We start from the raw sequence: 288,358 nt of genomic DNA, 5'->3' as shown, positions 1-288,358 counted from the left end.
TCAGTGTGGCGAAAATGGTAACGATAGCAACAGTGTTATAGATGTAGAGGTGTATGGTCACATTCAGAATAAAGAATAATTGCAATGAAAGTGGCAGTAATGTAACATAACCTTTAAGAGCGTTCAAGCAACGTCAGAACGAAACACTACCCTTATATATACATGACAGGCACGGCCCTGTCGTGTTTACCAAAGAGGCCCCGCTCATTCCCCGCCGTATGTGGTGATCAACTGAGATCCTGAAATACGAAATATGGAGATGCTTAAAGCAAGTGCAGTACCTTGATAACGAGACCTCTGTTTTGCAGCTACTTTTGTCAGATTGCTCTCAGTAACTTTTTTCATTTGATTCCTTCCTTTAGATTGACCCTTCAATGATTTTTGAAGTTGTTACATATTTTAATTGATAATAATAATAATTATTATTATTATTATTATTATTGTAGTAATAGTAATAATGATTAAGTACTACTAAAAACGAAATACACTGACGGGAAAAATCGCAGCACCAAGAAGGAGTTGTGCGACATAAACGAAAGTTAGTAGGCGTGTTTCTACATCTGAGAGATAATGTCTACACCAGTTTCGCCTCAGTCGCATAAAAGCAGCGCTGGTAACACCAGTATCGGAATGCAAATCAAATTTTCTGTATATACATGCTGTGACGGTCTTAAGCGTTAGTTATCTTTGAGATTGGACATGGTGAGTTGATGTTAGTCAAGAATGTCTTTAAGGCGACAAAGACGTCATTATCAGCACCTCACTTAGTTCGAATGAGGTCGTGAAATAGGTCTACGAGAAGCTGTTTTTTTTTTCCTTCTGCGATGTTTCTGAAAGACTTGGCAGGAGTTTAGCCACTGTACATGATTGCTGGTACCGGTAGTCACGAGAACGTACGGTCGCAAGAAGACCGGGCTCCAGAGAGCCACATGGCACTACGAAGACGGAAGGCCATCGTGTTCGCCATATGGCTCTGGCGCATCGTACTTCATCTGCAGCAGCAGTCTGAGCAGTGGTTGTTGGCACCACAGCGACACAACGAACTGTTACAAATTGGTTCCTTCAAGGACAGCTCCGAGCCAGACGCCCCGTTATGTGCATACTACTGACCCCAGACCATCGCCATTTGGGACTTCAGTGGTGTCAAGGGAGAGCTAGTTGGATGGCAGGGTGGAGGTCTGTTGTGTTTTCTTGTGAAAGATGGTTCTGCCTCGCCATGTGCTGGTTAGGAGGAGCCCAGCTGAGGGCCTGCAGCCAACCAGTGTGCAGCCTAGAAACACTGGACTTACACATGGACTTGTGGTCCGGGGTGCGATTTCATATGACAGCAGGAGTACTGTCGTGGTAATTCCACGTACCCTGACAGCAAATTTGTTCGTCAGTCTCAGTCTGGTGATTCGACATGTTGTGCTGCCACTCATGAACAGCATTCCAGAGTATGTTTTCCAACTGGATAACGCTCGCTCACATACTACTGTTGTAGCCCAACATACTCTACAGGATAACGCTCACCGACAAACTGCTGTTGTAGCCCCACATACTCTACAGAATGTTACTAGATCCGTCTCCAATCGAGCATGTACGGTACAGCGTCGGATGACAACTCTGGCGTCATCCAAAAACGGCATTAACTGTCCCTGGTTTAACCGACAAAGTACAACTCGATCCCACGAACTGTCATTTAGCACCTGTACAATGGTTCAAATGGCTCTAAGCACTATGGGACTTAACATCTGAGATCATCAGTCCCCTAGCCTTAGAACTACTTAAACCTAACTAACTTTAGGACATCACAAAATGGCTCTGAGCATTATGGGACTTAACTTCTGACGTCATCAGTCCCCTAGAACTTAGAACTACTTAAACCTAACCAACCTAAGGACATCACACACATCCACGCCCGAGGCAGGATTCGAACCTACGACCGCCGGCCGCGGTGGTCTCGCGGTTAAGGCGCTGCAGTCCGGAACCGCGCGACTGCTACGGTCGCAGGTTCGAATCCTGCCTCGGGCATGGATGTGTGTGATGTCCTTAGGTTAGTTAGGTTTAAGTAGTTCTAAGTTCTAGGGGACTGATGACCACAGATGTTAAGTCCCATAGTGCTCAGAGCCATCTGAACCATTTTTTTGAACCTACGACCGTAGCGGTAGCGCGGTTCCATACTGCAGCGCCTAGAACCTCTCGTCCACAGAGGCCGGCGCACCTGTACAACACAATGCATGCACGTTTGTACGCTTGCATTCAACATTCTGGTTTTTACGCCGGTTATTAATGTATCAGTATTCCACATTTTCAATGGCTTATCTCTCGCTTATGTTAACATATGACCTTGCAATGTTAATCACTTACATATGTTGCCTAGGTAAAGGTATTCCCGAAATTTCATTACTCTACAATAACTATTTTTTGGTGTTGTGTTTTCTTACCGTGACTGTATATACAGTATACAGGGTGTCGCACTGTTTTTGCGACAAACCTCTAAGGTCATGGATCACGTCATGGGGAACAACTTTCGCTAGAGACAAAATGTTCGTTGGAACTTCATGGCGACACAAAGTTTCGTCTTATTGAATTTGCCGACAAAATGTCCGCTGACACTTCCGAATGTCACGAAGTTTCGTCATACTGAATTTGCCGGCACTGGGACGACAAGGTTTCAGCGAAGTAGCAGGGTCTACTAACACGAGTGCTGCATCTGCATACTACCTACCTAAGTAAACAGAGAGTGATTTTAAACACGAATGTCTCTATGCAGAGACACACATTTTGGAAGCTCGTCCTGCTCTCTTTCACAAAGATAGATTTCTGGCTCTTAGGCAACACACATTGCATGGAAACACCGCAGAGTTCCTGTGCCGTGCATCCTCTCAGGGGCGTAATAATTTATAAAAGTCGCCTGCTGTCACTGGGAAGTTCCAACGAACGTTTCCAAAACATTTATTGCAAAGTCTGCTTGTTAAAGTGTTGCTTCGTATCTGCGTTTGTTTAAAGCCAGTTTTAGTTATTAATAAATGCTGTTCAGTCTCGAAGTCAGTAACGGATGATGTTCAATCCTCCATTCGTCCAGTCGTTTCACGTCCTATCGCATAAACGCACATGCAACACGCACGCTACAATTGTCTAAACAGTAATAGTAATTGCGTTATTATAACAAAGAATTTGATAATGCTTAGCTGATGTAAAGGGCAATTAGAATAATTACGTCAGACGAAGTTGCATCCTTTGACGTCGAAGGGCTATACTGGCACTTGCTTCAACGTTTCCACTCTGCTTCATGGTTCTTAATTGAATGAGATTGGCCCTTTTTAGTCACAGAAAGTAGACAATGCAATGCCTGCATGTATATAGTCTCTCTTCTGTCTCAATTTCTTATTCTTGCTGCACTGTTCTAGACATTCAGGCCTATCTTCCTGGTTATCACAGTACTCATAACGGTTGGCTTACTATCTTTACTATCGATTTGTAGTAAGAAAATTTACCACTTGAACTTCGATGCGTCTGCAAAATTTCTACCAGGGGGAAAAGGTCCATACACTACACAGAGCACAGAACAAGCAATAAAAGCAAAGTTTAGAGAAAGATTTAACGTTCAAGGAGAATAAATAAATATTTTATTGTTTACCAATGAATTTGTAATTTGGTTGCAGATGACAAAGGACTGAAAAGATTGCCTGGACAGAACGTATAATACCTAGAAAATAGGTAAAAAGATTACCAGCGACGAAAGTAAACGAAGGGTACTCGAATGCAGACGAAATAACTCAGGTGAACTTGACAGAACTACTTTAAAGTAAAAAGCAGTAAAAGAGTTTTGCTATCTGGGTAGCAAAATATAGGTGGTAGAAGTAAAGTGGATATAAAATGCTGATTCTAAATTGGTCCGAAGTCTTTCTGAAAAAGAGGAACATGTAACACAAAAATAAGTGTTAGAGAGAGTTTTAAGAGTGTGTGATGTGTTGCCTTATATGGAAATGAAAAGAGGACCATAAGCAGTAGACAAGAAGAGAATAAGAGGCTTCTAAAATTACAGAAAAATGTTGAAGATAAGGTGGGTAGATCAAATGTCTAATGAAAAGTCACTGAATGGGACTTAGGAGAAGTAACCGGACACATTAGTGGACACTCCCCCATTATGACAATTTGAATCTGCTGGGGACGCTTTCAGTGCAGTGACTGAACTTCTGAAGAAATGACAGTCCATTCTTCCAACTCATCCCAAAGATGTTCCATTGGCTTCAGGTCTGGACTTTAGGGAGGCCAGTCCGTTTCAGGAAAAAAAAATTGCCTCACAAGTGCAGCTTTATGACAGCCCTCATTATCATGCTAGTGCAGTCACCGTCTCCTAACGTTTCCTCTGCTGTATGCAGTGCAGAATGCAGTAAAATTTGTACATATACTTCCACAATTTAGTGTTTTCCTAAGCGCAATAAGAGGACCACACCCTAACACGAAGAATAACCCTACACCGTAACACCACCACCTCTGTACCGCACTGTTGGAACTACACGTACTGGCAGGTAATGTTCTCCGTCAAACCCAAACTCTTCCATCGGATTGCCACAAAGTATAGAGTGATCCATCACTTCAAATCTTTCGTCTCCATCCATCCACTCTCAATTGTTATACTTCTTTCTATCTTTCAATCGTCTCTTAGTCCTAACTACAGAGTAGGTGGCTTATGAAGAGCTGCTTGCCGACAGTGCCCCTTCTTGTTAACTTCCTACGCACAATCATTGTAGCAGCTAAACTGCAGGTAACCCCTTTGAAACAAACGATTGATTCCTTCCACTAGTTTCATCCGATTTTGAACAACCATCTTCCCAAATACTCGACGGTCCATGTCCTTCACTACATAAGGTCTGCCTGGTCTTCCTTGAGGTACAGTTTCTTCACATTACCATTTCATAGTCAAATCACCAACAGGCGACTTGAGCAGCTTTAGACTGTTCTAAATGTCCCAGATAGGTTTCTTACTCAGGTGACATCCAGTGACTAGTCCACGGCCGAAGTCACTGAGCCCTCCTGGGCCACCCATTACGCTGTTACAGCTTCTCTACTAACAGCACAGTACTCCCCGTCTCCTATGATAATGGCGCGTCCGCATTCGTGACGTCTACTGGTCACTTTCGCATCACGTAAAGGTGTCCGGATACTTTTTAGCAGCTACTGTGTTTTTTGCTACACGAAGGACATTTACAAAATTAATAAATGGTACAGCGGCTTAAATGTAACGAAAATAAACATTTTAATGTTTGAAACCATTCGTTCTACTATTGCAATAGACTTAAATTTAAGACCAAAATAAACATCCTCGACATTTACATGTTCTACAATATATTTTTATCAAAATAAGATCTACTGAATAGCAGAAATTCTTCAAAATAAAGGATTTAAAATTATATTTAAAACATACTTCGATGTTTCGTGTTGTAAGGACTATTGACAAAATATTTTTGGAGCTGTGTTTTCAACACTCTCCTAAGGCACTGGCAGATCTAGTAATTAGGGCATTTTCTTCTTACAGTGTTCCAGTTAGACGCATTACTATTTTTTTTAATTAGATTCTTCATTTTATGGATAATTTGATATGTCTTGTGAAAGTGTAGTCAGAATATGAAACTTCTTGGCAGATTAAAACTGTGTGCCGGACCGAGACTCGAACTCGGGATCTTTGCATTTCGCGGTCAAGTGCTCTACAACTGTGCTACCCAAGTACTACTCACGACCCCTCCTCACAGCTTCAATTCTGTCAGTACCTCGTCTCCTACCTTCCAAACTTCGCAGAAACACTTCTCGTTCTCAGGAGAGCTACTGTGAAGTTTGCAAAATAGGAGACAAGGTACTGGCAGAATTGAAGCTGTGAGGACGCTTCGTGAGTTGTGCTTGGGTAGCTCAGATGGTAGAGCACTTAACCACGAAAGACAAAGGTCCCGAGTTCGAGGCTCGGTTGGGCACGTAGTTTTAATATGCCAGGAAGTTTCATATCAGCGCGCACTCCGCTGCAGAGTGAAAATCTCATTCTGTAGACAGAATACTCCTCGAAGGAGGGTCTGAAAGATGATTGTAAATGGACATCACGTACTAGTGTAGCTCCTTGCCTTTGTTCAGTGACTGTATTCTTTAAACTGATGTTTCTCTCAAAAATTTCCATGTAAGCAAATTAATAAGTTTCGAGGATAATTTGTTGGCTCTAAGACTAACACTTATATCTAGTGTAAAAATTAGTATATTAGTTGTTTGAGAAACAAGAATGCGATTCTTGCGGTTTAATTTTTCATTAATATGAGCAAACCGAGCTGGTGGTGCAGTGGTTAGCACACTGGACTCGCATTCGGGAGGATGACGGTTCAAACCCGCGTCTGCCCATCCTGATTTAGGTTTTCCGTGATTTCCCTAATTCGCTTCAGGTAGAAGCTGGGATGGTCCCTATGAAAGGGCATGGCCGACTTCCTTCCCCATCCTTCTCTAATCCGATGGCACCGATATGAGCATCGAACTATTTGAAGCGTTCTAATCAATAAACCAACTCCTTTTCAATACTAAAGTAAATGTTAGTGTTATTCTGGTTGTTGTACATAACTGAATGAATTATGTTTTTAACTGAGGTATAGGTCACTTGCAGAGAGCCACTCAATGATTCTTTGAGAAGCATCATTGCAAGCTTCTTACGTTGATGTGTAACAGGATCAATAATGCCGGCCGCGGTGGTCTAGCGGTTCTAGGCGCTCAGTCCGGAACTGCGCGACCGCTACGGTCGCAGGTTCGAATCCTACCTCGGGCATGGATGTGTGTGATGTCCTTAGGTTAGTTAGGTTTAAGTAGTTCTAAGTTCTAGGGGACTGATGACCACAGATGTTAAGTCCCATAGTGCTCAGAGCCCTTTGAACCATGATCAATAATAATTCTTGTGTCATTTGTAAAAAGCCTCAATTCTGCTTCACTTATACCAGCGAAAAGCCATTCACATACATAAGGAACACCACAGGGGCTAGAATTCAACACTGCGAAAATCCTTTCTGGGTTATCTGAGCTATACAACAGTACTCTTTAAATTCTCTTCGTTAATTTTCATTCAAAAACAGTCTTAAAATAGTGCCCTCCATAAAAATAGAATTTTGTAATAAGATATCATGATGTACTCGGCCGTATCACCTTGGATCACTCCCCGCCGGAAGTTCGAGTCCTACCTCGCGCATGGGTGTGTGTGTTGTTCTTAGCATAAGTTAGTTTAAGTAGTGCGTAAGTCTAGGGACCGATGACCTCAGCAGTTTCGTCCCTTAGGAATTGACAGACATTTTGCACCTTGGATCACAATCAGTACCTAATGGTGATGTTTCGTTCTTGGAGGTTGCCTAATAGGAACGTTTAACCCTCATATCCCTCCTACTTTTTCAGTTTCGCCATCTCTTGGGTAACACCAATTTCCGAATATAATTAAACGTAACTATTCTTCTTTACGAGGTGCATTCAAGTTCTAAGGCCTTCGATTTTTTTTCTAATTAACTACTCACCCGAAATCGATGAAACTGGCATTACTTCTCGACGTAATCGCCCTGCTGACGTACACATTTTTCACAACGCTGACGCCATGATTCCATGGCAGCGGCGAAGGCTTCTTTAGGAGTCTGTTTTGACCACTGGAAAATCGCTGAGGCAATAGCAGCACGGCTGGTGAATGTGCGGCCACGGAGAGTGTCTTTCATTGTTGGAAAAAGCCAAAAGTCACTAGGAGCCAGATCAGGTGAGTAGGGAGCATGAGGAATCACTTCAAAGTTGTTATCACGAAGAAATTGTTGCGTAACGTTAGCTCGATGTGCGGGTGCGTTGTCTTGGTGAAACAGCACACGCGCAGCCCTTCCCGGACGTTTTTGTTGCAGTGCAGGAAGGAATTTGTTCTTCAAAACATTTTCGTAGGATGCACCTGTTACCGTAGTGCCCTTTGGAACGCAATGGGTAAGGATTACGCCCTCGCTATCCCAGAACATGGACACTATCATTTTTTCAGCAGCACTTGCGGTTACCCGAAATTTTTTTGGTGGCGGTGAATCTGTGTGCTTCCATTGAGCTGACTGGCGCTTTGTTTCTGGATTGAAAAATGGCATCCACGTCTCATCCATTGTCACAACCGACGAAAAGAAAGTCCCATTCATGCTGTCGTTGCGCGTCAACATTGCTTGGCAACATGCAACACGGGCAGCCATGTGGTCGTCCGACTGCATTCTTGGCACCCACCTGGATGACACTTTTCGCATTTTCAGGTCGTCATACAGGATTGTGTGCACAGAACCCACAGAAATGCCAACTGTGGAGGCGATCTGTTCAACAGTCGTTCGGCGATCCCCCAAAACAATTCTCTCCACTTTCTCGATCATGTCGTCAGACCGGCTTGTGCGAGCCCGAGGTTGTTTCGGTTTGTTGTCACACGATGTTCTGCCTTCATTAAACTGTCGCACCCACGAACGCACTTTCGACACATCCATAACTCCTTCACCACATGTCTCCTTCAACTGTCGATGAATTTCAATTGGTTTCACACCACGCAAATTCAGAAAACGAGTGATTGCACGCTGTTCAAGTAAGGAAAACGTCGCCATTTTAAGTATTTCAAACAGTTCTCATTCTCGCCGCTGGCGGTAAAATTCCATTTGCTGTACGGTGCTGCCATCTCTGGGACGTATTGACAATGAATGCGGCCTCATTTTAAAACAATGCTTCCATGCCACACGGGCAGCCGTGTGGTCGTCCGTCAGCATTCGTGGCACCCACCTGGATGACACTTTTCGCATTTTCAGGTCGTCATGCAGGATTGTGTGCACAGAACCCACAGAAATGCCAACTCTGGAGGCGATCTGTTCAACAGTCATTTGGCGATCCCCCAAAACAATTCTCTCCACTTTCTCGATCATGTCGTCAGACAGGCTTGTGCGAGCCCGAGGTTGTTTCGGTTTGTTGTCACGCGATGTTCTGCCTTCATTAAACTGTCACACCCACGAACGCACTTTCGACACATCCATAACTCCATCACCACATGTCTCCTTCAACTGTCGATGAATTTCAATTGGTTTCACACCACGCAAATTCAGAAAATGAGTGATTGCACGCTGTTCAAGTTCCAGTTCGGAGAAAAAAAATCGGAGGCCTTAGAACTTGAATGCACCTCGTATGTCTCAGATAACACCAACTGTGGCCTACAAATTTTTAATTGGAAAAACTCTGAGATTTTTTCCCAGTGGAGTTCGTCTTTATAGTTGAGGATGCTTCGCTAGTGGGAGGGGAGCACTCATCACCTTGAGGGACTCCTTAAAGGAGAAGTAGCAGCAACGGTTTGAGGCAAGGTGAACGGTAATCTAACAAGGTGCCAATATGATCGCTAATGACGCCAATGGAATTGGATGACATTCATTTCTTTTATCTCCTATCCAAACACATAGAAAAAGCCATAATTCTTCTTGCTTTTCAACCAAATTACAGTAAGCTCAGAGTGGAGAAACGAATTCCCGTAGGCAATATTTGGTTGCGGATTATAATTTCCGACACCTGTCCGCATTCTCCACTGCGCACTGAAATGTGCACGCAACACTGCTGTGGAAGTCCTGGTTGTTTGCGGACAAATCGCAGTGAGCTGGCAGCGGAGCACAGACGTTTCCAGTCAGGAATGTTGGGGAGAGGACCGCAAGATCGTGTATTAGTTGCTGTGAATGTGACTCGGTACACACTTTATGCTGTGTCGTCCGAACGAGACACAGCTAGGTCAAAAGCACCACAGGCGCGAACTGGTGCCAGTGCTGTAGAGACTGGCGAGTTCCAGCAGCGTCACGAGCGGCGCTGAAGATGAAGATATCAACTTCGCCTCGGCCAACTGCCGGCCGAGTACAACCCGCCAGTGACCGGACGACAGCGGATAGAAGCCTACTAAGAAGATAGAAGAGCAGCTCTCGCCTAATTGCTTATAGATCATGGTCCAGGGATTATTTAGGCAGGAACGTCGTTTAGTGAACTCTTAGAAGTGAACAGCAGTTCTTGTAAAAAAAAGTTGTACACACAATTGTTGTAATGCACTGTCAAATTTACCTACGATTATTTGCATTTAGCCATCGAGGGCCTTTTCTTTGTGTTATGTTACAAGAAATGTTGCAGACTTCATCATTCAACAAGTCACAAAGATAAGTAGACCTTTAACTCATTTGTGTGACTTTGTTACTAATTTGTTGGAGTGTTGTAGAACCTTCCTTCTCCTGTCCTCTTACCTGCCCCTGGGACATAGCTGTGTGATAGTGGCATCGAGGAACTGTCTTAGCGGTGTACTGCACCAGAAGCCGTTTCACCAACTCGAGTTTACAAAACTTTATGGGTATTGAATATGAGAGAAAACATATGTGAAACGCTATCAAAAAAAGCTGATACTGATAACTGAAGAACAGCCAAGTTGCCGACAGAATATAAAAACTAGCCAAGCGAGTATCAATGTCTGGTCCTTAAATAATTCTACAACACTAGTCGTCACAGTAACGGCTCCTTTGTGGAGGGTGTATGACATCTGGCTTTTTTCTTTATTGATCAGTTCAGTCCACTTTCATAGTGGAGGACTGCAGCCATGTATCTGATCTTCAATCAAGTGATGTTAAAATTACAAACACTTGGTTTTTTTTAAGGCTAAACAGTTAAAACTACTAGAATAATAGGATTAAAAGGGCGATAAAAATTTCTTCTTATGGTGATTTACTATAAAAACACAAATGTGGATCTGTGGTTATTGCTAAAGTGATAATGACGATGCTACTTAGACAAGTCCTTCGAAGTCAGTGTGTGTAGGAAGGGAAGATAGAGGAATGGGACGCAATTGGGCAATGCAGATAGAAGGATCGCTATGTCTGGGAACGTAAGGAGAGGGTGCGGCAGGAGTGGATAAGGAGCTGGGATCAGGAAGGAGTTAAGATGGATGAGGACGTTAGGATAGTTATTGGAGCCCTATTCTACGGAAAGATTACGTGGGTTAGGGCTGTAGCCCATAGGACGGATAGATATCAGCACGACCTTCCGTGTCAAGAGGGGGTACCTGTTTATTTTGCCTTAGGGCAGAATATGAAGCGTGTGGAGGAGGAAGCAGGGAGACACGTGTGAGTTAAAGAGCAGTAGCAACTTAGTATTTGAGTGATTTTGCGGAGACAAGTCGGTTTTTACATTGAATTGCGGAGATATTGTAGGAATTTGGGGAGAGATGGGAAACTTTGTGATCGGGTAGCTGCTACGTGTAAGAGAGAAAAGTGAATATGGAAGGTGAACGAGCGGTTGGAAAGTTGAGACGAGGCGAATCAGAGCTTTGTAGATGTAAAGGATGGTGGAAACATGTAGCTAATCCATGTGTACTGTCTGCCAGTAATTTTAGTCTGGTGTTGGCTTCTTGCTGGATAGTAGCAGAGTGTGTGTGTGTGAGAGGAGAGAGGGGGAGGGGGGTGCCAAGTTAGTTTGCACACGAGTGATAGTCCATAATATTTTAGGTTGTTAGTTAAATCAATGGGTTACTTATGGATGGCGACGTGGAAGATGGAAATTAAGGGAGGAGGGGGAGTGTGTCTTTATGGGAACAAGGGGAAGGATTTTATAAGCTTGCGCGTGGTCAGACATGTTGCGACAAACATAAGCTTTGCTGAGAACGAAGAACAAGACAGGAAGTTGCTATTAACCATTCACAGAGATTCGCGCTGTTGATAAACTTACATTTCGTTAAACGATTTGCACGGTACAAGAGCAGACCGAGGGAGAAATTTCTGTTAGTTGTTATTGAAGCATGAGAACGAACATAATAATCAATTCAAAATTGGAAAGTGGAAGAAATTTAGCCTACGATACACATGGCAAAGATTTCAGAAATTCGGAAACTGCGTGGTACACAGATCTATGACTAGTAACAAGCTATAATCGCGACCTAAACTAACAGCACGCCAGTCGGCAGCTGCTTTGCGTCTCGCCGTCACTGCCTCGTGGTACAGCTGCATAGCGTGTACCTATCGGCCAACACCATCTTCAACGTGTCCAGACTGCAGCTCGTCCCGCCTTCAACTGCCCGCCGTTCGCTCCTCAACATGCCCCAGGGGGACGCCCTTTTTGACGCACATTCCGGCCAGTCACAGTCTTAGCTTTCGGGCACAACACAACGGTCCAACCGGCAGGCGTTAAAAGCGCGCCCTCCGACTCTCTTGTTTGCTCACTATAGCTGACAATGTTCTAGAAAGATTTCGAAGCGTCTACCGCGAACTTCCAGCAACCAATGGAAAAACTCGCCCACCAACTCGGCGGGAAGGATCGTTCCACCTACGCGCTCCAAGTCACATACGCCAAGACAGAGATGGCTGGGGTCCTCTGCCACAATTTCTCTCCTTGCTCTTCGATCCCCCACCCCCACCCACCCCCCACCCCCCACCCCCACCTCGTCCTATTGTCCAACAGATCAGTTCTCTCTTTACAAGCTCTTAGAGAGCAGAAAATTCACCTTAGCCCATAGACAAACGAACAGAATGAATTTTATGCGAGGTAGGAGTGTTCATGAAATAGAGGCTGCTGATCGTAAAGGGAAAGTTAGGATAAAATAAAACACATACTTCACAGACCACTTGGTGCAGGCAGTGGTGGCTGGCTCTGAGCACTATGGGACTTAACTGCTGAGGTCATCAGTCCCCTAGAACTTAGAACTACTTAAACCTAACTAACCTAAGGACATCACAAACAACCATGCCCGAGGCAGGATTCGAACCTGCGACCGTAGCTGTCGCGCGGTTCCAGACTGAAGCGCCTAGAACCGCTCGGCCACTACGGCCGGCCAGGCAGTGGTCTGAGTGGAATACGATGGCATATAAAAATGATAAAATACCTTACCTAGTTGATAGCATATGTTCTAATGGAAGATGTAACCAAATAAACGTACGTCTTTCACTGCACTCAGATCTCGATTTGCCATGCGTCGTTTAGCGCATTTACCATAACAAAGACAACAGAGACTTTTGCATGTCGTACAGTCATGTTCAAATGGGACACCTAGTGGAATTCTGTGGCGTTCAACGATGAATATCGTTTCTGTTTGTTTGCATCAGAATAGCACCAACATGTGCGTAGTCGACGTGGTGAAGTAGTAATTCTCTAGACCCAGATATCTCCAACTGCTGGAATCTTGGTGTGAATAAGTGCTAACTATGCCAACGGGACTGTTTTCGTAATTGTTAAAGAGAAGTGTAATGCTTACCAGTATGTTTCAAGAATGGTAAACCCTGTTGTCGCACCCTACATGACCAGGGACCAAATGCCATATTCCAGTAGGATAACGAGGGATCCCACACTGTAGTTCACACCTCACACTTTAAGCAATGTACAGACCCTTAAATGGCTTGGCCGCTATCATACAGCGTTCGTGGCATGCGAAGAGAAGACGTGAAGACTTCAGCCATGGCGAGAAATTCCTCAGTATGACATTTAGAGGATGTTCCCTTTCACGCCACAACGAACAAACGATTGCATTCGTACCCGTGGGAGTCACACCTCATACTGTTGTTTGATAAATATCGGACTGATGCTTCATCAAGTAACACTTTCCATTTCGATCGCCGTAGGAAACAGTCAATGAATAAAAAGTGCCTACCCCTCTTTCAATTTGCACGATTAGTTTTTCCGCAGAGCCTTCGACTTTCTACACATTAACCTAGTAGGAATGAAATTAATTCCGTTGCCGCTCACTGCATCCACGAACTGGTGAGTGGAGCAGGAACGGGAGAGACGGAAGAGTGGGCGACTGAGATACCCCTGCGCCGGCCCCTGAAATGCCCGTCACTGCGAATGACAGTCTCTCTCCAAAGATAATACGCCTCTGCTCATCACTGTCAATCACCAACTGTGAACGTCTACCCCTGAGGGACGTGACCTATTTGCAAGACGCTCCCGCCTCAAACCGCACAAACTTTTAGCTTCTATTTGTAAGTTAAAATGTAATCCTACGTTCCCATATTCATTTAGGCAGAAGGTATAATGTTGTGAAAACAGACGCACTGAATTTAACGTCCACTACAATTCGAATCGATTAAGATCCGATTTGTATGTTAGCTATGGAAATTGAACATCTCAATAAGCAAATAACCTTCTATTATAACGGATAGTCGCTTGTGTGTGTGTGTGTGTGTGTGTGTGTGTGTGTGTGTGTGTGTGTGAGTGTGAATTCCTAATGGACCAAACTGCTTAGGTCATCGGTCCCTAGACTTACACACTACTTAAACTAACTTGTGCTAAGAACATCACACACACACACCCATGCCCGAGGGAAGACTCGAACCTCCGGCGGGAGGTCGGACAGTCGTGATTTTGATGTCTTTTTGTTCGTTATTCCTCTCTTCACTCTAAATCTCATCTCTACAAATGCACTGAATTGAGAAAAGTCATGGGATATCGATACAGATGTCGGTATAATCGCGTACACAAGGTATAAAAGGGTAGTGGATTGGTGGAGCAGTCATTTGTACTCAGGTGATTCATGTGAAAAGGTTTGCGACGTGATATAGCCGCATGACATGAATTAACAGACTTTGAAATCGGAAAGGTAGTTGAAGCTAGCCGCATGGGACATTGAATTTCGGAAATCGTTAGGGAAATCAGTATTTCTAGTGTCACAGTTTCTAGAGCACGCCGAGAATACCAAATTAAAGGCATTATCTGTCGCCAAAGGTAACGCAGTGGCCGACGGCCTTCACTTAACGGTGGAAAGCAGCGGCGTTTGCGTATAGTTGTCAGCACTAACAGACAAGGAACACGGAGACAACTCTTCAGACGTAAAAGTACCTTGGGGCGCATCACAAGAGTATCTTATCGGAACATTTCTTTTCACAGTTTGTTCTAATGATCTAATGGATAGCCGGCCGGAGTGGCCGTGCGGTTCTAGACGCTTCAGTCTGGAACCGCGTGACCGCTACGGTCGCAGGTTCGAATCCTGCCTCGGGCATGGATGTGTGTGATGTCCTTGGGTTACTTAGGTTTAAGTAGTTCTAAGTTCTAGGGGACTGATGACCTCCGATGCTAAGTCCCATAGTGCTCAGAGCCATTTGAACCATTTGATCTAATGGATAACGTCTGAAGTTCCGTTGGTCTTTCCGTGGATGATGCTGTCGAATATACACTAGGTGACAAAAAGTCATAGGATAGCGAAGTGCACATATACAGATGTCGGTAATATCGCGTACACAAGATATAAAACGGTAGTGCATTGGTCAAGCTCTCATTTGCACTCAGATGATTCACGTGAAAAGCTTTCCGATGTGATTATGACCGCATCACAGGAATTAACAGACTTTGAACGTGGGATGGTAGATGGAGCTAGACGCATGGGACATTCCATTTCGGAAACCGTCAGGGAATTTAGTATTCCGAGATCCGCAGTGGAAACGGCCTTGCCGCAGTGGATACATCGGTTGCCGTGAGATCACCGAAGTTAAGCGCTGTCGGGCGTGGTCGGCACTTGGATGGGTGACCATCCACGCTGCCATGCGCTGTTGCCATTTTTAGGGGTGCACTCAGCCTCGTGACGCCAATTGAGGAGCTACTCGACCGAATAGCGGCTTCGGTCAAGAATACCATCATAACAACCGAGAGAGCGGTGTGCTGACCGCACGCCCATCCTTATCCGCATCCTCCACTGAGGATGCCACGCCGGTCGGATGGTCCTGGTAGGCTACTCGTGGCCTGAAGAAGGAGTGAGATCCACAGTGTCAAGAATGAGCTGAGAATACCACATTTCAGACGTTACCTCTTACCACGGACAGTCCAGTGGCCGACGGCCTTCACTTAACTACCGAAATCAGCAGCGTTTGCGTAGAGTTCTCAGTGCTAGCAGACAAAGAACGCTGCGTGAAATAAGCGCAGAAATTAATGTGGGACATACGACGAGCGAATCCGTTTCGACAGTGCGGTGAGATGTGGCGTTACTGGGCTCTGGTAGCATATGACTGACGCGAGTGCCTTTGTTAAAAGCACGACATCGATTGTAGGTGGGCTCGCGACCGTATCGATTGCACCCTAGACGACTGAAAAACCGTAGCCTGGTCGGATGAGCTCAGATTTCAGTTACTAAGAGCTAAAGATAGGGTTCGAGTGCGGGGAAGACCCGACGAAGCCACGAACCCAAATACTGTGCAAGCTGGTGATGGCTCCGTAACAGTGTGGGCTGTGTTTACATGGAATGGATTGGGTCCTCTGGTCCAACTGAACCGATCACTGGAAATAGTTATGTTCGGCTACAAAATGAGCATTTGCAGTCAAACAACGATGAAATCGTTACGGATGACGGTGCACATTTTACCGGATTGCAGCTGTTCGCGATTGATTTGGGGAACATTCTGAACAATTCCAGCGAATGATTTGGCCATCCAGAGCTCCAGAGAGGAACCCCTTCGAACATTTATGGGACGTAACCGAGAGATCAGTTCGTGCACAATATCCTGCACCGGCAGCACTTTCGCAGTTATGGACGGCTGTGGAGGCTGCTTCGCTCAATATTTCTGCAGGCGACCCACAAGGACTTTTTGAGTCCCTGCTAAGTCGAGTTGCTGCACTGCGCCGCCCAATAGGAGGTCCGACGCACATCACCTTGGGAGGTATCCCATGACCTTTGTCGCCCCAGTCCACATAAACAGTAATCTTATTTACCAATTTTTAGTGCAATAAGAATGAAAGTTGCAAATCACTGCCATGAAGCGCAGTCCATATGATTACCTTCTCTGTAGAAAGGAATCGTTTCTGCTGCTTAATGAATCTATCAGACACATGTCACTTACTCTATTTATGAAACATCTATGTTTTTGTTTTTCTATATACAGATTGTTTCGGGAACACTTTTACTGGCCTTGGGGGCAGATTCTCACATCAATACAAGCCTTACACATCCCTTCAAGCGAACCAAAATGATTTCGAAAAGTTCTATTACACGATTATGAAGTGCTAACAGTCCACAGAGAGTAATCCAGAGGATTGAGATCGGGTAAATACGCAGGCTGTTGAACTGTTTCTACCATACGTATTCAACTCTCATAACAGTACTCTTCTACATGAACAAAGCCAGATATTTGATACGTATCAGGGGTAGTCAAGCTTCCATACCTACTGCCCACTTTTTTATCTTTAATAATAAAATGTACTAATATCCCACCGATTCCGTACTAATGGTGATTTATATAGTAGAGTAGCAATTTTACCTTATAAAATTTCTAAATTAGTTGCAGCAAGTAAAAGCGCACAATAATAATCGCTTGCCAAATACTTTACGTCAAAATTTTATGAAAACCTAATGAAAATGTTTTCAAAACCCCTATTAGCTATCGTCCACCGTGAGAGCTGCAACGCCCACTGTTGGGCGGTAGTGATCAGGTTGATTACCAGTGGTGTAGATTCTGGTTTACAAATAGGACTGCAACGTTTTTATTTTCAAAATTTTAGAAGAAGATGTAGTCGTGTGAAATCGGGTGAGTCTTTTCGAGGCGCCCTGTAGTTAACATCCAGTGCAATTCGAGCCATGTGACTCGAAATTGATGGAGCCCCATCATGTATAAATCACGTACCTCATCTAATTTGCATGGGCGCATCCTGATACAAGTTTGCCAGCCGGAGTGGCCGAACGGTTCTAGGCGCTTCAGTCTGGAACCGCGTGACCACTACGGTCGCAGGTTCGAATACTGTCTCGGACATGTATGTTTGTGATGTCCTTAGGTTAGTTAGGTTTAAGTAGTTCTAAGTTCTACGGGACTGATGACCTCAGAAGTTAATTCCCATAGTGCTCAGAGCCATTTGAACCATTTTGATACAAGTTTGAAAGTCCTTATAGAATGAGCCTGTAAGACGTGCGGAAGGAACACGTGGACTTAATAGAAAGTTGCCTGAAATTCCAGCCTACACGTCATAAGCTACTGATGGTGTGTTTCCTGAATTGCGCCGTGAGAATTTCCGTCCGACAACAAATTCCGATTGCAAAAGTTTGATAGTCTATGTTTTCATAATATTGCCTCATGTGTAAACAAGGCTGAAGATACAAAAACGATGTTCACACTTCGTGCAACGAATAATCGCTATAAGTTCTCTGATTGTTGATGACTGGAACTGGGTATATTCCTGCACACATCAAAGATGATACAGATACGGCAGCAGTCCGTGATGTACAGTCGTGGACACAGCATAACAGGCAAGGCGACGAAGTGCTACCAACATACTACGCACAGGCGTGAAATTGAAAAACTATCCGAACTTTGTCAGACTGTTTTCAATCATGTGTAAGGCTATATTAATGCTGATTAGTGTGTTTAACACAACACGTAAATATAAGATAGAAATGAAAGAAGAAACGCTAATTAGTATGAACTGCACGAATAAAAATGAATTTCAACTTATCGAGATAACACAACTGTTCAAGTAAGACATAGTACCCCAAATCGTTATGAATTAGCAAAATATTTCGTGCATTCGGCCGCGAAACGGTTTGTGTCAACTTTCAGACTAGTCATAGTGGATTACTCTTGCTGACCTACCACGAAAGTGTGCAAATTTAGCAATGCGTGAAGATTCATAACGAAATTCAGTTAAAAATCATTCAGTGCCACACGAACGTCAATTCAATTATTCATAGAAGCGGAAAAAGGAAGGCAGTAACATGTATGAAATTCTACAAGAGTTTCATATTAACATCCACAGGGTGCCAGTACAGAATAAATGTAGCAATAAAACGTATTGGGGGCGCGAGAATTTCTTAAAATTGCTTTACTGATAGTCTACGTTGCTGACCTACTACGAAAGTGTGCAAATTTAGCAATGCGTGAAGATTCATAACGAAATTCGGTTAAAAATCATTCAGTGCCACACGCACGTCAATTCAATTATTCACAGAAGCGGAAAAAGGAAGGCAGTAACAAGTATGAAATTCTACAAGAGTTTCATATTAACATCCACAGGGTGCCAGTACAGAATAAATGTAGCAATAAAACGTATTTGGGGCGCGAGAATTTCTTAAAATTGCTTTACTGATAGTCTATCTGCCTCCGTCGAGATTAGAACCGAAATCAAACGAGACCCCCCATGCAATAGCAAACACCTTCCACTACGCTAGCACACAACCCAGGCGAACAGCCCTCTATTATTACCTCAGACAAGAATAAGCCGGCAATTTCGCAATGAAAATGGCAAAATGATCTGCAGTTTCTGTCGCATAGAGCATTCTGGACTCTAAAATATGAATTTTCTACCTTTATGTCACCGCTTATGTGACAATCATTCAGGATGTTTATCGAAATAACAAAATACTGTTATTAGCGAGTAACGGCAACGGGTTCTACACAACGCTGGTGACTACTTTGAAGGACAGTAACAGGTGCAAACATGTAACTCTTTTGTACCGGTTGTGAATAAATAGTTGCCACTATTTAAGTTCCAACCCTCGTATAGTCTTACATGTGATTGAAAACAGTCTGACAATTTTGGATAGTTCGTCAATTTCACGCCTGTGCATGGTATGTTGGTAGCACTTCGTCGCCCTGCCTTATATGCTGTGCAGCAGACTTTAAAGCTGTGCGGATCATCATAACGAAAAGGCGAGGGGTCTCGCTCGTTTTGTCCACGACTGTACCTCCCTTGGGCATTATGAGACGTATCATATGCTCTGATGACGAATACTGCCGCATGCCGACGCCGCGCCACACAGACAAACATATCAACAAAGTATTAGTTTGAAGATATACGGAACATTTTATGGATAGTGACTATTAGTAAATTTCCGCAGATTCGCTTGCCGCCAAATCTGAGAACTATTTCGCCAGTCACCGCGAAATTAATTAGCTCAGATCCTGGGTACGCTCTTGTGTTGATACTCGAATGCTATTCGACAGCACAGAAACATCAAAAACGTAACACATTATCACTCCTAATACGGCATAGGAAAACCGTTAGCACTCAAAACAGTTTCCAATCGTCTCAGAATGGATAAATGGTTTTTAAGGGAATCTTGTACCATTCTTCTTGAAAAATAGCTGCAAGTGCAGGTGGACTGTGATCGTGCACCCTTTTCTTCAAAGTAGACCACAACGACTAAATAACGTTGATATCTGGATACTGTGGTGTCCAGAGGAGAAGCGACATTTCACCCTCGGGCTCACTAAACCAGTCCTGTGCGATGCGGGCCTTGGAGACAGAGGCCCTGTCGTCTTGGACCACAGTATCAACATTGCGGAACAAACATTTGTGAGCGTGGGGTTGATCTGCTATTCTGTTATTCTGCACAACGGATTAATCTGAGATGTACCCTTTACCCTGTGGCTCCTGCAAGATGCAATTTCCACCCTCACACTACTACAGAAGTCAGACAGAAGCTCCTAACATTCTAAAGAGAAATGCCTGAAAAACTTTCAGCAATAAATATCTTCTGGAGTCGTGCGCTGTAAGGAAATGACACAAAAAATTCACAAAATTTCTTACGTAGCTAGTGGGATACTTGGGTACTGGAGTAGTGCTAGTTAGTGTAAGGAAAACATGAAACTAACGAAAGTTATTATTTATTTTGCAAAAATTCTGAGAAATCACAATGGCACTTTTGGTTATGAATTGGACAAGTTATATCCTGGTTCTTTTCGGAATGTGAAGTTACCTCTCAAGGATAGGATTCGCTAATGAAATTTCTGTACAAAGTTTAAGATGGTTGTTGACTTGGCAGAATGGCTGAGAGGCGCGCCTACTCAACTTGAATAATTATCCTTTAGAATGTTGCTAGGTACGGTCGAGGCTGTATCGTGTGAAATGCAGTGAAGTGTACTGTTGTGGAGGAAACATGGGGCTCGCAATAGCTGTAGCGCACAATACCGTAAGCTGCGATGACTGCTGTCTGCGCCGCTCGCTGCTGACAAATAAGATAAATCTCGTTTTATCTGGATTGACCTTCGCCAATCAGACTCTCCCTACGCCTTGATGAAGTCAAGGATTTCTATTCGCCCCTAGTCTAACTATTGGCGTGGTACACCGGTCAGATAACCAGTCCACCGCGATGCCACTCAAAAATTCGCTCGCAGGCGTTTAACTATAGCTCTGTCCGTTCACACCGCACAATAAGTGTGTCGGCCAACACTGTGAACAACGCTTAATCGCAAGGACTTAATATAGACAGCCGCACTTCGATTCGCTCTCAGCAGAGGTGCTCACCCAGTGAAGTACTGAGGAGAGACTTGTTCCCCGCTCCAAGAGCGACAACGGAATGGCGCCACTCCACACCAGACGTGAAGGGGTATATCTTTTGGTCTCTTCCTTTACTCCTTCAGATCAAGGCGTCAGAAATATCGTCTGCCAATCAGCATTGCTCTTCTAAAACGGGAGAATGACGTTTCGTTTAAGGCAACCAATCCTTGGTCTCAGCATCATAACCGTAGATCCATGTTTCATCACCAGTTATGATTTTCTTAAGGAACATCTCGTTCTCATTTGCGCGATCCAAAATCTCTTCAGAGATTGGCCGGCCGGAGTGGCCGAGCGGTTCTAGGCGCTACAGTCTGGAGCCGCGAGACCGCTACGGTCGCAGGTTCGAATCCTGCCTCGGGCATGGATGTGTGTGATGTCCTTAGGTTAGTTAGGTTTAAGTAGTTCTAAGTCCTAGGGGACTGATGGCCACAGCAGTTAAGTCCCATAGTGCTCAGAGCCATTTGAACCATTTTTTCTTCAGAGATTGCGAGGCGAAGGTCTTTCTGGTCTTGACTCATGAACCGTGGGACAAACAAGGCGGCAACACGATGCATTCCAAGATGCTGTGCCACAATTTCATGACATGATCCAACTGAAATGTTAACATTCTTCTGCAGTCTCTCGGACACACAGTCTTCGTCTGCCACGCACGGTTTTGTTGACGTTCTTAACACGAGCGACGTCAGTAAACGTCTAAGGGCGTCCTGAATTAAGGTCATCTTTATCTTCCGTGCGGACATTTTTAAACCGTATGAACCATTCGTAACACAGAGTACGGCTTAAACACTCATCACCTTATGTGTATCGTTGCAGTTGTGTGACTGATTTCTTGATTTCCTATCAGAGAGGTCTCAGCTCGGAACTGACGGAAAGTCATCGAGTGGTGTATCTCTGTAAACGTTTTCTTGAGTTTCATGCAAAATTTAATGCAGACTCGTTGCTGTTCTAACTCTGGCATCTCGAAATTCGCAAACTGCGCGATACAACGTTCTACTCAGTACAGCACTGAACGATAGCTAATATACATACAACAATGAAACTTCTGGCAGTTACACATCAAACACAGGTCACAGGTGTGTGCAGGGATGCCAACCGCATTTCGCTCCAACACACCTCTGGCGCGAAATTGCGAATGTTACAGAAATTTTTGAACAGACCTCGTACAACGGCTAGCCAGGCGTTGTATCAAATCCATCGGGTTCGCTTGACCGATGGTACTTCCTTCCTGGTTCCCTCTGATGTACAGCCTTCTTCGGTGCCCAAATTTCTGCCTTGCAGCACGCCACAGCCTCCAGTCCTTTGCTAAGTACGGTGGGCGGAGCTGGTGTTGAGTCGCACCAGCCGTCAGCGTCACCGTGTTACAACACTGGCGCCGCCACAGCTCTAACCGAGGGGCCTTCGAACTCGCCGCGGATGGCGACGTCTAGCGACGGCACAAAAAACGATAACTCCTTTGCTCGATAGCAATTATAACGAGAGCACGACTAAATCAGGTTTGCTAAACTCGGTTTAAAGCAGGTTTACTTAACACCGTTTTCCTAAATTCCTTCACGAAAGAAGATGCTGTAAATATTCCAGAATTAAAATCAAGAACAGCTGTCAACATGAATAACTTAAAGATAACATCGGCGTAGCGAAAAAGATTAAGCCACTTACTAAATGCACGTCTTCCGGTCTACGCGGTAGCAGTTAGGTTCCATTCAGAGTATGCTGATCAAATAGCTCCATTTCCAGCAATCATACACAACATCTGATTCGATGGAAGATGCATACCTACGGACTGGAAAGTTGCCCAGATCACATCAATACACAAGGAAAGAAATTAAAGTAATCCGCTTAATTGTAGAGCCATATTATTGACATTAATGTGTAGAAAGATTTTAGAACATATAGCGTGAGACAAAGTTATGAAATTCCTCCAATACACATGACACATGGTCAACATGGATTCGGAGAATATCGTTCTTTATTTACGCAAATTAATGGGTGATATCGACGGGGGAACTCAAACTGATCCCACATTTATACATTTCCTGGAGGCTTTTGACAGCGTTACTCGTAAGCGGCTTCTAATTAAATCACTTGCTTATGTATCTATAGTATCGTTGCAGCTGTTTGACTGAATTCGTGATTTCCCATCAGAAAGTCATAGTAACTGACGGAAAATCATCGACTGAAACAGAAGTGACATATGACGTTCTTAAAGGAAGTGTTATATGCCCTCTCTTGTTCCTAATCTATATAAACGATTTAGGAGACAATCTGAGCAGCATTCTCACATTTTTGCAGGCGATGCTCCCGTTCACCATCTCGTTAAACCATCAGAAGGTCAAAACTAATTCCAAAATTATTTAGACAAAATATCATTACGATGCTAAAAGTGCCAATTAACTCTAAAAAAAGTATGAGTACAAAAAGGAATCGGTTGAATTGGGATTACATGATAAATCACACAATTTTAAAGGTTGCCGATACAACTAAGTACCTGGGTACTAGAAACGAAAAAAACATGAAGTGGAAGCACCGCATAGAAAATGTTGTAGGGGAGATGAACCAAAGACTGCGTTTCATTAGCAGAATATTTAAAAGTCTCAACAGATTTACAAAGGAGACTGAATACATTACGTTTCTCGGTCGTCTTTTGGAATATTGCTGACGGTTTGGGATCCGGATTAGATATCATATGTTACTTGATTCTGTATACTTATTGGTCCCATGAAATATGGCATCATTTTCCCCATATATATATCTTTAAATTTTGAAGCATTAATGTGAGCTTCATTCAAATGGAAGGAGTCGAATACCTGGCTATCAAAAAATGTGAGGAACAGTCAAGTGAAAACCAAACACCCACCACAGCGAGACCATGGAATGATTCCATTCAAAAGTAATCACCACACACGTTAATGCATTTATCCCACTGAGTGTGCTCCCTGGCGCCGCTGGATAAGCAGCTGCAGCAGCAAGTCGTATACTCCTATCTCACTCATTTATTACATAGTTTAATTCTTAATTTCTATGCATGTTTTTGATACTTGCATTGTTTAATTCATAAATTTCGGGCGTATTATAGTATTTGAGTTTTGTAGCATCGCGTTTTAGTACCTGAATAGTGTAAATTCGCGTAGTCGTCTGTCTTCTGTTTTTGTTTTGAACGGCCAGTGTCGGTTGGTCACAGTCAGTGTGCTCCCTGCCGCCGTTGGATAAGCAGCTGCAGCAGCAAGTCGTATACTCCTAGCTCACTCATTTGTTACATAGTTTAATTCTTAATTTCTTTGCGTGTTTTTGGTACTTGCATTGTTTAATTCATAAATTTCGGGCGTATTATAGTATTTGAGAGTTGTAGCATCGCGTTTTAGTACCTGAATAGTGTAAAATCGCGTAGTCTCCTTCCGCCGCCGAGCAGTGTGTCAGCAGTGCACAAGTGGCAGCATTACTGCATTTACTAGGCAATCTTGTATTTTAATAACCGTTTAAATTTTGAGTCGATTTGTTTGCGCTCTCTGTAGATTAGTTCAGACGTTCTTTGCACAACAGTTTTTAGCATGGATATGGACTGCAACTGCTGTGTTCGGATGCAGGCTGAGTTGGCATCCCTTCGCTCCCAGCTTCAGGCAGTGTTGGCTTCGGTCACACAGCTTGAGGCTGTTGCCAATGGGCATCACTGTGGGGGTCCGGATGGGGGTTTTGTCGGGGACGGCCAGCTCGTCCCACGCATCCCCCGATCGGACTACGACTGTGGTTGCCCGGGATACTGCCCGCATTGAGGCTGATCCCTCACCTGTGGTAGAGTGGGAGGTCGTCTCAAGGTGTGGCAGGGGACGAAAGACATTCCGGAGGGCTGAACGGAAGGCCTCTCCAGTTTGTCTGACGAACCGGTTTCAGGCTCTGTCTCAGGCTGATACTGATCTTCGGCCTGACATGGCTGCTTGTCCTGTTCCAGAGGTTGCCCCTCAGTCTGCAAGATCCGGGCGGTCGCAGAAGGTGGGCTTACTGGTAGTTGGGAGCTCCAACGTCAGGCGCGTAATGGAGCCCCTTAGGGATATGGCAATAAGGGAGGGGAAGAAAACCAAAGTGCACTCCGTGTGCATACCGGGGGGAGTCATCCCAGATGTGGAAATGGTCCTTTTTACAGAGGTACGACCTCCATGAAGGGTACAGGGTGCACCCATCTGCAGGTGGTCGCTCATGTCGGCACCAATGATGTGTGTCGCTATGGATCGGAGGAAATTCTCTCTGGCTTCTGGCGGCTATCTGATTTGGTGAAGACTGCCAGTCTCGCTAGCGGGATGAAAGCAGAGCTCACCATCTGCAGCATCGTCGACAGGATTGACTGCGGACCTTTGGTACAGAGCCGAGTGGAGGGTCTGAATCAGAGGCTGAGACGGTTCTGCGACCGTGTGGGCTGCAGATTCCTCGACTTGCGCCATAGGGTGGTGGGGTTTCGGGTTCCGCTGGATAGGTCAGGAGTCCACTACACGCAACAAGCGGCTACACGGGTAGCAGGGGTTGTGTGGCGTGGGCTGGGCGGTTTTTTAGGTTAGATGGCCTCGGGCAAGTACTGAAAGGGCCACAGCCTCAACGGGTGCGTGGCAAAGTCAGGACATGCGGGGACCAAGCAGCAATCGGTATTGTAATTGTAAACTGTCGAAGCTGCGTTGGTAAAGTACCGGAACTTCAAGCGCTGATAGAAAGCACCGAAGCTGAAATCGTTATAGGTACAGAAAGCTGGCTGAAGCCAGAGATATATTCTGCCGAAATTTTTACAGAGGTACAGACGGTGTTTAGAAAGGATAGATTGCATGCAACCGGTGGTGGAGTGTTCGTCGCTGTTAGTAGTAGTTTATCCTGTAGTGAAGTAGAAGTGGATAGTTCCTGTGAATTATTATGGGTGGAGGTTACACTCAACAACCGAGCTAGGTTAATAATTGGCTCCTTTTACCGACCCCCCGACTCAGCAGCATTAGTGGCAGAACAACTGAGAGAAAATTTGGAATACATTTCACATAAATTTTCTCAGCATGTTATAGTTTTAGGTGGAGATTTCAATTTACTAGATATAGACTGGGACACTCAGATGTTTAGGACGGGTGGTAGGGACAGAGCATCGAGTGACATTATACTGAGTGCACTATCCGAAAATTACCTCGAGCAATTAAACAGAGAACCGACTCGTGAAGATAACATCTTGGACCTACTGATAACAAACAGACCCGAACTTTTCGACTCTGTAAGTGCAGAACAGGGAATCAGTGATCATAAGGCCGTTGCAGCATCCCTGAATATGGAAGTTAATAGGAATATAAAAAAAGGGAGGAAGGTTTATCTGTTTAGCAAGAGTAATAGAAGGCAGATTTCAGACTACCTAACAGATCAAAACGAAAATTTCTGTTCCGACACTGACAATGTTGAGTGTTTATGGAAAAAGTTCAAGGCAATCGTAAAATGCGTTTTAGACAGGTACGTGCCGAGTAAAACTGTGAGGGACGGGAAAAACCCACCGTGGTACAACAACAAAGTTAGGAAACTACTGCGAAAGCAAAGAGAGCTTCACTCCAAGTTTAAACGCAGCCAAAACCTCTCAGACAAACAGAAGCTAAACGATATCAAAGTTAGCGTAAGGAGGGCTATGCGTGAAGCGTTCAGTGAATTCGAAAGTAAAATACTAGGTACCGACTTGACAGAAAATCTTAGGAAGTTCTGGTCTTACGTTAAATCAGTAAGTGGCTCGAAACAGCATGTCCAGACACTCCGGGATGATGATGGCATTGAAACAGAGGATGACAAGCGTAAAGCTGAAATACTAAACACCTTTTTCCAAAGCTGTTTCACAGAGGAAGACCGCACTGCAGTTCCTTCTCTAAATCCTCGCACAAACGAAAAAATGGCTGACATCGAAATAAGTGTCCAAGGAATAGAAAAGCAACTGGAATCACTCAACAGAGGAAAGTCCACTGGACCTGACGGGATACCAATTCGATTCTACACAGAGTACGCGAAAGAACTTGCCCCCCTTCTAACAGCCGTGTACCGCAAGTCTCTAGAGGAACGGAAGGTTCAAAATGATTGGAAAAGAGCACAGGTAGTCCCAGTCTTCAAGAAGAGTCGTCGAGCAGATGCGCAAAACTATAGACCTATATCTCTGACGTCGATCTGTTGTAGAATTTTAGAACATGTTTTTTGCTCGAGTATCATGTCGTTTTTGGAAACTCAGAATCTACTATGTAGGAATCAACATGGATTCCGGAAACAGCGATCGTGTGAGACCCAACTCGCTTTATTTGTTCATGAGACCCAGAAAATATTAGATACAGGCTCCCAGGTAGATGCTATTTTTCTTTACTTCCGGAAGGCGTTCGATACAGTTCCGCACTGTCGCCTGATAAACAAAGTAAGAGCCTACGGAATATCAGACCAGCTGTGTGGCTGGACTGAAGAGTTTTTAGCAAACAGAACACAGCATGTTGTTATCAACGGAGAGACGTCTACAGACGTTAAAGTAACCTCTGGCGTGCCACAGGGGAGTGTTATGGGACCATTGCTTTTCACAATATATATAAATGACCTAGTAGATAGTGTCGGAAGTTCCATGCGGCTTTTCGCAGATGATGCTGTAGTGTACAGAGAAGTTGCAGCATTAGAAAATTGTAGCGAAATGCAGGAAGATCTGCAGCGGATAGGCACTTGGTGCAGGGAGTGGCAACTGACCCTTAACATAGACAAATGTAATGTATTGCGAATACATAGAAAGAAGGATCCTTTATTGTATGATTATATGATAGCGGAACAAACACTGGTAGCAGTTACTTCTGTAAAATATCTGGGAGTATGCGTGCGGAACGATTTGAAGTGGAATGATCATATAAAATTAATTGTTGGTAAGGCGGGTACCAGGTTGAGATTCATTGGGAGAGTCCTTAGAAAATGTAGTCCATCAACAAAGGAGGTGGCTTACAAAACACTCGTTCGACCTATACTTGAGTATTGCTCATCAGTGTGGGATCCGTACCAGATCGGGTTGACGGAGGAGATAGAGAAGATCCAAAGAAGAGCGGCGCGTTTCGTCACAGGGTTATTTGGTAACCGTGATAGCGTTACGGAGATGTTTAACAAACTCAAGTGGTAGACTCTGCAAGAGAGGCGCTCTGCATCGCGGTGTAGCTTGCTCGCCAGGTTTCGAGAGGGTGCATTTCTGGATGAGGTATCGAATATATTGCTTCCCCCTACTTATACCTCCCGAGGAGATCACGAATGTAAAATTAGAGAGATTAGAGCGCGCACGGAGGCTTTCAGACAGTCGTTCTTCCCGCGAACCATACGCGACTGAAACAGGAAAGGTAGGTAATGACAATGGCACGTAAAGTGCCCTCCGCCACACACCGTTGGGTGGCTTGCGGAGTATAAATGTAGATGTAGATGTAGATGTAGAGACGAGACGACCAAATCCTTGAGAGTTGGCAATACTCTCTTAGGATGTAAAGGTTGGCTCCAGCGCGCATACACAAGCTGTGGAATCTAAGATATTGTTGTCGCGCCTCGCAGCGCAAGGATTAACTAGTGGCAGTTTGGAAGCCAGTGTAGGAGCCCGCCTGCTGTGGCGCGCAGGTGTGTTGGGCGAGGGGTCGTCGCCGAGCTGTCGTACTGCCGTGTCCGTCAGCAGCGACACTGGATTTGGTATTGAGTTGATATTTTTTATAATTTGCAGCGCACTTATTAATTTAAAGAAAAGGGTTTGTATATGTGCGTAGCAGCAGACGGTAATTTTGATAATGATAGGAGTTGAATTCTTAAGGGGAAACCATTGTTAGATTAAGTATTGATTTTTTTCATTGATTTCTTTTGTAATTGTCAGAGAATTGTTTCACTATGTATTCAATTGAGAAGTATTTCAGTCTGTCTCAAGAGTTTGATTAATTTGTAATATTTCTTTCATGCCACTGGAGGCAGATTTACAAACGAAGCGATTGTTCAAAGAGCTTCTAGCGTTTTGTTAATTGAATGAGAAAGCATCGCTTTCAGAATATAGTTTTTTTGTTTGGGTTATCATTTATCGAGTTTAGATTTGACCAAACCCTTTCTCTTGAATTATATGTAGTTGTAGTAAGCAGCAGCAGCCACAGCAACAGCAGGAGCCGCCATACAGAACATGCATTGCACTCAGCATGAATAATAGGTTTTTTAATGTTTTTGTTAAATAAGGGAATGCAGCAGATCAAGCAGTGGCAGCAGAAAGACCAAGTAAGTTATTTGTTGCTCACAGGACCAACAAAAAATAATAAAGTTTTGGCGATCTCTGTAGTAGTAAAGTTAACAAGAGTACAAGCACGAGATTTTCAGTAGAAAACACGAGATAAGAAGATAGAGCTCGCAACTCTCATCCTGTTCGGTAGAAAGCAGTCGGCTGCTGAGGGATCCACAATTGCACCCATCCTTGCACTTCCTCGTTCAATGGAAACCGACACAGAGCGCGTATGTCTTTCTTCGGTCGCCAAAGATGTGAAAATTACACGATGAAACGCTCTGGGCTTTACGAAGGATGTCGCAGCGTTACCCAACCAAATCGCTGCCTTCGTCCGAATAGCAGTGTCGGGGCGGTAGTTATCTTGCGACAGAATGATTCCGTCCGGGAGTATGCCGACTGCCCTAGGGCAAACTGCAAACCAACAGCAGGAACATCCCACATCCCCACCGCTAAATAAATCCAAAGATGTTCACACAAGTTCCGGTTATGTCATGATGACCGCCTCCTCCGAATGCAGGTGCCCTCTGCTCGTCGACGCCTTTGAGCGTGGATCCACAATCAATGCGCAGCGTTATAAACACACTTGGCAGAAACTAAGTCGCGCTGTAAAATCAAAATACCAAGGAATGCTGTGGGACGAAATCATCTTTTTCCCGGTAATGTCCCCCTCCCCCTCTCTTGTCTCTCTCTCACTTCCAATCGGACGAAAGCTACACTTCAGATAATTGGCTGAGAAGCCGTGCTGCAACCTCTGTACAGCCCAGAAGTTGCACCATGTGATTTTCACATCGTTGGCGATTTGAAGAAGACATGCATGAACGCCGATTTCAGTAGGACGAGGAAATGCAAGAATGGATGCGGTTCTGGATCCCTGAGCGGGCGACTGCTTTCTAAGGATCAGGAACTGATCGCCTCGTTCGCCAGTGGCATAAATGTCTTAACGCGTGTGTCATTACTTTTGAATGGAAACATTCCATGGTCTCGCTGTTGCGGATGTTCGGCTATCATTTGACTGCCCCTTGTACCTTTTTGTGGGATTCCCAAAGTGAATTCATTCATAGGTGACTTATTTCTCTAAGTTCCACGCGGAGGGCTATCCCAAATGTGCAATCACTGTTAAAGCCGAGCACAACGTGATATTGGACTAATTGGACTATCGACCATTTAAAATGTAAGAATCAGCTGGAACCATACACACACCAGACGGAACACAGCGCATTGTTCATGAACAATTAAACCTTTCGTGATTGATGGGACACGTGTTTACAACTAAAACAAAAGCTGGACTATGTATGTCAAATTTCTATCTAGTGCCACGTTCTGACGAGAAGCTTTGGAACTGGGAGAAAAATATTATGTATGGGATGCACTGTGAGCGATCAAGTGGGTGGCGTGTTTTTAAAGCTGGCACAGTTTATCTGGATTTCTGAATTGACTAACTGTGTCTCGTCATATATTGTAGACATTGTTTTGATACACTCCTCGGAAATTCTGCTAGTCTGTTCATAATCTGTATTTTGTGGGGCGTTATATGCCCCCAGAAAACTTCATAGAATGTAAAAACGTTGGTGCGTGATACGTTAAAGCCTCCCTCAAATTATATGCTGAAAAGTTTTCTGTGTTATTTCATATTTTTAATTGTCGACTGAAAATGTGTCGTAGTATTGATTTGTTATGTTTCTGCTTCCAGCTCGTCTATCTTGCATTTTTTTCAAAAGAACCCATCTGCCGACTTCGAAGGATTTGGCTGTAGCTATGGCGGAAGGTGCATGGGCATATCACACGGCTCAAGAAAACCACGGCTTTCGCTCAAACGACTGTGCCTCTAATTTAATTCAAACATGTTTTGGAAAAAAAATGTAGATATACTCGTCCAAAATCCAAGGCTATCGTTGCAAATGTGCTGGCACCCATGGTGATGAAGCTAACTGCATATCTATATTAACGGATGCTTCAAATCATGGCTTAGTAAAATTATTCTCTGTTTTGATTCGATATTTTTTACCTCATGATGGTGTGAAAGTCAACATTTTAGAGTTTTGAGAGCAGACTGGTGAAATATCGGATGTTGAAGGAGGTATCATCGTGCAATGATTTAAATAAGAAAATTGTGGCATTTTGTGGAGATACTACTAACTGCAATTTTGGAGGAAAGAATAGAAAAGGGAGTGATAATGTTTACGCAAAACTTAACCTATCACTCGGAAGTCAACTCATTGGGATTGGATGTGGAGCCCATATACAGGGTGTTTCAAAAATGAGCGGTATATTTGAAACGGCAATAAAAACTAAACGAGCAGCGATAGAAATACACCGTTTGTTGCAATATGCTTGGGACAACAGTACATTTTCAGGCAGACAAACTTTCGAAATTACTGTAGTTACAATTTTCAACAACAGATGGCGCTGCGGTCTGGGAAACTCTATAGTACGATATTTTCCACATATCCACCATGCGTAGCAATAATATGGCGTAGTCTCTGAATGAAATTACCCGAAACCTTTGACAACGTGTCTGGCGGAATGGCTTCACATGCAGATGAGATGCACTGCTTCAGCTGTTCAATTGTTTCTGGATTCTGGCGGTACACCTGGTCTTTCAAGTGCCCCCACAGAAAGAAGTCACAGGGGTTCATGTCTGGCGAATAGGGAGGCCAATCCACGCCGCCTCCTGTATGTTTCGTATAGCCTAAAGCAATCACACGATCATCGAAATATTCATTCAGGAAATTAAAGACGTCGGCCGTGCGATGTGGCCGAGCACCATCTTGCATAAACCACGAGGTGTTCGCAGTGTCGTCTAAGGCAGTTTGTACCGCCACAAATTCACGAAGAATGTCCAGATAGCGTGATGCAGTAATCGTTTCAGATCTGAAAAATGGGCCAATGATTCCTTTGGAAGAAATGGCGGCCCAGACCAGTACTTTTTGAGGATGCAGTGACGATGGGACTGCAACATGGGGCTTTTCGGTTCCCCATATGCGCCAGTTCTGTTTATTGACGAAGCCGTCCAGGTAAAAATAAGCTTCGTCAGTAAACCAAATGCTGCCCACATGCATATCGCCGTCATCAATCCTGTGCACTATATCGTTAGCGAATGTCTCTCGTGCAGCAATGATAGCGGCGCTGAGGGGTTGCCGCGTTTGAATTTTGTATGGATAGAGGTGTAAACTCTGGCGCATGAGACGATACGTGGACGTTGGCGTCATTTGGACCGCAGCTGCAACATGGCGAACGGAAACCCGAGGCCGCTGTTGGATCACCTGCTGCACTAGCTGCGCGTTGCCCTCTGTGGTTGCCGTACGCGGTCGCCCTACCTTACCAGCACGTTCATCCGTCACGTTCCCAATCCGTTGAAATTTTTCAAACAGATCCTTTATTGTATCGCTTTTCGGTCCTTTGGTTACATTAAACCTCCGTTGAAAACTTCGTCTTGTTGCAACAACACTGTGTTCTAGGCAGTGGAATTCCAACACCAGAAAAATCCTCTGTTCTAAGGAATAAACCATGTTGTCTACAGCACACTTGCACGTTGTGAACAGCACACGCTTACAGCAGAAAGACGACGTACAGAATGGCGCACCCACAGACTGCGTTGTCTTCTATATCTTTCACATCACCTGTAGCGCCACCTGTTGTTGAAAATTGTAACTACTATAATTTCGAAAGTTTGTCCGCCTGAAAATGTACTGTTGTCCCAAGCATATTGCAACAAACGGTGTATTTCTATCGCTGCTCGTTTAGTTTTTATTGCCGTTTCAAATATACCGGTCATTTTTGAAACACCCTGTAGTTCACAACGTTATCAAAACAGCTTCAGAATGTCACCCTGTGGACTTCGAACGTATCATTGTGAAAATTTACTCATTTTTTCATACATCTACAGCGTATGAGAGGAAGCTTGCAAAGAGTTCTGTGATTCCAATGACATAGAGTTATCAGACACTGCTGGGCTCGATTCCCGGCCGGGTTGGACATTTACTACGCTCGGGGACTGGGTGTTGTGTTGTCCTCATCCGAATGGGGCCTCCCTGCCAACGATGTCATGCGCTCATTCCATTTACAGCAAAACAAGGTGGTTAGCGTTAATGCCGGCGCTTGAAAAAATTTTTAAAATATTTCAGCCCTTAAAAAGCTTTTTTCTGAGCATCGATAAATGCCTAATAGTTTAAAAACATTTTTTGAAAATCCCAGCTCTGAATTATGGTTATGCTTCTTGCATGCACAGGCAGCCACTTTCCATCAAACGGTGTTACAAGTTGAAACACAATGCGTGTCTGCTGTAGAATCTACAAAGGAAATAAGGCGTCTCCGAAATAGCTTGGCACGTAAAGAGAGTTCGTTTTTCTTCCTCAGGCCCTCCGTAATCTAATAACAAAATCACAAGAAACTAACGCTGCTGTTCAGGTTGTAGAAACTACGACCGATAAATTTTATAAGACTAGCAAAGAATACTTGGATCAGTTTTATCAGTTCAATGCAGTCTTGGAGGTGTTTCAATAGGCAACTTTGACAAAGTACATACGCTGGAAGAAATACAGAATATGACCTATTAGCTGATAACGCAAGGATTTCTTAGCAGCGACCAAGATACGGACCGTATTTGATTAGTTTTCGCTTATTTCCAACTACGCCACAGCTGAAAAAATATCAAGCTGAAACGCTAGATATGTTGCTATTGAAGACCGTCTTGTGGAGTTGTTCACACATTTCCTCGACAACGATCTGAACTGTAGGAATTTTCGTGTAATTATAGAATGCGTTTTATGTCTGCCTGGAAGTAACGCACTTGTCGAAAGAGTTTTTTCTCTAATAAATAAGACTGGACATGTGATAAAAAACACAGATAAGTGTCGCAGTTCTAAAAGCCAGTTTGATTACCAAGACTAACATCAACAAATCATGTGATAAGCTCCATTTCTACTTGAAAAATATAAAACAATTGCGTCTAAAGCTGCAAGCTAATTATTAACTAAAATTATATATAGGCCTAATTAATACAATGTTATCATGTCCTTGTTTTCGAATAAATTGTAAATAGTAAAATAAGTTTTTCTCATAAACGCTGCAAGCGTCCCACTAAAAAATAAATGGTCACGTTAGTGATGCATCTGTTGACTACTGAGCGAATGTAAACGGAGAAACGAATTTGTCAGAAATGTAGGAACCGTTGGAAACCTAACTGTATCCGCCATGCGTTGCAAGGCCTCTTATTCTTTCTAAGCAGATAATAAACGAAATAAAGTGATTTTTTTTGCATTAAACCCAGCTGCGGACGCTATCGCATTGAAAATTATATAAAGTCACCAAAGTTTCGTCGGTATCGGGTGAGCGGCATAGGAACAAATAAGAATGAACAAAGAAATATTCACTTTTGCGTATTACATTTTGCTCAAAATAGCTCACGTCTCAGCAACAGAACTAGTAATAATTAATTGTCCGTGATGTGTAGCATACTGGACGACACACTCACCTTTCAGGAAAAGCTGCCCGCAAACTGCAAACATACAGCCGCTGCGCAAAAACCAGCAAAATACTACCGTCGGCACCGCCGCTGATAGTTCCGTGCAATTATTCAGTGATCCTCACTTTAACCGTCACTTTAAAATATCAAAAATGCACCATGATGCAGTGTCATTAGCGGAGATGCAACATCAGACAGTCACCGTATGTCGCAATCGTCGCTTCCCCTCTGTTGCCGCGGAAACGCCTTACGAATTGCAACAACAACAATCAGTTTCCTTCGAACTTCTTTTGTTGCCGAAACGATAGCGATTTGAATAATGTGAACGGAGAGGGAGAGGAGAGGGCTGTTTCATCTCTCAAAATGTGTGTCCAGTATACACCGTAGACACATTTACATGAAGAAATAATGAGTAATGTGTATACCAGATGTGGCTGAAACTGTTCCAGGAATTCCTGAGTTATGCTTTGATGTCACCCCTCTTCATCCACATCTTCAGCCAGAGGGATGCATAGAAGATGAACGAACAAATATTCATTTTCATTTATCAGTTTTCGCGCACTAGTTTCTTGAAGTGTCTGAGAAACGGGTATATTGTGTTGCTCTAAGTGAAACGGCTACCAGAGCAGCTAGTGAAGGGCGGTAGCCTCGGAACGAAAGAAGTTTAACTAACTTGAATATTGGAGTTTAATATCGACGAGGTCTTCAGAGGCCGGCCGATGTGGCCGAGCGGTTCTAGGCGCTTCAGTCCGGAACCGCACTGTTGCTACGGTCGCAGGTTCGAATCCTGCCTCGTGCATGGGTGTGTGTGATGTCGTTAGGTTTAAGTAGTTCTAAGTCTAGGGGACTGATGACCTCAGATGTTAAGTCCCATAGTGCTTAGAGCCATTTGAACCATTTGAATTTGGTCATTAAAGACGGAGCACAAGCTAGGCATCAAAGGCCGCAAAATTTGCTGACTGTGTTCTGTATGATGAAAATGGACATTACCTTAGTGATTAATTTCCAAATGGTAAAACAATAACGGATTAATTCCATCTTCAGTTCTGTAACGTTAGTGTAGTGCTCCGTGTGTAGTGAAGTGAAACCCTCTGAGTATAAAATGTGGTGTAGTAGCCCATCCTCCTACACATTCTGTAGAATATAGGGAATTCACTATCCACGACAATGAACTAAACGGAAACATAAGGGACACCGCCCCTGCTACAGGAGATATTTTCCTAGCTAGTGCAAATGACTTTCCCTCACTAGTTTACCAAATTCGCTGAAGTCAACGTCACAAGAAGACACTAGTATGGGCTATATTTTTCTGATGAACCGATGTACCCTGCGGATCTATCCACCTCTGGCGCCATGAGGACGCATTGAGGCATCCCACTAAGACTAGAAAGAATGCCGACAGATTTGAGTCACCGTTGCATAATGAAAATACGTGCGGCTGTTCATGGAGTTTTGACTGCGACTGTAAACAGTTGTCAGTGCAAAAAGGAACACAAGACTGCTGCACCCTTCCAGACGGAGTGAGGTTTATTCTGGAGCTTTGTGATTGGAAACACTGCATCCAACTTTTCCGCTCCAATCACATGAGACCTAAGACATCTATTTCAGATTGTAGATATCTATTCTGAGCGTATGATAATACGAATGAAAAGTAAGGGACGCTATGTAAAAAAGTCATCAGTCATTTGCCATCGACCAGTTATCAAAGTATCGTAGTGTAGTAAAAAAGTCATCAGTCATTGACCATCGACCAGTTATCAAAGTATCGTTGTATCACATACATTCCTCACGTTGACCAAGGCAGACGAACTAGTCACAATTACTTGGTTACTTCTCTGTTCCGAGGATCATTAGTACGATTAATCGTTATGGCGTGGATATTTTACATCCATATAGAAATATGGCTACACGCTGACCATTTACGTTTTTTTTTTCTAATTCAGACGTGATTTAGTAATTCGTACCTACCACCTTTACATCCTGCATAAAAATAAATTCCTCTAGGAAATAGAATTGTCAAGGAGAAACTCTTTCAATTTGTTTTCAATTTAACTTTGATGTTCGTCAGATATTTTCTATTATTAAGTAAGTGATCAAAGATTTTGATGACAGCATTGTACACCCCTTTTGAGCTAGACAAGCTTAATATTGAATAATGAATGTTATTTTTTATTGTGGTGTTGTAATTAAGTACATCATTGTTCCTTTTACGCAGTAGGGGTTTGTTTACAGCAACCTTCATGAAGGAGTAAATATACTGTGAAGCAATAGTAAAAATGCCTTCCTTCTGAGACAGATATCAGTAAGATAACTGTGGTTGAGCACACACATTATTCTTGCAGCGCGTTTTTTGCAAAGAAAACTTTCTTTCTTAAAGATGACTGATTCCCAGGACACTTTTCCACCCTACACATTGAATGAAAATGCGCCAAGTATGTTTACTTACTGATTCATCTCTCCACAATATTTGATTCGAAATGCCAATGTGACTAATCTGAGTTGTTTTAGGAGTTCCAAAATGTGTTTTCCCAGTTTCTGTTCTCATCAATATGGACAGTGACCTTTCCACCTTAGTTATTATTTCCTCCCCATGTGTTACGTTGATCAGCGCTGCAGTACCTCTAGAAGTGCTGAAATGAATGTGACGTCTTTCTGAAATTGAGCATGACACCTTTTTCAGAAAACCAGAACACGATTTATCATTTCTTCCGTTGTTGCATGTATGTTTGAATCGATTATAGTATAGTGTCATATCCAAAAAGAAACAATTCTGCTTGTATGTTGCACAGAAGGTCGTTTACCTAGATTAGATACATTAGTGGAGCTAAGAATGAAGTTGTGGAACCCGATAAATTATTTCTCCCCAGTCAGAAGAACCTTCCCTACCTACATTCGTTGAATTATTGAATACAAGTTTCTGAATTCTTTTTTTTATGAAACGAACCACTGGTTCGCTATGCCTACAGTCTCATTAAACTTCAGTTTATCTAGGAGGATATTGCGATTCATACAATCAAATGCCTTAGAGAAGTAACAGAAAATACTAACCCGCGCTATTTTGCTAAGTAATACTTCTAAAATTTGACGATGAACGCGCAAATCGCGTGCTCAACTGAGCAACTCTTCCGAATTTCAAATTGTGATTTACTACGGATATTATTGTTGCTCAAGTATGATACTATTCTAGAGGACATAAACGTCTTAAGAGTTCTGGAAAACGATATCAGTACTGAAACGGATCGCTAGTTATATACAACAGCCGTATCACTTTTCTTATAAATAGGTTTGACGATGGCACATTTGAGTCTCTCTGAAAAGCCTGCTGATGTCTAAATCTGCATTCTCCCATTCACTACTAGACACTTAGAGTGAACTGCTGAACTGCACTGAGAATGCGGGTATAGTTTTACCTACGTAAGGAGCGATTTCCTGTGCTCAGAATAGTTTCGAGAACGATGTTTCCGATTAATCCGAAAACGCAAACTATGCAAGTCACGAGACCGAAGCAAAACTGTTTTGAACAATTTGTTTTACACCCACAAACATCTTGAGATGTGGAAACATGTGGAAGTCATAGCCGCCTGATGATCAAGCATATTTTATTCTTCATATTAGTCATTGTTCTCTCTGCGAAAGCATCTTTTGTAGTAGCTGTACTGTGTAACCCCATTCCGGCTATACTTTGATAATTCTTTATTAAAGCAGTTTCTTTTTTTACCGTGTTGTCTCAAACTAATCTCGTCTCTTTTCTTTATGAATATAAGTCATCAGTTCTCCAATTTTTAAGTGAAAGACTTGCTTTGAAATGTTAACAGCTCATACATTTTTATTTTGTTTATTGCATTCGTTAACAGCACACTTGCTAAAAATGGCGAGACGAGTGCTGGTTTCAGAACATTTCTTCACGCAAGCATTTGGCACCCCCGCCCCCCTCCCTCGTGCTTCTCATTTTACTGATGTCATTTTATTCATATCATAAACATAATATTCCTCTTTCGTAAGTGAATAGTAGTGTTCACAGTAGTATGGCTACGCTGACTCCAGCACACATATTATGGTGTAAACATCGTCAAGTGGCACCCTCGAGCCACGCCCACCTTCTCAGTGATGTCAGCATTATGATGTGACGAACGACGCTCTGTATCAATGGCATCACAATCATGATGTCCAAGATACACCACATCTTCAGTGGCGCCACACTGGCGGAAAATTCAAAAAATACTGACAAAACCGGTAATAAGAATGCATCTGCCTTGTTCAGTATCAAAGACTAATATTATTTATCCAAAAAAATGTGTAAGCTTCACATGAACTGCAGAAAATGATCCTATGTTTAAAGATATTGCCAGTGGTACAGTATTTCTATGTCGAAAAATTACATAACTTTCAACTGAATTGCACAAAATGCTAATACTACAGTATTTATTAAAATTTGTAAGTTTCACCTGAATTGCGTAAACAGGCATCATACACCACCCCCTTCCTCACCCCTCCCCCCCCCCCGCCACACACACACACACACACACACACACACACACACACACACACACACACACCACACACACACACACACACACACACACACACATTGCAAAATGTTTCATCTCTGTGTTTCTCCCCCCCCCCCCCTCTCTCTCTCTCTCTGTCTATTTTCATACACTAAAAAACGTTTAAATGACATACAGCTTTGTGTCGTCATCAAATTTCATCCCGCATGATTGCACACAGAATGCAAAAGAATTATGTACAGTATTTCCACATCTGCCTAATCATCAGTAACTTGCATGTCTCTGGTTTATACTGCCTCATCACTAAATTTAACTCTCTCTGCTTAATATTCCATTGAAGTTTTGTCAAATACCGAACTGCCTCTTCGGTAAATTTCATCTCTCTCGGATTTACGTATCACAAAAAAATTATGCATAAAATTTTGTACTGTCTCTCTCTCTGTTTTTGTTTCTAATTCATACTTGATGAGGCATCAAAAATATGGAGAAAAAATCAAACAAAAATATTCCAGGTATGAATTTTATTATAAAAAGATTACATTCCAAAGAAAAGTTAGATACACTCAGTTAAAACCTAATTCGATCAAGTGAATTTACACACACTATTCAGTGTAGCTTGTTACATACACTGTGCCTATGGAGAGGGATATTCATAAGTTAAAGTGATAGTTATTGTACATTTCCACACATAGGCTAAAATCCGTTGCAACTCACATTTAATGTTTCTCCATTTTCAGATAATAGTCTCTCCAAGGTATGACACGGACATTAATTACGTTTTCCAAACATACACAGTCAAATCAGTTACAAATCACATTTAATGTTTTTGCATTTTACAAGCAATCATTGCTCTCCTACACAAATCTTGGGTGATGTTTCATTCAGCTGTCTGTTCGATTCTGGCAGACGTCTGTTTGTCAGCTGAACTTCTGCACACCCAGGAGATCTTAGCGTCCCTGTTGCCAGAGCGCGGCGGCAGCGGCCTGCGAGTAGGGGCGGCCATTGTCCCGCATGAAGTGATCTCATACAAGCCGCTAGAGCGTCCTCAGTCCCACTTAGAATTCTATTATGACGCTCTATGACCCATCAACGATATACCTGGAGTCAGCAGTCACGTGGCTGGTTGATTTCTTTCCTACCAGCCTGGTAGGTTTTAGCACCCATAAGTGCCCGAATGTTGAGCAGGAACCTGGGCCCCAAGAGGCCTTGTTCTGGCTTCCACATTGATGTTCAGTACTGGCAGCACTTTCTGATGTGGTGATGCCAGTAGACGGTAGGTGGCGAGCAGTTTGAGATTCATCAGGTGACGACAACCATCTTGAGTACATTGTCAGCTAATTCATAGACTGTGCTGGATCATCTAGGACATGGATTTATCAGTGTGTTATAGTCATAGAATCGAGTGCTATTACTGTGAATGCCATTGATCCCAATTATCAACTGAAGAGAGCCGGAGAACTGGGGTATTTAAAGGTAGCTAATGCAAGGCCCAGTTCTTAATGACTGTATGTGTCCTCCTTATTCTGCTATTATCACATAACATGTTGCTGACTGTTGTATCAGGTCTTCACGACATGTTCTTGTGCAAGAGATAGAGTTTCTTACACCACATCTTATGAGCTAATGAATATGATTGCGATATTGCAGTGCCTGTGTTATTGCAAATTTTGATGCAATGTGAAGACTACTCACATCTGATGGTAGTCCATATCCACAACTGTGAATATATTTCATGAATATGATTGCCTCACTTCGCTTGGTTTACTGTCACAGTCTTTTTTCTGCTGAATGTGTGTTCTCGTTCAGCAGAGTATCATTGTGTGTTGAAGGCCTGACACACTTGTCACATGCTGGCATGCTTCCTGCTTCAGCCTCTATCTCTGGCTTAACTGGATATTGTCTGTGACAATGCGAACGTTTTTTCGTAAAAAATTCTAACTTACTACCCGTTCTTATTCTGTGTCCTAACAGTATGTTCTCATCATCAAGTGTTTGTCTGATTTCAAGTATGACGCACACTTTTCACATGAATTTACCATAAAATTGAGTGAATCGATAAATTGGAAATTTATGTTGCATATCCACTGTTGTTCCACCACTGCAATACTCTTCATGGATGATTTATATCAGTGGTCACCGAGTGAGGTGGCGCAGTGTTTAGCGCACTGGACTCGCATTTGGAAGGAAGATGATTCAAACTCACGTCTAGCCATCCTGATTTAGGTCTTCTGTGATTTCCGTAAGTCACTTCAGGCAAATTCTGGGATGGTTCCTTTGAAAGGACACGCCCGATTTCCTTCCCCATCGTTCCCTAACCGAGCTTGTGCTCTGTCTCTAATGACCTCATTCTCGACGGGAGGCTAAACGCCAGTCTTCTCCTTCTCAGTGGTCATCAAACTGTTGCCAGCAGTTCTCATGCAGCCCGAATCAATAATCCGTGTGGACCGCCGTTGTGAGCCATTTATTACAAGAACAGGCGTAGGTAAGCGTAGGAGGTTAACAGCCGAATGCGAAAACATCAACCGACGTTATGAGCTTCTTAAGATACTAGTTTTCATGCTCAGTAATAAACAAAAATACTCAAAGACAGTAATACTTAACATATGCTTCACTTAACTGAGGCTGCGAGATAAGTACAGCCGGTCGCTTACCTCAGGAATGAAGGGGAAGAGACACAGCTACTGTGATGTTGGAGAATGTAAGATGGGAAATGTCTTATTGTCTGGCTTCCAGTGCTGACAACTCTTGGGCGTGGGTGCATGGTATCAATCAGCTGGTATGGTATAAATTTCAATTGGAAGTAACATGTGTTCTGTGCGGATAGCTGCGCGTGCTGAAGCGCCACTTCTGGGATGAGGAGGTGTGCTAGCCTCGTTTCGAATCCACCCAGTGTATTAATGATTAGGGTTGCTGTGTCAGTCAGCCTGGATGTGGTGTTTAAGCGGTCTCCCACACCCCACTAGGTGAACACTGGGATGATACTCAAGTCCAGCCTCAGTTACGCGATCTGCAAATATTTAGAAATCTTTTGCTCCCTTTCACATGAATTAAACTACACGCAGACAGTCGGGATACATATATTCGATCCTGAGAGTAACAGGATGGCGACACCCCTTAAAACTAACCATCCCAAATCCGTTCATAATCATGCCAGCCCTGTGTCGATGTGGGACAAAGACACAAGAAAAAGAAGAAGAAGTGAAATATAGCTGGCACTCTATAGAGAGGCCTGTAATTCATGTTGCAGTCCATACGTGCAGCACCTCAATACACACCAGTGAAATGGCGGTGGTCTTTGTGTTCAACATGTCACTATTTAAACAGTTTCCAGCAAATGTACAGACCTCTGTTGAATAAAATGCTAATTCTTCTTCAGAGCTTATTTACTTGTTTTTATTTTGCAATAAAAGCTCATTCACAGTCTCGGAAAACATGTTGTTGTTGTTGTTGTTGTTGTCTTCAGTCCTGAGACGGGTTTGATGCAGCTCTCCATGCTACCCTATCCTGTGCAAGCTTCTTCATCTCCCAGTACCAACTGCAGCCTACATCCTGATGAATCTGCTTAGTGTATTCATCTCTTGGTCTCCCCCTACGATTTTTACCCTCCACGCTGCCCTCCAATACTAAATTGGTGATCCCTTGATGCCTCACAACATGTCCTATCAACCGATCTCTTCTTCTAGTCAAGTTGTGCCACAAATTTCTTTTCTCCCCAATTCCATTCAGTACCTCCTCCTTAGTTACGTGATCTACTTTCTAATCTTCAGCATTTTCTGTAGCACCACATTTCGAAAGCTTCTATTCTCTTCTTCACTAAACTATTTATCTCCCATGTTTCACTTCCATACAGGTCTACACTCCATAAAATACTTTCAGAAAAGACTTCCTCGCACTTAAATCTACACTCGATGTTAACAAATTTCTCTTCTTCAGAAGCGCTTTCCTTGCCATTGCCAGTCTACATTTTATATCCTCTCTACTTCGACCATCATCATTTATTTTGCTCCCCAAATAGCAAAACTCATCTACTGCTTTAAGTGTCTCCTTTCCTAATCTAATTCCCACAGCATCACCGGATTTAATTCGACTACATTCCATTATCCTTGTTTTGCTTTTGTTGGTGTTCATCTTATATCCTCCTTTCAAGACACTGTCCATTCCGTTCAACTGGTCTTCCAGGTCCTTTGCTGTCTCTGACAGAATTACAATGTCATCGGCAAACCTCAAAGTTTTTATTTCTTCTCCATGGATTTTAATTCCTACTCCAAATTTTTCTTTTGTTTCCTTTACTGCTTGCTCAATATGTAGATTGAATAACATCGGGGATAAGCTACAACCCTGTCTCACTCTCTTCCAAACCACTGCTTCTCTTTCAAGCCCCTCGACTCGTATAACTGCCATCTGGTTTCTGTACAAATTTTAAATAGCCTTTCGCTTCCTGTATTTTACCCCTGCCACCTTCAGAATTTGAAAGAGAGTATCCCAGTCAACATTGTCAAAAGCTTTCTCTAAGTCTACAGATGCTAGAAACGTAGGTTTCCCTTTCCTTAATCTATCTTCCAAGATAAGTTATAGGGTCATTATTGCCTCAAGTGTTCCAAAATTTGTACGGAATCCAAACTGATCTTCCCTGAGGTCGGCTTCTATCAGTTTTTCCATTCGTCTGTACAGAATCCGTTTTAGTATTTTGCAGCCGTGACTTATTAAACCGGTAGTTCGGTAATTTTCACACCTGTCAACACCTGCTTTCTTTGGGATTGGAATTATTATATTCTTTTTGAAGTCTGAAGGTATTTATCCTGTCTCATACATCTTTCTCACCAGATGGAAGATACCTGTCATGACTGGCTCTCCCAATGCTATCAGTAGCTTTAACGGAATGTTATCTTCTCCCGTGGCCTTGTTTCGGCTTAGGTCTTTCAGTGTTTTGTCAAACTCTTCACGCAATATCATATCTCCCATTTCATCTTCGTCTACGTCCTCTTACATTTCCATAATATAGCCCTCAAGTACATCGCCCTTGTATGAACTCTTTATATATTCCTTGCGCTTTTCTGCTTTCTCTCCTTTGCTTAGTACTGGTTTTCCATCTGAGCTCTTGATACTCTTACAGGTGGTTGTCTTTTCTCCAAAGCTCTCTATAATTTTCCTGTAGGCAGTATCTACCTTACCCCTAGTGATATATGCCTCTATATCCTTACATTTGTGCTCTAGCCATCCCTGCTCAGCCATTTTGTACTTCCCGTCGGTCTCATTTTTGAGACGTTTGTATTCCATACACAACACAGTTATACTAAAATCAATGTTGGCTCATAACCACAGATCCACAGTTACCTCCAAACGGGTCGTTCGCAAACCTTCCTTTACTCGATGGTTTTTGTTTCTATTATCATTTTCTTTCATTCGTGTCAGTTTTCGCTACTAATTATGATATACCGTGTAATTACATATTTCACTTGAACGCCTCTACAAATTTTGCACGTGGGCGCCTCTGGCGTCCCATCCCGCTTAGAACTCCAAGCGGCCGCTTTCGTCGCTTGGGCTAGACCCAACCATGCTCATATTACCATTTAAATTTAGTTCCACTTCCAGACTGAAATTGGTCATGGCTTAATTGCTTTTCCAAATTGAACTACCACCCTATTACAGTTCACAGTATCCTTAATTATTGTTCAGATTATAATATAGTCCGTCGAGGGACGCTACTGACCAAGAATTACGATACTAATCTGTCCAATTAATTTGTCCACCGATTTTTTGTGTAATTACAAGCACCCTCCGCAAATAAACCAATTAATAACTCGTTGTTGCCCTACAATTCTGCAGAAACCTTCCACACTTTTTTATCAATATCTGAAAACTGGCGGTAAGTGTTTGATGTGATTCGACTGCATACGACTTGAACAACGGTTGGCCCCGCCTCACATATGGGTGTGACATTGGTAGTGCATGGGCACTGTTGAGTGAAAAAGCAAGACAATGGCTGCCTCCAGAAAAGTCCGAACTCCGAATGTTCCAGAGAACCAGTGATGAGTAAGGGATACTACTGTCGATTGCTGTACCCCTTACAACTGTCGTGTTGAAAAATATATTTCTATCCCCTGGTAATTCCACACTGTATTTTTGTTCGAATTTTCGTAGAGAAACGAAGAGTGGGAAAGGGCATATGGCATACCAAACTGACCAGCGTGAGGTCAAGAGTGAAAGTAATCAGGATAATTAGGAAACAATTAGTTATTGCAGCAAAAATGACGCAACAGATTTTTGTCCAAATCTTCATAGCCAAACGACGTATCAAATTGATCAGCGTGAGGTCTACTTTATTAAAACTGATCCTAATTACTTGAAAGTTATCAGGATAGTTAAGAGAAATTTAATTATTTTTGTACGAATTTTCATAGTCAAACAAAAAGAGGTAAACAGACAAATGGCATCTCAAACTGACCAGCGTGAGGTATAGATTTATTAAAAAAATTTAATTGTTTTAAAGTAATAAGGATAATTACGTAAACTTGATTACTGCCTTGAGTGAGAATTGAAATATTTCACGAACCGATATTGATACTTACGTAAATGAAGTGCAAAAAAATTCATCTGTTCAAGACCAAGTTATTTAAACATAAAAAATTACATTGATGTGACATTTAACAATCAATACCCTAGAAATTACAGTATGAATTTTTGTCCGAATTTTTTAAGCCAAACCAAGACTCTGGACCAATGAGCTATCAGATTTCTGATCAGGTCTATGTCATGGTAAGTACATTTTTATCTTTGGAATCTTTTTTCGTTCTGGATGACATTGACGAAGACTGACAGTTTTATAACTGCACGTCGCTACAAGTTGTCGAAGAACATGCGCGTTTGAGATGTTTTCACCGTCCTACCATCGACCTGCCTTTTGACGAGCTGAACAAGAATTCCACCTTTTATCACAATGGAGATAATAAAATAAATATCAAAACATAGGATATATTGAAACTTCTCTGCTTCCTCTTGATCTATATACTCTTAATAATAGAATACCGACAGATATTTTTGTAAATTATGTTCATGCTCTGAAAAAAACTTGTTGTTGTTATTGTTGTTGTCTTAAGTCCTGAGAAGGGTTTGATGCAGCTCTCCATGCTACTCTATCCTGTGCGAGCTTCTTCATCTCCCAGTACTTACTGCAACCCACATCCTTCTGAATCTGCTTAGTGTTTCCATCTCTTGGTCTCCCTCTACGACTTTTACCCTCCACGCTGCCCACCAGTACTAAAATGGTGATCCCTTGATGCCTCACAACATGTCCTACCAACCGATCCCTTCTTCTAGTCATTATTGTGCCACAAACTGCTCTTCTCCCCAATTCTATTCAATACCTCCTCATTAGTTATGTGATCTACCCATCTAATCTTCAGCGTTCTTTCGTAGCACCACATTTCGAAAGCTTCTATTCTCTTCTTGTCCAAACTATTTATCGTCCATGTTTCACTTCCATACATGCCTACACTCCATACAAATACTTTCAGAAACGACTTCCTGACACTTAAATCTATACTCGGGTTTACAAATTTCTCTTCTTCAGAAACGCTTTCCTTGCCATTGCCAGTCTACATTGTATATCCTCTCTACTCCGACCATCATCAGTTATTTTGACATCAGAGAGAGGCTACAATCCTGTCTGACTCCCTTCCCAACCACTGCTTCCCTTTCATGTCCCTCTAATCTTATAACTGCCATCTGGTTGTAAATAGCCTTTCGCTCCTGTCATTCATCCCCACCACCTTTAGAATTTGAAAGAGAGTATTCCAGTCAACACTGTCAAAAGCTTTCTGTAAGTCTACAAATGCTAGAAACGTAGGTTTGCCATTCCTTAATCTTTCTTCTAAGATAAGTTGTAAGGTCAGTATTGCCTCACGTGTTCCGATATTTCTACGGAATCCAAACTGATCTTCCCCGAGGTTGGCATCTACCAGATTTTCCATTCGTCTGTAAAGAATTCGCATTAGTATTTTGCAGCTGTGACTTATTAAACCGATAGTCCGGTAATTTTCACATCTATCAACACCTGCTTTCTGTGGGATTGGAATTATTATATTCTTCTTGAAGTCTGAAGGAATTTCGCCTATCTCATATATCTTGCTCACCAGATGGTAGCGTTTTGTCAAGACTGGCTCTCCCAAGGCTGTCAGTAGTTCTAATGGAATGTTGTCTACTCCTGGGGCCTTGTTTCGACTCAGGTCTTTCAGTGTTTTGTCAAACTCTTCACGCAGTATCGTATCTCCCATTTCGTCTTCATCTACACCCACTTCCATTTCCATAATATTGTCCTCCAGTACATCGCCCTTGTATAGACCCTCTATATACTCCTTCCACCTTTCTGGTTTCCCTTCTTTGCTTAGAACTGGGTTTCCATCTCAGCTCTTGATATTCATACAAGTGGTTCTCTTTCCTCCAAAGGTCTCTTTAATTTTCCTGTAGGCAGTATCTATCTTACCCTTAGTGATACATGCTTCTACACCCGTTCATTTGTCTTCTAGCCAACCCTGCTTAACCATTTTGCACTTCCTTTAGATCTCATTTTTGAGACGTTTGTATTCCTTCTTGCCTGCTTCATTTACTGCATTTTTGTATTTTCTCCTTTCATCAATTAAATTCAATATTTCCTCTGTTACCCAAAGATTTCTACTAGCCCTCGTCTATTTACCTATTTGATCCTCTGCTACCTTCACTACTTCATCCCTCAGAGCTACCCATTCTTCTTCTACTGTATTTCTTTCCCCCATTCCTGTCAATTGTTCCCTTATGCTCTCCCTGAAACTCTCTACAACCTCTGGTTTAGTCAGTTTATCCAGGTCCCATCTCCTTAAATTCCCACCTTTTTGCAGTTTCTTGAGTTTTAATCTACAGTTCATAACCAATAGATTGTGGTCAGAGTCGACATCTGCCCCTGGAAATGTCTTACAATTTAAAACCTGGTTCCTAAATCTCTGTCTTACCATTATATAATCTATCTGATACCTTCTAGTATCTCCAGGATTTTTCCATGTATACAACCTTCTTTTATGATTCTTGAACCAAGTGTTAACTATGATTAAGTTAGGCTCTCTGCAAAATTCTACCAGACGGCTTCCTCTTTCATTTCTTACCCCCAATCCATATTCACCTACTATGTTTCATTCCCTCTCTTTTCCTACTCTCGAATTCCAGTCACCCATGACTATCAAATTTTCGTCTCCCTTCACAACCTGAATAATTTCTTTTATCTCATCTACATTTCATCAATTTCTTCATCATCTGCAGAGCTAGTTGGCATATAAACTTGTACTACTGTAGTAGGCGTGGGCTTCGTGTCTATCTTGGCCACAACAATGCGTTCACTAAGCTGTTTGTAGCTCCTATTTTTTTTATTCATAATTAAACCTACTCCCGCATTACTCCTATTTGATTTTGTATTTATAACCCTGTATTCTGCTGACGAAAAGTCTTGTTCCTCCTGCCATCGAGCTTCACTGATTCCCACTATATCTAACTTAAACCTATCCATTACCCTTTTAAATTTTCTAACCTACCTGCCCGATTAAGGGATCTGACATTCCACGCTCCGATCCGTAGAACGCCAGTTTTCTTTCTCCTGATAACGACGTCCTCTTGTGTAGTCCCCGCCCGGATATCCGAATGGGGGACTATTTTACCTCCGGAATATTTTACCCAAGAGGACGCCATCATCATTTAACCATACAGTAAAGTTGCATGCCCTCGGGAAAAATTACAGATGTAGTTTCCCCTTGCTTTCAGCCCTTCGCAGTACCAGCACAGCAAGGCCATTTTGGTTAGTGTTACAAGGTCAGTTCGGTCAATCATCCAGACTGTTGCCCCTGCAACTACTGAAAAGGCTGCTGCTCCTCTTCAGGAACCACATGTTTATCTGGCCTCTCAACAGATACCCCACCGTTGTGGTTGCACCTACGGTACGGCCATCTGTATCGCTGAGGCACGCAAGCCTCCCCACCAACAGCAAGGTCCGTGGTTCATGGGGGGGTGGGGGTGGCTTTAAAAAAATTGAAAAAGCTCAAATGTTTGTAAAATGGTTTGTCTAAAACAAAATAGGTTAGAGAAACATTTGACATACCTCTCGTATTGTAAATGAGGTGCTGATTGAGCGTTTGAGGTTCAGTGCCTAACTTGGAATTTTAATAGTACTATAGGATACCTGTCTGGTGGATTGTGTAGTCCGTTCAGGCTTCTGTTTTGTGGTCTTGACATATTTCTATCATCTGTGTCCGAAGGTGTAAAAAAGTTTCAACAAATCTGTAATATCAAAAATTTTTTCAAAAAAAAATCCTTAAAATATCAACAAATAAAATCCGTGTGGTACAAGAAGTAATGTCTAAAATTTGAACCATAAATGAGAGACAGCAGTTCGAACGGAATTGCGGATATGCTTTGTGCTGTTTCTACGTCACTAACCTGTCTGCATTCCAGCTGCTACTGTTCTTTGTTTCTGATTTTAGATACATAAATATTTAATTTTGCACACCAATATCAACCACAGTTTTGCTTCAGTGTTCGATCTTATTACCAGGGGTTCAAGGAAATATTTGGGTGGCGGATATTATTCTCAATATTCAGTGGTGCGGTGTGGCTATGACATACTTCTCTGATCTGTAGCAATAAATGTGAAAGAGTACGAACAATTTTAGGGCCCGACTAGAGAACCGCACAAATAGCAGAAAAAGGAATATGTAAAGCCCGAGAGGTAGGCAGCTGTTATAAAGTCTGTTGAAAACATTGTTCTTGCTCACTAAAGTTTGTTAGTAGAAAAAGATTAAGAAAAAATGGAATAAAATTGGAATCCTCTATCAGACAGCAGCTGGTATAGGTTGTCGAATTTCTATCAGTGGTCTCCTTACGTCATTAACTGTGTCAGCTGACTCGATAAATGATTTATATAGCAACAGTAACTCCGCTGGCAAAATATTTACGCGCCTGACTCCCTACAGCAGTAGTATCCCAACTGGTACAATATTTTACCGTTTCACTTCACATAGCAATAGTATTTCAAGGCCAACCAACACCAGACTGTGCGATCTACATAACCCACCAGACAAATATCCTTTATACTCTTTAAAATACTAAGTTAAAGATTAAACTTTAATTTCTCAGTCGGCATCACGTTTGCTGTACATGGTTTCGAGCAGGATCCAAAGGCACGTCAAATGTTTTTCCCATCTGTTTTATTTCTTTTTTCTAGATAAATTATTTCACAATACATTTGATCGTTTTCTTTCCATTTCTTATATATCTTGTAGTTCAAGATTCCTATTACAAAAATAAAAAGACTTTATCTCTTGGTCCATCAAACTATAATTTTAAATCTGTCTAGACAAGGAGGACAACAGTGTTAGACAATGATAAGATTTAGATTACGGTAGTTAAAACATTTAACTAATAAGAATTGCCGAGCTTCAGACACTTTCAGCAAAATCAGTATCCTTGGGAATAAATTATTATCAGGAATAAAACAATGAGGTGCACTTACTCGAAACTAAGAACTGTAATAGACGTTAAGTAAAGCGTCATAAGATTATTAATGTCGGCATTTATATTATGCTGAATTTGATGTTGAAAGTGGCAGTTCATATAAGAACTCTGTCTTACGTCACAATGACTTGATCTGAGCTGCGACGAAGGCACGTATGGCCGATTACATCACTAGTTGAAAATGATGTGATAGGCGTTAAAATTAAATCGTAATTTTTAACATCCCTTGAAGTACTCATTTTAAAGACAAATTGAACTCTTACATACGAGCATGTTAATGTCATTTGCAAATCGGCAGCAACCGAAAATCTCAAGTTAGGTAAACGCTGTGGCAGGCGTTTGAGGTAGATCGCACGGTGTTTATCCATAAAGTTGTCATTTGTCATCCAATTCCATGCGTGTGTGTAACAGACGTCGGCAGCAATAGATGTGGGACAGGGGTAATGCCTAAGCTTGACCAATCAAGCGTTGCAAGAGTGCTCTTGCTAAAACAAGTACTATTGGGGGGGGGGGGGGGGGGGACTTGGTAGCTGGCTGCCAGTGCCCCTCCCTTTCCCTGGTGGTGATGGCCATACCGCTAAGGGGGGGGGGGGGTCATGCGAGAGTGTCACGTCCAAATATACGATGCATGCTGTTTTACACAGGGGAGGGGGATCACAATTGGCCTTAGTCCAGCCAGTCTTCACTCACAACAGGCAATGACATGTCAGCTCTGGACTTCAGTCCAGAGCTAGTATCCGAGTTTATCCTCCTGGTGACATCTGTGAGGGGTGCCACATCAGGGGTTATAATTAATGCACTAGCCAGCGCGTGTTGGGAGGTTCCGTCACATAGTGATATCTGTAAAGGTGTTGGGAGCACAGTCGGGGTCAATGTCTGATTGCGGTTGGGGTAGGATTGCCCGGTCCTCCCTGGTTGCTTGGATCCTCTCTGAGGTCAAACTACACCAGGTGTGGATGTAATTGGAAGCACACAGGTTCCTGCCATTGGTCGGTCCAGCACGATGGTTGTCGGGCAAGCCAGCTGCCCTGGTATCCATATACGATCTCCCTAGTCCGCAGGGCGTTTTTGCTTCAGGACATTTGCATTAGCCAGTTCATGCATGAGTCTTGTGGAGAGGTGACTTGTCTAGACAGATGCCAATGCCCTCGAGGAGGGTCTGAGTGGCTTAACTGGGCCAGTGATGGTGGGTGTAGCTATGACTCCCTTAAAGCAGTAACAATTTAATTGTGGTATCATGTGTCGATATCACCCCACGGACGTCACAGTTAGCAAAGGAATTGCAAGTTTCCGTCAAACACCTATAGCAGTCGTGCAGGATGCAGTGGACCCAATGGTGCATACCTGCTGAACCATGCCTCCAGTGCCTCTGGAATACAAGCGTCCTCTGCCGACGCAATATAGGATGACCAGTGGTAGCCACTCCTCTTCGACATGCTACGCAGACGCCACCTAGTTGCACATTTGTGCAGAGTCCAGTTGGTACAATAGCAACAAGGAGGTATCTCTGAACCTCCTAGTTACTATTTCACCAACTGGACTCTGTTTCTCGCTGTGTTATTCATAAAGAGTCTTCGTACACTTGTGGAAATACAAAGTAAGTAAATCTCCTATGTACTGTGTTAACTTCTTTGCTAACCATTTCTGCACCTGTCCAGCTTTCCTATGACAATAGTTGCCGCACTACCCTGTACCCCACCTCTCCTTGCCGTTGTGTATGGAGTCGTACACAACATTAATGATATTTGAGGAAAAAGAGCCGCTTCAGTTATACTACTCACCAAGATTATTTATTCTTTCAAGTACAGAAACGGCGTGTTTGCTATCCTTTGCTGGCCGAAGTGGCCGTGCGGTTCTAGGCGCTGCAGTCTAGAACCGCGAGACCGCTACGGTCGCAGGTTCGAATCCTGCCTCGGCCATGGATGTGTGTGATGTCCTTGGGTTAGTTAGGTTCAACTAGTTCTAAGCTTTAGGGGACTAATGACCTCAGAAGTTGAGTCTCATAGTGCTCAGAGCCTCTTTTTTTTTTTTTTTTTTGCTATCCTTTTTGTGCCAATGCAGTTACACCGTCAGAATAGAACTCGTTTCCTGATTACACATTTTTTCCGATCTATATCATTTTATAATCTCTGACACGAGTCGGGTACACGGATCAGACTCAACAGAGCAACCTAATAGATGGAAACAGCAGAAAAGTGCAGAGACGTCACTGACATGTACCTAAACGAATTGCCTTACTCTTCCCCCAGCAGTGGCCACATCGCATCGTCGCTGTGCAAGCTGTGCACCGCTGTTCAATCTTTCAACATGCCACCAACGCTAATTTCAAACTTAGACCGTCTGTGATTCCTGCTTCCTGGATGAGATGTTCACGACGTAAGCGCAAGGTAATCATTATCGTCTTGAAATACGAAACCATCGCCAGAATTTTGACCGAGGGACTGGAAAATAGATTAGGGAATCCTGTTCTTGGTACTGTACAGACCTCAAATTGTCCTCAATAATGATGAGAGGCGCCCGACATTCGCTCAAGACATCAGCCAAAGATATGACTGACTCATCTCTCTGTTGAACACAATCAACAGACGTTAGAAAAACCTTGCATTCGTCAGTAAAGAAACGCTAGGTCTTTCAATCAGATTCTACGAGGGTCACTTCAAAAGAAATGCACACTATTTTTGTAAAAATACAATTTTCATTCTGCATGTGTGAAAAAGTTTTAGTGTTTAGATACATCCTTCCCGCTTGTTTTCAAACTTAGTTCAACCTGTTCCCGTGAGTGGCGCCATCACAGCATCTCTTCAAGATGGCTGCTACACTTGACATTCGTCAGAAGCAACGTGCTGTCATCGAATTCCTGTGCTGTGAAAACGAGACAGTGGGAAACACCCACAAGAGGTTGAAAAAGGTGTACGGAGATGCTGCTGTCGATCGCAGTACAGTTAGTTGGTGGGCAAGCAGCTTACGTGATGAAAGCGGGCATGGCAATATTGAGGATTATCCTCGCAGCGGCAGGCCTCGTACTGCACGCAACCCAGACAATGTGCAGGGTGTTAACGAATTGGTGACTGCTAACAGACACATCACAGTGAACGAATTGTCACGCTACGTTGGGATAGGGGAAGGAAGTGTTTGCAGAACACTGAAAGTGTTGGCGTTGAAAAAGGTTTGTGTCAGGTGGGTTCCAAGGATGTTGACAGTGGCTCACAAAGAAACAAGAAAAACGGTATGCAGCGAACTTTTGGAACAGTACGAGAATGGTGGAGGTGAATTTCTTGGCGGAATCTCTTTGGTAAACTGAAAGACTCTCTTCGTGGAACAAGGTTTGAATATGATGACTCCCTTGTGCATGCTGCGAAACAGTGGCTCCAACATGTTGGTCCAGAATTTTACCGTGTGGGTATACAGGCACTGGTTCCAAGATGGCGTAAGGCAGTTGAGAGGGATGGAAATTACGTGGAGAAATGAAAATATTGTTCCTAAAGGATGTATCTGCACGCTGTAAAACTTTCAGACATGTAGAATAAAAGATGGATTTAAAATAAATAGTGTGCATTTCTTTTGGAGTGACCCTTGTATTCTAGAAGTTTCCCTCTCTGGCCTTCATCGCGCACCACTGTATGGTTGGAGGAGTGGGAGAAAAGTGCGGCGAAAATGGTTGTCAGCACCGGAGGTTGCCCATCAGATAAGCGTACACCACAGCAAGCCACCTGACGGTGTGTGGCGGAGGGTACCTTGAGTACCTCTATCGGTTCTCCCTTCTATTTCAGTCTTGTATTGTTCGTGGAAAGAATGATTGTCGGTATGCGTCTGTGTGGGCTCTAATCTCTCTGATTTTATCCTCATAGTCTCTTCGCGAGATATACGTTGGAGGGAGCAATATACTGCTTGACTCCTCAGTGAAGGTATGTATGTTCCCGAAACTTCAACAAAAGCCCATACCGAGCTACTGAGCGTCTCTCTTGCAGAGTCTTCCACTGGAGTTTATCTATCATCTCCGGAACGCTTTCGCGATTACTAAATGATCCTGTAACAAAGCGCGCTGCTCTCCGTTGGATCTTCTCTCTCTCTTCTATCAACCCTATCTGGTACGGATCCCACACTGGTGAGCAGTATTCAAGCATTGGGCGAACAAGTGCACTGTAACCTACTTTCTTTGTTTTCGGATTGCATTTTCTTAGGATTCTTCCAATGAATCTCAGTCTGGCATCTGCTTCACTGATGATTAATTTTATATGGTCATTCCATTTTAAATCACTCCTAATGCCTACTCCAAGATAATTTATGGAATTAGCTGCTTCCAGTTACTGACCTGCTATATTGTAGCTAAATGTTAAAGGATCTTTCTTCCTATGTATTCGCAGCACATTACACTTGTCTACATTGAGATTCAATTGCCATTCCCTGCACCATGCGTGAATTCGTTGCAGATCCTCCTGCATTTCAGTACAATTTTCCATTGTTACAACCTCTCGATATACTACAGCATCATCCGCAAAAAGCCGCAGTGAACTTCCGATGTTATCCATAAGGTCATTTATATATATTGTGAATAGCAAAGGTCCTATGACACTCGCCTGCCGCACACCTGAAATCACTCTTACTTCGGAAGACTTCTCTCCATTGAGAATGACATGCTGCGTTCTGTTATCTAGGAACTCTTCAATCCAATCACACAATTGGTCTGATAGTCCATATGCTCTTACTTTGTTCATTAAACGACTGTGGGGAACTGTAGCGAACGCCTTGCGGAAGTCAAGAAACACTGCATCTACCTGTGAACCCATGTCTATGGCCCTCTGAGTCTCGTGGACGAATAGCGCGAGCTGGGTTTCACGCGACCGTCTTTTTCGAAACCCATGCTGATTCCTACAGTGTAGATTTCTAGCCTCCAGAAAAGTCATTATACTCGAACATAATACGTGTTCCAAAATTCTACAACTGATTGACGTTAGAGGTATAGGTCTATAGTTCTGCACATCTGTTCGACGTCCCTTCTTGAAAACGGGGATGACTTGTGCCCTTTTCCAATCTTTTGGAACGCTATGGTCTTCTAGAGACCTACGGTACACCGCTGCAAGAAGGGGGCCAAATTCCTTCACGTATTGTGTGTAGAATCTAACTGGTATCCCATCAGGTCCAGCAGCCTTTCCTCTTTTGAGCGATTTCAATTGTTTTTCTATCCCTCTGTCATCTATTTTGATATCTACCATTTTGTCATCTGTGCAACAACCTAGAGAAGGAACTACAGTGCAGTCTCCCTCTGTGAAACACCTCTGGAAAAAGACATTTAGTATTTCGGCCTTTGGTCTGTCGTCTTCTGTTTCAGTACCATTTTGATCACAGAGTGTCTGGACATTTTGTTTTGATTCACCTACTATTTTGACATAAGACCAAAATTTCTTAGGATTTTCTGCCAAGTCCGTACATATAACTTTACTTTCGAATTCATTGAACGCCTCTCGCATAGCTCTCCTCACACTACATTTCGCTTCAAGTAATTTTTGTTTGTCTGCAAGGCTTTGGCTATGTTTATGTTTGCTGTGAAGTTCCCTTTGCTTCCGTAGCAGTTTGTTGTACCACGGTGTCTCTTTTCCATCTCTTACGATCTTGCTTGACACATGCTAATCTAATGCATATTGTACGATGGTTTTGAACTTTGTCCACTGATCCTCAACACTATCTGTACTTGAGATAAAACTTTTGTGTTGAGCCGTCAAGTACTCTGTAATCTGCTTTTTGTCACTTTTGCTAACAGGAAAATCTTCCTACCTTTTTTAATATTTCTATATACAGCTGAAATCATCGATGCAGTAACCGCTTTATGATCGCTGATTCCCTGTTCTGCGTTAACTGTTTCAAAGTCATTCGTACACGCAAACGCTATTGTGAGACACGAAGAATTGAATAAATGCGTCATAACGCTCGCCACAGGCAACGGCACCAGCTAACGACCTCACTCTACAAATTGTTGCTTGTAGGTACACCGAGAGAAATGCAACAGACTTGCACGCTACCTTTTTAGAGGCCACTGGGAGGGCTTTGTCTACCCAGACAGCAAGCTACCGTCTTCACAGCATCAACTTGGCCTCTAGATGCCCATTATGAATAACAGCACAACCACTGGCTACCTGTCACGCCCACGCCGTGGTTCACGGTGAAGGGTGGCAAAGAGAACATTTGGACTGGAATATGCATCAATGGCGTTGCGTTCTATTTACTGCCGAGTGCATGATTTTTCTGACTCCTGACGTTCGGGTTCAACAGAGAGCTGCACTTACTCCCATGAACGCCTTCCTTCAGGTGACAGGAATAAACCGAATGGAATGATCTGTTGTCTACTGACACTAATCTGGGGACCAGTTGGAACTTGCAGAGCAGCATCACAGGAACTGTTCTAACATACGATGGGCTCAAGACAGACACTCAGAGAATGGGATTGAGTAGAGCTGAACATCTCGACCATCTAGTGAACAGCAAACCATAGGGGATCCAAGGAAGAGAAATTAGAGTTGGAATGAGACAGTATTCAGATGTTCTCGAGCATCACATTTTGGTTCCAAAAATGTACAACGATGAGCACTTCTGAACAGACCGTCTGTATTTCGGATTTTTTTTTTTTAAGAGTAAAGGTATTTAATTTATAAAGCTTATTCTTTCATTCTCCCCTCCTACCCTTCGCAGATATGCAGGGGATGAAAGAGGGTTTTTCAGCAGTTTAGTACACTGTTTTAGTGGTTTTACTCTCATTATTGTGAAGGGAGCCAATTTTAGGAGCTAGGACCACTATAGAACCAAAATTTATATACTTCAAAAAAGGCGAAGGAGGGAGCCATGTGCATAATAGTACCAGTTCACTCTCGGTATATTTCAACTTCCACAAAGGACAAAATTATCATTTCTCACATATATATCCGTCTTCTTGTAAGTCACCTGTGTCGGCTCACATTAGACACAATTAAGATACATTTAAAACAGAGTTGGTTTAACAACCGCAGAAATCATACACATTTCTTGCCTCTTGCATGTCTGTGTTAAGAGTTACTTAAAAGTCTTTCTCAACTCAACTGTTCTTTTGTCACTAACAATAGACACCATTGCAAAACAGCGCAGAATAACACAGAAGTTCCTTGGTTCTTCCGTGTGCTTTCACTATGACTTCCATGGATCGATCGACAAGTACTTGTCGGTGCCGTTCGACCGCCATGCCTACAGTCTTCTCACGACAAACTTCTGACCTGCACACACAGACAGGTGACGCGCAGTAGATACGGTTCATTTTTCCCACTCTCATATAAAAATATCGTGTGTTCGAGATGGTGGAAAGCCGAGTGGTTCTAGAATTTATGCAGAAATTCTTGAATCACTACTTATCCCTCCCCCCCCCCCCCCTCAGATCGAATACGTGATATTTTATACATAATCATTACGTACATTAATATCACACATAACAGTTCTCATTTTAACAGTATATATTTCTTTTCTTTCAATAACCATGAATAACCTTTTGCTTACTATTTAGCTATTCTTGTCTCATTTTATTTTGATAATAAAACGTGAGCATTTCACTCAAGGTTTTAGTCAGCTCTTTTAATATATAGGAATCATAAGGGCTACATTGTCCTTTTTTTCTGCTATCTTTCCAATCGTAAACTCCAGGTGTTCATGACACATGAGTCATCTACTTTCTGTTCTCACCTTTTGTTCTACCTTTCCTAAGTATGTACTTCTTCATTATCTGTTGTAGTTTGGAAGAACTCTGGACAACATAAAAGTGTTCTTTTTGACACTCGTAAACTTACATAAAACGTAATAATGCTCGTTGTGCATAGAATTCATACTTTCCAGAATAATTCCAATAAAATGTGTGACTTCTGTCACAATACTGTCCCTTTCTGCTGTGGGTTGACCACTTCCTCTTTCCATATTGGTAGGTACGCCCCTTTCTAAAACCTTCCTATTTTTTAGGCCACAGGTCATCCTATCTCCATGTAGGTACACCTGTCCTATATACTTAGTAAATGCTGGGTACGCCTCCCTTATCATTTCTGAGTGGGCCTCGTGGTTCATTACCCCAGTATACATTCCTATGCATATTATAATTAAGTATTTTCTGGTAAAGCTACAAATCTACTCTACACTTCGCATATACTTCTTAATACTTCATTTAATCCCTCGAGTCCTCCTCTACTTTTCAACTTCTATACTCTTAGTAGATACTGTGTCTACCTGTAATTCAAGTCCTACTGTCCTACAATTCATCAGAGTATTTATTAAACAGATATTCCTTAATAATTATCACAATTAATTCCTCTCTGGCTTATGTTCTCTTTCATTACTTGCGCCTCCTTCTTAAGTATACTCGATGTGAAATTGTCACAGTTTCATATATATATATATATATATATATATATATATATATTAGATAGGCGATGCAGAACTGTCATAATTTTCATATCCACACACACATATATATTAGAAAGAATCATTCCACATGGGAAAAATATATATAAAAAACAAATAAAGCGCAGTTTTGTTGTGAAGTTTCACTAGATACTATCGTGTAACTAGTTCATTGTGTAATGTGTCAATTCATATTTTATTTTTAAATAATCAGTTGCTGGTTGGACTCTTCATGCTTTGGCTACCGTGTTATGTCCCAAAAATATTTGATGAAATTGACTTTGAAGCTCTGTGACCATTTTTAATACGCTAAACTAAGGTTGTGTTCTTTCGACAAGCAGCAAGGCTACGTAGTAGAATGCAAGCTTGATGTGTGGGGAATTTGGGTTCAAATCCTCAATCAAGTTTTTAAATAAAGGTTCTGTGAGCATTTCCATGAAACATAAAATACAAAAAGATGAAATAAATAAATTTGTAATTTTTTAACTACACAATCCTGATTAATGATCTTTTATAAAAGATTGGTAATTACAAATATTTGTTTGCAGTGGAAACAGAATTTTTGTGTGTAAAATATAATTAGATATAAGAAGTAGCGCATTTTTCGTAAAAGTGACAGATGTGAGATATATTAATGAGCATATAATTAATTAAGTTTAACAATGTAGGAAGAGACAGATTGCTACTTACTGTAATGATGACATGTTAAGTTGCAAACAGGCATAATTAAAAGACACTTACACAAAGCTTTTGTCCACAGCTTTCCTTGGGAAAAGATAAACACACATCATTCATTCACACTAGTGAGCACAGCTCACCTCTGTGTTTCTCTTTTTCTGATGAAGGCTATGGCTGAAAGCTTTGTGTAGATGTCTTTTAATTGTGCCATCTGTCACTTAACTTGTTATGCAATCTATCTGTTTCTGCATAGTTGATATTCATACCTGGAGATTCCTCTTTTAAATGAATTTTATACTTAAATGCTGTAGGTATTAAAATTGAACAGAAAAAAACGAAGAAATAGTGGCAGAAACGAGTCTTGATCTAATGATTACCATTCCCATGCACACTCTGTATTCAACACTTCACAGAAATGCTCTTTGCACCTTTGTTTAAAAATTTGATTCCACCTGGAACTGAATGCAGGCCCCTCATACAGCATGCCACACTGCTCGTTGAAAAATACCATTTTAAAAATGGTTTGAAAACTTCAATACTGATTTTCTTGAGAGTTTTTGAGAGTTGCATCAAACTGCTTTGCGAGAGATTTATTGAGTTCTAAACTTCACGTACCGTCAATATAAAAATTTACAAAATTTTGATTGTCCTTGTTTGTTTCTTTGTTGTCTTTATTGCCTACATGTTTGAAAGAAAATTTATGAAGTTTTCACTGTGTTGCCATGGCCTTGCACTGTTAATGCACTATCTGAGCAAAAGTATCCAAACAGTTACTCGTAGACATTAATTAGAGCGTACCCATCCTCCGTCTTTATGACAGCTTGAACTCTGAAGGGGACACTTTCAAGGAGATGTCTGAATGTGCATGGAGGACTGGCAGCCCATTCATCCTCAAGGGCTGAAATAGAGAAGCAAGTGATGTTGGGCACTGGAGTGAAGTCGACATTCTAACTGATCCCAATCACCTCCAAACTGTTCCTTTAGTGTGTGCAGAGCACAATGCTTTAAAGCACTTGTATGTTAATATTCTTCCGCACGTGGAGTTCTCTCAGATACAATAAGGGCCACAAAAAATACCCCCACAGCATAACACCACCACCTCCACACACTACACATGATGCCAAGTAACGTTCTCCAAGCATTTGCCAAACCCAAACACTTTCATCAGACTGCCACAGGGTAGAACATGAATCTGTTTGTCAAATGGCTCATTTTCAGTGATACACTGTCCGTGGCATCTCTCTTTACACCACCTCATATCGCTTGTCACTGACTAAAGAAATGTGTGACGTATGAGGAGCTGCTCGTCCATTGTCTCCCATTCTTTTTAACTCCCTATGCTCTGTCATTTTGCCAGCTGTAGTACTGGTAGCACTTTCAAACTCACAAATGATTCCTTCCAATATTTTCATCCAATTTTTACAACCAACCTTTACAATGCTCAACAGTTCCCATTCGTGAGAACTTGAGGCCTGCCTGGTTTTTGTTTATCTGTGGTTTTCTTCACATTTCCACATTACAATCACGTCACCAAGTCGGTTTGAGCAGCTTTAGAAGTGTTTAAATGCCCCTGAAGCATTGGTTACTCAGATGACATCCATGCCTGCAGTCAAAGTCACCAAACTCTCCTGATAGACCTATTTTAAGTTAGTGCGTCTCAACATATAACACATACTCCCCACCTACTTTTATACTGGCAGGTGGGCCTCTGATGACATCTAGCAGTCAGTGGTGCATTACATAGGGATCTGAATACTTTTGATCAGACAGTACTTTAGAGAATATCCTGCTGAGTTAAAAACAAAATCAGTGTGCTACATTTAGGACTTACAAGCGTCTCATTGTGCTGAGTTGTACACAGGTTACTGGAATCTTCCACTCTGCAACAGAGTGTGACTGATTTGAAATTTCCAGACAAAACTGCTTGCTGTATTGGGACTAGATCATAGAACCTCGCCTTTTGTTGACAATGCCCTTACTCACTCAACTATCCTACTCACAATTGGCTCTCACATTTCCCATTCCATCTCTCCTAATTTCCAAACTGTAGCGTGAAAAATTCATTATGGAAACGAACCCCCAGATTGTGGCTAAACATTTTCCTCTCAATATTTTTTCTTCCACAAGGGCTTGTCCAGTAGGGTATGCCTGAGAGCTTATGTAATATTTGGAAATTGGAAGGAAGTTACAGGCACACTTTCAGCTATGAGGGTTGCTCACTAGTCACATATGAACAGCTCTCACCATCAGAGGCAATGAATTTGAGACCCAGTGCAGCACACAGTTTTAATGTGTCAGGAAATTTTAGGGTACTACGTGTTTAGAATCGATTCACTACCTATGATCTTATATAATTATCTCCCAGGATAATCAAGGTAAAACCACTGAAGTATTTATTTTGTAAAGATAATAAGAAAAAGGAAAGAAACAGTATAATTTGAAGAAGGCCTAAGAATTTCCACCCCCTTCTAAGCAATATTTATTCGTTACTGATACCTTTCATTAGCAACAATTCATTACTGATTCTCGTATTGTACAAAGATAGTGGTACCAGACCAAAGTTGGCAACACACATCGCTACAGTACAACAGACATTACTCATACCATCTGAGTACCACGTAACAATTTCAATTCTTCGTTCTTTTCTTTTGTTCCAGTATGCCTTCGTCTGCTCACTGTTTCTTCTTTCTGTCTTCAGACCATTTTGAACCAGTCTTTTTAGCTACCCTTCCTTGGAATCCTTCCATGTTCAATACTTTTCAAATGGCTTCTCTGTTGTTTATATCTTCTATTTTTATGTTCTTTCTTTCTAAATCCTTTTTGCTTTGTTGATCCAGCTTGTTGTGGATTTCTTACCCCACAAATATTTGAAAATCTTATTAGTTAATCTAATTCTTGCATTCGAAATAGATGTGCAAAAAACATGAGTCTTATTTCTCTCATTACATTTGAAATATTTTCTATATTTTGGTAATTTCAGCATTACTTCATAATTTCCAACCTTCTGCTGTATTTTGTGATCCTAATACTTTCCTTATAATTTACCTTTATAGTACTTCTAATTTATCTAAATTATTGTTAAATGCCAGGCATTTGATTGCATATAGGCATTCTGGCTTCACTACTGTGCCGTAACGTCTTATTTTTGCGTGTTTGGGTAGGTACTTTCTATTTTTCGGTCTTTGCTCTCCCCATTTTATGCAAACTTTCCTCTATTGCAAATTCTTCCAAAGCATTTTCTTGCGTTATCTCCCCTAGATATTTTAATTTTCTTACCCTCTCTTATTTATACAATATCTGTTTTAAGACATTTCTGAGCATCCTTAATGTTTGTTACAAATTTTGTTTTTTCTGGAGAAATTCTTAAGCCACTTCTGCTGGCTATTTCTTCCAGATGTGTTTGTGCTATTTTCAGGAAGCAGAGCAAAATCATCTGCAAATGCAAGACAGTTGATTTCAATATTTTTGCTTCCTCTTTCTAACCTTATAGGTGAGATGTTGAGTTCAGTAAGTTTTTCATTCCGAATTCTAATTTTTTTTCTCTAACACTTCATTAAAAAGAATTGGGGATAGGCTGTTATCTTGTTGTATGCCTGTTTTTATTTTGAAAGGTTGTAAAATTTCTCCCATAAATTTTACTTTACAAACTGCATTTGTATGTGTTTCACACATTAAGTTTGCCACTTTACACTTTATACCAAATCCTCAAATTATTTTACCTACAGTTTCCGTCAACAGAATCAAAAGCCTTTTTGAAATCCATAAACGTGTGGTTATCACATATGGTTGGTCGGTAAAAGCACACACAGAGTATCAAATATGCATATGTTAATCACTGGGACAAAATGAACAAACATGGCAGAAGAACAAGTTACCTGCCGAGAATAATCTAGAACAAAGCAGGCCAAAGAAATAAGAGTCAAAGATAGGGCGCTCTGTGTCAGAGACACGACAGCAAACCCCCCCCCCCCCCCGCCAGTAGTGCGGAGCATGGCAGAGGGAAGCTTCTTCATCACACAAATTCATAATCTTCATCATGCCATCACAGCGGTTGTGGGCGGCGGCAAGTGCAGGAAGTAGGTGTGATGTGCGATGGAATCTGCGGTGCAAGAGTCCCATGGCTCCAACAGCTGCGTAGGCGGAGAGACGGCAGTCAAAGGCAGGTCAGCAGCGTCGGGAGGCAGGTCGGTGATTGACCACGCCGGTTTCAGTCGATTAAGAAAGTCTGTGGACGTCCATGTAGGTGGATGACAAACATGTTCATACTGTGATGTAGCATGCGGTGAAGGCACGAATAAGGCAGATGCAAGGTTGCTGACACAGTGTCATCCCGCTACATCACAAAGTTGCATTAAGCAGGGTCCTTGCGGACGAACACAGGCAGCGTGGAGTGAGGGCATGGAAGGGGATGCGGAGGCGTGCGACGTGGATACGAACCCATTCAGCCAGAGTGGGAAGATCCACAGTAGCAGCTGATAGTGAATCCTTGACGAACTCGGTGGGAATGAGGTGGGGTTCACTGTATAGAATCTCAGCGAGTGTGGCGTTCAAGCAGGTGGTAAGCAGTGGTGTGAAATTTGGAAATGCCGCAGAGTTCGCAGAGTCGTGCAAAGAAGACTCAAACTGGCATCACTGGTCGGTTGTGAGAGACGGGGGACAGCTGAAATGAGCAACCCACATTGAGATGAAAGAATGTGCGATGGTCTCGGCCATGAAGTCAATAAGAGGGACTGCCTCGATCCAGCGGGTTATGTGGTCAATGATTGATGAGATGTATCTGTAACCCTCGGAAGGGGAAGGGGGACCAACAATGTCGATTTGAACGTGCCGAAGACGCCCCTTTGGAATGTCAAACTTGCCCAATGGAGGTCGAGCGTGCCTGTTGACCTTGCTGCACTGGCACAGGACGCATGCATGGGTCCAAGTGCAGTAGTCGTGCTTCATCCTGGGCCAGACAAAGTGCTCCACAACCAGCCATGTCATGGCTCGCATTCCAGGGTGTGCCAAGCCTTGCAAGACAGTAAAGACCCCATGTCGAAGGGTGGTAGAGACCAGGGGGTGGGGTGTGCCTGTAGAGGTGTCACAAAGGACAGGGATCGTCGCCCCGTGTAGTATATGAGGCTGGACAGAGGGCGATGACTCGTTGTATGATATTATTCGTTGTACATCATCGTCTTTGGCCTGAAGTCAGGCGAGCTCCTCCAGATTCATCAGTGCGGTTAGCACGCACATGCGAGAAAGATAGTCCACCACAACGTTCTCCACGCTGCAGATATAGCACACATGAGAACAGTACTGACAGATGTAATCCATATGGCGGAAACGCCTCGGCGGAAGGTCCTTGCAGGATTACGAATAGCATCCAAGAGTGGCTTGTGATCTGTATAGATCATGAAAGGTCGCCCCTCGAGGTCACTACGAAAATGTTGAACCGCCTCGTTCATTGCAAGGAGCTCATGGTCGAAAGCCGACCATTTACACTGACTCTTAGTCAGTTTCTTGGAAAAGAAGCAGAGGGGTTGGGTGGAGTCGGTGGTGTGCTGTTGTAAAACAATACCCACAGATGAGTCGCTGGTATCAGTAGTGATTGAGACACGGGCTCAGGATCTGGGTGGATGAGTGTGACGGCCTGGGCGAGGGCAGTTTTAAGTTTACCAAATGTGTAGAGCATGGGTTTGGTCCACTCCAACTTCTGCTTTGCAGTTGTGTTCTTGCTGGAGAGGGCATCGGTGAGGGCCATTTGGATGGAGGCAGCCTGAGGAATATGGTGGTGATAAAAATAAGCAATACCCAGAAAACGATGGAGCTGAGCATAATCATCGGGGAGAGGGAGATCAAGTATGGTTTTGACATGAGAACTCGTTGGTCAGAGGCCGTCGGAAAATGGAATCAATGAACTGCTGCCACGTCCATGCAGCATTTTTCAATCCATAATGCATGTACCAGCATTCAAATAGGCCTAAGGGTGTGATGATGGCCGTCTTAGAAATATTCAGTGGATGCATAGGGATCTGACAGTATGTCTTGGAACAATCTAAACAGAGAAAAAATTAGAACTATGTAGTAACTGCCTGAAATACTGTATATGAGGAACGGGATAATTATCAATAATGGTGTTAGCGTTAAGGGACCTGTAGTCGTGCACATGCATAAGGTACTGTCCTTTTTAGGAACAAGTTGTATGGGTGAAGACCAGTTGCTATTGGAAGGGTGGAGGATTCCAGAAGCCAACAGATCCTGAATGATCTCCTTGGCGCACAGAAGTTTGGAAGCATTAAGAAGCCTGGCCTTATAACGTACAGGTGGGCCACCAGTGGTACGAATCCTATGACAAGTGTCATTACTGATGTCCAATTTTCGCAAATGGGGTTTGGCAAGATGGGTCAAGATGGAATCTGCAGGCAGTGTTGGATCACTGACCTTGATGAACCAGGGCAGCATAGGTGGGGTGTTGGCAGCAGTCAATGATGGAAGGTGTGGTGCAGGAGCAGCACAATGCACAGAACCAGGAGGGGCGCATGCAGGTGCATCTTGGAGATGTGAAAATGACAGCAGACGGTGGAATGCTTGACACAGAAGCAGGTTAGCGAGAAGACATAGTAGGGGCGTGTGTTGGGTGGCCTTGTTGCAGTTCTGCAGATAGGCGACATATTGTCTGCTTGCATGTGAGAACTCAGTGAAGGCAGAGGCAATGCGGATGCATAAGGCGGCAATCTGGATGTGGAGTTCATCAATTTGCGATCGCACGTCCAACAGGTCAGAGAGCCATGCAGAAATGCACTCGAGCAGGGATGCACATGTGTAAAGTGTAGTCGAGGAGGTGGAGAGCGAAGTCATGCTGAACACTTGAGCCAGATTCATGGCGGAGTGCGGCGGCTTGCAGGTCTGTTGAAAGGTCGTAATGATGTAGAAAATCCAACCCTATCACGTCTGCAATGTGGAATGTCCAAGGGAAGCTGTGGACTGGTGATAGGTGAAGCAACATCTCGATGGAGCTATGGGTCGCAATAGGAGAATGATTGGCGGCGATTAAGGTGAAGATAGTAGGTGAAAGTGTGTCACCAGCGTGCTTGGCTCGGATAACGCTAACATCGACGCAAGTGTCAACGAGAAGGCGAATGCTCGATGACATGCCTGTGGCATAGAGACGTCGCTTCTCTGAAGCGAGTGGTGCAGTGTCGGATGGTAGGCGCAGTGAAGAGACGTGGCGATACGTGGTGCCTAAATGTGCCTGCTGGAATAGTTTGGGTAGGCGCAAGTTGCACGGCACTTGCGGGCAGTGTCCCCTTACGTAGCGTGGAACGATTACAGCGGGTAGGCCGGTAGGCAAGGTGGTGCAAAGCGGGAGGGGGCCACAGCTGACTGTGTCGGGGCCAGTAGCCGATCGGGCTGCTGCTCGGGTGAGGTTGGCAACTGTTGGGGGCTGCAGGCAGTACCTCCTGTAGGTCGCTGAGTGGCAGCTCCTGACTGGCAGCTGAGGCCCCAAGGCGAGCACGTTGGCCTCTGCCGGCAGGGTGTGGAACCGAAGGTGCAGGCGTGACAACTGAGGGCGTGGAGATGTCGTCCATGACAGGAGGTGTCAATGACGAATGATAGCATAAGACCGATCTGCCACGCATAAACGGACCTCAAGTGGGTCAGCGACATGAGACAGTAGATGAAGTTGTAGATCCAAAGGCATTTTGACCTTCCACAATGTCCAAAGCATGGCGTCGAGTAACGCTTGATTGTCAGTCAATGCACATAGATGCTGCCAAAGCTGCAAAGGAGTGCGGTCATCAAGATGCTTGTTGTGAACAATGTGGCGGATAACCTATGCTGGAGGGCAAGAAAAGCACTTGATGAGCAGTGCTTTCGCCGTTGAATACTTGTGCGAGGCAAGCAGCGAGAGAAGCAAGTCTGGATGGGCATGGAGGTGACTCACCAGGCAGACAAAACAGGCATCATCGTCCGAAATGACATGGATGTCTAGTAGGTGATCCACTAAGGTGAACCAAGTCTTAGAGTTATCTTTTTGCAAAGGAGGTAGCGTGGGAAACCTGCCGGGTAACACATGTTGAGGCAGCACTGGCAGATGGAGATCCGTGCAAGCAGAGCAGGACACCTCCGACACCAGAAGTGCAGTAGCAGTGAATGCTGCATCACCCGAGGTCTGTGTGGGGCGGTGGCTGCATGCAGGACATGGTGTGGAGGGGGCGGGTGTAAAAGTCGACAAGGTGTGTCCAAACTGCAGGACCAACAAAGAGCATGGTATGGGTGTAACGGCCGGTGTTGTTGCAACAGCGGGCAGAAGACAGTCATGGCGCAGCCACAGAGGGGCTGACCCGGAAACCAGCGCAGCAGAACAGCTGGCGCCATTATGAAAACGGGCAGAAGGCAGTTGTGGTGCAACCACAGAGCAGTGGTCACAGAAACCGGCGTGGTTGAGGTGATCGGTGTCGTCGAGACGACATGCAGTGGGGGTGCTGCGACACAAGGCATATAAGAATTTGCTAGCTTGTGCATAGAAATGTTCGATTCACAGTTCTGGAACTTTGTTGGCACATCAAACCAACCCGAGTTGTAATGGCATAGATGAAGAATAGACCACAATATCTTTAACTGGAAGATCGTCCATGTTGTGGCTGTTGTACTGCCATGCTAGACAGTGGCCCTGTTCAGCAGGTTAAGGTTATGTGACCCCCAGTGTGGCCAGACGTAAATAATTGTTCTCTTTTAACCAAACTCGCATTAGGTGCATTTGACCACTCATGCTCGCAAGCACAGTTAGTAGGGCGCGTGAACTTGCACCGAAAGACACTGGCGGAAACAATGTGGGCTGGCACACGAAGTTCATAAGTGACGAAAACAAGCACAAAATAACTGGCAATGAGACAACAATGGTGTTAGGGTCATCACTGTGGTTATCACTAATGATAGGTCAGTAATAACACACACTAAGTATCGAATATGAATTTATTAATCACTGAGAGAAAACTAACAAACATGGCAGAAGAGCAAGTGACGTGCCAAGAATAAGCTAGAAAAAAGGAGTCAAAAGAAATAAGAGTTAAAGATAGAGCGCACTGCCCCAGAGGCGCCACAAACATAAGTACAATATCCTTTGAATCAAGTAATTTGTGGCGAATTACTGACATGAGATTAAATATTTATTCTGAGCATGACATAACTTTCCTAAAACCATCCTCATGTTCACCTAAATGACTGTCTAGTGGTATTTCTATTCTGCTCAATAAAATCTTGGAAAATAATTTATCAGGGTGTGTACAAGGACAAGGAAAAAAATCCCGGATTCCCTGATTAAAAATACATTTTCTCCCGGGTGAAAATACACTTTTTCCATGTTAAGTGACAGTATATTTTTCCTCGGAACAGTAAAACTTAGCAATCCTTTGAATAGTTATAGTTTTATACACCGATGTATAATTTCCCATCCCTTTAGAAAGCCAATTAAAAAAATTTTAAAAAGTTTTGTAAGATCTTTGATGTGCAGCAAAATATACGCTGTATATATTCGTATTACGAAAGTATAAATTTGAATTCCACCAAACACCGCATGTTACTTTCCGAAGCATTGAAATCTAGTTTGCGATGCACTTTTGTAAGCCAGTCATAGCTCATGTCACATGATCTCGCCAGCAGATGACAACGGATATTCAGAGCATAGGACACGTGATGTAGTCCGCCAATAGCAATGTCACTGTTAAGTAGCGTGTATACACAAATTGGAGAAGTTAATGGTTTAAACTAATATACAGTACATAATGTTGCTACAAGAAAAGCAAAGCTTTCACGTATAATATTGACCTTTTTTGTGCGTGTTACATTTTAAGAGATATCACACAAATGTGCCACTAAAATTTTTAATGACGACATAAATGTCTGATCGTCTGGGCTCGAAATTTTTCTAAATGGTTGTCCTCAAAGGGTTGATTTATAAATGAGAGGCAAACGCTGTGTGATTTACGAAATTCATCGTCCATTCTCGCACATAATTCAGGTCGCATTAAAGGAACTTTGCTTTGAAAGTAATGCTTTTCAAACAACCATTCGGAAAATTTTCCCACGGCCGGTTACAATAGGCTGCCAGAGAGCACTCGAAAACAGGCGTCACCGCGCTTGCGCAGCTACTGATGCAAGAAGCCCGTGTGTTCGTACGTGTAAAACATATAATTCGGCTTATGGTGCACATTCGTATGTCAAGATTCGGATGTAATTTTTCTTGGATTACCAGTACTGCATTATCTCTTGTTTGGTTCTTTATTGTGGCATAATGTCATACGTGCTAGAAGGTGAAAAGATGCAATTTCCAAATGCACCGAACAATTGAAACTGGCAAATAGTGTGGAATTAAACACTTCGTCACGAATAAATTGACTGCCTCAGTGAAAAAGATTAATTAAAGCTGACAAAAATAACTTCATTCTTCTGCAATTCAATTAATGCTTGACTGTCAGGAAGGTGAAAATAAAATAAAATCTGAAACTAATAACATATTTTAGTATTCTGTAATTATGTGAATATATTTCAATTCACTTGATAGCTTCCGACCACAGAAATCCGTTTTGTTTTCATTCGACGTGAGAGCAACAAACAAAGAAGAAACAGCATACTCACTAAACCTAAACACGGTTCACGTGGAGGCTATCCAACTGCCCACTTCAACTCAAGGCTGCTCTGTGCATCAGCACTGGATCAACGATATTTCCGAACTGCGTCAATACTATATGGTGGTACACCCCCCCCCCCTTCCTCCCTCGAGCATTTGAGGTAGGACGGAAAAAAAGAAAAGAAAAACACTTTTCAAAAATAAGTTCATTTTGTAGCGCACATCTTTCTGAAGTGTCTGATATGTAAAACATGCGTTCGAGGAAAAGTAAGACATACTTGGTCTTATGTGTGTCAAAGTCTAGTGCCACGCCTCTCACACAGCACTCTTCTATCACACGTCATTATATTTCGCTCTGTGGAAATCGAACGTATAATATTTTGTAATGGATGCCATTAATATTGGATGAGGTTATTTGTGACCTGCAGAACATGACCTCTTCAGAAAATTTGCACTCTTTATCTCCTCTTAGCTAATAACTTGCTTTTTTGTATAACATAAAATTAAATATAGGACACTTGAAACCAATAAAGACAAGTGACAAGCAAGACAGTTCACACTTCTTCAATCCTTTAAGTCATAGCATTTTTTTTCTCTAACCTTGCTACAGCTTTTCATGGCGTGCTTTCCTTTCTGCGAAAGAATCTATTACGTCATCAAACGTTTTGCTTCGTGAAAAAACGAAATTTTGTTGTCTAATACGGAAAAATCTGTTAATTCAAAAAGTACTCTAGACCGGTGCGGTTTCTCAATCTGATTACATGTACGAGGGTTGGAAATGAAATAGTGGCAACTATTTATTCACAACCGATACAAAAGAGTTACATGTTTGCACCTGTTAATGTCCTTCAAAGTAGTCACCAGTGTTGTTCAGAACCCGTTGCCAGCGATGTGGAAGGCGCAGTATACCGTTAGCAGAGCCTGTTCTGTTGATGGTGCGAATGGACAGTCTAAAGTTATGGTAACTTTTTTTTACACGACAGAATATAATTCACGAAGTACCAATATTAAATGCCTACTACAAGCAAAAAGCCTTATGTTCGGAAATAGTTACACATTCCCAAGCATGAGATCGAAAAGTAGCAATTAGAAATTTTTATATAAATTTGGAATCGTCATATTTTTCCATAATTTGTGTGATGTCCCCGTTTCTTCTCCTTCCTCGTTCTAACAGTCAATCTTGTCATCACCAATTCTGTAACTATTCTTATCAGTGTCAACACTTATTCTCCAGTTAAGTTCACTAACCCTGCCACAATCAACGGCTTAGTTATATCGCATTTATTTTCTTGTTAGGTGTTATTACGCGTTCGTACAACGCTTTTTCCACACTACTCCCAGAATAGAACTAAGGCGGCTGCTACTGGGGTCTGTACAACTGGCCGTTATTAGTGTAGCGGTCTGGCCAAAAAGTTTCTATCAAAATTTCATTTTCTTGGATACACCGACAAAATAATACGTAATCTTTCTTACCTGTTATTCCTGTTAGTTGTTTACTTTCACTCTGGTAGTCTGAATCTATGGATTTCGCTGGTAATTATAACAATGCTGATCATTCGCAAACCCAGTCAACCACATATACAAACAGCGATTGACAGTCACCCATTCGGTTTTATTCCACTCAGCTCATATAGCCCCGTCCCGCTGTCTGCAGGAAAGTTTATTTCTAGATGCAACAGGGATTCCCCTGGCAGAGACATGATGTACACTATGCAACGCATACAAAAATCAACTTAATGATTCATTCAGAAATAAACTTAGAGTATGTTCAAAAACCAACAGGTATGCGTTTCAAAATCATATAAATAATCAATAGACCAACGTGCGCTGGATACTAGGCGCTTTGTGAAACAAGGTTTTTTTTCGTAAAGAATATGAATTTGTTTTCGCTTTTCAGATCTACCTAAGTTTCGGCCACTGAGTGGCCAACCTCAAAGCTTTTAATATGTGCTTACATCTAAACAGTCATGTTGACAGTTACGTTCAGTATGACGGTATAGATGTAAACATAACTCAAAGCATTGAGAATAGCCACACTGTGCCCAAAATCTATGTAGATCTGGAAAATAAAAACAAAAATTGCGACTGGTTGGTGACATTCTCTACAGATTTGTACAAATCAGTCGCTTGCACCAGCGCAAAAATGGAGTCAAACCTGATTGAAGAAATCTAGCTAATTTTAATAAGCCTTGTGAATTTACAAAAATGTTCAAATGTGTGTGAAATCTTATGGGACTTAACTGCTAAGATCATCAGTCCCTAAGCTTACATACTACTTAACTTAAATTTTCCCAGGGACAAACACACACACACCCATGCCCGAGGGAGGACTTGAACCTCCGCCGGGACCAGCCTGAGACCGCTCGGCTAATCCCGCGCGGCATGAACTTACAGTGAACATAAACAAACATTTTTCAATGGTTGTGAACAGATAATGTATTCAACGGAAAACAAAATATATTTACAACTTAACGATTGTTTGGTTTGAACAATAATATTTACAATAACTATTTAATGTTGAGCAAAGAAACAACACAGTAAATAACCAGGACACTGATCATAATATAAAAATTTTAAAAAAATACTAGACAAATCGAACCTTCCTGGCTTTTGCTTGTGCAAACTCTTTCACACGATCTGTGTAATTTAAGTCCTCTGCAAGCTCGTGCTCAATCGATATTGTTGCAAGATCATTCAAACGAGTTTGGTTCATCATTGATCGGAGGTATGTCTTTATCAATTCCGGTTTTGAGAAACTACTGTCTCCACTCGCAACTGTCACCGGGAGTGTTAGGAGAATTCTCAGAGCAATGTTAACATTAGAGCAAAAGTTATGCTTCCTATAAACTTCAGAGTCTCTTTTGGACCTATTCCAGGTTTCAACAATGTTGAAAGCACTTTTAGTACTTCCCTCAACTCCAGTGCATCAATGTCACTTGACTATTGATCTTGCACAATCGCTGCGAAGTTTCTACACTTTGTGTCCAGGCTGTCAGTAAGTGCATTCTTCAGTTCGCCGGTGTCGTAGAGAAAATCAAAATAATCACAATGAGATTTCAGTTGATTGAATCTCTCATCCAAAGATATCTAAATGATAATCGTTGAATTCAATCTTGTAACGTTTTGTTGTGTCATCTATTGTCTCATCCCTTCCTTCGTAGGTAAAGTGTATTGTCTTCTTAGTGCGTCGCCGCGAAACACTTATCCATGGTAATGTTAGATCTTCTAGCTCTAATTCTGTAGCCAATTCTTTGGAATCTGTCAAGAAAGACACACACACTTTTCTTCTGTTCTGCAGGTCTCAAAAGACGCTTTCGTTTTTTCAAACATTTCCACGGATTCAGAAACATTTATGTCTATGGTCTGGAGGGTCTTATGACTACACTGACGTGAAGCAGAACGTCGTACCAGATTACCAGAGAAGTTAGAGAAGCGTAATTTTTTATTTGATTCGCAAGTGACGTTGCTTCATGAGCAGTCACGCCATCGAATTCTTCTGATATCTGAACCACTGCATCATAAAGGCCTCCCATTTGAAACCTCGGGGCAGTAAATGCATCGATGCGACTTACCCACCTAGTATCGCTCAGTGGCTTCAGCGAAAGGTTCGGCAGATACTTCTTCAAGACATCCCAATGTCGAACGGAGGACGAGAAGAAGTCATACAAGATTTTCACTGTCGAAAACATGGAAACAGCATATTTAGAAGACATAGCGGCATCGTTTACAACAAGATTCAATGAGTGTGAGTGACTGCTGCATGGTACATCAAATGCTCTCTTGTTCATATCTGGAATTCTTTTCTGGATATCAGACTTCTTTCCTTTCATGTTTGTTCCATTGTTGTATCCTTGCCCTCTCATATTACACAAGTGGATTTCTTTATCTTCCAAGAACTTGAGTACGACCTGCGTCAAAGTGGAGCTTGAAGAATCAGGCACTGGAAGAAATCCCAGGAAATGCTCCCGAATTCGGACATCGTATACCCCGTCGCGTCTTGTCTCCTAGACGAAACGTACCACAACTGTCATCTGCTCAACTTTTGAAATATCTAGTGTGCAGTCCAGAATTATACTGTAAAACTTTGCAGATTTCATCATTAATAGAATGTTGTTGTTTATAGATGATCCAGTAAGATGAATTACTTCATTCTGTGTATCTTTTCCAAGATAATGATGACCCTTGTTCTCACCTTGCTTTGTTCTGTGCAGGTGCTCCATCATCACTATCCGAATAATTCAATGAGTTTCAAGAAGTTTCCGTTGACAGGCTGAAAGAGTGTATCTGTACTTCCTCTCAAAGGCAGATATTGCCGACCCAGGAAACGAATTATTGCTATTAAGCGCTCAATAACATTTTTCCAATGTTCGCTTTCAGTATTCAGAAGCCTTTGATGATAGGCGTCGACAGTTTGTGACTTTTGCAGTCCTTCGGAAAACACGATCCACTTTTTGTGTGAATTCAAATGCTCGGTAGACTTCCCGTGACTTTCGAGATATGAAGCAAGGTGCCACCAGTCGCTTATACCGTTCTCTGCAATTTTTACAGAAGATGACGAAAAAACTTTGCAACAAAAGCAGAACACAACAACCTTGCTCTTCGAGTACACCAACAAATGTCTATCTGCTTCTTCTAAATTCTTCAAAGAATAGCTGTAGTGGACAGGGCTGAAACGCTGGTTGTCCGCGATTTTAGGACATTCTTCAGCTTCCTCAATCCGCTCGAGAGGACCTCGCATGACTAAAGTCGTTCGAATGCAGTCGGTAATAATTTCAGCCATCTTTTGGGATCTGAGTCAACTGTCTTTCGCCGGCCGTTGTTGCCGAGCGGTTCTAGGCGCTTCAGTCTGGAACCGCGCGACCGCTACGGTCGCAGGTTCGAATCCTGCCTCGGGCATGGATGTGTGTGATGTTTAAGTAGTTCTAAGTCTAGGGGACTGATGACCTCAGATGTTAAGTCCCATAGTGCTCAGAGCCATTTTTTCAACTGTCTTTCAGTTTAGGCTCGCCTTCAATCCCTTCTCCGGTGGTGAGTACCTCGGCTGGTGTTCCTCCGGTATTTTCCGAATTGGGTCGCCTAATTTCAGCTCTGCCTGATGTTTCAATCTCGCAGCTTTCGTCACAAAGCAGGTCTTGAGTCCAGACGAGGTCTGTTGAACATGTTGTGGATGGCCCACCGTCAGCATTGCTGCTGTATACGGTGGTCACAGTACTGTGTTCGTCAACTTTCCGGTCATGCCCTGAAGATAAAGATGTAGCTGCAGTAGCTCCACTACTTTCTGTACTTTCAGGATCTATGTTTCCACCCTCGCCGCTGCTAGGTCGTTCTCTCTTTGGCTTGAAACATCGTTGTAGTGCATCCTTTTGCTTCTTATCGTCATATTACTTCAGCGCCCACTTTTTCCTATATTCACTGCCAGACAGTCTTTTTCTACCGTCGGACATGTTTCGATCCATCCTGTAAAGAACGATTACGTGAAACTAACTGTTGATGTCAGTGTACTAACTTTATTTGCAACACACTTTGCAGACAATTTCACATATTCCACTGCATGTAAACGGAAAATTATATTACTGTACGATACACTGTTCAAGAGATGAAGTCATAAGAATTGAGCCGCGTGAAATTGAATTTCAGGCCGAATTTCACTACAGCCTCAGATGAAACGGTCAAAGAGTCAGGTGGAAGACATTGGGGAGAGGAAGAATAAGGAGACAGAGTAACATAATAATGCAATAAATACACACCTGGGCATCGACGGGTACTAATGCTAGTCGAAACATATTAACTGACTGCACTGTGGTTGTTCATTTAAAAGAACTGACACTCAACATCTGTCGTAATTTCCATGTGTCACTTCTTTCGTGTCTGATTATGGAATAAGGGGTAACAAATTAGTCATCACCGTATCACTTCACTTTTCTTCGCTTTATTTTCATTCTAGCTATTGGGACGACGCATGCTAATTTGCCGACTTGCCAATCTTTGAAGTAACAGATCATAAGAAAAATAAATTTTCGTATTCTGCAATCTTGAAGGAGAAAAATTCTAACTTATGAGTAATGTGCATGCGCAATACTAATTGTACGTTATATGAAAAGCACTTACCTATTACATCCCAAGTTGCAAGAAATTCGGACACATCAATTCTTGTGTTCTTTCGAAACGCAATGAAGGTGCTTATGACCAACCTTGACTCCCTCGGCCAACTACCGTAACGAATTCTGTAGTTTTCGTTGTAGAGAACGCAATACCTATTGCCTGGGAAGGCGAAGTGGTGACGTGGCAGTGCCAGGAACTAGGTCACGTGACACGGTACAGCGAGGCTACAGTTAAACTAGCACCCAAGAAGAAGAAGCAAAAAGCTCACAATAAGTATGTGACTGATGATATGGATAAATGTATTATCAGGCAGCAATTTCTATGGCATTACAAACAATAGAAAGAAACACGAAATTTGCGAAAACTGTACAACTTTTGTCAAACAGAAATGAGTTCCAAAGCTAGTAACGAAACCATTAGAAGCAATATTCTGTCTAAGGATTTTCGTTTTAGAAGGTGTCAAAATTAACGTTTTTGTTTGGACAAGAGGGTATTGTTGCTAAAAGACCATACTTTCTCAGGTTTTCATCAGAATCAAAGCGACCAGCAATTCACTAAGCTGAAACATGGATTGACATGCATTATACAGTAAATAAATGTTGGCAAAGTGATAGTGTGTGAGTAATATTGTCAAACAAAAGTACCAGTCAGAGTTTAATTGTTGTTCATGCAGACGAAGACAGGTGTTTCATGGCTCAAAAACCAAAACGAGCCGACTATCACTCAGAAACGGATAGCAAAAATTTTCAAAAATACATCGGAACCCAACTTATGCTAGGCTTATTACCAATGTCTTAATCCCTTGTAATTACTCGCAGTGTATTTACCCATTCGAAATACTTCTAGGGATTGCAGGTCTTGGACGTGTTTGACTGTAGGAATGTGCAACCACTTTTTTCCATAATGCAGGAAGAATAAAACACTCGGAAACTGCCATTGAAGGGCTTAGCATAATTGATTCAGGCTTAACACGTAACCACAGTATCGAACATTGCATTCGAATTTTCAAATTAGATTTCGTCTTCTGCAAAATTAGTTGTGAGTAAATGCACGGCACGTAACAGGCTGGCAGCGCTCCACTCATAAGAATACTGCCAGACTGCTTCAACCTCTCCGTTCCTCCGGCGTAAACACGACAGTGCTGCCACAGTGGCGAGGAAGAAATTTAGTCCTCCTCCCTCCCCTAGTTCAACAGGGGTGGCCAGCAGGTAGTCGAGGCCGCATGCCACATTTCCTGAAACCGCTCCCTCCGAGGTTTGGTTTCGAATCCCTCTTGGGCATGAAGTTGAGTGTCCTTTTTTAAAAAAAAATGCCGCCCCATACGGCTGCACGTTTCGCACATGCCTCACGCTGGCCCTCCATACACGCTAATTTTGTAACCTTGTAAATGATTCACATCTGTGTTTTATTTCCTTTGGAATAATTGCAATTTTGGCTCTGTAACTATTTCAAGCAATTCATTATCTCCATTTGGAAATTCGTTACATAGTATACCATAACCCATTTTGAGGAGACCGTATTCAACATCTGACCACACAAGGATGTCATACCAACAGCACTTTTACAAGGTGTGATTCAGAAGTTTAAAGACTAATTCATTTCTGAGTATGGGAGTGCACGCGGACCAGTTCCGCTGGTTGGGGAAAGTAGTGGGGGGTCTCAGGGAATGAACTAAAATTGTGGCAGTTGCCTCCGGAACCCTGGAGAGAGTGCATCACTTACAGCGTGAGTGCGTGTCCTTAACCTCGGTCGAATAGTGGGAGAGGCGAAAATGGAGCAGCACTTGGAGCAGCGTTAAGTGATTAAGTTTTGCGTGCAACTGAATAAAACCGCCACGGAGACTCTCGGTATGATTCACGAGGCCTTTAAGGAAGAAGCCATGTCCCGTGCAATGGTTTTCATGTGGCACAAACGTTTCAAAGATGGCCACTGGAATGTTGAAGACGATAACCATTCAGGGAGGCCACCATCAAGCCGAACGGATCAAAATGTGGAGAGAGTGGGGGAACTTTTAAACAGTGACAGTTGTCTTAGTACTAGAACAATTGCCGATGAACTGGGACTCAGTCAGAGTACAGTGTGGAGGATTGTGACAGAGAATTTGGTGATGCGAAAACTTTGTGCCAAACTGGTGTCTAAAGTTTTGTCGGTAGACCAGAAGAAGCAGCGCATGACTGTTTGCCACAAAATGTTCCAACAGTTGAATGTTGATCCGAACCTTCTGGAGAAAGTGATTACTGGTGATGAGACCTGGATCTACAAGTACGATCCCCAGTCGAAGTGTCAAAGCTCAGAATGGCACACTGCTTCCTCGCCTAATCCCAAGAAAGCTCGCATGAGCCTGTTGTAATGGCGACCGGAACAGTCGCGAGGTTGAACTGACAGAAAACGCGGTGGGACCCGCGGAGCGGCCCACGAACAACAACACAATTGGAGAGAATGGACACGACCAACGAAGGACCTTACAACAACAACAAGAACGAAACAACAGAGTCAAGAAAACCTAACTAGACAACCACGTCCACTCGTAAAAAAAAAACACGAAAGTAAATACACTGTCTAAGGCGAGGCGATATGTCCTGAGACATATGCAACGTTAGACCGGCAGGCGCTTAAGTACGCTATCGGGGACACTGCTACTGGCCGCTGCAACCACGTGTTCTACTGTGGCGCCCTCACTCTAAATGCAAGCTAGGAGGCGCGCGCCACCACAACTTACGGTGTTATGGTACAGCGACCTCTAGGGGTCTTCGACGTCCATGATGTATGGTGGGGATTCAAATTCTACAGCACACAGTACTAGATCCCTCCCCCCTGAAACTTGCCAAGCTCATCAACCGCTATTGGCGGGGAGGAAGGGACGCCCGAGGTATCCATGAGAGCTGATCCAGAGTCCAGGGCAGGGAGGGAGCAGCCGATCCACCAGGAGGCAGAGAGGGGCGGCGGCAGGCCCTCGGGGAGACGGCAACCAGGGGCCGGGATGGTGACTCGAGGACCATGTCTGTACCTGAAGGGGGTAGGGAAAGAGGCAGTGGCGCGAGTCCCGTGGCGGCACGAAAGTGGAGCTGATTATGATGGCGGCGCTCCAACCCTTTCGACGTATGCACCGACAACACACGCCACCCATGGGCCGTGATGACTGTGGAGGGTGTCCAACCCGCCTTGCGCCTGTACTTGCGGGCCCACACGGCCGTGCCAGGGGCATACTGCTGCGAGGGCCAGGAGTGGGGGTGGGAGGAGGATGGCATCAGCAAATGGAGCAGGGTCAGCAGCTGTCGCCCATGAAGGAGCTCTGTTGAACTGCATCCATCAATTGGCATAGTGCGATAGGTGCTCAAAAACAGGGTGAGGGCTGACGTGGTTGGAGATGTGTCAACCGCCTTAGTCAACTGTTGTTTAAAAGTGCGGACAAGCCTCCCCACTGCGCCATTGGATAAAGGTTGGAAAGGGGGCTACGGATATGTTTGATACCGTTGGTCTGGGGAGACCAATGTGTGTGGCAGACCCTCTATGGCGAGAACCTAGGCCAGGGCCATGAGTGTAGCCTCCGTGATGGTGGATGCCATTCGGACAACATATGGGTATTTGGAGCAGGCGTCAACAATGAGTAACCACATGGACCCCAAAAACGCAAAATACGATCCCAGGGCCGGGAAGGCACAGGCCAGGGTGCAAATGACTGAGGGGGACTCGCCTGGTGATGCACACAAACAGTGCACCCACGGACCAGGTGCTCAATATCACCATCGATGCCGGGCCAATACACATGCCGGTGAGTCAAAACTTTCTTACGGGACCTACCCCAGTGGCCGCGGTGTAACAAACAAAGCACCCAAAGCCGCAATTCTGGAGGGATGACCACCCAATGGGCGTCCGACTCCATGGCCAACAGAAGGACATAATCGACCATGGAGAGCCTGTGGGACAGGTGGCGCCGGGGCTGAAATCCGACGAGTAACGTAGGACGGCCACCCGTGGACCACACAGTTGAGAACCTGCCGCAAGACAGGGTCGCAGTGGGTAGCCGCAGCAATGTGAGGAGCCACAAGAGGCAGACCGTCCAGTGCATCCCAGTGGGCGGAATCAATGTGAAAGCAGAGGACCTCCTGTTGGTCAAAGGCAAGATCGGGGCCCGCTGGGAGACATGACAAAGCGTCCGCATTAGCATAGTGGGGGGTGGGCTTATACCGGATGGTGTAAACATAATTACATAAAAACAATGCCCAGCGCTGAAGACGTTGAGCCATCCACTCTGGAAGGTGAGAGTGGGGTCCGAAAAGTGTAACTAAGGGTTTATGGTCCGTCAGGTGGGTGAACTTTGCGCCAAAGAGATAGGTGTGAAATTTTTGGACAGCAAACACGAACGCCAGAGCCTCCTTTTCAATCTGGGAGTAGTTCTGTCGCACTGGGGTCAACGTCTTAGAGGCATAAGTGATGGGCTGTTCGGAGCCATTGGCATCCGTGCCCAAGAACGGCCCCAATGCTGTATGCCGACGCATCAGCCGCCACAACCAAGGGGCGGTCTGGAGAAAAGGGAATAAGGCAAGGAGCGGACTTCAGCATCGCCTTTAAACAGAGAAAAGCCTGGTCACAGGCAGGAGTCCAATCAATAGGTACTCCTTTGCGATGCAAGTGATTGAGGGGTTGATCAACGAAGGCAGCCTGGGACAAGAACTTTAAGTAATAAGTAACCTTGCCCAAAAACACCTGGAGTTCAGATAAGTTCTTGGGACGGGGAAGGGCCTCAATGGCTGCGACATTACGACCCGAAGGGCGAAGGCCATCTTTGCTAAGCCAGTGGCCTCAGTATTCCACTTCTGGTTGAAAAAAAAACAACACTTGTCCAGCCAACAGCGTAAACCAGCAGACCACAGAGCGTGAAATAAGGCGCTAAGGTTTTGCAAATGTTCCTGGCAGGAACGCCCGGTGACCAAGATGTCAACCAGATAATTAACACAGGCAGGGCTGTGTAAGCTGCTCCAGCAATTGCTGGAAAATGGCCGGCGCCGAAGAGACACCAAAGGGAAGGGACTTGTACTTAGACAATCCGAAAGGTGTGCTGATAACCATGATGTTCCGAGATTCAGCATCCAAGAGCAACTGGTGATAACCCTCAGCCAGTTCTATCCTGGAAGAATACTCTCCCCCAGCAAGCTCAGCAAGAAGGTCTTCCTGTCGGGGAATGGGGTAAGTGTCAATGAGGGACTGAGCATTGACTGTAGCATCGAAGTCCCCACACAGCCGAAGGGACCCATTTGGTTTCTGTATGAGCACCAGTGGTGTCGCCCCTGCACTGTGAGTTACAGACTCCAGCATGCCAGCGGCCTGGAGCCGATCAAGTTCCTGCTTGACTGCTGGCCGCAAGGCCAGAGGAAGGGGCCAGCCCTGGAAAAACCGAGGCTGTACATCCGGCCGTAGGATGATGTGTGGCTGAAAGCCAGAAGCACATCTGAGATCCAGTGCAAACAACAACGCAAAAGCAGAGCACAGATCGTCCAAGTGCTGAAAGGGAACAGCCATGGAAACGACCTTAACTTCATCGGAAATTGAAAAGCCAAACAGTTGAAATGCATCCAGGCCTAAAATATTCGAAGCCAACGGATGGTCGACGACAAAGAAGGTAAGGAGCTGGGGAAAATGCTTTTACATCGCCTGGACGACGAACTGCCCACGAAGGGGAATGGAACCGTCTCCGTATGCGACCAAACAGCAAGAGGGAGGCGACAACGCAGAAGAGCCCAGCCACGTATATGTCGCCATATTAATCAGGGAGACAGTGGCCCCAGTGTCGACCTGAAAACTGACATCCTCAGTGAAAATGCAGAGTGTGAGGAAAAGCTTCCACAATAGCGGGTCGTCTTGTGGGATGACCAATTGCAGAGCATGGACTGTATCTTAAGGCCCAGGAGGGGCAGGACTGGAGTGAGTCGAGCGACTACGACAAACCGATCAGATGTGGTCCTCCTTGTTACACAGTATGCATGTTTTCCAGCGATGTGAACTATCAGCCCGCGAATGTGCTGTAAAGCACTGTGGGCAAGATGGAAGTGGGCTGCACGACCGGCGACGAGGGGCAACCGAAGGCGCCGATGTCATAGCGATGTCGGACAACGAGGAGTCCCAACGGCGCTGGCCTCTGTCGGCCGGGCCACGGCGACGTCGCAAGGGCGGAACAAGCCATGATGCTGCGATCGCCGCCACCTGATAAGACACTCATTAGCCGCTTGAGCAACTTAAAAGGAGTGGGCAATGCGAAGAATCTCTTCCAAGTAGGGGTTGTCGAGTTTTAACACTGCAGTACGGACCTCAGGATCGGGAGCCAGCTGAACCGCCAAATCCCAGATCAGGGAGTCTGCATACAAAGCCTTACACTGCTGATTGGTGCACATAAAATCGCATCGAGGGCTGAGACCCTGCAAGTCCGTGACCCAGCAACGATACGATTGACCAGGCTGTTTATGGTACTGGTGGAACGCCAGACGAGAGGTGGCCACATGGTAGTGTTGGGAATAATAGTTAGTCAGCAAAAGGAAGATCTCCGGGAAAGAGCGAGTCACAGGATCGGACAATGGTGCCAACTTGCGGAGAAGAAAGAACATGACCCATACACCTCGTTAGCGTCATTAATGGGTGGAAACGACAGCAGACGTGGGAAAGCATCAGACACCCAAGTACTCTGAAGCTGTTGTGGTAACGCCTCCCGGGCATCGACTCTGTCTGTTAGCAACTGCAGCGACTTTCATAAGATGTCCAACTGGAGCTGCTGCTGCTGCATGAGCTGCTGCTGTAGCTCCAGCAGACAAGCCAACTTCGCCTCCATACCAACAATGTCCACCATGTATATCGTCGCCAAATGTAATGGTGACCGGAACAGTCGAGGGGTTGAAGTGACGGAAAACGAGGCGGGACCCACGGAGCGGCCCGTGAACAACAACACAACAGTAGAGGACGGACATGACCAACGAAGGACCTTACGACAACAACAAGAATGAAACAACAGAGTCAAGAAAACCTAACTAGACAACCACGTCAACTTGTAAACAAAACACGAAAGTAAATACGCTGCCTAAAGCGAGGCGATATGTCCCAAGACATACGCAAGGTTAGACTGGAAGGCTGAGCGAGGCAAGTGCTTAAATACGCTATCGGGGACGCCGCTGCAACCACGTGTTCTACTGCAGCGCCCTCACTCTAAATGGGGGCCAGGAAGCGCGCGCTGCCACACCTTACAGTGCCATGGTACAGAGACCTCCAAGGGGTGTTCGATGTCCATGACGTTTGGCACGGATTCAAATTCTGTGGTGCACGGTACCAGAAGCACGTCGCATGTGAAGTGCACGCAGATTTTTTTTTTTATGGTAAAGGAGTGATTCACAAGGAGTTTGTTGCTCGAGGACAGACTGTCACAGGTGACTTTTACACTGGAGTGCTCCACCGCTTGAGGGATAGAGCTCGCCATGTCTGCCCGGCGATCAAGGGCAATTGGATTCTCCACCACGACAATGCACCCGCTCACACAGCGCGTGCCACCGCTGAAGTTTTGGTCAAGTTCAACGTGACAACACTACTGCAGCCACCCTACAGCCCCAACTTGGCTCTGAGTGACTTTTTCCTCTTCCCCATAATCAAGACATGCCTAAAAGGGAAGCGACTTGACTCCATCAACACCACCCAGCAGGCTTCGACAAGCGCTGTGTTGATGCTGAAGGATCATATTTTGAAGAATTTTATTCCGCTGTATTTAAATGTCCAATTAATTTCTAGTCCAGAGTTAAGTCTTGAAACTTTTGAATCACACCCTGTATAGTGTATCAAACCTTCAGATCAACACCAATCCAACTTGCAGACCTGGCGCAGCTATACACATATACATTACTGGCCATTAAAATTGCTACACCAAGAGGAAATGCAGATAATAAATGGGTATTCATTGGACACATATATTATACTAGAACTGACATGTGATTACATTTTCACGCAATTTGGGTGCTTAGATCTTGAGAAATCAGTACCCAGAACAACCACACCTGGCTGTAATAAAGGCCTTGATACGCCTGGGCATTGAGTCAAACAGAACTTGGATGGCATGTACAGGAACAGCTGCCCATGCAGGTGCAACACGATACCACAGTTCATCAAGATTAGTGACTGGCATATTGTGACGAGCCAGTTGCTCGACCACCATTGACCAGACATTTTCAACTGATGAGAGATCTGGAGAATGTGCTGGCCAGGGCAGCAGTGAAACATTTTCTGTATCTACAAAGGCCCGTACAGGGCCTGCAACATGCGGTTGTGCATTATCCTGCTGAAATGTAGGGTTTCGCAGGAATCGAATGAAGGCTAGAGCCACAGGTCGTAACACATCTGAAATGTGAAGTCCACTGTTCAAAGTGCCGTCAATGCGCACAAGAGGTGACAGAGATGTGTAACCAATGGCACCCCATACCATCAAGCTGGGTGATACGCCAGTATGGCAATGACGAATACACGCTTCCAGTGAGTGTTCACCGCGATGTCGCCAAACACGGTTGCGACCATCATGATGCTGTAAACAGAACCTGGATTCATCCGAGAAAATGGTGTTTTGCAATTCGTGCACCCAGGTTCGTAGTTGAGTACACCATCGCAGACTCTCCTGTCTGTGATGCAGTGTCAAGGGTAACAGCAGCCATGGTCTCTGAGCTGATAGTCCATGCTGCTGCAAACATTGTCGAACTGTTCATGCAGATGGTTGTTATCTTGAAAACCTCCATATCTGTAGATTCAGGGATCGAGACGTGGCTGCAAAATCCGTTACAGCCATGCAGATAAGATGCCTGTCATCTCGACTGCTAGTGAAACGAGACCGTTGGCATCCAGCACGGCGTTCCGTATTACCCTCTTGAACCCACCAATTCCATATACTGCTAACAGTAGATGGATCTCGACCAATGCGAGCAGCAATGTCGCGATACAATAAACCGCAATCACGATAGGCTACAATCCGACCTTTATCAAAGTCAGAAACGTGATGGTACGCATTTCCTTACATAAGGCATGAGGCATCACAACAATGTTTTACCAGGCAACACCGGTCAAACTGCTGTTTGTGTATGAGAAATCAGATGGAAACTTCCCTAATGTCAGCACCTTGTAAGTGTCGCCAATCCTGTGTGAATGCTCTGAAAAGCTAATTGTTAGCATATCACAGCATCTTCTTCCTGCCGCTGAAATTTCGCACCTGTAGTACATCATCTTCGTGGTGTAGCATTTTTAATGGCCAGTAGTGTATTATTACTGATGCAGGACTAGGTTTGCAGCATCATTCAAGGAAAGTTCAGTCATTTCATTTGAGCTGTAACACTCATTTGGTTTGAAAAGGAAATAGGTGCATATACTGATGACATCAAAGATTGAATCGTGGAACTCAGAATATTTCCCCTGAGGTTACAGAAAATTAAGTACTATGTCATAGCTATTTGAATTATATTAGTTTCAAAAGCTGAAATAAAACAAGTATCATGAAATATTCCATTGAGGCAGTCAAGCAATTAGTAGTTGCTCTTCTTTGTAGGTTACTAGTGCTGTCATGACCAATCACAATCACATATTACTTACTTGATGGGGAAATACCAAAGATTTCTATATTATTTATCTTACATATTATGATGTATGAAAAAATTAAACAGTGCGCCAAAGAATATAAAACATTAAGTAATGGAAACAAACGATCTTTGACACAGTAAAAATTATATTGTTTTCATTAAGAGCTGAATAAACTACGTTCTTACTTTGTATGGCAAAAACTGTGCTGTTTATGTTCTGCAGTTTCTATAGTAAGCATTCGCTTACAGGGTTTAGAAAAAAAAGAAAAGTCATACCATAATTCAACAGAATAGCAAATACAACCTTTTTCAGTAGAAAACAAAACATGTTTCTGAATACTATACTGAAATGGGTTTGGTTCTATGTCACTTTTCTTCAAAAATAAACTGTTGTTTCCACATTAACTCGGGGCAGATGTTCCAACATATCATCTAAACATACAGCCGCTGAAAGTCGGTTGCGTATTGATTCACGCCAATGCTGTGCGCGTTCATTTTACTCATATAACAACCCCATTTAAAACCTAGATATCTACTCCTTTTGAGATGCAGCAAGTTGAAACATGGCTGAAATCAATGGCCACACTACTACTGAGTAGTTCTTAGACCAATAGCACATTGATATGCATGTCTGGTCAAGAGGGGGCAGCCCACTTAAAGACTCTGAGGTCTTTATGAGATCCTCAAGAAGACTACTAGTTTTCTCAAGGCCTATTCCTATTGAGCCCTCCGGCTTTCACATTGACTTATTGGCACTCCTGAATTATCACTACAAAAATGAAACATTGTGGCACACGTCTACATACTGGATCTGCCGGCTAGCAGCTCATTAATTTTTGACTTACTTTAGTTCAAACATCACTGTTTGCCGATTATGTTTATAATATGTATGATACCACCATGGTAACAGTTGTTTTTGCTTGCTTAAAAACTGTGTGCTCATTCCCCTCAGTATATAGCCATAAAAATTCACAACACAATAAAAGGGTGTGACATAATGAATATGAAGATAATTATTTTAAAAAGCAAGTTACGGTATATTCTAGTTGAAACATGCTACTACACTGTGTAAGATTTCATGAAGGATCCCTAAAATGGAATAAAAAATATGATACTTATAGTGGACGAAATTATTGTACGTTTAACAAATTTTAAATAAGTAATTCTTCACAAATTATTATTATAAAAGTGACAAAATTTCAAATAAGCGAACTGTAGATTTGACATGTCTCCTGTACATCAGACATATGTTCTGAAATTGTGTAAGCTGTGAGATGAATAAAACATATTTCATTGGGCCTATAAACTATAGTAGAACTCACAGCTATTTTTTTTCTTTCTTTTTTCTTAATATAGTTTCTGTAAGACCTAAAGATGGCTTTTATAGTTGACCTGTAACTGGATTACATGGGTGCTCAGGCCACACAACCAACTTTCCCCCCTCCTATTTTGTCGCAGGTTAACTAACAGTCATACGGCTTCTTTAGAAGTCTCCTAACCTTCCATTTACAATAAGTAATCTTGATTGTCCCACTTGAGTGAGCATTACGATAAAGTGGCCACAATGTTCCTCTAAAGACTGACTCTAGTGTCCTGCAATACCCCTACTGTGTGCAGTTTTTGTTCATTTCTGAAGTGCAAACGAGTAGTGGTGATCTTCATTCCAGTTTTGATGACAGTGCAGATGATAATAGTATGATATTACTGCTGATAAAACACTGATCTAAACAGTGAAACTAGTTAAGTTTTGATGAATGTGATGTTCAGACTAATGGAAACTGTTTCATTATTAGAACTAAGTATAAATGGTCAACTTGTGCAGCTTGTGTGAAATCACCACAAACAAGCATCATAGCCCTAGTTCACTTCACTAGACCTGGGTCTCCAATAAAACAGATATACAGGAAAGAATGCTACATTTCTGGACACTACTGTTCACTGATGAAAAGGTTGAAGAGAGAAAGATCCAGGAGACCAAGAAATACTAATACAGACAAAACTGAGGTAAAAGGCTCAGTTGGTCACATTGTTCTACATAAATCAAACTGCGATGATACTTACAATCTCTTTTCTACAGATAGTATGAAGATCATTTTCGATGTATAATGCCTACAAAACAATTATTGCTCCTGTAATGCTGGAATCACTGTAATGAAAAAGTAACTTGACAAGCAAGGAAACAACTGACAAACTCTGCATCTTGTGTTTATTTCAAAGATCAATAACGAATTGTCAGCTGAACTATTCTGTAAGAGTGTACATTGCAAGTGACACAATGCTTTTACGTGTCCATTGCATATTCTCACTCACCATGTATATACTTTCCAAATCAAGTAAATAAGGGATCAACATTTTTATCTTCAATGACTCTAACAAGGAAAGGCACCCATATGTGCAATCGACTTTTTGAAACCATCTGTACAATGGTGTACGTTATGGTACCTGCAGACATTCAGACACCCCGATGGGGCTCTGTTTGCAAGTAATTGACAAAGAAGAATTTCTCAGTATCCACTGTTGTTGTTGTTGTTGTGCTCTTCAGTCCAAAGACTGATTTGATGCAACTCTCCATGTTACTCTACTCTATGCAAGTCTCTTCAAGTAGCTACTTGAATCTGCTTTGTGTATTCATCTCTTGGCCTCCCTCTACGATTTTTATCCTCCACGCTTTCCTCCAATACTAAATTGTTGATCCCTTGATGCCTCAGAACATGTCCTACCAACCAATTCCTTCTTCTAGTCAAGTTGTACCAAAAATTCCTCTTCTTCCCAATTCTGTTCAGTACCTCCTTATTAGTTATGTGATCTACCCATCTAATATTCAGCAATCTTCTGTAGCACAACATTTCAAAATCTTTGATTCTCTTCTTGTCTTAACTGTTTATCGCCCATGTTTCACTTCAATACAAATACTTTCAGAGAAGACTTCCTGACACTTAAATCTATACTAGATGTTAACAAATTTCTCTTCTTCAGAAACACTTTCCTTGACATAGCCAGTCTACATTTTATATCCTTTCTACTCTGACCATCATCAGTTATTTTGTTGCCCAAATAGAAAAACTTATATACTACTTTAAGTTTGTTTGTTTGGTTTTAGTGCACAAAAACAACATAAGAGAAGACAGCTAAAAACACAGATATGGAGGAAGGGATAAAAAATAGAAATGGAGGTCCAGAACTAAAAATTAAATGGCTTTTGCCATATTGCTACAATAGATAAAACAGTATAACACGGTCGACAACCCTTGCATCGTTTACTAAAATGGTCAATAACTGATGGCAAACCCGAGTGGGAACGTAAACGGTTAAAAAATGGCTATTCTGTCAGGAAATGGGGGACAATTAAAACTTGGGTGCAATGTACGCAAAGTGGTGGGAGAGCACCACTTAACAAATGGCGATGGCTAAAAAGGCAGTGTCCTACATGCAACATAGTTAAAATGACCTCTCAGCGGGAGGGTAGAGATGAGGTTGCCCAAACTGCTGGGAGAAGCTTAATAATCTGGAGCTTACTGCCATGAAGGGAGGATCAATGGCGATGCCAAAGTGACACCACCTCCTCAGAGGTGGGAACACAGAGACCATCAGAGGGAATATAGGAAATAGTGGGCTGAGGTACGAGGGCTGCAGTCTTGGTAGCAGCGTCAGCAGCCCCATTTCCTGGCAGACTGACATGACCAGGAACTCACATAAAAAAAATCACTGTGGCTCGATCAAGAGTGAGCAAGTACAGTTTTCCTGGACGCGTTGCACTAAGTGACGGGCAGTGTACAGCGCACAAAGACTTTGAAGAGTGCTGAGTGTCTGAGTAGATGACACAATGGAAAAGCCTGTGTCACTGGATGTACTCCATGGCGTGATACAGGACAAAGATCTCGGCTGTAAATACTGAGCAGTGTGCCTGAAGCTGATACCGAAAAACATCGGCACCAATGACGAAGGCATGCCCGGCACCACGGACAGTCCAAGAGCCATCAGTGTACCAAAGGTACTATCACAATGTTCCATGTGAAAGACGTAAAACTGAAGGTGATAGAGCGACACTGGAGTAGTGCCTCAGGAAGAGAATGAAGGCCAAGGTGAACATGGGCTGCCACATGAAGCCAAGGTGGTGAAGGGTTCACACCCACCAGGTACTGTGAAGTTACGCCACAGGAGCAAGAGCCGAAAGCGGACTCCACGAGGTAACAGAAGAGGGACACACCACATCCTGGCAGTCAAAGGAGCCATCAAAGGAGGCTGCATAGGATGGGTGGCCACACATGGCAGATAAACGGCATGCATATATACTGAGGAGAAAATCACGGCGGTAGGACAATGGTAGTTCAGCAGCTTCAGCATATAGACTTTCAACTGGGAAACGTGCTCTCCGCCCAGATGTGGTTTTATGTATTAAGCAGAAAATGCTTGCCCACAAGAGAAAGGTGCTGCAATAGCTGAATGTGGACAGTGTCTAGCCCTGGGTGGGCTGGAGGATCGGGATGAACTGAGAGCATGATCTAACTCCCTCATAGTAAAGGCAGGATTGTAGCACTTATGAGTCTGACAAACGAAGGATATTGCCCGAGCCTCCTCCGCTCATTTCTGATGAAGAAAGGCAAGAGTGATAGTGGGAAGAGCTCAAAATTTCTGCAAAATGGCAGCACAAGGTGTTGGAGGTAGTAATAAGGTCCACGATGAGATCGTCTGCCAGTCGGGCCAGAAATTGGCAAATAAATCTTAGTCCCAGAGAGCCGTTGGAGGTTGGCCCAAATGACAGAGGAAGGGGGTGGAACTGTTAAAAGAACTAGCGATTGAAATCCAGCTAGTGTTTTTGCTATCCTGAAGAACGTTGTGACACTGTGCACACATCTGTTCATAATTAATGCAGTTTGCCATTGTAGAATGATGATTAAAAACGTGGAGAGCAGGTCTCCATGCGTGAATTGCAATGCACCATGCCTCAGTCCACTAAGGGACTGGGACACAGCGTGGTAAAGAGGAAATGCAGGGAATGGAATGTTCTGCAGCAATAAGGATGAAGTTTATAAGATATTCCACCTGATCATCACCACTGGGGAAATCTTGTTCTTCAAAGATCACCAAGGAGGAGTGGAGCCGTCAGTCAGCCTTGGTAAGCTACCATTTGGGTGTACAGGCAGGTGTGGTAGGAGTCAGCAAACGGATAGCACATGGGAAATGGCCGCTCGAATAGGTGTCAGAAAGAACGGACAACTCGAGACGATGGGCAAACTGGACACTGCAGAAGGATAGGTCCTAATGGGAATAGGTGTGCGACAAGTTGGAAAGGAATGTGGGTGCTTTTGTGTTAAGGCAGAAGAGGTTAGATTGATTAAGGACATCAGCCAAGAGGACACCTCTCTTGACGTGTTCTGGGAGAACCCCAAAGGGGGTGGTGCGCATTAAAGACACCGAGTAGCAGAAATGGGTGAGGCAGCTGCTCAATAAGCTGGAGGAAGTCTGCCCTGGGGACATCTAATGACGGAGGGATATAAATGGTACAAAGTGAAAGTCAGGTGAGGAAGGAAAAGGCAAACTGCAACAGCTTGAAGATGGGTAGTCAAGGAGATGTGCTGACTACGAACATCATCCCGTACAAGCAGCATGACTCCCCCATGAGATGGAATGCCGACCTCAGGGGAAAGGTCAAAACGGACTGGGAAGAAATGTGAAAGCTCAAAGCGGTCTTGGGGACGCAATTTTATTTTCTGGAGGCACAGTACAAGGGGACAGTGCAATGCTACAAGCAGCTGTAAATCCTCTTCGTGGGATCGAAGACTGCGACTGTTCCATTGGATGAGAATCATAATAAGGAAAAACTGAAGTGGTGTCACCTTGGCAGCTGCCGAGTGCCAGCCTGCGAAGACTCACTGCTACGGGCACAGAGGCAGGAGGATCCTGCTCCATGAGGTCCACAGAAGCATCGGCTTTCTTGTGGTGTCGGTCTGTGGAGTCCAACACAGAAAAACAGTTGGTGGTGCGCACCAGTGATACGGAGGCCGACTGAGCGAAGGTAACAAATGGCAATACCGTTGAAGAGTATCCTCGAGACGGTGAAGGAGAAGAGTGTTTGCCTTTTGGTGGACTTCTTTGAGCCTTTCCGACTGGGAGAGGAAGACTCAGGTGTTGGTTGGCTGGAGGGACACAGGAAGTCTTCACGGGAGTACTACTACTGTCCTTTCCGGCCTGCCAGTTGTGTAGCTGGTGGCTTCGCCCCCTGAGGTAAGAGTTTGATGGCTTGCTGCACAGTCGCAGAATGGGATTGATGCTACCTTGACACAGAGTAATTTAACAACCTCAGAGCTGAATTTGAGGTCACATGTCTGTGTGGCCATGTCCTTCATGGTGCAAGATGTAGCAAGAACAGAACTGTAAGTGCCAGACATTAGAACGCAGGGTTTGCGACTAGCCAACAACTTGTGAGCAACCGGGTAATGCACTTTTTCCTTTACCTGGATCTCCTGGACAGCCTGTTCATTAAGATACATGGGACAATCTCGAGAGGCGGCGGCATGGCTGCCGTTGTAGTTGATACAGCGGGAGGAGGAGGCGGACAATAACCCTTGTGCGCATCTCTAACACAGGTTACACATTTGGCTGGGTGTCGACAAGACATTCTAGTGATGTTGAAATGATGACACTGGTAGCAGTGGGTTGGGTTTGGGATGTATGGTCGGACTGTGATAATTTCGTGGCCTGCTATGATCTTGGACAGAAGCACCACTCTACCAAACGTCAGAAAAAGAGTGCGTGTGGGCACTTAGGAGGAATCTACTTTTTTTCATCACCCGATGGATGGCAATGACACCCTGACCAGAGAAGTACGATCGGATTTCAGCCTCAGTCAGAGCATCGAGCAGCCTAGTGTAAATAACAGCCTTCACACAAACACAATAGCCATGGAGAAGCGAGGCAGCAAGCAACTGTTGTGCTTGAGAATCAGTAGTAGTCTCCAAAAGCGAAGTGCCATTCTGTAAACGAGAGAATGATTTCACAGGGCTGGCAACTGCATAAACACCTTTCTGAATAATGAATGGATTTACTGTTGCAAAGAACTGACAATCTTCAGTACATGATACCACATAGTGCGGCTGGTCTTTGAATCGTTAGCCTCATTCTGTTAACACTTTGTAGATGTTGATTGTAAAGACAACTGGCTCATAGCGAGAAAATCCCCCACGATTGCCCTCCTTCGAACTGGGGTCCCCTTCGCAAGGGCACTCCCGCCTTAGGTGATTGTTCACACCCCCTGAACACCTGACAGAAGGACCAATTGGCAATTTGGGAAGTTAGGAAGTGGGGGCAATCATCCCTCCCTGGGCTGCACTGTACGTGCGCGAACCCCCACATGTCAACCTGGGGCTGGAAATTACACATTACCCACTCACCTGTTACGTGTCAGATGCGTGGGCCGGTCTTCAGCAGCACACAGGGTGGAACAAGAAAAAGAGGAACCTCAAACGCCGAAGCGGCGGAAGGATAGAAGGAGGGGAACAAAGAAAAAAAGGGAACAAGAAACAGTGCTGAGACTGTTCTTATGTCAGCAACAAACAATGTGGAACATTCTCAATAATATCCCTGATGTGTTCCCCATGGGGGGTGAGGGTTTGAGGCAAAAGAAAAATAGCAAGAGGACAGACATGCAGCACGGAAGGGGAAAGATGGTGCAAAGGCTGGGGCTCCATGTTAGCCAAGCATGAACCTGCCAGAGTTGCGAGCCCTGCTACTTTAAGTGTCATTTTCTAATCTAAGCATCACCTGATTATCCACTAAAGCTTTGAGAACAACCAACTTTTGAAATGGTACCACTGCCTAGCAGATAAAAATCTCATATGCAGGTTGACACTCTGAATCCTGGATGTTCTTTTTAATATCATTATTTTTGTTCCATTAGTTAATTTTACATATAATTTATTTGTTTTTCTAGCTTTTTGACACATAATTTAAATTCTCACACTAACATTTTTCTTATGTTCTCATTTTTTAATTCTTTTTTTTTCATTTGATCCTTTGTCCATTGACAAATTCTTTTTAAAAATACAAATCTAAAACAGTTAAAAACAGACGATGAAATAATCTATTAATTTAAACTGGCTGTGTAATGAAGTGAAAATTTATTTTTGTAGTAACCACCATACTAACATCTGTAACAAATCCTAATCGTATCGTAGGGAAAAATGAAATGTGTACATGGCACTTTTGGGTGGGAGAACCCTTCTGAGGAGTTCAGACAACTACCACTTTTTATTTGATGCCACTTTGGCAATTTGTGCATCAATGATGAGGACAATGCATACACCCAGTCCCCAAGCAGAGAAAGTTCGCAACACAGAATGGAATCGAATCCCGGGCCCAGTGACAGAGAGTCAGCAATGTTAACCAAAAGACAATGGGCTGCTGATGCATCATGGATAAACTAGCACAAATAAAGATTTAAACGAAAGAAAGTTTTAAAAATGAAATAAAATTGGAGCAAAATGATTAACATAAATCAGATTGCAATAACACCAGTGAAAATATAAAGTGATGAACAGGAAGATATTAAATTAAGTAAATACATAAAACTAAAATCACTTGGGCAAAAATTCCAAATTAAAAGTTAATGAAGGAACAAAATAATTATAGAAAAATACAGTTAATACAACAATTAAACTGACATAGTACAGAGTTAGAAATAAGAAAATTATACTTAAACAAAATAATTGAATAAAAATAATGACAGTAACTTTGATACAGATGTAAAAAATATAAATACTCTGCATCCAACATGGACCCACAATCTTCAGGACCCCCGTGAAATAACGTAGGTCAGCATACTATGGCGACATTTCTAAATCTAATTTTATTTTCGAGGCTCTATTCATGTAATGAATCAATACCTTTTTGTCGTCACTCACTGAAACAAGGACTCACCAGGGTGAATGGCTGCAAGATATGAAACTTTACCCAACCCAACAAAACTGTTTACCGTATTTACCCGAATCTAAGCCGCACTCGAATCTAAGCCGCACGTGAAAAATGAGACTCGAAACAAAGGAAAAAAAGATTTCCCGAATCTAAGCCGCACCTGAAATTTGAGACTCGAAATTCAAGGGGAGAGAACAGTTTTAGGCCGCACCTCCAAATCGAAACAAAGTTGGTCCATTGTAATATGAGACACAATTTAGGTCGAATGAATGACAATACAGCTACAGTAGTTTGGTTCGAGTCGTAAGCTTTACCAGGTGGCCATTGCTATGCGTCAGGCGCTCCGTCCGTATTTATACGGATACCCTTCCTTTTTTACGTGCTTCGTCTGGTTTGAATCGATTGCTTATTTTGTTTGATCTGATAAGTGCCATTTTCTCTGTTATAGGTGTTTACGTCACTGTACTGTGTCATGCATTGTTTGTCGCATTCTGATAGTGCGTGTTTACGGCCTGTCGCCGTTCGCGGCATGGCTTGCTTTTGTGCGCGCTACCGCCGCTTACAGCTAAAAAGAGACGAATCGTCTCATTAGCGAAGCAATGTCAAGAGACTGCTATTTGTTGTTTACTTACACTGCTGCTTTCTTTGAGAATGATCAACAAGAACCAAATAATAGGCTGCGTATGGTAGAACATGTTCTGAACAAGAGTTAGGCGAAAATTTTTCTCCGTTTGAAAATCTTTGCGGCCGCTTCTTTAGTACATCAAATTCTGCACAGAAATTAGAGTCATCTTAGATTTAAAAATCTAGTCAGTTGCCGTGGTTCATTTTTGACTGTATCACTATTAGGCCAAGAATAATACGAATATAAACATGACACGATAAGTGTATTCTTCCGCGTTTGCTGTTGTCTCACTCTAGTTTCGTAGTTTATTAGGCAGACAGGATTTAAATGAGATAGCAACAAACACGGAAGAACACATGGCAAAATGTTTATATTCGTATTATTCTTATGGTGAATGGTGAAGAGAATACTTCTTGTGATTCACATTTCATCAGGTTACTATTAGCAACCATCTCTTCTCACAGGTAGGAAAAAATTCAGAACGTAGAGTTGGCCATATTGAAAAACATCCCAAACAGTCTTGCCAGTCGGATTTTCGTAGTACATTGAAATTCTAATACATTCGAAGATGAACAATACGGAATTTGTATTTACTTCGTTGGATAATGTATGAAAATGCAGTGGTCGAAACTCGGGGCGGAGAAAAAAAAGCTCGTCTTCCACCTTTTTTTTTTTTAATTTATTTACTGACGCAGAGGTTTTGGCGCCAGTATTTATCTTTGTGCCTACAGAGCATGTCTGTGTAGCGCTACATATATTCGACGGCAGAAGTTAGTTGTGGCGGCACCTACCAACATTTTTCAGAACTTCCGCTTGCTTTGCACTCGATTCTAAGCCGCAGGCGGTTTTTTGGATTACAAAAACTGGAAAAAAAGTGCGGCTTAGATTCGAGTAAATACGGTAAGTAGTATCAGAATGGGGACCTCTCCTTGGAAGATGCTTTACTGCCTAATTTCAGAGGTCTACAGTGGAACTCTTCCAATACTTGGAATTGTGCCCCATGAGAACTTCAAAATACCTCGGTTGTGATGAAAATGGCAAGAGGCTACAATGGCAGCAACATCTTTTACTATCAACAACTGATTCTCTGGCACAGAACTTTATGAACACTCACAATTTTATCCAACTTATTGAACAGACCAAAAATAGAGAGATTCCATCTTACTACAGTAATGTTAACAATAACAAGAAGGTAATGCTCATCATATCATTGAGTTTTGGTAACGTTGATGTAGAAGGTAAACCATAATTGTGGCCTGTGACAGTCTTTTTATGAAGTCTTAAAAATTTGTGGTGCCAGTTTATTTACCCTCTACCAAGGCTAGGACAGTGACAAAATTGCCCATTGAAAGTTTATCCGCCTCAGTAAATAAATCTCGCAAGGCTGAATAAGAAAGTGTTCAGTGTAACACCCGCTCTAGCTATTTAACATCTTTAACACATCACTGAACATATTATCAGCATCAATTTGCCAAATGTCTAAGGAGTACCTAAACAGGCCGTGGTTACCCACTGCAAAAGAAAGCATCGTTCCTTTCACACAGCAAAGGACGGCAGGAAATTATCAAGCTTGTGTGTTACCTGTGGAGCCTTCTACATTTACACTGCGCACAACCAGTATGTCCAAACTGGTTCAGAGACATACATTAAGATTTCGTAGTGTCTGAAGTACAATCTTATACTTCTGTCTACAAAGTGTACCAGTTCCATACAAGTTCTGAGTTTTCTCCAAATGGTTTCATTTTGGTTCTAGTTAATACGTACTTATGGTAACAATCATAATTCACTGTTAGTTACATATCTTAATACTTATCCTCAATTGCCTTTACACTAATGGTAAAAAATTTAGTAAATTTCATGGTGGGTCCTTTTGATACAAGTGCACCTTACATGTAAACCAGAATAGTTGATCCAGTTACAAATCAATTATGTCAGTATTATCTAGATTATGGTCAGAAACGAAAAAAAGGATTGTGTCATTTGGAATTTGTCACTACAGGTAGCAATTCTACCAGCAAATGGATGGTTCTCAATAACTGCAGCTGACAAAAGAGTCAGTCAATATTAAAGAATGTTCAAAACTTTAAAATGACAGAATAATCTCGGCCAATAAGTTGTAACGATACCATCCTTTACCTTCAAAGGACAAGATCTACCATCATAGCCCTCACAAGACAATCACTACTTTCAGTTGCTGCTGCAATACCACTTCCTAGATTATGAATGAGGCTTTCTTTCAAATTCAGACATTGTCTGAACAGAAATTTTGCTCAAAGTACATATGGAAGAACATATTCATCACCTAACATCCAACTGTTTGAGTCAAGTCAATATTTTCAATTTTTTAACTGTACTTTCACTAGATTTAAGACCTAGTCTAAAAGTACGGTCAGACAACCTAAACAAAGTTTTGATAGGAGCTCTCCATCATTCCTTTCAACAACAACATGGATAGTATTTAACTTTCGTCAATTAAAATAATGGCTATTTAACACAGTTTTCAACAATTCTATCAAATACTATATTAACAAGACAACAGCAAATGGTTGGTATTGTTCCCAGATTTCCCAGTAAAAACACTTTAGCCCTGTGTGAAAATACACTATACCCTGGGTGAAAGTAAATTTTTTCCTCGTTAAATGGTAACATACCTTCTCTCGCAGCTGTAAAATGTATCAATTCTCCGAGTGGTAAAGGGGGCTGTTATACAATGGCATAGAAATTTCCAGCACTGCCAGCAAAAAAACACACTTTGGAAACATATTTAGTGCAAAGTAGCACATACAGTCCATATTTTGATGTTACTAAAGTATATATACAAATTCACCACATATATATATAGTTCAGTAGTTTCCAAACACAGAACACCAAAACACAAGAAGTGTTACGCCCATGCTATGATACGGGAACAAAGACTGTAGCAGCACTCTGAGCGGCCTGGCAGTGAACTACGAATTTGGGAAAATATGGCACAATAATACATATTCTTGCTTTGTGAAATACGACTACCAGAAACTCAAAGCTTTCAAGAAACTCTAAGATTTCACATACAATATTCATTGTCAAAAATTTTTTGCCCTTTTTTTGCTCGGCTTGTGGTTAGGCAGGATCCTAAGACCACAGCTTAAATTGCAGCAGCTGAATATATCTGAGTGTATTGAACATTTTATGGGTGACCTGGCTGAACAAACATTCCCGTTGAGCACATTGACTTCTCCATAGGAAAGTCAATTACATCTGAAATTGCTCACGAACCCACCTTGCACTTTCGTTTGGAGGATAATTAAACTTTTTGCCATCATTATTGCATAATTTGTAACCTATGAAAGAACTAAAATAAATTTGAAATGTAACCTTGAAGCTTGGTCTTTTTTAGCTTGTATTACCCTTCAAGATATATCAAACACGAATGTGCCAATAATATTTAAATGATGGCACAAATGACTGAATTCATCACACATAACATAATTTGTCTTCCATAAAAGGAAATTTACTTTGAGAGTAGCGCTTCTCACACCACCATCGCAATATTTTCCTGCGATCTGTTAGAAATATAAACAGTTGTGACGGCACACTCATCGAAAGCAGTTTAATGTTATGAAATATTGCATAGCCTTTGTCCTAAAGCCTTCGACACTTTTGCTGTCGGCAGATGCCTGTTTGTGCATTGTGTTTTGTTATTGTAAGTAGAGAATTATCTTTTCAACTGAAGATTTATTTTTGTGTCATTTTCTCATTTGTGCTTTATGGCTGAGGTATTATTCTGCAGTAGTGGGCTAAAATCAAATTCTTTGTCCAAGTACCAGTTCTAACCAGTCAAAGTTATAGAAATTTTACTTAAAACTGAAACAATGAAAAATTCCCAGAATCCTAAAAAATTCCCAAGTATTTCCCCGATTTTTACCAGTTGAAAAAATTTCTGGATTTTTCTCCCATTTCCTGGGGTGCATACACCCTGCCAATAGCCACATTATAATGGTTAATACAGTTCAGTGACGAACTGTATACTATTCCCTTTAAAAATGCCCACATAAAATTTGGAACACTGGACTGGGTAACCTGCTTGCACACAAACTGTCTCATTTCAAAATTATTTTCAAGTATGTGTGCTAACACTTAGAAGAGACATCCCATCCCACAGTTAACATGCAAAATTGCAAACATATACAACACTTGAAATGCATACATACCCTGACCTCCACATTAAAAAAAAAAAAAATGCAGCCTTGCAGCAAAAAACAGAAAACCTATTAAATACATCTGTCTAAACTAATAACACCATGTCATCCAATAAGAAAGAGTAACAATGTATGATAACCATACAGAAGATGGAAAGAAGTATGAATTGAGAACAGGCAGACACTTGTTCAGAAAGTGAATGTAACACATAAGTATGTTATGTCAACTGATAATTCATGTTTGAACCTTTATCTTCACCGAGAAACAGAGCGGAAGTGTGAATTCATTTTAAGATTAATGCACGTTGTGTTTTGCATTACAACACTGTTTGGAACCTCCTCCCAGCATTTCTTTAGCAATACAGCACTCCACTCTCGAAGGAGAGGTCCCCAACGGGGATGACGTAGGTATGACACTACACAGCTATTCATCCTGGTGGGACCTTGTTTGAGAGTTATCACTGAAATTTCACATTGCTTTCAAAAAGTAATGTTGTACGGAGTTTTTGTGTAACATTATAGTAAAGGTAGAATCCTCACACACCATAGGTTGTTCGCACCTCCAAGGCCTTTTGAAGTTTTTTATTTTAAAGATTCAATCAAAATGACACTGATCATTACCTTTATTCAATTAATTGGTTTAAATGCAATCGATTTTGCTCTCATTTTTCTCCCTATCATTATTTTTCCCACTTGCAACCTTTGTTCATGTGATTTTAATAACTTTTATATAGCAACTTCAATTTTATTTGTTTAATTTTATCATCATATGTCTTTGTCCATGCTACTTCATTCATTATTTCTATTCCTGTTTTTGCTTGAATATATTTTTACTTATAGCCCTCCTTCTTTCACTTAAATGTTCATCCGCATTATTTTGTGCCTAGAGCAATAATAATTTACATTTCACATGTTTGTATGGTAACAATTACCATCTACAAAATACGTACATCCTGTAATGCAAAATACATTTTTGACAACAGTGCACAGTCTATTTATAAATAGATTTTTTTCTTGCTTTGTTTTAACTCATAGAGCAGCTTTATAAAGTGTTTATATAGTATGATAGATCAATACCTTAAGAAATTAAATTCACATGCACGATTTCAAGCGGAAAAAAGTGTGATAGGAAGAAAAAAATGGGAGCAACTTCAAAAATACAGCTGTTATAAAGGAATCAAATAAAAAATTAATCAAGTCACTTTGATGAAGATTTAAAAATAAAGAACCTGATAGCACCCGAGGAGCTGTGAACCAGCAACTTTTGGCATGTGAGTACTACCTTACCCATTACGCTAAGCAACCAGACTGCGCTACATAACTTTTTTGAAGCTGTAGAGCATCGCATGAAATTCTCAAATTTTTTTCATTGATTACTCACAAACGAAGGCCCACCAGGGAGAATGATTGCAGGGTGTGATACCTGGAACCTTAACTTACACCACCATAAAGATGGTTTTAAAAAGTCAATCCCACAGATGGGGACCTCACCTTGTTATGGAAGTTGCAGCAGATACTTGACATAACATTATAAATGTTTCTATAGGATTTGCAACCACAGGATAGAATGACAATGTTAATGGCAGTGTGTCAATATGTAACTCAGTCACTCAAAAAGTCTACTAAAGTGAATGCGTGCACAGGAATAATAATAATAATAAATGAATTTAAAAAAAATCCTTAATGCTGTAGTAGAGAAGGAAATCTGTACAATGCTCATTCACACACAAAGCCAGTAACATGAGAAAGAAAGGGTACAGGATGAGAGAAGAAAGTGAAGATAGAGGGATGGGGTGGTGTAGAAGTGAGTAAGAGAATGAATTACAGGATATGTTAATACCACAACTGATTTTAACCACTCCAAAAACTGAATGCTTGATTGGTATCAATCACACAATAAAAAGATCAGTCACAATATCTAACAATATCAGCTCTTTATTGCTAACTGACACAATGGCATTAAGGTGATTTTAACACAGTAAACTACTATGATAATTTGAGGGATTTATTTCTGGTATTTCCATTAACATAAAAACATTTTGTTAATAAATCATAATACTTGTCACTATTATTTGTAAAGAACATCATGCCACAGGATTGAACTTCAAGAAACAAGGACTGAAGGAAAAAAATGATAATGTCAGCTGACTTATATGGAGTCACTTATCCATAAAGTTCCTTCCTACTTCGCATAAAACAACAACCAACAAAGTTATTCATAAACCACTCCTAGCTGTAAACAGAAATAAAACTGAGGGTAACATTTCACAAATACTATGAGAAGTAATGCACAGTCGAGATAAATTCTACTGCTTGTCGGTACCACAAACTCCGTAAATACTCAAGAAATAAAATGTGAAGTTCTAGTTTGTGCAAATCTGCTTGCTTGCCACAATTTTTTATAACATTAACAGTGAGATTACAAAATGTGCACTGCTATGTAGCTCGCTTAAGCAGGTATAAGGAAGTATATTACCTTATTTTACAATATTCGGGATAAAATTTAATATTCTGAAATGTCATTACAACTAAGAAATACTTAAAATATCTTTATCATAGCAGTACACAGCTGACAAGCAATATCCGAATTCTTTTCAAATTACCAATAAATACTGAACACAGCATTTACGGTGTCAACGAGATACCATCATTGAGAGTGATAAAGCAATATTAAATTTCAAACAAAAACAATCACTGTATCTGCAACACAATCAAAGAAAGACGTAATTTACTTATTACTGCACACCATACCTATTACACTACAAAATTTAGAGAAAAAAAAACACTACATAAAACCACAAATTCAACTTTAACTGTAATACAGATAATCTGACAGTGCAATGAAGAACAGTGAATCTCAGCTGTTTCTTCCCTTGGTATGAATTATTAAAATAGACTCGCTTCGAAATACTTTTTAATAGTTCACATCATACAAACACATACATGCAAAAAATGATACCCTTACAGAACAGGAAATTATAGAAAACCAATATAATTTTTCTTGTAATGCAGTTTACAAATGAGTGTAAGCAACTGTACACATGAACATATCTGAAAATTAGTGTTTTGTGGAAGAATGCAGGTGATCTTTTCTTTTTGCTGGGCTCTGTTTAATGATTCATACATTGTTTTTCACCTTGAACGACAGCTTAGTAATGAACTAAATGAAAATTGCATACAGTTTGTATATTCCTAAGATCAAAGAAATTTTGTTGTTATACACACATTGCCTTTTGGGAACCATAATCAAATTGAATTCATGGTATGTTCACAAAATGAGCACCCTATGGTGATTGCTTATTAAAACTTGGCCAGACATCTGAAACAATACTCATTTCACGACACAAATGCCTCCCACATTCAAACTTATACGATAAAGGACTAATCTGCAACCACAAGAGTTCGGAATTCACTGTAAGAAATGCCACACACAGCAACATTTGTATCTCAACTGTCTTTCCAATACACATTTTATTTATGGAATAAATGATGTTTCTATTTCTTGATAAGGAACTCTGAAAGACTGCTACATTTCAAAAGGCCACTTTCAGGTACTACAGTATTATCTCAGTGAACTTGGAAAGACCATGTACAATATGGTCACATTTCAATACCACACTATTTGTTTTAAAAATATTTTGTTCATGCTATACTACTAACATCCACATTCAATGAATTTTAGACAATACCAATAATTTCCATATACATAAAGCCATATCTAAAACAGGAAGCCAAATACACTGGACGGATAAACATCTTTCGATGATCCAAGACTTCCCCACTAAGCAAAGTATCTATAGCAAATAACTGAGGTGTTTTAACCCATCGTACAAAATGCACTGAGTCCTTGAAATTTGACCCACTACCATAAAAAAAAGAGAGAGAAACGAAAATCTATTTCCATGGATATGCCATAATGGTGCAATGGTTTTATTAAGTTGGAAGAATGAAAGAGGATTTGAAAATGGAATTAAATATTCAATCCCATCACTATATTAAATATTCATCAACCTTTTCACTTTTGCAGAATCTCATGAAATTTTCCCAAGACCTAAGGAGCATAAAAAGATCACACTCCAGTAACATTTCATTTCCGTACAACTGTTCCACGGTAATTGTGAAACTCTTTACACACCTACAGCACACCACAATGTTTGAACAACTAATCCTTCATGGCATATCAACACAGCAAACAAAGGAAACAATTACCTATATGACTGCTAACTCTAATTAACTACTTTTGTAACTGATACAGACAACAAAAAGGGAAGTGCATTAATAATGTTAAGCTATTAACCATTACAAATCTTAAAATTTGACAACATATATTCTTGGATATATGGTCATACATGTGAACATACAGTGTATGACTGCTGATGAAATCTTGATTACAAATGATAATAAATGGTAGATGGTCATATTAGCTCTAAAAGAAGAACAGAACAAATGTCAGTTGTTATACACTGTGTTTAAACTTACAAGCAATTACATGCATGTATGACATGAGGCTCTGACGAAGGCACTCTGCAGACTTCATAGCAGTCTGCAAGGAATTGATTTCTCATTTTCACATTGTGGGTGTTGCATTGCAACTACATTCCAAAAGCTCTGATTAAAATTTTTCACCCTCTATACACAGGGATTCTGTCTGAACTAAGACATATTTTCATGGAGAAATAAAAACTAAAACAACATTTTACATAACTCGTGTGTGTGTGTGTGTGTGTGTGTGTGTGTGTGTTCGTTGAAAATCTCTTCTATTTCTAAAATAAAATATTTAAAACAGAAATTTCATTCGTCACCCAGCAGTTGCCCCTAATGCAAGAACCAACATTTTCATTTAATTATTACAACAAAGTAAAATCATTATAAAAGTTTTTCTACATTAAGCAGAGCAGTGAGACTTCATGTTTGTACCATACCAAGGGTAGAAATACAACGTTTATCAAAAATATACCACTGTTCACAAAAATCAAATTTGCTTTATTCTACTACACTTCCCAAAAACTTAACATTAGTTTGCACTTAGAGTGATGGCAGTATGATCCAAACGACTAACAGAAAAAATAATAAAAGCTCTATTTTTCCCATTCTGGTTATTTGATTTATTTGCCCATGTTTCTTAATGACATTTCACAAACACAAATGGGTGTAATTTCAGTCAGTATATCAAACTATATAAATTATAAAATCCTAACAATAAAGATAAACTGCACAGGCAGAGATTACATTTTCAAATTAGAGGAATTTGTTACAAAGTCCACAGTACATTTAATCATTGATTTTTGCAATTTAAACTCAAAACTATTACATCAGCAAAAAATTTCAAGAAATGAGCATTAGGTTAAGCTCATATTACTGAGTTAAAACTTCTCTAAATGTGTAATACTAATTCACAACTGAATTTGAAACGTCACCTTTTGCTTCACCCTCTGGAATAGTAACACACATCCACGAGGGCAACTCTTGCCTAACCATCCCAGAAATTAGGGATAAAGATACAAATAATGCATAAATGGAAATCCTACAGGCATGGAGGACTGATAATGCTGAAAGCATGTTGCAGCATGCTATTCCCAGTGCAATTTCTAAAATGTATTTGCTCACATTCATCTCAACACGAACAGAAAATTAAAATGTAAAGAGTGCAAAAACTTTTCCCCACACAATAAAATTTTCAAACAAACTGAAATGTGTAAGAATGTGTAAGTTGTTTCCTTCTCACTCATTCTTATAATGTGTGAATTATTATAGGAGTTTTTAAAACTCATAAAAAGAAACAAGCCACTTTGGCACTTCTACAAAAATTCTGTTTCATGTGTCATGACTTACATAAATTATGATTTGCTGTACCCTTGTTGGCAATACTTCAAAACAGAAGCTGGCATTGGTAACCATTCAATTTCCCATTCTTGTGATCCCTGACAGACTGTGGCACTGCACTTACCAAGCAGTAAACCTTGCCAGATCTGGATCAGTATTCAGGTTGTATTTCCGGGGGTCGGCTTCCGGTTCCGGTGGGTAGCGATTGCTCCAACAGCAGCAGTAGCAGCAGCAGCTTCTTTGCCTCTCCCACACATCGGCTGACAGCTCCCAGCTGTCTCTCTTGCACTTGCATGTTTGGATGTTCCACTCTACTACCGTCTCCGTCCGCCCCTCAATTGGGTTTGTGTCACTTCGTGCCGCTCCCGCGACGCTCCGCGAACCAGCCACCGCCCGCGTGCTCAATATGGCTGAAAGATCAACGACAAACAGCATTCAATAAATTTCTATCACAACTGTGAAAAAGGTTTGAAGGCAGTATCTATTTTGTCCATTTAATTTAGTAAAGTGTTTTAGTAACAAGTGAGATCCTAATTTCTCCTGGCATATACAATGTTCAAATAAATTATGGGAATGCAGCCAAGTGAAGTCATAGGCGATGTCCCCTGGCTGGATTCCTGTACATTATTTGAACTTTTAATAAGATGTTAAACTCTGTCAGTTCATTTGAATCCCTGAGACTTACTTAAAATTCTCCTATCAACCCTAGCTGCTGTCCTGTTCAAACTACATGTTTCTTTAATGAACTGGGTCATTGCATGTGTTTACTCAACTACCAATGTATTTACAGTAGAGAACTAACATTTATATTCACGTACTAGGTAAATTTGGAAACTTCACAACTGCTCTACTTAGAGGGCATTAGTCACAGAAATATTTATCGAGTCAAACATTTCCCAAGCAGTTATCAATGGTTAGCCTGCAGCAGTTAATGCAGTTTCAAATAAGAATTACACTTTTTTTCTTCATTTACTTCACATGCAAGAGACAACCATCCATCCCAACATGTTAACTCGGAATGAGGGATTCCTTTAAGCCTTAAGTCATTCTCCAAAATCCAAACTTTTTTAAAAAATACAGTGAACATAGTTCACAAATGGAATATGAAGCTTTAAAGATGAATTTCATAACATAGCTGTTATGCTATGTCACAAAATATATCACAATGTCATGTGCTGGATAACCAATGAGGTAGTCTGGGCATATAGGAAAAAAAGGAAGGGAGTGGACAGGGTAGGGATTCACATACCTACCTGTGAGAACTGTCCTCCTTGTGAAGCGCCGCCAGTGAAAAAGGCTGAGCGGTCTCCTTGGTAGGTTGAATCCTGTGACAGGAGTCCATCCATTTGTGACTGGAATTCTCCCACCATATAACTGTCCTGTGACAACTCAGGCTGGGAAAGTCCTGGCTGTGACAGGCTAAATCCAGGTTGCGACATTCCCTGAAAGAAATTCCAAAAACATTAATATAAACATTTTGTTTCAAAACAAACACAAAATAATAACAGTAACATTTATCGCTGAAATACTTCTAAGATTTATTTAGACACTGTAAATAAAACAACAGGTTGTATTATCAAAATTCACAAATAACTGACAAAATGAGATATATCTAAAAACAAAGATGACTTGACTTACCAAACGAAAGCGCTGGCACGTCGATACACACACAAACAAACACAAACATACACACAAAATTCAAAATGAATTTTGTTTGTATGTTTGTGTTTGTTTGTGTATCGACGTGCCAGCGCTTTCGTTTGGTAAGTCAAATCATCTTTGTTTTTAGATATATTTTTTCACACGTGGAATGTTTCCTTCTATTATATTCATATCGTTAATTTGAACCTGACAAAATGAGATGTTTGTCAAAACTAAAACTATTAAGTAGTATGCATTTTCACCAAAATCTAACATTAGTTTTAATCAGACTTCACTGAAGAACTGTACAACAGCCATTTTAAATGGTCAACAATACTGTCTCACAAGACCATGTATAAATTTAAAACTATGATACGTGACAGAACAAATATTTGGTATGCTGGACAATGAAAAATGGTACAGTGTAATTCATCTACTTTCAGCAAAATTATCATTTAGGTTTTCATAGCGTATTAAAGCACTGAAATGTATCTGTTACTATTTTGAGACATTTAAGCTTTTCATTTCAGTGTGTATTTCACTTGGCAAAGTTTACTAGTCCACAGCACCCCCACCCCCTTTCACCTGAGGAAGACTCAGTGTTGCTATCTAGACATTACGCTGATCAGCAATGTTCGACACATGCCGATTTCTCACCACCGACAGACTTAATAAAGTTGGGGAATTACTCTTAGAGAAAAGCAGTACACTACGTTGTTCATTTTTTCTTGGATAAGGATTCACAGTCATAAAACTTTAGAATAACAAAAGGAGTAAATCTGAATTGGAGATTTTATAAATAAATAATTCTAACAGTTGAAGAGGACAATGATGTCTTTTTAAAAGCATTCTGTTATGTTCCGATATTTTGCATCACATCAGCAATTCAAGCAACTGTAATATAAGCTTGTATGGTTCTAATTCATTTGCCACATCACAAGAACAGTTGTGCTAAATAGTGTTGATCCTGACTTAAATGGCTTACCTGTCACTACTGAAACACTGGAGCAGTTTCGTTTCTAGAAACTAATAGACAATATTTTAGCACACTTTCGATCTATACGAAAACGCAATATAGCCCTTCCCTGACTGTTTTCTCACTTATAGGAATAAATACTTATTTCATAATATTCTGGCACCACATGGTATCAAAGTATAAAAATTATATACAACCAAAATATTATGCTTTGTGTGAAATTACTTAACATCTACAATTATTGTATCAATTTCTACTCCTGTTTTCAATCTGCAAACAGTTTTCAGTCAGCAAGATTTCATAGTTTTCATGTCTTAATACTATTTACCTTTTAAAAACTCACCTGTGACATTCCTTGCGTTAGTGGTGCAGCTTGACTGTAAGATTGTGTTGCATCCTGACTCTGCCCTGCTTGATTAAGTCCAGTTTTTACAGAATTGCGTGTGTTCTTAACTTTGTTCCTCGTTGCTGCTCTGTTTCTCTGGTTTTGTCGTGCTGAGAGAGAAAAAAAAAAGGTTCAAATGGGCTGGTGTGTAATTTAACTATTTACAAGTGGTTACCACATTTTCACAATGGTGGTTTGATGATTTTTGACATTTAGATAATGTTGATTACTATGTGTTTGCAGATGATCATCTAAAAACAACAGCAAACTGCAAAATGTCACTCAGTTTGCATTAAATTCTGTGAACGAGACTAAACAAGGAACTACTCATATGAAGTGTAGCACTTCGTCACATGAAACATCTGAACATATTTTACAATCCTACTAATTAATGGACGATTTCTTTCAGTGTAACCAGCCTCAGGCTTAAGCCCATTATCAGACAGCCAGGATTTTTCATACAAAGTTCACACTTTTGTAAATCCTCATGGCTGTCTGACTCGTTATGGCAAAATAATCATTCATTCACAAAGTGCGGCTGGTTGCAGTCTTCGTCTTCAGTGATACTAACTAATAACTCCATTCTAGTAACACAATTTTTCACTGAATGTAGACATTCTGCATTTGGCTGTTAAAAATTTTTTATTTATTGCAATTCCTTTCAGAATGACAGTTGAAACTGCACCAAATAAAATACATTAGGGTTAGAAATCAAGTAGCAGACCTGTGAAACTTAGAACATAAGGGCAATTTTGTGGGTTTTGTGGGAATGATGAAACCCACTCAACAACAAAGTTATGACAAGCTGAAACATGCTTCCCAGCAGTCTGAAGCCAAACACATATGGAAGTACAAATCAACCCATTGTTCCGCACACACATGTGAAAATAAAAACAGAGTTCACAATATGCACTGAATTGTGTAGTGAATGTGGTGGATGGAGGGATTACAATGTCTGTAGAATGACGAAGATGTAAACATACATAGTGTGAGCTTGTAAACAAATAAAAAGAAGTCTAAATTAAAAATAGGTTCTATTTACATATTCAAGTGCATGTACAACTGACCATCACTGACACATTGTATTGTGAAACTGAACTGATCTGCCTAGACACAGAAATGATCATCTTAAAATCATAAATAAAACTGGAAGTATATGTCCATATATGTAAAGCAAGGACACACACACACACACACACACACACACACACACACACACACACACACACACACACTGATTTGTCATAATATGCATGTGATGTGCTAATGTAAATTTTCTCGTTTAAAGTAAGTGATAGCTAAATGCATAAGTACACATACCTATATATCTAATCATAACTGACTCATCATACAGAAAAAATTAAGTGACCACCCAGTCACAGCAAACAATGCCAACAGAAAACAAGTGTAAAAGAGAGTCAAAAATCTCAGATCTAGGTCGAAGGTAGCAAACCACAAACAGAAAACAGGCACACACAATCGCACAAGAGTGTGATACTCTGTAAGCAATGCACAAATGTGAACTCACTTAGGTAGGATAGAACAGGTGCCAATCGTTAGAAAGTAAGCCTAGTTGCAAAGACCAATAGTCAACACATTTTAAATATACCTAAAATCATCATCATATTAGATGTTACTAAGGATGTCTAAGAACATTATATTTTTCATGTCAGTCTGTTTATTACAGGTATGATTTGGCTGGTCTTTAAACTCCCAATAAATTTTCATATCTTCTAAATTATCAAGCTGTCTTCCTTTCCTGCTTTGATGAAAAATTTCTAAGGAGCTTTCAGTATCATTCCATTTGTGTTTGGTCTTCTGAATATGGTTCCCAAATGAAGATTTGCAATTGTCACTGGTGTTAATGTATTCTCTACCCTTAATGGCAAAACATCTACCTGTTTGTTCTATATTGAGGTTTTTGCTTTCTCCACAATTAATATTATAAACAATGGAACATGTGTAGTATGGTTTTTCATGTTGGATGCTGTGTTGTTAAGTCTTACCCAGCACTTTTTAGTACTAAAGCTCATTGGTACTTTGGTGTCATGTAACCTGTCTAATTATTCTATCAGACACTAACCCGCTAAAGGGCAAAGACATGTATTTAGTTTTAACAACCTCTTCTTTCTGAGACACTGCATCAGTTGTATTACACCTGTGTGATTTTTAAGTAAACTTTTATCCACCATCTGCACTTAATGCCATTGTTGACTGCCACATTTCTGACGACCTCAAGTAATTTTCCAATTTTTTCTTCTGAAGGGGAAGTTTACATAGTTCCTGCATCACAGAATGAAATTTTAAGTTTTCTTTGATGTTATCATGACCTTTGACATTGTTTTTCATACAGATTTCTTCAAAAAGTGTGTCATCCTATTCCTGCTCAAAGTCAGCCTTAGAACAGAGCAGAAAACACATACTATACGCAAATTTATTGATCATTTAACATAGTGTTAGCATGGTAAGCAAAATTTTCATTGTCGGTATGTGGGGTTATGGCCACCTGTTTTTTTATGTTCATAGTTTTTGGAATGGTTGGAAAGCATGCAGTCACTCCCTCAATGATAAGCACAATCTGACGATAGTGACTAGTAGCAACCTTCTTTCTGCCCATTGCGTGTATTACAACAACTTTCAGTCATTTACACAAATAAACACGACTTTTGAAGATGACCATCTCTATAATGGGCTACCATGAATCATAATTACTTCAATGTGAAATATGCTAGACTATATAGGCAAGTAGTCTTAGGTTGGTACAACCTGATGTCCGATGCAAACATCCCTCCTCAAGATGCTCCAAACGTGACAATTTCCACCCTCTTCCTCACCCAGGATATACCTGAAGTGAGTGACCTTGTTTATAACAAGCGGTAGATTTCATGCTTATTGTTCTCTTTTCACAAAGATGGCCAACTTAAGTGTTTCAACCAATATTGTGTTACAAGTTTTATTTACCATTATTTTATAATGATAATCATTAAGTCTCACATTAGAATGTGAGTGTCTTTTTTAATATGGTTTCACAAAAGAATTTTGCTTCCGTGTTTCGTTTACACCTTTGGACACGATTGGAACTGTGATGGAAACACTCACACATTTGTGTGTCCCAGCACTCAGCCACTGCTTCTGTGTGATTGATGCTTTGTATACGTGGAGAGACAAGTAGAACTAACTGCAGTTAGAAAGAAATAAAACCAACTGTTTAAGATTTTTTAAATAGGCAAAATTTAAATTTTTTTAAATTTCATATTCTGAACAATATAAAGAGAATGACAGTGTTATCTATTCATTTTCCCTTGTGTTTCCTACGCTTTCCTGTATTTTACACTCTTTTGGGTCACTCTGCTGAAAGTGTAAAAAGGAGGTTCCACTGTATGATGCTTTAATAGATCTGGATACTCTTGTGGAATGGAAAACAGTAATTTAATTCACTTGGTATGATTTGAAGCAAGTAATTTCACAGAACTAATGGTAGAAACTGCAATATATCAGGCTGAAGTCTGTTGGTTAGGGACTTGAAAAATGTGTGTTTGCACATGCAAATTCTGCCTCAAAATGTGAGAATACAAATGTACTTAATAAGTGCTATTTCATACCATACTGCACCCACATGAATTATTTTATCAGAGATATTTTGAAATACATTTATTTTCTGCATATAACTATTGAAAAATAACCAAATTGTGGTTAGTGGCATGGCACACCATCTGGCCCAGGACCATTTTTGAAACAGACTTTGCCAACGTGTTTGCAATATAATTAGTGCACTTATACATGAATGAAACAATGTGTGAGTGTACTTTTCTCTTGTGCGATGTCAAACACTGGGCAGTGGATTTGTCTCTGAAACATACATACCCGGTATGGCAATGTAGTTGTGATAGCTAGCATCTTAGAACAAAGAACACGTACTTTTTCTACTGGTAAAGTTAGTACAGCAAATAGGACAATACTAGACTATGTCATCAACACTTGCATTCCTTTACATCATTACCTTTACAAAAGTTTCATTCCAAACATTGACTCGCATGATTAAATTACACGGATCTGCTTTTTAGGCCACCAAAGACCCTTTTGAAACATATGAATGTTGTCTTTCAAGCTAATTTGAACTAACATTAAGGTCTCAGGTTTCCAGTCACGAGAGTTCCTCAAAATGGTGCAACATTTCGACGAGTGCCACTTCCACCAACTTCTGAAGCTATTTTGAGGAGCTCCTCTGGTTGGAAAGCCAAGACCTTTATATTTATTTGAAGCAAATTCGACTACTAAAATCGCAGACTACTCGCAACATACCTACTTGCAAACTATACAAATAACAGGGTAAAACACAATTTTTTAGTAATAAGAGTGCTGACAGGATCTCAAATGTTTTTTGCTTCTTCTTTTGTTGGTTTTTACACAAATGATATCACTAGATCTGCTTGTCAGCATATTTATCAAATAGACATTAAACACCGACACTACCACAACTGAGTAATCACATTGGTACAGTACATTAACTAGGAGTGAAGTGTATCAAGAACAAAACATGTTTCTGTACCTTGCAAAGCCTGCTGATGCTGGTTGTAAAAGCGTGGTGGAACATGTGCCATATTCATGAACATACCAACCGGTACTGGAATATTTGCTAGTGCAGCTTGAGCCCTTTCTGGGGATATATAACTTGCAGGATCATGAGTGCGGCTGTATAAGTCCATTGGTACACCATTTGCTGTAACATACAGAACTTACATAGCACTCTTAGGTATATGTGAAACTGAGATTTATTGCTGTAGTTGTTAAACAGAAGACGTACACAAGTTGTCATAGTGCTTGTGGCTGGAGCTGCCGTCGTACAACAATACTGTCGTTAATATGTTAAGAAAGAACCAATGTAATAAACTTACAAATGTACAGTTGCCTAGTTGACTCCAGGGAGGTAGTAGAAACATGTTCACACATTATTCACTTATTTCAAAATTTGCTCAATTATGAAATAAGAAATTATTGATGTCACAAGTGTTTATGGAAAAGGAGTTTGATTACAACTATGTTAAAGTAGGCAGTAGTAATAGTTCCCTACTGTTATTTTTGAAGTGTTTAATTAGCAGGTGGAAAGTCAGAGAGAAAATGTGCTCACGAAGTGTTAGAAGAAGAGCTTCATGTCTATTTTCAGTGTGTTATATGACTGAAGGCTAAAAACTTAAAAAACGGGATTAGATGTAAGTAGCTTGATCACAAATATGAAAGAAGTTTACAATTTTGTAAGTGTTTATCATATGCATTGTAGTTAACTCTCTACGGCATAAATGTAGTCAATTTAAATACAATCTATATTTGAATACTTTCAGAAAATTTAACAGAAGCAGTTGCTTGAATACATTTTTTGAAGAAAAACGGTGAATAGAACTTGTCTCAAAATTTCAGTTGGGGTGTGGGGTGGGGTGGAACACTGATGATAAATATAAGAAATACATCCAAGTACAGATAGGTAAAATACATTGAATGATTAAATTTAAATATCTTGGGCAAACTGTACCACAGAATGGACTAGAGAAATTAGCAATACATGTAAGAGATAATAAAATGGACAGAGCATATGGTTTAACAAAAATACCTACAAGAAGTGCATACATAGAAAAATAAAAACAAACGCTATAGCGTATTGACGTGACCAGAAAAAAATTCTTAATGATGAATTATACGGTGGACATAACAGAGGTACTTTAAAGACATTTCCTAGAAAATTAATGGGTGCAATAAAACAATAGATGGCTGGAAAATGAAACTAGCAAGGAAATCTATATAAAAGAAAGAGAAAATATCAGAAGTAATGACGAAGAAAAAAATTTATCTTCTTTGGATGCGTTTTCCGACTGAACGGGAACATGCTAACAAAACAATATTTCCGCATTTCTGGAAAAAGAAATTGACAGCAGCTTGGATTACAAAAATAAGGAAAGAACTGGAAAGAAATGCCACCAAAGAATTGGAAATAATAGAAAGAAACATTTTTAAGAATAAAATACTACATTTAGAACACTTTCAAGGCAGAAAAAATTAAAAACTGGAAACAACATGAGAAGAAGAAATGTCTATATTCTTATGTGATCCTCATTAGTCAACTAAAGATTAAAGAAATCTACACACTGATTTCGGTAGTTGCATGAATATATACCTGCAAATAACAGAGCAAGAATAAATTAATCTGGGAATCATGTACTAGATAGAGATGGTATGACATTTTCTTTCTGACCCAACAAAGAACACTAAAACATTAAAACCATCACTTGCAAGCAATTGTTACTGACAAAATATCAAAGCACAGAAACGTGTAGTAAACAACTGAAACTTGCACTGAAGAGGACATATTAATTTTCACTTTATAGAAAAATATGAACACAAGGGTTGCCCAGAAAGTAATGCACCACATTCTTTTTTCTCAGCCTAAAACAATGCTCCGGAAGCAAAATGTTACGTATGTATCATTTGAAGTCTCCTGAGCACACGCGCCAACTTTCTGTCACTTCTGACAGATAGTGTAGTTGCAGGACAGTTTCAAAATAGCCTCTGTAGGTGACGTACATTACAAACAATATGCCATCATTGAATATCTCAATGCAGAGAAAGAAAATGTGGGAAGTATTCACTAACACTTGTGCAAAGTCTGTGGAGCATCTGCTGTTGGCAGCAGTACAGTTAATCGCTGGGTATGGACAGTGAGGTTATCAGAAGGCAGTTTGGCGGAGCTATACGATTTGCAGTGGTCGGGGAGACCATCCATGGCTGTCACACCTGTCCCAACCCCCTCGCACTTCCACTTGTTTGGGCCATTAAAGGATGCCATTCGTGGAAAACATTGAGAACCATGAGGAGGTGGTTCCCACAATAAAGCTCTGGCTCCGCCACCAGGACAAGGATTGGTACCGACAGGGCACACATGCCCTTGTCTCGCACTGGAGGAAGGTTGTAGAATGGGATGGAGATTACGTGGAAAAGTAGGATGTGTAGATAAAACACCATTCTTTCGTGTGTGTAATTCTCATTACGTTCAGTAAAGAATTGTTGAAGAAAAATAAAAAGGTGGTGCACTACTTTCTGCGCAACCCTCATATTTAACTTATAGGACACAAAAGAAAACTGATTTTATACCCTATCAGGAACTTATGGGAAGAGGAAGAGGAGGAAGGGGGCAGTTGATCTGTGAGGGGGGAGGGATTAGAACTATCAACCTGATCCTCTTTCTTGTAAGATCACCACCTGATGAAGTATGTCACCACTAAAGCTAGTGTAATTTTTTATACTCTTCATAAACTGCAAAAGAACTACAAGCACAAGATACACAAAAATTTAAGAAAACTTACTTGGTCTAGGGAAAAAATGATTAGGTGCTGGTGTGCCATTTAAATGGCTAGTGCGATCATACACACTTCCTGGAACCAATGCCTCTCGGGCATCATATATTGATGTAGACATGAAGTGAGTTCCAGGGTTTGCTGTATTTACGATCTTCTTTGGTTTTGCAAACTGGATCATTGATTCTTTCAGATTGTTTAGGGGGCCTTCAACTAGAACTTTCTGTTCTTTATAAAAATTCAGCAGGTGATTCCACAAAGGTTGCTGTAGAAAATAAAAAGAAGAAGATAATTTATATAGCTAAATATAACTTAACAGCTAATCCAAGTGTCAGATGTCCACAAACTTCCATTACAATTATAATTGTCTCTAAGGTTTTTCCTACACTATTTAAGAATGAAAGCTCAAAAATGTTTTAGGACAAATGGGCTCAAATTAATTAACTAAAAATTGATGTATTTTCTTCTGCCTGTCTGTAAATTGTTATACATGAAACTATGCAAGTACTGCAAAAATTAAATGTTAATGAGTAAAAGCACCACAACCAATTGAAAATTATAAATATACTGATGTATGACCATTCTTCATTCTATTACAAAATACTGATACCTACAATCTGAATTATATGGTTTAAACTGAACTATCTACATGTGTAACACAAATCAATCAATTGCTGTAAAAAATGCACCAAGCTCCCAATTACAAAGGTGCAAATTATTTGGTTTTTACCAGTGATCTTTGGAAAGTTAGAAAACCGTTGTAACTTAATTTCCATTTAAAATACACCATTAGTGTGACTCCTATTTTACCATCAGAAAATGACGTGGGCCCCAATTCCACTGTTTGACATCCTTCAAATATTTATTATTGTTCCCAATTTTATCATCAGGTAAATGCAGGGACTGGACTATCTTTGAAACATACCTGCCACCAATTTCCTGTTTACACGTTTGCTTAGCCTTTTCCCTAGCACCTACTTAAAGGTTGAAAATTCAGAACTTACTTATAGCTGACAATACAAGAAAATTGGATGGCTTCCTTCAGAATTACTGTTCTATGTTGATACAAAATAAAAAACTCTATTATACATCACCAGGAGAAATGCATCATCATACTTTTCTAGCTGCTCACAGGTCTAAAGAATACCATAGCTTATAATACGAACTATTGACAGCGAGTGTTAACCTCTAATTGTTGCTGAAGTTACTGACCATTTACATGTGCTAGGAAGACAAGAGAAATGGAAATATGTTATTGTAATGATTGAAACAACTGAAGAAAAATACAGAAAGTTGTTAATTTTTTTAACCACACTGGCAGGCAATCCAGCCCAGTATGGTGCAAGTGCTTGAAAACTTCCAAGTGAAGCTTGGTTTCTTTAGGAGTTCTTTAGGAGTTCCCATTCACATCTGAAATTAATATAGAAAGCAGCAGAGTTTCATAAAACACTGAATGTAGAAGGGAACTTTTAACACTTTACCTGGATGGATGGCTTTGGAGTTTGAGAAATTGCAACTCAAGAGTGAGAAACTTAGTGCTAAGAAGAGACTGATAATGATTTCTCTGACAAATCCTCAGTTACAGCAAACAAAGATTTTCTCCAGAAACAGAGTTACAACACGGGTGAAACTGGACTGGACTGCAAGGGTGTGCCCACAAACTACAACACACTCAGACTGAAGCACAAGTTACCATACAATAGCCTAGAAAAGAAAGGCTGAATGTTCTTTGCTGTTCAAATTCAAATGGTAAATCTAAAGAAATGTGTTCGTTCAAATGTATAATGAACTTACCACTTTATTATACCCATCACAAAGGAGCCTTGATAGACAGTACAACCTTAAGAGACTGGTTCTGTTCTATGTATGTTCCTGCTATGTATACATATTTGGAGGAGACATGTTTATCAGCATATGCTGTTCTTTCATATACAATGCACTTTGTCTGCAGAAGTAGTGCTCGTTTCAGATAATGGGATGATTACTGTGAGATACTTCCCTCCTTGTGTTACGGAACTCGTACAGTCAAGGAACTTTGGTGCGATTCATTTCTGGCCAAACCTTACAAAACAGCTTGAGCAAGAAGGTTCAGATGTCCTCAGTTTCTGGAATTACCTGAGTGAGTTCAAAGCAATCAACAGTGTTTTTAAGGCTTGGAGCAACATGGACATATCAACAGCTTGATCATGGGAGATAATTGCAACTCTCACTGCTGAAAGTGACTTGAAATACACAGCACTGAGGAATACAATAATGTTGCTCCATCAGCCCACTGTCATGATACAAATCTATGGTTGTGAAGATGATAAAAACTTCCCCGAGTGGTTAAATAGCTATACAAACCAGGATTTGAGCCGGAACAGAAAAAAATAGACATATCCCAAAAGTGTGCTGGAAACAAGTGATACAAACTACATTGTGTTTTAAGTGTAATTTTTTGAAGTAAGTTGTTAGTTTCTGGCAAGTAATCTGTAAGTAAAGCAGTAGGTTTTCATATGCGACATCAGATTATCTGTGGTTTTCTGTTTACCTGCACAGTCTCAAGTCTGCATAAACATGGGTAAATGGGCTATGTGTGATCTTCCAAGAACATTATTTGAATTGTACCGAACTTCTCTCGCGTTGAACATACTGTCAGTGATCAGTCTATTCTGGATTAATTCAGACTCACCTTTGATAGCACTTTTGGGTTGCCAACGATTATAATCCCATATTTTGCACGTGTGAGTGCAACATTCAGTCTTCTTGGGTCATTTAAGAATCCAATTCCTTGATGTTCATTAGAACGCACACAAGACATGATGATCAGATCCTTTTCCCTACCCTGGAAAGCATCTACACTAGCAACTTCTATTTCCTGGTAGAGCTTCGCATGCAATGAGCCCTGATACTGCATGTACTGCACCTGAAATACAGGCAACTTTTAACATATAATGAATAAACCATTTCTTCAGAATGAGCATACTTCTGAAATTTTACATTTTAGAATCTGCAACAAAAAAATTACGAAAATTTGGGAGTGGGGGAGGGAGGTTTCAAACATCTGATGAACATATACATTATAATACATTAAAGTGTACACTAAATTAACTAATCTCATTCCATTTATAAACTAGAAGTAACAAAAAATTTTACACCACATCTTTAACATTAAGTTCTACTCTCTTTTCTTTGAATTTTGAAATGGCTTCTGCTCAAAGGCTTGGCATAATCCTAGTTCAGCAGCCATATAGGTCACGTAGGCAACAGCTGACTCCCACAGTATCTCTCATTGCTGCATCCCCTACGACACGGCTTGTTGGCATAATGGCTTGATAAGTTGTGTACTGCCATTAAATTGTGTTAATGACATAGTATAACCAGTCTCCTCTATGTGAATGCGGTATGCTGTAGTTCTACAGCGACTGTTTTATGAAAAACCAGAACATTTGCGCCTTGCAAGAGCTCACATAAATATATGATGTAGAGTACCACATGCACAGCTCAATATTTTGGCCTACGCATTCTGCGACAGTCCAGGAAATGGACCATGCACGGAGCTACCAAACAGATCTCATTGAATATAATGAAGAAGAGAAAGTTATATCTTCATATCACAAGGAACAAGTGGTGGAAGAGACATGAGAGTTTAATATCCTGTCGACATTGAGGTCATCAGAGATGGAGCCTAAGCTCGGGTTAGGGCAGGAAATTGTCGGTGTCCTTCCAAAGGAACCATCCTGGCATTTGCATTAATCATTACAGAAATCACTGAACAGCTACATCTGGATGCCCAGGTGGGGATTGAACAGTCATGCGAATCACAATGAAAGTCTATGTTATACAGTGATATCACAAATCACCCATGTATCTCATTCAATGTGCGAGTTAAAGGATGCTTTGCACTAAACACTGTAAATTAAACAAGATGGTCCATGTCCCACATGCACAACATACCAAACAACATGAAACAAAGACAGCTGGAACTTATGCGACGTACTAATAATCTACTCCTGCCAAGCAATATTTTTTTCCGATTTTTATTTCAACAGTGTACGAGTTGACATACTGTGGCTATAGTACATACAACCAAAATTATCAATATCCTATAAACATACAATTCCTCATTAACTTATTATTCAGTTCACGGTATTCTGTCAGTTGATTACAATAATATTTAAATTTTGGTGTACTAATATTTCTGAAGCAGTTAATACTGTTCTTTATTCAACTAAGCCCTTGAAGAACTCGCTAATTTAACAGAATTTCAAATGGGGCAACTTAACTCTTAAATAGGTAGTCCACCAAGGAGGTATTCACTGTGATAAACAGTACTGAGAACTTTTGTAACTTCCCAAATAACTGTATTTTCCTTAAACCAAACTATTACTGGAACCAATAGGTCATCTACATTATTTGAATTTTCACCCTACAGTGTTACAAACTATGATGTAATTTTAAGACCACAAAACAGCATTTTGCCATTTTAAAATATGTCTTCCAATTCAAAATTCTTCAGTCCCAGGCAAGCTAATGCATAACTAAAATCTCTGTGATAATCTGCCACCCGCATTCATATGATCAACAATTCTGTAGTAAAATGAAGTTTTCACTCTGCAGCAGAGTGTGCACTTGGCTGGAACTTCCTGGTAGATGAAAACTGTGTGTCAGGCTGAGACTCAAATTTGGGACCTTTGGCTTTATCCGGCATGTTTGGAAAGTAGAAGATAAGGTACTGGCAGAAGTAAAGCTCTGAGGATGGGCTGAGAGTCGAACTTGGGTAGCTCAGACAAAGATCCTCAGTGCGACTCTTGCCCTAGCATGTAGTTTTAAATTGCTGGGAAGTTTCACCTCTGTAGTAACTTGTACTATCTCTTGTAACTTCTTTTAGTCAATCAGTGGATAACACTCATTCCCATCACTTCTTTCTGTCAGCATCATAAATGTCTGTGTACTTGTGTTATTTATCAGGAAATCTGGTGTGATAGTTGGCCCACACACACACACACACACACACACACACACACACACACACACTAAAACCAATGTTGTGAAACTACTCCATTAGAACTTTATTGTAAAAAACACTAGATCTGCCACTGTCATACTTGGAAATAGCTAGGTACATTATGAGCATAATTTGCATCCCATCAAACAGTAGGCTATGACACATGATCCAAAAAAGATCCACGTAATTTTTTGCATCCTTCTTTATTCCTTGTGTTACATCAGCAAGGAATTTACACAGAACAGATACTATGACAAGTTAGCACAGAAGAAACAGTCAACTGCTGAAATTAATCTGAAACAACACACTACTTTTGCCTACAAACATTTTAATTTACTTCTTAATTTCAAAAAAGCAATTTTAAGCATATTTGCACAGCTTTCTAATTTCAATAAGAAATTCACATAAAAGCTTCCTAGTAATAAATTCCTTAAGTGATGGAACAATTAGCATTTTAAGTCAGATATTCACATCTCTTCCACCGTGATAACTGCACTTTTCTCAGTACAATATCCCCCCCCCAAAAAAAAACCATTGTATTCCATTTGACATTTCAAAGACTCACCAAGTACGCTCGTTGTCCCTCATATGGTGTTATGACACCAATCTGCTCAGGCTTAACTCCACACCTCAAAAATCTTGTTGTAATTTTTTCAACATTTGCTGCTTCTGTGCGATTTAAATATGATGTTCCAGAGCCTGCGATTTCTTCTTGGCCTTGAGTTACATAAAAAAACATTGGCTTGTCTGGCTGTGGCCATGGAAATTCAATTTTTGTCAATTTACGTTCATCTGAAAAATAGTTACATATTTTTAGTATTTTTCTATTAACTGCACTATGGATGTGAATCTTGAGTCTTCAAACGCAAATTACCAATCAGCACCAACATTATTTCTTGAACAGACATTGAATCTCAAACAATCTTTTAACTGTATCCTTACTAAATGGAATACTGGTAAGTATGACATACAAACCTTCAACTTTCAATTATTATTGTTAAATGCTTGTATTTGTAAACGTAATTATAATGAAAATGTTCATGCATGAAAATTTACTAACCTGCACACACTCCATTCTGTAGTGAGCCTTCATAGAAAAAATTTGAAGGAAATTTGGATAATTCTGGATGCATTCTATATTGCACCTCAAGCCTGAATGGGCGGATCCCCAATACAACCAAACGTTCAAACAATGACTGCGACAATCCGGCACGTGCAGCTTTTTTGCACATAACCACTGGGCCCAACTGGCAGTGATCACCAACAAGAATTAGCTACAAAAAAACAAATTCACCTATTATCACCCTGACATTCTTAAGTAGCTGTTTCAGTTGTCTAAAAAAAGCAAAAATACTTAATACTGTTGTTTCTAACTGAAAAACAGCTACACTACTGTGAGCAGCAACTGAAATTATAAACATATGCACAAACATATGCACTCAGGTATTACCAGTCACAATCTCCTGAAAATTAGTGAAAATGCCCAGAGGGAATGTGACTAAATATGCTTTAATCTCATTTTTTATAGCCATTTGAAGTAAATGGAATTCTGCTGAACATATAGCTCTTGTATTTTTCAAATAATTCAATGGGCAATGTGTTAATATCCAGAATTCCACAATTTGAAAGGAGTCTGCCCAAATATCAAATGGCTAAAAATTAAAAAAAATATAGTATTTAGTAATAGGATTTATTACAGAGCAAACATTTTGCTAGACGAGAACTTCACATTTGTCACAAATCAAATAAATGAAAATATAGACAGGTCTTCAGCATAGTGTTAATAGAGTCGTTTTCACTTCTGTTCAGCAAGGAGACAAGAAGTGAATGTCGATAATGATGTTTAACTGATTCCAAAATTCCTGGTCCAAGGGCTAAATTAGATCTGTCACACTGGGTGGGACAAAGAGTGCTTGTACATGTGTACCATCGGACTTAGAGAAACATGTGAAGGATAACTGAGGGCATTGTCAATTATAAGGATAGCTTTCAGTGGAAGCTTTTTCTTCTTTTCTCACTCCAGTGCAAACGTTTCATGGAAATACAGAGAAAATATTTGTTGGTTGGTTGTTTTGGGGAAGGAGACCAGACAGCGTGGTCATCGGTCTCATCAAATTAGGGAAGGATGGGGAAGGAAGTCGGCCGTGCCCTTTCAGAGGAACCATCCCGGCATTTGCCTGGAGTGATTTAGCGAAATCACGGAAAACCTAAATCAGGATGGCCGGACGCGGGATTGAACCGTCGTCCTCCCGAATGCGAGTCCAGTGTCTAACCACTGCGCCACCTCGCTCGGTGCCGAGAATATTTGTCTGCCCATCCACGCTTTCTTCTGAGCGCAATACTGCACTGGTCGAGTATTTATACCAGTATGTTGAAAACAACGTGGATGTTGGGATTTTCCAACCACCCTAAGCGGTAGTTTATGAATACCATTTGTATTATAACACGCCATTAATGTGAAACGCTGCTTCTGTTGCTTGTAACCGCGAGCTTTCTTCTCGTTCTTGGCAGTTTATGTTTTTGAAGGAAGCATCTTCTAAAAGAGTCCTGTTTTATCAGCATTATACAAGGCATCAGCAGTTCAATCTCCTTCCTCTATTATTTTCCGTATCTTGCTTACAAACTCATCAGCATTCTTATCGATAGCTGAACGACTTTCCCCCGTGACTGTCAGCTGCCAAATGCCGTGTTGTTTTTTTTCCAGTTTGATGTCCAACCTTCGCTCACTGCAAACAAGCTGCTTTTTCCTTTATAATTGGGCCACTGACTGGAATTCCTTTACTGTGTTGTTGTATGAACAATCTATGAACAGCTACGCCAAGTTCTCCATTCTCACTCTTTCTCACAACCTTCAGTTTTCCCAACTCACTATCCATTTCCGTTGACTACTGTCAAATAACATCATCTATCTTTTTGATGTAATAAATAGTTGCTCGTCCAACACTGAGCTCAGCAGCAATGGCTTTCTGCGAAGAACCTCGATTTAACTTAACCAAAATTTCTTGTTTCTGCTAGAGGTCTAGCGTAACACGTTTTCTTTTAGAAGACATGATTCCGAACTGTAAAGAAAGCTACAATTTCAAATACAGTATGTAAAGCATTGTTGCACACGATAATTCATCGTGTATGTGTTTTTGGATGTGCGCTGGATTACTGAGAGGCCAGACTACTGAGTGCCTGATTAGTGAGCGTCTAGTGTAACTCCATTTGCAACATATTTTGCTGACAGTATTCACACACACCGCTTATTATACCTAGACAATTACATCATAGTACGACACGTAGTTCAAGAGATATGATGTTAAAACTCACAAATGCATGAAAAATTGCTGCATCATGCATGAAGTTTTAATAAATTTATTCTTTACTATTATGATATTCTTAAGCTGAGTCAAATTAAGGAAATTCCTAACACCTGGCAGCACTTTTGACAGCTTTCAACTGTGAAGCACAAATCCCTGTAAGCAGATACAGTAACCATCTATAGATATATGAAGAGGTGTTGCCATAGACACATTTATATCATCATGTTGTAGACACATGAAGCAGCTGTGCCCAGCACACAGGAACTGTCCACGATCATGTCTCTTAATTTGTATACTATACTTGTACATTTGTACATTATGCATATTTTTTTGTATGACTGTTTCATAATTTCAAAGACGGTTTCAGAAATACACGGAAATGAAATTTTTTGCCTTCACCACAAATACATTTAATTTGTTGTTTTCAATTACAATAAAAATTGGCAGAATGAGTACTTGAGCAATGATGGGTTTGCCAGCTAGCGTGTCAACAATAAAGCTAATCAACGGACTGAAATTATGCACTCTGCCAGGTGGATGGAAGATTTCTGCACAAAGACTCAAAATATGACAATATGAACGACATTCAGCTGTGTTCCTGGCATTTAAAGAATCAAATATTTTACAAGGAAAGCTAGAATGTTATGCATCACAGGTCTGAATTACTAGTTTCGCCAATATACATCAACCTCATGTAAGAACTATAGTTGACAAATATTTGCCAGGTAGGTAATTTGTATTTGAGACCTGAGGTTAGGTCGCATGTTAATGAAGGGTAATATACATCTCAGTTCCAACTTTTTTTCTGCCCAAAAAAATATCTAATTTTGTTGCCTACAATTAGCAAACTGAGCTGCAAGTTAACTTTTCTTATTTGCTATTGATTACAAGTTGTGCTTTAAAAGAGAATTATATGAACAGTATGTCTTGCACAATAATTGAATGTCCAGAATACATATTTCTGTGCATAGCAAGAGTAGCACTGAGAAACTGCCACTTGCTGTGAGTAATTAAAAATAAAAGTTTATTGCATGGTTTAAATTTTCATGCATTTCATTCTGAGGCTATGGTTTTTAATTTCACAGTTTTTAAATAAACTTGCACATATTTCGAAAGTTCAGGAACTGATAACTGACTATTCTGATATGCAAAAATAATACTTAGTGCTACAGCCAGTATTCTAACCCTAATTTGATACATATTTATAAGCATGTCTCCCACATTTAGAATACCTTAAATTATCCTCTCCCCCCTTCCCTCCAAGTCGGATTCTTTATATTGTCCCCTTCTCACTCAGTACTGGCTGTAAACTGGCCTAATTATGGGTTGATGTAAATGAAATTTCAAAATACAGCACGGGACACAAACATGCGCATAGCATCATTTAAAAGAGAAAAGCAAATGTTTTACAGGAACACAAATATATTTTAGAACACTGGACTGTCATTAGTATTCCCTCATAACATTTTTCCACATAGTACGTCCATGTTTGGAAGTCCCAGTCCCAATTCCATGAAACGTTCTCCCTCCCTGCTTAGCTCTTTCAAATTTGATGGTATAAGTAGTTTTGCCACTGCAACTCTTGGTGCCAAGAGTTCTGGGAATGGTGGTGGGAGTAGGACATTTGTGTCTGCAGGGTGAGGAAATGTGTACATAGACAGCACTGTTCAGTGCTGGCAACTCTGCACTTCATAAAGATCATATGCTATGGTGAAAATAATGCACAGAAGCAGTTCGTATCGGCTGGAAGTAGTTCTGACGAGTTCAGACTTCTACTCACAAGTACCAATCAGAGGCAGGGGCAAATCTGTAGTTATCAAACAGTAAACTGAATATTTATTAGCATGCAACTCAAATGCTGGTGTTCTTTGTTCATGTTTTATACTGATACGTCATGGATAAAAAGACAGTCAACAAACAAAGAAAGTGGAACAATATTCCAGAAGTAGACAACACACAATAGTGATGTGATTCATGGTAAAATAATATATTGTCACAAAAGGTGGCACTCATAGCTTCAAATGGTCAGATCAGAAAGCTCAATACTGACAAAATTTAGTGTATCAATGTGTTGTAAGTGTGGCTGGAAATGTAAACATTGACGCTGTTCAGTCACAGAAAAACTGATTCCATCTATCATACAAAGGTACAGTCACAATGATGTTTTTAATGCACATTAAATGGGTTTATTTTTTCACTGTCTGCCAGATGAAACTTGAGTTCAAAGAACAGAAATGAAAAAATTAAGTAGAGGCTACCTGTCTTCTTATGTCGTAATGAAAATTGAACAGAATTTGGTGTCACTAATAATGGGCAAGGAGAAGAGTCCTCATTACTTCCTGAGATGCAAAGTTGGGTGTCAGAAATAGGAAATCATCTTGCTTATTGACCAGTGTGCAGTGTATCCCCAAGATGTGTCATATCCACTTAATATAAATGTAGTGTTTCTTTCCCTCCCCACTGTACAAGTCATCTTCAGATGCTACACTAAGGCATTGTAAAATGCCTCAAACAAAAATACAGAAAGATTCTTGCATAGGAGCAGCTAGTCTGTCTTCAAACAACAATGAAAAAGATGAAGATCTTTGATGCTATGCATTTTTAACAAATGCCTGGGGTTCTGTGCAAGAAAGCCCATCTCAAAACTGCTGCAAGAGGACTGGCTTTCACTGGATACTTATAGAAGACAAGTTAGAACATTAAGAAATTGCAGGTGATCAATGGAAGCAAATAATGGCACAGAAATAGAACAATGAATACCTAAGCTTCGATGTGTATGTTGAGTGTGACAAATGTTTTGCCATCTGTCAGTCAATGATACTTTATGAAGTCCTGCATGAATAGGTGACAGTGAAACAAGAAAAAGTGAAGATGAGGATGAATCACAACCTTTGCCAGTTGAACTACAATATCAAAAACTACTGACACAATGGATGCAGCTAAGCTCTGTGTATAAACTAACTGCTAATACAATATTAAAATTAAGAAAAAAGAAGCGTCAGCTGTTGACATGTTTTTGAAACCTCTGTAAAGACGGGACTATGTACTGTATGTTACTGTATTATAGTGTAGTTTGTCTAAGATGTGTGATATACCGATAGTTTGTTGAAATGGTACATCCTATTCAATTACCAGAAGTGATTCACTGAGGAAGACACTAAATGAATGATACTTCTTCAATAAACATCACATGCCAGGTTTGCATTCTGGGCACTGGAAGTTACTCTCTTATGTCACATGACATTCATGCATTCCAAGTGATTGATGGCAATAGTGTACAGCTAATGTCTCCATTTTTAATGTATTTTTGGTTCTCGTTTCTACAGCACAATTTTGAAAGTATCCAGATATGATATTCCAAATCCGTTCTCCGAAACAAGCATTTTGAATTATTACATATTTGAGTTAGCATGGCAGCAAGTGTGGCACTAAGCGATCACATATTACCTCAAATCCCCCGACATGGTACCCTTAATTCCACTTCTCACTGACAAAAAAAAATCGAATCTTAGCAAATTGTGTATTTTTAGGTATTACATTTTCCCGCCCACAATGTTCAAAATCTGCGGTTCTTTCAAAAAGCCATGATAATGAGATTCCACTGTATATACTATTCTAATAAGACAATGTAAGTTAACATAAAAAAACAGAAAAGAATCATGACAAAAATAAGTTTCCCATGCTCAAAAGTAAAATAATTATTTTCATCAGTCCCTCCTACTTGGAACAGGCAAGCCAACAAAACTGAATAACAAAGAAGGGCCTAATGCACAAAACTGAAAGAAAGAAAACGTCAAGGTCTACTGAAGGTTAACAAACTGTAGAGAAAGGAACAAGGAAGAAGAAAGGGGGGAAAGTAACAAAGATGGGCAAGGTGTCATATCCAGGGAGCAACGGAGGGCTTCAAAAGCAAAAAGTGCGATGTGGAACATACCTCCTGCCACTTACCAGTGACACCCCACCAAACAACACCCACGAGACTAGTGATGTGGACTGCTTGAGACAAGCACAGAAAACAAAGGCAAAACAAGGGGGAAGAAGAGCAAAAGATCAGGTAGGACATGGGCTTGAGTGGACCAAGAAGCCCGCAAAGCCACTGCCAGTTCAGAGTAGAAGAGGCAACAGGGCATCCTGCAACTCCAACTCCTCAATGGGCTGCCATTGATCGCACAGGATGAATTCAGGGCTACAGATGGAAAGATCAATAGCTAAGAATGTGCAATGTGCCACACTAAAGTGTGTGGGGGCTCCAGTGTTTAAGAGGCAGAGATCAAGCCCTGCCAGCAGGTCTCCAACAATCCTGCCCCAGTCAATGGTCTCAGTACCACCCCACAGAGGGTTATGGGCATTAAAATTCCCAAATGGAAGGAAGGGGGGAGGGAGCTGTTTAAGGACAGTAAGAAGAGCAGGAAGTGTAGGAGGCCAGTCTGGAAGGAGATAAAGATTGCGTATCATTACTCCAAAGTCTAAATGGGTCCGAACAGCCATAGCTTCCAGTGCAGCATGACACAGGCACTAGGGAGGGAGTTCTTCCCCAGATGGCTAACACTACAGAAATAGAATTTAGAAAGGGAGGTCCAACCCTTGAAGAAACTGCTCAATTGCAGTGACAGGGTGTATATGTGGACAAGGAAAAAAATTCCCAGATTTTTTTTTTATTTTCATGGTTAAAAATACACTTTTCGGTGTTAAGTGACAGAGTACTTTCTCTCGGAATTGTAAAACTTATCAACCCTTTGAATGGTTAAGGCTTTATACACTGCCATAGAACTTCCAGCACTTTAGAAAACTACACAAACAAACGAACAAACACACACACACACACACACACACACACACACACACACACACATTAAGCGCATTTTGGAAATATCTTTGATTTGCAGCAAAATATACGCTGCACATTTTCGTATTACAAAAGTGTATATCAGAATTCACCAACCACAGCACGTTACTTTCCGAAGCACTGAAATCGAAATTGTGATGTGCTTTAGTTAGCAAACCACAGCTGATGTCACACGATCTCACCAGTCGATATTAGCAGATATTCAGAGCATAGGACATGTGACGTAGTCCACCAACAGCAACCAACATCACTGTTCACTGGCGCAAACACACAAATAGGAAAAGTTAATTGTTTAAATTAATATAAATAGTGTAGCTACTAGAAAGGCTAAGCGCTCACATATAATATTGGTCTTTCTTGCACGCGTTATACTTTAATATACATCACACAAATGTGCCAGTAAAATTTTAAATAATAAATAAACATCTGGGCTCAAAATTATTCTAAGTTGTTGGCCCTGAGAGTGTTAAACTCTAAATGAGAATCAAACACACTGTGATTTAAGAAACTGAAAGCACATTCGCACATGTAACATAATTCATGTTGTGTAAAATGAAATTTACTTTGAAACTAATGCTTTTCAGCCACCATTCCCAGTATTTTCCTACGACCTGTTAGAATTTGTTTCAGCAATTGTCGGTGAGCGCCTGAAAACGGCGATACTGCATGTGCACAGCTACGACTACTTAGGAAGCCTACATGTTCATACCTATATAGCATTAAGAGAGCTTACATTATATTGTAAACAGAACAGAATATCAGGGGGTACTCCAAGAGCATCGGAATTTCGTAAACCAGACTAAAATGCATAATTTGACTGAAAGTGCACATTCGTATGTCCACATTCACAAAGAAGTAGGACCCAGTCTGATGTAAGCTTTTCAGTGTGACTTTCGGGTGGCAAATTTTCTTGGAGTACCAGAACTGTATTACCTCATGTTTGGTTCTTTATTATGACATAATGCCATATGCACCAGGGGAGAAAAACGGGCACTTGTAATTCAGAAAAAGAGTTGACACTAGCCAACACTGTAGGATGAGCCACTTTGTTTCAAATAAATTGACTGGCTCTGCGGAAAAGATTAATAAAAGCCAGATTTCTTCAGCAAATCGACAATAACAACTTCAGTGTTCTGCAAGGCAATTAATGTTTGAATGCCAAAAAACTGGAAATAAAATAAAACCAGGAAACTAAAAATAATAACATATTTTAGCCTTTCATAAGTATGTGAATGTATTTTAATTCACTTGCTAGTTCTCAGCCACAGAAACCCATTTTGTTTTCATTTGATGTGAGGGTTGTAAACAAAGAAGAAACAGCAAAATTACTAAACCTAAACACGGGTCATGTGGAGACTACCGCCCTCTCCATTGCAACTTAGACGGCTCTGCGCATGTGTGAATATGGCAGCTTGGGCTCGCCAGAAGAATTTTTCCAGCTAGAGTCTGGCTGCTAGTTGCTACTGCTGACACAGTTAACAGCCGTACTTCAAGTAGCCATAAGTGGGAGCAGGTTCTGCTCATACACGACTGAACTGCACATGCACACTAGCCCGCTGGCAAATACTCAAACAAACCAAATGTAAACCATTGTGACGTCACGGTCATGGGAAGCAGTTTGCTGTTATGAAGTATTGCATAGTCTTAGTCCTAAAGCCTCTGACACATTCCGGTGTTGGCAAACGCATGTGTGTGCATTATGTTTTGTTGTTGAAATTGTGCATTTCCTTTGCAAATTAAATTTATTTTGGTTTTCTTTCCCTCATTTATGTTTTATTGTTGCAGTATTATTCTGCAGTAGCAGGCTAAAATAAAATTCTTTGTTAGAGTTTCAGTTCTTACCAGTCAAAATTACAAGGACTTAACTGAAAAATACAACAATGAAAAATTCCTGGAATTCTAGGGTATACGGGACATGTCTTGCATATAGGTCTTCCACAGGGCTGTGAGCTTCAGGGCAAGAGGTTGGAGCTGGGATGAATACGGATAAACAACATACTATAGGTTAGATGGATGGAAGGTGGATTGCTGCTGCGAGAGGGATGGGGAGGATAATGGGGCGGGTACTTTTCATTTCAGTGAATGAAGACAAGTGACTGAAAGCCTGGTGAAGAGTGTGATTCAGCTGCTCCAGACCTCGGAAGTACTGAGTCAAGAGGGGGCACTCCAATGTGGCCCATCAGTGGCTACATGAGGGGAGGGATATGAGTGGGGAGACCAAGCACTGGACATTTCTTTGTAGACAAAGTGTGAATATTAACTTTGGTCTGTGAAGGCACCAGCAAGACAGAGAAGAACCCCATAGACACAATCATAGAGAAGCGAAGAAGGGAAAGAGTTGCTGCCTTTTTTGGAGAAACAATTCTATAATTTGCTGCAGGTGATGAAGCTCCTCAAATGTGAATACAGTAAGATAAACCATCTGTTTCTGAATTAATATTTTTCTTAACATACATACAACCCAATTTAATCTGAAAAACAACTTCATAAACAATGATAGAGGTGATTAATAATCCACTAATTATCTCTATCAAGGTGTAAAAGAGTGCACAGTGTCTGGCAATGTGTTTCATCAAACCACCTCCAGACTCCCTCTCTACCATTTCACTAACAGCATACACTTAAATATTTCCTGGTGAGCTCCAATTTCTCATTTATTATAGTGATTGTTTCTCCCTGTAAAGATCTCACTGCAACAAAAAATGCCTTTGTTTTAATGACTGTCTCCCCAGCTTACATATCATATGAACGACACCCCCCCCCCCCCCTTTGCAGTCATACAACAAAAGCTACTCTTCTCTGAACTTTTTCCATGTCCTCCATCAATCCTATCCGATATGGATCCCACACTGCACAGCAATACTCCAGAAGAGGACGGATAAGCTTAGTGTAGGCAGTCCTTTTAACAGACCTGTTGCATTTGCTAAGTGTTCTGCCAATAAAACACACTCTTTGTTTTGTTTGTCCGCCCTCCCACCCCCAGCAAAATTATCTATGGGGTCAATCCAATTTAAATTATTTGTAATCGTAATCCCTACTTATTTAGTTGAATTGACTGCCTTTAGTTTTGTGTAATTTACTTTGTAACTGAAATTTAACTGAATCACTTATTTCTCATGTGGATGACATCACGTTTCATTATTCAGAATCAACTACCACTTTTCACACCATACATATATCTTGCCTAAGTCATACTGCAATAGATTCCGATCTTCTGATGACTTTACTAGACAGTAAATAACAGCGTCTTCTGAAAACCATCTAAGAGCGGTGCTCAGACAATCTCATAAATCATTTATGTAGATTAACAATCCCAGAGGCCCTGTAATACTTACACCATGTGATCAAAAGTATCCAGACATACCCAAAAAACACACTTTTTTCATATTAGGTGCATTGGTCTGCCACCTACTGCCAGGTACTCCATATCAGCGACCTCTGTAGTCATTAGACATCGTGAGAAAGCAGAATGGGACACACCGCAGAACTCATGGACTTCGAATGTGGCCAGGTGAGTGGGTGTCACTTGTATCACACGTCTGTACACGAGACTTCCCCATTCTTAAACATCCCCAGGTCCACTGTTTCTGACGTGACAGTGAAGTGGAAATGTGAAGGGACACACACAGCACAAAAGCGTACAGGCCAACCTCGGCTGTTGACTGACAAAGACCGCCGACAGTTGAAGAGGGTCATAATGTGTAATATGCAGATGTCTAACCACACCATCACACAGGAATTCCAAACTGCATCAAGATACACTGGACGTACTATGACAGTAAGGCAGGAGGTGAGAAAACTTGAATTTCATGGTCAAGCAGCTGCTCGTAAGCCACACACCATGCCAGTAAATGCCAAACGACACCTCGCTTACTGTAAGGAGCGTAAACATTGGACGATTGAACAGTAGGAAAACTGTTGTGTGGAGTGACGAATCACGATACACAACATAGCGATCTAATGGCAGGGTGTAGGTATGGCGAATGCCCAGTGAACGTTATCTGCCAGTGTGTGTAGTGCCAACAATAAAATTCGGAGGCAGTGGTGTTATGGTGTGGTCATGTTTTTCATGGAGGGGGCTTGCACTCCTTGTTGTTTTGTGTGGCACTATCACAGCACACGCCTACTTCATGTTTTAAGCACCTTCTTCCTTCCCACTGTTCAAGAACAATTCGGGGATGGCGATGCATATTTGAACACTGTCAAGCACCTGTTCATAATGCACGGCCTGTGGAGGAGTGGTTATAAGACAATAACATCCCTGTTACGGACTAGCTTTCACAGAGTCCTGACCTGAATCCTGTAGAACACCTTTGGGATGTTTTTGAATGCCGACTTCATGCCAGGCCTCACTGACCGACATCAATACCTCTCCTCAGTGCAGCACTGAATGAAGAATGGGCTGCCATTCCCCAAGAAACCTTCCAGCACATGAATGAATGTATGCTTGCGAGAGTGGAAGCTGTCGTCAACGCTAAGGGTAGGCCAACACCATATTTAATTACAGCATTACTGATGGAGGGCACCACGAACTTTTAAGTCATTTGCAACCAGATGTCCGGATACTTTTGATCACATAGTGTACTTGGGGAACACTTGATAGAGCTTCTGTTTTAATCAATGACTCTCCATCAGTTACCACAAACTGTGATCTTTCAGAGAGGAAATCGAGATTACAGTTGCCCAACAAAGACAATACAATTTGATTAGAAGTCATTTGTGAGAAATGGTATCAGAAGCCTTCTGGAAATCTATGAATATGAAATCCAACTGAGATCCCCCGTCGATAGCACTCATTACTTATGTTTCACAAGAATGATATTGTCTGAATCTGTGTTAATTATTTGTTAACAGGGCATTTTCTTTGCAGTAACTCATTATGTTCAAGCACAGCATATGTTGGAAAATCCTTCTGAAAATCAGGATCAGTGATATGGAACTGTAATTCAGTGGATTACTCTTCTTTCCTTTCTGGAGTATTCGTTTGACCTACACAACAGTCATCTTTGGGTATGGATCATCTGTCGAGCGAGTTGCTGAATATGAGTGCTAAGTATTTGCTATTGTATAGGCACACACTGTAATAAAACTAACTGGTATACAATCTGGACCAGAGGACTTGCCTTTGTCAAGCGATTTAAGCTGCTTTGCTACACCAAGGGTGTCTACTTCTAAGTTACTAGTGTTGGCAGTTATCTTCAATTTGAATTCTGGCACATTTACTTCATATTCTTTGATGAAGGCATATCGTAAAATCGCATTTCATAACACTGATTTAGTGAGACTGTTGTCAGTAACATTACCACTGCTATTGTGCAGTGAAGGTATCAATTGTGTGTTGCTGCTTGTGTACTTTACTTATGACATGAATCTCTCTGGATTTTCTGCCAGATTTCGAGACAATTTTGCTGCGGAAACTATTAAACACAAACACACATGCACCATCGACTCCCACCCCCTTCACACACACACACACACACACACACACACACACACACACACACACACACACACACAAAAATTACGATTTACCTGTTTCGCTCCTAGTACAACTGGAACCATGCACTCCGGTTCTGTTGCTTGCATACTTTCATCAATAAGAATTGAATGAAATTTCAAGCGTTGTAAGCGTGGGTCACCTGCACCCACACAGGTACAACAGATAACATCTGCAGCCTCCAAAAGCTCTTTCTCAGCAGCTTTCTTCAGCATGCGGTACCTTTTTTCATCTACAGAGGACAGTTCACCTGTCTCATCTTTCAACTGCTGTAGCTTCTGCAGTTCGGTATTGCTGTAAATAGATGACACACACCTTCGTTACAAATTAAATTGATTTCAGCATTTAACATGAAGAACAAAAATGCATTCTGGTCACAAAGACACAAATAAATATTGGTCACTTGCATACATCAGTATCTCACAAGCATAAGAAATCTGGCACGGTTAGCAATGACAAATTTCTTAGTGAAGTTGCACCTGAAGCAACAAAGTAACAAACTAAATAATAAATCTAAAAACAAAGATGATGTGACTTACCGAACGAAAGCACTGGCATGCCGATACACACACAAACAAACACACAAAATTCAAGCTTTCGCAACCGACGGTTGCTTCGTCAGGAAAGAGGGAAGGAGAGGGAAAGACGAAAGGATGTGGGTTTTAAGGGAGAGGGTAAGGAGTCATTCCGATCCCAGGAGGGGAAAGACTTACCTTAGGGGGAAAAAAGGACAGGTATACACTCACACGCACGCATCCATCCGCACATACACAGACACAAGCACGCATTTGTAAAGGCAACTCTTTGCCTTTACAAATGTCTGCTTGTGTCTGTGTATGTGCGGATGAATGTGTGTGTGTGTGTGTGTGTGTGTGTGTGTGTGTGTGTGCGTGTGAGCGAGCGCACGCGCGTGCGCGAGAGAGAGTGTATACCTGTCCTTTTTTCCCCCTAAGGTAAGTCTTTCCACTCCCGGGATTGGAATGACTCCTTACCTTCTCCCTTAAAACCCACATCCTTTCATCTTTCCCTCTCCTTCCCTCTTTTCTGACGAAGCAACCGTTGGTTGCAAAAGCTTGAATTTTGTGTGTATGTTTGTGTTTGTTTGTTTGTTGTCTATCGACATGCCAGCACTTTCGTTTGGTAAGTCACATCATCTTTGTTTTTAGATATATTTTTCCCACGTGGAATGTTTCCCTCTGTTATATTCAAACTAAATAATAACTATTACCTGTTTAAAAAAAAAGACTAATTTGCATTGCAGGATGGTATTTCATCCTGGTAGCACCAATGCAAAAGTAAATCACACAACTGACAGAGCACTGATGCCACAGGTTACAAAGGGCAACTAATTTTGCTGAGATTGGACCACATCAAATCACATAAAATTCTCCCTAACTGCCCCATCGTAACAGCTATGAATCCAAACTGGAAGACGACAAATAAATATTCATGACCTAATAACTCTACTGTGTAAAAATAGAATCAATTTCTGAGTATTAATGGACTAGGACTGAGAAATAATTATGATCATCCGAGTCCAAAGCTGAGTAACGAGAAACTGAACAATTTGACAAGAAATGTGCTATCATAGTACCGTTGTTCAAGTCTGCTAACTGACTTCATTATTGTTAAATAAGAATGTATGCGTCACTTTTTAAAGTTACCTGTGCCTGCATGCATGGCTGCAACAGCACTCCGAGTACTGAATTTATCAACATCTTACCTCAAAATTACTGCTTTGAAGTAGTAGTGTTTCTTCCATTTTTCCAATAAAAATAAGGTCTGAAATAGCATGGCACATGACGTACATTCATTAATGGCACTGTTGTTATATTTATTAGCACACCACCGTGAAGCCCTCTCTTTGATCACCACTTTCCATGAAAATGCATGGACACATACAAGCTACGAGAGGCACACGCACACAGAGACAGAGAAAGATACAAAATTACTATGAAACCAAAGCCACATGGCACTTTTAGAGTCTGTAATGCTGTATTTTACAGAGAGATTTGAGTGCAAGCATTTTTATGTTAAAATACAAATTCACGATTTTAGTTATTCTTCTTTGCTTCAACTAACAAAATTGTCTGACCATTTGCCTCATATTAATGACTTTTACTTGAGATTGTTGCAAAGAAATAAAACAGCTGCATACAATGACTGCACCCAACTTACCGACAAGAAACTGTATCTGTGTATTTAAGCACATAGTACTAACTTTGCTAGGAACATTGTTAATAGTATTTGGCAATTTTTAGATCAATGCCTGAAACAGTACTGGTGAGCCAGTCCAGCAGACATAGGCATGAGCATTCAGTTGTATAGAGAGTAAAATCCACCTAAAAGTCACCAAGGTTGCAGCATCAGTATGCAGTTTGCTTAACACAATGAACATGGATATTGTCGTAAACTACCTAACCCAATAGCCTACTGAAGAACAGTAAACTCACTAATGAGAGATTAAGCAGCAATCAAATCATTTACAATGAAACAAAACTACAGTTCATCTTCTTAAGGATGTGCATTACATCAATGATTGTTAATGTCGTAAGTAACTTGTAAGTACCATGGCATAGTTATAAATGGAGGAGTAATGTTTATGACAGTTATTTTTATAAATAATTCTGAAATTACTCCCAAATGAAAAAAATGTTATCATACCTGTCCATAATTCGTATCTGTTTATGCAAAGCGAGAAAGGAGACGGGGGAGTCAATAGCTTCACGTGATTTTGCACAGAGACGAACAACTTTCAGGCCCGTCTGATGAATCTTCTCAGTTAACTGGTCAACAGCTATGTTTGAAGGAGCACAAACAAGTACTGAACCACCACTCTGCTTCACTAGATGGTAAACAATAGTTGCTGATGTAACAGTCTTGCCAGTTCCTGGTGGTCCCTGAATCAGCGACAATGGGCGCTGGACTGCATGCTTCACAGCATACACCTAAAAAAAATAAATTAAAATAAAATAAACACAGAATATTCCAAACAATAAGAAAGAGAGAGAGAGAGAGAGAGAGAGAGAGAGAGAGAGCGAGCAAGTGACGTGGAATCAGGTAAAACACACACACACACACACACACACACACACAACTTTCAATCTATTTAGAATTGATATAAGGTGTCTCATTTACAGGCGAACTAGCCAATGATATGTAATGATTATTTAACCACCACCACCAGGAAACTAAAGGAATGCAATCACAGCAGGAGCAAAGAGACTAGCAATAGCCTAAAAAGCTTCACTGGAAAGAAAAATGTGAACATGAAATTTGTAGTGCTCCAGAAGAGAGCTGACTATTAGATGAGCAGGTTAACTAATGGCGAGGTACTGAATCAAACTGAAGACAAAAGAGCTTTATGCCCCAATTAGTTTAAATGGGAAGATACAACAATGCAAGGAAAAAGATAGATTTTTACTTATCATAAAGATGACACCAGAATGTTGGTCTGAGCTGCTGGAGACGGCGGTCAGGTATGTTTGAGTTGTGTGTGTGTGTGTGTGTGTGTGTGTGTGTTTTTCTTTTTCTGATGAAGGCTGTGATTGAAAGCTAATGTTTAAGTGTCTTTTAGTTGTGCCCCTCTGCCATTTAACAAGGCATCTTTATGGTAAGTAGCAATCCATCTTTTCCTTACAGTGTTGATATTCCAACCTACAGTTTCCACTGTTTGAGAAAGATACTTCGAGAGGACACTCACGCATCAAGGAACCATCAGTTTGGTAATGCATGTGAAGTTGGTGTGTGTGTGTGTGTGTGTGTGTGTGTGTGTGTGTGTGTGTGTGTGTCCTACGAGCAGCACAATTAGTGGAAGATTAGTCACAATTCTATGTCCTGAAAATTATGAAAACTGCCCTGGGGAAAAAGTTTCAATTCTGAGAAACTAAAGCAATTTTTATTTTTCGTATTGGGATGTTCATCGAAGTTTAGTAGCAACTATGCATTGGATATCTACTCCAGTCTCCACACAAAGCATTTTTGAATAATCTCTGTGGACCTAGTTACTTTTTATTGTATTGGGGGAATTTCAAGAAATGTATTCCTGACTTAGGTGTCAAATCACTTAAACATAAAAATGGGCTGTATGTTATACGGATCGATCAACAAAGTTCACAAACAGCAATAGAAATATGTAACAAAGACGAATGTGCAAAATATTGTCATTATAACTGTGAAAGTACTAAGAATGGTCAAAACATTGCTTGATTATTCTGGAACATACCTTATCCACAGGTTGTTGCTCCTTACACAGAAAATGTGAAATGATTTTAATTATCTATTTACTACTAAGATAGTAGCATGCTAAATGTTTGGCAATAAAAATATTTTTCTCTACACCGTAGTCCTAACAGTAAGTACTTGAAATATTACTGGCTAGGCATTACTACGGTCATATCGCTGCATACAGAAAGGAATTACTTTCAGTGTCTCATAAGGCGGCTTTATCATTCTCGTCTTTCCAGTTAATAATATATTGTCCACAGTTTGTTTTATTTGACAGAATGTTAGTGACAAAATCATCTTCACTATTACTTTTACAGTTATGAAAGAACGTGGCTTGGTTCAGTAACGTCTTTCACAATCATGTAAACTTCACACATGCACAATGTGCCACACGCATGCAGCACTGGGCTTGGCCTGACTCGGCGCTATTCATTATATCTCTAGCTTGCTTGGTCCTTCTCAGAACTACTCAATCAGTGTGACATTTCATTTAAGTGTGATGCGATACTGTTTCTTCCAGTATTCAGTGTGCCATTTCTCAATAGCACAGTTTTCTTCACCACGGCAGAATGTTTGTGTCAGTGCTGTTTACCTTCTTTATTTGCTTGGGGCACAGGAAGTAAGTTAGGGCTTCTGTGGTTGTTTGCACAAAAAGAGGCACTCTAGTAAAATATCATCAAAAGCCTTCAAAAATGAATGAGTATCATAGTTCCAATTTGAAGAGAAGGGTGAGAATTCTTAATATGAAGTTGAGTAATCAATGGTTATCCCAGATTTTCCATAGGATATTACTACAACACCAAGCACAAAAAATTTTAAGATTTAACTGATGATGAAAGAGCAAAAAATTACAATGGTCGAGAGACAATTTTTACAGGATCCATTGTTCTGTACATCAAAAACCATACTGTGCTAAATTTTCAGACCTGGAGCGTTTCATAAAAGCTGTGGTACAAACATTAAATTTCTTGAAGTTGCATGCATTGTAACACCTTCAGTTTCAACAGTTTCTGAAGAAATTCAACGCAGAGTGTTGGCAAAGTATGTAGGTGTAACCATGAAGCAAGCCTGGAACACTTTTTTTTATTCAAGTCTAGATATTGTTGAATTTCTGAAGGAAAAAGAAAAAATTAACCAAAATCAGAAGATCCAGAATGGATGCAGACCTAATTTTTTGAGTGTGCTTTGTGATGGTTCGAAAGATTTGATCTATTTGGCATCACGATAATTTTGTAGCCTTAACTTTGTGTGTGACTTAGAACCTAGGTGTATACTCTCAGATTTGCTCTGTGTCTTGTGGGAAGTATCCTATATGGCACCCTCTAGTGTAATTCAGTGGTTGTTTTATGCATATGAGAAACTGGTTTTGTGATTTGTATTGAGCAAGGTACTGACTCAATAAAAAGATGGTTTGTTTAACAGGCACTGGAGATTTTACAACTAACTATTCTTTGGTCATACAGCACGTGTCACCCGAAAATTCACAAAGATCTTTTCCTAAATTATTTTTACAGTTGCACCTTATCAGAAGCATTAAAGTGAGCTTTGTGCAGTATTATCGTTACTTGCAGACTAACAGTGACGAGTGACCATTCATTTATGCAACTTCAGTGGCACATGTTGCCAACAACTGAAGAGGCACAATTTAGCATTAACTGTATAATTACCAGACCTAAAGGGATGGTGCCTTGAAGTAGAGATGGGTCGTTCTCGAACAAACAGGTCCAAAGGAATGGTTCACCAAAATGAACAGAAAGAGCGAGGAACGGTCTTTCATAGTTCACTTCGGTCACGGCTTTCTACATACAGTTCCCGGGAATGGGAAACGGTCGGTCTCATACCCACAACAGCACATCGGCTGGTCTCATTCCAGCCTCGGTGCTGTTCCTGTCTGCCCTGGTCAGCCGGACTCTTCCTTCTTCACGTGGGCACTCGTTGCAGTTCCACTGCCGACTGCTCATAGTTAGTTCAGTATCGAGTTGTTGTTGTTCGATTTGTTTGCTTCGCACGCCCATTCTAGATCTGTTTCAAGCCTTTTTTTAACTCTGAACTTCTGGTTCTTTCATATTCTATTCAGAGTCCATGACCAGTAATTAAAATGTAGTTTATAACTACGTAAACTACATAAAATTATGTGGTATGTAATACAAAAACCTTTTCAGGTACCAAAATGGCGTATCACCTTACTTCACTATCTCGATAAACAGCAGAATAAATACTTGTCAAAAGGCATGATTTTTTGTTATTACACATGCAAAGGACATCCGCACGGCACATACAAGTGGCCATTTTCAGTCTGGGAAAAGAGCATGTTCATTGTTATGGAAGGCAGACTGACTAACAATCAAATGAAGCCCACTCTTCATAATTAAGTGTATGGTGTCACATTTTGTGAAGAGAATATGGTAACTCCTACAATATTATTTCAGTGGTACAGGGTGGCGCACGAAAAATCTGCCCCAAGTACTATACTGCTCATTGTTGCTTACCAATCATTATCTATTGTTTCAAAGTTGTTTGCGTTAGCTTATTTCTTTATTTCTTCATTCCCTAATTATTACATGCTTACCGTATTTACTCGAATCTAAGCCACATTTTTTTTCCGGTTTTCGTAATCCAAAAAACCGCCTGCGGCTTAGAATCGAGTGCAAAGCAAGCAGAAGTTACGAAAAATGTCGGTACATGCCGCCACAACTAACTTCTGCCGCCGAATATATGTAGCGCTATGCAGGCATACTTTGTAGAGGATAAATACTGGCGCCAAAATCTCAGCGTCAGTAAATAAATTAAAAAAAAAAAAAGGAGAAGACGAGCTTTTTTTCTCCGCCGCGAGTTTCGACCACTACATTTTCATACATTATCCAATGAAGTAAATACAAATTCCGTATTGTTCATCTTCGAATGTAGCACAATTTCAGTGTATTACGAAAATCTGACTGGCAAGACTGTTTGGGATGTTTGTCAATATCTGTGAGAAGAGATGGTTGCTAATAGGAACCTGATGAAATTTGAATCATATACAGTATTCTCTTCACCATAAGAATTATACGAATATAAACATTTTGCCATGTATTCTTTCGTGTTTGCTGCTGCCTCATTTAAATCCTGTCTGCCTAATAAACTACGAAACTAGAGTGAGACAACAGCAAACGCGGAAGAATATACGTATCGTGTCATGTTTATATTCGTATTATTCTTATGCCTAATAGTGATACAGTCAGAAATGAAGCACGGCAAGTGACTAGATTTTTAAATCTAAAATGACTCTAATTTCTGTGCAGAATTTGATGTAATAAAGAAGCGACCGCAAAGATTTTCAAACGGAGAAAAATTTTCGCCTAACTTTCGTTCAGAACATGTTCTATCATACGCAGTCTATTATTTGATTCTTGTTGATCATTATCAAAGAAAGCAGCAGTGTAAGTAACAACAAATAGCGGTCTCTTGCCATTGTTTCGCTAATGAGACGATTCCTCTTTTTTTTTTTAATTGTACGCGGCGGTAGCGCGCACAAAAGCAAGCCGTGCCGCGAGCCGCGACAGGCCGTAAACACGCACTATCAGAATGCGACAAACAATGCATGACACAGTGCAGTAATGCATTTTCAGCTTAAGAGTGACGCAAACACCTATAACAAAGAAAACGGCAATTATCAGATCAAAGCAAAATAAGCAATCGATTCAAACCAGACGAAGCACGTGAAAAAGGAAGGGCACCCATATAAATATGGACGGAGCGCCTGACGCATAGCAATGGCTACGTGGTAAAGCTTAACTGCTAAGCTTAGACTCGAACCAAACTACTGTAGCTGTATCATTCATTCGACCTAAATTGTGTCTCATATTACAATGGACAAACTTTGTTTCGATTTGGAGGTGCGGCCTAGAACTTTTCTCTCCCCTTGAATTTCGAGTCTCAAATTTCAGGTGCGGCTTAGATTCGGGAAAATTTTTTTTCCTTTATTTCGAGTCTCATTTTTCAGGTGCGGCTTAGATTCGAGTGCGGCTTAGATTCGAGTAAATACGGTATCTATTCTGCTCATAGCGGTCAACAAATTGTGTGTAATTGGCAAGCAGTCTGGACTCGGGGCCGGTTTTTTGTGCGCCACCTTATAGTATTTCACTGCAATCAGCCACATAAAGCTACAGTGGCTAAACAAGAAGTTTTGCAGGATCACGAATATTACAAGTGTGTGATAATTCTGTTACGATAAAAACACTGTACTCCAGGGGGGAGGCAAGTGCCCCCTCTTGGCACCTTCCATCTTCAGTCACCTATGCTACTAATTTTCAATTTTTCATAAGAACCATATACCAAGCACAATGAAAGGTGAACAAGTAAAAATGAACAGTTCCCAAAAAACGGCGATCACCAGTCAACTAGTTCCCAAGGATGAATGACTTTGCCCATCTCTACCTTGAAGGGTTCTTCATTGTATCTTTTTAAGATTTCAGTACCTTTGTTGTTTGGCAATTGGCTGTGTTGGCACTTGTATACAGCTGCAGATTATCTGCTGTAAGAAACCAAACCTTAAATAAAACTCTGATTAGTGAAAACTTATAAAGGTGATCCCAACTCTATTATTGAGCTAAAATAAAATTTTCCGTGAATTATATGAATGTGTTGAGTCTGTTTTTTCGGATATGTCTGAAAGGACATGCACTGTGCATTCTTATAGTTGATTCGCCTCAATAGGTCATGAATCCACAACCTCCAGTGCAGATGCACATTTACATTCGACCTCCAGTGGGAATCTAAAATTAGTTAGCAAGGACATGGATGGAGACTACGGATAGATGGCACTAGGTGGGAGTGTGAATCGGCAGGGAGGCGCACGGAGACAGTCCAACGCATTTGTGATAAACACCGTGTCCAAGTGGCACAGTGGTTAACGCAATTGCCTATTAAGTAGGACATCCCCAGTTTGGGTCCCAGTCCTTCACAAATTTTCACTCGTGACCACTGATTCCGCATAAAGTCCCAAAGCATCTCATATTAGTTCCTTCGCTTTCCCTTTCCCAAAGATATGAAAAATCTCTTAAAATAACATACAGAAAAGAAAAGGCAAAGCTATTAAGATTTGTCTGTCGGCTACATCAGAGAATAAGACATAAGAGACGGGAGACCCAAGTTTCTCCAAGGGAACGCAACGTGTGAATAACTCATGGGAATGCAGACAGATGACACTGCACACTAAGTGCTGTGCAAGTGAATTTAAAACCTGAGTGCAGTGTTTACTATCTGATTCAGCATTGGATTGCATATCTGATTTAGGATTGGTACTGACCTACCAAAAAGTGTTGAGAGAAAGACTAACAGCCTCCTGAAAAAAAAAAAAAATTCCTTGTCAAAAGGGTCTATCAATAGTCTTAATACTTACTGTGCTGTTGCCCAGTTTTCTGAGCTTCAATGAGCCACAAAGAAGGTGTTCCTCTTCATCTGATTGTTCGTAACATCTGTGCCCTGACATATTGTGTAGCATAACATCTTGCAACTCTGTTGATCTCACTAGCTGATCATTGTGAGCATCACATTAAAAACTCAGCATATTTTTCGGGTTTATTAGAGTCTCTCCCCCCCCCCCACCCCCCCTCTCCCCCCCACCCCCTCTCTCTCCCCCTCCCCCCCTCCTCTCTCCCCCTCCCCCCCCTCCTCTCTCTCTCTCTCTCTCTCTCTCTCTCTCTCTCTCTCTCTCTCTCTCTCTCTCTCCCCCCCCCCCCCTCTCTCTCTCTCCACTCATGTTCCTCTGTTCAGTTTGTTGTGGTTAACTGCAGTTAGGTTTGGTGTTGAGTTAACGAATCTATTTCATAATGTGTTGACTTCCATCTATCTTTTTATTCAATGCCTAATATTATGAGCAGACAGATGGAGTTCCAATGGGAAACTGACTGTCATCTATTATGGCAAATTTCTTTCTGAACACTTCGAGGAACATGCCTCCGAGTATGCTGCTTTGAAACCTGCACGTTTTTTTCAGATAGGCAGATGATACTTTTGTTCAATAAAATTTTTTCTGGTTTTCTGACCGCATTGTCAATATCTAAAACTACCGATGTTGCACTGTTGCAAGTGACCTCCTTCAAGGTGTTTTTGTTTACTGCTGAATGAGAACACTGTTTCTTATATACCTGTAGATGCGGCTGTTATCTAATTCTGACATGCTGTTAAGGATGAATGACAGCAATGTTGGAAGTTCTTTATTGGTGTTTTCTGTTATAAGTTCTTTATTGGTACTTTTATTATTTCTTTTCATTGGTGGAAACCTGACTTTTTGTTTGGTGTTTGCATTACTGCTTGTGATGGGTGGAAATCAGCAAATGGAAAACCAGGCAGCAGTTGTGATGTGGCATTAGTTTTCCAGCTTTCTAGCTCCGGCTGAGATGCACCAGTACTCCATGTACTGTGGCTGCTGCGCTCTCCTATGTATCTGTGTGTATGGCTTCACTTAAGCTGTTGTCCTATGATGATGTTATTGCTGGCAACCAAGAGGTCTTAAGTTAATACCAGTCTACTGTATTCATGTTGGTGGGTTGCTTGGCTATTTCTATTGCTTCTCTATAAACTTCCTCCTGACAGTAAGAGGCTGTCTCGTCAGTACGAAAGCTTCACCAAAATCAATCTGTTTATTGCACTGATCCTGCTGTTCTTTCACCACTGACTTGGTGTATTGTCTTAGTTGGAAATATCTTTCATGTTCAGATATCAGTGTGCTGATGGGTCATTCCGTCTCACCTACATACACTAATCCACATTCACACCTGATTTTGTAAACTCCGGCAGTATGTAGTTTGTCAATTGCATCTTTTAAACTGGGTCATGCAGTATATAGGAAGCCAACCAGTACTGGCAGGTACCTATATGCCTCCTTTCACCACCACCCTACGCAGATGAAATCCGCGCTGCACGTTTTAACCCAGAGGGCTCACAGGATCAGTGATGAGGAACATCTAAAGGGCGAATTACAAAACAAAGTCCATTTTTTGGTGTTAATGGTTATGGGAAGAAACTAATAGATACAACTAGGGTGACAAAGAATGAAGGCAATAGAGGAGAGCAGAAGGAAGCACAAAAAATCGCTCAATCATTGTATGTTCAAGGTGTCACTGAACAGTGGGGGCAAATTCTCTGCTGCGCAGGCATCAAGTCAATTTTCCAAAGCAGCAGCAGGACAAAAAGATGTTCTTTGCACAACGAAAGATGCAGTTGACAAACTACATGCTGGAGTTTTAAAAAATCAGGTGCGAATGTGGATTAGTGTATGTAGGCAAGACACGACGACCCATCAGCACATGGATATCTGAACATGAAAGATATATCCGACTAAGACAATCCGACTAAGACAACACAAGTCGGTGGTGGCAGAACAGCAGGATGAGCACGGCAAACAGACTGATTTTGGTGAAGCTGGCATACTGATGGAACAGCCTCTTACTTTCAGGAGGAGCAATATCATTATTACAGGATGACAGCTCACATGGAGCAATACACTTGCAGGAGACCACACCAGCCACAGGTACGTAGAGTATTGGCGCACCTCAGCCAGCACTACAAAGCAGGAAAACAACGCCACTTCACAACTGCCGCTTAGTTTTCAATTCGCCGATTTCCACCAATCACAAGAAGTAATGCAAACACCAATCAAAACATTGGGTTTTCACCAATGGAAAGAAATAATAAAAATACCAAAAAAGAACTTCTAACATCTCTCTCGTGCATCCTTAACAGCCTTTGAGAATTAGATAACTGCCATGTCTGCAGGTGTATCAGAAACAAAGTTTTCTCATTCAGTAGTAAACAAAAACACCCTGAAGGAGGTCACTTGCAACAGTGAAACATTGGTAGTTTTACATACCGATAATGCGGTCACAAACCAGAAAAATTTTATTGATTGTGACAATGGCCACCGAAGCCTTGCTTATGGATATTTTTGTTGTTTGTCTTCGTAGCAGTGAGAATTTGAATTCAACCACCTGAATATTTATTTCATGATGGACGTGGGAAATGATGGTTGCCTCCCCTTCCTTGATGTGTTGGTTGGGAGAAATTCTGAGGGTACAATGGTACATACTGCTAATGGAAAGTCATCTCACGCTGACTTTATCTATAGGCTCATAGTTGTCACTATCTAGCTCAACGTGAAGGGGTATGTTGTACCTCGGATCACAAGACCCAAGTTATTTCATACTAGTCAGCTGAGTTAACTCATGAGTCCCCTTCCATCAGAATGGAAACTGAAGGGCACAGTAGATGTGTGTTGCTCTATGAACTGAGTGTGCACCGGGTTAGTGATGATGAAACCAAGTTGGCACTATGCTATGTCCCTTCTGCCTTACACAGGGAGCATCTCCTACAAGATTTTTCTTATCTTGCAGAAATATGACTTGAAATGTGTTTTCTGACCATCTAAGATTAGGGTCCTTTTAGGTTACATCAAGGATTATCTTGGTTTGCATAAGGTGGGTGTGTAGCATATACCCTGCAGTTGTGCTAAGTCATATACTGGTCAGACTTTGATAACTATGGAGTACCAGTGTACTGAGCATAAGCGTCACATACGCTTACAACAGCCGAGCAAATTGGTTATTGCAGAACACTGTCCTGGCACCAGTAAGCCTATGGAATATAATATGGAGACTGTGGCATGCACTTCCAGCTATTAGGATACAGTCAGTATGGATGATGATTATGATGAACTGTTTGAGGGGCACTCAAATGCGCGCTTGTTTCACCTAAATATGTTATATGTGACCATACAGCTTCACAGTCGCACTTAACCTGTACTAATTTCCAACCTTTGCTCAGTCTAATCTCACCACTTTCATGAATGATGATGAAATGATGGGACAACGCAAACACCCAGTCATCTCGAGGCAGATGAAGGAGTCAGTATGGAAGCAGTTGAGATTAAATAAGGAAGTAACATTGTAAATAGAGATAGAGGTTTTTGCTAAATTCTGCATGGGATCTTGCTCTCTCCCTTGACAAAAGGCAGAGGGACAGAGGTAATGCCGGGGGCTGGAGGGTCTCCTCTGATATTTGGAGGTAGCCTTGCCTGCAGCTATCAAGCAGGCAGGGTGCAGTCATCTGCAATGTGTGGCTCACATTGGCACCAACGACGCCTGTCACATGGCTTCTGAGGCCATCCTTCCTTTGTTCATACAGGTGGCTGGCAGAAGCGGTCAAGTCTGCTGGACTCACAAGTGGGTTGCAAGCAGAGCTTGCAATTTGCTGCATAGTTCTCATAATAGATTGGGGTCCTTTGGTTTAGAGCTGAGTGGAGGGTCTCTACCAAAGGATCTGTTGACACTGTGATGGTCTTTGTTGCAGATTTCTTGAGCTGCATTATTGTTATGGGGTTTGTAGGATTCCCCTTATTACAACAGCTGTGCACCATGCAAAGGAAGCAACTACTTGGGTAGCAGAGTACTTGTGGAATGCTCATGAAAATTTTTAGGCTAGGCAATAGCTCAAGGTACTCTGATGAACACTCACCCGTCGATACGCAGCAACTGATTTCTGACCTTGTTCAGAGTAAAGACACTTTGGCTGTCAAAATTTTATCAGTGAATTGCCAAGCTATTCGTAACAATGCTTGATTTACTGCCCTCCAGGAAAGTTCTTGCTCTCAAATTTTCTCAGGACAGAGAGCTGGCTAAAACCCGTTGTGGAAAGCTCCAAAATATTTAGCGAGTCATGGAATGTATATTGGAAAGACAGATAAGAGGCCATAGGAAGGGGAGCGTTCATTGTAGTTAGCAAACATATTGTCTCTACTGAAGTCAAGGTTTGAGTGCAACTGTGAAGCTGTCTGGTCACATATACCATATTTAGGTGAAATCAAGTGAATTTTTTGATGTTTTTATCAGCCATCAAATTCTGCTGTTACAGTTCTAGAGTCACTCAAAGAATGTCTATTGTCAGTAGTGAGGAAATATCCAGATCATGTAATACTAGTTGGAGGCAACTTTAACCAGTATGGACTGGGAAGTCCATGGATTCATTGCAGGGGGATACAGATAGACAGTCATGCAAAGTACTTTTCGACATGTTTTCTGAAAATGTTTCCTTACCAGCTCGTTCGGCAGCCCAAATGTAATGGAAATATCTTCGGCCTCATAGCTACAAACAGGCCTGACCTTACTGGCAATGTCAGTGATCATTATGTCATTATAACAACTATGGTTACAAAAGTTTGTAAATCAGTTAAGAAGGCTAGGAGAGTGTTTCTGCTAGAAAGGGCAGGTAAGCAGTTGTTAACATCTCACTTGCACAATGGATTGACATCACTTAGTTCCAGTAAGGCGGCTGAAGAGGAATTATGGACAAAGTTTAAGCAGATTGTAAATTATGGTTTGAAAAATTATGTGCTGTAAATTACGGTTTGAAGAATTGTGCACCTAGTAAGTGCATTAAGGGCAGAGAAGACCCACCATGGTTTAATATCTAAATTCGATTCAAAAGAGAACCCACAAGTGACGACAAGCAAAGGTTAATAGATGTGTGTGCACATCTGAAAAGATTTATGCACTAAGCATGTAATTACTACCACTATCTTACCTTAGAAAAAGATCTGGCAGGGAACCGGAGAAAATTCTGGTCCTATGTAAAATCACTATGTGGGGCTAATGCTTTCATCCAGTCGCTTGTTGACCAGTCTGGTGCAGTGAAGATAGCAAAATGAAAGCCCAAGCTTTATATTTTGTGCTCAAGAAATTGATGCAGGAGAATCGTACAAACATACTGTTGTTCGACCATCAGACAGACTCTCATATGGACGACATAGTAATAAGCATTGCTGACATAGAGAAACAACTGGAGGACTTAAAAACAGATGACTCACCAGTTCCAGATGGAATCCCAAATTCAGTTTTTTAAAGGGTACTCTAAGGCATTGGCCCCTTACTTAGCATGCAATTATCATGAACCTCTAGTCCAGCACAAAGTTCTAAGTGACTAGAAAAAAGTGCACACAACTTCCGCGTATAAGAAGGACAAAAGAATGGACCCACAAAATTACAGACCAATATCCCTAACATCAGTTTGCTGCAGGACAGTTTAACATATTCTCAGTTCAAATATAACACTTTTCTTGAGACCAAGAAGCTTTTGTCCATTAACCAACATTGTTTTAGAAAGCATCATTCATGCAAAACTCAGCTTGCCCTTTTCCCAAATGATATACTGTGAACTACGGATGAAGGGCAACAGGTGGATTCCATATTTCAAGATTTCCGGAAAGCGTTCGACACAGTGCCCCATTACAAGCTGTTAAGGTAGGTGGAAGCATATGGAATAGGTTCACAAATGTGAGAGTGGCTCTAAAACTTCGTAAGTTATAGAACACAGTACGTTGTCCTAGATGGCGTATGTTCATCAGAGACAAGGGTACCATCAGGAGTGGCTAAGTAAGTGTGATAGGATCGCTGTTCTCTATATACATGAATGATTTTGGCAAACAGGGTGGGCAGCAAACAGCGGTTCTTTGCTAATGATGTGGTGCACAGTAAGGTGTCGTCGTGTGACTGTAGGAAAATACAAGATGACTTAGACAAAATTTCTAGCTGGTATGATGAATGACAGCTCACTCTACATGTGGAAAAGTGCAAATTAATGCGGATGAGTAGGAAAAACAAGACCATAATGTTCACATACAGCATTACTAAAGTGCGCTTCATTTATGTTGGCGGCCGAGTTTAGGTTCGTTCTGCACATCTGATGTCACAAAACACAGTCAGCCAATGAACAGAGAACGACGCTGCCACATCTCGACTGCAGTGCAGAGCATGGACGAGTGTCTTCAGTTTTAGAAACGTTCAGTCATAAATAATGTAATAGAACAAAAGCAATGTCTTGATAGCAGACACTCTTTTATAGAAAGTTTGGAAAAAGCATTCTTTATACCAATTGCTTCATATTCTATTAATTAATTAAACCAAACATCAATAAGACTCCTAATTCAGGCGCTAGCAAGGAAAGGTGTTTGTATCACTCTCACGAACCGCTTTTTCGCAATAAAGAACAGAGGTAATTGTTTATTTCCTATTGTACTTCGACGAAGCGTGAGCAATTCATAGTCATACCAACAGTGTTTGTCAGTATTTTGCGTGACGTGTTATAGTCCTCATGGCGTTATGTAGCCACACGAGGTGCGTTAGCGTAACGGTTAAGGTGTTGGGCTGCTACGCGAAAGGTTACGAGTTCAAATCTTGTGCGGTGTTTAATATTTTCATTATTTAAAAACAATATCGAAGTGCCTTACTTCACGAATTATATTCGTTTGAATGCAATTTTTTGAAATTTCTAGTGCTTTGTCTCTTCATTAACCCTTTCGCTGCTGCAGACGCGTGCTCGCCGCAATCCGCACTGTGCGCGATTTTGTCATCACTGCGCTGCTCGCCTGTGCAGACATATGGTGTTCCCACTGCTTTGACACACTTATCATTCGATTTCACAAAAACTATTTGGCCCAAAAATTTGATTTTTACACGTCTTCTTGACTGATACCTTCCCCCCATAAATGACTTAATTTTGTTTCGATGTTCAACGCACTTATTATGCAGCATTAAATGTAGTAAACCACTGCACGAAATTTTGAAGAGTTTGCAGAGGTAGAAGTCCATAGCGTATACTTTCCGTATGGTCGATTTTAGTTGCCACAATGTTGAGAATGAAATGTGGACAAGATACCAAAATTTCATATAAAATTTACTGTATAACAATATCTCATTTAATTTAAGTACGACATAGGTAATTTTTTGTAATCCAAAAAACCGGCTGCGGCTTAGAATCGAGTGCAAAGCAAGCGGAGGTTCTGAAAAATGTTGGTAGGTGCCGCCATAACTAACTTCTGCCGTCGAATATATGTAGCGCTACATAGGCAAGCTTTGTAGGCACAAAGATAAATACTGGCGCCAAAACCTCTGAGCCAGTAAAAAAAAAGGAGGGTGCAAGACGAGCTTTTTTTCCTCCGCCCCGAGTTTCGACCGCTGCATTTTCATACATTATCCAACGAAGTAAATACAAATTCCGTATTGTTCATCTTCGAATGTAGCAGAATTTCAATGTACTGCGAAAATCCGACTGGCAAGACTGGGATATTTGTCAATATGGCCAACTCTATGTTCTCAATTTTTTCCTAACTGTGAGAAGAGATGGTTCCTAATAGGAACCTGATGAAATGTAAATCACATGCAGTATTCTCTTCACCATAAGAATAATACGAATATAAACATTTTGCCACGTATTTTTCATGTTTGCTGCTATCTCATTTAAATCCTGTCTGCCTAATAAATACGAAACTAGAGTGAGACAACAGCAAACGCGGAAGATATACGTATTGTGCCATCTTTATATTCGTATTATTCTTATGCCTAATAGTGATACAGTCAGAAATGAAGCACGGCAACTGACTAGATTTTTAAACCTAAGATGACTAATTTCTGTGCAGAATTTGATGTACTAAAGAAGCGGCCGCAAAGATTTTCAAACGGAGAAAAATTTTCACCTAACTCTCATTCAGAACATGTTCTGTCATACGCAGTCTATTATTTGGTTCTTGTTGATCATTATCAAAGAAAGCAGCAGTGTAAGTAACAACAAATAGCAGTCTCTTGCCATTGTTTCGCTAATGTGATGATTCCTCTCTCTCTCCTGTTTTTTTGTAAGCGGCGGTAGCACGCACAAAAGCAAGCCATGCCGCGAGCCGCGACAGGTCGTAAACACGCACTATCAGAATGCGACAAACAATGCATGACACAGTATAGTAATGCATTTTCAGCTTAAGAGTGATGTAAACACCTATAACAAAGAAAACGGCAATTATCAGATCGAAGCAAACTAAACAATCGATTCAAACCAGACGAAGCACGTGAAAAAGGAAGGGTACCCCAATAAATACGGACGGAGCGCCTGACGCATAGCAATGGCTACCTGGTAAAGCTTAACTGCTATGCTTACGACTCGAACCAAACTACTGTAGCTGTATCGTCATTCATTCGACCTAAATTGTGTCTCATATTACAATGGACCAACTTTGTTTCGATTTGGAGGTGCGGCCTAAAACTTTTCTCTCCCCTTGAATTTAGAGTCTAAAATTACAGGTGCGGCTTAGATTCGGGAAATTTTTTTTCCTTTATTTCGAGTCTCATTTTTCACGTGCGGCTTAGATTTGAGTGCGGCTTAGATTCGAGTAAATACGGTAATGTATTTTGTCTACTTCCTTTTGATTGATTGAAGTGGAAAAATAAAGCCAAACATGCTCAGTGTAAATAAAACTTTTGTTACAGTCACGAAAGACGGAATATTTCTCAATATTACATAAGACACCTATGTCTTACTTAAATGAGCTATAGCTATACAGTAAATTTTATATTAAATTTAGGTATCTTGTCCACATTTCATTCTCAACATTGTGGCAACTAAAATCAACCATACGGAAAGTATACTCTATGGACTTTTACCTCTTCAAACTCATCAAAATTTCGTGCAATGGTTTACTATATTTAATGCTGCATAATAACTGTATTGAACATCGAAACAACATTAAGTCATTTATGGGGGGAAGGTATCAGTCAAGAAGATGTGTAAAAATCTAATTTTTGGGCCAAATAGTTTTTGTGGACTCTATTGATAAGAGTGTCAAATTAGTTGGAACACGATGTGTCTGCACAGGCGAGCAGTGCAGTGACAAAATCGCGCACAGCGCGGAATGCAGGGAGCACGTCTTTGTAGCAGCGAAAGGGCTAATGCGGCCGTGGTGGCTTTACTTCATGGACTGCGCGCTCCCCCCTAAACGTAAGCTTGCGAACTATGCTATATTATGGCGCTGCTTCTATTGGCGCGTGCGTCGTGTGCAACTGGCAACGCAGCAACCTCCCGCGTCTGGGCGGGCATGCGCGAGCTGCCAAGATAAAAGAATTGAACTATAGTGCCCTGCTCGACACAGTCATGTCATTTAAATATCTGGGCATAATGTTGTGAAGAGATATGAAATGGACCAAGAAAGTGAGGATTGTGATAAGGAACACGAATGATTGACTGATTTATTGGGGGCATTTTAGGAAAGTGTGGATCATCTGTAAAGGAAACCACATATAGGATGCTAGAGTGATGTATTCTTACTGCTTGAGTGTTTAGTATCTGTGCCAGGTTGGAATGGAGGAGGATATTGAAGCAATTAAAGGTGGGCTGCTAGATTTGTTACTGGTGGGTTTGAACAGCCTGCAAGTATTACGGAGATGTTTTGGGAACTTAATGGGAACCCCTGAAGGAAATGCAAAGTTTTTTTTGAGGAACATTACCGACAACATTAAGAGAACACACACACACACACACACACACACACACACACACACACACACACACACACACACACAGAATGAGAGTGACACCACTGCAAAACGAAGTTTAAAATTCACACCAGCAGTGTGTATTTGCTGCAGTTTTGCCTTGAAAATGGCAGAATGGCAACCTGCTGAATTGCAGGAGGTTGTCGAGATTGTCACTTGGATGCATACCTGTTCTTCTTTGAATAGTTCAGAGGTGTGTGTGTGTGTGTGTGTGTGTGTGTGTGTGTGTGTGTGTGTGTGTGTGTGCGCGCGCGCGCGCTATACCGATCTAGATGGGTATAAGCTGTCAAATTATTTGGTAATAGAGATAAAAACTGAAAAATAATTAATTGATACAAGCAATAGATAGCATTTTGGTCTGAGCTGCTGGAGCTGGCAGTCATGTGTACTTGTTTGTGTTAACGAATGATGCGCACTTCTCTTTCTTTTCCTGACGAAGAGTGTGGCCAAATGTTTATAAGTAAGTGTCTTAACTGTGATTGCCAGCAACTTAACATGTCATCTTCACAGCAAGGAGCAATCTGTCTTTTCCAACACCGTTGATAGATAGAAAAGAGATACTTTATAGTGATTATATAATATGAAAAGAAATGAAGGAAAATATGTTTACAACTGATAAACAATGGAGAGGAGACAAACTATATCGCTGACTCTGCAGTAAATTTGATCTTTGCTTGAAGTTCTCATAATATATGACAAAAAGAATATGTCTGCAGTTGTTATGCCTATTTTGAACAACTTTGCTATTGTAAGTTAAATATTTAACATTTTTCGTAGGGACACAGGAGGTAGATCATATTGTGAGGGTAAAGGGAAGTTGGTTGTATAATTAGTGCAAGTCAGTGACATAGTTACAGTCTGACTGCACAATGCTGCATGGTGTATAATTAAATCAAAATAACCAGGCTGGCTACTCAAACACTGAAATAAAAAAAATTCTTTGGGAATTCCAGACATGAGGAGAAAGAGTGTCACGAAGCTCCTGATAAATTAATGAAAAGGGGGGGGGGGGGGAGTGGGAGCAGTTTAACACAATAATGACTTCCTTCCTCTCACCTGAGTTGCATACCACCTACAAGCAGTAGTTTAACAACAGTTTTTGAACATCAATAATTTATATGGAATAAAATTCATATAATTATCACACTTTGAAATATTAACTATTTTAAAATTTATGATTTATAAAGTTCAACAGAACTCCATTTCAATGTTAGGTTAAAAAAGTAAAATTCCTGAGATTTTTTTGAAATCACTAAAATTCTCCAAGTTTTCCCTTACTTTTCTAGGTAAAATTTAATACCCTGAGAATTCCAGGTTTTCCAAAACAGTTGCAATCCTGATAACTATATTTCAATGATTACTGTGGCGTATCACATATTATTATTGACTCATAGAAAGTAAAAAAGATGTACACTTACTAACTTGCTATCTGGATTAGGCTCTATCAAAACATGTTGAACAATTTGGTGATTTAAAGCAGTGCTAACTTTTACTAGGAGGCCTTCATGCATTAAAAAGAATACTACAATTCTTATGAATCATTAGGCTGGAAAACTGAAGTCATCTGCTTAATCCAATTTCTATAGTAACTGTTACTCTATAATATTGACTATAATGACAATGAGTTGCTGTTGGAACTGGCCAACTCATACAGATACCTGGGTGTAACACTTTGTAGGGATAGGAAATGGAGTAATCACATAGGTTCAGTCTAGGGTAAAGCAAATGGTAAGACTTCGTTTTATTGGTAGAATACTGGGGAAGCGCCATCAGTCTACAAAGAAGACATATCGCTCTCATAGGGATCACAAGGATAAGATTAGAATAATTACAGCACACACACAGACATTCAAACAATATTTCTTTCTGTGCTCCATAAATGAATGGAATGAGAAGAAACCCTAATAACTGGTACAATGGGACATACGCTCTCCATACACTTCACAGTGTTTGCAGAATATAAATGTAGATGGGTAATAAAAGAAAAAGGGATGATATTGATGAGTTATACTGGAGTCTGCACTAACATAAGTTCATAATTTAATATGAGAAATTCAAACACATACAAGTGGTACCCTAACAATAGTTGGATCTTTGGGCTAGTTATATATCAGTTATACAACGTGTTACAAAAAGGTATGGCCAAACTTTCAGGAAACATTCCTCACACACAAATAAAGAAAAGATGTTATGTGGACATGCGTCCGGAAATGCTTAATTTCCATGTTAGAGCTCATTTTAGTTTCGTCAGTATGTACTGTACTTCCACGATTCACCGCCAGTTGGCCCAATTGAAGGAAGGTGCTCGTGTTGACATGCGATTCATTGCTCTACAGTACTAGCAACAAGCACATCAGTACGTAGCATTAACAGGTTAGTGTTCATCACAACCGTGGTTTTGCAATCAGTGCAATGTTTACAAATGCGGAGTTGGAAGATGCCCATTTGATGTATGGATTAAAATGGGGCAATAGCCGTGGCACGGTACGTTTGTATCGAGACAGATTTCCAGAGCGAAAGTGTCCCAACAGGAAGACGTTCGAAGCAATTGATCGGCGTCTTAAGGAGCACGGAACATTCCAGCCTATGACTCATGACTGGGGAAGACCTAGAACGATGAGGACACCTACAATGGACGAGGCAATTCTTCGTGCAGTTGACGATAACCCTAATGTCAGCGTCAGAGAAGTTGCTGCTGTACAAGGTAACGCTGACCACGTCACTGTATTGAGAGTGCTACGGGAGAACCAGTTGTTTCCGTACCATGTACAGCGTGTGCAGGCACTATCAGCAACTGATTGGCCTCCACGGGTACACTTTTGTGAATGGTTCATCCAACAATGTGTCAATCCTCATTTCAGTGCAAATGTTCTCTTTACGGATGAGGCTTCATTCCAACATGATCAAATTGTAAATTTTCACAATCAACATGTGTTGGCTGACTAGAATCCGCACGCAATTGTGCAATCACGTCATCAACACAGATTTTCTGTGAACATTTGGGCAGGCATTGTTGGTGATGTCTTGATTGGGTCCCATGTTCTTCCACCTACGCTCAATGGAGCACGTTATCATGATTTCATACGGGATACTCTATCTGTGCTGCTAGAATATGTGCCTTTACAAGTACGACACAACATGTGGTTCATGTACGATGGAGCTCCTGCACATTTCAGTCGAAGTGTCCGTACGCTTCTCAACAACAGATTCGGTGACCGATGGATTGGTAGAGACGGACCAATTCCATGGCCTCCACGCTCTCCTGACCTCAACCCTCTTGACTCATTTATGGGGGCATTTGAAAGCTCTTGTCTACACAACCCCGGTACCAAATGTAGACACTCTTCGTGCTCGTATTGTGGACGGCTGTGATACAATACGCTATTCTCCAGGGCTACATCAGCGCATCAGGGATTCCATGCGACGGAGGGTGGATGCACGTATCCTTGCTAACGGAGGACATTTTGAACATTTCCTGTAAAAAAGTGTTTGAAGTCACTTTGGTATGTTCTGTTGCTGTGTGTTTCCATTCCATGATTAATGTGATTTGAAGAGAAGTAATAAAATAAGCTCTAACTTGGAAAGTAAGCGTTTCCGGACACATGTCCGCATAACATATTTTCTTCCTTTGTGTGTGAGGAATGTTTCCTGAAAGTTTGGACGTACCTTTTTGTATATATATGTGTAATTGTTTATGGGTGCATTACATACGTATTCAAAATGTGTGCTACACACACACACACACACACACACACACAATCACTGATTATTTACAGTAGTGCTTCAGACTATAATACGTACAGGAGGTGTTCAATACATGAAGTGTTGAGCACTACCAGAATATATAGATTTTTTAACCACCAGTATGTGACACAGGAGAAGTTCAATCAAAAAGGTTAAACATGTTTTGAGTTGCTCCACAAATTTTTTACTTTCAAAAAATATGGATCAAAGAATTTGCATTAAATTTTTAGAAAAATGGAATAAAGTGCATTACTGCATTCGAAATGTTGACTGTGGATTTTTGCAAATCTGCTATGAGTAAGACAAGTTTACATGCAGTATAACAGGGTGTATACGTGGACAAGGAAAAAAAATTCCCGGATTTCCCAGTTAAAAATACACTTTCTCCCGGGTAAAACCACACGTTTTCCATGTTAAGTGACAGTATATTTTCCCTTATCGATCCTTTGAATGGTTATGGTTTTATACACAGGTGTAGAATGTCCCGGCGCTTTAGAAAATGAAAGTCAGGGAAAAAGAGATGTTTTGAAAATATCTGATGTGCAGCAACACGCACGCTGCGTATTTTCATATTACGAAAGTATACATAGGAATCCCTCCAAACACCACATGTTACTTTCCGAATCATTGAAATCGAGATTGCGATGCGCGTTTGTAAGCCAGTCATAGCTCATGTCACATGATCTCACCAGCCGATGGCAGTGGATATTCAGAGCATAGGACACGTGATTAGTCAGCCAACAGCAACATCACTGTTAAGTAGCACGAACACACAAACATGGAAAGCTAATAGTTTAAATTAGTATACATAGTGTTGCTACAAGAAAAGCAAAGTTTTCACATATAATATCGGTCTCTAAGGTTAATAAGCAGCGAGAGAAGCTAAGCTTTCGCATATAATAGTGATCTTTTTTGTGCGTGTTACACTTAAGATATATCACACAAAGGTGCCAGTAAAATTTTTAATGATGACATAAATGTCTGATCTTCAGAGTTCGAAATTCTTCTAAATGGCTCGTCATCAAAGAGTTGATTTTTAAATGGAAGTCAAACGCTCAGATTCAAGAAATTCATGGTACATTCTCGCACATACTTCAATTTACATAAAAGGTTATTTACTTTGAAAGTAACTCTTTTCAAACGACCATTCGCAATATTTTCCCACGACCTGTTAGAAATAGGTTCGTTTCAGCAGTTGCCAGAGAGTGCAGATAATAGGCGACATCGCGCTTGCGTAGCTATCATGACATAGGAAGCCCGTATGTACGTACGTGTAAAATATTAAAAGATCATACATTATGTCATGAAAGAAACAATACATCAGAGGATGCTTCAAGAGCATCGGAATTTCGTGAACCATATTAAAATGAGCACATTTAATGTGCACATTCGTATGTACAGATTCTCAATCAAGTAGACCTCGACCTGATATTAAGCTTTTCAGTGTGGTTTTCGGGATGTAAATTTTTTTGGAGCGCCAGTACTGTGTTATATCATGTTTGGTTCTTTATTATGGCAAAATGCCTTATGTGCTAGAAGATGAAAACATGCACTTGAAATGCAGCGAACAGTTGAAACTAGCCAGTACTATGGAATTAAACATTTTCTTTCAAATACATTGACTGCCTCTGCAGAAAAAGTTTATAAAAGTCAAATTTCTTTAGCAAACAGACAAAAATAACTTCATTGTTGCGCAAGGCAATTAATGCTCGACTGTCAGAGAAGTGAAAATAAAATAAAATCTGAAACTAATGACATATTTTAGCCTTGCATAATTATGTGATTGCATTTTAATTCTCTTGATAGCTCCCGTCCAAAGATATCCGTTTTGTTTTCATTTGACATGAGAGTAAACGATGGGGAAACAGCAAAATCACTAAATGTAAACGAGGGTCACGTGGAGACTACCCACTATAACTCAGACTGCTCTGCGGATCAGCCCCGGATCTACAATACTTGCGAACTGGGTCAATACTAAAAATAAAAAAAATTTAAAAATTAAAAATAAAAAAATCGCATTTTCAAAAATATGTTCATCTTGTAGCGCATATCTTTCTGAAAAGTCTGAAACAAAGTACATGTGTTCGAGGAAATGAGGGCATATTATTTGGTCTTAAGTGTGGCGAAGTGCAGTGCCACGCCTCTTCGTAAAGCATTCTTGTACCGCACGTCACTGTATTTCGCTCTGTGGAACTGAAACGTGTATAATTTGTAATGGATACCATCAAACTATATTCTAATTGAAATGTCCTGTGGTGCCTCTCCTGCTCCCAGTCGGCCGGTTTGACAGCCTGCCCCTCTTTAAAAAAAAATCTCGCAATTAATAGCAGATGGGATTACTTGTAATCAGGAGAACAAGAACTCTTCAGAAAATTTGCACTTTTTATTGCCTATTAGCTAATAACTTGCTGTTTTGTGTGATATAAAATTAAATATAGGATACATAAAACCAATAAAGACGATAAGCAAGAAATTACACAATTCTTCAATCCTTAGCTCCTAGCATTTTTTCTCTCTCTAATCTTGCAACAGCTTTACAAGGTGCGCTTTCCTTTCTGCGAAAGAATCTGTTACTTCATCAAATTTTGTCAAACATTTTGTTACATGAAAAATTTAAATGTCATTATCTAATACCGAAAAAGCTGTTAACACAAATAATACCCAAGACCGGTGTGGTTTCTCGATCTGATTACGTCTATTTTGTCACTGTCTGCTAGATAAAACAGAATAGGGCTTTCTAATATGGCAGCAATTTTTTAACACACCAAATAAACGAGACTGTTTTGACACAAATGGCCATTTTTACAACAAGACAGAATATAAATCATGAAGTACCAATATCAAATGCCTATTAGGCCTACTACAAGCAAAAAGCTTTGTGTTAGGAAATAGTTTCACATTTCATTCATACGCATCAGTTTCTCAAGCACAAGATCGAAAAGTAGTATTACGATATTTTTATATAAATTTGGAATCGTCTTTTTCTTCCATAATTTGTGTGATGTCCCCGTTTCTTCTCCTTCCTTGTTCTAACAAACAATCTTGTCATCACCAATTCTGCAGCTATTCCTGCCATTGTCAAAATTTATTTTCCGATTAACCTCACTAACCCTGCTAAAATCACAGGTTTAGTTATCCTGCGATTATTTTCCACTCAGGCACTATTACGTGTTCGTACAACACGTTTTCCGCGTTACTTCCAAAATAGAACTTAAGCGGCTGCTAGCCGGGGGCTGTACAACTGGTCCTTACTAGTATAGCGATCAGGCCAAAAATTTTCTGTCAAAATTTCATTTTATTGGATACACCGAGAAGATAACACGTAATCTTTCTCACCTTGTTATTCCTGTCAGTTGTTTATTTCCATTCTGATAGTCTGAATCTATAGATTTCGCTAGTAATTATAACAACGCTGATCATTCGCAAACCCAATCAACCACACAATCAGACAGCGATTGGCATTCATCCGTTCGGCTTTACTTCGCTCAGCGTGTATAGCCCCGTCCCCTTTTGTCTACTGAAAGTTTATTTCTAGTTGCGACGAGGATTCTCCTGACAGACATCACGCATTAAAAAACCAACTTATGATTCATTCAGAAATCAACTTAAAATGTGTTCAAAAACCAACAGGGAAGCGTTTCAAAATCATATGAATAATCGATAGATAAACGTGCTCTGGATGCTAGGCGATTTGTGAAACAAGTTCTTTTCCTCAAGAATATGAATTTGGCACCCCTTTTTGCCGGTAGCATCTAGATGCTTACTGCGACTGCTTGCACAGCCAACGGCCACATTCCTGCAGCCAGAAGCGGTAGAATCTACAAGTCAAACGCGACTCAACTGCGCATGCGCACGAGCCCGCTCGTAACTCTAAAACAAATCCAATGCAAACAGTTGTGACTTCACGGCAGTTTGTTGTTATGAAGCATTGCATAGTCTTCTTAAAGACTGACACATTTTGCTGTTGGCAGACACTTGCACGAGCACTGTGTGTCGCTGTTGTATATGGTGCACTTCCTTTGCAATTTAAGTTATTTTCCTTTTTTTTTCCTCTCGTTTGTTTTATTATTGAAGTATTATTCTGCAGTAGCGGGATACAGCAATATCCTTTGTTAGAGTATCGGTTCTTACCAGTAAGAATTCAAAAAATTTAACTGAAAACTAATACAATGAAAAATTCACGGAATTCTAAAAAATTCCCAGTTTTCCCCGATTTTCTCCCGGATGAAAAAATTCCCGGGTTTTTCCCAGATCTCCCAGTTGTACCGTGACATATACACCCTGTATAAATGCTCAAAACAAGGTCGATACGGTGTTTAAGATATGACGGCCTTTGTTGTCCTAGCACATCAATTACTGAAGACAATGTGGAACAAGTAAAGAAAAGGTTCTGGAAAATTATTGAATCACTGTAAAAGAGGTTGCTAATGATACTAAATTATCCTTTGGCTCATGCCATGCATTTTTTTTATGTTTAGGGCATAATGTCTAGCAGCAAAGTTTGTTCTGAAATGGTTGAATTTTGACCAAAAACGACATCGTGTAGACATTGTTCAGGAATTGCTGAATGAAGTCAACAACAAACCAAAACTTCTATGAAAGGTTACAACAGACGACCGAACATGGGTATATGGTTATCAAGTCGAAACCAAGGCATGATTGTCCCAATGAAAACTGCCTGAGGAGCCAAGACCAAAAAAACTGTTACAGGTATAACTTATCTCAATACACTTTTTCTCTGATTGTTGCTTCATTTGACAGAAGAGGTACCCGACCTCATTTTGCAGCAGGATGGAGTCCCACCACATTGGCATAACTTTGTAAACAGCCACTTCAATGAATATCTTCCACAGCACTGGATTGGTAATGCTTGGTCAATGATGTTCCGTGCACATTGTAGCCCTTGACCTTGCACCTACAGATTTTTTTTCTTTTGAGACTGTGTGAAGACATGGTTTATGCACCCTTATCTGTGAAGGACTTACAGCAGCTAAGGCACTGGATTGTTGGCAGGGATAACTCCATTGATAGGGCTATACTGGAAAAGTCAGGCAGAAACTGCAGTACCTGACAGGCATCTACCGTGCCACAAACGAAGCTCAGATTCGACATCCGTTAACATTCACAGAAACTGAGGGAGTTGCTTTCAAGTCTATATGTGGACTTCTGAAACAAAGCCATAACTTCAGTCACAGGACTTTGTTCCATTCATTTTTAATCACCCTGTACTTTTCATCGTTATGAACCTAAATGTGAGCCACTATTAGGTAAAAGGATACAATGGGCATAATAACAACAATTTCGCAATTCACTGATGGGAAAGAGGAAGAGAAAATATATTTACTAGCTGGTTTTCTATGAGCCAGTTAACTGTTGCCTCCCTGGTACACTTCAGGAGAGTTCACTGTTTCATCTCATTAAGTAGATTAGAAAGAAAACATCAATTTTTGTTTCCCTCACATATATGCATGCACATGCACGCATATAACCTACAAATGAAGGACATATAGAACTGAAAAGCAGAGGTAAAATAAAATAAGGTATACAGACAGTTTTGAGGGAAGAATTAAAGGAAACAACAACAAATGGGACATCATGTGGGAAAGTTCAGCTGATTATGAATGTGTTATTCTTCAATCTTTGACTAAGGTTCATGAGTAGGTGCATAATTAATTTAAGTACTTCAACTCTCAGTTTGATATCAGAGTGTGGATGTATACACCCCCAAATTAGCATTTTAGGACAGCAACTGTCCCTCTTCATGAACTGTTTTTCATTATCTTGCCTACAATTAATAAATCTACTACTCAGGCTTCTTCAGCTGGAGACATCACCAAATTCCTCATTTCAGTAACATCACGTTACTAAAACATCTAGCAGCACTGAACCACACCGCATGTAAATTAATTTTCTCAACTGAAAAGGTGCAACAGATATGTAAAAATGCATGCATTAGCGTAGATTTAACAAACTTTTCACACTCAATTCTCTCAGAAGCCCAACTTATTCACAGATGGTTGTCCCAGCACTAGTGGGCTTTTATGTACATCAAGAATGCAGAAGTAAGAGGACCTTTGCCTTAAAAATGAATGAAAAGTGCTCTTCGTGACATGGATAACTTAGTAGTTGAGACAGACAGACTTACCAGTATGTCCATCTTAATTCAAAGACACATTCAAGGAAGATGCTTAAAAATAATACAGACATATACAACATATTACTGTTGTGGGGAAAAAAGGCTGAAATCAAGTATTACAAGGAAGTACACCGCACTTCACAAACATTAACAAAGACCAAGGCCACCATGTAATGTTTACTGCATTCTCAAAATTGTACTGAATGTTCAGTTTGGGAAAATTTTCCCTCAGAAAGGCTCATTATATTTGTTAAGAGTGGCAAAACTAACCTGTGATCTGTTGAGATCTGGAAGATGTGGAGCAGAAAAATGTTTAGGCAAATGGCAACGAAATAACACTTCATCAACTTCATGCCCAAGTAAGCGATGATAAATGTAAGCAGACACAGAAGAATCATCCATCGCAAATTTTCTTAGTGCCTGCTGCATTCTGCAGACAAAAATTGCAATACAATAATTAATTTTACACTTTTACCTAATAAAGATTGATAAAATATAAAGTTGCACGAAATACCTATCAAATGAAGTTGACTTCCAAATGAAATCTACAACAAAATGTGAACTACATTCAGTTGGTGCACCACTGTTGTTCTTCAACTCAATACCCACTTCTTCACCAAAGTTGTCTGGTATTTTTATGACGTGACCAACACCAGACCACGGTTTATGCATCTCTCCCAAGTAACGCAGTCTCAGTTCATCACCATGCATGAGTTTCATGTCTGCAATTTCAATGCATAATTTAGTTTTCAATTTTGAAATTCAGTTCTGAACTGTTAGTACTCAAAAGAACAGCTTCTACAAACAGTTTCAAACAAAATTAGTTGCAACATACCACCATCAGTTTTTGCCAGTGTGAAGTATGCAATTATTTTTTTGTTCAAGCCAACATCCCATCTAACTTCTATATTCTCCTGTGTCTGAGACTCTTTCAGTTTCTTGTCATAATCAGCTTCCAACTTGACAAGAGGTCCAAATATATTCTGATACTGATAGCCATCTTCATATCTAAAAATAAAACAAAGAAACCATTGTTAGGAAAACTAAATCTAAATTTTCACACCAGTAATTATTAGTTAGGAAGTGATAATAATACAGATTTTCTTATCATCTCAGAAAATGTGTTCGGAGTTGGATGGCTTACACCACATGCTTGGAATTTCCGAGAGCTGATTGTTGCCAGTTTGTAGACATTTTTAATCTATCTTAATAATAAAATTGTAAAACTACTGTGTCTGTCAGTCAATTTCAACATGCTAATCTGCAAAAGTACTGAAACAATTTACATAGTGCTTTCATGAGTCACTTGAGCACTGCTTGGGCCAACTGAAGTTTTATTTCATCAAAATGACACAAAGAAAGAAAAAAAATGAATTAGAAGGAAAAAAGTATCATTTTTTTTTAAAAAAAGAGAGAATTTTAAAAAAGAGAAATCATAATTTTTAAAAAAGAGAAAATTTGAAGTTTTAGAAGCTTGTTCAGGCTAGGTAGTTTGGATGTTTACTTTTGTGATGGCACAGTGCACCAGATAACCACTGAGTGCACTGTTAATTTTTCAGATGTTCAAGTCAGTGATACAATTAAGTGCCACTATCTTATCTTTATGAATACAAACTACTGTTGAATTTCCTTGGCTAGGATACACAAACTTACCGATTTCACTTATGTATTAAAATCTTAACGAAACTGTCTTGTTTCTTTCAATAGGTTTCATTTGTATTTGGCTTCTTGGCTAGGAATAACTAATTTACTGACAAAGTGATGCTATAAGGGTTTGGTTTTTACTGATTGATGGGTAGAACCCTAAAAAATGGTGGTATGTAAAGGCCCTTCTTTAGCTTCCGTTGCAAAGCATGTTTTTTTTTTTCCTTTTTCTTTTTTAAGTACGCAAAGACAACTGAGGTCATAAGAGTCCATCTCATAATCTTAGAAGATCAAGATGTAAAAGAAACTGAAAGTTACTATACATTAAGCCCAATTGACAGAAGGAAACAAGCTAAAAACAAGGTCTCCCATTTGGGGAAAGTTCCACAAATTAAGCTGTAGAGAAAGCGGAGTTCTTGAACTGAAGATTAAAAGTCCTTTGCCATACTGCTAAGATGGATAAAAAGTGAAACGCGGTCAACAGCCAACAAGTCATTCACTACAACAACCGATACCTCAGACGGTAAACACACACTGGAACGTAACCAGTTAAAAAAGGATATTGAACCAGTTAAAAAAGGATATTGAACCCAGCCCCCCCATGAACCATGGACCTTGCCGTTGGTGGGGAGGCTTGCGTGCCGCCTCAGCGATACAGATAGCCGTACCGTAGGTACAACCATAACGGAGGGGTATCTGTTGTGAGGCCAGACAAACGTGTGGTTCCTGAAGAGGGGCAGCAGCCTTTTCAGTAGTTGCAAGGGCAACAGTCTGGATGATTGACTGATCTGGCCTTGTAACAATAACCAAAACGGCCTTGCTGTGATGGTACTGCGAATGGCTGAAAGCAAGGGGAAACTACGGCCGTAATTTTTCCCGAGGGCATGCAGCTTTACTGTATGATTAAATGATGATGGCGTCCTCTTGGGTAAAATATTCCGGAGGTAAAATAGTCCCCCATTCGGATCTCCAGGCGGGGACTACTCAAGAGGATGTCGTTATCAGCAGAAAGAAAACTGGCGTTCTACGGATCGGAGCGTGGAATGTCAGATCCCTTAATCGGGCAGGTAGGTTAGAAAATTTAAAAAGGGAAATGGATAGGTTAAAGTTAGATATAGTGGGAATTAGTGAAGTTCGGTGGCAGGAGGAACAAGACTTCTGGTCAGGTGACTACAGGGTTATAAACACAAAGTCAAATAGGGGCAATGCAGGAGTAGGTTTCATAATGAATAGGAAAATAGGAATGCGGGTAAGCTACTACAAACAGCATAGTGAACGCATTATTGTGGCCAAGATAGATACGAAGCCCACACCTACTACAGTAGTACAAGTTTATATGCCAACTAGCTCTGCAGATGACGAAGAAATTGAAGAAATGTATGATGAAATAAAAGAAATTATTCAGGTAGTGAAGGGAGACGAAAATTTAATAGTCATGGGTGACTGGAATTCGAGTGTAGGAAAAGTGAGAGAAGGAAACGTAGTAGGTGAATATGGATTGGGGCTAAGAAATGAAAGAGGAAGCCGCCTGGTAGAATTTTGCACAGAGCACAACTTAATCATAGCTAACAATTGGTTTAAGAATCATGATAGAAGGTTGTATACATGGAAGATCCCTCGAGATACTAAAAGGTATCAGATAGATTATATAATGGTAAGACAGAGATTTAGGAACCAGGTTTTAAATTGTAAGACATTTCCAGGGGCAGATGTGGACTCTGACCACAATCTATTGGTCATGACCTGTAGATTAAAACTGAAGAAACTGCAAAAAGGTGGGAGATTAAGGAGATGGGACCTGGATAAACTGACTAAACTAGAGGTTGTACAGAGTTTCAGGGAGAGCATAAGGGAACAATTGACAGGAATGGGGGAAAGAAATACAGTAGAAGAAGAATGGGTAGCTTTGAGGGATGAAGTAGTGAAGGCAGCAGAGGATCAAGTAGGTAAAAAGACGAGGGCTAGTAGAAATCCTTGGGTAACAGAAGAAATATTGAATTTAATTGAGAAAAGGAAAAAATATAAAAATGCAGTAAATGAAGCAGGCAAAAAGGAATACAAACGTCTCAAAAATGAGATCGACAGGAAGTGCAAAATGGCTAAGCAGGGATGGCTAGAGGACAAATGTAAGAATGTAGAGGCGTATCTCACTAGGGGTAAGATACATACTGCCTACAGGAAAATTAAAGAGACCTTTGGAGAAAAGAGAACCACTTGTATGAACATCAAGAGCTCAGATGGACACCCAGTTGTACAGAAACCAGATGGCAGTTATAAGAGTCGAGGGACATGAAAGGGAAGCAGTGGTTGGGAAGGGAGTAAGACAGGGTTGTAGTCTCTCCCCGATGTTATTCAATCTGTATATTGAGGATATTGAACCAAGTTCTAAGCAAAGAAGGGAAAGCAGAAAGGTGGAAGGAGTATATAGAGGGTCTATACAAGGGCGATGCACCTGAGGACAATATTATGGAAATGGAAGAGGATGTAGATGAAGATGAAATGGGAGATACGATACTGCTTGAAGAGTTTGACAGAGCACTGAAAGACCTGAGTCGAAACAAGGCCCCCGGAGTAGACAACATTCCATTGGAACTACTGACGACCTTGGGAGAGCCAGTCCTGACAAAACTCTACCATCCGGTGAGCAAGATGTATGAAACGGACGAAATACCCTCAGACTTCAAGAAGAATATAATAATTCCAATCCCAAAGAAAGCAGGTGTTGACAGATGTGAAAATTACCGAACAATCCGTTTAATAAGCCACAGCTGCAAAATACTAACATGAATTCTTTACAGACGAATGGAAAAATTAGTAGAAGCCAACCTCGGAGAAGATCAGTTTGGATTCCGTAGAAATACTGCAACATGTGAGGCAATACTGACCTTACCACTTATCTTAGAAGAAAGATTAAGGAAAGGCAAACCTACGTTTCTAGCATTTGTAGACTTAGAGAAAGCTTTTGACAATGTTGACTGGAATACTCTCTTTCAAATTCTAAAGGTGGCAGGGGTAAAATACAGGGAGCGAAAGGCTATTTACAATTTGTACAGAAACCAGATGGCAGTTATAAGAGTCGAGGGGCATGAAAGGGAAGCAGCGGTTGGGAAGGGAGTGAGACAGGGTTGTAGTCTCTCCCCGATGTTATTCAAACTGTATATTGAGCAAGCAGTAAAGGAAACAAAAGAAAAATTCGGAGTAGGTATTAAAATCCATGGAGAAGAAATAAAAACTTTGAGGTTCGCCGATGACATTGTAATTCTGTCAGGGACAGCAAAGGACTTGGAAGAGCAGTTGAACGGAATGGATGGTGTCTTGAAGGGAGGATATAAGATGAACATCAACAAAAACAAAACGAGGATAATGGAATGTAGTCAAAATAAGTCGGGTGATGTTGAGGGTATTAGATTAGGAAATGAGACACTTACAGTAGTAAAGGAGTTTTGCTATTTGGGGAGCAAAATAACTGATGATGGTCGAAGTAGAGAGGATATAAAATGTAGACTGGCAATGGCAAGGAAAGCGTTTCTGAAGAGGAGAAATTTGTTAACATCGAGTATAGATTTAAGTGTCAGGAAGTCATTTCTGAAAGTATTTGTATGGAGTGTAGCCATGTATGGAAGTGAAACATGGACGGTAAACAATTTGGACAAGAAGAGAATAGAAGCTTTCGAAATGTGGTGCTACAGAAGAATGCTGAAGATTAGATGGGTAGATCACATAACTAATGAGGAAGTATTGAATAGGATTGGGGAGAAGAGAAGTTTGTGGCACAACTTGACCAGAAGAAGGGATCGGTTGGTAGGACATGTTCTGAGGCATCAAGGGATTACCAATTTAGTATTGGAGGGCAGCGTGGAGGGTAAAAATCGTAGGGGGAGACCAAGAGATGAATACACTAAGCAGATTCAGAAGGATGTAGGTTGCAGTAGGTACTGTGAGATGAAGAAGCTTGCACAGAATAGAGTAGCATGGAGAGCTGCATCAAACCAGTCTCAGGACTGCAGACCACAACAACAACAACACTGAACCCAGAAATGGCAAACCATCAAAGGTCAATGACAATGAGCACAAAGCGTTGGGGGATCACCACTTAACAAATGGTGATGGCTAAAAAGACAGTGGCCAATACACAACCTTGCTGAAATGATCTTGTGGTGAGAGGTCCGAGAGGTGGTCAGCCAAGCCACTGGGAGAAGTTAAATTCCCCGCAGTCTGTTCCCGTTGTACTGGTTATCTTACTGGTTTCTTAAGTAAGTGAAGAATTGTTTATAGAACCTTACAGGGTTAGTGTGGTAGGACAGCACACTCACCACGTGTTATTGGTTTCCATTCAATGAGCTATTTGAATGGGAATATTAAGTCCAGTCCCAGCACAATTTCAGCACAAATTTGTTAGTAGTTGCTGAAAGATCACATACCCAGTAACTGCAGATCTTGTTTGTCTAGGGGGTTTTCTTTGTCTGCAAAATGATCATTCCAACATCAAGCATGGCCTGAGTTTTCTTATGTTTAAGCAAACTCCACTGGATTGACAATGCTTTTTGCTAAGCATTATATTTATTCAAACTTTTTGTTCCGAACTACACTATTTGCAATGAAAGTTTGCACTTCTTAACATTTTTAGTATGAATATTGATTATCTAACTCCGTTATACATCACTGGTTACAAAAGAACTACTGTCTTCCTCCAAGACTGAAAAAGAAGTGGCGGCAAGCTAACATGTGTCCGGAAGTTGCAGATATTCCGTTATTTATTACATTACAAAAGAACATATTCATAATTAAATTAATAAAGTAAGCATGTTTTCTGGCAACATAATACAGTCATGAAATTACTTCAACTCCTTACTATGGGTATCATACTCTTCACTTTAGATGAACCTTATTTCCGATGGTCGATTACATTACACTGTGAAAAGAAGACCAGTGGTGATGTTAAAGTGATACCATCTGCTGGAAGATGGCAACACGGAGAGCATCCGAAGGAATGACAAAGTTAGCAGGCGCCGAAGTAGGAAGACTGGAAGACTGCAGCATCAGCAGCATCATTTCCCGTTAGATGGACATGACCAGTAACCCCAGTCTTTCCTGAAGGAAATGGTGCAGGCAGCCTCATGTATAGTGATGGAGGATACCAGTTCTCTAACAGGTGTTGTAGGCTATCTCCAAATCAAAAAACATTGCCACCATCTTCTATTTCCACAGAAAACCATTCATGACATTGGTTGACAAAGTGACAAGACGGTCAACTGTAGAATGGCGCACTCTAAATCCACAATGTGCAGTGGTTAGTAGATTGCAAGACACGAGCCACCATACCAGCCAACCATGAATCATACATTCCATCACCTTGCAAACACAGCTGGTGAGAGAAATAGGGCAGTGGTCAGAAGGAAGGTGTTTGTCCTTACTGTGCATTAGTATGCAGTGGTTTTGAAGCGGACCAGAAGGAAATGTGAAAGGTCAAAATAGATGTGATTACACAATTTTGTTTCTTGAAGGCAGGAAACAAATGAATGCTGTGACTCGAGAAAAGCAGCCGTAATTCCTTCTTGTTGGATCTAATGCAACAAATTCACACTGCGAGTCACAGGTTAGAGTACTTTTCCTTCATCTGGATCCCCTGGATGGCCCACTCATCAAGATACAAGGGACACTCACAGGATGAGGCGGCATCGTCACCATTACAAATGATACAGTGGGGGCGAGGAGGTGCCCTATCGCCCTTGTGAGCATCTCTATAATAAGTAACACATTTGGCTGTGTGAAACAGAACACGTGGGTGTGGTTGTCATGTTAACACTGGTAGAACGCATCAGCTTTGGAATGTACGGTTGGACTGTGGTAACTTGACAGCCTGCCTTAATCTTCAATGGAAACACTACTTATTCAGATTTGAGAAAAAGAGAGTGAGTAGGCACTAAGTTTGCATCAACCTTTTTCATTACCCAATGGACCGCAGTGGTGCCCTGATCAGAGATATAATTTTGGATTTCTCCCTCCATCAGACCATGAAGCAGCTGAGTGTAAATAATACACGCTAAGAATCCGGTGTACAATGGGCCTCAACATGAACAGGACAACCACTTACGAGCAAAGCTGTAAGCAGTTATTGAGCTTGAAAATCACAATTGGTCTCCAGAAGCAAATTCCCATTATGTAAGAAAAAGCAGGATTTCATAGGGCCCCACAATTGCAGCAACACAAGGAGGAAGAAGAAATACCTCAAATGTCAAAGCAGAGGAAGGGGAGGAGATAGGGAACAAGGAAAAGCAGACGAGGGATTGTTCCGATGCCGTGTTACCAAACCTACAGACACATTCCTGGGAGTATTCAAGACATGGTCTCCAAGGTAGGGGAAAAAGAATAGCAGGGCAATAGACAAAGAGCACAGAAAGGGAAGGGGTTCCACAAAGACTTAGGATCTACAGCAGCCAAGCATGAATTCAGCGGAGAGTGGCGAGCCTCCTGGCAGAAAAGCATGGGCATGTGACTAGTGCAGAAATATAAGAACAGGAAACTGTTGACACACTAATGACCAACAATGTGTACCTACACAAGAAATCAATAAGAGACCAAATTTTTGTTATAGGTTCGTGATTTACTTCCAATTATGTTAACTGCTGCAATTTATTATAAAAGTATGGTGGTAAGCGATAATGATAAAAACAATGAAATCCTACCAGTTAAAAAGTAATTTTTTCACATTACTGAAAAATACACAAATGAGAACTTCCAATAAAAGCCTGAACATGCCACACCTGTCACAGGATGAAACAGTGAGTAACTGTGCTCATTTAATTTACAGCACTGTTGACTGACAGGCCTCATCCTCATTAAGCCCTTTCACTCCAATCCTTTGCAACTGGTTTCACACTGTTTCCAACAATTCATTTAATTTTGAACTCTCAGGTACATTTTTTAAGTATCCAGTCTAAATCATGCACAAACTTTTCCTTGATTGTCATCCTTTCAGACAGCTAATGGTAAAAGTGTATCCACTTATTTGTCAGTTACCACCACAAATAACCGAGCAAGATGTCAACAGAACATTCTCATAAATTAACAAAGCAGCTGATTACTTCAGGTAGTAGCCAGCTCCAACACTTCCTGTTACTTCTACTTTCTATTGTATGACTACACTTTAAACAGTTGTACATAAAAGACTTTTTTAAAGATTTTCTCCCTTCCTCAAAATTAAGGACAAGAAGTGATTTTTAGAACAACACAAATCAAAACACACTTTTTTTTTGTAGAACTTTGGTAGTGTGAAATTATTTACCAAGAGTTTACTGCCTAATATAAGAGCATTACTGAAGGATAAAAACCATAACCACAAGCTACCTAACTATACTCTAATCCTTATTTTAACTAAAAAATATCTTACATGTTAGCTACAAGGGATGTGCTAAATTGTGATTTTCAGATACCTGCGAACACTATTTTTTTTGGTAACTGCGATTCTTAGTTGTGATTAGTTGTAGTTTAAAATCGCAGTAAATTAATTCATAACTTTTATTTCTCCAAACTCTACAATGCTATTTCTGTGACTTGCAAGATTTCTGTTACTTATGAAATTTCTGTGACTTACACAATTTATCACAATATACAGAAGCCACGTTTGTCCAGAGAAAAAATTTCATCTCAACAAAACAGTAGAAAGCAGATTTTAAATTTGTTTTTCCTATGGCTTTGATTTTGTATTAATGGAGCACATCTGAAAATATTAATAGTGGGACATTGAGAATCTTAACGTAAATCACCACACAGTACAGTAGATATTCATGTTTAGAATATTGATTCTAACCCCTTTTTATGTTCTCTGGTATCTGAACCCCATTATCAGTCAATCCATATAAAGGTAATTCAAAATACCATTGACAGCAGAACTGGAGTAGTTGCCACAAGTGTGAAACCATCCCAATCTATTGCTTTCATCATCAGAAATATCAACACTTTTACACTGTGAATTATATTGGTAGTTATTAGTAGCAGTAGAAAGGTTTAATAATAGTCATGATTTTTGGAACAGTTTGTACTTCAATTACTGGCTGCTGAACATACCCATCCAAACCTAGGAGACTATCATGATGATTCACGACAACTCTTAAAGAGAACGCAGCTTAAGTGGGCCGTAACTGACAAAATAAGGGTACAAAATGAGTACTGGAACAGTGGGCCGTTGAAGTCACTATGCAATGTGAAAGGGAAGATAAATAAATGTGAAATATGCTGAGAGTGAATAACAAAAACTCACTTCTCCCTTTGTGTAAGCATCCCACACCCCAAAATTTTCTGCACTGTAGTTACTGGTAAAGTGAAATGTAGCATAGGCCAAATTCTAGGTTAGGTTAGAGGGTTTTCTGGTTTAAGACTGATGTTCTGCAAGTGAAAATGGTGGGAAGTACCGACTTCCAGTTGAAAGTTGCTATTGGGAAGCCGGTCCCAAGCCCTGATGGAAAAGGAGGAAGGGGAGCGGAAGGAGCAACAAGTCATTAAAAAACATTGGTTCATCTGATCCAGGTGATAGTACGTTGTAAGGGTTCCTTGCCAGGATAACGGCAAAAACCCCAATGACAGTGAAAGCCGAGATGCAGATCATCGCAACAGAGGACCTAGCAGAAGGGCCAAACATTATAAAGCATATACAGGCTCTTTCAACATCCAAACACTTATTCAAACTGGTAGACTGCAGAATGTTACTAGAGAACTCAAGACAGAAAATTCAAGTCCTTCCACTTTAAGAGATTAGATTCACCGATTTGAAAACAACTACAGTATCTTTAAAAGCAAAATGGACAAGAAAATATGCAAAGGAGGTGCATTGTTTCACATGACCTTTATTGTGAATAAAGGCATTGTTGACTCTGTTAGAGATGTAAATCAAACCCGCGATAGACTAATGATAAAATGAATGAAGCACACCCACAAGACATATATAATTATTAATGTTCATACATCTACAAACATTGACAACAAAAAAGAACCTGAGAAAACAGAAAATTTTGGGGAAAAATATCTGTAGCACCAATCAACTCCATCCTTACACTCTGCATAGTTCCACTGTAGCATTAACTTATGTGCATGTATTTGAATCATTTTTATATTAATTCCAATGCCATTTTGACAGTGTCTTTGAATCCATATCAATATGTCACCATCTAGTTTTGGTCATTTTGCATTCAGTCCTGTATCTGCACATTTAGTATACCTAATTTTTTTTCCGCTATCCTTTACTATGCCGTCAATTACAAATGGTTTTCTTTTTCTGTTGGTGGAGGGTTGAAAAGCCACTCAGTTGCTATGTTTACATTTCAGAGGAGGACATACAAATTCTCCTTTGTGATTTCAAAACACAAATAGGCAAAGAGAGGAAATATAAGAAAAAGAGTCAGGAATTACCCTGCACTCAAATTCGCGAAAAAGAATGTGTTGACTCATTGACTTGTGCCAACACAACAATCTAAAAAGCATATCAACATAACTTGAAAGACCCACAAGAAAAGGAAAACAATGTGATCCCCCATCCTTCAGCTAGGTGAATTTCAAATAGATATCCACCTGCTTAGCTGGATGGTGAGGTGCTTGCCTCCCACGCAAGCGGGCCCTTGTTGGATTCCCGATCGGGTTGGAAATTTTCTCTGCTCAGGGACTGGATGTTGAGCTGTCCTCCTCATTGTTTCATCCTCATCACCAGCACGCAAGTCGCCCAATGTGGCGTCGACTGAAATAAGACTTGCACTTGGCAGCCGAACTTCCCCAGATGCCATACATTCATTTCCCTTTTTTCCAAATAGATCATGTTGCAATCTCCTACGATTTCCAAAAAGAGATACACGATGATCACGTTGGCAGAGGGGGAAATATAGATTCTGACCACTATCTTACCGGAGTCAAAATTAAATTCACACCAAAGGAAATGCTGAAAGAAACCACCACTAATTCCCAATTTAGATTTGAAGAAAATCCAAGAATTAAAGATTATGGAATTATGGAAAAAAACAACCTACAAACAACTGGAGAGATTCCCTAAAGAAAATTATACAGAAACCAAGTGAACTAATCCCATTAAAGAAAAAACCCAAACACCTGAGGTGGAATTCAAATTGTGATAACGTAATAGAAGAGAGATAATGAGCCTTCTGAAACTACAACTGTAACAAATCAGAAACCACCCATGAGAAATTTTTCAAGTCAGAAAATAAACAACTAAAATACTTACATAAACTGAAAAAAATATCTTAATGAACAGCTAAACTCAACTGAAGAAGACTTCAGGAACAATAAAACAAACAACTTTTACAAAACATTTGCAAATCAAACCGAAGGATACACTCCATGAAACCTCTGTTTTAGGAAACATAATCGAAAATTGACACTAACTAACAAAGAAAATTGTCCAGAATTGGCCAAATTATTTCTCAAAACTTCTAAATTGCTCAAAACCAGCAAGAGATTCCCCACTTTACAAACAGAACACAGGAATGGCACTTCACTACAACCAACTCAAGAACAAATTTACACACACATTAGAAAGCTCAAAAATAATAAATCATTGGGAGAAGACGGAATGTAACTGAACTACTGAAGAACCTCTGTTCAAATTTCTTAAAAGAAATAACAAAAATCATCCAAGAAATATGGCAGACAGAAAATATTCCAGAGGATTGGAAATGTGCACTAACTCATCCATTGCACAAAAAGGGAGAGATCGAATGTAAACAACTACAGAGGCACTTCACTTTTGCCAATCATTTGCAAAATTTTATCCGCTTGTCTCCTGAAGAGCGCACAAGAACAACTGGAACATACCAAGCAGGCTTTCGACCTAATGCATTGTGCCTGAACAGAACTTTAATCTTAAAATTATTTTAAAAATTAAAGCAATCAGGTCAAAACCAATAGTTTGCACATTCAGTTATTTTTTAAAAAGTATACAATTTTATAGATAGATGATCTCTATGTAATACTCTAGAAGAATGTCGACTAGACACCAAAACTCTAAAACTGACTGAACAAACACTGACAGAAACCAAATCAAAAATTAAATTCATAAGTGAAATTTTGGAACCATTCTTAATTACAACAGAAGACAAGGAAATGGAATCTCGCCACTGTTACTCAAGTTAGGTTTATGCGAAGTAATGAAAGAATGGGAAATGGTTCTAAAAAAGGAATCTAGACCCTCAAAGAATGTGTAGAGAAGACTGGCCTCCAAATCTCCAGGAGAAGACTGAATCATGTGTTCCAAGTTAGGTATTCCGAAACATAAAACAAATTATGGTGAAATCAACAGTCTAACACTAAGTATCTCCATGAAATTAATAAACCCGAAATAGCACAAAAAAAAAAAAAAAAAAAAAAAAAAAAAAAAAAAAAAAAAAACGGATTGCAGAAAATCAAGAAAGCGTCCAGACTTGTTCAAAATTTGTATAACCAAAAAATGCCTGTCAAAAGGCACTAAAATCAGGTACAACAACACAGTAATCAAACCAACGGTCACACATGCAAGTGTAACACACGCAATGAATTGAAAACTAGGTTTACAAGAAATTAAGGAAGTAGTGAGAAAGATAATTTAAAAAATTCTGGGACCACAATACACACAATGGATACAGACTGCAAACCACTGAGACAACAGAAAAATTATCAAACATCAAACTTGACAGCAGAAAGATACGAATGAAGTTCTATGGACACCTAGACAGATTACCTGGAAAAAGACTAACAAAACATCTACTGGACTATGTGACACCACTTACAGTGGTGAGGAATGTCCAATATAAAATTCCAGCCGTGCATTTTAGTGCTGCTGCCAGACTGATTACCAAGCATAAAATTTTTATCAGAATAAATTAGCTTTTTGGTTCATTTATTAAACCATAAGTGCGTTATACTTCCACAGCATGAACCAAACCTCCTTCGAAAGAAGTACAAACTTCGCCAAACAAATGGCACACAGCTCTGAATGTTAAATGCTGCTTGCAACTTATAGATGTGACAGAACTCTCCTTCTAGATGTGACTGAACTTGCAGCCAGATTCTGTACAGTAATTATTTTTATATCTGTAACTTCTCAATCACTTTGATAATGACAAATGTACAATTTCTTGTCCACCCCGAGTAGCTAATCCTAGGTGTAAGCCAGGAAAACTTGTTTGGAGTTGTGAGCTCTCCAGCTGGACGTATTTTAATATTTTACTTCTATAAATAGACGACAGAGTAAGATTTAGTACATATGACAGCACAAAAAAAGCAATTACTGATATATGAATTACCTGCCTTGTTACAAAGGGACCAATCACATTATGGGGTGCACAGATGTGTCCATAAAAGTAAAGAACACTAACTGTGATTGTAGTAGTAGGACAACTTGACACTTAGCATGGAGTCAAAAGCGGTAAGAGGTATCTACAGGCCAGCAATTGCAGCATAATGCTCAGTGGCGTAGTTGACAGTCTAGTAAGCAACTGCATGGTGACTATGTTTCTTTCATATCTGCCTTAATGCAATTCTCTCTCTCTCTCTCTCTCTCTCTCTCTCTCTCTCTCTCTCTCTGCACACATTACTCCATTAATTTGTTTCAGCAGCTATCACAAAATTAATAGAACAAACTGTTCACAGATCTTATGAAGATATTTTCCGCCCTCAGAATGGCTCGGCACTTATCCTACTAATTCAGTGACTGTTTGCAGTTTGCAAGGAAGAGAGATCAGTAATAAATCTTATTTGCTGCCACCTTCTTCCACGTAGCTACGGTGGTATTCCAGGGCCATCAAGGGTTCTTTGCACAGGGCCCAGTCAGTTTTCTCACATGGTTCATTTTATCTCTGGCCACGTTTTCAGCAGAGATTAGATGCCGTGCAGGGGATGGCCAATTGGAAAGAAAAAGCTCATTCTGTTCTGCAAACCTCTGCTGCATCATAGCTGAAAGGTTTATAAGGGACTGGTCTTGCACTGAACAAATTACACCTGCAGAATATAGTTGTCACACAGACTGGACCACGGCATACTAGGCAGCATCACGTGTACCATCTATCCTGCGAAGCATTCGAAGTTCACAGGAACACATCTAGCCACGAACTGCCTTAGACAAATGGCCACTGGATGTATTTGAGGTCAAAACAGGTACACTGCAGCCTGCATATTCTAACTAAACCACCAATGACTGAACACAATGCTGATTCATCTGAAAATATCACATTTCACCAGTCATGACTGACACTTTCCTTGGCAAATGTTGATCGTTAGAGTTGATTGTCATCACAGAGCCTCTCCTTCGAAGTCCAGTACCCAAAACCAACTGCGTTCTCCAGTGTCTTGATAATAGTTTATCCATCGTCATCCAGGAACACTGTACAATGCCCTGGCCTCCAATGTCATCAAATTCCCTTCCTCCACAAGGGCAATGATGCAAGTACGAATAGCCCATTGATGGTGAGGCATTGCACATGAATAATGTGACTTGACAGAAAGTGATGTAATGCTGGCACCTGAACTCACTCTCATACTGTCACTGGCTATTAGAAAACGAATGGTGTGCTTGCAGTTCTGAATTGGCACAAAACACTGTCACTGTGTAATATCTATGACTGTGTGATTAATTCTCATGTTTTATGTCAAATTATTTACAGACGAATGGAAAAACTGGTAGAAGCCGACCTCGGGGAAGATCAGTTTGGATTCCGTAGAAATATTGGAACACGTGAGGCAATACTGACCTTACGACTTATCTTAGAAGAAAGATTAAGGAAAGGAAAACCTACATTTCTAGCATTTGTAGACTTAGAGAAAGCTTTTGACAATGTTGACTGGAATACTCTCTTTCAAATTCTAAAGGTGGCAGGGGTAAAATACAGGGAGCGAAAGGCTATTTACAATTTGTACAGAAACCAGATGGCAGTTATAAGAGACGAGGGGCATGAAAGGGAAGCAGTGGTTGGGAAGGGAGTGAGACAGGGTTGTAGCCTCTCCCCAATGTTATTCAATCTGTATATGAAATGGCTCTGAGCACTATGGGACTCAACATCTTAGGTCATAAGTCCCCGAGAACTTAGAACTACTTAAACCTAACTAACCTAAGGACATCACACACACCCATGCCCGAGGCAGGATTCGAACCTGCGACCGTAGCAGTCCCGCGGTTCCGGACTGCAGCGCCAGAACCGCTAGACCACCGCGGCCGGCTCAATCTGTATATGGAGCAAGCAGTAAAGAAAACAAAAGAAAAATTTGGAGTAGGTATTAAAATCCATGGAGAAGAAATAAAAACTTTGAGGTTTGCCGATGACATTGTAATTCTGTCAGAGACAGCAAAGGACTTGGAAGAGCAGTTGAACGGAATGGACAGTGTCTTGAAAGAAGGATATAAGATGAACATCAACAAAAGTAAAATGAGGATAATGGAATGTAGTCTAAGTCGGGTGATGCTGAGGGAATTAGATTAGGAAATGAGTCACTTAAAGTAGTAAAGGAGTTTTGCTATTTGGGGAGCAAAATAACTGATGATGGTCGAAGTAGAGAGGATATAGAATGTAGACTGGCAATCGCAAGGAAAGCATTTCTGAAGAAGATAAATTTGTTAACATTGAGTATAGATTTAAGTGTCAGGAAGTCGTTTCTGAGAGTATTTGTATGGAGTGTAGCCATGTATGGAAGTGAAACATGGACAATAAATAGTTTGGACAAGAAGAGAATAGAGTCTTTTGAAATGTGGTGCTACAGATGAATGTTGAAGATTAGGTGGGTGCATCATGTAACTAATGAGGTGGTATCGAATGGGATTGGGGAGAAGAGAGGTTTGTGGCACAACTTGACTAGAAGAAGGGATCGGTTGGTAGGACATGTCCTGAGGCATCAAGGGATCACAAATTTAGCATTGGAGGGCAGCGTGGAGGGTAAAAATTGTAGAGGGAGACCAAGAGATGAATACACTAAGCAGATTCAGAAGGATGTAGGTTGCAGTAGGTACTGGGAGATGAAGGAGCTTGCACAGGATAGATTAGCATGGAGAGCTGCATCAAGCCAGTCTCAGGACTGAAGACAACAACAACAACAACAACAACAACATGTCAAATACAGATAGTAAATTTATTCTTCAACCCACTGTGGTGAAGTAAGCTGGGATATTTTTACTTCCCCTCTTGTTTTGCCATCTGCCTCCTTAAAATTTACTTTTCACTAATTATCATTAACATACATGAGTATAATCTGAGTTTTCATAGAGAGAGAGAGAGAGAGAGAGAGAGAGAGAGAGAGAGAGAGATTGTCCCTCCGTTTTAAAGAATATAACGCCAGGTCTAATTGTGTGCTTAATTTTATGTGTGTAATTGATTTTTTAATTTATTTTGACTATTATTAGCTAGTATCGTTCATTATAGGGTGAAATCCGTAATTGTTTCGTAAATTAAATTCTATTGTTGACTTATAAACAAATATAAATTCTGTACTAATTATAAACATTTGGAGAAATAACTAATAGTATTCTTAAAGGATCTATTTGGCTTTATTTGAAAACATGTTAGCAAAGCCAGCCCTTAATTAATTCCGAAGTAATTAACAGTTTTGTCAGAAGTATTGTTTGCATAGCGATATCTGTTAATTTCATCATTTAAACAAATAATTCAGCTTTACCCTTGTAGTAAGAGAAACTGTTAAAGAGAAGAAACTTATTTGATGTATTCAGTTAATGTAATGAGAAGTTTCAATAGCAGTTTCTATAAATTGAACAATGAACAATCTATAGTTTCAGTGCCTATTATTGTGAGGATATATAAGAGACCGATTTTTGATCCCGAGACAGTCAGTCCATGGCCAAGTTTCAGACGACGAACACGTATTGGTTACAACAGCAACAACAATGCAATCACTTAATTATGAAATAAGTGTAATACAAATAGCCCATGTTTTAAACAATGACAGTGTCTGTTCAATATGTACCTTATTGTCCTGAAAAAACTGAACTATGTGGTTAGGTTTTTACTGCTCGTAGATGTTCGACAGTAAACTACTGTAGCAGCATATGAGTGTTTGCCTGCAATGAGGCTTATCGAAAGTTAAACATTAGTGCACTGGGCATATAACTATAATATTCAGGGGTTGTGAACAATGGAAGTAAAGAACTGTGAAACGCAACTGCGCACTTGTTGGCTACATTATTTACAGTAGTCAGTGTTGAAATTACAAACCCCATTTTTCAGCCAGTGTAGCAACGCAGTACGTCGGCACCAAGGACAATCAACAAAGAAATAAAGCAGACGAACTTCACACCAGGAACGGCATTCTTAACCTGAAGTGATTTACAGCCAAAAATTCATTGCACCTCCTGTAGAAAATTAGCTGCACATCCTCGAAACACGTTTCCTTATAACACAATGGAGAGCTTCATAGACAACAAATTGCTGAACCAGAATACTGTCTCTCTTACAGGGAAATAAATATGCGCATAAAACTGACAAGATCAGTTTCCTGTAATTTTTGAAATAGTATTTCCTCACCTGCATGTTCCCAATGTAAATAGAAAAATATGGCATGCAGCATTTCACTCATTTCATTACTGTACTGGACTTTTAACTCTGGCTGAGATTTCTACTGGCCAATTTTTGTGCTGTCAAGTGTACAAACTTATTTCAGCAAAGAATTCACTTGGTGCAAGAATCTTTTTTCTCCATCATTTGCTAGAACTCATGTAACAGGTACTAAATGTACTACTACTGAATACGCCCAAAGCAAACATTTCCAACTTTTCACATGCTGCTGCAGACACCATACAAAACTACTGTACTGTTAAGCATTTACTTCCTTCATAGACATTTTGAGAGTATATTAAGTAGAGTGCATTTTAATGACTACACAATGTTGAAATACTTTGGCCTTGAGTACTGCTGACTAAACTTCTAATGCATTGATGACAACTTCAAATATAATCTTCTTGCAAGTAAAGGCTAATTTTTTTCTCTGTGGTATTATTGCTATCTCTCACCATATTTATCAAAACCACTCTCTCTTGCAGTCAGCCCAAGACAGAAAACCAATAGTAACAGATTAACAGCTGCCGCGGAAGATAGCCACGCAAACAAATTTAACATAATTGGCAAGTTTCTGCTTTCATAAAAATTTCACAACAAATTACTTTTTGTAATACTTCCTGTTAAATCATAATTTGCTTTTTTCTTCTCCATATATGATATCACACTAGCACTTTTAGGTCTCTTTTTCCCAATTTCAGCCTCCCAGTGAACTTTCATGCTTTTGCAGCATAAATTAATACTACAGAATATAATGCTATTGCTGCACATGCAAAACAGGTACTTATACGAATACACTGTATTCACTGCAAACACATTAAGAAACATCAAACACATTAAGAAATAACAGAATTTTCCTGAGGCAGTTAAGTTTCTCACAAAAGCTCAGAAACAAAGTAACTAACCACAACAAAAATGTGAACTCAAAAAGCCACAACTGAAACTTTATGAAACTATCATAATGACACATTTTAGTAGGTAACTTAAGTAATGTAACTTGCAAAAGTACCTCAATAAAACTTGTTGTGGTTCTTCATCCACACCAGGTTTCTCCAAATCTTGGAACGTTGCATCAATATTGTCTTTCCAGAGTTCCTCTAGCTTATTTATTTGCTGAGCTGTTATCTGTCTTGCACGCAACTGCTCTTGTTCCAGAGGGATCTTCACCAGCCATGTAAGGAAGCATCTGTCTGCAATCAGTGGTTTCCACTGTTCCTGGTCCCTGAATTATTAAATTTTTGCACTGAGTGAAATTTTCAAACATACCCAGACAAAATTTATTACACACATGGTAACTTGGCTGTGAAAATTGCAAAGAAAAAATATTTAAAAAATTATACTTTTGTTTTTGCTTCTTAATATTTAAATGTTTAGAAGAATTTGTGAAGCAGTTGTTGGATTGGGTTGATTTGGCAAAGGAGACCAGACGGCGAGGTCATCGGTCCCATCGCATTAGGGAACGAAGTCGGCCATGCCCTTTCAAAGAAACCATCACGGCATTTGCCTGAAGCGATTTAGGGAAATCACGGAAAACCTAAATCAGGATGGCCAGACACAGGATTGAACCGTTGTCCTCCCGAATGAGAGTCCAGTGTGCTAACCACTGTGCCACCTTGCTCAGCAAAGCAGTTGTCAAATCAGACATATTCCTTAGAAAATGAAAACGTTTTTAAAAAAATCTTTGCAACTGGAAAGCCGTAACTCCAGTTCTCTCTCTGTGCAAAAAATGGCCATTATCCTACAGTACAGAGTAGTAGAAGTGACAACCGGTAGAGGTTACTACTGGTCGCATACATGTGTTTGGCCCCTGGTCGGAAGATGCTGGGAGCGGAAGCTTGCAATCAGCTCATTGTTTATACGTCATAAAAGAAACAAACATGTACTGTATTAATGCATCACAGAAGTGACACAAAAGTTGAGAGTGAGCCACTGCAAGGACCAAGTACATGTCACTTATTTCTGTAAATAATATAACTATTTATTGTTACAGTGCACAAAACTGTTAGGTTGCTATGGCTGGCAATGAGCACAAGCATTCCTGAGCGACACAAAGTCAGCCAACTTCTACTGATTACAGAGGGGACAGTAAAAGTGTGCACCCAGTAATGTAACTGGCAGTATTGACCAACTAGGATCACGTTAATAACTTCAGTTCCTCTTCTTCCTTTGTTGTTGTTTCCTATTTTTTCCAGTATTCCCTCATTTTCTCCCTATGAAGTCTCTTCCTTTTTTCTGTCCATGCTGTACCCAAATTTTTATTTCTTCTGCTTCGAAAGCCTTCCAAATTTAGTAAATTTTTTTAAAACGGTTTCTTTCTGCTATTTCTGATTCTTTGATGTTTCTTTCGAGATCTTTCCTTACTTCTGTAATCCATGCTATTGTTGATTTCTTCTTCCAGAAATATAGGAGTATTTGTTTTGTTAGTCTATTTCCATCCATTCGGTAGAGGTGTCCGAAAAACGTTAATCTTCGTTTGACCATTACTTCAGATATTTTTCTCTATAGTTTTGTAGATCTCCTCATTACTTCTTATTTTCCAACTATCTGCAGTTTTTATTGCACCCATTCTTTTTCTAATAATCCTTCTTTCCAGTACCTCTAGTTTGTCCATCTTATAGTTTGTTAGGCATTCAGATCCATATAAACATTCGGGTCGTACCACTGTGGTGTAGTGTTTTAGTTTTGTTTTTCTAGATATTCATTTCTTTTTGTAAATATTTTTGGTCAAAACATATACTCTTTCTATTTTGTTAATTCTTACATCTACTGCAGCGTTTTCGAATCCGTTCTGTTGTATAGTCTCTCCAAGATATTTAAATTTATTTACTCACTCTATTTTACCTATTTGTGTTTCTTTGAATTTTGGCGCATTTTTTATATTTGCCATGAATTTTGTTTTTTCAGCTGAAGTTTTGAGGCCAGTTCTGTTTGCTATTTTTTCCAGAAGGCTTATCTGAATAACTGCTTCTGTCAGGTTTTCTGAAAGTATTGCAAAATCATCCGCAAAAGCCAAGCAGTTTACCTTAATTCCATCTGTTTTCCTTCCTGAGTTATTAGTTCAAACTTGTGATTTTTTAGCTCCGAATTCCAGAGTCTTACACTTTTTTATAGAACACAAACAGTAGAGGTCATAAACCATCACATTGCCTAACGCCAGTTTTTATTTCAAATGGCCGAGATACTTCTCCCATAAATTTGACTTTAGATATTGTGCCTGTTAGTGTTTCACAAATTATATTTGCTAATTTTGATTTACCAACTCTTTATTTTTATCAGGTACTATCAGTTCTTGTTTGTGCAATGACTTTTTCCAGAGAAGCAGAACCTCAAAGACAATATGCTTCACTTCCTTACCCGTCAGTAATAGTGAGTCTTTGTGGCTCGTGGTCAGAGCAGCTCACGTTCTATAGTTTCCTTGCCATACAGTGGTCACCAGCCACTTGATGGCAGCCAACATCTACCCCAGTATCATGATGCAATGCACTTTAGACACATTACTGCTCTTGCTAGGTTTCAGCATAAAGTAGTTTATTGTTGAAGTGTGATTTACTGTGTGAAATAACTGTCAGTGGCATATTGTTCGCTTTGGACTTAATAAAAAAATTTTTTCACATGTGAGGCAAGTGCTATCTCATTAAGTAAATCACAAAAGGATTTTCTTGTTTCAAGAAACATTATATTGACCTGACTGATTTTCCAGCTTCAATACATCTTCACAATTGACAAATGTGATGAACTGCAATGATTTGAACTTTGTGAGATATTTGCATTCAATAAGCAAGGTTCAAAAGTTGGCAACTTAAGTACTGCTTGCTCTAATAAAAATAATAAGAATTGTAGGAGGTGTCTTAAGGCACTTTTGCTTGAACATTATCAGTTTGTTCACTGGGCACTCCTGGGGACTACTTGTGATTCCTTTGTACTAATTACTTAATAAGAAATTAACAGCTGAGGCCCCCCCCCCCCAAAAAAAAAAAATGTATCCTCAGGCAAAGAGGAGTTTTAGTGACTTAATACTTTGCACCTGATGGCATAAAAATGGTGTTGTGCATTACGAAATGCTCCCCAGGAATTCTCCGTATCAGTTGGCATTCATTACCAATGACAGACATCTTTCATTCACATTTTATCAAAAAATGCCAAACAAAACTGCATGATGACACCTGCCTGTCCTCTGCTGATTTCACAAAAGAACCATCCAGGAGTTGAGTTTGTTTTGGAAGTCATCCCCAACTCTTATTATTCTTGTTTTCTGCCCCCCCCCCCCCCCCCAAATGTTTACTCCCTTCCACAGTTTATGGAGTAACTATGAAGGAAATTCCTTTTGGGCAGAAATACCCTTCAAACTTAGATTGACAACATCTTTAACTCTGAACCAGTATGTCTCCACAGGCGTGGAATCTGAACTACCCGAACATTATCAGATAATGTGAGAGAATATATTGCTGATGACAGATTTCTCTCTTATATTCTCTTTAGTGTTCAATGTACTACCAAACTATGCAGTATATGAAATGAATTATATGAAAGTATATAAATGAATTACAACGTACAACAACCACCTTATGACAAAAGGCAAACAATGGCAAATCCAGGATGGAATGTAACAATATTATGAAAAGAAAGTTTCTACTCACCATACAGAAGAGACACTGAGTCGCAGGTAGGCATAACAAGTAGTTTGTGTGTGTGTGTGTGTGTGTGTGTGTGTGTGTGTGTGTGTGTGTGTGTGTGTGTGTGTATTGTTGATGGGTTGATGGAGGCCTTAATGGCCAATAGCTCGATTTATTTGTGACAGTTTTTGTGTTGTGCCTATCTGCTACTCAGCATCTCCGCTATATGGTGAGCAGCAACTTTCCTTTTCATTATATTGTTATGACAAAAGTTTATGTTAACGCAACACAAGCATGCCTAAATCAATACAAATTAATAATATATTAGATTCTTTGGACTTTGAAATGGTCTTCATTTAGTGTCATCCTCACGTGTTATGAAACTGCGGCAACTCAAACAGATGCACAAAGTAACCCAGTCAATGAATTGTTCAGTTCCACAACTTCATAAAATTGTGTGTTCACAAAAACCAAAAATTATGGCAGCGGGAGCAAGGAAAGGCATTATGAATTTGCTGTATCATACACTTTACACGACACAAAGTAGTGGGAGTACTTATGCTGGAGAAGTTTTTGCAAGTTTTTGGTTATTGATATTTTATCTGGCTTTTTGTACCTCTGTCACAGAATAAGGAGACAGCTGGAGATTCATCAGAACTGGCAGCAAATGTAGCCTTTCCTTTACATCTCATTACTGTTGCCTCAGTGCTAGCAACCAACCACAGCATTCATATATACCTTATTGTTCCACTGGTGGCTAATACGGGTAAATCACAGTGTAAAATATGAGTTTAGGTACAGTTTATGTGTGGAGCACCTTTCCTGATCGGACACCATAATTTTAATAACTTGGTGTCACACCTTAAGTGAAAATCACTCAGCCCATTCGAAATGACTAGACATTGAATATTCGTACTTGCCTTAAGCATTTACCTTCAAAACAACAGCAAGACCTCCAATCAGAACAGTTGATAAGAAGCAGCCAGTAATACAGGTTAAGTCGACAACCATGTCCGATGATGTATCACGGTAGTAACAAAGCAGTTTATGTCTGAGCATGTTACACAGTTGCTTTGTGATCAATGTGAACTATAGTTACCAGAAAGCTATAAATGCATGGCCTTTAAGAGTCCAGGATGGTTTATTGTTGTTTCAGCCGCTGGTTCCACTGAGTTAAACCAAAATATAAGACAACTTTCATGACAGCAGAATGGTGATGCCTATTTGTTGGGTTACGAGAATGTCTTTCTTTTGGTAAACCTCTATACTTACATCAAAGCTCAAGAAATACAGACTGAGAATTCCTTGAGGCATATTATACTGAGAGCCTCCTGGTAACCTCAGTTCCGTATCTTGCGGAGAAAGTCACAGATCAGTGTACTGGGAACACCAAACTATTTAGTGGCTTCATTTATTAGCCTACAGCAATTGGTCTGCAGAGGACTAATTTGCACCAGCTCAGTTTTCAATCAGTGGTTGAGAAGTATTTCTCTTATCAATGGGTCAGGTTGTGGTTGTACCAATGAATTTAACAAGCTAGAAACCTATGTGGTACATATGATAGATGTCTTCATTTGTATCCAGGCATTAACAATGAAATACAACTTTCATTGCCTGGCCTGGAGTTGATGTGAGGGTTTCCTGTAAGGTCACGATACTTACAAACAAGACTGCAGCACATTAATTTAGTAGCTTTTAGGTGCCTAGGGAACTAGATTGAAGCAAACACCATCATTGCAACAAGATGACGAACAGTAGCTAAAACAATGATTGGGAAAAATGCATAAATCTTCAAGAATTTCAAGAGCCGCAGGGAATTTTAAGAATTGGGGTGTCCATGAATGTCCTCCTCCACGAGTCAAGATGGGTCGTAGAGACCAAAGGGATGCAGCACTTTGTGATTAATTTTGGTAGCACAGCACTCTCTGTGGTGTCGGCCGAAGAGCAATGGGCCAAAGTAACATTGGTACCTTGCAACCCAACATCAGAAAAAGATATTCACTACAAGCCGCATCAATGCACGAGCGACACCCACATTGCCACACCCCACATCGGCTGTTCTACTTACAGCCAAGCACAGTAATTCTCAGCCCAGTCTGCAATCATCTAGTAAGATGACAGTGTGATCTTCTGGAATAGCAGCTGTGTGATCAAGCGTATTAGGAAGAAACCAACAAGAAAGTTAGTGTTAAATGTACTCTGACTGAGACACTTATTTTGTTTATATCAAGTGATCAAGTGAACATTAGTTCAGAGATAGTATAAATACTCATCAGATTCCTGTGGAAATGTGCTGTAAAAAGTGAAGGAGGGAGAACAAATAAAAATGCAGGCAAAAGGGCATAAAAATGTCTAAAAACTGAGATTGACAGGAAGTGTAACACTATTTACAGGAATGGCTAGAGGACAAATGTCAGGATTTGGAAGAATATTTCATTAAGGGGGAAAAAACAGATACAGAGTGCACGAAAATTAAAGAGGCATTTGGGGGAAAGAGAAGCAGCTGTATGAATATCGAAGCCACAGATGGAAAACCACTCTTAAGCAAAGAAGGGAGAGTTGAACGGCGAAAGGAGTATATAGAGGGTCTGTACAAGGCATATGAACTTGAGTGCAATATTATAGAAATGCAAGAGAATGTAAGGGAAGAGGAGATGGGAGGTATGATGCTGTGAGAAGAATTTCACAGAGTGCTGGAAGACCTAAGTCAAAACAAGGTCCTGGAAATAGCATTCCACCAGAACACCTGATAGCCTCAGGAGAGCCAGCCATGACAACTCTCTGCCATCTGGTCTGCGTGAAGTACTAGACAGGTGAAATACCTCCGACTTCAAGAAGAATGTTACAATTCCAAGGAAAGCAGTTGCTGACAGGTGTGAAAATTACTGAATTATCAGCTTTTTAAGTCATCACTGCAAAAAAAAAAAAAAAAAAAAAAAAAAAAAAAAAAAAAAAAAACGAACTCGGGGAAGATCAGTTTGGATTCTGGAGAAATGTAGGAGCACGTGAAGCAATACTGAACCTCTGACTTCTCTTAGAAGATATGTTAACGAAAGGCAAATCTACACTTTTTTTGCATTTATAGACTCGGAGAAAGCTTTTGACGATGTTGACTGAAATACTCTCTTTGAAATTTTAAAGGTAGTAGGGGTAAAATACAGGAAGTGAAACACTATTCATAACTTGTACACAAGTCAGATAGCAGTAATAAATGTTGACAAGCAGAGAAGGGCTGTAGCCTGTCCCTGAATTTATTCAATCTGTACACTGAGCAAGCAGTAAAGGATGTCAAAGAAAACTCTGGAGTATGAATTGAAGTTCAGGGAAAAGAAAAAAAAATTTTTTGAGGTTTTCTGATGACATTGTAATTCTGTAAGAGACAGAGAAAGACTTTGAAGAGTAGTTGAATGGAATGGAGTAGGTCTTGAAAAAAGGATATAAGATGGCCATCAACAAAAGCAAAAAGTGGATAATGGAATGTAGTTGACTTAAACCAGGTGATGCTAAGGGAATCAAGATTAGGAAAAAGAGGTACCAACAATAATAGACGAGTTTTGGTATTCGAGCACCAAATAACTGAAGATGGCCGAAGCAGAGAGGATATAAAATGTAGACTGGCAATGGCAAGAAAAGAATTCCAGAAGCAGATAAATTTGTTAACACTGAACACAGAATTAAGTATTAGAAAGTCTTTTCTAAAGGTATTTGTCTAGGGTGTTGGCACATGTGGAAGTGAAACATGGACAATAAACAGTTTAGATGAAAAGAGAATAGAACCTATTAAAATGTGGTGGTACGGAACAATGCTGAAGATTAGATGGGTGGATCATGTAACTAATGAGGCGATCCTGAAAAAAATTGGGGTGAAAAATGAAAAATTTGTGGCACCAACCTGACTCGAAGAAGGGATCTGTTGTTACAACACATTCTGAGGCATCAAGGAATCCCATTTAGTACTGGAGTGAAAAGGGGGGGGGGGGGGTAAAATCACACAGGGGAGAACAAGAGATTAGTTATTCGGAAGTGAAGAGGCTTGCACGGGATAGAGTAGCATGGCCTTCAGACTAAAGACCACAACTACAAAGCACTATTCTTCTTATCTATGTTTAAATGAAGTGAACTAATATTTTGTGTTATAATAATCACTTTATCTCCTCCCAGAGGAAACCAAGGGGACCACAATTGTATCAACGAGTATATTTTCATCCAGTACAACACTTTCGCAACACAAATGTTTGGAGTGCATGAAGACTACAGAAAGTACAGGCTATTTCTATATGCAGGTGTTTAGTTTCATAACCAGTTTCAGACTTCTGAATGCGAGGTATTATTACTAAACAGAGGGTTGCAGCCTCCAAAACTGATAAATGACCGGCAGTTTTGGTCTTAAAAGTAGCTTACATGGAGACTTTGAAGATATTGATGTTATTAATCAAAGGGAGCCTTGTAGGGCAAATAACTAACACTGGGAGTTAACTATCATTATGAAGCTAGTTAAATAACACGACTTCGTACAGGTAACTTGTTTCTTTTCTTTTACTGTTACTGTTGGACTTTTCGTTGATATGTCTGATAACAATACAGGGTGGTCGTTGGGGTTAAGTGGGCACTGGTAGAGATTTGTTTCTTATTCAATGGCAGAAATCTGGAACTTAAGTGAACATGTCAAATTGCTGCACAGCTGATAGTTATACCTCTCCTGAAAGGCAAGATGCAGTTGGTGATCCTTATCTACACTATTTAGTTATTATTGAACTGTTGGATGTTGATCAGGGTCTGCCAATAACTTAAGCTGTATTGGCATAAATGAGAGTAGTGAAGTTGCATGCATTACTGCTCTGCATCTGTGGTGGTGACAACCACAATTGTGACCGCAATCTATCTAAGTCAGTCTCGAATATATTCCTACAACGACATCTGTGATGCTTATTAAGATTAAGTTTGTCATTTATGGGAAAAAAATGGGAAAATGTATGGAAGCTACACATTGTTTTGGTCCACAAATATCTAATATGTTTCTCTCATATATAATCTAAATCTGTTGCTTTAACAATTTGTAACAGACACTTTATCACTTCCACAGAGCAGCATTATGCCCCCTCCCCCTTAAAAGAGAGAGAGAGAGAGAGAGAGAGAGAGAGAGAGAGAGAGAGAACTTTGCTGCAATTAACTAGAGGTGTGTATTGTTTCTGTTTATAGGGTGCAGGGATGCTGATACTATCCATACAATGTTGAGCAATTCTTTTATAGGCACAAACTAAATCTGGATAATAATCCAGCTAACAATGACCTTGTTAAAATAAAGTAGTGGTAGTTTATGCTCACGAATTAGCAGCATATCAATAGTCTCTGTAAATTCCACAACCATATGTCCATCTATGCCATTGCATTACATCTTGATAATTCTCATACAAATACATGACAGACTAGAGGTGTCATTCGTATGACATGATCAGGGGCTAAATTAGCAACACCTCTGAGGAATGAGAGGCACTGAACAAAAAATGGAGTACCACATTCAGCTGCTGGATTGTTTCTGTCTTAAGCATACTTCCAAGTTGAAACATTCTTCAACACAGGCAGATTTTGCCTTTATTTACAAAGCGTCAGCAGCTGCTGCATTGTAAACATTGAGAGTAGATGATACTTTTATTTCTTTCAGTATTTATAGACTGAACGATACTTTTACTTCATTTTCTTTGCCTTTCTGAGCAAACTTTTTCGGCCGCTGTGTATAGTTTTCTTGCACAGTAGACTTCTTCATTTGAAATTATATCATGCAGTCTCTCTGTGGATGATCATTTCTGCAATTAATGCTATATTGCTTTTTCTATTTGGGTTTCTGTATTCTGGGGTAATTCTAATGGTGGTGGTATTAAAAAAAAATCTTTCTTATAATTATAATGTTTGTAGGATGTGTTGTTGACTAATAAGGTTTACAATATAACCACTTGCTATTATTCAAAATTGTGAATCCTCTATGAATGGTCTTTCAGTCTTCAGTACCGTTACACAGAAAAACAAAAACAATTGTGACTGTTATTGACTTATGATGTTTAGTTTGCTGTCACTGCATGTATTATTAGTAACTACTTTCTTGTCCTTAACCGGAAGTACAGAAATGGGAATACAACTCATTGGCTTATACTTTGGTATTCTGGCTTTATCCGAGCCTGTTCAAGAAACACATTAACTGTGGAAATATGTGTTTCCTATTGGTAGGGTAACAAAGATGGCAAGAACACAGAATATGTTTGGCAACTCTGTCACCATTGATTCACTTCCCCTCCAGCGATTTTCACTTAAAAGTGTGACATCCAAATGGTTTGTAGTTCATGTGAGTCATTCTACTCAGAAACTGTGACTCATATTTTACATTGCAATTTACCTGTCCTAAGTACCAATGGGGTCATAAGGGAGAGATGAATGCCGCAATTGTTCACTCGCTCTAAGGTAATGGAGCCGAACTGTAATATGAAGGCTTCATTGGCTTTTCGTTGCAATCTCAATGAAGGCCAACTTTCTACTTATTATGTAACAGACCTACAAGCAGCCACACCAAAACTCAGCAAGGAAATCTTAAGTAAGCTTCACCACAATAAGCCTTCTTTCTACTTTCAGTGCCTCGTAGTATAAGAACAAAAAAATGTATGATATTGCATATTTGATAATGCTATTTTCTGCTTCTGCCATCATACCTTTTGGTTTATGTGCAAAAACATTGCTGGAACTGAATATTTTATTAACTGGGTTTCTTTATGCGTCTACAACAACTGCCACAGTTCCTTTATACTTATGTATGACACAGGGCAGAACACAGAGAGCATTTTGGAGTCCACAGTGCTTAATTTGTGTTTATTTAGGTGCACTTGTGTTACAGATGAATGAATGGTTGGTTGGTTGGTTTGGAGAGTGTGTGTGTGTGTTTGAAGCTTACGGGTGCTAAACAGCGTGGTCATCAGTGCCTAAACGCATAAAAACAGGAACACAGGCAGTGAAGGGACTAAGACAAACAGCGAACAAGGAGAACGGCTAAAAGGCACAGACCTGACGCAGTTCGAAATCCTCACATACAGAGGCAAAATAAGAGGAGAAGGAACACACTAAAATGGAAAGGAAACACAAGGAAAAGATAACAGAAACCGAAGGGAAACAAGGAGGTAATCGTGACTGGCTGACCTCTTACCTAAAACCTGGGTGAGCCAGTCACCCAGCAGCACATTATAACCCTCTCCCTAAAATCCGAGGCAACAAATTGGACAGGACACAAAACCGTAGGACCTTAACTACAGTCGTTGCGTCATCTTGTAAAATACAGGGCAAATCCGGTGGCAAAGAAACCACCGCCCTCTGGTCAGAGAATAAAAGACATTCAAGTAAAATGTGGCGGACAGTAATCTGGACGCCACAAGAACTGCAGATTGGAGGGTCCTCCCGCCGGAGTAAAAAACCATGCGTTAAGGGACTGTGTCCGATGTGGAGGCGAGTGAGGAGAACCTCATCCCGCCTGCATGACTGGTAGGACGTACGCCATGGCCGCGTGGTAGCCTTGACCAGACGCAGCTTATTGTCATCGACTGCCAGCCACTCCTCTTCCCACTGACGCATAACACGAAGATGCAGGAGGGAGGTAACAGCATGGAGGGGGACGGCACATTCAACAACGTGAGGGAGGGAACATTCATCTTTGGCAGCCACATCCGCCAGTTCGTTTCCCCTAATACCCACGTGCCCCGGCACCCAGCAGAAGGACACCACCTTCCCCTGCCGTTGCAGGTGGAGGAGGGCATCATGGATGTTCTGGACGACCGTATCCGCTGGGTACAAGTGGTGCATGGTCTGAAGGGCACTCAGGGAGTCAGAACAAATGAGGAACTTAAGACTGGGAACACACCTCAGCTGCTCCAATGCCCGCAAGATCGCAAACAATTCGGCATCAAAGATGGTAAACGCTGCAGGAAGCCGTAACTTGATGACTCGATCAGGGAAAACAACAGCACAACCAACAGAGTCCCCCTGTTTAGAGCCATCCGTAAATACTGGTACATGGTCGGGATGCTGGTTTAAAATATCAGAAAATAAGGAGATAAAAACAAACGCAGGAGTGCAACTCCTCCGGTACTTCGACAAGTCTAAAAGGACGCTGGGCCTCTGGAGCAACCAGGGAGGCAGGTGAGTAAAACCTTGTCGTTGGGGGGCCACACGCTCCACACCAAGGGACTCAAGCAAATGCTTGGCACGAATCCCAAACTGTGTCGTTGCCCTGGGACGACTGGAAAAGAGACGTTCCATAGGCGGTCGGGCAACGGTAGGGTACACAGGGGAGGTAGGACAGGCAAGGAATTGACACACCCGTCGCACCATGAGGAGTTTCCACCGGATGGCGAGCGGCGGTTCCCCTGCCTCAGCACACAGGCTGGGGATGGGACTGGTACGGAAGGCACCAGTGGCCAGCCTGATACATCAAGAATCTTCAGATACGAAGGCCTTGCTGACCCATACACGGTGCAACCATAGTCAAGACGCGATCGGACGAAAGCCCTATAGAACTGCAGCAGACGCGCCCGATCTGCTCCCCAGGACCGATGGCTCAGACACTTCAAAATAGTCAGTGCCTTCAGGGCCCGCACCTTGAGGTCTTTAAGGTGAGGCAACCATGACAACTTGGAATCAAAAGTGAGACCCAGGAACCGCACAGTGTTGCTAAAAGGAAGAATGGTGTCCCTCAGACGCAATTCAGGGGAGGTAAAAAAACGTCGAGAACGATTAAAATGAACACACACACATTTGTCTGCAAAAAAGGTAAAACCCGTCTTCACAGTCCATGCCTCTAATCGCTGTATCGTAAGCTGCAACAGCCGACTAGCAGCGACAAGATTGGAGGAAGAACAGAAAACAGCTAAATCGTCCACAAACAAGGAGCATTGGACAGGACTCCGGATAGTGGACGTGATACTGTTAATGGCGACGGCAAAGAGGGTGACACTTAAAACGCTTCCCTGAGGAACACCATTCTCCTGCACATACAAATCAGATAGCACATTACCAGCCCTATAACGAAAGAGGCGGTGGGAAAGAAAGGACCGAATGAAGATGGGGAGACGGCCACGAAAGCCCCACTCATGGAGTAGACTGAGGATATGGCGGCGCCAAGTAGTGTCATACACCTTATGAATGTCAAAGAAGACACCAAGACAATGCTGGTTACGTAGGAAGGCCTGCTGGATGGCCGCCTCAAGCAGGGTCAAGTTGTCGATAGTGGAACGACATCGCCGAAAGCCACACAGAGGGGCTAAGGAGCTGCCTAGTCTCGAGCAGCCAAACCAGGCGACGGTTGACCATGCGTTCCAACGTCTTCCCGACACAGCTCGTCAAAGCAATACTTCGATAACTGCTGGGATGCGTCCGGTCCTTCCCCGGTTTGAGGAGAGGAATCAAAACCGCCTCCCTCCACGAGTCAGGGTATGTGCCGGATAACCATATCATATTAAAACAACTCAGGAGAACTTCCTTGGATGGCAGCAACAAGTGCTGCAGCATGCTGTACCAGATTTGATCATGACCAGGCGCAGTATCATGAGCCACAGACAGCGCCGAATCCAGTTCCCACATTGTGAAGGGGCAGTTGTAGGGTTCAGAATTTGGAGACCGGAAGTCCAAGTGACCCCTCTCGATGGCAGTGCGGTAGCGGCAGAAATCTGGATCACAGTTAATAGTGGCGGCAGATTCCGCAAAATGCATGGCCAGTGTCTGGGCAATGTCTCTCAGCGCCGTGAGGAGACATCCCCGATGCAGCAATGCCGTGACAGGTAGTTGGCTGCGTTTCCCGGAAATCCTCCTGATGGCTTCCCATACTTTCATAGAATTAGTGGAGTGGGAGATGGAGTTCAAGAACAATTGCCATGACCGTCGTTTGCTCTCTTTAATCACTCGCCGCGCTTTGGCCCTTGCCACCCGAAAGGCTGCAAGACTGTCAGCTGAGGGACGGCACTTGAAGCAGCGCAGAGCTGCACGGCGGGCTCGGATGGCGGAGCGGCACTCAGTGGTCCACCAGGGGACGGGACGCCTCTTGGGATTACCGGATGACCGTGGAATGGAAAATTCAGCAGCATGGGAGATCACGGCTGTAACATGGTCTACCCATTCGTGGACGCTGGCATGGTGTTCCAAAACAGCCAGTTGGCTGAAAAGTGTCCAGTCAGCTCTGCAGAGGTGCCACCGAGGCGGCACTGATAATGCCACAGCCTCATCCAGGAGGCGAATCCAAAGGGGGAAGTGGTCACTAGAATGGAGGTCAGCAACAACCTCCCACAGAGCAGAATCCGCGAGTGCTGGAGAGCAAAAGGAAAGGTCAATAGCCGATGACGACCCGGAAGCAGTACAGAAATGAGTGGGAGCACCACAGTTGAGGATGCACAGTTCTGCAGACATCATGAGGCTTTCCAGAATGCGACCCCTGGGGCAAGTAGTCGGAGAGCCCCATAAGACATTATGAGCATTGAAGTCCCCCAGCAGAAGAAATGGGCGGGGGAGTTGGCTAATAAGGTCTGTGAGAGCCTCAGAGTCTATCACATCCTGATGTGGTAAGTAGACTGAACAGACTGTGAGCCTCCGACCCACAAGAAGGTCAACTGCAACTGCTTGCAAGTCGGTAACGAGAGGGAGCTCAGATGAGGGGTGCATGTCATGGACAAAAACCGCAACACCACCCTTTGCCCTTTGCCCCGTCAGATCATCTTTCCGATATACGGTATAGCCCCGTAAAGAAGGAGCATCAGTGGTCCAAAAATGTGTCTCTTGGAGACATAAGCACAAAGGGCACTCTCGTACAAGGAGTTGTAATTCGGCCACATGCGTCCTGCGTCCTGAACCCATTCAGGTTCCACTGTAATATGGGAGCCAGTAATTAGGGTGTCTGAACTTTCACCCTTCCTCTGTGCTTCGGAGGAGAGCCCGTACCCGCCGGAGATTTATTCCTGGGGCGAGAAGATCGCCCCCGGTCGACATCAATGTCCATCAGCTCCGATGACGACCCACGGGAGATGTCAGACAGTACGATGGCCTCGTCATCGGACCGACCCTGACTAGTCTCCTCAGGTGGCAAAAGTTTCACCTTCGGCGTCTTTGTCTTGGAGGGCTTAGAATGCAGAGCCTTGTCTACAGGAGGAGCTTTACTCGCCGGGGCAGAAGGCGCCATAGGGGGAGAGGCAGGAAGTACCCCAATGTCAGCAACCACAGCCTTGCCCGACGTTGCAGGGAGATCCGCAGGTTGCAAAACAACCGCAGCAGCACAAGTGCACTGGCAAACGCAGGTATTAGTGCTAACACTAGCAACCTCCGTTTGCGTAGCAACAGTGGCCATTTGTACCGGTTTCTTCAGAGAGGAAGCGAAAGATATTGTAAACACAGGAGGTTGCATGGCCGTAAAGAGCTTCTTGGCCTCACCCTAGGGGATGCGTTTAGATGTTTTAATCTCCTGTATCTTCCGTTCTTCGAGATAGATGGGGCAGACCCGGCTCCAGATAGGGTGATTCCCAGAGCAATTCACGCACTTCACAGGCGATGAACAATCGGCTCCTTCATGGGCAGGCTGACCACATTGACCACAATTGGCTATCCCATTGCACCCCAACGTAGTATGCCCAAAGCGCTAACATTTAGAACAGCTCATTGGGTTGGGGAAATATGGCCTTACTGGCAAACTTAAGAACCCCGCTTTAACATGCTCTGGGAGTCTCGGGCAACTGAATGTGAGAATAAACGAGTCGGATTTGACTAGGTTCCCATCAACTCGTTTCATAATATTCTGCACGTCAACAATACCGTCATCAGCCCATTCAGATTTTAACTCATCTGTGGGGATATCCACCAAGTCCCTACATGTCACAACACCCTTACTATAGTTCAGAGTGGAGTGGAGCTTGGCCTCGATAGCGTACTCTCCGAGACAGGTTGCTTTCCTAAGAGAAGCGACTTGACGGGAACTAGAAGTCTCAACTAACAGAGTCCCATTGCGAAGTCGCTTCACAGATTTAAGTGTTCCTGCAATCCCCTCAAGACCCTTGTGGATGTAAAAGGGAGAAACCCTCTCAAAGCTACCCTCCTTCCGTTTAATAATCAAAAACACATTCTGATTATCAGCATGTGCTCTGTTACGACAGTCTGATAAATCTTGATCAACACCAGGTGCTGGAGGACTCGCAGCACGAAGTCGCTTCTTCGATGGGGTGTGTTTTCCTTCCAGTGGCCCAGTGGGGCAGACCCGGCTCCAGACAGGGTCCCCCCCCCCCCCCCCCCACTGGTAGGGGGAAATGTAGAGGTCGAAGGGTCCATTGTGGTCCCACGAGCAGCTAGGGAACTAAAGGTCCGCTCAGACAGAGCCCCGCGTGCCTGAGTAAGCCTTATACAACTGGGGTGCGGCAGGTGCCCCAGAGGTTGCCCGCTTGCGACTGTTCCACCCCAACAGCCATGCATCTCATAGGCACGGAGCACATCGGAAGATTGAGGGGTTTTTATAGAGGTTGTCCTTCCTCGCAATCCAGGCGGTCAAGCCAAGATTACCATTCCCCGCAGCACACAACATTCCACCGCCGCGCCATACAGTGGTCGCTGAAGCATGTCCGGGGGTTACGGTGACAGGAAACTGGCGGCGCCGACCAGTCCCCAGCTCAGGACCCCGGGGTCGCCAAGCCCGTACTCAGCAAATGAATGCTGAGCCCCTGGGGGTTGGTTTGGAGAGAAAAAGACCAAACTACAGGGCCATAAATTCCCTTTTTCCACATTCAAATGGGTCACAAAGTAAAACCACTCCCCAAAAGACTCCGGGAAGGTAAGAATGGCGGAAAACTGGGAATCACACAGAGAGAAAACGAAAGAAGCAAGACAAAAGAAGAAAACACGCAATAAAAGGGAAAAAGCAGCATAGGGTATTAAAATAATATAGCAGATGGATTATGATGGCTGACCGCATGGAAAGATGAGCCAGCCACTCTGCAATACACTAAAATCTCCAGCATAAAAGGCAAGGCCAGAGAAACATAGATAGAGAAAAGACGAACACCAAGTAAACTAACAGCTAAGAAAGAGTGAGGAAGAGTTAAAAGGGAGTGAGGGTGAAGGCCTGGGAGAGAACGCCAGATGCTCACCCACAGTTTGTGTGATAAAAACCCCCCTCACAAATAAAACTGGATCAGCCATTGAGGCACTGTCTCCTACAGTAGGCAGTGTGGTGGAAAGGTTAAAGTGCCGCCTAAGGGTGGCTAAAATTGGGCAATCCAACAATATTTGGACGACAGTCAAGTGGGAACCACAGCGATACTCACAACAGAGGAGGTGACCATGAGTCAGCCAAGTGTGGCTGATGTGGAGCCGGCACAGGGCAACAGAAGCCATGCAAGTGGCTCACATGGATGACCTCCACACATTCGTTGTCTCCTTGATAACATGTACTTTATTTAGTGTCCTTAAGATGCACCATTCAGTATTCCAGATTCCAAAAACTTTAAGACTGATCGGAGATCACTCTCTGGTGTGCCGATCTCCAGAGTTGGTTTACCGGTAGCCTGTTTGGCCAGCCTGTCAGCAAGTTTATTTCCCGGGATTCTGATATGTCCTGGGGTCCAAGTGAAGGCCACTCAATGTCACGGTTTTTTAGTGCAGAAACAGACTCCTGGATAGTCTGTTCCTGAAGGATGGTGAGGAAAGCACTGGTCAAGAGCTTGAAGGTTGCTTAAGGAATCACTACGGAAGAGGAAGGCTCACCTGTGCTCAAGAGCACGACAGATGGCTACCAACTCTGCAGTGAAAACACTGCAGCCATCCAGTAAGGAGGGCTGTTCAGTATCTCCAGTGTGAGCATAAGTGGAGCCAACTAGACCATCGATCATCAAGCCATCATGTTACAGATACTTCATATATTATTAAAATATTAGTTTTGTCATAAGGGTTTCATGGTAAAATGTAATTCATTTCTGTTAGCACAGTGCATATTTCAAAAGCGTTTCTCATTGGTTTACTGAACACTTACATTATACGTAATGGAAACTGATATTAATTTTCTCACATTAAAAACAGTCTAACAATTCGCAGGTAGTTTACTGGTTCCATGCTGGTAGAAACCTACTTGTTCAAAGTTGAGAGTGTTTCAAACCAAATTTGAAAAGCAATTTTAACTGAAATGGAATTTTCTTGATGGTTGTTCCGTAAGAAGTGGGGAATGGAAAATGTTTGAGGGCAAAATATCAGAATAGTAAATGTGTGGCAGGTGACTTCCTGAACATTCTCCTGGATTACTTTTTCCTGAAATCAGCAGTGTGCAGGTAGGTGTTATCACGAGGTGGTGACACTTTTAGTGCTCACAATGTGACTGAAGGGCATCTCAGTCATTGTCAGCCAATTCCAGGTAATGGAGGAGGGGGGGGGAGGAGGAAGAGGAGGAGGAGGAGGAGGAGGAGAATAGTATTTGATGTACCGTCACCAATGAGGTCATGAGGGACAGAGCACAAGCTCGGATTAGGGAAGGAAGGGGAAGGAAATCAGCCATGCCCCTCTAACGAACCATCTCAACATTTGCCTGAAGCCATTTTGGGAAACCACAGAAAGCCTAAGCCACAATGGCTGGTTGTGGGTTTGAACTGTTATCCTCCTGAATGAGAGTCCAGAGGGACAACTAATGGACACATCACTTGGAAGCAGTTCCTAGTGCACAACACACTTTTTATGCCATCAGATGCAAAACACTTCTCCACAATGTCCAAGGGCTCAACCACTGATTTCTTATTAAAAAATTAGTACAAAGCCATTAGAATCATCACCAGTAATACTACTGAACAGGAATGCTAAATGAGCAAGTACATGACATTCAACAATTAAATACAGTAATAGTCACCCCATTAATTTTTGTTGCTTACAGTACTTTATGGCCGACTTATGAACCTTGCCTACTGAATTTAAATGCTACACGAAGATTACATGGTCACAGTTCCTCACGTGTCAATTACTAAGACTTCTTAAATATTGAAAATCATTCATGCTAGAAGATCTTTATTGAAACAAGAAAATCTTTTTCCAACCTAATTTGTTCTACTGCACTTTTCTCATTTTTAAGCTGCCTCCATTTCCTTCACCACCCTCCTCTCCATTAAATCCAAAGTGAACAATTACGTCCCAAATGTTAAAACCCATTTCCTCTTGTGCCTTATTATAATGTTTAAACAACATTTGTATGATTCAAGCATGCAAAATCCGGTACATAAATGATAGATGAGTACTACAACTTCAAATAAAAAGTGACAATTTATAAACACACTCACAGCAACCTATACATGTGACGTCACTGCACATTGTTCACTCCATTTACAGAAGTTATTTTGCGTACAACTAAAAACAATTTTATGCTTGCCATTTAGAAGGCATTAACATGCCCAAAGGCATGGGACTGATATCTGACTGGGAAGTAGGAACGATTGACTCAATTTCATACGTCAATTTTTGACAGCCTGCCGCTGTCATTCATTATTTAAGTACTGAAATACTGCACTAGCCACAAAAAATTTTTCATATTTAGCATGATGCATTTCAAAATTTTTTTCTCATTTTCAAGCACCAACATGTATGCAAGTATTTTGTGTGGTGTTTCAATATGTGTTATTCTGCCTCTCTTGCACTGTCATAGTCTTTTTCAGGTTATCAGGTACATGGAAAACCATGCACACGCAAACTATCATTCACATTGTTTGTTTGTGTAACATCACAAAAAATACATACATAAATGCTTCCCTTGACAACGAGAATAATGTCTCGAAACACATTTTGCTCAACATTAAACAAAAAGAACATGTAACCGGTGCCGAGTTTAAACTTAACAGTAAAAACATTTCAGCAACGCAAAGCGCGCTGCAAGTCGGCAAACACCAAAACACACTAAATATAATTCGGCAAAGGTGTCACAATGGTCACAACAATCACGAAACTGCGTTTTTGCAGTAGTATCAACTGCAAAATGTTTACCAGTTAAAGTCCGCCAAGTTGAGTGCCCTGATATCAAGAAACTTATCCACATAACATTTGTTAACACTACCGGACGGCCCACATGCCAGTGTCATTTTTTCTCCACAAACATTTTTTCATAATGTATAAATTACTGGAAAATTATGAATAAGCTGATGCAAAATGGGTGCAAATTAACACTGTGGACATAGGAAATTTCACAGTAAAGATAAAAAATGTCAAACAGCAGGAAAATGTTAATTCCGGGAATGTAAATAATGACTTTTCTTTCCTCTCAGCTGAGCAATATACCAGCCTTAATCAGTAAAGTAACCACAGTTCTCAAACACTTAATTTTTATGGGTGTAATTTTTAAATAATGATCACTCTTTGAGATATTAAGTATTTTAAAATTTGTGATTTATAAAACTTAGTAAAATCAGTTTCAATGTGGAATTCCCATACATTTTATGAAACTCCTGATATTTCCAATTTTTCTAGGTAAAATGCGATTCCCTGAGAATTACATATTTTCCAGAAGAATGACTGCCATGTATCTGTTCTATATTGTTACTGCATCCTGGAATTTCCTTTGTTTAATTCAAATACAGGGAAGGAACTGGTGTTTAATTGGTAGTGATGAAATATTTTTCAATTTCTGGCTGAAGAAATGAATGAGGGTGGTGGAAGTCAACTGCCACAAATACCATCTAACATTTTGTACTTTTCTCACGAAGTGGGAGAAACGTGCCACAAGGTGGATACACTTCTAACTACTAATGCTACTACTTACCAATCTAAATTGTTAAGTGCCAAATTAAGACAATGGTCACATTCAAAGATTGCTCACTCAGAATTAAAGATAATGTTTTGTTTTGTTTTAGGCTGCAAAAGCAACAAGGGTCACATGCGCCCCTGTCAGAACCGTAGAACACCAAAACAAAAGAAAAAAAAGAAGGAAATTAAAAGTGACTGCATGTTAAACACAATCGATGTAAGGAAAGACAGCTAAAAACTGGTACTTGCAGGATTAAAGATGTGCAGAATTTGCTTTAAGAAGCCATTAATGTTCTATTTTCCATGTGTGAAGAGTATAAACTATGTCAAAAAATTTACTACCAGATTACTTTGAAAGGGAAGGGTTTACATGGAAAGTGTTACAATTGCTGCATATGGCTTCTCTGATATGAAATTTTCAGATAAATTCAGTACTTCAGAGGGACACAACCAAAAAATAATAAATTTGCTTCATTATATTTCATGAAATAGTGTGACAGGATAGCTGTTCAGTAATTACTTCGAGGAGGAGAAATTTTTAATACTCCTGAAAGAAACATATTTAAGTAAATAAAACTATACTAGCTTAAGGAACAATTAGTTTCTTCCTTGCGAGTGGAGCATGCGGGAACATGTTGGGGAAAGGTAAAAAGGAACAGTAGGTCACTCACATCACACTCCCAGGAAGAAAACGACCCACGTAATTTTAATAGGACAATGAGTCTAACATAATGCAAGCAGCTCTCCATACTAATCTATATCGCACAAGTCTCAACATCTTTGAATAAAGAATACATTAACTTTAGTCGTAACAACTGTAGTCAACCTTTGTTTCCCCCTGCAATTTTTAGCCCCCCCTCCCCCTCCCTTTCCCCCAATTACCAAATTAACTATTCCTTCATGCCTCTGGATGTGCCCTATCAATCAATCCCTTCTTTTCATCATGTTGGATTTGCTACCTCTTCATTAGTTACTTGATGTACTCATCTAGCCTTCAGCACTGTTCTGTAAAATGACATTCAAAAACCTTTTAATTACTGTTTTAGAATTACTTTCATCACAACTACTTTATGTAAAATGACTGCAAACACATACATGACTCAAACTAAGTACCTCCACTGTTACTACTCCAAGGGAAACCCAAAGTACTGTTGAAGATGAATGACAAGTTAACACAATTTAACTGAAATCTCAATGAAAATGCACTTCATAGCAGATGCAGTACATAATGGAAACAATGAAACAGTAACCACATATTTTATTCATGGTGATTTGAGAACACTGGAACTGTCTTTGGAAGTATCATTGAGGTAAGAAACTGCAACAGCCACACTATTTTTGAAGTAATAATTTATTTTTATTGTAAGCAGTGTCCATTACTAGACGACAGTGATAATTTCCTTGCGCCCATTTCTATGTGGTCTAGAAAGGTAGCAAGCAAGAAAACTGGTCTGTATAACATAATCTACAAAATCATCTTCTCCTCGGAATAAAAATGTAGAAACTTGATAATGGGCTTAAATTTGACACTAGTTATGGAAAAGTAAATGATTATTTCGAACAGTGTGACTCACTGAGTATTTCTACATCTACATACATACTCTGCAATCCACCATACGGTGCGTGGCGGAGGGTACCTCGTACCACAACTAGCATCTTCTCTCCCTGTTCCACTCCCAACAGAACGAGGGAAAAATGACTGTCTATATGCCTCTGTACGAGCCCAAATCTCTCTTATCTTATCTTTGTGGTCTTTCCGCGAAATGTAAGTTGGTGGCAGTAAAATTGTACTGCAGTCAGCCTCAAATGCTGGTTCTCTAAATTTCCTCAGTAGCAATTCATGAAAAGAATGCCTCCATTCCTCCAGAGATTCCCACCCGAGTTCCTGGAGCATTTCCGTAACACTCGCGTGATGATCAAACCTACCAGTAACAAATCTAGCAGTCCGCCTCTGAATCGCTTCTATGTCCTCCCTCAATCCAACCTGATAGGGATCCCAAACACTCTAGCAGTACTCAAGAATAGGTCGTATTAGTGTTTTATAAGCTGTCTCCTTTACAGATGAACCATATCTTCCCAAAATTCTACCAATGAACCAAAGACTACTATCCGCCTTCCCCACAACTGCCATTACAGGCTAGTCCCACTTCACATCGCATATTTAATCGACGTGAATGTATCAAGTGCTACACTACTAATGGAGTATTCAAACATCACGGGATTCTTTTTCCTATTCATCTGCATTAATTTACATTTATCTATATTTAGAGTTAGCTGCCATTCTTTACACAAATCCTGTCCACGTCATCTTGTATGCTCCTACAGTCACTCTATGACGAGACCTTCTCGTGCACCACAGCATCATCAGCAAACTGCCACACATTGCTATCCAACCTATCCAAAAGATCATTTATGTAGATAGAAAACAACAGCGGACCTACCACACTTCCCTGGGGCACTCCAGATGATACCCTCACCTCCGATGAACACTCATCATCGAGGACAACATACTGGGTTCTATTACTTAAGAAGTCTTCGAGCCACTCACATACTTGGGAACCAATCCCATATGCTAGTACCTTAGTTAGGAGCCTGCAGTGGGGCACCGAGTCAAACGCTTTCCTGAAGTCAAGGAATATGGCATCCGTCTGATACCCTTCATCCATGGTTCGCAAGATATCATGCGAAAAAAGGGCGAGTTGCGTTTCACAGGAGCAATGCTTTCTAAAGCCGTGCTGATGCATGGACAGCAACTTCTCTGTCTCAAGGAAATTCATTATATTCAAACTGAGAATATGTTCGAGAATCCTGCAGCAAAACGATGTTAAGGATATTGGTCTGTAATTTTGAGGATCCGTCCTTCTACCCTTCTTATATACAGGCGTCACCTGCACTTTTTTCCAGTCGCTCGGGACTTTACGTTGGGCAAGAAATTCGCGATAAATGCAAGCTAAGTAAGGAGCCAATGCAGTAGAGTACTCTCTGTAAAACCGAATTGGAATCCCATCAGGACCTGGCGATTTATTTATTTTCAATGCATTCAGCTGCTTCACAACCCCAGGGATGTCTATCACTATGTCCTACATCCAGGAAGCTGTACGAGACTCAAACGGCGGTATGTTCGTACGATCCTCCTGTGTGAAAGATTTCTCAAACGCTAAATTTAAAAATTTCAGCTTTCGTTTTGCTGTCTTCCATTGCCACGCCCGACTGATCAGTGAGCGACTGGATGGAAGCTTTCGACCCACTTCCCAATTTTACGGAAGACCAGAATTTCCTTGGGTTTTCAGCAAGATCTTTTGCTAAGTTATGATGGTGGTAGTGGTTGAATGCTTCGCGCATTGCTCTTTTTACGGCAGCACGAATCTCTACTAACTTTTGCCTGTCCTCATTCTCCCGATCTTTCTTGTACTGCGAGTGCAACTGTCTTGCTTCCTGAGCATTCTCCAAAGTGCGCTGTTAAACCACGGTGGGTCTTTTCCATCCGTAACCCACTTTTTCGGCACATACTTGTCCAATGCGTGATTTACAATGTGCTTAAAATTTGCCCATAATTCTTCCACGTCCATTGTACCGGAAGTAAATGAAGTCTATTCATTTACTAAGTGGGATGCTAACAACTGCATATCTTCTCTTTCTAGTAAGAATACTCACCTAGCCTTCTTGACCGACTTTTTAACTTTCATAACCACAGTCATAATGACATCATCATGATCACTAATCCCTGTCTCAACACTGACACCATCGATGAGGTCTGGGCTGTTCGTGGCTAACAGATCTAAAAAAATGGTTCAAATGGCTCTGAGCACTATAGGACTTAACGTCTGAGGTCATCAGTCCCCTAGAACTTAGAACTACTTAAACCTAACTAACCTAACAACATCACACACATCCATGCCCGAGGCAGGATTTGAACCTGCGACTGTAGCAGTCACGCGGTTCCAGACTGAAGCGCCTAGAACCGCTCGACCAGACCTAAAATATTTCCATTACGCGTTGGCTGTCGAATTAGCTGCTCAAGACAGTTTTCGGACAATGTGTTCAAAAGTAATTCACACGACGGCTTGTCTGTACCACCTGTAATGAATCCATAGACATCCCAGTCTATACTAGGTAGGTTGAAGTCGCCTCCAACTAATATAGCATGATCCAGGTACTTCTGCGATACAGAATGTAGACTCCCTTTGAATGAGTTTTTTTTTTTTTTTTTTTTTTTTTTTGTGGTTTTAGGGCGCACAACTTCAATGGTCATTAGCGCCCTGACTACTCTAAAAATGCACCGCGAGCCACAAGTTGACAACAACAACTAAAAGGAAAAACACAATAAAAGACAGACTGACAGGCATAGGATTAAAAAACTTCATCAAATGTCCTTAGCAAGGTGTGTCAAATTGATAAAACAAAGAACACGAGCAGCTGCTCGTGGGTCATCCGCTAAAATGTCATCGAAAGTATTAGGCAGGTTAAGATCGAGGCGCAGGTGGTTAAGATCGGGACAGGACATTAAAATGTGTCTAACCGTCAGCGAGTGCCCACATGGGCAGAACGGCGCCGGCGCAGCCGTCAGCAGATGGCGATGGCTGAACCGGCAGTGTCCAATCCTTAACCTTGCTAAAACGACCTCCTCCCGCCGAGAAGGGCGTGAGGAGGACGTCCAAGCCACGGGAAGAGGTTTTAAGGCCCGAAGCTTGTTGTCGGTAAGTGCAGCCCAATCGGCATGCCACAGCGACACAACGCGCCGACAAATGACCCTGCTAAGATCGGACGAAGGGACACAACAAGAAGCTGTCCGAGGCTGGAGGACCGCAGCCTTGGCCGCGGCATCTGCAGCTTCGTTCCCAGGGATACCGACATGGCCGGGAACCCACATAAAGCTAACCGGCGGACCGACGTCCACCAGCCGCTGAAGAGAGCGTTGGATCCGGTGTACGAAAGGGTGAACCGGGTACGGATCACTGAGGCTCTGGATGGCGCTCAGGGAATCTGAGCAGATGACATAAGCAGAATGTCGGTGGCGGCAGATGTAAAGAACAGCCTGGTAGAGGGCAAAGAGCTCAGCTGTGAAGACCGAACAATGGTCATGGAGCCGGTATTGGAAACTTTGTGCCCCGACTATAAAGGAACACCCAACCCCGTCATTGGTCTTAGAGCCATCTGTATAAATGAAAGTCATGGTGATGAACTTCGAACGAAGTTCCAAAAAACGGGAGTGGTAGACCGAACTGGGGGTGACCTCTTTTGGGAGCGAGCTGAGGTCAAGGTGAACGCGGACCTGAGCCTGGAGCCAAGGTGGCGTGTGGCTCTCGCCCACTCGAAAGGTTGCAGGGAGTGAAAAATGAAGGTGTTGAAGGAGGCGACGAAAGCGAACTCCAGGGGGTAGCAGGGCAGAGACATACAACCCGTATTGACGGTCGAGAGAGTCGTCAAAAAAGGAACGATAAGACGGATGGTCGGGCATTGACAGTAGCCGACAGGCATACCGACAAAGCAGTATATCGCGCCGGTAAGTGAGCGGCAATTCGCCAGCGTCAGCATGAAGACTCTCTACGGGACTGGTATAAAATGCTCCGATCGCAAGTCGTAAACCCCGATGTTGTATGGAGTTGAGGCGGCGTAAGATGGATGGCCGTGCAGAGGAGTATACAAAGCTCCCATAATCCAGCTTGGAGCGGACGATCGACCGATATAGACGAAGTAGGACGGTTCGATCCGCTCCCCACGACATACCACTGAGAACACGGAGGACATTTAAAGAACGGGTACAACGGGCGGCCAAATATGACACATGTGGAGACCAGCTAAGTTTCCTGTCAAAGGTAAGGCCTAAAAATTTGGTTGTCTCCACGATTGGGAGAGCAACGGGACCAAGTCGTAAGGACGGTGGGAGAAACTCTTTGTAGCGCCAGAAGTTAATACAGACCGTCTTCTCGGCAGAAAAACGGAAGCCATTGGCGACACTCCAGGAGTAAAGACGGTCAAGAGAACGCTGAAGACAGCGCTCCAGGACACGTGTACGCTGCGCGCTGCAATAGATGGTAAAATCGTCCACAAAAAGGGAGCCTGATACATCAGCTGGGAGGCAATCCATTATTGGATTGATCGCGATGGCGAACAGAGCGACGCTCAAAACTGAGCCCTGTGGCACCCCATTCTCCTGGCGAAAGGTGTCGGACAGGACAGAACCCACACGTACCCTGAACTGTCGATCCATTAAAAAGGAACGAATAAAAAGAGGGAGGCGACCGCGAAGGCCCCATGTATGCATGGTGCGGAGAATGCCCGCCCTCCAACAGGTGTCGTAAGCCTTCTCCAAATCAAAGAACACAGCCGCGGTCGGGCGCTTCCGCAAGAAGTTATTCATAATGAAGGTCGACAAGGTGACCAGATGGTCAACAGCAGAGCGGCGCCTACGAAATCCACATTGTACATTTGTAAGTAGGCGTCGAGACTCAAGCAGCCAAACCAATCGAGAGTTAACCATTCGCTCCAGCACTTTACAGACACAGCTGGTAAGTGAGATAGGTCGATAACTGGAAGGCAAGTGCTTGTCCTTCCCCGGCTTAGGAATCGGGACAACAATAGACTCGCGCCAGCATGCGGGAACATGTCCCTCAATCCAGATGCGATTGTATGTACGAAGAAGAAAACCTTTACCCGCAGGAGAAAGGTTCTTCAGCATCTGAATATGAATAGAATCAGGCCCTGGAGCGGAGGACCGTGATCGGCCAAGTGCGGTTTCGAGTTCCCGCATGGTGAATGGGGCATTATAACTTTCACAATTCGAGGAGCAAAAGTCAGGTGGCCTAGCCTCCTCTGCCTGTTTGCGGGGGAGGAAGGCAGGGTGGTAATGAGCGGAGCTCGAAACCTCGGCGAAAAAGCGGCCGAAGGCATTGGAGACAGCCTCAGGGGCCACAAGGACTTCATTCGCGACCTTCAAGCCAGAAACTGGGGAGTGGACCTTAGTGCCAGATAGCCGGCGCAGGCTACCCCAGACAACAGAAGAAGGAGTAAAACTGTTGAAGGTGCTTGTGAAAGCAGCCCAGCTGGCTTTCTTGCTTTCGTTAATAATACGACGACACTGAGCACGTAATCGTTTATAATTGATACAATTCGCCACTGTAGGGTGGCGTTTAAATGTGCGTAAAGCACGTCGACGAGCACGTAAAGCGTCTCTACATGCTGTGGTCCACCAGGGGACCGGTACGCGACGTGGAGATGAAGTAGGGTGAGGGATGGAATATTCAGCAGCAGCGATAATGACTTCCGTGAGGTGTGCGACCTGACGATCGCAGCTTGTGAAGGTTTGATCCTGAAAGGTCGCCCTGGAAGAAAAGAGCCCCCAGTCTGCCTTGGAGATGGTCCAACTAGAGGAGCACGGAGAGGGAGTATGCTGCAGGAGATGGATAACACACGGGAAGTGGTCGCTCGAATATGTATCAGCAAGTGCATACCACTCAAACCGGCGTGCAAGTTGGGGAGTACATATAGAGAGGTCTAAATGGGAATAGGTATGAGATGTGTCCGAAAGAAAAGTAGGGGCGCCAGTATTAAGGCAGACAAGATTGAGCTGGTTGAAAAGGTCTGCTAACAAGGAGCCCCTCGGGCAGGAGGCTGGAGAACCCCAAAGGGGATGGTGGGCATTGAAGTCTCCAGTTAACAAAAACGGTGCAGGTAGCTGAGCAATAAGTTGCATCATGTCTGCCCTGGTAACGGCAGATGACGATGGAGTGTAAACGGTACAAAAGGAAAACGTAAAAGTGGGGAGAGTAATGCGGATGGCAACTGCCTGCAGGCCGGTGTGCAACGTGATGGGATCGTAGTAAATATCATCCCGGACCAGCAACATAACCCCTCCATGAGCTGGGATACCTACCATAGGGGGTAGGTCAAAACGCACAGAGGTGTAGTGTGCCAAGGCAATGTGATCGCATGGGCGTAGCTTCGTTTCCTGGAGGGCTACGACGAGCGGACGATGCAAGCGGAGCAGCAACTTCAAGTCCTCTCGGTTGGAGCGAATGCTGCGAATATTCCAGTGAATAAGTGTCATCGTAAGAAAAGGAAGATGAGAGAAGGGGTCACCTCGAAGGCCGCTTAGGGCCTGGCTTCGAGCGAGCACTGCCGCCGCTATCAGTAGGCGGACAGTCATCGTCCATGGGGTCTATAGGGTCATCGGCCATCTCGGGAGGATGGCCGGGAGGGGGAGCTTCCTCCGCCGGTGAACGGCCAGATGTACGGCTACCGGCGGTGCGGCCAGGCGAAACGGATGACGGCCTGGGGCGGCAACCGCTGGGTGGCGCAGGAGAAGAGATGCGCCGTGGCGGGGAAGGAGAACTGTGCTTCCTATGCGCCTTTTTGGAAGGACGTTTGGTGGAAGTATCGGTCGAAGGCTGGGAGGTCGAGGGACGGAGGAAGTCCGCACGGGATGGTTCCTTCTTGAAGGACCGTGCATCTGACTTCGGTGTCTTCGACTTAGCAGAAGCTGAGGAAGTGGCTGGTGTCTGTGGTGTGATGGGAGGAAGAGGAGACGTCGACCGCGCGATCTTAGCACTGGCCGAACGGACGACCGTGGTGCTGAAGGTCAGATCGCATGTCTGGGTTGCGACCTCCCGGGTAGTCCGAGGAGAGGCGAGGACAGTACTATATTTCCCCGCTGGGAGCAGCGTGGGCTTCCTACTAGCCAATAGCTTGCGAGCAGCCGAGGTTGACACTTTCTCTTTGACACGAATTTCTTGGATGCAACGTTCGTCCTTATAGACAGGACAGTCGCGGGAGGATGCGGCATGGTCACCCTGACAGTTCACACAATGAGGAGACGGAGGTGGACAGTCACCCTCATGGGCATCCCTGCCACAAGTGACACATTTAGCCGCATTGGAACAAGACTGTCGAGTGTGATTGAAACGCTGACACTGGTAGCAGCGCGTAGGTGTCGGGACATAGGGGCGAACAGAAATAACCTCGTAGCCCGCCTTGATGCGCGATGGCAGCTTAACACTATCGAAGGTCAAGAAGAGTGTCCGGGTCGGTACAAGGTCGTTGTTGACCTTTTTCATGACCCGATGGACAGCCGTCACGCCCTGCTCAGCGAGGAAAGATTGAAGCTCCTCGTCAGTCAATCCGTCGAGGGAGCTAGTATACACTACACCACGAGACGAATTCAAAGTTCGGTGGGCCTCCACCCGGACAGGGAACGTGTACAGGAGGGTGGCCCGAAGCAGTTTTTGTGCCTGAAAGGCATTCTCAGTTTCTAGTAATAAGGTGCCGTTACGCAACCTGGTACAAGATTTGACAGATCCGGCTATGGCATCAACGCCCTTCTGAATAACAAAAGGGTTGACAGAGGAAAAATCCTTTCCGTCCTCAGTGCGAGAAACTACGAGGAACTGTGGGGCAGGCGGTAGTACTTTTGTCACTGTTGGCTGGTCACGTTTCCGTTTTTGGGTCGAAGTCGAAAGCGATGGAGTAGAATCCATTGCGGGGGAATCCCCCATGATTGCCAGCGTCTCCGATGGCGCGCTCCTTCCTTGTGGGGACCCTCTGAGAGGGCACTCCCGCCTTAGGTGAATGTTTACACCTCAGGTCACACCTCCCGAGAAACAGACGGAGGGACCAATCGGCATGGTCAGAAGGTATCAGCTCAGGCAATCACCCCTCCCCGGGCCTGGCCTTTACCAGGGGGTACGCGCGTGCCTTACATGTCTACCCAGGGCGGGGACTTACGCGTTACCCCGTCACCGGCTACGCGTGCGAACGCGTGGGTCGGCCTTCAGACACGCACAGGGAGGAAGGAAGAAGAGGAAAAAGAAGAGAGAGAGGGAGAAAGAGGACAGACTGTCTCAAACGCCGAGGCGGAGACCAGAGAAGGCAAGGAGAAGAAGGCAATGAGAAGGCAAGGAGAAGGCAAGGAGAAAATGGCAATGAGAAGGCAAGGAGAAAAAGGCAATGAGAAGGCAAGGAGAAAAAGGCAATGAGAAGGCAAGGAGAAAAAGGCAATGAGAAGGCAAGGAGAAAAAGGCAATGAGAAGGCAAGGAGAAAAAGGCAATGAGAAGGCAAGGAGAAAAAGGCAATGAGAAGGCAAGGAGAAAAAGGCAATGAGAAGGCAAGGAGAAGTCAAGGGAAAGAGTAAGGAAGACAGTGAGGCGGAGAAGAGCAAAGAAAGGGACCAACAAAAGGAAGGAAGAAACGAGAAGTTTAAAACCAAAAAGACCACGATTATAGGTCGTGAAGATCGTCCGTCTCCGGACGCAGGCGCTAACTACCCCCGTGAGGGGGATGGACTCCTTTTAGTCGCCTCTTACGACAGGCAGGAATACCTCGGGCCTATTCTAATCCCCGGACCCGCAGGGGGGCCTTTGAATGAGTCTAGAACTGTCACGTTGGAACCTGGTGGCCAGTAATAGCACCCCACAATTAACTTTATTTCCCCTAGCCCTGTTAAACATACCCAGATAACTTCACTATCACACTCTCCTTCGACCTCCGTAGACAAAATTTTTGTCAACTGCAATGAAGACATCCCCTCCTACGGTGTCTAATCTGTCTTTCCGATACACGTTCCAACCCTCACTAAATATTTCAGAACTTCCTATCTCAGGGTTCAGCCAGGTCTCAGTCCCGAGAATAAATTGCGCGCCACACGCTTCCTGGAGGGCAGTAAATTCAGGAACTTTATTTCGAACACACTGAAAATTTACTGCTAATATCTTGATAGCTGAAGTGTCTTTACACTGAGCACGTCCTGATTTCCCTGCCTGCTCGTCGACTGGTGAGTGTTCATCAGGACACCTCACACTACTGTCTAGCCTAAAAAACCCCAATGTGCATGCCACAAGTACTCTGCTATCCGAGTAGCCACTTCCTTTGTGTAGTGCACCCCTGACCTATCTACGGCCGTCCTACAATTCTCCACCCAATAGCGCGAGTCTAGAAATCTGCAGACAAGACCGTCACAGAGTCAATGCAGCCTCTGGTTGAGACCCTTCACTTGGCTCCAAACCAAAGGACCCCCGATCCACTCTGGGAACGATGCTGCGAATAGAGAGCACTGCTTGCACCCCACGTGTGAGGCCAGCGGTCTTCACCAAATCCGCCAGCCGCCCGTACGAATTGAGGATCGCCTTAGAACCCAAGCGACAGGCATCATTGGTGCTGGCGTGAGCAACTACTTGCAGACGACTACACCCCATACGCTCGATAGCCGCATCTTGGAGGAGGCCCCCCCAGCAGACAGACTGAGTGCATGTTGGATTTCTTTCCAGCCCTGTACGCTATTTCCCCCCCTGTGCCTGCTCGGGCCCTGCTGAAGGAGCGGCCACCTGCCCACTGACAGGACAAACAGGCGAGGTCAGCCGGACAGCCTCAACACGCCGCGTACACTAGAAGGTGCCTCGGCGGCAGACTCAGCGGACACATCAAGCGACACCTGGGGTGTCTCAAGCGACACGCCAGACCCTCCGCCGTCGCTGTACCTTGAGGCATCAGCTTGAAAGCTGCTGACCATGGCCAATAGCACACTCAGCTGCTCGGGAACCGCGGCCAGTTCCTCCTGCGCCCGGACACACCCTGTCCATCCTACTGCTAATATCTAACGACTCCGCAAATTTATAATCTACAGCTATCAATAAGCAATATTCCTCCTCTCAAATATGAGAATATGCAAGGATTTTATGTAATTAAATACGCAAGCGCACAAACACTCGGAAAGAAATTAAGAATCAAACTACAAAATAAATATGAAAGCTAAATATGCGACTCGCTACTGCACTGATAGTTCACCACACATTAACTGTGAGGGTGAAATTATTGATTCAATTATAAACTAGTCTCAAACTCTCCAAGAACCCTACGCGAGTAGCATTCCAACAAGCATTCTTCAACAATTTTAACAAATTTTATACCAAACTTTACACTTATTCTGAGAGCAAACTTTCTATTAATTACACACAAAAAAAAGAGATGATTCTTTTTCATTAAACTAGATTGAAAACAGCATTACAATAGCTTATTTGTCACAAACTTTATAGGCTGGACTACACAACTTTTCAACAGGTCAGCACACAATTCGACAGAGAATTAGACACACTCCAGTTCTATGCGAAAGAAAGAAGTGGAAAGCAGCTATAATTACATTAGTATTCCAAAATCACAAAAACCATATAATATTCTCACCAATTCATGTCTTTGAGGGAATTCTGGGCAGCACATGGTTGTCGACAGAGCAAAACGACTACAGAATCAGCTTTAGCAGGTATGAAACCCAGTACAAACACATTTCTTACACCACATGAGTAGCATTCGAGAATCGTCTCTCCTAATGGTCCATCCTTATGTAGAGTCACTTCCTAAAACAAAACAAAAATATTCAGTGACATATAATTATGGTACTTACAGTTACCACGGAATACATGTGTCTCACAATTCTTTAACGAAAAAAAAAAAAAATGCATTTAAGAGAATTTCCTCATCTATTATCAGTGGTCACTGTATGTTTACCGCTACTCCGCTTATCAGAAATTTAGTCCCACTCTGAGTGTTTTCGAAAGTACGTACATCAGAAATGTTGTGCATTTGTCAATGAATGGTGATATTGCTTAGTTACATATAACTGAAATACTTCTGCTTACCTTATGTTTTGCACGCACAAGATGATTTATTATATGAGAACCAGATGTGTTTCCTCGTCCATTGCAAAACCATTTTTTGCATATGTTGCACATGACTACACAACTAGGGTCATGGATACCACAATATTTGCATGCAAATTCTGGAAGGTCCTAAAATGAAAATGCATATAAGCATCATACAGAAATTTGTGACAAATGTGCACCAATTACATGATAGTAACAATACAATACTAAGCATTAAAGTAACATCTTGAATGTTAAGATACATACTTCACCAAGGATCATCTCAAAAAACACACAAGAAGCAAACATCACTCAAATTTGACACGGACACTATAATTTAAACTATGACATGTAGGTGTAAAAATATTGTTAAAATGCGGTGCTTATTCTATAAGGGGCATTCAAATAGAAACAAGCCGGAGGCATAATTACAGAAACCAGTACCTGTATGCGAGAAGTACTGATCCTGGTTGTTGAGACAATTGTCTCACTGTGACACAAGGTGGTGAATGGCTGTCTCGTAAAATTCCCGGGGCTACGATGTTAACTGGTTCGGCACGTACAGCTGGACTTCATCGTCCACATGAGTGCAAGAAAGGTTATGCTGACGTTCTTCTCTGACCAAGATGACCCCCTTCTAATTCACTTCCTGCCGCATGGAGCAGTGAATGCCCAGTGTTACTTGCAAACCTTGACCACCGTTCCCCAAGCGATCAAATCAAAATGACCAGGCAATCTCACCCGTGGGGTCATTCTGCTCCATGACAATGCAAAGCCTCATATGGCCAACATAGTCACGGCACTCCTGCAAAAATTCAAATGGGAGGTTCTCGGCCACCCTCCATACAGTCCGAACCTCTCCCCCTGTGATTACGTCATTTTTGGTTCCCTTAAAAAGGTTCTGAGGGGCAAACGATTCACCTCTGACGACGATGTCCGGCTGTATGTGCAGAACTGATTAACATCGCAGCCCCAGGAATTTTATGGGACAGCTATTCACGGCCTTGTGTCATAATGAGACAAGTGTCTCAACAGCCAGGGTCAATACTTCTAACATATAGGTTTCTGCAGTTACGCCTCTGGCTTGTTTCTTTTTGAACACCACTTCTACATATGGATGTGAAATGAACTTCAGTCATCAGCTTCTCAGCAAAATATAAGATCTTCATTTCTCATGTTCTACAATACACACACACACACACACACACACACACACACACACACACACACACACACACACACACACACACACACAGAGAGAGAGAGAGAGAGAGAGAGAGAGTTCTATTTCTTTACATGTATCTTATTTCTAGCTTTTCTTGCATTATATTTTGTTATGTCAACTCAATTATATGTTTTTAGGGTTCAATGCCTGTCTGTCTGTCCAACTGTTAAGAACCCTTTTCCTAAGGAAGGGGTAGACATATCAAGTTCAAATTTATGTCACATATTATGGTCTATGCTCCCTTGTCAGTGTACCGTTTTCTAAGCTTCTCAGTCATGCTACGGAAAGATTTGACCATTTATGTCATGCATTTTGAAACTCGAAAACTCACTCAACAAATAAAAGTTTATCAGCTTCCATAGTTGGTGGCATTTCGAATACAATAATTATGGGTATTGGGCCCTGTCATTGCAACTACTATAGCAGCTAAGTTGTTGACATTTCAACACACTTTGTGTATTCCTCTTCAGTGTGGTTCACTGCTTTATACTGGCACGTCTTAAAATTACATCAAAAGTACTTTTTTCCTTCTTTATCTGTCTGTTTATCAGGAAAAAGAAAACTGGCATTCTACAGATCGGAGCGTGGAATGTCAGATCCCTTAACCGGACAGGTAGATTAGAAAATTTAAAAAGGGAAATGGATAGGTTAAAGTTAGATATAGTGGGAATTAGTGAAGTTCGGTGGCAGGAGGAACAAGACTTCTGGTCAGGTGAATACAGGGTTATAAACACAAAATCAAATAGGGGTAATGCAGGAGTAGGTTTAATAATGAATAAAAAAAAAATAGGAGTGCGGGTAAGCTACTACAAACAGCATAGTGAACGCATTATTGTGGCCAAGATAGACACGAAGCCCATGGCCTACTACTGTAGTACAAGTTTATATGCCAACTAGCTCTGCAGATGATGAAGAAATTGAAGAAATGTATGATGAGATAAAAGAAATTATTCAGGTAGTGAAGGGAGACAAAAATTTAATAGTCATGGGTGACTGGAATTCGAGAGTAGGAAAAGGGAGAGAAGGAAACATAGTAGGTGAATATGGATTGGGGCTAAGAAATGAAAGAGGAAGCCGCCTGGTAGAGTTTTGCACAGAGCATAACTTAATCATAGCTAACACTTGGTTCAAGAATCATGAAAGGAGGTTGTATACATGGAAGAATCCTGGAGATACTAGAAGGTATCAGATAGATTATATAATGGTAAGACAGAGATTCAGGAACCAGGTTTTAAATTGTAAGACATTTCCAGGGGCAGATGTCGACTGACCACAATCTATTGGTTATGAACTGTAGATTAAAACTCAAGAAACTGCAAAAAGGTGGGAATTTTAAGGAGATGGGACCTGGATAAACTGACTAAACTAGAGGTTTTACAGAGTTTCAGGGACAGCATAAGGGAACAATTGACAAGAATGGGAGAAAGAAGTACAGTAGAAGAAGAATGGGTAGCTCTGAGGGATGAAGTAGTGAAGGCAGCAGAGGATCAAGTAGGTAAAAAGACGTCGGCTAGTAGAACTGCTTGGGTAACAGAAGAAATATTGAATTTAAGTGATGAAAGGAGAAAATATAAAAATGCAGTAAATAAAGCAGGCAAAAAGGAATACAGACGTCTCAAAAATGAGATTGACAGGAAGTGCAAAATGGCTAAGCAGGGGTGGCTAGAGGACAAATGTAAGGATGTAGAGGCTTATCTCACTAGGGGTAAGGGAGATACTGCCTACAGGAAAATTAAAGAGACTTTTGGAGAAAAGAGAACCACTTGTATGAATATCTAGAGCTCAGATGGAAACCGAGTTCTAAGCATAGAAGGGAAAGCAGAAAGGTGGAAGGAGTATATAGAGGGTCTATACAAGGGCGATGTACTTCAGGACAATATTATGGAAATGAAATAGGATGTAGATGAAGATGAAATGGGAGATACGATACTGCTTGAAGAGTTTGACAGAGCACTGAAAGACCTGAGTCGAAACAAGTCCCTGGGAGTAGACAATATTCCATTAGAACTACTGACAGCCTTGGGAGAGCCAGTCCTGACAAGACTCTACCATCTGGTGAGCAAGATGTATGAGACAGGCAAAATACCCTCAGACTTCAAGAAGAATATAATAATTCTCATCCCAAAGAAAGCAGGTGTTGACAGATGTGAAAATTACCAAACCATCAGTTTAATAAGTCACAGCTGCAAAATACTAACGCGAATTCTTTACAGATGAATGGAAAAACTGGTAGAAGCCGACCTCGGGGAAGATCAGTTTGGATTCCATAGAAATATTGGAACACATGAGGCAATACTGACCTTACCACTTATCTTACAAAAAAGATTAAGGAAGGGCAAACCTACGTTTCTAGCATTTGTAGACTTAGAGAAAGCTTTTGACAATGTTGATTGGAATACTCTCTTTCAAATTCTAAAGGTGGCAGGGGTAAAATACAGGCAGCGAAAGGCTATTTACAATTTGTACAGAAACCAGATGGCAGTTATAAGAGTCGAGGGGCATGAAAGGAAAGCAGTGCTTGTGAAGGGAGTGAGACAGGGCTGTAGCCTCTCCCCGATGTTATTCAATCTGTATATTGAGCAAGCAGTAAAGGAAACAAAAGAAAAATTCGGAGTAGGTATTAAAATCCATGGAGAAGAAATAAAAACTTTGAGGTTCACCGATGACATTGTAATTCTATCAGAGACAGCAAAAGACTTGGAAGAGCAGTTGAACGGAATGGACAGTGTCCTGAAAGGAGGATATTAAATGAACATCAACAAAAGCAAAACGAGGATAATGGAATGTAGGTGAATTAAGTCGGGTGATGCCGAGGGAATTAGATTAGGAAATGAGACACAAGAAGTAGTGAAGGAGTTTTGCTATTTGGGGAGCAAAATAACTGATGATGGTCGAAGTAGAGAGGATATAAAATGTAGACTGGCAATGGCAAGGAAAGCGTTTCTGAAGAAGATAAATTTGTTAACATCGAGTACCCTATTTACTCGAATCTAAGCCGCACTTTTTTTCCGGTTTTCGTAATCCAAAAAACCGCCTGCGGCTTAGAATCGAGTGCAAAGCAAGCGGAAGTTATGAAAAATGTTGGTACGTGCCGCCACAACTAACTTCTGCCGTCGAATATATGTAGCGCTAAGCAGGCATGCTCTGTAGGCACAAAGACAAATACTGGCGCCAAAACCTCTGCGTCAGTAAATAAATTAAAAAAAAAAAAAAAGTGGAAGACGAGCTTTTTTTCTCCGCCGCGAGTTTCGACCACTGCATTTTCATACATTATCCAACGAAGTAAATACAAATTCCGTATTGTTCATCTTCGAATGTAGCACAATTTCAGTGTACTACGAAAATCTGACTGGCAAGACTGTTTGGGATGTTTGTCAATATGGCCAACTCTACGTTCTGAATTTTTTCCTATCTGTGAGAAGAGATGGTTGCTAATAGGAACCTGATGAAATTTGAATCACATACAGTATTCTCTTCACCATAAGAATAATACGAATATAAACATTTTGTCATGTATTCTTTCGTGTTTGCTGCTCTCTCATTTAAATCCTGTCTGCGTAATAAACTATGAAACTAGAGTGAGACAACAGCAAACGCGGAAGAATATACGTATCGTGTCATGTTTATATTCGTATTATTCTTATGCCTAACAGTGATATAGTGAGAAATGAAGCACGGCAAGTGACTAGATTTTTAAATCTAAGATGACTAATTTCTGTGCAGAATTTGATGTAATAAAGAAGCGGCCGCAAAGATTTTCAAACGGAGAAAAATTTTCGCCTAACTCTCGTTCAGAACATGTTCTATCATACGCGGTCTATTATTTGATTCTTGTTGATCATTATCAAAGAAAGCAGCAGTGTAAGTAACAACAAATAGCAGTCTCTTGCCATTGTTTCGCTAATGAGACGATTCCTCTCTTTTTTTAATTGTACGCGGCGGTAGCGCGCACAAAAGCAAGCCATGCCGCGAGCCGCGACAGGCCGTAAACACGCACTATCAGAATGCGACAAACAATGCATGACACAGTGCAGTGATGCATTTTCAGCTTAAGTGTGATGCAAACTCCTATAACAAAGAAAACGGCACTTATCAGCTCAAAGCAAAATAAGCAATCGATTCAAACCAGACGAAGCACGTGAAAAAGGAAGGGCACCCGTATAAATACGGACGGAGAGCCTGACGCATAGCAATGGCTACGTGGTAAAGCTTAACTGCTAAGCTTACGACTCGAACCAAACTACTGTAGCTGTATCGTCATTCATTCGACCTAAATTGTGTCTCATATTACAATGGTCCAACTTTGTTTCGATTTGGAGGTGCGGCCTAAAACTTTTCTCTCCCCTTGAATTTCGAGTCTCAAATTTCAGGTGCGGCTTAGATTCGAGTGCGGCTTAGATTCGAGTAAATACGGTATAGATTTAAGTGTCAGGAACTTGTTTCTGAGAGTATTTGTATGGAGTGTAGCCATGTATGGAAGTGAAACATGGACGATAAATAGTTTGGACAAGAAGATAATAGAAGCTTTCGAAATGTGGTGCTACAGAAGAATGCTGAAGATTAGATGGGTAGATCACATAACTAATGAGGAGGTATTGAACAGAATTGGGGAGAAGAGGAGTTTGTGGCACAACTTTACTAGAAGAAGGGATCGGTTGGTAGGACATGTTCTGAGGCATCAAGGGATCACCAATTTAGTATTGGAGGGCAGTGTGGAGGGTAAAAATCGTAGAGGGAGACCAAGAGATGAATACACTAAGCAGATTCAGAAGGATGTGGGTTGCAGTAAGTACTGGGAGATGAAGAAGCTTGCACAGGATAAGGTAGCATGGAGAGCTGCATCAAACCAGTCTCAGGACTGAAGACCACAACAACAACAACAACAACAACAACAACAACATCTGTCTGTCAGTCTTAAAACACCCTCTCTTCTCTGGAGCAGGTTGGATTATCAACTTCTTAATTTATGTCCCCTTGGCAATGTAAAAAATGTAACCTTTTAAGTCAATGGAATCAGGAGGTTTGGCGATTTACACCACAAACATGTCAAACATAATGAGGTATCTTGAGCATTTGATACTGAACTCGCACTTTGTTCACAACATATTAAAAGCTTTGGATCAAGGCAGGCAGGAAGACGCAGCATTCCTCCCTTTGCAAGAAGCATTTGACTCGGTACCACATTTACGCTTTTCATTAAAAGTGCAATCATATGGGGTATGAAGCGAAGTTTGTTAATGGATTGAGGATTTTTTGGTAGTAAGGACGCACAATGTTATCTTGGATGGAGTCATCATCAGATGTAGAAGTGACTTTGTGTGTGCCCTGCAGAAAATATTTACAGTAACCTCAGACTTTTTGCACATGATGCAGCCATCTATAATTAAGTACTATCTGTAAGAAGCTTCACATATGTTCAGTCTGATCTTGGCAAGATTTCAAAGTGGTGTAAAGATTGGCAACTCGCTTTAAATGCTCAAAACTTAAAAGTTGTGCATTTCACAAAATGAAAAAACATAGTACCCTATACTACACTGTCAATGCATCACTGGTGGAGTCAGTTATTAAATTGTAATTATATAACAAAGAAATGTCTTTTTGCCATCTTAATATCCGTTGCATTCATTATCTGTCAAATCATAATAGATGAGCATTACTGCATACAAAAATAAAATGTTAAGTTGCAGTTTCGTTTTAGTAAGTAAATAAAAATGTTTTAATAAATCTTCCATCTCTACACATATAAACTTAAGTCCCTACTAGTCTGAGGAATTACTGTATAGATTTTGATATGGTCTTGGAACTCCCGGGACCAATATGTTGCCAGTATTGATACCGTTAACAGGCAAAACTCTTTGAGATTCTAGGTGCCAGATGCTGTAACTTACCAAACGAGAAAGTGCTGGCAGATAGACACAATAAAAAACACACAAACACACACACAAATTTCAAGCTTTCGCAACCCAAGGTTGCTTCATCAGGAAAGAGGGAAGGAGAGGGAAAGACGAAAGGATGTGGGTTTTAAGGGAGAGTGTAAGGAGTTATTCCAGTCTCAGGATCGGAAAGACTAACCTGGGGGGAATAAACGACAGGTATATACACACACACACACACACACACACACACACACACACACACTGTACATACGCAGGCAGACAGAACATCCAGTGCACTATTCCTACTCGCACTTTACCAAATTCTTTGAAAATATTTTTCAATGCTGTTCCAGCAAAAATGTATGTAGAAAGTTCTTATGGTAGCCTTCGTTAGCGTTTGTACACATTTTTAAACCTGGTTCCACATTTTATCTTACATCACAATGAAACAACTGTCCTACCAACCCAGATGTTTATTTTACAATGTCTTTTGCAAAGTCTTCATGTTCCCGTCACTTGGTTCAAAACTAGGAAAAATAAAAATTACAACAATGAACGTCCAGGATGGAATAACAATGACATGAAAAGTAAAAACTGTAATGTACCACAAAGATGAGGTTCAGTTGCAGACATGCAGAATGATAAGACTGCTAAACACAAATGGCCATTTTCTGAAACAGAAAACACACACACACACACACACACACACACACACACACACACACACACACACACACAAAATCTCCAACCAATGGGATGTGTGTGGGCACTGCGACTGCATTTGACGTTAGCAACAATTTGGGGTAGTTGGTGGGGATAAAGACGAGGTATGGAGTGGGGAGTGGGATGGTTAGCAGTGTAGGGGTGGGGGGAAGGTGGTGTGCTCCTAGTGAAAGGGTGGAGGGACATGGTGGAGACAGGGCAGAGCTGCTAGGTGCTGTGTCAGGAGCTAAGGTATTCCTACCCACTGTCATCCCAGCCTCCCACAATAGCATTCCACTGTCCTCCCTAGCCCCTACCGTAGAGGCATTATGCTTCACACAGAACCTACACAATATCACTCTCCATCCCTATTCCCAACCATCTGCCAGATAACTCATACCCTGCAATAGACCTCAATATAAGACCTGTCCCATACATCATCCCACCACCACCTGCTCCCAAACCTGTCACAGGCATTTCCCATGATCTACAAGCTAATCCATCACTACAGTTCTGCTTTCTGTGTGGCCATCACAACTAACAAGCTGTCTGTCTGCATGAATGGCCACCGTCAAATTGTGCCCAAGAGACAGCTGATCAACCCAGTTGCTGAACATGCTGCCCAACACATTGTGCTTCAATTCAATGTCTGCTTCACAGTCTATGCCAACACCAGCTTTTCCAAATTGTACCTGCTTAAACTCTCCCTACAACGTATTTTTCATTCCCATAAACCCCCCCTTCCCAGCCTAAACACCTGCTAGTTCCTGTACTCCACCAACCTATCCACTTCACTGCTCCCACTTTGGCACTACACTTTTCTGCCAATACACGCACTAGTCTATCCTGCCCTCTCTACTTTTCTGCTCTCCCTCTTCCACTCCCCCCCCCCCCCCCTCCTCCCAGCACAGCCTTGCGACTCTGCATATAGCAGCAATATCACATCCCCACCAAGTCTCTGCATGCCCTTTGCCTCACCCCTATGCTGCTCCCCCTCCCCTCCCAAACTCATGCCACTTGCTTTCCCCCCACCAGCCACCCCAGATTGTTGCTCACATCAGACTAAGATGCAGACCACAGTTGGGCCACAATGCCAGAGACATGCTACCAGTGTGTGTGTGTGTGTGTGTGTGTGTGTGTGTGTGTGTGTGTGTGTCCCACAGAGGCCTTTTGGATGAAAGCTTAAATGTTTAGCAGGTTTTCAAGAGAACATCTCACATTTAAGGATATTCCTACATCAATCTGTCACAAGGACAATGTCTAGCATTACCAAGACACAATGACAGTGCAAAAATGAAAGATCCTCAAGTCATATCAACATCTTTTGCATGGAACTACTCTTATGACCTGTCTGTAACATAGTAATGTTCAGTTTTCCTGTGGAAGTGGGCTAAGGAAGTGGCTCACATTATAGTGGGGTTGTGTTCAACCATCACATTGACCAAGTTGGTACATCCACAGAAGGTCATCACTAGGTCTCGTGTCATGATGACTTGTAGAGTTCATAAAAAATTTCTCTTAAACACTGTTGTTGTTATTGTTGTTGTGGTCTTGAGTCCAGAGACTGGTTTGATGCAGCTCTCCATGCTACCCTATCCTGTGCAAGCTTCTTCATCTCCCAGTACCAACTGCAGCCTACATCCTGCTGAATCTGCTTAGTGTATTCATCTCTTTGTCTCCCTCTACGATTTTTACCCTCCACACTGCCCTCCAATACTAAATTGGTGATCCCTTGATGCCTCAGAACATGTCCTACCAACCGATCCCTTCTTCTACTCAAGTTGTGCCACAAACTCCTCTTCTCCCCAATTCTGTTCAATACCTCCTCATTAGTTATGTGATCTACCCATCCAATCTTCAGCATTCTTCTGTAGCACCACATTCCGAAAGCTTCTATTCTCTTCTTGTCTAAACTATTTATCGTCAATGTTTCACTTCCATACATGGCTACACTCCATACAAATACTTTCAGAAACGACTTCCCGACACTTAAATCTATACTCGATGTTAACAAATTTATCTTCTTCAGATACGGTTTACTTGCCATTGCCAGTCTAGATTTTATATCTTCTCTACTTCGACCATCATCAGTTATTTTGCTCCCCAAATAGCAAAACTCCTTCACTACTTCTTGTGTCTCATTTCCTAATCTAATTCCCTCGGCATCACCCGACTTAATTCACCTACATTCCATTATCCTCGTTTTGCTTTTGTTGATGTTCATTTAATATCCTCCTTTCAGGACACTGTCCATTCCGTTCAACTGCTCTTCCAAGTCTTTTGCTGTCTCTGATAGAATTACAATGTCATCGGTGAACCTCAAAGTTTTTATTTCTTCTCCATGGATTTTAATACCTACTCCGAGTTTTCCTTTTGTTTCCTTTACTGCTTGCTCAATATACAGACTGAATAACATCGGGGAGAGGCTACAGCCCTGTCTCACTCCCTTCACAACCACTGCTTCCCTTTAATGCCCCTCGACTCTTATAACTGCCATCTGGTTTCTGTACAAATTGTAAATAGCCTTTCTCTCCCTGTATTTTACCCCTACCACCTTCAGAATTTGAAAGAGAGTATTCCAATCAACATTGTCAAAAGCTTTCTCTAAGTCTACAAATGCTACAAACGTAGCTTTGCCTTTCCTTAATCTTTCTTCTAAGATGAGTCGTAGGGTCAGTATTGCCTCACGTGTTCCAACATTTCTACGGAATCCAAACTGATCTTCCCCAAGGTCAGCTTCTATCAGTTTTTCCATGCGTCTGTAAAGAATTCGCATTAGTATTTTGCAGCTGTGACTTATTAATCTGACAGTTCGGTAATTTTCACATCTGTCAACACCTGCTTTCTTTGGGATGGGAATTATTATATTCTTCTTGAAGTCTCTAGGTATTTCGCCTGTCTCATACATCTTGCTCACCAGATAGTAGAGTTTTGTCAGGACTGGCTCTCCCAAGGCTGTCAGTAGTTCTAATGGAATGTTGTCTACTCCCGGGGCCTTGTTTTGATGCAGGTCTTTCAGTGTTCTGTCAACCTCTTCACGCAGTAACATATCTCACATTTCACCTTCATCTACATCCTCTTCCAATTCCATAATATTGTCCTGAAGTACATCGCCCTTGTATAGTCCCTCTATATACTCCTTCCACCTTTCTGCTTTACCTTCTTTGCTTAGAACTGGGTTTCCACCAAAGCTCTTGATATTCAATGGAAAACTTACTGTCAGACACTAGGTGAGCATTAAAGGAACTGTTTCACCAAATAGTTTTACCACTGCCAAAACTGCTTGAAACAAACAGCTGAGCCTAAAATTTATCAAAAGAGTCCAATGTGAACATAACGAATGCAATATTAACAGTATAAACAAAGAATTCATGGTAGAAATGCTACTGTCAAACCTGTTACAAATTTTATACACAAACAACAGGCTTCAATGGTGCAAGGAACACAACCTACACTACAGAGAAATGGAAAGGTATTACTTTAACACTAGTCTCAACGCCACGTCATCTGGCGACCACAATATGACACATCATCATCATCATCATCATCATCATCATCATCATCATCATCATCATCATCATCATCATCATCATCTCCATCTTCTTCTTCTTCCATAAACTATGAAGTACTGATGGACATTCTGTGACCGTTTTGGCAGCCTCATTTCGTTTTCTGTTTGTCTTAAAGACACAAAAAGGAAACATAACTGGTAATGCCTAGGAGATTGTTTTAGATAACCATATTCATTCAATGATGCAGGAATTGTTCCCAGAAAAGAATTGGACTAGCCAAGGTTTTTATGTCATTTCAACATCAAAGATTGGGACAAGACCTATGTAGCGATGACCGAAGTTTCGAAACTGTAACATATTATTGTAAAAGTACAACAATAATGTAAGGACCTGAATGAAACGAATGTAAAGTAAGGGAAAGGCAACCACTCAACTGTAGCAAATTGATGAGTGGAGCATAGACGCACAATTGAAAACTGCATTCACAAGCTTACAAGCTGCTCTTCTAGTAGTAGCACGTGTGCCAAACACAAGCACGCACAAACACACACGGACACACAAATGAGTGCAGCCACAGTATAGTCTATTCAAAATAAGTTTAGTATCAACAGCTGTACCGGAAGTGGTAGGGAGAAGGTCGTGCCGGAGGCATGGCTTGGATTCAGCCAATCCCGTGATGGCTGTAGGCGCAGCCCAGTGGGCACGAGCTCCCCGAGTTGCCAAATCTCAGTCCACAACACTACCACTTGTGCCGCGATTTAGTTGTAGTGAGTGAGTCTGTGCGACCACTCCGTGTTGTTTTTTTTTTGCAGTTTAGGAGTTACCGTATTGTTTCTGTGACAGTTATTTGTTGTGTCTTATTTAACATGTCAGAAGAAAGTACATCGAAAGTTAGAAGTGGATAAGTTCAATGCCCTTCTCGTGAACAGGGAATTGCTTTACGAGGACAATGTAGAGAAATGGTTTGTTCCTCAAGAGCTTACTTTGAGAGTGAAAAACTTAATGGTGGCCCACTACTCTACGTTAGCAAGGTAGTAGATAAAATGGCAGCAGCTCTGAATATCAACAAAAATTCTGTCGTAAAAATTGGGAAGGAACTGTTTGCGACAGAAAAGGAAGTTGGAGAACCATCCAAACTTGGTACTCCCGAGGAAAAAAAAAGTTCTATGGATAAGCGTGTTACGAATTTAGATTAATTTGCAGAGGACGCAATTCGTCGTCATGTTTACATTTATTAATGCAGAAAGGAACATCCGACACTCTCAAAGTTATTGGTGACACTTACAGAATCAGGACTTTTTCAGGGCAGTACACATTGTTATTCAGTTTTGTACAATGTGGGATTTCACTACGGACAATTTTGCAGCTGTAAGCTACTGATGGAAAGGGAGGATGTTGCTGCATGGCGATGCCTATTTTTAAGACAAATATGTAGCATAAATGTTAATGGAAGTGGTTTGGCTTGATGAAATATGGGTTAATTCTGGTCATGTAATTAGGCAGGGGTGGACAGACAACATGATTAAAGAAACAATGCAGATGCCCTCTGGTAAGGGGGCAGATTGATTCTACTGCATGCAGGCACCTCAGAAGGTTTCATACCAAACTGTCTCCTCCTCTTTCAATCTAAGAAGAAAGGAGATTATCATGAAGATATGAACCACATTACATTCACAAAGTGGTTTGAAGAAGCTCTAACACCCAATCTAGATAAACCGTCAAGAACTGTTTTAGACAATGCTCCATATCATTCGGTTGTTGTTGATAAAGCACCTACCATGGGAAAGCGAAAGGAGGAAATGACTGACTGGCTTGAGCATCATACCGTAAATGCGTCTGATGACCTTAAGAAGGTCGAGCTTATGGAAAAAATAAATTTCCATAAACCGCAATTTCCAAAATATGAAATCAACGAACTGGAAAAAAAATATGGGCATACAATCATCAGGCTGCCACAGTACCACTGCCACTTCAACCCTATAGAGTTGATATGGGCCCAAATTAAAGGTTACATTGCCAGGAACAACCAAAAATTTGCGCTCTCCACAGCAGAACCATGCACTAAAGAAGCTATTACTCACGTTACCTCTGAAGACTGAAAGAAAGCCGTCAAACAAACACACAACATTATGGAAAGAGCATGGCAGGATGAAGGTGCTTTGGAGACTTCAGTGGAAGAGATGATTATCTCTTTAAATGACAATAGTGACAGCAAAACTTCGTGTCTGTAATAGCGACAAGAGTGATGTCAGTAGAGTTTTACCATTATCCACACAGAGATACAGCACAAATGGATTCAGCTACACGTTTGAAGTGCGCAGTTTGCACTTTTAAGTACTGGCATATCAAAATTAAGTCACACTAAGTTTTGAAATTTTAATATGGCGGCATTATCAAATATTAATTCCAAAGAAGAATTCAGTCTGTGCATACATATTACAGTATAGGAAATGATGTCTGCAATACACTGGCCGTTTTTGTATTGCTTTTGATTCTCAGAATAGATGTTGCCCAATTTAAGATACCAAACAAGCATTATTTTATTTTTTGTTGTGTTGGAAATAAGGATGCATATCAGAAATATATCAGGTCTTTACAAATAAACAGGTCTGTTGCCTATCGCTACTGTACGCGAGCAGACGATTGCGCCTCATTATTTACAGGCCTGTATCTCGCATTAGAGATCTTCAACACAGCTAAGGTTTGAAACAGATGAAAATTTGATGTTTTCTTGACATTTCATTCGCATAATTTTACACCAAACTTCAATAGCAAAAAACTTTCTCTCATCTCGTTGGAAAGTTGTTTCTTAAAAACTGTCTTCTATAGTCTAAAAACAAAAACTTATTTCACAACGAATTGCATTCGGCTCCACATTTAAAGATCTAATAGTTACCGTGTGTGAGCAAGTTGAATGAAACATGAGATGATGAGCGAGTTCCGTGTGGGACTTGGAAACTCTGTTCCATACTGTCAATCCTAAAGTAATTCTGAATGCACTATAGCATACATTTAGGTATCTGTGTAGTCGTGTGTGCGACAATGTGCATTTCCTATCACAAGAGGAGCCGGAGAGCTCGAAAGTTAGTGAGTACTGTTTGATTCCTGAAATTTTACCGGCGTAAAGAGTAGTCCACAAAGTTTCAGTGCAGCTGGATAACGTCGACTTCTCTCACAATATGTCGGATGACAACCATTCAGGCATTTTCATGTGAGTGTTTTCCACAGGAGAGTGCTAGTCCACATCGCTACCTTTATTCTAATAATTAGCGTGAAGACACACATGCAAAGACAGCCGCAACATGAGTGGAAATGTGACCACCCACAAGGTCAAGACTAGGAGTGGTTTAAGTCCGAAGCATTCCTCCCATACATTGGCAACATTTCGTCGAAATTGGGCAGAATGTTAAGAAAACATAATGTCGAAGTAATCTTCTGCCTGCCAACAAAGACATACTTCTCAGTTCAGCAATGGATGATCTTTGATTGCTGAAGACTGGAATCTACCAAATACCTTGCTTGTGTGGCAAAGTCTAAATTTTGTCAGATAACTTATCAGCCCACGAAAGATGTGTTGAACATAATCTCCATGCTTGCATTTCACAGTATCTCCACAACAAGCCATTCCATCGATCACTCCGCCACGGAAATCTTGGCACCACCGAGATCCTTCTGGGATTCAGTTATTAAGGAATTTGTGGAAATACGTCTGACATAGTGGCTTTCAACTGGATAAGGCATGGGACCAGGTGATTTCTTTAATTTATTCAGAAAGAAGACGTGACACATATGGTGAACTATAATTTTATTAATTTTGACATCTGAATTTTAACTCTGACAGTGCATTTTCCAACAGAGATTGCACATCTAGTATCACATTATGTATGCGCCTGCATGTCCTAGATAGCAATAGTCAAAGAGGGCATGTATCTCTACAGAGATCTCCCATGTGGCGGCTACCTTCGGTGCAGGCATCTTCATGCCAATTACTCATCTAAAAGTAGCGATGCGTTTGTCAGCCGATATATCAGGGCAAGAAGTCAACATTATCTGCCTGGAATGCCGAAACTTTACGGAATTAGTTAATGCGGTTTTTTATTACACGTCACCTAATAGCGCACTACGGATGAGAAGTTGCCATTCCATTATTTTATGCATGATATAAAAGTAGTTTCACTATCTTAAAAACTTAATTTCTCTCAATGGCAAAAAGTTTCTGAAAGCAGTTAATCAATGTAAGACATAGGTTAAGATAAAAGCAGTTTTCCAAAGGAGATAACCATCATATGATGCCAACATGTCAACCTGTATTATTTCATTACATGACACATGTAAGGCCCAATATGACAAAGTGAGACACATTTAAAATGTCAACCAAGGGGTATTCATTATTTTATTATTACTGTCAGCATAAGAATAGAAATACATCCCCATTCCCAATCTACAACAATTCAAGGTTCAATTTAAGAATTAGTGTCTTTAAGCTGGTTATGTTAAACAAAAGGTAGACTATAAGTGTACCTTATTGTAATATGCTTCATCTTCCTCTTCCTCAAACTGAAGTTCTCCCAGTGCTTTTGCTGTTGCTGTGATATCTGCGTCCAGACCATTTTCCCCAATGTCACCATTCAGCTAAAAAGTAAACCATTTATGAGGACATTACACACATTTTTATTCATGTACAAATATTGGTGATTCACAGATTAGTATGGAGTTGGATTAAATATTGAAATGTTAATAGCACAACTGTTTCAGACTAAAAGAACTTGTCAGCCGCATTAAAAAAAAGTGTCACAACAAAATCAACCAAAACGGAACACCTTAGGTAAAAAAGGCCAACAAAAGAAATAATCTTACATTTCTAGTGACCTCCGAGACAGTCAACAATACCTACTTCATCTCACATTTGTTGTATGATAATCTTATCACTGCAAATCATTCTCCTTCCTTGCACTTTCAAGAAAAGCACATTTTTGTGGAACCACTTTCAGCCATGAAGCCGTCGAAACCAATAACAGAAGGATTGCAACAGGAAAAACACACACACACACACACACACACACACACACACACACACACACACACACACACACAAATAAGAGTAACTCAAAAGATTCAAATAGCTATCAGTTTACTAATCTAGATCACTGTTTAACAGCACAAAATGCATTTCATATAAAATTACATGAACATACTGTAAAGACAAGATTTTCTCTATCAGGCAGGGCCCTTAATCACTGTCTTGTTTTCTCTACAGTGTGACACTGCTCCAAAGTGTAACACCAATAGGCCTACCGTAATTTACGTTCCATCCTCCCAAACTTAATTATTTTTAGTCATTTTTGATCTTTGATCATGTAACCTACAATTACTTCAAGAAATAATCAGACAGTTTTCTACAGCATGTAGTATTCTTTTACAGAGAGAAATATGTACTATCTGTGGGTCTTTCTTGTAAATTTTGCGAACTGTAAGAGAAGGTAGGCTTTCCTTGCTGGTTACACAAATAAAATCTCAGATAATTTATTGTCTTGAAGAAAACATTTGAAAACTTGGTTGCAATCTTCAGACAGGTCAGAAATTTGTCAAAATGTTTTATTGAGGTAACAGTTTTGCTTGGTAGGCGAACTGGTAAAATTAGATACTACATTAATTATGAAAAGTCTACAGATTTCTATAACAAATGAAAACAAAGACACTGTGATAGAAAACTGTGTCCACTGTAGTAGAGTGGGTGAAAGGAGATCCCAACAGATGCAGTGGCCTTGGCACGACTGCTTTGTGTGTCTACATGAATTAATGCCAGAAGTGGTACTCCGCTGCCCACCTACATAACATCCTGCTCCATCCCTACTTAACTCCCAATCCCTTGCCACAGGTCGTATCTAGCTGTGAAAGACCCAGGATCACTACATGGCCCATTCAGCCACCCAACAGATCCTAAGTCCACTCCAGTCACAAACTTATCCCATAACATCAGAGGCAGGGCCACTGTGAAAGAAGCCTTGTCGTATACCACCTCTGCTGCAATTATTAGAGTATTTTATGTGGGTATCACCACCAACCAGGAGTCCATCAAAATGAATGGCCACCACCGAACTGTGGCCAAAAACAGCTGACCACCAAGTAGCGAAACATTTTAATGGCAAGCACCAGCTTCTCTGAACTATGTAGATTAAAGACAGCCATGCAACACATTCTTCATTCCCACTAATTCATCTTCATTGTGTGCTGCACCTCATCATCTCTTCCAGTACCCTTGTGCCACATGCCTAGCCCACGCACCTACTACCCCTTCCCCATCCCCGGTTCCCTCTGAGCCACTAACTGCCCGTTCCTTATCCCTCCTGTTTTCTTCCTCTTGTTCTCTCAATCAACCCCACCAGACACAACCCCTATCCAAGCCCATCTGCTGAACTGCAACCCCAGAATGAAACAGAGTAACACAGTGACATCATATACCACAATTATGTCATTTCGAGTGTTTTCCCTGTAATAGTTAACACCATGGTTAAACCAAATTCATTGTCAACATACCCTCTCTGAGATAAATTGTGAAATACAATGGTCAACTTTAGAGAGATTGTGCAAATGTAGGTTATTGTGGGCTTCAGTAAAATGTCTGCACTGGGAACTGCAGGAGGAAAACACAATGTCAATGTACTGACTCGTTCTGAAACCAGCCTACAGGAATTAAAATATAGACTACTATCAATAAAGATGGTATTACATTAAGGCTGATAACACTGGTCAAGTAGTCAATGCATCACCCTGATGATGACAACTTTCAACAGTGGCCAGAACTTAGGTTTAATAAAAAGACACTGTCACATACACAGAAATGCTTTATTGAAGTTATTTGCTACCAATTTAAGTACAGTACATTGTGGTTATGCAAATAATGTTTGGCTTGAGACGTTTCAATAAATAAATTTAGGAACGGGGAATTGAATAATCGTTATGGTGCTTCACGGTGTAACGAATAACTAGCCGCCCCCCCTCCCAAAAATCTTCTAATGTTTCCACAATAAAGTCAATTGTATAAGGGCTAATCAATTTAAGTTACTTTGCTTGAAAGGTAAACCTAAGTTTTAACAATTCCCCTCACACTTTGAAATCATATGTTTTTCCTAAGCGTGCAACAAATTTTCAATATTATAAGTATTACATTCAATATGACAATTATTCCTGACCTATTCTAGCAGCTGTAGAGCTTAATGCACACCAAGGTCAAATGATACCATACATATAATGAATGCAATTTCCAGAACTGTGTTTCAGTTTGTTTTACCAAACTTAGTAAATGTCATCAATCTCCTTTTTTTATGAACATCTGCTGTTTCACATCGAGTAGACCATACCTACAATCATTAACATATTTACAGATAGACCAGTCACATGTAATGTAGTTACTGCGATTCTCAAATCTTGCAATCAACACATTTGCATTCATATGACATATAACCCCAGAACACGATCTTCACCGCAATGTCTGCTACATACTCCAATATCATTTCATACTGAATAAAGTTGTTATTATAGGCTAGTGTACTAACCAATAATTTACAGAAATCGTCGAAAACTCAAATATTGGAAGAAATATAGACACTTCCGCAAAATAAAATCTCCCATAATAGTATACGGCTTAGCGCAATTAAGACCAAGAAATTACCAGGTAGGTATATTTAATTTTCTCTCGTGATAACCGTTGCTTTTACACAGGAACAACACAGATACAACCAACTAACGTCTTTCAGATATTTCAAAATATACCAGGGAAGGAACTGATACGTAATAAACAACATACAATTTCGGAGAATCGTACGCTTTCCACTGAAATTTACAATACACGCAGCTGAACGGAAAATTAATAACGCCATGTGCTGGTCATAAACAACCAATTGTCAACAAAAAATGTTTACGTAAATACAGAGAGATATAGAAACAAAATTAGACCTACTCCTCGTCCTACATGTACGTAAACATATAACAACAAAGATGTTAAGAAAAAAAGATAAGCAAAACGCAATCCACCAAAAAGAGGTTATGTTACATAGGCGGGAAAGTTGGACATACGTAAAACATAAAAGTCATCTTACTTGATTTTGTGTTGACTGGCTGTGTCCAACGTCCAGCTGGGATGCTTGTGTTTGACTTTGTGAAGGCAACGTAAAATCTGTAAAATCGAATTCAGAACCTTGGGTATCAGCACCGATAAGGTCAGCATCTTCCGTGTCCAAAAATGTTAGCGTTTGCGAACTTGGTCCATACGCGTCAACGCTCATTATGAAAGTATTCTTTTCAAACGTGTATTACACAAACTAAAATACAAAAGTCGCCAAATACACTGGGTACAAGAGCAGCAAACGCAACTGAACTACCACTAAACACGACGCACTGACGCCATGTTCTCGACTTCTCGATACTTTTGTTACGTCAGCACTTAGTCATGAGGATAGCCGTAGTAGTCAGAGTAGCCAACAAAAACGTAAAAGCTTGACAACACGAACGATAATTTTAACTGCAAATGAGACTAAAAATTATGTTAAAGCCTAGTCTTCTTTTACGACGACATTTTATTGCACCAGGGGCAGATTACCGTGGACGATTTCAAATGATAAGATAAGAGATAGTACGCTGATGTTGGTGTTGCGTGGTGTCCTTGCTGGAAGCAGTACTCTGATAAATGCACACAGTTCAGTGGTACTGTGGCTTGTGCTCTCACAGAATGGTCAAAGTAAATAACCAGCAGACGTTTATTACCATAGTTAATACATAGTCTTCACTAGCAAAAGAAACAAAACCGAGAAGACTAGACCAAGTTTAATACATAATATTCTAAGTGTTCTGGAGTGTTTCGTTTCTTATCTGTATATACGACGTCACATATTTCGTGTGTGGCTAATTTATTCTAGATTATATTGAAGACAAGAAGTCGTGGAACACTATTCAATAATAACATAAAATACTCATATGATACTGTTAGTTATGTTGCCACGGAAACTATACAAACAGGCAAAAAAGTAACAACTCATCAATATTCTTACAGATGACGTGCCAGTACGGGATCAAGTACACCACTTTTATTTTTCTCCTTATTTTCTCCGATTAAGTTAAAACTCATGCCTCGTGTCCAATTTTTATTGGAGATAACTACGTAGATGTAGTGACCAATGCCCACAAAGAATGCGCCGACTTTTCAAAAAGAAACGCTGTGGTTATCGTAGCAGGAGCAAATGCAGCGGCGAAACCCCACCAGAAAAACGCGGGACATAACTATACTATCTGATAGTCACGGGAGGGAGGTAGCAGCAATTATGGGTTGCAGTGAACTGAGTTTCAATGTTACGGGTATCATCAAGCCCGGTGCCCCGCTCAAGGAAGTAGTGAAAGACTGCGAGAAGATTTTAAAGCCTGGTAGTGATTGTGTATTAATTGGAGGTGCGAACGACGTGTATAGGAACAAGAACAAATGTGCAGAGAGTGCTCTCACAGAAGCTTTGCAAAAAACGCCTGAAGTGAATTACTTTATTGTTAGTATACCTCGCAGACACGATCTCACGAAAAATTCACGTGTTAATCATAGAATAAAATCCATGAACAAAAGTCTTGAAAAGATCTGCAGTGGTTTTGCAAACGCAACATTTGTTTGTACAAATAGTGCTGTAAGACGTCACTTTACCAGACATGGCCTTCACAGAAACAGGAAGGGCAAAGAAGCAATGACAACTGAAATTCTGAAGGTCATGAAATCATCTACGGATGAGAAAATTTCGCCAACGCATCTACGAAATTCCCTGTTGCCAGAAACTAATGCCAGATCACCTACAGCAGAAATCGTGGCGCCCGCAGCAGCAGAGATCATGTCAGCTACAACAGACATCAGGTCACCTACTCCAGAAACCAGATCACTTACAGAAGAGTCCAGGACACCTCGAGAAGAAGCCAGGTCACCTCCAGCGGAAGCCATCACACTCGCAGCAGAAGGCCCTGCTCCAACTGCAGAGGACCCTACACTGGCAGCAGACGACTCTACGAAGGCAGCAGAGGATAACACACTGGCAGCTGAGGACCCTGTAATGGCAGCAGATGACCCTGCACCAGTAGGAGAAGATCCTACACCAATAGCTGACTATCCAGCACCAGCAGTAGCAGAAGATCCTTCGCTGGCAGTGGAAGATCCTTCCTCATCAGCAGCAGCTGCAGCAATCATTAAAACATAGCCAAAGGAAAGATCTGCTAGGGGCAGGAAACCTGGAGAACACAAATAATTTTGGTATTTATTTATTTATTTATCCATATAAATCTCTTTTTCAGTGCATACATCATACGGAAGATATTGGACAGAAAATCTTTTTGCCTAGTGGTTTTTCAACTAGAAAATATGTATCATTCAAATTTTTATCACAAACTGGAGCCATGTAACGAATACCTACAAATCTGAGGATATGGTGTATATTATAACTGATGTCTATAATTAAAAGTATGAATTACATATTTTCACACAAATGATACTCATAAATTGAATAAAAGCAATTTTGTAGTAAGTAATATATTACAAGTTTTTTTAAGGTATCTGCATTAGAGAGATATTTTATATTTCTAGATAATGTTTTGTACAGGTTTGTTGCAGCATGATGTACCCTTTTTTTGCACAATGTGGTGGAACACATATGTCACTGTCTGGCTTGGTTGGTACTATTATCAAGGAAAATTTAGTTTTGAGCACAAAGGTTTTTTTTCCTTGGCATACCTTTTTGAAATACATAACTACTTTCAGTATAAGGTGTGGGGAAAAGGTAAGATTTTTAGCTTACAAAAAAGGTTTTGTGGTCTTCTGTTGCTTGCTTGTTTCGTCATTCTTATAATTGCCTTTTGTTTCCTGAAAACTGTTTTGGTCTGGTGTATATATCCCCAGAAAATAATACTGTACTTGAGTAATGAAAACACGCAAGCAAAGTATAAGGTTGTAACTGTTTTAGCACTAGTGTTGTTGCAAAGAATTCCTAATGTGTGCACATTTTTGCTAGTTCTAAATTTAGGGATGTGATATGAGAATGTCATTTAACATTTTCTTGAAAATGAATCACAAGATTTTTTTTCTAACAGTATTAACTTTTTGGTAATCCACACATATTATTAGTTATGCTGGAATTTTATTTTGTTCTCTATGGAAATTTATGGATACTGTTTTCTGTGGATTTACCTGTAATTCACTTCTGGTAAGCCACACATACTTCTTCTGTGATATCTTTAGCAGTAGCAGTAAGATCTTCTTTATAATTCCCTTCAATCAATGGACTGGTGTCAGCTGGAAATAGTACTGGCTCTGACTCCATAATATGTAATTGGGAGCCGCTTATGTATAAAAAAAATGGACCTAAAACTGGGCCCCATAGAACCTCATGACTTAGTACACATGCTTCTGATAGGTAAACCTGGAGTTTATTTCATTCCATGTACCTTATTTCTGTTACCTGAGGATGATATTCCAAATGCAATTTAATCCATTCATTTAGCAAGTCACTTAAACAGTATTGTTCAAGCTTTCTGTGGACCACAGACCAACAGTTTTTGTTAGCCCTAAGACCAACCCAGTGAATTTTCTATGATTGTCGACTGAGTTGAAGACATAGTTTACCTGGTTGGAAGCACCTGTTTCAATTGAGCACTGTGCCCTGGAGCCACATTGACATCCGGAAGTATATTGCTTTTGTTGGACAATGTCACTAGTTTTGAAAGGAATACTTTGCAAGTAATATTTGGAAATTCTAACAGTAGTGTCACTGGTCTATAGTTATCCACACAATGCTGATCACATGTTTTTACTTTTACAGTTTTTACCTGCTCTGGGGAAACATTACTTGATTGTGATGAATTTCGGGTCAACAGAAGCGTCCGATCTTACCCGTCGGCTTTGACCCGTGACGTAAGCGTGTTGTGGTGTGTGACGTCATTACGGCGCGGAGTTTGATTTGCGATTGTGGCGTGTTTGTAGATGTCTTGTTTTTGTTTGTCGTGCTCTCTGGTGGTGTGTTCATGGTTTTCGTTTGTTTCGTGTGGTGGGGTCAGTTTTCTGTTGCTCAGGTGTTGGATTTGAAGCGGAATTTCTATTAGTGAGTTAATGGTTAATTTAATGCTCATTGCTGTACGTCGGGTGAGTTTGTTATTGAGTGTATTTGGTTGTGGTTTTTTGTTCAGGAATGGATATGAAAGACCGCCTTAACAGTGTTCGGTTGAGGGCGATGATGGGGGAGACAGCTTTAGAGCTGATTAAATTTCTTCAGCTATTTGGCTTAATTGCCGAGGTCGTGAAGTGCGGTGTGTGCCGTGAACCTATGAAATTGGTTAAAGTTCCGGACTCTCGGACCAGGGACGGATACATGTGGTGTTGCCGGAAAGATGGCGTATGGCGTTCTGTAAGGCGTGGTACCTGGTTCGAGAAGTCTAGATTGGCCATGCGTGAGATTGTGCTTATTACGTATTATTTTTGTTATAGTTGCGGGCAGAGTTTTTGCGCGTTTGAGACTGGTGTGAGTGAGAGGACTGTTTTAGACTGGTATTCCTTTTGTCGTGAGGTGTGTTCCGAATTTATTAAGTACAGGGGTAAGTTGGGTGGGCATGGGGTGGTTGTGGAGGTGGATGAGTCGCAGTTTGGTAAAAGGAAGTATGGGAGGGGGAAGTCTGTGGCTGGTCTTTGGGTGTGGGGGACTGTTGTTCAGGGGGGTGGGGGTACTGAATGTGTTTTTAGGGTTGTGGAGGGGAGGTCGAAGCCTGAATTAGTGGGGTTAATTGAGGAGTATGTAGAGCCGGGGTCCACAGTAGTTTCAGATGCGTTTTCTTCATATAGGGGGTTGGGTGAGAGGGGATTTAATCATTTAGTAGTGAACCACAGTCTAGAGTTTAAGAATTATGATACTGGGGCTTGCACTAACACAATTGAGGGGATGTGGGGAGCGGTTAAGTCAGTTCTTGGGAGGGGGAAGAGGCGCTCTTCCAACCTTCAGTCTCATTTAGATGAGTACTGTTGGCGGAAGAGTGTCCCAGAGGGCTATTGCATTCTTCGGGTTTTTTTAAGGGCTGTGGGTAAAATGTATAGACCGAAAGTGGTTAGTTAGGGTGGGCTGGGTAGGTGGGTGGGTGGTTTATTTTGTTGTATAGTATTTGTGTGTTGTATTTTGGAGTTGTGGGGGAGGGGGTTGACGTTTGGGTGGGTTGGGTTTTTATTTTAGTTCAGTATTTTTTCGTTGGTGTGTGTGTGTGTGTTTTTGTATGTGTGTGTGTGTGTGTGTGTGTGTGTGTGCGTGCGTGCGTGTGTGCATTTGTGTGTGATTGTGGTGGCCAATCTAGTTTGTGGAGCTGGAACTTTTTTGAGGTAAGTTCCGTTTTTTTTTTTTTTGTTATTTATGTATGTTTTGTGTATTGGGTATAGGTTGGAAACATCCGATCTCACGCGTCGGCTTTGACCCGTGACGTAAGGGACCTACACATTGATCTGTAGCGTAGCCCTGAATACGAGGTTAGGTTGGGAGTTTTTTTTTGGAATGCGGCCGCGGCAGCGGCCGCCTATGATTCGAAAATATTGATTTGACACTAATGAACATGTATACGTAATATGAAGCAATTTGATGAACATATTGATCTGTAGCGTAGCCCACTTGAGGTTAGGTTGGGAGTTTTTTTTTTGGAATGCGGCCGCGGCAGCGGCCGCCTATGATTCGAAAATATTGATTTGACACTAATGAACATGTATACGTAATATGAAGCAATTTGATGAACATATTGATCTGTAGCGTAGCCCACTTGAGGTTAGGTTGGGAGTTTTTTTTTGGAATGCGGCCGCGGCAGCGGCCGCCTATGATTCGAAAATATTCATTTGACACTAATGAAGCCTGTGGGGGGATGGGGGGGCACTGCAGACTCCCCCCACCGCATAACGACACATGATGATCAAATTTTGAAAAAAAATGAAAAATTTTTTCCGTACCTGCTAAACTGCATAAGTGCCGATGTATGTAGGTGTAAGGGAAGCTTTCGTTTCTTAGTTTTCTATTGGGGGATGTGATCGGTAGGTTCTGTTGAGCTATATAGGTTAAGGGAAGTGTCCGATTATGGATAGGAATGTGTTTTTTGGTATTTGGTCAGTTTTGTGATGTTGATTTATTTCGTTGTTTTGCGTGGTTTTGAATGGCGGTCGGTGGCTACATTTCTGTATATTTAGTTTCTCCGCACCCAAAAACCCCTAATTTCCCACGCTTGTCCCGTTACAGTCATTAGGCTTTTTGTGAAACTTGTGTATTTCAGTGTTTACAATACGTATGCGATGTTTTTATATCCGCCATATTGGAATTGTTTATAGTCGTTTCCGCGGTATTTGTGACGTCATGGGTCAAAGCCGACGGGTAAGATCGGACGCTTCTGTATTTCCTGAATTTCAAATATCTAACAAAGGAGGCAGTATGAGTCCTGCTGATATTTTTACAATATAAATAGCTGCCCTGCTGCAAAATAAGATTGTATATGACACACCAAAGTACAACTGTTACTTTTTCTATTCTACATATTTTCATATTTTAAGCAACAATGTCTAAGGTTTGAGAAATTAATCTTTTGACGTTGAGGTTGCAATTGCTGATGCCAATATTGAGTTTATGTATATTATGAAACACTGGTCTAGGGATTTTGAATGATGTATTGCTAACATTAATCATTATAATTTTTTTAGTCAATTCTATACAAAGGGTGCCATAAGTGGAGGAGATTATATAATTAGAAATCCAGTGTTGAATATAAAAGCAAGTGTGGGGCAGAAGCACTGAGTAGTGAAAAACATTTTGGAACTGCTGCTGCTCAGTTGTATGGGGAACTGTGTAGAGTTATAATTAACTATAGCAGTATGCAGGTTAAGCAGTTTTGTTATTAAATTAAAGCCTCTGATGGATATTATGTTTACTGAAAAGCCACTGTAATTGTCTGTGGGGACTTAAATATAAATCTTGCAAATCAAACTGCATCAAAAGCGCTATTTTTAACGTACTTCACAGCTTAAACATTCTCTCTCTTGTAAATAGCCCCACAAGAATAACAAATGGAATGGAAAATATTATTGACAACGTATTTTCAACATGGACACCACAACCACAGTGATGATAATTATCAATATCGATTTAGGGATACTTGATCATAATGCACTTATCCTTACAATGCAAGCTTCATCTTTAAAAGAAAGAGATATATACTTTTCTTACAGAAGAATTTCTCTGGGGAAAAGTTTGCTAGTTTTATAGAGAGTCTAAGTAATGAATCCTGGTTAGAAGAAACTTTTTATTTTAATCTTTAATTACGTTGCTACCCCAAGTTATGGCACACCATACCACCTCAAGGTTTTATGGGAAGAAAGCTTTGATGGAAACTTTGATGGGGAGAACTGTGTCGCCATCTGGTAACATTGGGAGCTAAACTATTTTCAACATGCTCACTCCTGTTATAGAAATGCATTGAGTGCTTTTATGTCTTCAAATCTTATTTTATTATTTCGTTTTGTTTTCGTCAGAAATTGCAAATGTTCCATGGTGACTTGGATATTTTTCCCATTGAATGCTCTTCTATAAGCGAGGCCAGATACTTGAAAGTGAAAAAGGTTAGGTTTCAAAATAACAGAACAGAGTTAACACCTACAATGTGCGTAAATAAGAACATAAATTGATGAAGCAGTTTTCATTAAATAACCTTTTATAAACTAAAAAAGATCTGGTGAAGGAGAAAAATACAGCTGTTTATGACGTTATTTGCTATGTAGGGGAAAAAGTAATACATAAGGTAAACAGCCCCCACTTATTCCCTTATAAATATTGTTTGATGTGTGTGTATGTATGTATTTTCGCTAGCAAATTAATGGTGATGTTTTGAAAGGAATTTGCACTTCTCAACTAATTGCTCTTCAAAACTGATCAAGAATATTCGTTATGAAGTTTGCTTTGGCCATTAATGAACTTTATCAATATTAGTTCCTCAATTCCAATACTATAGTCTTGAGTTTTTGTATCACAGATGGTATCTCTTGATTTCAGTTTCACCGTTCTATATTGGTTTTAGGCAATTTGCCGTAACATAATGTAAATATATCCTTAAGTTGGCATGATGTGATGTGACCTGATGGTCCAGTGTGATTCGGACGTAATTCTCTTGTTATGTTCCACCAAAATTCATAACGTCCTTTCAGTTGTCACATAGTCAATTATTAAGCCTTACAACTTCAACGAAATATGCTATTATTAATTTTCACTCTTTCTGTCTAAGAAAATGCTTCTGATGCCTTCTTAAGACTAATTCACACTTGTCATCACATCATGTCACGTCATATCACATCACATCAAAGCATTCTACAAGGCACCTCAAATGGCAGTATTCACACAGGCCATCAGTGGACCAGGCAGTCACATTGCGTCAAGGTTCCTCAGGAACAAAAGTTTTGACAGTGTCATCTTCTTTTAACATCGAAAATTAACTTATTTTCTGCATGCTCACTTATTTTGTGGTATTAAGCTTTGTGCTTTCGTTTCTTCTTAATACTCACGTCGTTGTTTTGCTATGTTTTCGTGAAAAATTGGGTATTTTTCCATTGAGTGTTCTTCCATGAACGAGCTCAGGTCTTTGAAAGCGAGAAATGATTTAAATTTTACAATAATAGAACAGAGCTGAATATTACACTGCTTGTAAGGTAGTACATAGTGATAATTCATTTTTCATTGAATAACATTTTGAGTGAAAAAGTCAGTCTGAGTGAAGGAGAAAAATATCATTTTTATGACATTATTGGTTACATAATGGAAAAAAATATAATGGATAAGGTAAACAGATTTTACTCATTTCCTTAGAAATGTTTTTTTAAATATTTGTTTGTATGTATTTTTACTAGCAAATAAATGTCGATGTTTGGATATGTTGTTTCACTTCTCAGGACTTTACCACACAAAATTGACCATGAACATACACTAGGAAGTTTGCTTTGGCCATTAATAAATTTTGTCATTATTAGTTCCTCATTTCCAATACTATAATCCAACTTTTTGTGTCATGGATGGTGTCTCATAACTGCTCTTTTGTAGTTCAAGACTGAGCCTAAGCAAATAGATGTGACATGACGTGTGATGATGTGAGGTGATGTAGCATAGTGTGACTGTCCGTTGACAGTTGGTGTGAATTTGCCTTTAGCCTCCTGAAGCTTTGTTGGTGCGCCAAGGTTTTCCCCAGTTCTGACTGTGATAAACTGATGCTGCAGTGTTCATCTTTGGCACATCAGTGTATATGATATCACAAAATCATCTAAATAAATAGATCCCTACAACTTCGACGTTTATTTACATATATAAGCCGATTTCGCAATGTTCCTTTGCGTGAGGTCTAAATTTTATGACCTAATACTTTACTATTCACTTAGTTTTCTCAAAATCTTTCATTAATTGTGTCAATGCTAGTGTGTATCATTATGTATTGTGTATTTATGAACATTTGTGAGTAACTGAGCACATGATGACTCTTTCCTGGTTTGCAGTTGCCGACACATGCATACCTAAAAATTTGTAGAAAGAATATACATACAAATCCATGTTTTGGTGTCCACACATTGCCTCATTTTGCAAGAAGTCAGCTTTGCATCCGTTTCATTGTTTAGCAATTTGCTCTACATGTAAATGGATGAAGAGCAACAGAAAAAGAAATCTCTAAGGTGACCATGGGCAATACAGCATCTAAATAATACAGAGTGACTGTGAGATTCTGTTTACATATGAGAAATTCGAAGTGACTGTGGTGTTCTGTTTGCAAACTTCGGATAGAGGTCACAGCGAGATTTTAGATATTCACTTGGAAATCTGCAGCGATAAGGGGGGCAGCTATCAGCGCATTATATACCATTTGGGGCTATTTTTAAGCGTTTCAGAGACTATCTGCCATACTGAGAAACAAGCTAGGTTTTCACAGGCATGAATTTATTTCTTGTGCATTTCCACTCCACTGCCCTTACTTGCACATTAGTATTTTCAAATGCCTGAGTTGGAAACACTATTTACGAATCTTTAAATTTGGCGCCAAGTGAAATTATTCGTATGAGAGCTGTGCAGCTTGTAGCCAAATAGGTTATGCTAAAGGTGACAAAAAAAAGTGGAATGACGAATGTTGCACATGGGCATCTCATTGGAATTGTTTGGAGACGTCAAACACGCTATTAAGGAATTATATGATGGGGATGACATTGTGTTTGAAAATTATTTTTGAATGAGTGAAATTAATTTTGAAATCTTTTTGAGGCATGTTTATGCCTGGGTACAAAAGTCTAACACAAGTATATCAGATGTCATCCCAGCTCGCATTAAATTAGAAGTAATATTGAAACATCTAGCAACTGGAGTCACTGAAATCTTACATTCTGCATCCCAAAGAGCACTATTTCGAAATTTTATGGTATCCACAACAGACTGAAGATACATTGGAATGTAAGTTTCTTGTCCTAACAATTAAGCTTTGTTTTACTTTCAGAGTTAGTCAAGATTCTGGTAGGTCAGAGGTCCTGTAAACATGTTTGTTTTACTGGACATTGTTCTACTGTGCCGAACAGCCATTTCTTAATGATGTCGCCAATGGAAACACTGTTATATATATGTTGTGTGATCAAAAGTATCCAGACACCTGGCTGAAAGTGACTTACAAGTTCGTTGCACCCTCCATCGGTAATGCTGGAAATCAGTATGGTGTTGGCCCACCCTTAGCCTTGATGACAGCTTCTACTATCGCAGGCATACGTTCAATCAGGTGCTGGAAGGTTTCTTGGGGAATGGCAGTCTATTCTTCATTGAGTGCTGCACTGAGGAGAGGTATTGATGTCAGTCAGTGAGGCCTGGCATAAAGTCGGCTTTCAAAAACATCCCAAAGGTGTTCTATAGGATTCAGGTCAGGACTCTGTGCAAGCCAGTCCATTACAGGGATGTTATTGTCTTATAACTACTCCACCACATGCTGTGCATTATGAACAGGTGCTTGACAGTGTTCAAATATGCATCGCCATCCCCGATTTGTTCTTCAACAGTGGGAAGCAAGAAGGTGCTTAAAACATGAATGTAGGCCTGTGCTGCGATTGTGCCACACAAAACAACAAGGAGTGCAAGCCCCCTCCATGAAAAATACGACCACACCATAACACCACTGCCTCCGAATTTTACCGTTGGCACTACACACACTGGCAGATGACATTCACTGGGCATTCGCCATACCTACACCCTGCCATTAGATCGCCACATTGTGTACCGTGATTCGTCACTCCACACAACGTTTTCCCACTGTTCAATCATCCAGTGTTTGCGCGCCTTACAGTAAGCGAGGCGTCGTTTGGCAGTTACCAACGTGGCATGTGGCTTATGAGCAGCTGCTTGACCATGAAATCCAAGTTTTCTCACCTCCTGCCTAACTGTTATAGTATGTCCAGTGTATCCTGATGCAGTCTGGAATTCCTGTGTGATGGTGTGGTTAGACGCCTGCATATTACACATTATGACCCTCTTTAACTGTCAGCGGTCTTTGTTAGTCAATAGCTGAGGTTGGCCTGTACGCTTTTGTGCTGTGTGTCCCTTCACATTTCCACTTCACTATCACGTCAGAATCAGTGGATCTAGGGACGTTTAAGAGTGGGGAAGTCTCGTGTACAGACATGTGACACAAATGACACCCACTCACCCGACCACATTCGAAGTCCATGAGTTCTGTGGAGCGCCCCATTCTGCTTTCTCACGATGTCTAATGACTACAGAGGTCGCTGTTATTGAGTACCTGGCAGTAGGTGGCAGCACAATGCATCTAATATGAAAAACGCATGTTTTTTGGGGGTGTCCAGATACTTTTGATCACATGGTGTACGTATTACAGGGCCTCTGACATTGTTAATCTACATAAATGATTTATGAGATTGTCTGAGCACCCCTCTTAGATGGTTTTCAGAAGACGCTGTTATTTGCATGGGATGGTGTGCATGGGATTTTAATGAGGATCAAAGAAGTTTTAAATCTCTAAAGTCAAAATAAATTTCTATTTCATGGTAATATTAACACTCAAAGCTTAAAGCAAAAAAATTGACATCACTGAACTGAAATAAAAAATTCCTTTACAGTATTGATTGTTCTGTGGCAATACGAATCTTAGCAAATTCGCACTCTCAGTTTCAGTACCTTCTAATCCGTTTGGTCACTTCGAACGATCGTATGTTATTCTGTTACAAATAAGGACAAACTGCCTTTTGGCTGGTGTATCGGGTTCTTCAGCCGACGTTCGTCTGATGGTTTTTCTGACTTTTCGCCAGCAGGACTGGCTGGCATTCTCAAAGTGTCGCCCTGCATTGTTGATGGTGGACTGGAGCCGCGCTCGCGGCCACAGACTATATGTACCTGGTGCGCCAACGTTCAAGGGCTTCTCTGAGATCATTTCTGGTGCGGTTCTCCTCTTGGTACCTGCAACGATCGTTCGCTGCAGCATGGAAAGCCAGAATCCGTTTGCCTTGAGGCTTTCTTCTCTCTTATTCAAGCTATTCTCCTGCTTATGTTTTTCCATAGCTTCTCTGAATTAGAGGGTGTGATAACTCTTCTTTACAGCCAGAACTTCCGTATCGGCGAATTTTATTACATGGTCGGTCTCACACAGCGCATGCTCGCCATGGCCGATGTCTCCACCTGTCCCAACCTGCAATGTCGCGTATATTCTCTTATCCTGGTGTTGATTGATCGTCCAGTCATTCCAACATAAACTTTTCCGCATGTGCATGGTACGCGGTATATTCCCGACATTACAAATGGGTCCCTTTCACTCTTTGCCAATCTGAGACATTCTTTGATCTTTTTTGTCGGTTTGTAAATAGTCTTGACCCCGATTCTATTCGTCAGTCTGGGAAATCACGGCAGAATGGCCGTACCCGACATTTCTTTTTCTGATTTGCCACTTTACCGAGTGCTTGACTCTGTTGTACTTCTATTATATCTTGTGGAGTACCCACTGCTCCTATGAACACTTTAAATACAGGTGTTTCATTTCGCGTCTGAGGAGCTGCAGCTCACATATTTGTCTTGTCTGCGTTACGAGCATATTAGTCATGCCACATTTATGGCTCGGTGATAGTTTGTGCAGGTATCGGTCCGTGTGTGTTGGCTTTCGATACACGCTATGTCCCAGGTTTTCATCATAGCTTGTGACCAGCACATCTAAAAAATGGTAGTTTTTTGTCCTTTTCTATTGCCATGGTAAATGTTAATGTTAGCATGGTGGCTGTTCAAGTGTCTTAGGAAGGCACTGAGCTGTTCCTCACCATGGCTCCTCACAACGACGTATCTGTACCACATCTTAGGTTTACAAGGTGCCAAGTCCAGTCCTGTGCTTCGAAATGTTCCATGAAGAAGTTGGCCAGCAGTGGACTAAGAGGACTACTCACGGCGACGCCTTCCAGTTGTTCGTAGAAGTTGCCATTCCAAGTGAAATAGCGCGTGCTGAGACACGCATGAACGAGCTTTGTGATGTCTTGCGGAAAAAGGGAACAGATGTGCTCCAGAGAGTCACGGAGTGCCACTTTCGTAAACAAAGAGAAAACAGCAAAGCTGATCAGGATGCTGTTTGGTGCAAGTTTTAGTTTCTTCAGCGCTGTCTTTAGTTAAGTAACATAAATAAATAAGTAAGTAAAATAAATAAAAATAAAAACATGAAGCCAAATTAATGGTCCAATTGTGAGATAACGGCAACTGAAAACGGCAAAAAATATGTGACAGGCACTTTCTGTCACCAATTTTGGAGGTCGTTCACTAAATAAATATCAGTCATTGCAATATTCCACTTGCAGTCTGCATAATACACTGCGTCTTCGCTAATAAAAAAAATCAAGCCAAATTAAAGGTCCAATACTAGGTAACAGCAGCTGAATATGGCAGGAAATTATAGGTCAGACACTTTCAGTCACCAATTTCAGAGGTCAATAACTAATAAATATTGCCTGTCGCAATACCCCACTTGGAGTATGCATAGTACACTCTGTGAGTTGGCTTCCACCTCCACTACTGAAATATTTCAAATAAAACACTCTCAGAATGAAGCTTCAAAGTGTCCCAGATTGGCTTAGGGAGTTGTGTAACAGAGGACATGGGCCGATGGAATTTTAGAGAAAGTAAATTGCTTATCGCGATTTGACAACTGCTCTACGCTATATGATTGATTAAAACGATCTCGGATTTCTTCTCTGAATGAGTGCAGGCTCTGGTGATACGATAAGCAAAAATGTGCATTGTAAATCAGTAATGAAATCACGCTAATGGCGCATTAGCGTCACAGAGGAATGTGTCGTCTTCTCGCAAGAAAAGCTGAAAAATAAAACTTGTAACACAATAAATATTGAGATAAACATGTGATGTGATGGATGAATATAGGCACAATATGTTAGGAAGTACAAATCATTTATGGCTATATCCTATGACGCCATAATGATGGCTGGAAGAAGAAAGACAAATGCGAACAGCTCACAAGTATGTATGCCTGGAGTCACAAGTATGTATATATCGAGTTTCTGACATTTATATCGATACATAAAATCTTTATATACATACAAAAGTAAGTTTTTAGAAAAGGGAATTACAATGCGTCTTGAATGGCTACAAGACAGGTTGTTGCTTCATTGTGAGTAGCTGTCCACGTTATACACATCTGGAAAGAAAAGTGAATATATTTAAACATTTATTTTACCTGTTCGATGAGATCTATGAATTCCTTGGTGCAGGCTTGTCTATTTGCACATATTGACATGATATGAGAGCGAGCATTGATCCCAACCACTTGTCAGTCTGCGTATGTGACAGTAGGTAAGTAAGCAGAGTTCACAGTGTCAACGACGACGTCGTCGGTGAAGTCATCGATGAGTCATGGGTTTTCCCCACCCTCCCCTCTCTCCTCTCTGACAAAGACTAGTTGCGCTATGTATGAAATGACTCTAATGCGGAAGTAGGGTTGTTATTGTCCGAAATATAAATTGGAGGAAAATTCAGAATAGTGCATTGTCATGCTGATTGACTTGAAATACTAGGACAGGGAATATCGGGCTTGGAATACTGGTACAACCTTGCTGTGACATCAGAATACAAGATGGCAGACCTGTATAAAATGATGGTCGATCTGGAATTCTGGTGCTGTCTTAATACGACGTCACAAACCAAGACTTGGAATATTGGCACAATTTTGCTATAATGTTAGAATACAAAATGGCGGTGCAAGATGCCTGACCTGGAGTACTGTGGGAGAAATCCAAGTCTCTGAATACTGGACCAGCCTAACTATGACGTCAGAATCCAGAATGGATGAACTGTAATACAGGCCCATGACTGGAATACTGGTCCTGGTTCTGACACAACAATCATCCTTGGACCTGTTGTGCTATTTGTAACAGTGTGGAATTTCAGCAAACTGGCCCATACTTGAGATACTGGGACTTTCCTGAATACTGGCACTATGACGTCTGAGACAGGGGATGTATGTGTAGAAATGTTTTCCCCAACTACTATTCACTCATAGGTGTATGGTCCGTGCTTCTCCTAACTCTTTAAGTTTGGTTCTTTCCAATTTATATTTTTAAAATCACACTGAGAGCGAAAGGCTCTTACTCAGAGGTGTATGATTACTTATAGAATACATGTGTACTTCTTCTTCTAACTCCAATTCCTCTACTTTGGTGGCAGTTCCAAGTACCCTCACGCAAAGCGGAGGACAGCGGTGCACCCAAACCCCTTGTCCTAAGTTTAACTGCACATGTGATATGCTTAAAACAACTGCCGTGAGTAGGACAGAAACAATCGTCTTTGTTTAAACAAGCAAAGATATACGAAACTGGAGACAAGTCCCTTTCTGTGATTGAAAATTGCCGGCCACGCTGGCCGTGCGGTTCTAGGCGCTGCAATCCGGAACCGCGGGACTGCTACAGTCGCAGGTTCGAATCCTGCCTCGGGCATGGATGTGTGTGATGTCCTTAGGTTAGCTAGGTTTAAGTAGTTCTAAGTTCTAGGGGACTGATGTCCTAAGATGTTAAGTCCCATAGTGCTCAGAGCCATTTGAACCATTTGATTGAAAATTTTGTGAAAGGAAACATGAAAACACTTGTACTTTAACCCAAGTGACAAGTAAGAGGTAACAGCAGTGCGAATGAGAGAAATGCAGAAACCGAGAACCACTGGAGGGTTGCTCCAGCCAAGTCTTCTCAGTAGGGAATGTGCCAGATGGTTAGCATTGAGAAACACAGGAGAGTTGGTCCAGCTTAGCCTACTCAGTAGGGAATGAGAGAGGAATGGACAGCTAGTGAGAACCACCAGTAAGCTATAATCGACACATACATACATTCCAGATGGAAATTGAATATCAAGAGATGCACGTTCGTCCTCCAGACGGCAGACCCTTGAGCGCCGGCTCTGAAGCTGAAAAAAAAGATTGGGGTATGATGTTTGTAAAATTCACAAAAAAATAAATTGTGGGTGGGATGGACTGTGGCTGCTCATCGGCAGTAACATAACCAACATCACAGAGCCGTCATATATGCGAACTTACATACAGAAGCTATGTAACACTGTCAAAGGGAAATCAAATGTGCCTATTCTTATTCACAACTCTAATTGTACCCATCAAAACGTGACAAATATTGACGATGAAAAACAGTGACGTCTTACGAGAGGAAGAGCCTTACCCGTGGCATTTGACACAAAAAACTTAACTGCCACTACCAACAGAGTTGGTTGTAGTCGACAGTTGAGAGTTCTAGATGACAGATGCAGCCTGTTGATACTCTCCAGAGACTGCAAGTGAACAGAGGCCCTTACTCATTCATGTAACGAGCAAGTATTACACTCTCGCCGTACTGCGGGTATGAATCATGCCGTACAGCAGGGAGCGATCACGGCCACCTCGTGAAATCAACGAATAACGTATTGAAAGTTGCACCACTAAAAGTTGTGAAAGAACAGAGTGAGCCCCCCCTCCCTCCCTCCCCCCCCCCCCCCCCCCGCCTTTAAGAACAACGTGGTATTTGCTAGGGGCTGATCAATTCATTCATAAATTCCACATGAACATTCCGTATTTTGCTCATGTTGTAACATCTCGGATCTCGGCAACGAAATTTGCTATGTTGGCTCACATGTTTTCAGTATCGCGATTCTGTGTTATGTGGATTAACCAAGTTCTTGACGGTTTAAAAGGGAAGGAATACATATAGTTGTTATTCTGTCTCCAGGAAGGGCATAAGATGTACTCCAAAACTGAACAGCCGACAAACACTAGCAGTATAGACCTTTGGTTGTGTGAATCAGCTCGATGATACTTCACATAATACAATCTACATTTCTACTTTTACTTCAGACTCGCAGAAAAGGTGTAGTTTCGAAATATGGTAGAAATATCCATCAAAGTATCACGTTAAAGTATTCGCTTTTCTACTGCAGGCCCGAAACCACCACAACATGGAACATTCCATACACATTTCTGACGGGTAGTGCAATTTTTGAATGGGCAAGCCATTTTTTCGTCTTCCCTGAGAATAGGACATGGAGAGAGTGCAAACGTGCACGGTGTGGCAATGCTAATGGTGATGAACACTATCCAACTGTTCTTAAACACATATCCAGGTAGCAAGTTCCACAGACTATGCTCGCGAACTTTGAGAGTGTGAAATTGATTCTGTCTGACACAGCCCACTTAAAGGATCCAGAAGGTATACAGCAGCAGTTGCTTATGAATTTTATATCCGATTACAGTTCGGAAATTGTGGTACATTCACACCATCCCTTGTAAAATGATCGTCAGTGAAGGTAAGGGTATGTGACGAAACAGCGACGTCTTTCGAGAGTAATAATTTGTTCCCTTCTTATCCATCACTTTTTAACACGACAATCAGCCACCAGTGTTAGACCACACCGTATTTTAACATGATAAACAGTCATCAGATCACAGCACACCATGTATTTAACACTGACCAGAAGTCAGAAACGCTAACTTTGTGTTCCATCAAATACTTGACAAGATAATCAAAGAGTAGTTTTACGTTATGTCTATCATAGATTGAATCTCACCATGTTGTTGTTGTGGTCTTCAGTCCAGAGACTGGTTTGATGCAGTTCTCCATGCTACTCTGTCCTGTGCAAGCTTCATCTCCCAGTATCTACTGCATTCTACATCCTTCTGAATCTGTTTAGTGTTTTCATCTCTTGGTCTCCCTCTACGATTTTTACCCTCTGCGCTGCCCTCCAATGCTAAATTTGTGATCCTCTGATGCCTCAGAACATGTCTGACCAACAGGTCTCTTCTTCTTGTCAAGTTGTGCCATAAACTCCACTTCTCCCCAATCCTATTCAATACCTCCTCATTAGTTATGTGATCTACCCATCTAATCTTCAGCATTATTCTGTAGCACCACATTTCGAAAGCTCCTATTCTTTTCTTGTACAAACTACAGTATTTATCGTCCATGTTTCACTTCCATACATGGCTACACTCCATACAAATACTTTCAGAAACGACTTCCTGACACTTAAATCTGTACTCGATGTTAACAAATTTCCCTTCTTCAGAAACGCTTTCCTTGCCATTGCCAGTCTACATTTTATATCCTATCTTCTTCGACCATCATCAGTTATTTTGCTCCCCAAATAGCAAAACTCCTTTACTACCTTAAGTGTCTCATTTCCTAATCTAATTCCCGCAGCATCACCCGATTTAATTCGACTACATTCCATTTTGCTTTTGTTGATGGTCATCTTATATCCGCCTTTCAAGACAGTGTCCATTCCTTTGAGCTGCTCTTCGAGGTCCTTTGCTGTTTCTGACAGAATTACAATGTCATCGTCGAACCTCAAAGTTTTTATTTCTTCTCCATGGAATTTAATTCTAGCTCCGAATATTTCTTTTGTTTCCTTTACTGCTTGCTCAATATACAGATTGAATAACATCGCGGAGAGGCTACAACCCTGTCTCAGTTCCTTCCCAACCACTGCTTCCCTTACATGCCCCTGGACTCTTATAACTGCCATCTGGTTTCTGTACAAATTGTAAGTAGTCTTTCGCTCCCTGTATTTTACCCCTTCCACCTTCAGAATTTGAAAGAGAGTATTCCAGTCAACATTGTCAAAAGCTTTCTCTAAGTCTACAAATGCTAGAAACGTAGGTTTGCCTTTCCTTAATCCATTTTCTAAGATAAATCGTAGGGTCAGTATTGCCTCACATGTTCCAACATTTCTACAGAATCCAAACTAATCTTCCCCGAGGTCGGCTTCTACCAGTTTTTCCATTCGCCTGTAAAGAATTCGAGTGGGTATTTTGCAGCCGTGTCTTATTAAACTGATAGTTCGATAATTTTCACATCTGTCAACACCTGCTTTCTTTGGGATTGGAATTATTATATTCTTCTTGAAGTCTATGGGTATTTCGCCTGTCTCATACATCTTGCTCACCAGATGGTAGAGTTTTGTTAGACTTGGCTCTCCCAAGGCTGTCAGTAATTCTAATGGAATGTTGTCTACTCCCGGGGCCTTGTTTCGACTTAGGTCTTTCAGTTCTCTGTCAAACTCTTGATGCGGTATCAGATCTCTTATTTTATCTTCATCTACATTATCTTCCATTTGTATAATATTGTCCTGAAGTACATCACCCTTGTATACACCCTCTATATACTCCTTCCACCTTTCTGCTTTCCTTTCTTTGCTTAGAACTGAGTTTCCATCTGAGCTCTTGATATTCATGCAAGTGGTTCTCTTTTCTCCAAAGATCTCTTTAATACCCTGTAGGCAGATCTTACCCCTAGTGATATGTGCCTCTACATCCTTACATTTGTCCTTTAGCCTTCCCTGATTAGCCATTTTGCACTTCCTGTCGATCTCATTTTTGAGACGTTTGTTTTTCTTTTTGCCTGCTTCATTTACTGCATTTTTATAATTTCTTCTTTCATCAGTTAAATTCAATATCTCTTCTGTTACCCAAAGATTTCTGTTAGCCCTCGTCTTTTTACCTACTTGATCCTCTGCTACCTTCACTATTTCATCTCTCAAAGCTACCCATTTTTCTTTTACTGTTTTTCTTTCCTCCATTCTTGTCAATCGTTCCCTAATGCTCCCCCTGAAGCTCTCTATAACCTCTGGTTCTTTCAGTCTCACTATATCTATCCATATTGCAGAGTACACGTCGCGCAGGTTCACTGCAACTGAATGCTTGAATTTCCTTGACAGCTGCATATTTTGTTCTCCCACTGCTCCATATGCGTGTGGAACAGCAGAAGGGGCCAAACCATTACTAGTATGGCGAAGGGGGCATGGCTCCACTCTGAACTGTTGCCAAATTTATTTAAGATGGTGAATTCAAGATGGCGTTCATAGATGTGGCAATGTCGCAGTGACGTAATGGCAGGAAGTTCCAATTTTGACAGGAAAATACGTCAACTGGACTACCTCCACTAACCTAACCCCCTTACCCGTCCCCACCCTCTCCCCTCCCCTCGCCATCTTGAAATTGGCAGGAAAAGGACTCAGTCTGTGCTGGGCTGCTGGATAGGATGGAGATAAGTCTTTATTTTACAAGCATTGTTTATTTAAACAACTCGAGTTGTCCTAGGCAGTATCTCTGTCCAGTGTGTTGACCATGAGGTCCGGAGTCCAACTGACCTATTCCAAACACTGTCACCAGGAGGGCACTGTCGTCTTTCCCCCTCTCCCCTCCTATGATGTAATCCAAGATGGCGGTTTGTGAATAATGGTAGGAAAAGGCCTCAGTTTGTGTCTAGCTGCTGGACTGGGAGAATGGACATAATTGTTTACTGTATTAAATGGATGAGATATCTGTGCTGGAGGAGGAGGAGTATATTAGCATCTGAGGACTGTGTCGATAGCAATGATATTTGGTGAAGAGAAATATGTTTATAAAATAATGAAGATGGTTCTAAGTTGCACTTCGCAACTCATACTGGAAATTGGTTGTCCTGTAACCCTAGATTACTCGATAAAATTTCATTGAGTCAGTCTACTGCAGCACAAGAGGCAAGATGTGCACCCCAGAATCTCCACACCCCGCTGGAAGAGGTGTAACACGCTAGCTTACAGCATGACCAGGGAGTGCACTGGTTTACGGTATGGTCACATGGTAGCTGCTAAGCACTTTTGCGCATAGGAAATACCCGCGGCCTCCCTCCTTCCCACCTCTGCCGCATGGATACCCTTTGACGTTGAACACTAACAGCTTCTGGTGTTATTACATGTGGTGTTGAGGAATATTGTCACATACACAACTTGAAGATATCACAGGAACTAAATGTACCACTGCACAAAGAGAGAGAGAGTGAGCTTTGCAGATGATGCGAGAATATTTAAACAATCACGCGTTTTATTCCGAGGAATACCGCCCCTGCCACACTTGAACACGGACTCTAAAAGAAAAAGATCGCGACACACTTTTGGAACCATCCCAGAGACACTTTGAGCACTTTTTTGCTTTCGTGGGCAATACTCTTGTTCCTGAGTACGAGCTGCTTCAGGAGTCACTAAATCCAATTGAATATGTTTTTAAGCGCACTTTCAAAAAGATCTATGTACAGTAGTTTGCTTCAGTTTTGCGATGTATACCGCCATACTTGAACATAGACTCTAAAAAGATCGCTACACTCAGTGAGACACTTAACATGCGTTTGTGGGAAACAGATCCTGGAACCAATATCAGTATTTTATACACCAAGACAATGATATTTGGAAGTCAAAATAGATATCTCTGTAACTCTAAACAGGACACTCATCATTTTTTGAGTTTTAGCTGCTTGTTTGAAGGCAGCGCCAGATAGAGTGGAATATTTCTGAGTCCTGTGATGATGATGATGATGATGATGATGTTTGGTTTGTGGGGCGCTCAACTGCGTGGTTATCAGCGCCCGTACAATTTCCCAACCTTTGCTCAGTCCAATTTCGCGACTTTCCTGGATGATGATGAAATGATGAGGACAACACAAACACCCAGTCATCTCGAGGCAGGTGAAAATCCCTGACCCCGCCGGGATTCGAACCCGGGACCCCGTGCTCAGGAAGCGAGAACGCTACCGCGAGACCACGAGCGGCGGACTTCTGAGTCCTACAGCTGCTGTAGTGTTCATCACTTTTCTTGAACGGTGCGTGGCCTTTCTTTTATATTTGCTGCTATTGGAGTCAAGGACGTTATTTTCCTCACTTCTTGATGCACTTTCTAAGCACAGACGGGAAAATCGGAACAATTCGAAGCACTGTCCTACAAACGAGAAAAACGGCTGGAATTTTCGGTGACTTTTCGGTGTCCTACAGCTGCTGGTGTGGAGATGCTCTAAGGCCACAATGGCGCATGAGGGACAGCATCACACCGGAGGTTCATGGTCTGCTTGAAAGTGTCTCTGAACACTCGAAGAAACACGACATCACGTTACTCTCAGACGTCACAGAACCTTCCATAGATAATCTGCCTCTGTCTTGTTCAAGCCAATCCGTAGAGGCTCCTAAGTATTGGGACAAGGCGCAAAGTACTGTTATCCAAGATGGTGCCGATTATGTCATCCAAAATGGCGGCGATGACGTCATCCAAGATGGTGGATTTTGCTGGGAAGTTTGAATTTTGGCGGGAAAGTTTTACCCCCCCCTTCTCCGCAAAAATGGCGCGAAGTTCAAATGCCTACATGATAGTATGTCACACCCCTGTTATCTCTACTAACCAAAGAAAATTGTAGGAAAAAAGGACTTGTCTTTATTATTTAACCAATTTCAAAGATGTGTGTTCCCCACTGGGTCTGGACTCCAACTGGCTTAGTTCATATCGGTGCCATCAGAGGGTGCTCTCCTGATGACAGCTGATGACACAAGTACCATCATTCAAGATGGCTGCACCTAGTGTGTTCACCGCGAGCTCCATAGCCCAAATGACTTACTTCATATCGTGCCCACCATAGGGCACTACCATGAAGTCGCATGGTGACACAAGATTGTCTGCTGTCTCTTGCGCATGATTGTTATAACCGGACATGCACCACGCCACCAGCCCGCGGGCATCCGACCGCGTACTGCTCAATCACCTACATGGTGAGTGGGCATGGTTTAGCTATGATCCTGAAATTGGGGAAACATGCTGTTGTATCATTGGCCGGTGCTGAACTTAGTGTAAAATTATTTGCGCTGTCAAGTCTGTTGCTTAATATTACGCTACATCGACGGTGTCTTTTCCATTACATCCGCGCGTTGGTTACTACATAATGATTGAGTGACATCGCTTGTTTCAGTTGGAGAAGAAGTATTGTGGATGGGTGACAACTTCTGAGGGTTGCTAGCAGCTAAACAGCGATCGCGTACGTGAGTGCAAAATTAGGAATAACTCGAAATGGAACACGGAGCCATCATCTATTCCGTCACTGTGACATATGAGTTTAAATTCAGAGGTCATGAATCACTTTCGGACGGTAGTTTGGAAACTCTACTCAACGCTGTCAAACTCTTCTAGTTTCCTTATGTTGTAAGTGCGTTTTATTTAAAAATCATCCAGTGTTATGCTACCCACCTTAAGAATATTATTTACACCGTGTGATGTCTAGTTTTCTGTGAGAGGTCTTAATGTCAGTTTAGAATCTGACACAGACCTCGAAGTCATGGCAGAAAACGAAATGTTTGGCAATGTACAAAAGCGTGTTAGAAAACAGTGTTTGAATCAGGACTAGAGGGAGCGTCTCTTACGATAATTCGCTTAGAGTGTAGTGATGAAAGTTTAAAGTGGTCTCTGCGGTGTTTTTATATTTAATGTGATCGTCTCCACATAGGCAGCTGTGAGTTGAGGTGTCGGACTTGGTGAATCGTTAGGAATGCCTGGATGGCTGCACGCTACGCAATTGTGGGGAAGTATTGTCAAATGTCTTTCTTCGCGCTGGAGGCCCACTGTAGCTATACGTCACTGCACCCGTATCGACGCCTAGGTGACTTGTAAATAGGATGAGCTTTTATAGTTCGTAATTTTTCTATGTTGGGGTGGGTACAGATTAACGAAGATAACATGTTGGGGACCTGTAGTACTTGTATCTAGTTTGGGTATGCACCACATTGCGTGCATTTCCACCGAATGCCCAAAACACGGTCCTGTTGCAGTAACTCAGTTCGATCTGTTTCTACACAGGTTGCAGAAGGTGTTGGATATGTCTTTCTCCGACTTCAATTGCAACTGGCACTTGTGGAAAGCTGTAGAAATGGGTGCGACTGCAAGATGTGATTAAAAGGAGGCTGCAGTTTTACTGTGGAGGGTGACTCGTTTAGAAATATGAGAGTGCATGAAATATGATTGACTTGTGGGTGTGAACCTATGCAAGTATGTGTTTGAACGGGCATAATTTCTAATATATAGCATAAGACTAGAGATCTGACAAGTTAGTGTATATTTTTCTTCTTAGGACCTCAATCAACACATCATCTACTACTACTGTCTGTCATCACCTATAACTCAGCTGATATATCGCAGAACATCTGATATGGTCTCGAGACAGAATGCTTTGGAAAAACTAATGAATTATGTAGTTCCATGCGGTGTGACAGAGTCGCAAACAGCGTATGCATACCACGTTCCTTAACCAAATTACTTTCATAGTTCATTGAGTTTATTGCGAGGTTGCATCGTTCGCTCGTAAAAGACACATATCTATGATCACCGCCACAGTATTTGTCCAGAAAACACCACCTCATTCAGAGGTAATGTCGTACGTTGATTCATAACGCGGTTATAGGTTTTAGCATGGATACTTGGGTGCACCTGTAAAACGAAGAGCGCTTGTGAGAGTAACATGCAGTAGCTGTTGGGATCGGGATTTTTTCTTTAACAGCTGCTCGATTACGTCTATGACATGGTGGTATGTCTCAAAGGAAGAACGTAAGAGATATGCACACCCATCGTTGATTTTCAGTCTGTATTATTTGGTGTCGTATGCATCCAGTTATTGAGGAGGTAATGAACTACTGCAATACAGCGAGCGCCACTACTGCCAGCTAAATAAAAGATTCAAACTACGGAAGGCACTAACTACTGATAGGCATAGTTAGCAAATGAAAGATTTTAATAGAGAACAAACACTGTATTTACCTTAATAGTCATAATATATATAGCAGTTCATAACATCCATTCTTACAAATATCAAAACTCCGCCATTTCTCTCCCCACATCCACCACTGCTGGCAGCTCACCTCCAACTGCGCAACGCTATGTGCTGTTAACATCCAGCTGCCCAACACTACAATGGCAGACAACAATGCAAACTAGCCACAGACTGCACACAGCACAGCCAGTGATTTTCATATAGAGCGCTACGTAACGTTGCCAATAAGAAAACATAAACAGCCTACTTACAATATCTTCGCCTTTGAGCATCAGGTTTATAAAGTATATCTGTTTGCCTAAAGGAAATGTCTATGTGCTGTTGTAGGGAGGGTATGGGTTTGACTTGGAGTACTGTGATAGCGAAGGGAAGAGTATGTCTGTGGTAAGGAAGGTACAGGTATTTGCAGAGCCACAGCGGTCAACAGAGTGTATTTCCGATACTTCGCTTATTGCCGAATACCATTCAGTTGAGTCCGCGATCATAAGATTTAATTGTAAATATAATGACAGAAGATACATGTGAGGGGTTTTCTAGAATGTATTCGTGTAAGCAAAGTCTGTGGTGGTATTGGTTCGCGTTCCCATGTTTATGGTAGCAGTCTTCTGAATGCAGAAGCCTGTTGGAGCGTAGGAATGTATCATAGTTAACTTTACCACCTTCTAGACGACTGAATAGCCACTAATACTTAGTATGTTCAAAAATGGCTCTGAGCACTATGGGACTAAACATCTTAGGTCATAAGTCCCCTAGAACTTAGAACTACTTAAACCTAACTAACCTAAGGACATCACACACACCCATGCCCGAGGCAGGATTCGAACCTGCGACCGTAACAGTCCCGCGGTTCCGGATTGCAGCGCCAGAACCGCACGGCCACCGCGGCCGGCACTTAGTATGTGCTGGGCGGCTTTCGTGATCGTGATCAACTTTGAGAAGATGTGGTGGAGCATTATTCCCTCCCATGTAAATTGTTCGGTCGACTGCTTCTGCACATTTTGTGTCTTTATTTAGTTGAGGGAATATCGATTGTGGTGTGTTGGACCCACGTCTGCCTATTCTTTAGACGTGGGAAAGACCCTAGTTGGTTTGTAGACAATATTGATCATCTGGAATCTGTTACATCACCGACTTCGCTATTTGAGAGTGCAAATATCAATTCACTATATTTGTTTTTAGTTAGCCAATGGTTTAGAGCACACTGCACCTCGCTAAAGTTTGGTGTTTGTGGAGAAATAACTTAAAGTCTATATCTTGTGCATTATGTTGCATTAGCGATCGGGAGGCTACTGCTGTGTGCTTGATATCGAGAAGTACGGCGAAAGTTGTATAATATTATGGCGAAAATGTGGTTGTTCTTTTAATCGACGAGTCTGGAGATGTCTGTAGAAATGCGGGCAACAAAGCGGAAACAGTAACGCGCTTGTGCCATGGTGGTGGGTTTGTGGGGAGGGGGGAGGGGGAAAACGAGCCTGTCTTTGCACATCAGTTCTGAGAGCGTGGCTTTGGTTTGCTGATGTAAATGGGATGATTTGGTATGGCGGGGAATATGAATTGCATGTTTACTATATCGAGACAGTACCCGGTGATATATTGCCTGGTTAGAGATCGGTTTGACGCTCCAGTATTCTTGTGAGTATCGTATGTATTTGATGACCTGTAGACAACTTTGCGATGTTTAGTTGTTGGTGCAAAATGATGATCAGTGTAAAATAGTTTATTACCACTGACTGCAGCATCTGTAGAAAGAAAGCACAGCTTGGGGGTCGGTGCAATTTAGCAATCTTTGCAAAATAATGACAGAAACCCCAGAAAGAAATTGCTCGATTGATTGTGGTGGGATATAGGAGTGGTGAGTCCTTTTAGTTGGTTGTTTGGGGGAAAAGACCAAACAGCGAGGTTATCGATCTCATGGGAGTAGGGAAGGATGGGGATGGAATTCGGCCGCGCCCTTTCAAAGGAACCATCCCGGCATTTGCCTGGAGCGATTTAGGGAAATCACGGAAAACCTAAATCAGGATGGCCGGACGCGGGATTGAACCGTCGTCCTTCCGAATGCGAGTCCAGTGTGCTAACCATTGCGCCACCTCGTTCGGTCTGAGTCCTTTTACCAGCAACCCCTAGGAAGAGGTTGCGCCCTGGAGGCTTGGGTTAGTGGCGGTCAGCTTTGTTTGCAACAATTTTCTTAGGTTGGTAGTGGAAGCCCAAGTGACCTTTCTTTACTGCCAGAATTAAAACTCGGCGCCGGTCCCTAGGAAGAGGTGACTGTCTGGACCTAGAAAAGTAGTTGAGACTAGATAGTTGAAAGTATAGTGAACACCTCTTCCAACCTATATGAAGACGAATCACTTGACTAATGCAGTAGCCAATAGGAGTGCAGCATTCTAGGGGTGGAGGTGCTAGGTTATGAATGAACACCGCGCTGATAGTGGGAAAATGTGGAACTTCTTATTTGATCATTGAATATTGAAATTGTAAATTGAATTATTGAATATGATTGAAATTGAAATGGAATTAAGTACTTAGGTAATTGATACGTTAGATGGGCGATGTGGGTGTTACTTTAGTTAGCATATTTACAGAAGACTATGTCCGGCACGTGTATGGAGGTTGTGGCCGAGGGTGTGTGACGTAAGCGGTCTGATGCCCACGGGCCGGTGGTGCGGCGCATGTGCGGTTATAACACGCATGCGCGCGAGAGAGGAGACGATCTTGTGTCGTCATGTGACTTCATGGTAGCGCCCTCTAGTGGGCATGGTATGAACTAAGTCAGATGGGCTATGGAGCTCACAGTGAACACAGTGGGTGCAGTCATCTTGAATACCGGTACTTGCATCATGATATGACGTCAGGAGTGTGCCCTCTGGTGGTACCGATATGAACTAAGGCAGTTGGAGTCCAGACTCAGTGGAGAACACACATGCTTGAAATTGGTTAAATAATAAAGACAAGTCCTTTTTTCCTGCGATTTTCTTTGCTTAGTAGAGATAACTGGGGTGTGGTGCATTATCATGTTGGAATTTGGACTTCGCGCCATTTTTCCGGGGGAGGGGGGGCGTGAAACTTTCCCGCCAAAATTCAAGCTTCCCGACAAAATCCGCCATCTTGGATGACGTAATCGCCGGCATCTTGTATAATGGTACATAGCGCCAGAATCCGACTACTCTCAATACTCTCCTACACACCACACAAAGGATGTCTCGTGAATGGAGCATTCTGATTGTTTCTTACTGAATTTACCCACCAAACTGCTGCTGCTGCAGGTGTGGGAGCACTGTCTGCTACTTTCTGCAGATGAGACTTTCAGTGGAAACACTCTTTTGTACAGATCATAAAGAAAAATCACACAGCAGCCATAGGCCACTGACAGTTAAACCCCGCAAACGTTGTCTACAGACCATGAAATACGGAAAGACGCTTCCTCAATTACACTACTCCGCAACGGTTGAGGATAGCTTGAATATTTCAGCAGGAAACCGATCTTTGACCAGGATATGTCACCTCATATCGATGAGGTAAACACGCAGTTCATATCCTGTACTGTACAAAATCATCACTTCTGCACCCTGCAAATAGCTATCAACCACTGGACCATGGAGACAGTCAGATTTCAAAAAAAAAAAAAAAAAAAAAAAAAAAAAGAGAGATAAGCACATGCACCTTATACAGTCTTCGCAGCACTAGATATAGATATTTCCCGCAAGGTCGTTCGGTCATCCAGCGCGGCCAATGGTCACAAGCCAACTGACCCAGCACACCCGCTGGTCTGACATGTGACCAGAGTGCACTCAGTGGATCGCAGTCACTCTCTGAGCTGTTGCACGAAGGCTTGGCTTGTTCCCCTCGGCACAAAGGCGTTACTGTTTCCGGCCTTGACCTGCTTACTTGCTTTCGTACTGCTGTTGTGGTTAGCAGGAGAGCCAACACCGTGTTACTAGAGGAGGCCAAAAGTCACGCGTTTTAGCTCACGCAGGCTGGCGTGAGGTCTGGAACAGGACAAGGAAATTAGAATTTTAGAAAAACGGACGTAGCTGATGGAATACTTACCTTTAATACATTAATGATGAACGTCGGTCTTGACGGTACATGATTCACAATATCAATAGTAACTGATAATGGCGCCTTGCTAGGTCGTAGCAAATGACGTAGCTGATGGCTATGCTAAATTATCGTCTCGGCAAATGAGAACGTAAGTAGGCAGTGAACCATCGCTAGCAAAGTCAGTTGTACAACTGGGGCGAGTGCTAGGGAGTCTCTCTAGACCTGCCGTGTGGCGGCGCTCGGTCTGCAATCACTGATAGTGGCGACACGCGGGTCCGACGTATACTACCGGACCGCGGCCGATTTAAAGGCTACCACCCAGCAAGTGTGGTGTCTGGCAGTGATACGACAACTTCCATGATTTCCGCACCCATCTCCATACTCTGAGATTATAAGAACACATGTATTTTCACCTGGATTTCCAGAATATCATAACCATTTACACAATAGTTCTCGATATCAAGCATGTAACAGTATTGCTTGTATAACAGTATAGCTTGCACAGCATAATTCCGAAGACAAGGAGTGGAAATTGTGTGTATAGTAACCCAAAACTTTAGCGAGCTGCAGCTTGGTGGATGATGATGATGAGTTCCCTTACTCTGAGGAGTGTAGGGGACGATGCGGGAGACCTGCTGTACTAGGCAAGGTTGTAGTGGAGGTGGTTTGCCGTTGCCTTCCTATGACCATAATGGGGATGAATGATGATGATGAAGACGACACAACAACACCCAGTCATCTCGAGGCAGGAAAAACGTTTTAGAGTGATTTCTGAGTGAAAATGTCATGTGGCGACAATAAACGTGAAGTTCCTCACAAGCAACTTTAATTAAATTGCGTGCCTATGGAGTATCGTCTTAGCTGTGCGACTGGTTTCGTGATTTCGTGTCATAAAGATCACTGTATGTAGTAATCGACGGAAAATCTCAAGTAATACAGAAGTGATAGAAGCGATATCTGGCGTTTGCAAGGAAGTGTTATAGGCGCTCCTCTGTTCCCGATCTAATAAAATATTTAGGGGACAATCTGAGTAGCCCTCTTAGACTGTTTGCAGATAATACTATGATTTACCGTCTTATAAAGTTATCAAAGATTAAAACAAATTAGAAAACGACTTAGACAAGATATCAGTATGGTGAGAAAAGAGGCAATTGACTCTAAATAATGAAAAGTCTGAATTCATCCACATGAGTACGGAAAAGAATCCACTAAATTGGCTTTACAGGATGAAACACAAGATTCTAACGGCTGTAAATTCAACTAAGTACCTAGGGATTACAATTACAAATAATTTAAAATGGAACTATCACATGGATAACATTGTATGGAAAGCAAACCAAAGAATGCGATTTATTAGTAGTGAAAGGTATGTGCTAAGGTCTCATCAGGGTAGATCCAGAAATAAAGTCGATAGTTGCCAACCGCAAGGTGGAATGAGTATAATATCTTTGAGTAGGAGGATCTTTGATGGTTAAGAGAGCCGGGCGATACACAGTAAAAACTCAGTAGTCGCAGTCGCAACTAGGTGCCCAGAGGAGGCAGATGTGTGGTGACAGCTTGAAGGTAGGATTCACGCTACGCAGTTTTAAGGTTGTACACTGAGCAAACTTTAGCATGTTAACAGGAGAAGCTATAAAATGATTTCAATATGGTTTTTGTTAGATAATGTTCAGAGTTAGGATTTGTATGTCCAAGTTTTGACGTAGTAGGCGTTTGATAAAATTTTTTGTAAGAGTGATTCACGCTACAAAAATATTGGAAATGGTGGTTTTTGTATCTGACTCAAATTTTTAATAATATGTATATATTGAGATCAACATTGTGTTTAAATCTAACAGCCTGAATCATAATCCACATCCTTTGCTTGTACTAAATATGAAAAGTTGAATTGAAAAGTTGCAACAAAATTCCACTGCTCGTTCTGACACGTACAGGCCTTTGAATCATGTACCGAATACCTGACATCTGACGTCACTCATCTTAAAACAAAGGTCAATGAACAGGTTGAGCAATTCCACTCACAATTAGAAAACATAACAGAAAGAGTAGCCACTTTGGAAACTCATGCAGAAAATGAATTAGATCAGACAGCCTCAGCTCCCTTTTCACAGACAACTGGATACCAAGCTCTGGCTAAAACTTAAGAGTAAACAAATCACTATTAATGAACAACAAAAACTAGAACTTAGCTCAATTCATTGTAAACTTTCCAATATACAGCAACAATTACAGGACAACAGTGCGCCTCGTAATTTTGTCCCAGAACAGCAGGAAAATCCGCTTGCATACCAGCAACAACGGCCCCCATTCTTATCTTCACTGGCTCCTTTTGCACAAGATTACCCTGTGCAAAGTAGTACCTTCCCAGGCAATTTCCTTTGCCCCATGATGCTCCTTCTTTTCCACGCCAGGACAATATAGATTACAAACACTTCCTGTCAATCAAGAAATTTAAAACGTTCTGGAATAACCCGAATGATTTACATCCTCTTGCTTGGATTCAGCAATTCACATTCGCTTTTCCTCCAAACTTGCCAGTGGCATATCAATTAGAACTTGTCTGCAGCTTCTTGGAGCCGGTCAATGTGGCCGAGCGGTTCTAGGCGCTTCAGTCTGGAACCGCACGACCGCTACGGTCGCAGGTTCGAATCCTGCCTCAGGCATGGATGTGTGTGATGTCCTTAGGTTAGTTAGGTTTATGTAGTTCTAAGTTCTAGGGGACTGATGACCTCCGATGTTAAGTCTAATAGTGCTCAGAGCCATTTGAACCATTTTGAAGTTTCTTGGAGGGCGATCCTGCAATGCGAATGAGATACATTGCATGGCAATGTTTGTCTTTACAGTTATTCCAGCAACAATTTCTTGATGCTTACTGGAATCCCACCTCACAGTGTGCTGTGAAAGATCAGTTGCTGTATATGACATCTTTTTATAACTCACAATTTGGCACTTTGACACAATATTTTGACCACATGGTTCAACAGAATCAACATTCAACTGAACCTTACAGCCCTTCTGATCTCATTCAGCTTTGTATTTCAAAATTACCTAGATCATTGAGAGTTCCGTTGCTGACAGGGAGTCACACAGAAAACTTGACCACTTTTCGTGATGTTTTATAGCTTCTTGAACTGGATGAAACACACAATCCATGATCTTTTCAACACTCTTTCCTGAAAACACAAAAGAATAGTGACAACCGTTTCTGTAATAACAACAGGCAGTCTAAGAATAATAGACCTCAATATGGAAATGCAAGATGTTTTCTTCCACAACCCCAGTATCAGCAGAATGTTGTGAATGCCTACACATCCAGGAATCAAAATTATCATCCCCTTCCATCAATGTCATTCGCAATGGTCAATATGGCAACACCCTACAAAATAATCGGCGGTACAGTAACAACCAGAGAAACTGGGAGAATCAGCGGAATAATTCCAACACTTCTTTTGTACAAAGAAACCACATGTGGCACCAGAACTGCCATCAACCATACGGAACCAACGATTACTACCAATGATGACAAACATTTGATCGCCCACCCACTCATCAGTACAGTCAACAGAATTTTTCAATTCGTAATGATAATTTTCCAAGTCATAACCAGAGACAAACCATCAACAGCTGACAGAATTACGGCAATGACGAGTACCATTTCATCAACCTGATTCCCATTTCCACCCCAGACCTGATTTCAATAATTCATCAGGTAGAGCAGTAGAGTTAGTAGAAGTTCGCCAGCCAAATCCACGATACAATGGAGATCATCAGCGTGAGACAGAACACCAACAATAGCAACTAACTGCTCTGCCTACAACATTCTCGCTGCAGTGCGAGCGTTGCCACGATTCTTCTGAACATTTTACATCACATGTTACCCGTTGTGACGATATATGAGAGGACTTTCTGCTGGAAAAAATTGAGCTACAACCAATTGTTCATCATCCCTCATTAATATTTCGATAGGCATACACAAATTCTCTGCAGTACTTGATTCGGGTTCTCCCATTTCTGTTATTAGAGAGCCGGCCAGGTGGCCGAGCGCTACTATGCGCTTCAGTTCGGAACCGCGCGACTACTACGGTCGCAGGTTCGAATCCTGCCTCGAGCATGGATGTGTGTGATGTCCTTAGGTTAATTAGGTTTAAGTAGTTCTAAGTTCTAGGGGACTGATGTCAAGTCCTATAGTGCTCAGAGCCATTTGTTATTAGTAAACCCACTTTTCAAAAATGCGCTGCTGTTTCTACCATTCCAACCGTTCCGCTTTAGCATACTAAGGTCAATGGTGCTGTTCCTGGCAGCTATTAAACAGCAATGTTATCTGCAATTTCAAGTCAATACACATTTTTTACATGCAACATTATTAATAGTTCCGCTTCACACTACAGACATCATTCTGAGGATCGATTTTTTGAACAAATATAAAGCAATTCTAGATTTTGAAGGTCATTGCATTCGTCTCTGTGATAATGGAGTTTGCTTCTTTTTTGACTTTCACAAACATTTGTCAAAAGCAGAACAAGAGCTTAACTAAATTAAATTTCATTCAGTCTCAGCTCCCGTCAGATGTAACACTTCCGTCATTTTTGTTCCTTCCCCAAACACTGACATTGACGATACGACATCAAACATTAGTGACCTTATTTAGGATAAAGTCAAGTTAGTTGACTCAGTTTCAACTCAATAAAAGGAAGATTTACATGCCATTTTAACTGAGTTTTCCCATGTTTTTGACACTGCTCCAGGCACAATCAAAGATTTTTATAAAAATTTCAAGTAAAACTCCATACCCCTTTTGCTGTTCCACCTTATCCAATACCTTTAGTCCACCATGACAAAGTCAAACAGGAAATCCAATCTATGTTAGCTCACAATATTATTGAACCTGCTACCAGTCTTACAATTCTCCAATACATGTTGTGCCTAAATGGGATGGTTCAATTTGTCTTGTTTTGGATTCAAGACAGCTCAATACAATCATCATACCAGAGACAGATGGGCCACAGTTCCATTGGCTCACTTAGTAACGTACTCTTCAGACTCACAAAATTTCCCTCATTTTTATCTGCAGATACCATGCTTCATCGAATCCCGCAGAAAGGTTAATGAAGGGATTGGTGAAATTATTTGAGATCTTTTGTCATGCAAAACATAATGATTGGGACAAATACCTTCACATGTTTCAAGATGTAATAAATTCATTACCAAATACTTCCACACAGTTGTCTCCACATCTTGTTTTAAAGAATCAACATCCACCTGACAAGATTAAAGAGATCATATGTTTCCCGCAGTTTCGCTCCCTATGGCATCATGAGATTATTCAAATTGCATTACAAAATATTAAGCGAGCTGCTGACCAGCGACTGCACCAACTGAAGTCACCAAAGAGGAATATTTCTTTTCAAGTAGGAGACAATGTTCTGGTCCGCTCCCACAGGCTATCCCATAAAGCCTGCCATCTATGTCAAAAATTCTTTCTGTTACATAATGGTCCATATCGAGTAGTCCATATAGCACATCCTAATGCACTTGAAATCCAGACCTTACGTACAAAAAAATCACGTAGTGTACATCATATCACAACCTGCAACCATTTCATTGAATAGACAGTACTGTTTTCTTTGGGAACATTTTGGGTTTCACTACTTCGGTTTATAACAGTAAATTCCAGCTACGTATGTCCAGCTATTTTATTTATATTATTTGTCCCTGTCTCAGGCATTGTTTGTGGATGTGTAGCACCTCTGTGGCGGTAGCTTGGAACCCTCATTAGGGCCTGTGTCACACGAATTCCTGTCACAGCTGGAGGTAGGCCACTGATTATATCTCTAACAGTGCATACAACACGCACCACTGGCGGGACAGACCTTTTTCATGTCGTTAGGCCTGTGCCATATGAATTCCGCTCACAGCAGGCGGTTGGCCATCCAGGTATATTTCCACTTGTAGCCCCAACAAGCAACATCAGAATTTATTTTCATGTCGTTAGGCCTGTGTCACATGCAATTCTTTTCCAGGATGCAAACATTCAGAATATTTCCCCATGTAAAAGCTCCAACTCCATCCATGTTCTGTTCTGGCATTATGATAAAGACATAAGTTCGGAGACATCTTTTTCTGGAGACAGCATAGTTGTGTTACTTGCTCTCTTTCCTGAGCCTTATAGGTTTATTACTTATTTCAGTATATTGCTGATGAATTACATTATTATTTTCTGTGAAACTCTTTTCATGCTGGCATTGGAAGTTGACATTACAGTTGAGTATTTCGGTCATCAAATTGATGTTGATACTTTCTACATAATATCATTGCTCCTATTTTTTTGTTAGTTGATCACCTCTGTTATTTTACAATGCCTACATTGAATTATATTTATATTATATATTGACACTAACTGTAACAAGAGTTTGTCGTAACAAATGCCACTTTGTATATTAATGTTAAGCTGGTTGTACCAATTTTCCTGAAGTTTACTTAGGGTTTTCGTGCTAAAGGATGTAGTATGAGTATTGACAATGAATATAAGAAGATGAGACATGGTTAATGCTAGAAAAATGTTTGAAATGGCAATTTTTATATATGACTTAAATTTTTAAGAATATATATATATATATATATATATATATATATATATATATATATATATATATATATATTGAGATCAACATTGTGTTTAAATCTAACAGCCTGAATCATAATCCACATCCTTTGCTTGTACTGAATATGAAAATGAGTAATAAAGTAAAGTTACCCACCAAATGAAACAACGTAAAAAAAAATGAAGCCTCTATGCAATCTATATGTGCAATTCATGGTTTGAAATCCATTTTGGTATAACTAAAGTTATCAGAACAAAGTTATTTCAAATAACTAATTTAATGCCATTGCACAACTGGCATTATTCAAGTCAAGATATAGTTTCATTAAGTAAACATCAGGGCCAAAAGTTAAATTTTCGGTACTATCTTAATGCCATTGCACAAACGGCATTATTCTCTTAAACTTCATTGCTGAGTGAAATACATGTTTCATTACTGGCAAAAATGAAGGAATGCAAGAAACAAGTTCGCAGACACAGTCAGATGCAGGTTTGTGGAATAATTATTTTGGAACAATTTTATCTTTGATACTTTCACTAATTAAAAAGGAAACCATTTTGGGTTAGGTACTTTCACTTTCCACCTCCATGATCCATTGACCTTGTCGTTGATTGGGAGGCTTGTGTGCCTCAGCACAATCTGTTGAGAGGCCAGGCAAATGTGTGGTTTTTGAAGAGGGGCAGCAGCCTTTTCAGTAGTTGCAGGGCCAACAGTTTGGATGATTTACTGATCTGGCCTTGTAACACTAACCAAAACGGTCTTGCTGTGCTGGTACTGTGAACGGCTGAAAGCAAGAGAAAACTAAAGCTGTAATTTTACCCGAGGGCATGCAGCTTTGGTAGAGTAGCATGGAGAGCTGCATCAAACCAGTCTCTGGACTGAAGACCACAACAACAACAACAACAACTTTCACTTTTAAAGATAATTTTGGACATGATACTTTCAGTCGAAAAGTTAGAAAATGTAACAGGTCTACTAACGACACAACTTACACTATGTTTTTCCGCCCTCTTATGAAGTACTGCTGTCAATTGGGGGATCCACAATAGGTAGAATAGATCGAAAAAGTTTCAAGAAGACCAGTCGTTTTGTATTGTCGCGAAATAGGAGAGACTACCACGGACATGATAGGCGAATTGGGGTGCCAGTCATCAAAACAAAGGCATTTTTCGTTGTGGCAGAATTTTCTCATGAAATTTCAGTCGCCAACTTTTTCCTCATAGTGTGAAATTACTTTGTTGGCGCCCACCTACATAGGGAGGAATGTTCATCATAACAAAATAAGAGAAATTAGAGCTCCCAAGGATAGGTAAATGCTTTTGTGTTTCCTGTGCACTGTTGAAGAGGGGAACGGTAGATATATAGCTTGAAGGTGATTCTATGAACACTCTGCCAGGCACTTAACTGGGAATTGCAGTCATCATGTAGATGTACATGATTTACAAGCAGTCGAGATGGTTTATGTCCTGCATCTACAACTTCTTCGAATGTGAATCTGAAAGCGACTTCTATTTTTGGCAGCTTGAAGACTCAAGAACGAACTGCAGAAGCGTATGTCGGCATGAGAACTGTACAGAGAACACTAAATAAAAGTGTTGGAGCTGTAGAAACCTGAAGATAATTTGGTTTCGTGTCCCCTGAAAATCATCTAAACTGTAAGAAACCTGTAGCACAAATAGATGGTTTTGACAATGATGTTTTAAAGCACTCCGTCTTTGAAATGTATATAAGAAGGGAATACCCAACATTACAAAAACTTGTTACAATTATGCCTCAGCAAATTGGCTTCAAAGGTAGCGCTTTGTCAATCCAAAGAATTTTAAAATACATTGGTTTTCAACGTGTTAAGAAGAGAGTTTTTAATTGAAAGAAGTGACATAGAAGCTGCACGAAGCACATCTGTTATAAAGATGCACGATACAAGAGGAGGAGGTGGATCTACAGTGTATTACCTTGATTCATTCCATGAATACCTGTTGGAGAATGTGTGATGGTACTGGCGGTTTTATAGTTCCCTTAGGAAAAAGGTTCTTGGATACTTGTTCAACATGCTGGCTCTTCTTCTTATTTGGTTCCTAAGAGTAAACTTATATTTAGGTGTAAGAAAAACAATAGTGACCACCATTCGGAAATGAAAGTTGTCCATTTCAAGAAGTGATTCACTGAACAATTATTGTCATACCTAGCTTCGAAGTCGGTCATTGTAATTAGCCATTTATCATTCAGCTGTTACAGAGAAATGACCAGGTACAACCACCAAGAAAAGGGGGTATTGTGCTCTGGCTGAAAAATAAAGGTATTCCCAGACAATATAAGCCAGACTCGTGCTGAACTCCTGTTGCTCGTTAATTTATAGAAGTCACGTGATAGAATGTTCAAATTTGAATTTTTGCATGTGAATGTGGTCACACAGTTTTGCGTTTACCCACGCATTAGACTTAATTTGCGCGCAATTACAAGCTATGTGGGGCAAAAACAAAATGCTCAAGACAACAGAGATTGAAAGGCTTGTGCATGATGCAATAGACAGCATCCCCCTTCAGTGTGGCACATTGTGTGTGTCACGCTGAAAAGATTCAAAAATAAGACTTTCACAAAGAAGTGAAGACGAATAAAAACCTTGAACGCTTCATACTAAATTTACAATCAGGTGGTTTGGACATGGACTCAGATAGCAGATGATATTACGAGATGAAGTAAAGTAATGATCTTTCTTGGTTTTATACACTCATGTTGTAAAAACGTTTTGTCAACATATCAATTTCGTACATTGTACATGAGACCTTCAAAACTTTTATCTATTAGGAATATGTAGTCTGTAAATTATTCAGCCTATAATGTTCAACACATTGCCCACAGAGAAGCTAAGCTTTTCCCAGCTTGCAATATGCTTGCGAGAATGCGACTGGATAAATTCGTCAAAAATTCCAGAATATCGACAAATAAACACTTGTCATTTTCATGGCACGAATTGGGAAATGTCTTAAAATGAAAGGGACGGTTACGTGTCGAGATATCGGTGGTTTTAGACGTTATTGGTCAGAATTCCGTCAATTTGTTCACAGAAGATGGTTAATTGTTAGCTTGTTCAGTGGATTATAAATGCGTTCTCCCCCCGTAATGTCGAAAGAATTAGTTTGAATTCATAATGCCTGTTGACACCGAAAAATATGATAACAAACTGAAAATTTTTACTATAGTCTTTAGCACTAATGTTTGCAACCAGTAATTCTTTTTTACATATAGTGATTTACACTGAACAGCAATGAAACACACCCACATACATGCAGTATATACATTTAAAAAAGTGTATGGAGTAGAAGCAGTTGTTGAACAAATATAATGATTTCAGTTTGAGTTTGAAATTTATTTTGATATGTATTAAATTTTTACTTATAATAAAGTCCAAATCGCAATAAATGGTAATTGTTGCAACTGTTTTCGATTATCTTGTCATTAGACAATCGTCGTTTTGAGAAAAATTGGTCTTAACGTCTTCACAAAGCTGTATCAGCTGCTCTCGCCTTCCCACGCCACACAGACAATTGCTGTTGAGTACTGGACACAACCTCAAGATTCACAAGTGAAATTTCTCTCATGTAGGCGAATGATCGAAATCAGTTTTAAAATGTATGATTTTACTCATAGATTTGAATACGATGAACCAAAGGCAAATGAACATGATTGTTGTCCACAACAACACAGTTCAGCAATAGGGATAAACGTGTAATTGTTTAAATATTCATGTGTCTTGTGCAAAGTTATCTTTCTCTCTCTCTCTCTCTCTCTCTATCTCTCTCTCTCTCTCTCCCTCCCTCTTTGTGCTTTGGCACATTTAGTTCTTCTGATATCTTCAAGTTATGTACATAACAATATTCCACAACACCAGATGAAGCAGTTCGTGTTCAACGACAAAGGGTATCCATGCATCAGGGATGGCAAGGAGGGAGGCCACAGGTAAAGGCCGCAGGTATTTCCAACACGACTGCATGACCAGGCCATAAGCCGGGAAGGAGGAAGGCTGCAGGTAGAGCCCACACGTATTTCCAATGCAACAGGAAGTGCTTAGCGGCTACTGCATGAGCATGTCATAAGCCAGTGCACTCCTTGGCTATGCTGTATGCAGGCGCATTATCTGTCTTCCAGCAGGCCGCGGAGACTGTGGGATGCACGTCTTGCTCTTGTGCCTCAGAAGACTAACTGTCTGGACTTTTATCGAATGATCTACAGCTACAGCATACGCATTTATCAGCATGAATTGTGAATCATAACTTAGCCCCATCTTCATTATTTCATGAAGCATATTCATCTTTACCAAGTATCTTTGCTATTGACATAGTCCTCAGATGCTGGTAGGTATAGTCCTCCTTCTCCGGCACAGTCATCTCGTCCATCCTCCCAGTCGAACAGCTAGACACAGACCAAATCCTTTTCCCGCCATTTTACCCGAGACCGCCATCTTGGATTACATCATGGGAGGGGAGAGGGGGACGGACGACAGCGACCTCTAGCGATGGTGTTGTGAACTAGGTATGTTGGACTCCAGACCTCATGGTGGACACACAAATTGTTTAAATAAACAATGCACGAAAATAAAGGCTAATGTCCCGCCTATCTGGCAGCCCAGCACTGACTGGGTGCGTTTCCCACCAATTCCCAAACTGGGGAGGGAAGGGGAGAGGGGAGGGCAGGGGCATGGAGGGGGTTAGGTTAATGAAGATAGCTCAGTTGACCGATTTACCCTCCAAAATTTGAACCTCCTGTCACGACGTCACTGTGACGTTGTGACATCTATGGCTGCCATCTTGAATAAATTTGGCAAGAATGTAGAGTGGAGCCATGCTTCCTTTGCCCTACTACTACCATTCTTGTCTGTCTGTCTGTCTCTCTCTCTCTTTCAATGTATATATCGAGAAAATCAAGAGATGCACATTCATCCTTCTTATGGTGGGCTGTTTCCTACTACTACTATTGCTACATGAGAAACAGTCATCAGACCACAGTACATCATGTATTTAACACCAACCTGAAGTCAGGAACGCTAACTCTGTGTTTCAACAAATACTTGACAACGTAATCGAAGAGCACAGATAATCTCTCCAAAGGGATCGATACTGCAGAGCATAAGTTGAACAAGTTCATCGCAAATGAACGCATATAGTTACTTGACAGAGGCACACTTTCGTTGTCCAGTTGCTACATATGCAGGTAAAATAACAAAAGGGGCTGACTAGCAGCGAGAAGCCAAGACGTTGATTATTGGTGACGTCACAACCCAGCTCAGACCTGTCAGGCTATAAATAACAGTGTACAATTCTGATGTACTGGCCAAGACTTGAGATACTGGCACAGGTTCTATGACGTCAGAATCCAAGTTCTGGAATACTGGCACTCTACTGGGAAATGTGCTATAATAGTTCAAATGACAACATAATCGAAGAGCAGTTAAAATAGGTTCTCTACACTCTCCATATAGTAGTGTACAAGTCACACAGGTTCACCACCACTGAACAAATAAAGTTACCTGTCAGAAGCACTTACGCGTTCTCCCATTGTTCCATACGCAAGTGGAATAGAAAAACGGACTGATTAGCAGTGATATAAGACATTCTCCACAATGTGTTGTATGCAGGTTTACTACATATCAAGAAAATATTGGAACAAGACAGCATCAAAGTATTTAACACCACATACAACACACACCAGAAACCGCACATCGCACCTCTCATTTCTGATGAATTGTAAGAGTGTTTGTACAGGAAAATATACTACAATAGATCAACTGATGTGTGAGTCAGTTGGTGTAGCACCATATTAACATTTGCAGTAGTAGATTCGATAGACTGAAACAGTAGGTCCTAACATGAATCCATACTGCAGTGGGCTCCCAACCGATTGCTAGCTGTACCATAGCGACCCATACATTCTTTTGGTGGGTAGCAGTATAGCTTTTTAACTAACGCAGATTTTCGCTGTCGACATGCCTTTGTGTGATGGAAACTTGATATTGATAGAGTTGTTGTTATTGCGATCTTCAGTCCGAAGACTAATTTGATACAGCTCTCCATGCTACTCTATCCTGTGCGAGCCTCTTCATTTTCGGGTAACTACTGCAACCTACAACCAACTTTCTGAATCTGTTTTCTGTAGTCATCTGTCGGTTTCCCTCTACGATTTTTACCCCCCCCCCCCACACACACACTTCCCTTCAGTCCTACAGTGATCCCTTGATGTCTCAAAATGTATCATATCAGTTGATCCCTTCTTTTGGTCAAGCTGTGCCACATTTTCTTGTCTCCCCAGTTCTATTCAATATTTCCTTATTAATTACATGGTCAACCCATCTAATCTTCATCATTCTTCTGTAGCACCACACTTCAAAAGCTTCCATTCTCTTTTTGACGAAGCTGTTTATCGTCCATGTTTCACTTCCATACATGTCAACAATCCAGACAAATGCCTTCACAAAAGACTTCCTAACACTAAAATCGGTGTTCGACGTTAACAAATTTCTCTGTTTCAGAAATGCATTTCTCGCATTTGCCTGTCTACATTTTATATCCTCTCTACTTCGGCCATCATCAGTTATTTGGTGCACAAACAGCAACACACATCTACTACCTTTAGTACCTCACTTCCTTATATGATTAACTTAGCACCACCTGCATCCCCCCCCCCCCCCCCCCCCCATGAACCATGGACCTTGCCGTTGGTGGGTAGGCTTGCGTGCCTCAGCAATACAGATAGCAACCACAATGGAAGGGTATCTGTTGAGAGGCCGGACAAACGTGTGGTTCCGGAAGAGGGGCAATAGCCTTTTCAGTAGTTGAAGAGGCAACATTCTGGATGATTGACTGATCTGGCCTTGTAACACTAACCAAAACTCCCTTGCTGTGCTGGTACTGCGAACGGCTGAAAGCAAGGGAAACTACAGCCATAATTTTTCCCGAGGGCATGCAGCCTTACTGTATGGTTAAATGACGATGGCGTCCTCTTGGGTAAAATATTCCGGAGGTAAAATAGTCCCCCATTCGGATCTCCGGGCGGAGACTCCTCAGGAGGACATTGTTATCAGGAGAAAGAAAACTGGCCTTCTACAGGTCGGAGTGTGGAATGTCAGATCCCTTAATCAGGCAGGTAGGTTAGAAAATTTAAAAAGGGAAATGGATAAGTTAAAGTTAGATATAGTGGGAATTAGTGACGTTCGGTGGCAGGATGAACAACTCTTATGGTCAATTGAATACAGGGTTATAAATACAAAATCAAATAGGGGTTATGCAGGAGTAGGTTTAATAATGAATAAAAAAGTAGAAATGCGGGTAAGCTACTACAAACAGCATGGTGAACGCATTATTGTGGTCAAGATAGATACAAAGCCCATGGCTACCACAGCAGTACAAGTTTAGATGCCAACTAGCTTCGCAGATGACGAAGAGATTGATGAAATGTATGATGAGATCAAAGAAATTACTCAGATAGTGAAGGGAGACGAAAACGTAATACTCATGGGTGACTGGAATTACATAGTAGGAAAAGGAAGAGAAGGAAACGTAGTAGGCGAGTATGGAGTAGGGTTAAGAAATGAAAGAGGAAGCCGCCTGGTAGAAGCCTGGATATACTGGAAGGTGTCAGATAGATTATATAATGTTAAGACAGAGATTTAGGAACCAGGTTTTAAATTGTAAGACATTTCCAGGGGCAGATGTGGACTCTGACCACTCTATTGGTTATGAACTGTAGATTAAAACTGAAGAAACTGCAAAAAGGTGAGAATTTAAGGAGATGAGACCTGGATAAATTGAAAGAACCAGAGGTTGTAGACAGTTTCAGGGAGAGCATTAGGGAACGATTGACAAGAATCAGGGGAAGAAATACAGTAGAAGAAGAATGGGTAGCTTTGAGAGATGAAATAATGAAAGCAGCAGAGGATCAAGTAGGTAAAAAGACGAGGGCTAATAGAAATCCTTGGGTAACAGAAGAGATATTGATTTTAATTGATGAAAGAAAATACAAAAATGCAGTAAATGAAGCAGGCAAAAAGGAATACAAACGTCTCAAAAATGAGATCTACAGGAAGTGCAAAATGGCTAAGCAGGGGTGACTAGAGGACAAATGTACGGATGTAGCAGCATGTATCACTAGGGGTCAGATAGATACTGCCTACAAGAAAATAAAAGAGACCTTTGGAGAAAAAAGAACCACTTGCATGAATATCAAGAGCTCAGATGGAAACCCAGTTCTAAGCGAAGAAGGGAAATCAGAAAGATGGAAGGAGTATATAGAGGGTCTACACAAGGGCGATGTTCTTGAGGACAATATTATGGAAATGGAAGAGGAGGTAGAAGAAGATGAAATTGGAGATATGATAATGCGTGAAAAGTTTGACAGAGCCCTGAAATACCTAAGTCGAAACAAGGCCTCGGGAGTAGACAACATTCCATTTGAACTACTGATAGCCTTGGGAGAGCCAACCCTGACGAAACTCTACCATATGGTGTGCAAGATGTATGGGACAGGCGAAGTACCCTCAGACTTCAAGAAGAATATAATAATTCCAATCAGAAAGAAAGCAAGTGCTGACAGATGCGAAAATTACCGAAATTACTGAATTATCAGCTTTTTAAGTCATCATTGCAAAATACCTACACGAATTCTTTACAGACGAATGGAAAAACTGGTAGAAGCCGACCTCGGAGAAGATCAGTTTGGATTCCATAGAAATGTTGGAACACGCGAGGCAATACTGACCCTACGACTTTTCTTAGAAAATAGATTAAGGAAAGGCAAACCTACGTTTCTAGCATTTGTAGAGTTAGAGAAATCTTTTTACAATGTTGATTGGAATACTCTCTTTCATATTCTGAAGGTGGCAGGGGTAAAATACAGGGAGCGAAAGGTTATTTACAATTTGTACAGAAACCAGATGGCAGTTATAAGAGTCGAGAGGCACGAAAGGGAAGCAGTGGTTGGGAAGGGAGTGAGACAGGGTTGTAGCCTATCCCCGATGTTATTCAATCTGTATATTGAGCAGGTAGTAAAGGACAGAAAAGAAAAATTTGGTGTAGGAATAAAAATCCGTGGAGAAGAAATAAGTACTTTGAGGTTCGCCGATGACATTGCAATTCTGTCAGTGACAGCAAAGGACCTGGGAGAGCAACTGAACGGAATGGACAGTTTCTTAAAATGAGGATATAAGATGAACATCAACGAAAGCAAAACGAGGATAAAGGAATGTAGTCGAATTAAATCGGGTGATGCTGCGGGAATTAGATTAGGAAATGAGACGCTTAAAGTAGTAAACGAGTTTTGCAAAATAACTGATGATGATCGAAGTAGGGAGGATATAAAATATAGACTGGCAATGGAAAGGAAAGCGTTTCTGAAGAAGAGAAATTTGTTAACATCGAGTACAGATTTAAGTGTCAGGAAGTCGTTTCTGAAAGAATTTGTGTGGAGTGTAGCCATGTACAGAAGTGAAACGTGGACGATAAATAGTTTAGACAAGAAGAGATTAGAAGCTTTCGAAGTGTGGCGCTACAGAAGAATGCTGAAGATTGGATGCGTAGATCACATAACTAATGAGGAAGTATTGAACAGAATTGGGGAGAAGAGAAATTTGTAGCACAACTTGACTAGAAGAAGGGATCGGTTGGTAGGACATATTCTGAGGCATCAAAGGATCACCAATTTAGTATTGGAGGGCAGCGTGGAGGGTAAAAATCGTAGAGGGAGACCAAGGGATGAATACACTAAACAGATTCAGAAGGATGTAGGTTGCAGTAGGTACTGGGAGATGAAGAAGCTTGCACAGTATAGAGTGGAATGGAGAGCTGCATCAAACCAGTCTCTGGACTGAAGACCACAACAACAACAACAACAACAACAACACCTGATTTAATTCGACTACATTCCATTATCCTTGTTTTGCTTTTGTTTATGGTCATGTTACATTCTTCTTTCAAGATACTGTCCATGCCGTTCAGCTGCTCTTCCAAGTCATTTGCTGTCTCTAACAGAATTACAATGTCATTGGAAAACCTCGAAGTTTTTATTTATTTTCCCTAAATTTTAATTTATACTCTAGATTTTTCTCTGGATTCTTTACTGCTTGCTCAATGTACAGACTGAATAATATTGGGGACAGGCTACAATCCTCTCTCACTCTCTTCTCAACTACTACATCCCTTTCATGCCCATTGACACTTATAACTGTCGTCTGGTTTCCATACGAGTTGTAAATAGCCTTTCGCTTCATGTATTTTACACCTGATAGCCTCAGTATTTCAAAGAGAGTATTCCAGTCAACATTGTCGAAAGCTTTCTATGAGTTTGCAAATGAAAAAAACTCAGGTTTGTCTTTCCTTAACATATCTTCTTAGAGAAGTCGTAGAGACAGTATTGCCTCACGTGTTCCTACGTACCTCCAGAATCCAAAACGATCTTTCCTCAGATTGGCTTCTACTAGCTTTTTTTCATTCTTCCGTAGATAATTCGTGTTAGTATTTGGTAACAATGACTTAAAAAGCTGATACTTCGGTAATTTTCGCACCTGTTAGCAACTGCTTTCTTTGGAATTGGAATTATAACATTCTTCTGTGTTTTTCACGGTCTTCTTTTATTTCCCCCTCGTTCAACAGCTCCCTGATGTAGATGGTGCAGTGCCTGATACAAATGAGGAGGAGAAGCAGTAGAAGAAATCAAACCAGCATGCAGTCACGCCATTGACGCAGCTCCCAATACGTTAGAGTGGTAACCAACTACATTTGATGAGCAGCAGAAGCATAAATCCAGTCGGCATGGAGAACTGTTTCCGAACCCTGAGTTTCCACTATATCCCTCAAATAACCTCCACCCAAAGGTCAACACGCAAATAAGCTGCCTGATGCAGCGCCAGTTGCACCAGAGGAGGACATGGAATTCCTTGGGGACTTCGAGCTCCCACTGTACGCAACGCCTGCATCACTCATCAAGCCTCAGGTAAGTCATCACAGAGTTCTCTTGTTTAGTACTAGTTATTAATTGCCTGCCAACAGATCTAAGTATGTTAATGTTGGTTTAGCACCTGGCATGGACTTCTAAGCTACACTGGAGACAGAGACTGTGCAGGATACAGAGGTGCAGTTCAGTGTCATGGTCTGGAATCAACTGTGCAACAGCCTACATGGACCTGTTGCATCAAAGTGTCTTATATAGGTAATTCCCACTATAATGACAGTATAGTTAAGTTACAGACTAGATGACTCCATCTTGTAAGTTTGATCAGTAATATTTCGCGTCTGTCTTGTAATGTTATAGAACTAAGTATTTTGATAAATAATACCCGAAACTGTCGCGGTTATGTACTCACATGAAACGAAAGGTCTAAGACTTAGATTTTCTGCCACAGTTTCTGAAAGTGACAATTCTGGGTATCTTCCTATCATATTCCTGCGGTGGTGGGAAGAGTCTGCAACATACTCTACTGTCAAAAAGGCAGATTTCCGACAGGGAGTAGTAAGATGTTTGAAATCACAGGAAAAATAAGCGTGGGCTATAGGAAAAGTTTTGTAAGAAACAACGTGAAAAAGAACCTATTGAAATGTAAGTTCAAGAGCGGAATGGTTGGATTCACAGAGGGTAAGATAAAGTCACGGTTCGACCAGCCCATAAGTGATCATGTAGATCAAAGAAGAAGTGAGAGGCACTGCGATATTCTAGACAGCTGTTCCATCAGAACGTCAGTTTTACCATCAGCCAGCTCCAATTGACATGGTGTGGTCGATGTGATGCTGGTTATGTTACTGTCGGTAAACAGCCACAGTCCATTTCACACACAATTTGTTTCGTGTGAATTTGCTAAACATAATACGCCAATCTCTTTTTTCAGCTTCAGAAGCTATGCAGAAGTGTCTGCCAGCTGAAGGACGAATGTGCACCTTTTGACGTTCTATTTCCACCCACAATATATGTATTTGTACGTACAGATTACTAGTGCCTCTCACTAGGTGTCCTAGCATTCCTCTCTGATTTCCTACTGAGTAGACTTGGCTGTTGCAACTCTCCTGTGCTTCTCAATAGTAACCATTTGGGACATTCCGTACTGAACAGATTTGGCTGGTGCAACCATCCAGTGCTTCTCAATCTCTACATTCCTCTCGTTCCCATTGCTGTTACTCTGTACCTGTCACTTGGATTAGAGTACAAGTATATTCAAGTTTCACATCATTTTAACTCAGGGCCCTCATACCTTGATCAGTGCATGAGCCCTGTGGCCCTGTTTTCAAATGTCGGCAGTGGCGTGTGGTGACACAGCTCTCACTGACCCTGAGTGAATTCCTTGATTATGTACTTCATAATCGCAGAAAAACAAAGATGAATTGTTACTGTTCTACTCACTGCAGTTGTTTTAAACATAGCACATGCGGAGTTAAACTTAGGAATACGACTGTGGATGCAGCTCTATCCTCCATTTTCGTAAGGTACTTGGAAGTGTCACAGACGCGACTCCAGGGCTAGTTAGAGGAATTGGACTTATGAGGAGCAGTAAACTGTATTTTTAAGTAATTGTACACCTCTGACTGAGAGACTTCCGCTCCAAGTGTGATTTTAAAGACATAAAGTGGAAAGAAGCAGTGACAATACATCACTGAGTGAACAGTAACTGGGGAAAACACGTCTCAGGTCTGGGCCTACATGTAAATCCTCTGTCTCAGACGTTGCAGTGCCAGTATAAATGAATGTGAATTCTAAGTATCTCGAGTTTGGACCATTATCCGGAATTCCACATTGTTACAAATAGCACGACAGGTTTGAGCAGGACTGTAACATCACAGAACCAGGGCCAGTATTCCAGCCATGGGCCAGTATTCCAGATCGATCATCTTGGATTCTGACATCATAGTTAGGCTCGTCCAGTATTCAGAGATTTGGACTTCCTCCCACAGAATTCCAGGTCAGCCATCTTGCACGGCCATCTTGTATTCTGACTTCATAGCTACACTGTGCCAGAATTCTGAGTCTTCGGGTGTGATGTCATTCAAAGACTGCACGAGAATTCCATATTCGCCATCTTGTATTCTGACATTATAGGAAGACTGCACCAATATTCCAAGTCTCAGATTCCCTGTCCTAGCGTTCCAAGTCAACCAGCATTACAATGCACTATTTTCCCGCCAAAATTTTGAATTTCCCGCCAAAATTTGAATTCTTGCTATTTTATACATAGGGCAATTGGCCTTTGTCTGAGGTTCGGAGTGGGGAACGAGTGACTTACTGATGAAGTCGACGTTGACTTCATCAGTGACACACTCTGTCCATGAACTCTTCTTACGTAATTACTCCCGACGCAACGCTGGCTGCTATTTTACTGGAGGAGTGACATCAGACTCGGATTTCGACATCAGACACGGGTTGTGGCATCAGACGCGGGTTGCGTGACGTCATCCAGGCGACTGATTTGATCTGCTTAATACACACGCGGTCCACACACACTGTGTAGTCTTAGTGGTTCTCAGCCCAACGTCCGCTGCAATACATGCATTCGTGAAGTCTTTGAACCATGACATCAGTCTTCTGAAAAGTGACACGCTATGGTACATACAGAGATAAAATACATAGATAAATACATAAACGCACATCATAACGGCTACTGTACCGTGGGATTGGTTAATGGAACACGCAACCAACTAACTAACTAACTAAACAACAGAACAGAATTTGGATTCGTTTTTTAACAAAAGAAAATAACATAAGATCAGAATGTACAATTACTCTTTTTTCATCAGATTTTTGTCAACTGGAAAGACTTGGACATTGCTCTTTGCACAAGAATAATGTAAATTCAGACGACGCTGAAATTTTGTTCTTTGTTTGGACTACAAAGGTCAAAAGTTGTTAAATTCACACAAATATCAATATGTCCATAATTTTCTTTACAGGGATGCATATTAGTGTGTACATTTGAATGTTCAATAGGGTGCGCCGCACAGATGCCTGGATCAATTACACTTTACAACTTTTGCTCCCCCACAGCTTAGTTTTGACTTGACTGTTGGATGCAGCACACTGTGTTCATACGTGATTTGAAGTTTTCTGAGTAACTATTGGTGTTGGTAACGCGTTTTGAGTTCCTAAGCAGTAGAATCCACTGATATACTTTCGGTAGCACACCATCTGGGAAGAGACAGCTTCAATTTTTTCACAAGGTATGTGCACACCCTCGTATATGCCACAAATGCTGTTAACATGTCCTAATGCTCTTTAGCAGCCCGTCATGGATAGGGATTATGCACAATGTATTAACTCTCTACACCAACACACAATTGGTCACTGTTTATCACATACACACCACTAGTTTGTTTTGCACTATAACAGAAGTCTAGGTACTATTGTACATAATTTCTTATTTACTAAGGGCTTTCATATTGTCTTATTTTCTGTTCAAGTCATTTCATCTACTAAAGTTTTTGCGTCAACCAGTCACCTGTTTTTATAAACTTCCCTTAACTTACTTTCAGCCTTTTAAAATATGCTTGAGTATCTGGGTGCAGGATTCATATATTATCAAGTTGACATTTCATTTATTTATATACACACAAAAGGCAGATCAGAGAAAAGTCACTACAACACATCACTACCTAAAGCAGGTGAATGCAAAGTAGCAAAGTACTTACTTTTAGAAGTTATTAAGTTACAAAACAAACGAATGCTCACTCACAGGACAAAAGGAACGAAACATCTAGTCTCAAGTTTTGCGTCAGCAGCACACTACCATTCCTGCTGCTTAGCAATATTTTCTGTGAGTGTACAACTGATATTTACTGTCATTTCTGAATAGGCTAGTACACTATGAACATGCATGTGATCGTGTTGTGTTTAGATAGTACATGGCACACAGTGCTGTGTATCAGTGTAAATAATTTCGTTTATTGACAGAGCATAATTATCTGGAATTCTAATATTCCCTTATTTTTATCAGTTCGTAGCCATTTTTCACTCTCTTCGCAGAATAAATGCCATAGTATTAAAATGCGCTATGCATAGAAAGTATTCAGCAATGTGGAAGTCTTGGTACACCTGCCTAACATCGTGTAGGGCCTCCGCGAACACCCAGAAATGCCACAACACGACGTGGCATGGACACGACTAATGTCTGACGTAGTTCTGGAAGGAATTGACACCATGAATCGTGCAGGGCTGTCCATAAATCCGTAAGGGTACGAGGGGGTGGAGATCTCAACAGCACGTTGCAAGGCATCCCAGATATGCTCAATAATGTTCATGTCTGGGGAGTTTGGTGGCCAGCGAAAGTGTTCAAAGTCAGAAGAATGTTCCTGGAGCCACTCTGTAGCAATTCTGGACGTGTGGGGTGTCGCATTGTCATCTGGAATTGCCCAAGTCCTTCGGAATGCACAATGGACATGAATGGATGCAGGTGATCAGACAGGATGCTTATGTACGTGCCACCTGTCAGAGTCTACATCTACATCTACGTGATTACTCTGTTATTCACAATAAAGTGCCTGGCAGAGGGTTCAATGAACCACCTTCGTGCTGTCTCTCTATCGTTCTACTCTCGAACGGCACGTGGGAAAAACGAGCACTTCAATTTTTTCGTGAGAGCCCTGATTTCTCTTATTTTATCGTGATGATCATTTCTCCTTATGTAGGTCGGTGCCAACAGAATGTTTTCGCAATCGGAGGAGAAAACTTGTGATTGAAATTTTTTGAGAAGATCCCGTCGCAACGAAAAACGCCTTTCTTTTAATGATTGCCACTCCAATTCACGTATCATGTCTGTGACACTATCTCCCCTATTTCACGATAATACAAAACGAGCCGACCTTCTTTGTACTTTTTCGATGTCATCCGTCAGTCCCACCTGATGCGGATCCCACACCGCAAGCACAGCAGTACTCCAGAGTAGGGGGGACAAGCGCAGTGTAAGCATTCTCTTTGGTAGATCTGTTGCACCTTCTAAGTGTTCTGTCAATGAATCGCAGTCTTTGGTTTTCTCTACCCACAATATTATCTATGTGATTTAGGTTATTTGTAATAGTAATCCATCAGTATTTAGCTGAATTTACAGCCCTCAGATTTGTGTGACTTATCGAAATTTAGCTGATTTCCTTTAGTACTTATGTGAAGAACTTCGCACTTTTCTTTATTCAGGGTCCATTGCCACTTTTCGCACCATACAGATATATTATCTAAATCATTTTACAAGTCGTTTTGATCATCTGATGACTTTACAAGACGGTAAATGACAGCATCATCTGCAAACAATCTAAGACGGCTACTCAGATTGTCTCCTATGTCGTTAATATAGATCAGGGACAATAGAGGGCATATAACACTTCCTTGGGGAACGCCGGATATTATTTCTGATTTACTCGATTACTTACCGTCTATTACCACGAACTGTGACCTTTCTGACAGGAAATCACGAATCCAGTCGCACAACTGAGGTGATACTCCGTAGGCACGCAGCTTGATTAGAAGACGCTTAAGAGGAACAGTGTCGAAAGCGTTCTAGAAATCTAAAAGTATGGAATCAATTTGACATCCCCTATCGATAGCACTTATTACTTCATGAGTATAAAGAGCAGTCATGAAGGGTACACGAGTGGGCCTTTGGCTCCAAAAGCTCATATCGATGATGTTTCGTTAAATGTTTCGCACGGTGACACTTGTTGGCCCAGCATTGAAATCTGCAGCAATCTGCGGAAGGGTTCCACTTCTGCCACGTTGAACGAT

The 288,358-nt window shown here is 41.2% G+C and overlaps 2 protein-coding genes across 2 annotated transcripts; one reads left to right on the top strand and one right to left on the bottom strand.

Moving 5' to 3' along the window:
- Positions 1–101,975: 101,975 nt before the first annotated feature.
- LOC126095758 (regulator of nonsense transcripts 1) lies at positions 101,976–236,223 on the bottom strand. Its single transcript, XM_049910551.1, has 18 exons — positions 235,915–236,223; positions 232,337–232,447; positions 216,498–216,647; positions 216,043–216,215; positions 183,506–183,718; positions 165,159–165,331; positions 164,838–165,045; positions 164,594–164,753; positions 137,534–137,817; positions 134,905–135,163; positions 122,282–122,495; positions 121,787–122,013; positions 118,906–119,139; positions 116,244–116,499; positions 113,441–113,611; positions 108,850–109,001; positions 107,143–107,331; positions 101,976–106,299 (listed from the first exon to the last, which is right to left on the bottom strand). Exons 1-18 carry the CDS (start codon positions 236,098–236,100, stop codon positions 106,291–106,293), a joined length of 3,369 nt encoding a protein of 1,122 aa, XP_049766508.1. The 5' UTR covers positions 236,101–236,223; the 3' UTR covers positions 101,976–106,290.
- Positions 236,224–237,537: 1,314 nt separating this feature from the next.
- On the top strand, positions 237,538–238,038 carry LOC126095435 (tropomyosin-1, isoforms 33/34-like). The gene has a single exon (XM_049910229.1). It carries the CDS (start codon positions 237,538–237,540, stop codon positions 238,036–238,038), a length of 501 nt encoding a protein of 166 aa, XP_049766186.1.
- The last annotated feature ends 50,320 nt before the right edge of the window (positions 238,039–288,358 follow it).

The sequence above is a fragment of the Schistocerca cancellata genome, chromosome 8 (assembly GCF_023864275.1).
Source record: "Schistocerca cancellata isolate TAMUIC-IGC-003103 chromosome 8, iqSchCanc2.1, whole genome shotgun sequence".
NCBI classification, from domain to species: Eukaryota; Metazoa; Arthropoda; class Insecta; order Orthoptera; family Acrididae; genus Schistocerca; species Schistocerca cancellata.
This window is presented reverse-complemented; position numbering and strand designations above follow the sequence as displayed.

What these genes read in the sequence shown, in the direction of transcription:
- LOC126095435 (XM_049910229.1), top strand. Translation starts at nt 237,538, where the DNA reads ATGACAACTGAAATTCTGAAGGTCATGAAATCATCTACGGATGAGAAA.
- LOC126095758 (XM_049910551.1), bottom strand. Translation starts at nt 236,100, where the DNA reads ATGAGCGTTGACGCGTATGGACCAAGTTCGCAAACGCTAACATTTTTG. An exon ending in CAGATACGAATTATGGACAG is followed by an intron (nt 135,164 to 137,533) that starts GTATGATAACAT and finishes ATCTATTTACAG; the next exon opens with CAATACCGAACTGCAGAAGC. An exon ending in TTGTACTAGGAGCGAAACAG is followed by an intron (nt 122,496 to 134,904) that starts GTAAATCGTAAT and finishes GTTTTTTTGTAG; the next exon opens with CTAATTCTTGTTGGTGATCA.